The 216,066-nt window shown below is 41.1% G+C and overlaps 21 protein-coding genes and 2 long non-coding RNA genes across 60 annotated transcripts; 13 read left to right on the top strand and 10 right to left on the bottom strand.

The window, feature by feature from the left end:
- Nucleotides 1-34,414: 34,414 nt before the first annotated feature.
- Nucleotides 34,415-42,459, bottom strand: LOC124302384 (protein drumstick). 3 transcript variants are annotated; one of them, XM_046758537.1, is made up of 3 exons: nucleotides 41,714-42,459; nucleotides 38,909-39,497; nucleotides 34,415-36,150 (listed from the first exon to the last, which is right to left on the bottom strand). In XM_046758537.1, the coding sequence occupies exons 2-3, from the start codon at nucleotides 39,136-39,138 to the stop codon at nucleotides 36,075-36,077; spliced, it is 306 nt and encodes a 101-aa protein (XP_046614493.1). In that variant the 5' UTR covers nucleotides 39,139-39,497; nucleotides 41,714-42,459; the 3' UTR covers nucleotides 34,415-36,074. The 3 variants fall into 3 exon arrangements, with proteins under 3 accessions (XP_046614493.1, XP_046614483.1, XP_046614503.1); XM_046758527.1 differs by having other exon boundaries at nucleotides 38,909-39,515; XM_046758547.1 differs by having other exon boundaries at nucleotides 34,415-36,644; nucleotides 38,909-39,515; nucleotides 41,714-42,448.
- Nucleotides 42,460-60,960: 18,501 nt separating this feature from the next.
- LOC124297673 (tyrosine--tRNA ligase, cytoplasmic) lies at nucleotides 60,961-64,095 on the top strand. 3 transcript variants are annotated; one of them, XM_046748955.1, is made up of 8 exons: nucleotides 60,961-61,048; nucleotides 61,783-62,184; nucleotides 62,397-62,659; nucleotides 62,745-62,960; nucleotides 63,059-63,253; nucleotides 63,344-63,608; nucleotides 63,699-63,840; nucleotides 63,919-64,095. In XM_046748955.1, the coding sequence occupies exons 2-8, from the start codon at nucleotides 61,808-61,810 to the stop codon at nucleotides 64,030-64,032; spliced, it is 1,572 nt and encodes a 523-aa protein (XP_046604911.1). In that variant the 5' UTR covers nucleotides 60,961-61,048; nucleotides 61,783-61,807; the 3' UTR covers nucleotides 64,033-64,095. The 3 variants fall into 3 exon arrangements, with proteins under 3 accessions (XP_046604911.1, XP_046604903.1, XP_046604920.1); XM_046748947.1 differs by lacking the exon at nucleotides 60,961-61,048 and adding an exon at nucleotides 61,069-61,258; XM_046748964.1 differs by lacking the exon at nucleotides 60,961-61,048 and adding an exon at nucleotides 61,398-61,677.
- A 331-nt stretch (nucleotides 64,096-64,426) lies between these two features.
- Nucleotides 64,427-65,365, bottom strand: LOC124297728 (DNA-directed RNA polymerases I, II, and III subunit RPABC2). The gene is made up of 3 exons (XM_046749040.1): nucleotides 65,214-65,365; nucleotides 64,828-64,980; nucleotides 64,427-64,737 (listed from the first exon to the last, which is right to left on the bottom strand). Exons 1-3 carry the CDS (start codon nucleotides 65,240-65,242, stop codon nucleotides 64,527-64,529), a joined length of 393 nt encoding a protein of 130 aa, XP_046604996.1. The 5' UTR covers nucleotides 65,243-65,365; the 3' UTR covers nucleotides 64,427-64,526.
- A 56-nt stretch (nucleotides 65,366-65,421) lies between these two features.
- On the top strand, nucleotides 65,422-68,543 carry LOC124297734 (tax1-binding protein 3 homolog). The gene is made up of 3 exons (XM_046749048.1): nucleotides 65,422-65,625; nucleotides 66,146-66,274; nucleotides 66,588-68,543. Exons 1-3 carry the CDS (start codon nucleotides 65,569-65,571, stop codon nucleotides 66,774-66,776), a joined length of 375 nt encoding a protein of 124 aa, XP_046605004.1. The 5' UTR covers nucleotides 65,422-65,568; the 3' UTR covers nucleotides 66,777-68,543.
- LOC124297666 (KIF-binding protein-like) lies at nucleotides 68,032-71,072 on the bottom strand. The gene has a single exon (XM_046748935.1). The coding sequence runs from the start codon at nucleotides 70,940-70,942 to the stop codon at nucleotides 69,131-69,133; it is 1,812 nt and encodes a 603-aa protein (XP_046604891.1). The 5' UTR covers nucleotides 70,943-71,072; the 3' UTR covers nucleotides 68,032-69,130.
- On the top strand, nucleotides 71,062-72,511 carry LOC124297741 (NADH dehydrogenase [ubiquinone] 1 alpha subcomplex subunit 5). The gene is made up of 3 exons (XM_046749055.1): nucleotides 71,062-71,217; nucleotides 71,808-71,969; nucleotides 72,158-72,511. Exons 1-3 carry the CDS (start codon nucleotides 71,197-71,199, stop codon nucleotides 72,329-72,331), a joined length of 357 nt encoding a protein of 118 aa, XP_046605011.1. The 5' UTR covers nucleotides 71,062-71,196; the 3' UTR covers nucleotides 72,332-72,511.
- Nucleotides 72,512-72,606: 95 nt separating this feature from the next.
- On the bottom strand, nucleotides 72,607-76,927 carry LOC124297702 (uncharacterized). Of its 4 annotated transcripts, XM_046748997.1 has the most exons (5): nucleotides 74,714-74,990; nucleotides 74,367-74,514; nucleotides 73,696-74,019; nucleotides 73,431-73,605; nucleotides 72,607-73,261 (listed from the first exon to the last, which is right to left on the bottom strand). In XM_046748997.1, exons 2-5 carry the CDS (start codon nucleotides 74,382-74,384, stop codon nucleotides 73,167-73,169), a joined length of 612 nt encoding a protein of 203 aa, XP_046604953.1. In that variant the 5' UTR covers nucleotides 74,385-74,514; nucleotides 74,714-74,990; the 3' UTR covers nucleotides 72,607-73,166. The 4 variants fall into 4 exon arrangements, with proteins under 4 accessions (XP_046604953.1, XP_046604978.1, XP_046604961.1 ...); XM_046749022.1 differs by lacking the exons at nucleotides 74,367-74,514; nucleotides 74,714-74,990 and adding an exon at nucleotides 76,131-76,927; XM_046749005.1 differs by lacking the exons at nucleotides 74,367-74,514; nucleotides 74,714-74,990 and adding an exon at nucleotides 75,457-75,526.
- On the top strand, nucleotides 75,624-126,635 carry LOC124297642 (uncharacterized). Of its 3 annotated transcripts, XR_006906651.1 has the most exons (10): nucleotides 75,624-76,063; nucleotides 119,916-120,210; nucleotides 120,864-122,287; nucleotides 122,376-122,553; nucleotides 122,679-122,852; nucleotides 122,981-124,224; nucleotides 124,386-124,790; nucleotides 124,871-124,999; nucleotides 125,480-125,612; nucleotides 125,985-126,125. XR_006906651.1 is itself a non-coding variant. In XM_046748883.1 (9 exons), exons 2-9 carry the CDS (start codon nucleotides 119,959-119,961, stop codon nucleotides 126,169-126,171), a joined length of 3,993 nt encoding a protein of 1,330 aa, XP_046604839.1. In that variant the 5' UTR covers nucleotides 75,624-76,063; nucleotides 119,916-119,958; the 3' UTR covers nucleotides 126,172-126,635. The 3 variants fall into 3 exon arrangements, 2 of the variants coding, with proteins under 2 accessions (XP_046604839.1, XP_046604848.1); XM_046748883.1 differs by lacking the exon at nucleotides 125,480-125,612 and having other exon boundaries at nucleotides 125,985-126,635; XM_046748892.1 differs by lacking the exon at nucleotides 125,480-125,612 and having other exon boundaries at nucleotides 75,625-76,063; nucleotides 122,688-122,852; nucleotides 125,985-126,635.
- Nucleotides 126,636-126,865: 230 nt separating this feature from the next.
- LOC124297761 (uncharacterized) lies at nucleotides 126,866-128,380 on the bottom strand. The gene is made up of 3 exons (XR_006906664.1): nucleotides 128,264-128,380; nucleotides 127,946-128,077; nucleotides 126,866-127,338 (listed from the first exon to the last, which is right to left on the bottom strand). It is a non-coding gene; the product is annotated as an uncharacterized LOC124297761 (long non-coding RNA).
- LOC124297749 (uncharacterized) lies at nucleotides 127,358-128,466 on the top strand. Its single transcript, XM_046749062.1, has 3 exons — nucleotides 127,358-127,505; nucleotides 127,959-128,084; nucleotides 128,283-128,466. Exons 1-3 carry the CDS (start codon nucleotides 127,459-127,461, stop codon nucleotides 128,464-128,466), a joined length of 357 nt encoding a protein of 118 aa, XP_046605018.1. The 5' UTR covers nucleotides 127,358-127,458.
- Nucleotides 128,467-128,578: 112 nt separating this feature from the next.
- LOC124310275 (mutS protein homolog 5-like) lies at nucleotides 128,579-132,318 on the top strand (the record flags this gene model as incomplete). The annotated part of the gene is made up of 11 exons (XM_046774088.1): nucleotides 128,579-129,117; nucleotides 129,201-129,371; nucleotides 129,474-129,675; nucleotides 129,788-129,989; nucleotides 130,087-130,320; nucleotides 130,438-130,576; nucleotides 130,693-131,059; nucleotides 131,212-131,424; nucleotides 131,544-131,684; nucleotides 131,770-131,843; nucleotides 131,917-132,318. Coding segments are annotated over 11 exons (2,412 nt in total), but the record flags the coding sequence as incomplete, so codon positions are not given.
- Nucleotides 132,319-132,564: 246 nt separating this feature from the next.
- Nucleotides 132,565-182,713, top strand: LOC124297566 (kinesin-like protein KIF2A). Of its 17 annotated transcripts, XM_046748815.1 has the most exons (14): nucleotides 144,801-146,741; nucleotides 147,403-147,497; nucleotides 149,263-149,364; nucleotides 151,398-151,541; nucleotides 153,040-153,076; nucleotides 154,289-154,724; nucleotides 154,885-155,458; nucleotides 155,583-155,832; nucleotides 155,921-156,075; nucleotides 156,164-156,373; nucleotides 156,501-156,675; nucleotides 157,250-157,336; nucleotides 170,260-170,265; nucleotides 182,703-182,713. In XM_046748815.1, exons 1-14 carry the CDS (start codon nucleotides 145,472-145,474, stop codon nucleotides 182,705-182,707), a joined length of 3,546 nt encoding a protein of 1,181 aa, XP_046604771.1. In that variant the 5' UTR covers nucleotides 144,801-145,471; the 3' UTR covers nucleotides 182,708-182,713. The 17 variants fall into 17 exon arrangements, with proteins under 17 accessions (XP_046604779.1, XP_046604783.1, XP_046604828.1 ...); XM_046748787.1 differs by lacking the exons at nucleotides 157,250-157,336; nucleotides 170,260-170,265; nucleotides 182,703-182,713 and adding exons at nucleotides 159,136-159,240; nucleotides 160,556-164,416 and having other exon boundaries at nucleotides 144,802-146,741; XM_046748798.1 differs by lacking the exons at nucleotides 157,250-157,336; nucleotides 170,260-170,265; nucleotides 182,703-182,713 and adding exons at nucleotides 159,148-159,240; nucleotides 160,556-164,416 and having other exon boundaries at nucleotides 144,802-146,741.
- On the top strand, nucleotides 141,657-143,418 carry LOC124297755 (uncharacterized). Its single transcript, XR_006906663.1, has 3 exons — nucleotides 141,657-142,195; nucleotides 142,609-142,672; nucleotides 142,752-143,418. It is a non-coding gene; the product is annotated as an uncharacterized LOC124297755 (long non-coding RNA).
- Nucleotides 164,611-168,526, bottom strand: LOC124297694 (protein adenylyltransferase Fic). Of its 2 annotated transcripts, XM_046748976.1 has the most exons (5): nucleotides 168,184-168,526; nucleotides 167,318-167,990; nucleotides 166,681-166,752; nucleotides 165,777-165,983; nucleotides 164,611-165,690 (listed from the first exon to the last, which is right to left on the bottom strand). In XM_046748976.1, the coding sequence occupies exons 1-5, from the start codon at nucleotides 168,377-168,379 to the stop codon at nucleotides 165,330-165,332; spliced, it is 1,509 nt and encodes a 502-aa protein (XP_046604932.1). In that variant the 5' UTR covers nucleotides 168,380-168,526; the 3' UTR covers nucleotides 164,611-165,329. The 2 variants fall into 2 exon arrangements, with proteins under 2 accessions (XP_046604932.1, XP_046604939.1); XM_046748983.1 differs by lacking the exon at nucleotides 166,681-166,752 and having other exon boundaries at nucleotides 164,614-165,690; nucleotides 168,184-168,525.
- Nucleotides 172,703-178,174, top strand: LOC124297654 (nucleolar MIF4G domain-containing protein 1). 3 transcript variants are annotated; one of them, XR_006906652.1, is made up of 11 exons: nucleotides 172,703-172,890; nucleotides 172,983-173,452; nucleotides 173,854-174,303; nucleotides 174,565-174,794; nucleotides 175,000-175,284; nucleotides 175,412-175,599; nucleotides 176,411-176,586; nucleotides 176,652-177,004; nucleotides 177,124-177,255; nucleotides 177,364-177,779; nucleotides 177,850-178,174. XR_006906652.1 is itself a non-coding variant. In XM_046748909.1 (10 exons), exons 2-10 carry the CDS (start codon nucleotides 173,011-173,013, stop codon nucleotides 177,652-177,654), a joined length of 2,547 nt encoding a protein of 848 aa, XP_046604865.1. In that variant the 5' UTR covers nucleotides 172,703-172,890; nucleotides 172,983-173,010; the 3' UTR covers nucleotides 177,655-178,174. The 3 variants fall into 3 exon arrangements, 2 of the variants coding, with proteins under 2 accessions (XP_046604865.1, XP_046604878.1); XM_046748909.1 differs by having other exon boundaries at nucleotides 177,364-178,174; XM_046748922.1 differs by lacking the exon at nucleotides 172,703-172,890 and having other exon boundaries at nucleotides 173,333-173,452; nucleotides 173,863-174,303; nucleotides 177,364-178,174.
- Nucleotides 178,215-183,218, bottom strand: LOC124297719 (invertebrate-type lysozyme 3-like). The gene is made up of 4 exons (XM_046749029.1): nucleotides 183,058-183,218; nucleotides 178,775-178,957; nucleotides 178,562-178,635; nucleotides 178,215-178,454 (listed from the first exon to the last, which is right to left on the bottom strand). Exons 1-4 carry the CDS (start codon nucleotides 183,122-183,124, stop codon nucleotides 178,320-178,322), a joined length of 459 nt encoding a protein of 152 aa, XP_046604985.1. The 5' UTR covers nucleotides 183,125-183,218; the 3' UTR covers nucleotides 178,215-178,319.
- A 1,337-nt stretch (nucleotides 183,219-184,555) lies between these two features.
- Nucleotides 184,556-187,832, bottom strand: LOC124297807 (adenosine kinase 2-like). 3 transcript variants are annotated; one of them, XM_046749128.1, is made up of 5 exons: nucleotides 187,747-187,832; nucleotides 187,031-187,238; nucleotides 186,368-186,643; nucleotides 185,254-185,662; nucleotides 184,556-184,767 (listed from the first exon to the last, which is right to left on the bottom strand). In XM_046749128.1, exons 1-5 carry the CDS (start codon nucleotides 187,815-187,817, stop codon nucleotides 184,640-184,642), a joined length of 1,092 nt encoding a protein of 363 aa, XP_046605084.1. In that variant the 5' UTR covers nucleotides 187,818-187,832; the 3' UTR covers nucleotides 184,556-184,639. The 3 variants fall into 3 exon arrangements, with proteins under 3 accessions (XP_046605084.1, XP_046605090.1, XP_046605098.1); XM_046749134.1 differs by lacking the exon at nucleotides 187,747-187,832 and adding an exon at nucleotides 187,436-187,577; XM_046749142.1 differs by lacking the exon at nucleotides 187,747-187,832 and adding an exon at nucleotides 187,323-187,457.
- LOC124297843 (F-box/LRR-repeat protein 15) lies at nucleotides 187,689-190,627 on the top strand. Of its 2 annotated transcripts, none has more exons than XR_006906665.1 (4): nucleotides 187,689-187,807; nucleotides 187,920-188,236; nucleotides 188,318-188,913; nucleotides 189,970-190,627. XR_006906665.1 is itself a non-coding variant. In XM_046749173.1 (4 exons), the coding sequence occupies exons 2-4, from the start codon at nucleotides 188,045-188,047 to the stop codon at nucleotides 190,250-190,252; spliced, it is 807 nt and encodes a 268-aa protein (XP_046605129.1). In that variant the 5' UTR covers nucleotides 187,689-187,807; nucleotides 187,920-188,044; the 3' UTR covers nucleotides 190,253-190,627. The 2 variants fall into 2 exon arrangements, 1 of the variants encoding a protein (XP_046605129.1); XM_046749173.1 differs by having other exon boundaries at nucleotides 188,582-188,913.
- LOC124297787 (RNA-binding protein lark) lies at nucleotides 189,150-198,466 on the bottom strand. 3 transcript variants are annotated; one of them, XM_046749103.1, is made up of 7 exons: nucleotides 198,311-198,466; nucleotides 197,946-198,107; nucleotides 196,520-197,065; nucleotides 195,986-196,260; nucleotides 194,505-194,552; nucleotides 191,274-191,311; nucleotides 189,150-190,255 (listed from the first exon to the last, which is right to left on the bottom strand). In XM_046749103.1, the coding sequence occupies exons 2-7, from the start codon at nucleotides 198,087-198,089 to the stop codon at nucleotides 190,209-190,211; spliced, it is 1,098 nt and encodes a 365-aa protein (XP_046605059.1). In that variant the 5' UTR covers nucleotides 198,090-198,107; nucleotides 198,311-198,466; the 3' UTR covers nucleotides 189,150-190,208. The 3 variants fall into 3 exon arrangements, with proteins under 3 accessions (XP_046605059.1, XP_046605072.1, XP_046605064.1); XM_046749116.1 differs by lacking the exon at nucleotides 191,274-191,311; XM_046749108.1 differs by lacking the exons at nucleotides 189,150-190,255; nucleotides 191,274-191,311 and adding an exon at nucleotides 192,064-193,162.
- Nucleotides 198,467-198,700: 234 nt separating this feature from the next.
- On the top strand, nucleotides 198,701-200,481 carry LOC124297830 (vesicle transport protein USE1). 2 transcript variants are annotated; one of them, XM_046749162.1, is made up of 5 exons: nucleotides 198,703-199,262; nucleotides 199,341-199,390; nucleotides 199,540-199,778; nucleotides 199,890-200,216; nucleotides 200,297-200,481. In XM_046749162.1, the coding sequence occupies exons 1-5, from the start codon at nucleotides 199,161-199,163 to the stop codon at nucleotides 200,332-200,334; spliced, it is 756 nt and encodes a 251-aa protein (XP_046605118.1). In that variant the 5' UTR covers nucleotides 198,703-199,160; the 3' UTR covers nucleotides 200,335-200,481. The 2 variants fall into 2 exon arrangements, with proteins under 2 accessions (XP_046605110.1, XP_046605118.1); XM_046749154.1 differs by having other exon boundaries at nucleotides 198,701-199,262; nucleotides 199,890-200,481.
- Nucleotides 200,482-200,508: 27 nt separating this feature from the next.
- Nucleotides 200,509-202,036, top strand: LOC124297848 (osteoclast-stimulating factor 1-like). The gene is made up of 5 exons (XM_046749192.1): nucleotides 200,509-200,694; nucleotides 201,009-201,055; nucleotides 201,131-201,248; nucleotides 201,333-201,544; nucleotides 201,617-202,036. The coding sequence occupies exons 1-5, from the start codon at nucleotides 200,631-200,633 to the stop codon at nucleotides 201,845-201,847; spliced, it is 672 nt and encodes a 223-aa protein (XP_046605148.1). The 5' UTR covers nucleotides 200,509-200,630; the 3' UTR covers nucleotides 201,848-202,036.
- Nucleotides 202,037-202,174: 138 nt separating this feature from the next.
- Nucleotides 202,175-206,617, bottom strand: LOC124297776 (gamma-tubulin complex component 4). 2 transcript variants are annotated; one of them, XM_046749090.1, is made up of 9 exons: nucleotides 205,812-206,586; nucleotides 205,595-205,736; nucleotides 205,188-205,381; nucleotides 204,932-205,026; nucleotides 204,534-204,850; nucleotides 203,880-204,353; nucleotides 203,616-203,793; nucleotides 203,229-203,451; nucleotides 202,175-203,018 (listed from the first exon to the last, which is right to left on the bottom strand). In XM_046749090.1, exons 1-9 carry the CDS (start codon nucleotides 205,878-205,880, stop codon nucleotides 202,770-202,772), a joined length of 1,941 nt encoding a protein of 646 aa, XP_046605046.1. In that variant the 5' UTR covers nucleotides 205,881-206,586; the 3' UTR covers nucleotides 202,175-202,769. The 2 variants fall into 2 exon arrangements, with proteins under 2 accessions (XP_046605046.1, XP_046605051.1); XM_046749095.1 differs by having other exon boundaries at nucleotides 202,938-203,157; nucleotides 203,212-203,451; nucleotides 205,812-206,617.
- A 366-nt stretch (nucleotides 206,618-206,983) lies between these two features.
- On the top strand, nucleotides 206,984-211,995 carry LOC124297766 (E3 SUMO-protein ligase PIAS1-like). 3 transcript variants are annotated; one of them, XM_046749082.1, is made up of 9 exons: nucleotides 206,984-207,456; nucleotides 208,186-208,352; nucleotides 208,589-208,687; nucleotides 208,797-208,962; nucleotides 209,036-209,329; nucleotides 209,516-209,617; nucleotides 209,725-209,965; nucleotides 210,176-210,589; nucleotides 210,953-211,995. In XM_046749082.1, the coding sequence occupies exons 1-9, from the start codon at nucleotides 207,433-207,435 to the stop codon at nucleotides 211,171-211,173; spliced, it is 1,728 nt and encodes a 575-aa protein (XP_046605038.1). In that variant the 5' UTR covers nucleotides 206,984-207,432; the 3' UTR covers nucleotides 211,174-211,995. The 3 variants fall into 3 exon arrangements, with proteins under 3 accessions (XP_046605038.1, XP_046605034.1, XP_046605042.1); XM_046749078.1 differs by lacking the exon at nucleotides 206,984-207,456 and adding an exon at nucleotides 207,491-207,784; XM_046749086.1 differs by lacking the exon at nucleotides 206,984-207,456 and adding an exon at nucleotides 207,685-207,814.
- Nucleotides 211,996-216,066: the final 4,071 nt, after the last annotated feature.

Below are 216,066 nucleotides of genomic sequence, written 5' to 3' on the forward strand. Positions count from 1 at the left end.
AAAAAACAGATGAAAAGCGCGATGGAATAAGGCTAAAAAATGTGTGAAAAAAATAGGAAAAGGTAAGTTTAAGGCGAAGAAGCGGGATTCCAAGCGGCGCCCCGCGTCGCGAATCACGGACCAAGCGTTCCCATTACCAGGAATAGTTTTCGAGTTTCGGGTCTCCTTCGAGGCGCTGCGACGCACCGACATAAAAATACGCACGGTGTGTATGCCTAGCCGTATGTTAGTGGAATGCACGTGTGTAGCGTGGGGCGCACTAGGAGAGAGCGAAGCGTCGAAGGTGGCGGGTGGAACGATGGGACAGGAGGGCGGACAAAGAGGACACGGAGGACCACACGTACGTACCGCCCACAGATACGCTATCACTGCGGAGCCGGGTATGAGGACGACGTGATCTGCATGCGCACGTCCTGTTTCACTCCGACCGAATAAAACAATGACCGAACGAAAATAAGAGGGGAATAAAAATCCCTACGGATACGGATGTACGTCGGTGTGCGTCGCGGACGCCTGCAGCGGACTCCTTTACCTATACCTACGGTGTGTATACCGGAGGACAACCGGCGCTGATTTAGGGGGTTGATGGGTGGCTGTTGGCGCGTACGCGATACCGCCGCCGCTTTTATCCGCCTCTCTCTGATCCTCCAACCACCCGTGTTATACCGGCTCTACAGCGATATTCAGGACCCCGTTACTTCCGTGGTGGTTAACTGTTTCACGGGGAAATTGAACGGGTCGTTGTAGAGGATGCGTCTCGGAGTCGAAGCGTCCAGCGTGGTACAATCACGCGGATAGCGAACGTGTCGGACGGACGAAAGAGGAGAGGAACGGAAGGACATTCGTACAAAATCGGACCGATTCGTGGCACTCGATTAACTACCGAGGATGATTCGAGTTCGATACTAATTGCGTCGTGATCCTCCCGTTGCTTCTCACTCTGACGGACAGTCCTTTTCCTCCCGTCTGTCGAAAGCTCGAGTAGAATGAGCGAGCCAGCTTCGACGATTCCAGCATTTCGCCCCGGGTGCACCAATACCGCAACGGTCAGTCTCCGAGCCGATGGATGCCCCGGTAGGACTGTCAGTCGGACAGTTGGTGTATGATTGATACGTTCCCCGGCGGTAGACGTCGTAAAAACTCCAGGTACCTCCACGAAGTTGAGAAATACTCGGTCTGATCGGTACGCCTACTACTCGAATATAGGGAAGCACCCGAGTTGTAGGTATATATATGTACCTTCCGTTCGCGAAACAGTCCTTCTCCTTCGCCGTCGTCGTTCACTTTGGATTGATTGGGTGATGCTAGATTTCTGAAATTCATTTTCAGCGCGTGAGATGAAATTCGAGAAAGTCAACTTCCACCGGTTGGGTATAATGAGAATGAAATGTTTTAATCTAAAAACGAATAAAACTCGTGTTTGATCACGATAATTAAAGACGCGGTATATATTATAATTGAGGTGAGAAAGTATGAGGATTGACGGTATAATTTTACAGCCCCGCTTCCGAGCGTTGACGCAATATGCCGCAGCGGCAACGTCTTCATGCGCGGATTTAATCGGAGTCGTACGTTTATTGAGGCGTTTGGAATGTATCCTCGTCCTACGCCTAAAAGAAGAGAGATGAAGAAAAAAAGAAGACCAAAAAGTAGAATAAGAAGAGAAAGAACCGCCTAGCGTATATGGAGAAATGATTCTACGAATTTATGATTATCAGGGCATCGGCGGGTTAACAGTCATATTTTTCCAGCCACTCATTTACATATCGATGTTATTAAATTCGATCGGACAGATTTTCGTGGGTCGACGGAAGCGCTGCCGGGCCATGTTATGGAGGGGTCGCCTAATCGCGGCGTTTGACGACTCCGCGGGCCGAGAAATGTATTTTGGAAAAGAAGTCAACGGCCTCGCATACGTCCGTTCCCTCCTTCCCGACGAGACAACGACTTTCCATTTCGCCCGGGACGGGTCTTAAATCGTTCAACTGTACCTGATGGAATAAACGCCCGGGACTTAATTCGCTCTCGACCGCCCGTTACGTTCTCCGTAAAAAATGAACCCAATCCAGAGATGTCCGTGATCCGTTTGACCGCGCGTATTTATACATGCACGCCCTCCTTCGTTTTTCCTCGAGAAAGTGAATAATCCCAGGCTAACGTACAACGCGTACGGTGTTCTAGCCACCTTCTCGACTCCGGATATTTAGTCCATTCGAAATTTAACAACCAAATAATTTCAAGAGGAGACACCACGCGAGCGCCATATAATTGTACATTTCTCGATATGTTAATCACGCGAGTCCTTTTACGGCTTGTGGATTGCCGATGACATGTATAATACATTCGGTTCGTGCCATGTGCAGGTGCCATAAAAAATCTTGTAAAAACGTAACAACGCTTTTAATTTTACAGTTGCACAGAACATATCGCATCCGACGAACGATTTATCTTCGGAAGAACTTTCCATACGTTAACCACAAAACACACATACACGCGCAGGTTTTTGCGTAATTTAGTTTCAAATATGTTATAAAAATATGATGCTAAATGCGTACAAATCTTGCGTCATTGTACGCGGAAGTTGAATATCTTGTACGACTAATGTTTTTTTTATTTTCTTTCAGTTTTGTGCCAACGTCCCGATTGCGTTTGTATTTCGTTTCGAAGGTGAACGAAGAATGACTGAGAAACACGCGAAGATGAGCAGTTGAATACCGAAAAAAGAAGGAGAGGGCAAAGTGGCTCTACCCCCTTTAGAGAGGGTCGAACGGAGCTCTCGAGCCAGAGGGCGGCTCGACTCTCGTCCCGAGTCGCTGACTCCGTCGTCTTTGGTCCGGCGGGTCTCTCGCCTGGCGAGGCGCGTACGGTATGACTACGAAATAGGAACAGGCGGACAGGATGACGAACGGCAGGATGCCGCGGGCACCGAAGTGGTGACTCGTGCGACACGTACCTACACTCGCCCACGCAGGACTGGAGCGGACCCTCGGAGCGGGCGGCCGGGCCTCGGGGGCCCCAAGGCCCCCAACACGCTAAAATATCGGTGGGCCCTACCGCGAAAGAGGCAAATTTTATTTATAGGGTTGTCTCTTCACTTCTTGCGGCGGCCTGCCACAGACGATCCGTGGAAGGAAGGCGCGCTCTGTAAGGCAGAGCCGCTCATATATGCCTACCTATATCTCCGTATCGCCCCGAGGCGCATCGGGAAGAGGCTGCAACGAAAGCCGCAAGAGATACCCGCGCACATACGTTAAGAGCTGCGGTTTTCCCGAGCACCTCCCTGTTCGTTATATTACGTTTTCTTCGAGGCGTTCGAAAGTGGTCGAATAACGCTTTTGTACATCGTACTTTACTCTGAACTCTCTAGGAATTTTGCCGAGTCAAGATCGAGTTTCGACGAGTACGGTACTGTCACTCAGTGTCGAACATCTCACTGCGGTACGAAAACCGCTGTCCTTACCGATCCTCGCCATGACCGAATCAAACCATTCGGGTATACTCGATACACTTGGAACGTGAATCCGCGACGCTCATACACTGCTTCATAAGCTTCTGCTCTAACTCGTTTGCAAAATAAGTTGGCCTCGTTTCACGGGGTGTAAACATTTTCTAACAATTTCACCAGCGCGTCAAACTTTCCGTTTCAGTACGTTGACATTTTGCTGGTTTTAGTGCACTTGTCTCTAGTCTTCGGTGACCGTTCGACCAGTCGATATTTAGAGAATGCGTATAATGCCTGGGCATCGGCTCACATACCTGTATATAGATAATTATAGGTACGTGCGCGCATACCAATATTGGCCGCCATACCAAACGGGGCCTTTTACTTCCCCTTGGGGCTCGATTAATGGGGATTAGGAGGTCAAGGGTCGAATGCTGATCGCAACCCGGCCCTTGTGTAGCGGCTTGTTCGCGCATCCAGCGGACGTGCGGGGGAAATTATTCGGTCATAAATCCAGTGTGCATTGGGGAAAATTCTCTTCACACACCGCAGTGAGTTTCAAATATACAGCCTGACTCTGCTGAAGGAGGAATTGCCTAACGCTGCAGAGACCAGGCGCCTTATTTTCACATGATAATGATTTCTCGACGTCGACAAGTTAATTAATAATTATTTCCTTAGTGCGAAGTACTCTCGATAATCTTCGACTTTCGTTACAACTTTTTTGAGATGGATTTAACGAGCGCAGGTGAATAGCCTGTTCTAGAATATTATCTAGAATATATTTCCGAGACACTTTCTACTTGGCTGATCATCATCCAAATGGCCAATGGACCATTCGGTTTGATACTGAAGAATCAATGAAACCTCACCTCCGAGTGAGCAATCTTTTCTCCGCCGTCTACTTACTCTGCCCGGAATATATCTCGTCGTAACTCTCCTCTTTCCCCATTTACACAGCTTTCTGCCCCTTGTAGTTATGTAAGAAATCTCCATACGGCTGCAGTGGAGAGATCTAAACGTTGCGGTGCGCGCATAGTTGGCCACAGGATGAAACGCGCTATAGTTGTTTTGTAAATAGTTGAAATCCTCGTTGACAGGTGGACTCTTTGAGGCACGCGAGGCATCCGGCGGGTTCTCCAAGTCGCGTCGACGGAAAACTCCCGAGGGACGAAAAATGGAGGGACCCGTGAACCGCGGAAGAGCGAACAACTATATTAATGCGGGAATGTGGGCATTCCTGAGCCAGGACGAGGGCCTCATCCATTTTATTGCGCTCGTGCCCTCTGCCCTTATAACGGGTGACTTTTTCGGTGGCTCCGAGCGGCTCGTGTCCGATTTCACGCGTCGTTGCGGACCGATTATACTGTACAGTTGAATCCGGAGCGATTGTCTTCTTCCATGGGCAAAATTCTAAAATCAAGCCGATTCCTCAAACGCTGCGTCTCGGAGGTGTAAAATTCATTCGTGGGATCCAATTGTCACGTATTTCAGGTTGATCACCCCGTACCGGTACCGGCGACGTCGCACGGGGCCCGAGGGTCCCAATCTGGGCCTGACTACCTCCTGCTTTACGAAGTGACCAGATAACGCAATCTAATGTATGAATGCTCAGAGAGCGTAGAAACGGAGACGTTACCTGCGCTCAATAAGGATGAGATAGTGGCCCCCCGATAATCTACGATGGTCAGGGTCCTCCGACCTACGGACAGGGTGATTCATGCCGTATCGTTCTGGAATTCCAAAATTAATTAAATGCGAGTAATATATGCTTCGTTTTAATTGCGTCATTGTCCGATTTCATGCCAGCCGCAACTGTCCTGCTGCACGTGCGCGACCGTGCGGCCGCTATATTTATTGCTCGGAAAAAAAAAATTCCGGAACGACCCCGAAACGGTGCTCAAGAAGGCCCGGCCTGCGGGCAATACCCGACGTCTAAGTGACAGCTGACCATCCGGGAAGACGGTGTGCGAGCGGATGAAGCGCCGATGGAACAATCAGGGATAGTATGTATTTGAAGAGTAAGTCGTGGGAGAAAAAAATGTCGAAGCGCAAATCCGGATTGGGTGTATAGAGACGTCGTCAATTATTGACGATCCCAACGGTGCGGCGAAACTCAGCGGGTGGAATACGACCCGTTGCACCCGCGAGGAGGACGGAGGACGGAGGGCTTAATATTCCATAAAGAAAACCGTGAACGAAAGAAGTTGTCCCCACATGCCGCCCACTCGAGTTGGTAACAGCAAAATTTTATATTCACTTTGTGGTGGATTAGTGAAATTAATAAACGTAAACCTTTTAACCTAACGCTCGTAAGATGCAGATAAATTTCTATTTATACTGTAATCACCGTTGATCCTCCACTCGAGACGGACTCCGAGTGCAGGCGAGGGACCAACCGAGGGAATCTTACACAGGGCCACGAGCCACCTCGGTTAGGATAGGTGTTTCTCTCCGTCGTCACTTCGTAAACCTGTTGAATAAATTTTCCCACACATACATACGAGCCTTGCTCACTCCCCTGTAGCTAAGGCTACACTATCGTAGGTACGGTCCTCTCGTTATACCCGCAACACCGCGCGCGCCCGGTTTCGAAACTTGCTCGCAACGGGCGAAAGCGGGGTTAGTTTACCATCTCGAGCTTTCGATTCTTACCATTTTTCTGTATTCTTGTTTCATTTTTAGCGTGAACATTTTTCACTCTACCTGAGGAAATTAAGTCCTCAATATTTATCTCGGTATGATGGATGTTTAATAAATGGCGTATCACGTCTCAAGACATGGTAGTAGCTTTCGGTCGGTTCAATTGACAAATATTCCATTGCCCGAGAAAATGCATGATTCTAATACAGGCTGAGCACACATCGATCGTCATTTTGGAAGACCCCTGCAGAATTGACCAGATTACATCGGTTAGCCAAGGTGCCCCGTGTAACCGTTTCATAAAACAATTGTTATCACTTTCCGAACATCGTTAATAACATCATGGATCCACTCAACGACTTGTGTAATCTGCTTGCTCACTTTTATCCTTCGGCAAATCTAACAATAAACCAATGTAGGCCGGGACTAATGAAACTACCACTTATAAGATTACCATTGTTCATTCCGGAAAGCTGACAACTATTCGCGCGATGTACGATGTAAGTTTTCTTCCGAACGACGGATGGATTTCTCTAGATCACGAAGTTTGGCATTGCGCCAATAACGGTGCCTCGATCAATTTCCAAAAAGGGTTCGAGAGTCCAGGGCGCGGTAGGAGAATCAAACTAACGGACCTTGGTTTGGGGAATCGAGTCCAGTTCCCTGGGCCGAGAGTAGGTCCCCGGGATTCGTGTTGTGACGACGGAGCCCGCACCAATATGGTAATAATGTGACATGGTTGTCGGTGGCGCGTCGTCGGCTCTCACCAGGAGGCCTTATCTTATGGTGCAGCTTGCTCCGAGGCCCCCTGTGACGAGGCGAAGGGCCTCGGGTCTGGCACGCGGCACACCCCCAGTTCCATGCCTCGGACATACCCGCAAGATTCCTCCGGAGCCGAGAGATGACAAGTCACCAGTCATACCTCGAGTTCAAATAGATACGATCCTCGGTCGCAGAGTCCCCGCGTTCTCCCGGGACGTTTTCGGCCTCTATTCGGACCCGGGGCCCGTGCAGGCTGCGGGAGAACGAGCCGACGGCCAACCGCCATTAACAGCCGTTCGGGACATTTTTCATCCGCGCAGTCATCGCGATTTCGGTTTTCTTTCTGGTTCGTCGTAAAAACGAGTACTCGACATCCCCTGTCGCGGGTTAATTATGTTATTTAGAGTCGTCGAGCTCTGCGACTTCCGCGTTGGGAAGTGAAAAGTTTTTCAAATTCTCGAACTTGCAGGTGTGCAGTCCGGGAAGTATCGTATGAGAACGCAGGGTGCAGAGGGAGATAAGGAGAGAAAAAGTGGCCGCGGACCAAAGTTGTATAAAAACATGCGCAAGGCGGACATAACACAAGTGGGACTCGAAGCGACAGGTATAATACCTATAAGAGAAAAGTCGGGGGTGGAAAGAGGCGAGATAAGGAAATGGGAGAGAGCTGGAAGAGGAGATGCGGTGCGGTGGAAGCGACGCGGGCGGCCGGCGTGGCAATCACATCGATGATCTGTGACATTTAAACAAACCCCATAAGAGGGGACCTGTTCCAGATAAGGCCCGACACCTTCCTTAGGTATACAAGGTTATTTTAACCGTCAGCGTGCGAGGGTCCGATGCGCATGCACGGAGAGACGGAGACCCGGCAAGGTGGCCGATACCGTGCGGTATAGCATGCGGCAACCGCTGCCCTCGGCCGGGTAAGGACCGGCACGTAGATAGAGACACGGGGCCCCGAATGGCCCAATGCTGTACGCCGGAGACGAATCCATTAGCCGAGAGCGCGGATTGAGCAATAAACCAACTGGGAGGTAAGTTTCTCTCCCGATGCCCGCCGTTCCCGAAGAGAAGATTCTCCGCTGCAGGGTTATTCCTTTGGGTCTTATTCCTGTCGGGCCCGCATTCCCGTACAAGATGTCGCGCCGATAAAAACTCCACCTCGGCCTCCCCCCTCCGTTTCGGAACCCCCTCCCGAGCAATTCATTTAAACATTCCCAGAGGTGGTCGCGCGACAAATTACTCCCCAAACCCCCGGTGCCGGCCAAAAACTCTCGGCTTCGCCGGCTCCTAGAGGGCCCTGCATACTCTCACCCGCGCACACATACCTGCGTCCAGGCCCCGTCCGTATCTCCATTGAGAGATCTCCCGTCCCTGTGTCGGGGGCCTCCTCATAAGACCCGGTGACACTTCTCACCCTTCTTAAGAGGCCACTCGCTTCGATCTTTGCCAGGCTGCAGCCGAGGGCTAGGCGCGGACGATGTCGCTCCGCACAGCGAGAGCCGAAGGCCAGGAATCCCGGGCTCGAGGCGCACAGATCCGCCGATGCACCGTCCGCGTGTGTGTGGGAGACAGACAGCTTCCGGAAGCATACCTAACTACCCCTCACAGATACCTAGGAGGAGATTATTGCACGAGGCGTCAACTGTTTTCGGTCGGGACTCGCCTTTATACCTAAGCCAGCCAGCTAAGAACCTGACACGCTTGACTGTATAGGGCCGGGCTTAAAATATTGCCCCAGTTCCGAACAAGGGACTGCGACACATTTCCCAACCCAATTAATTACTCTCAATACGATTTCAGGGTGAGCGTCTTCGGGTGGTCCGCGCAGCCTGCCGCCGAGGCTTTCTTCGCAAGCGGTGAAACGGAAATCATTCGAGATTCACTTTTACTCTCGCAGCGGAGTAGATAAGCAAGTATGCCGCATCTGGGTACAAAAAGTCGAAGATTGGAGTAAAGGAGGGGATTGAGGCTTGTTCAGAAGTAGGCTGCAGGTAAGAAGAATCGTTTCGCGTTCTCCATAAATCCTGCAGCTGTAGCCTTTCCTCCACCCTTATTCGTCCTCCGAGGTGCGGAGCGCAGGACGGATATATTCGTTTCTGAAAATATCCAACGTCGTCGGACATCTTATCGCGGCCGGGTCTAAGGGTTTCAAATTTCACGGTCAATTGACGCGGCTGCGGAGCGTTCAATTATTTGTCATTCGTTTCCCTTGAGAGAACCCCGCGCCACATCGGCCGTACGAACCGCGGTGTACGAAGTATAAGAAGAAAGGCTGGCCGGAGGCTGCGAACAACTTCCACAAGCCCTGATCCGGTAAAACTTTTTACACCCCACGCAACGCAATTGCAGAGATGCACCGATCGAGTCGATGGCGATTAAACGCGGTTCGCGAGCCATTAACTTGTAAAGCGGATTTGCAACGCGGAGAGAAAAAGAGAGAAAAAAAGGTTCGACCAATTCATCCTCGCCGATCGTCGTCTGCCCGTCTGTCTGTATCTGCAGCCGTTTAGAAAAGTGTCACCGACACGATCTCGCTTCGCATGCAATATTCCGCACATTTGGTTCGCCGACGTAGCGAATACAACGCAAGCTGCAAGGTACGGGCACGCGGACTTTCCGACGGACGGACGGAGGTACGCGCCGCAATTAATTACAGGGGGACCGAGAGGGCGTCCCCCTCAGAAAGAGGAACTGCGGAGATCCGCCTCCCGCGGCACGAGTTTGTCGTCGTGTCGCGATACCGGACCCCTCCACCTCGGCTTTATACGTATGACGTGCCCGTCCGACGCTCCCAGCCTCGGCTGTGTTACGTGCAGGGCGTCCACTTCTCAAGCGAGAAAGAAAAAAAAAAGAAAAGTTGACGAGAGGGGTTACACCGCGTAAGTATTTGGACAATCACGCTGATTGTTGCCACTTTGATGAATTTTTCTTTTTTATTGTAGGTATTACCTGAACGGGACGGTGAAATGTGTTAGCTATGATCCGACTACTGAGTAAGGTAACGGTCGATTTTACGACAGTAGTTCAGTCGACAGTCAACAGTGAACTGCCGATCGGAGGGTCTCGCTGTATCCTGCAGATTTCGGTACTGATCGTTTAGCAACAAAGAAAGCTAACGGCGACAGCCGATCAGAAATCCAAGAAAACGAGAACTGCAGGAGGCTCGATTCGCTCGAACCTGTGCATGCAGATCAGAGGGGCGATCGACGAGACGTGATAGCCGGAGAGATTATTCCCTCGAGGAAGAAGAAGCAGAAGAAGAAGAACAGGAAAAGAAATAAGAATACGAAGAAGAGTGGAAGGAGGAGGAGGAAGAGAAGAGCAGCTCGCCCACGCACGCGTAGGATAATTGCACGCGCGATTCTTGCTCGTCCGCGTATGTTCGCAGTCTGGTATCTGCAACGGGCGTACAAGATAGGGGGGAGAGAGAGAGAGAGGGAGGTAGGGAGGTAGGGAGGTAGGGAGGGATAGGGAGAGCGAACGGAAGAGTGGGGCGGCGGCGGCGGAGAGACGACGAGGTCAGAGGTCAGACGGGACGCCCACCGAGCGACACCCACGCAGCAGCGGCTCCGCGCGTCCGGAGGTTCGTTCTCCGTGCGGCCGCGGGTTTTTGCCTCGGCATCGAACGCCTCCTCCGCGGTTCGCGTGGGTCCAGGGGACGAGAGACACCGGCCGCACCCTCGAGGGGCTCGAGAGGACGATCTTCGTCGTCTTCGTCTTCGTCTTCGTCCTCGATAATGATTCCCTTGGATGCGCAGCGTGGGCGCTACGCCACGCGATCTATTACTATGATATTATCAGCGCGGACGGTGCTTTCTCGGGTTTTCGGCCCAGCTGCACGCCGTTCGTTGGCTGCTGCACGCATCTGGCTGCGGGCTTCTCGGATATAAGTAATCATTCTCGAATCATCGGATACTCCTTTACCGAGCCGCGCCGCTCGATCGCCTTTCGATCCGTTTATCTTTAACGGAACACGCGCAAAGTTCTCCTCTCGATTATGTAAGAGGGTAGCAGCGGCAGCTCGGATTCGTTGCGGGGCGTCCTTTGCCGTAAAACAGTCGAGCGGTCGGGGGCCTCGGGCCCAACCGAGGTTCAACCTCCGCCACGACGCGTGCTACGCACCAAACGCAATTATAACCATTAGGGGCAACAAAAAACGGGCCCTTACTTTTTTTCTACCCGTAGGTAACCAACCAGATACCCACACGCTGATTCAATATTTTTGACCAAAATACTCTTGAGCAATTTACCCCAAACTCAGGTTACGGTACAGGAACTGCCGACATCGTTATGCCTGTCATCGCGAAAATCGTTGAGAGCTTGGGACAGTTTTCGGACAACTTAATGACTTTGCATTTCTGTTTCTTATCGACGTTTTCGTGACCTACTAATTCACGCTTCTTCAACCTTGACGTCTTTCGGAAAATTCATACAGATAAAATGACATGTTGAATTTGATGTTCGGTAACTTTTGTAACAACTAATTTGGTAAAAATAGCTGTATATAACGACATAATGAGAGATTCGAACGCGTTTCCATTGCTTATCCGAAGCCTGAACTCCGAACAATTTACAGCTGGACATTCACGCGCTATTAAATTATACTACACGAAAAATATATCTCATTATAGGTATAATTTCAGATAAACAGATAAAAAAATATGAGATCTGAGAGATGGGAAGCCAAAAAAGCGACCGGTCGGCTGCCGCGTTTGGTATCCGACGGTACACCGCGTCAAGGAGCGGTTCGAACGGTCGCAACTTTGTCGCGAGGTATGACTATAACACAGCAGTTTGTAATTATACAACCTGTGCATGCGCGCATTATATTATACCTACCATTACTGCGTATATTGGGCAGAAGTGTGCGAGTATATACGACACGTGGATGGTCGGCGGCGAGCATTACTACACGTTTACAACGCGAGAGAAGTCGTAGGTACTGCTGCACCTACCCATACCTACCAGACGTAGAACGTAGAAGTGAGCGAAGGTGCTGCTGCGGGTTTATGAGCAGCATGACCCCGAGATCGCGTCACCGGGCGGCCATGCAACCGTCCGAGGATCAAGTTACCAAAATTCTAAAGACTTCGCCGCCGACGCGAGGCGAGGCGAGACGAGACGAGTCTCTCTCTCTCTCTCTGTCCGAGAGCGGAGAAAAGAAGAGAAGAGAAGTGAAGGAGAGTGAACCTAGGTACCGAACAACCAACCACTGGCATCTAGGCCTCCGGAGATCGGCGGGTCACCGATAGCAAAAGCTTGTCACCGCCGGGTCATCTTTCATTTAGTATCTTACATACGGTCTAATGGCACATTTACACATGAACTTTGTACTCGGGCGCCATCTTGGACCCTTCGTTTCACCGTGGTATGACTCAATTTCACTGTTGGAATTGAGATTAAGAGAAATCTTCATTTCAACAATCGTTTTGACGTTTAAAAAATTCGTTTGCGCTTGTAATTCAACCGTAATTGTAGCTCATCAAGCTTCGACGAACAATCAGATGTCGGGAACAAACGGGTATCACATTGAAACCTCACCTTTAAACGTGCAGTTGTACAACATGTAAGGTCAAGTTTGCAAATGGGTTATTTTTTTCGTTCCTACCCTTCTGCAAGTTGTACATCTAGGCCAGCGGCATGGAAAGTATGTTTCGACACGTGATCCAATACGAGACCGTTGATAACGCGTGAAAATTTCCATATGGTGAGCAATTTGTTTGCCTCCTATATCGGCGAACGTAATACACAAGGTAGTACACGGGGGTAACGGGAGATAATAAAGAGGCTCGGTCTCGTCATTGTGCGAACATTAGGTTAAGTGGCGCGCGTTAAGGGCGCGACAATGCATGACCGACGTGTGACAGGTCGGCGTTGCCCGCGACACGGCGCAACGTAATTACACGTTCGGAGGTGTGTAATATAATTCGTGTAAAGACTTCGTGCGTGTAACAAGGTGACTATAATCGTATATTTATAGAATGAGAACGAATTGAGAATCGGGAATTGAGAGAGAAAAAATGTAATATACATAATGCGAACAAGGTGGTTACACGGACACGTAGATGTGTACATATATATTATACACGAGGGCCACATTACGAGGGGATTACACCGGTAAGCCGGGGCTAACTGGCAGCGTGTGACGTCGTAATCTGGGGAAATATTCGGGTGTCCGTCTCCCCAGCGATTATAGATCGTAGCCAAAGTTAACGGAGCCGGACTTGTAGAGATCTGGGGGCGATTCTGGATGCTTGAGCAGATCCTCCGTGGCGATCACCAAGATTTTCGAATCGATCAATTAGCGCCGTGTGGGAACCCTCGCCCGTCCCCGTTGGGTATAAGGTCTGGTATAACACAACACAGCGATGGACGTCCGTCCGATCGTCGCGGAGCCGTTCGAGCGATGGGCCGCACCGACATCCGATCGGCCGCGCCGCGCCGCGGAGCCAAAAGAATCCCATACCGATCTTCTCTCCGCAAACCTGTAATCCTCACCGCACCGTCACTGTCTCCGTCTCCCTCGCACTCCTCGCATCGGTCCCCGTCGACTCCCGAAAGAGCGGGATATAGTCGGCTAACACGCGCGAGAAGAACGCCGCGATCAGAGCGAGGAATTCCCACCGAGTGTCAACCGCTCCCCGTTCCCTGTTCTCCGCTCCAGCAGCTGGACCAGTTCGTCAAATTTTCGAACCGATCAACCGAATTTTAATGAAACGTTAATGACGCATCGACAGAGGCATCGCGGTGGTCGCTACATGTTCGCCTCCTACCCTCCCCCCCTTCCACCTTGTAAAAAGGTACTAACATCTCGTGGGGCCCCCACGACTGAATACGCGCGCATAAGGCCCGAGACCGGCGGGGCATCACACGCTTGGCTGCGAGATATCGAGCCCCGACTCTTTCCGAGCGACGCTGTGTGGTCCGGCGTGCTGCAGGCCGACGTGAATCTAGCGCTTGTCACGGAGATACTCGAGTCGCCGCCGCCGCCGCCGTCGTCTCGTTCGCGGTTCCTTATCACCGATGTGTGAAGGTGACTGAAGAATTAAGTGGCTGTTCGCTCGCATACCGATGCAATTCGAATAACACGGGAAAACCTGCTCTTGTCGAGACGAAAAAACTTCGCTACGGCGATTCTGTTATACAGGAAATTAGAATAATCTTATTACGATCGTAAAAGTGATGGAAAATTTACTGCGTTATCATTGATCGAATGATTTTATTCTACAAGATCGTTGTTAAATTGTGTGCTTTCGTTCCAAGGGTCCAAAACATTATTATACGTATACATCGGAGTGATGTTAAATGTTTGGAAAACTGTCCACAAGTCGAGAGAATATTTCTTCCAACAAACGTTAAGACTTCACTGTGTGAGGATAGATGACATTCAATGATGATTAACAATAATAAATTGTCTAGAGAAAAGTAATTTAAAAAGATGAGTAAAACTGATCCAGGTAAAAACGTATAATATTCATTCCCGAGGTGATAATTCCTGATTACCGAGAGTACCTACCTAGAGCCACATACGTTTTTTCCCTTACGTACGATGAGCATGGTTGTAGATCTCCGTTATACCCGTGCATTAGTAGAATAGACCGTAAAAGCATATATATTCAGCCACGATTAGTCAGAGTGAAAACGAACCTTAGATAATTGATTCAATTAACTTCCCAATTTCGTAGATCAACCCTTCGTGGGTCGCGTGTCAAATTGAGTGACGTACGCGGTTAAGGTGAGATGGGTTGGCGCATCCAAAGGCGTAGTGCAACGCGCACCACGCGGCAGGTATACATATATATGAATAAAGCCGAAGAACCGTAAAGCTCCGTCAATCGATGACGTAGCGAAGCGCAAGCAGAGAAGACCGTCCGGTACTACAATTGACCGATGAGAACTGGAATCGCGAGAGTTTTTGCCGCGGTTTAAGGGAACCGCGATGGTCCGGGTGGTCGCCCGTCAATCTCGTGCTCACGCCGCTTTCGGCGCAAATATCGCCGAGGAGGCGCGGTTGCCCGCTACGCTTCTTTGTGTTTCGTTTTCTCTTCTCTTTCCCCGGCGACGTACGGAGAGGCTTGTTACTCTCTTTTGGCACTCGGCGCACGTAGCAGCCCGGGACTGCGAGAACGGGACGCGTTCCCGGCGCAGCTGAGAGATTGCACGGAACCCTGAATCCCGAGAGGGGTTGTCGCGGTGGCGCGAGGACGGCCGGGGGGAGGCATGGAAGCATGGAGGAAGGAAGGAGAGAAGACCTCGTAAACCAGGAGATTAGGATCTGAGTCGGCGGCCACCCACTCGGAAACCTCGGCAACCAGGTTCGGGGAGCCCGAGTCCCGGTGTCCCCGGCTTCGAGGCTCCCTGAGCCCTCGAGAGGCGACAATTAACCGCCACTCGTCGCTCCTCTGCTTTCAATCATTGCGGAATCTCCCGTGTGATTCGCTGCATCAATTCTTGCGTTAAATCGCCAACCTCCGTCTCGGAACAATCTCTCAGCTCTTACAACACAGCCAAGGATTCACCGTGGAAATAACGTACCCGTAACATCTGACCAGCCCTCATTTTGCTTCGTTCGAATAGTGAAACTAGGGATCAATAATCCTTTGCGGAAAATACGAAAATAATTTTTCAGTGTTTCCGAGAGTCGCGTTTATGAACTCGAACGACGAGCAAAGCGGTCGAATTTCTTATTGTCCTTTCAGTCGTTTCATGACTTGCAATCGCCGCTAGGACACGGATATCTGTAACTTTCACTGGTGGAAGACGAACATGCATTGAACACGCTCGGCAACACCTCCAACCCGAAAAATTCTATTCACCGCAGGCATGATTTAACAAGATGACAATGAAACGATAATTGTAAAAAGATAGGGGGCGTTAAAAATCGAAGCAGGACTTCCATCGATGCTGTGATTCGGAATAGGGGAAAATGCTGCGGTGTACTCGGCGCATTTCAGAGTGTGGAAAATAACGGAGGTTGTTGCATTTGGCCGCTGGGAATATTATCGAACCATCGGTTCGCATCGCGAAGATGTCAGAGATGCGACCGAAAGATAAGCAAAATATTTTTGGATCCAATCGATCATGTAGTTTCGGCCTCGTCTCAATTAGCGGTGAGCCTCCTCGGTCCGCAGGCAAGGCTCTTTTGTAAAACGGCGACCGCGCCGAAGTCGGCTGCAGGAGGGACGTGCCAATCACACTCGAAGCAACGAAACGACCCCGGCGATCCAAGATGGCAGGACGGCGTGCGAAATCGAGCGGAGCGCCTCGAGCGGAAATATTGCAGCAGGGTCAGAAAGCGACGAGTCAGAGCCATGCGCGAAGTGCGGCCGCGAGCCGGCGACACAGCCGCAACATCCCTCCGAGACATGGTTAGTGGTTAGTGGTTAGTGGTCGGTGGTTAGTGCTTAATAAAGCATTATAAATATAGGCACGCAGGCACAACAAACGCTGGCAACACAAGGGACGCGTGCTTCGCATAGCTTCGTGCATTGTGGTCTCAGCACGAGTCCCCCCCCATGGCTTACAGTATCCGAAGAGCGGCCCTCCCCCGTGCGCACAACCTACGGGACAACAATCACATTCATCGAGATACTCACAATGCTAATCATAAAGACGCCGCCCGTTTCACGGGGACGGGAACGACGACGTGCAAGTTCTATCCAAGTTTCTCTTTCTGTCAACAGCCCCGTCACCCGAACGAACGTGAACGTCCCAGCGATCCTTCCATACGAGCGAGGAGACTTGCCGGTGCACACTTCGATTCACATCTCATCTAATCAATGGAGGGCGTGTTTCTTCTCGCATGCCTTTTCACCGCAGCAACAATAAGAATAGAGAAAAAAAGAAGTACCCACCCAATACCAGAGGGGCAGATGAGGGGCGAAACCAGCAGGATTACACGACGAACGATATTCCCGTGTGCAAAAACTGATCCTTGCGATATTTTTTTACGGCCACGTAGTTGACTCGGCTTCCGAAATTTGACACGGGTCTTGGCTCTCGCCTGATGGCCTTGGTGCGTCTTTGTTTATCCCATTGGTCGAGCCTTTGTGGCGAGCCTTGTCCTGTCGTGAGTGTCCTTTGGAACCGAAAGACCCCCTGGGGCCTCGACCGCACGGTAGCCTCAGCGACTGTCTCCGCCCTGAGACCACCGTGACATTTCTCGGCAAGATTTATCCTTTTTAAAGGAGAAAAGATGAGGGAAAGAAAAGAAGGAAAAAATATATATTCCCGCAGCACACAAGAGTAAAGTAGTTGGCACTCGCGCATTGTCGGTTACATTGTCCCACGTGCTCAGGTAGGCGTTCGATTGTTGCGCGGAAGGCCGCAGACACCAATACCGTCCAAAGACACGGTGGCGCATTGTCGCCGCGCGAGCAGCGCTTCAAAAGGGGCAGCCCTGCCACGTGCAACAGGTTTCCCAAAGCTACACCCTGTGAAAAACAGACTTGTACCTGGGCTCATCGTTTTCAAGTGGTCCCATTGTCATTTCGACGTATCGAGTGCTCGCGTGGTCAACCGTTATTAACCGGTGCTTGAGCTCGCTGTGTCGAGGATACCCATAATGTAAGGTTATACCGAAGCATGATTCGGTCGGAAGATCAAGAATTTACTTGACTTTCTCAGCCGCGGCTATCCGATGTGATCGGTGAGAGCGGAAGCGAGGAATCTCGTCTCAGAATACTCCGTTAAACTGGCATCGCGTATAGTTTTAAATGTTCCCGGGGTGAGTTTGAGATGGATTTGTGGGAGAGATCAGAGCTGTCACTCACCTCAACGATGTCTAGCTACCCTCATATTAAGCCTCTTCTCTTTTTAATTGCTAAATTGAAGGCAATTTTGAACCTGGAATTCGACTATATCCCATGAACCATCAAGCAGGGATTATGTAGGATTTATAGACGTGTTATGTCCGATGCGTCCGAGTGGTTCGGGATAAAGAAAGAAAGAAAGAAAGAAAGAACGAAAATTCGACGAAAGAATTTAGAGAGAAATAATAATAATCCGTTGTAGGTAAGGGAATTCCTCGATCTTCGATCCATAGTACGGTCGATATCTCGTGAACGCTTCATTTCGTTCGGGCGCATATTTCTTACTCGTCTTATCTTTCGGCGGGTTCGAATTATTTTTTCCCCTTCCCCGCTGGTCCCTGGGCTCGAAAATTAGCCGCATCTCCCGCAAGCAGACCCAGCAGAGCTGATCCGGGAATAATATTTCATGAATGCCGTAAACACTGCTCACCGCCGAGGTTATCATTAAGGCCGAACTCTCGACAATGGGAGGATACCGTGGTCCATGAAGCGGTCAACTGTCGAGGTACGCCTTGGGACCAAAGAATATCGCTGAGATTCAGGGGGCCGGGTGGGATCCGGAGAACTCTTCGAGAGACTCGCAGCTTCTGCGGCAACCGAGGACCGATTCCGAAAATGACCCGGTCATAACTGGCGCCCTGGTCTTTACGATCCGACGGAAGCACACGCTTCAGAGGCAGGTATATGCCGCAACAATGACCATAACTATCGACCCAGCCAGCGTAAATACATTCAACTTTTCGGTATCCTCCCCTTCCCCTCCCCGCGATTCTCCCACGATGCACACGATTTTCGAGTGCGGTATCGGGCCCCGAGTTACGGGCATCACTTCGCCGATTGTGATCCTATTCAGAGAAGAGAATGTTCCGCGAGTGAAAGAAAATCGTTATTCTCCAACGAGGTGTAAACAGTGAGACGGTTCGGCTTGTAAAGCTTGGCCATATATCACTTTGCAACGGGGGGGAGGGGGGGTGAACAAGGGGTGCTAAGAGATACGTTTCGGAGATTCTTGTTATACACTGCAGGTATCGATGCGGGGTGGATGAGGATTCGAATTTCGTACAAAGGGAGTTTGGGGTAGTTGCGTTGTTTCGGTGCTGTAAAATGTGACGTATAAAGAAGATAAAGGATGAAAAAAAATTCGTGGTCCGTCCAGCCTCTATCGATAAAGGTACTAGGCGGAATAGCGTCGGGGAGCAGACGAAACGCCTAAAAGATATATCCGTGAGAGTCGTAATTTGTGGACAAGCCTCCAGAGCACACGTAACGTAGAAACGGGCCTCGCGGAGCGGGTAATTGGACCTTCCCACTTTTAATTGGCTTGCGCCAACCCAAACTTTGCCTCGGTTGTTAGAAGTTATATTGCAACGTGTTGTAAACGCTTCAACTGGAAGTTCGAGTGAATCTAGCGAGTCTCGCTGCCGGTGGAACGTTTATGGCGAGAGGATTGGCCCGGCGTCAATTATACGCGTCAAAGGCCTGTGATTCCGAAAATTGGGCCCCGCGGCCCAGTTTTTGTGGGAGTTTTCCCGATTACGGGTCCCACCGGAGTTGGCCGGTCCCCCTCGCCGCGCCGGGTCGTAGGAGCGAAAGCCTACCATATAATTGTTATGTTATTAAATACCGCTTAAGCTTGGTTACAACCGACCCGCCGCCACCGCCGCCGCATCGAGAAGACGCGGGTCCGGGTTATATAGTCTCCTCGGGCCCGTTGGAAATTCTTGGTGGCACCGCCGCCAGCATGGCCCACTGTTTTCTGGGCCTTAATTACCGAATGGGATTACAAAGTCCTCGCTGGCAGGGAGCATTAACGAAATATTACTTGAAATTAACTCTTAAGGGGGTCTCGTCCCCATAACTTAGAAGGGCCGGGATTTTTCAACAACCGTTGTATCCGTAAACCATCATTTTTAGCACCGCAGTTTTACTACATCAGTCCGCTCGTGTTACAGTTTTTTTCCGGATATTATAAACAAGTCAACGTCAAGCATCTTATTTATTAAATTTTCGTTGAATCTCTGTCTTTCGTGATTTGTCAGTTGTAAAAATTGTTTGATACAAATACAATTATTCCACCATCGCCTTTTCACTCCTCCGAAATTTCCAAACTTTTTAAACAAGAATTCATTTGAAGCTTAAAAGAACTATGATACGTTATTACAAAATCGTGACCTATTCGTGACGGCGAATCACAGGACAGCTGTCGGTTAATGCGTTGAAGATTGATTAATTGCGGATGATTATAATCATCGAGGCGCAACATTTTTCAAGAAAACGCCAATTTTAGCGACAGTCGCAGTGCAGTACATACGCGGCGAAAAATGATATGCAAAATGATATGCAGCGACGATTTTTGTGCAACGTTCATTTCTCACTCGACGATGTGTGTGGGCAAAAAACAGATATTTCTCGTATCTTCTTCGCCTGCAGCGAGAGGAAATTGAGAATCGATCGACGCGACGTCATCGTTCAACGGGTCCGTTTCGTAAATTATTTATAAATAATGAGTGATAGTTTCTCCTTTAACACAACGAAGGTCAGCCGTCCATTACGTTTCTCTGACACGTTTCTTCTACTCGGGTGTCCGTAACGGCGCGATTTTTATCCTGAAACAATGATTTTTCGACATGGCGAACAACACCGCATAATATAATATGCGGGGGCCACGGCACTCGGCCATCGTCTGCGGCGGGAGCGCGCGTCTGTATAATCAGCATCTCAATCTCCGCAACAAAATGAAAATAAAATCCATGTGCGAGATTAAAAAAACAAAAAAAAAAAATGTATCCGCTTTCGAGTTACACCACGGCGAATTAATTCCGTCGGGTTGAGCCCGTATTTTCAATTACATTTTTTGTCCAACATTCCGTACGTTGCGCTCACGGTGACACTGTATGGCTTTCTCGATTTTGCTTATTTCCGTGATACACATTTCCCGAATATTCTCGATACATTGTCAGCGTATTGTTTATCGGATGCGAGTGTCAGCGGCTTCTTGGCGCAACTTGCGGCCCGTATCGTCCGAAAATTGAATACCGTAGAAGCCATGCGCGAAACGCATCTTTAAAAACACATAAATTAGCCGCAAACGGGCAAGCCGGCGAGCTCTGACTGGTAAATTATGGGCCGCTGACGCTGCTGCGCTCGTCTGTCCCTCTGCCTTCTCCCCTTTTTATCTCGGACTTGAAATGATTTTTTCGACCACCGTCACACCTCCCTCTTGTACCCTCTTAGACTCTGCTCGTCAGCACTCGCTGCAGCCTAATGCAGCTTTCGCTTTCTCCTCTCGCGATCCTTTTATTCGACTATTTAGGAGGACGACGGAAGAAAAAATCGCGATTCGGGAAGCTTTCAATTTTTTTTTCCACAAATAAAATAGACCTTCTTGACTATTATCATTAATCAAAATTAGATGGTAAAGGGTTTATTTCTTAACGAACCAGAAATTCTGACAACTGAAACGGTCAGTTTAAAACATAATTATGACAACCTGTAGCCGCTTTGGCAGAGAACGATAATTTGTTAATTTTGCATAAACATGTTGTCGGTTGCAGATGACGAATGATCTGAAAGGTGTTTCGGCAAGTATGAAACATGATTCGTATGCAGAATTATTTTACGATAGTTTGAAAAATAGTTCTTCTCGTGAATAATTACTGCAACATGACTGACGATGAGTGTGTATTTTTCCCATTTGTCAGAGTTGATCGATAACGGTCAGGTACTTTAGAATCATACAAGCAAAATTTTCGTTACGTGACACGCGATAATCGTCCTTACGCTATTAAACGTATACTATAATATAATTGCATACGATGAATATTATTGACCAAAAATTTACAAAGGTATTACGGTGCGTGATCGGACATACATCTACATGGACACTATCAATTTAATCGGAGTCCGGAGAAAAGCTTATACTTCGGAAGATATATCTCTAATAGATGATAATTTCCGGTTTCAAACTGGGGGATAATCCATTCGTGGTAATTTATGCGCTGTTAAAAGTTTATTAGTATGTCCTTCTGCGTACAAGCACGAGAGGCTTGAATTAACCAGAAAACGATTGATCTTTCTCGACTGGGAGTCTAGTCGCCGGGAATAACGCGTATAACGCGCGTGTGTTATAGGCAGGTATCGGGGCTCCCCGGGTGCATGGGAGGCAATGAAACCCGTACTCGCAGACAGCTGGACGAACGCTTTTGATAAAACGTTGCCGAGGTCCGGCCCAGCTATCCTGAATGAATAAAGCATGAACAAAGTTGTGAATATTCAAGTGATTAGTCACACGATTCCCGCCCGGTGTCTCTCGGGATCGATATTATAGGCTACAGAAGTATATAGATATTAATAGATTCTGATGTAACCTCGAATAAAGGATCGTCCGGCGTTATACGCGACTTGTCTCAGCCAGTCCGGTCAAATCCTTTCGACTTTAAGTCACAGATTCAAGATTAACCGGCGATATATCCTACGCCGACTATTACTTTCGACTCGATCGCGCGTATTATAAGTTTCCAGAGATTTATCTCTTTGCGACAGATAAACTGGCACATTAGCTTGAATATATAAAGCAAAACACGCATCGTTGGACAGTGATCAAACGATAATCAGCTCCCAACCGTAACCCTCTTTCGATGTTTATTGGTCACAAATTATTTATTACAGCAATACCCGCACTCGCGAACAGTGCGATAAAATTCGTTTCACCTTTATATTTATTTACAACTCTGCGCGTGTTGCGAGAGAAAAAACAGTCGTCATCGGTCTGCGGCCTTTGAACCCGCGCTAAGAAGATGAAGATCTTGGAAGACGAGTTCTGGGCCGTAAATTGATTGAACGATTTACAGTTAGAGGTTCGATTCGAGTCTCCGGAGCCCGAGGCACCCACGTACCTACAAAATTTTAATATATTCATAGCTCATTGTCAGCGCCAATTGACTTACCATGTCCGTCGATGCAGATAGCGTATAATCTGAGATACCGGATTTTTCCAACGCACGGACCGACGGGAAAGTAATCAGCTGATCGTTCTAACAGTAAGCCGTCCCAAAACTTTTCCACCAGTCGACACGGTGTGAAAGCAGCTAATCTGAGAATTGAACGCAACGACTCTCTTCGACAAGTGTACACGCTTCAATCCCAACGTCATATCTCAATCAAACGTGTTCTCGTGAATTTAGAATTGCGCTGCCAGATGAGAATGATGCGAATAATGCGATTGCACTCGTAGGTTTAGCGGGAAGAGCCGGAGTCCCTCGCAAGCAGTTTTACAACTCCGCAGCCTGCCACGGCTACCAAGTGGCACAGGAATGAGACAAGACGCGAGCGACCACACGCGTCGACGAGCAGATAAACTGATTGAAATACGACCTGCATTTTCTACGTTGTCGCGCGAACCGGGCCCCGGTGACATACCGACCACGCTCCAGCTTTTGGCCTTACAATGAAACCCGGGCAGGCTGCACCGATTAACTTTCGGTTCCGCGCACGAGGTTTCACTTTTTAAAACCTTATAGCTGCAATTCGGGAGGTCGGTGACGCTGGTTCCGAAATCCAGTTCATCGCGGCAAGCCGAAAACTGTTTGGTACGGGTAATATCCGATGCGAGAAGGACAGCGGCGCGAGGACAAGTCGAAGACCTTGCGGTGAGAATTTCCCTCAGTTAGGTATAAGCTCGGTCGGAGAGCGTGGTAATAGGACGTGTCGTAGAGTCACGAAAGAAGCGTGGCTCGCGTACGGGATTTGAACGCAGTCCACCCTTGGCTGCCGCGATGGTTGCACATAAATTTGGTTCGGTATACGCTCGCTCGATGGACACGCGACCCGCATGCTTAAACTACGCAGCGTTCGCTGCATGCCACTTTGGTTAACAAAATAGAGCCGATTCGATCCGATTCGATCTGCGGTGCGGTGTACAAGTAAGTACGCCTTATAACCAGCGGTATCTTCATCGCGGCGCGGCAGCTCGATCCTTCGGTAGCCTTTAAATTACCCGTATTTTTCTCAAACCTCAGTAAACGCCGCTCATTCGAAGCTGTAGGTACCTACACACGTCGAGAATAACGCTAGAGGCTTATTATCAGCTGCATCATCGGATGGAGGGGGATTTCGTGAATTCAAACGAGCGAACGAAACGAACATCCCGAGCAATTCGTCATCGTGTGTGGAATTCCATGACTCCGTGTGCAACGTTCCGAGCATCGAGACTTCCTGCTTTACCGTGCTCCGAACCGTTTCCAGGATTACGTCGATAGGGCCGATTCCTCGCCCTTGACAAGTCGATTTGCCTCGCTGTCGAAATTGTCGAAACTAACTCTGCAGATATTCCGGGGAGTTGAGACGATTTATAACCGAGGTTTCTTTCCAGTTTGCATTTCAATTCCCACGATCTTCAGAATTCACCGCGATTGTTCCGACAATGAGAACACTGAGTATGATCGAAGGAGCAGTTCGACGTACACACGCAAGCGATCCGCAGGATTAATTTGTAAGTCGTAACGCGAAGCGATTACAAGTTTATAATCGAAATTGAAAACGACAAGGCGTTAGACCGATTCGTCGGTGACGAGGAGGGTCGTTTTGCTTGTTGGAAGCGAGTCCTCGGAGCGACGTCGAAGAACAATGAAAAGGTCCGCGGCTACAACGTTACAAGTGTCAGTCGATCCGTGAATGGAATGAATATAATTCCCGGGCCGCGATCACCGCGTTGTTCGCGACTTGGAAAGTCCATTGGAAGAAGGAACGACGCCGGCCGTTCTCATAACAGGATGTCCGGGGTCATGCCACCGCTAGCGCGAATCTGTAGATTCGGTGATTCAGACTCGCGGTGCTCGATCGCCCGAGTCGAAACGGACGTACAGGTCCTCAGACACCACGGGTCTTGTACTCGAGCCTGGCCGATCCGCCCCCGTGGATGTTGCCCGATGTACATGGTAGGTACGCCAATTCGTCGTTGGCTGTCCGCCGAGCTTCTCAATCATCCCACACGCTCGCACCTTGTAATTCAGAGAGAAAACCACTCGGGGAACAAATTACGGCTGCCGCGGGGCAGGGCGGATCGCTCTTATTCCGTTCCCTTCAGCACCGCGACTCGGAGGTGTAGGTGTACCGGCGCGGTGATACCTAAAAATCCGCGTGTTATATACACCCCGCAAATGAGGCTCACGCCTCGCGTAAACAAGGGTGTATGACAGTTCGCCGTCTCCGCTTTTCTCGAGCCGTTCGCGAAAGGCTGGCAGGCGGGCAACGAAGCAGGTAAGCAGGCGTGGAACCGCAGAAGAGGCAGCGAGATAAAAGAAACGAAAAGGATGGGAATGAAAAGAAAATAAGGGAGTTATTTACGAGGCAGCGCCGCGCTATAACGAGCGTCCCGACTACTCCACCGGCCGACCGAACTTCTTTCGGAGGTTACCGAGCTTACCGGGCCTTATGCGGCCTTACCGTGGCCCGGAACGAAGGCACCGCGATCAGCTCTTTTCGAGGAGTCGTCAAATCCCCGAGCGAGCCTCGATACCGCGTGCGTTCGGTATCTCGAAGGTCCCGGATCAGTATCGAACAGAGTCGTGGAACGATCTTGCGGGCAGAGTTGATAATTTTTACAGAAGTGAGAACAAATACAAAAGGGGTTAAAGGCTGCGATACCCGTTTTTATTCAACGCTGAAAGCATCTTCACGCAGCCTTGATCGGCCGTCTCCAGCTGCGTTATGCGTAATGTATTCCTAATGGAAGGTTTCCTGTCCACCAGATATGCATATTATGTGATCCCGGGTCCTGCAGGTATAACTTAACAAGCTTACGTCAAAGGGAATGGTTTTCCTTAATCGGTTGACTCACTCGGGAGCCGATCTCGTAGTCCCGGGTTGTCGGTTCTGTGCGGGAGGCGGGTTAAAATTGTAGAACTTGGTTTTAACCCCGTGGCGAAGAGAGGAATATAATCGGGTAAATATTATCACCGGGAAACATGATATCCCCGTCTCACCGCTGCGCTGCGGAGCCCTCCAGATATATACTTTCGGTCGTAACTCGGTCTGGTAGCTCGTAAATTTAATCATTCCCGCGAAACGAACACAACACGCCGGCATCATCACACCTGAACATCTGCATAAAGAGAGTCTGTTACACGCGCAGTCCAACCTGCGCGACTTGCCTCCGGAGGAAATTGAAAATCCTTCCCACAAGCGATCGCGCGGTGATCCGAAATCGCACGACTTTAATAGCCGCAATCGATATACCTACGAGTCGGCGAATTCCCAGACGCCGTGACACAGTGGTAATAATAGATTACACGGTGAGAAAGAACCGGCGCGAAAGAGGAGGTCGGACCCGATCAGGCCCGTAACGGATCGTAGGATGCATATCTAGGCTAGGAAGGAAACCTCTGGAAGGCATAATATCGGAGCCCCCGTCGACTTGCGGTTGTCTCTCGAGTGGTAGGTATTCGTCGGCGATGAATCATGAATTGGCGATCGGTACGCCATGCGATGCCATTTGAATAGGCCGGTTCCCGGACACCCCGCGATGCCCATACGACCGACGACGCGACATAACAAATGGCTGTTTTACGTCGGGAGAAAATGAAGGGAGCATGACGCGTTCATTTCGGCCCTCGGGCCGTCGACTGCAGGGACACTCCTACGGGTGCTTCGGCCGACGGAGACGAAGACGAAAACCAAGACTCGGGGACGCGCGGAAGATCACCGGCAGGATAGGTGTTAGTTGTCAGTACCCGCGCCGCGAGACCGGTATTACTGCAGCTCGCTACGGGACCCGGAGCAGTGACAGCCATGGGCAGGAATTAGCATGGGATAATGGGACCTGGTGCCGAGTACCCCCGTCGGGCTCCTTAGCCCGAATCGGACCCGTGGCACAAATTATGCCCAGCTGAGTCATATATTTTCCTGAGCTATAGATCCCGGGTGCAGAACCATAACCGTCACGTTGTATTTCAGACATGGGATCAAAATTTCCCCATCGATATAGAGACCGGGCTGTCAAGAAGTTCCCGATTCCATAACCCGTACGGCAGGGATGGCCAACCGGTTGATCGTCGCTGTTGGGCCAGTCCATCGCGACAAGGCAAAAAAAAAAAATCCACGACTGTGTCAAAAAATATTTCATTTAATTCTGTGGTAAAGACTTGAGATTGGCAGATCGCACAGAGTGTGGGCATTAAACGGTAGATCTTGGGACCACTCAAGTTTGCCATCCCTGCTACATATACAATGCTTGGACTCGGTACTTTAATTTCGAACTCCTTTGAACGTCGAAACGCATCTGGGCCCGATATATCAACGAGTCATTGGCTCGCGAAGGTTCTCTTATTCGTTTTGAATATTTTGTCGGTTTTCACATTCTCCGCCTCTGCACCTTCTTCGAAGCCTAATAATCATAAACATGTTTTTCATGACACAGCGATTACCGGAGTGACTAGCAGCCTGCTGCAACATTTCACAGCGCCTCGATGCCCGATCACCCTCTCCCGCAAGGGTCACACCGCCTTGGAGACGGGACGTGAACGGATTCGCATCGAGAATTATTCGCAATTTGATATTTCATCGGGACTCTGTTTTACGCCAGGTCTCCATTCTTCCCGTCGGGACATAAGACACACGGTATAACCGTGCGTGGACCATGACCGGACACTGCACAATACCTTGAGAGCTAGGGGACGGAGACGATCTGTGGTAATCATCACCAATCATAACCAATCACGACCAATCATCCCAGCCCTCGAGCTGCAGGAGGCGGAGGGCTGCGGGCTCGGGTTATGGCCGCGGCGATGATATCGCCTCGTGTCTTGGCCGACTGTGACGCGTGCTGTGACACTCAGTGACACCCAGTGACACCTGGCCGGCGACGCCCCTTGACACCTTAGCGAAGACCACTCGCGGGACGAACACTCCCATAACATTCCCGGATGACGGGGCCCAGATCGTTCCTTTCGATAAATGGCCTCAGCCTGCAGAGCTCCGCGTGCTGCGGGCTGTACGGGGTCTCTGTAGGTAGGTACCTCGCACCAACGATAACACCCAGCAATCCTACGGCTGTGACATTTCGTCGAACGCTATCCGAACGATCACCTTTCTACGGATCTATACCCTCGCTCTTCAATGCCGATCAAAACTGACCCGGCCGCTTCAATCAGCCTCAGTCAACGAGCACCTTACGCTCTTCGATGCGCTGCGGTGTACGACCATCCGATGGAGAATGACAACGGAGAACGTGGCTGTATCATTGGATTGAAAGACGTGGCCAACGTCTGTGTGAAATAACGCCTCGAATGAGTGACGTCGTAAGGTAACGGCACGGATAAGTAAACGTCGGGAGTATTTGAATCACGACTTGGCAAAAGCCTTCGTTATCGTACGATATGCAGAGTCTTTGACTACTTTGGTGAATAAGGATCAATTTGGCTGTTCGGATCGAGATATCTCGGACGTAAACGATTTCCCTAAACGAGTGAAACGTTCAAGAGAAACCGGAGGCGATCGCAAGTCCGGTGATGAGTCTCGTGGCGAGAAGAGAGGGCAGTGCCCCGTTGAACCGAGGGGCCTGCGAGAGCTTCCGCGTACAATTTCTAGCAAGCGATGACGAGCCCGAAGCGCGTTCCTAAATAGACCGAGTAGTGTATACATAAGGAAGCATCTTCGGCCAAGCTCCCGAAATATAATAATATTTCACGGTAAGACGCGATTAAGCCTGCAGAGAATTACGGGCACGCGAACACGCGATCTCGAATACGTGTGTATCAGACCTATAACCCAAGTGTAGTATACCTAGGTATAATCGAAAAGAGAATACCCACGCGATATACGACCCAGTGTTGAATACACTGGGCATTCGGCTAATTTGTGCCGCACAGGGAGAGAGAGGTATCCGCATTCACGCTCGGCGATACATATCAAGCAGCTTCCGGGAGATTAAGAGATCTCCGTAGCTCGACGTGCAATTTGATTATATATGTGTGTGTAAGCGCGTTGACACGGTAATCGCGATTGAAATCTTGTCCGCTAATTACAAGATTAATTAACACGGCCCCCGTCCGTCGTCCTCGTCGTCCTCGTCGTTATTCGCCACGTACCGCGCGCGTAGCCATCTAGTGTATGTTAAAAGCGATGGCGCGGATAGGTAGTGTGCACATTAACGCTCGAAACAATCGTACCTATCCATCATCCGGTCCGGGGCTGTCCTGCCGCCATGCCGGCGTGTCAAACGGCCTATCGTACAATTTATACAGCCGCTCAGTCCGTGAAACTCCAGGGGCAATTATTACACGCATGCTTTAATCCCATCATGCGGCGGGATCGTTATAATTGATCGCGGTAAGGCGAAGGCGCGGAGACATTCGCACGCGCGATCGTCGACGTTGGCTTCCAACCGGGGACCGTTCCGCCGTCCTCGGATGAGCCATCCGCGGTTAAATGTCAGCGGCGATGATCTCCGCGGGCGCGTAAATAATTATACTCGCTGTTGGAGAGGAGTAGAGGTGAAGCCACCGGCATCGCGGCAGCGAGCCGAGAACCTCGCGGGTTCAGGTGAGTCAGAGAGTTTCGCGGAGGCGGAGACACCTCCGTTGATAATTTATAGATCGGTTCGCGAATCGCCGGCGAATATACCCTCGCGTCGTATAACGCGTTAAGGCTTATCTGCCCGCACCCAAGAACCTACACGAGGACTTGAGATAGGCGGCGATCACGCAGCCGGCCTCGTAGGCAACTCGCGCTTCATCATCGCGCGGTCGTATTACCGTTCGAAAGTTTCGGTCCGTACCGTACCTGCAGCTTCTTCATCATTATATATGGAATTATGAAACGGCGATGATATTGTACCAACGACGACGGGAAACTCGACACCGCGGGACAGCTCACGCGCCTATAACCCGTCGACACCGGCGAGGTGCAGTTAACTGTGATAAGCATCGGCGTCGTCGCCGGACGAGGAGGCGTATCGATGATTAGAAATTGAGGAATATCCGTTAAAGTGGGCATGCGTTGGGTATATTGAGAAACTAACGATAAGGAATATTAGCCGACTTTGATGACGCAACTTGCAAGAGCACGATGACGAACTTGCAGAAAGTCACGCAACGACGATCCTCCCGCTTAATCAAGTAACCCACTTTATACTCGTCGAGTCGATGGGGGGGGGAGCGATGGGATACGTATCAAAAGGTCTTCAATTTGTTAAGCCTGCACAGTAGGTCGATACGTACGCGAGATAGAGCGAGACGATCGTAGAGGTAACCGAAGCCCGGGGTCCTGTAACAGAAGTTGATGGGAACCAAGAGGACTCGATCTTCACATATTGTGCCAACAATTAGGTGAAAGGCACCGAGTCCTACCTTCCTCCTCGAGCGTGGCATATACGCGGCCCGAGTCTGGATCATTTAGCTAACCGTGCCGCAGAGGCCGATCTGGGCATGATCACCGCGGCGTGGATGATGGCATGGTAGGCGTGCGTATTATGCGGCATGTATATACGTTTTTAGTTATACAGTTGCCTCATACGCCGCGTTGAATTGTGGGTGAGGACGCAGTCCAGTTGTTGGGCAAAAAACAGCCCGGTGGCCGTAGGGGATTCCCCCGCAATCCCGGGTACGCGGAGAACGACGCGAGTTGACGCGGATGATGATGGTACGGTAGTAACCTTTAACGAACCGCTTGGTAGTTCTTTGAATAAAATTATACGGCTGTCTATACTCGAGCGGCGCGGCTTGTGCCTACGCCGCGAGTAGCGATTTCGTCAATAAATAAAAGAAGTAAAAATAAAGAGAGGAAGAAACGAAAGAAACACACCGCGCGTTATACGACTTTACCTATAATTGCGTAACTTTATTGCCTCGAGATCTGTCAGATTCGATTTTTGTTTTGTTTTTTTTGTTTTTTTTCTTTATTATTATTATCTTCTTTCCTCTTTTCATTATACAGCACACGGCGCGGTGTGGTCATAATATGCATGTTATCCATATGTATGGCAAATTGAATTTACATCTTCTCCTCTGCCGTGATCATCAGCCCACAGGGTACGAACGGAGGCCGCGCATTATTAAAGCATGATAAGCGCTGCTGCACAGCTACTTTACAGGCACGACACGCTCCCAGATTTTTTCCCGCTCATTCACCTACTTAGAGTTTTTACTTCCCTCCTCCTTGTATACCCCCCCCCCTCCCTCCCTCCTGCTCCTTCTCCCTCCTCCTCACCCCCACCCCACCAAGCGACGCAGTGAAAGCCTTCGAGTAATTTACCGGGGCTATTAGTATCATTACCAGCAATTTGCGCTACTTTTCCGCGACCTTTGACCCCCGCGCGATCGCACCCACGTTAGAGTGCAGCCTGCAGGTTTTTAACCTATGCCTGCGTCGAGCCAAGCAAGCCTCCGGAGGAGAGAGTCTAGCTCGCGGTTTTATGACGTCCGTATTATACACGCAGCGCGGCGGTGATACCTGAGTATGCTCTGATCGAGAGATCATGGGAAGCCGGGACGCATCAGTCAACGTTTGCCTCGGGATTCCGCGCCGCTACCGCATGCAGCATGCAGCACAGCCGCATCTAACGAGTCGTTGTAGAGGATTTTATAGAAAGCTATGAAGCTCGATACTTGTACGCGTCTCTCGACGTTTGCCTTAGGTTTGACTTAGGTACGCGCGTGTGTGTTGATGGAAGCTATCAGCTCTGCCAGGCCGCTTACGAAACCGTTCGATATATATTTGCCACGGTATGTACCCAAGCCTAAGTCGCGCAATGCAACACGATACCTCGGAAAAGGTCAGCCGCGTTTTTCACTCGAGTGGGCATATTTTAGTGGGTTTAGTGTATACTTGCAGGTATCGTACGCAGCGTAATGCCACCTTGGTTTAAATCACAAGATTAAATTTAACGCTCTCGTTGGTATAGTTATACAGGATGTATATAACTCGAAGCGAAGTGTTTCAGACGTATTTCCCAATTCGTGTCAAAGTTTGCCAAGATCAGCAACCAGAAAACGACGCCGCGTCAGCCAAGACGCAGATATTTTTAGTGAGACTTGTAGAATCGATTCAGCTAAAGCGGGTCAGTAAATACAGTAATAAAAGTTTTTGATAAAATTCACGTACAAAAAATGTCATCAAGTTTTACGGTGCATCGTCGGTATCGTAAACTACCAGATTATTATTGTGAGATTTGCAAAAAATGTAGGAAATTAGCTTCTTTCGAAGTGATGAAACGTCTGAGATTAAATTCCACATACATCTTCATATTTAAGGTATTTAAACCAGCTTGAATTCAGAACAATCGCAATGTCGTTGAAAGTTTCTAAATTCCTCCTGCGAAATCGAACCGCATCGCTGAGGCGAAACAATATGAAAAAGTGACAAAAAAAAAATAACAAAAAAAAATATGGCAATGACAAGGCAACTTCCGACCACAGATCTCACGGCTATTCGACTTGTAACTTACGAGGCTTGTACAGTTTGTGGCTCAACTTTGCCCGAGCGATATAGGCAGGCCGCGTTATAACGTTCACGGGCAGTGGCAGCCCACTCACGACATTTGCCCCGGGAGGTGAGAGCAGCTTCTTCTTCTTCTTCTTCTTCTTCTTCATCTTCTTCTCCTTCTTGTTTTTCGCTCTTCTTCGGAGAATGGTCGACGTTTCACGATACAGCGATACAGACTCGTTCGTCCATCCTCACGTACGCTGGCGCGGATGACTTTTACTTTCAGCGCGCGAAGTTCGCCCCATGCCGTGCATGCTTCAGGCTTCTCGTGACATGTTCCTTTTTCGCGTAGACGTAGTCACGGACACGCACGCGATACTGTAACGGGTTGTCGAGTGCACTGTGTCGCAGACTTTTCTACGTTGCTGCGGCACTACAGCTGTATGTAAGGTATAAGGCGCTTCGATTTTCGCGTCTGAATGGACGTAATTAATGGAAGTCTTAGACATACCGCGCCTGTACGTAAGCCACTCGATTAATTCGGCTGCGGATGGCTCATTCGATTGCCTTTGTCTAAGATTTCCATCTCTTTATTTCTTTTCGGTTTAAAATTAATTGCCATAGTAAGACGCAATAACGTTCGGAAAACGGAGACGTCGGTCAGTCTTGTTACTCACAGTGTCCCATAAGCAAGACGTATAATATGCGTATACATAGGACAATCCTGTCGTCGAATAAATAATTGTATTTATATACCTATCTATAAATATTTCGATTCATTTGTTATGTTCGCCACGGGCTGACTATAATATGTATATATGTCTGAACAAGTTGTTTTCTTCGAGAAAAAAGATAGAGAGAAGAGGAACGTACCTATACGAGAAAAAACACAAGCATGAAAAAAGAAAAACAACCAATTCACGGCAAAGACAACTCCCTATCGCGCAGTATATCTTTCGACATACAGATACATTGATGTGTATACATACACATATTAACGAGTATTATTTCTCAGGCGTGTTTTTCATCTCAACCTTGACCCTGCGTAATGAAACAATCACTGTAGTATGTGGAACGTTTGTACGTTGCGTATAGATGAAATTGAAGTGTTTGTATACATATTGCAGGCAACGAAATGCGATTCGAGCGTGGCCATAGAACGAGAGAATTGAAATTATTCATAAATTCATAACCCTCTTCCCCCCGACAGGTTGGACACTGTGCAGAGATGTTATAATATCTGTATTACAGATCAACGCCTTCCTACTCCCGACTCCAATTCACACTCTATCCGAGCTGCCGGAGGCTTTCTTTATGCCTCTAACGTAAGTCGGGCTTGTCCCGAGTTGTAAGACAGCGTGTACCACTTAGTATTTGCATTTGCATTCCCACTTGGCTGCGCGCATGCGTACGTAACATACGCGCGAGAAACACGCAATCACACAGTCGCACAAAGACGGGCGCTTCGTGAAACGAGTAGGTGTGGGTATGCGTAGAGGGTACGTACGTACCTTGGCTGTGGGACGAGGAGCATCCGCAGGCTGCGGAGAGGTTCGTCGTGTTCCGGCGTTGAGGCGGTCGCGCGGATTCTTCAACGTCGAACGTCTGTTGTAACGGCGACATCGATATTGCATAACACCTACAGCCACAACTTGTTTGAAACCGGTGCCGATCACCCCGCTCGTTGATAAACGCTCGGCGCGGCTGCCACGAGGAGACTGACCTTTTAAATACAATTATCGTTCGATTCGTCTCTTGAATAACGCGACGTACACAAACCGGCGCGCTGCCCTCCCTGTCCTACGGCTTCCAGGCTCGTCGGCCATGCCGTGCGTACATTATACCTATGCCTGTCGGTGAAATGACCGATGGATGAATGCAGGCGTTTGCCCGTGACCGCTATCTTCGTCAACATACCTATGCGTATTTATTGTATATAATATAGCTGCGGCATGTGAAATTTATTCATTCCGAATTACAAGAGCCGAGCGTTTCTCCGCGAGTTGATTATCTGCGGTTCAACGGGTATGCGGGTAAACTATTTTTAACATTTTCGGAAAGGAATAAGACTATACCATGTGCGTATAGCGTGTGTATATATATATATATCGATATTTCGTGTCTGCAGAGTGTGAGAAAAAAAGTTGTTGAGTAAATAAAAGGACCAAAGATGAGAGGGAAGTAAAAAAGATTAGGGAAAAAAAAAGAAAACAAAACAAACACTTAACACGAACGCTGAAGCAGAGATGCTCGCTGCAGGTAACAGGTGGAGATGGTATGGGGAGATTGTGCGAGAACCGAAAATGCAGGGTATTCGAAATAAAGAAGCAAGATGTTTGACAAGTTGGCGAATTTATTGGTATAGGCCGATAGTGGATTTCCCGACGGTACATTGCGATATCCCCCATTATTGCCAAGACACGCTATACACAAGGACATTATTTTCTTTTCTTATACTTTCTGTCCTTTCGTTATCCTTTTGCTGTTGTTTCGTTGCTGCCCGGCCCGTGAAAATTAAACACGCATCGGGTCGGTAATGCCGTGCCGTAGCATTCATAGTCGTATCGTTATTGTCGTAACGAGGTGACAAAATAATCATCGGTGTCATCGTATCACTCGAATATAATATATAGTACTAGGTACAACTGGGTATGCCGCCGTAGGTATAATATATCGGGGCCTATAATCCGAGCTCTATATAGTGACTAAAATCTATATAATTCAATAATATTTATAAGATAATATAATCAGGATATCATCATATTATTTATATAATAATAATATTAAAAACACAGTATAATATTATATTAAGCTATTTACAAAGTGCACCTGCAGTCTCATATTGTTTTAGTTTTTTCTATTTACCTCAACTTTCGTTCGTTTAATTTCATTACTTTTCTTTTTATTTTTCTTTCTACTTCTTCCTTGTTTGTTTCTAGAAATTTTTGGAGGTTAGAGAAATTTCTGTACAATATTTATTATAATTCGCAAACCGTGACAGTGGATAATAAAGATTTTTGTAAATCATCAAATGAAAACAAGAATAATAAAAACCAAAAATGTCATATACATTTACACGTTTGAAAAATTCACCTGGGTTTGTCGTTGCGTATTACAGGTAAGAGTGTTATATTATTACACGCTATTGTATCGTCGGGTCAGTGTAAAACGTTTTTAAAAGCTGGCGTAAAAGCTAGTCTCGAGTCGGTCGAGACGCTGTAGCTGCTTCGTTTAATAGGTTTTATACATAAACTCGACACCGAAATCCACGACTGCACGCCGTCCCGCGCATCCTGCCGATCCCCTGTTCGTCTCGTGCATGATGTTGTTGCAAAATCACCACCGTGCAGGGTCCATCGTCGTTAGTCGCAGCACGGCGAAATCCAGAGGCCTCGACGCGCCGACTCTTCCCCAAGGAACGGAAGTAATCGAGAGCGCCGTCTGCCCGATTTGACGGACGGCTACCGCAGGTGTTTCCGCACAAGCCGCGTGCTCAGCCTCGAGGCGTTCCAGACTGATTTCGGGCTTGAGCCGAACGGTTGGTGGATATATGGTAGCCGTTCTGCTCCACAGACGGTTTGGTTCCCGATGTCGCCCGAGGGCTGGGCGTGGCCGACGGAAGCCGCGCTTTGAAATACCCCGTCGTCTCTCGGAGCCGCGGCTGCGGAAGACGAACGAACCGCCGGCTCTCGGCGTGCCGCGTCCAGGAAGGCCCGATTCGAGGTGGCCCCCGGTCTTCCGCGCATCCGCGACTGGGCCCTCCTCGAGTCTGGACCTCGTCCCTCTCGTCCCTCCTCTCTCGATCCGCGATCCCGTTTCGCGGAGGAATAATCCGTCGGGAAGACGTAGTGCCGGAATTGACGAGGAGGAATTTAGCGGGGAGGTATGACGAGTATGCAGAGGACGGAGGATCGAGGGTGGAGATGGTGCGACGCGGAAGGGGTGACTGAGGTGTGGTGTTTGCGTCAGCAACGCGCTAGGGAGGGCGGTGGCTTCTAATACCTAGAGTAGCCATTCGAATAGCCATTTGAGTAGCCGTTGGAGCCCTTGTGAGGGACGGAGTGAATGCTCCTGGAACAGAGACGGCAGAAATCGGACCATAAGGAGGGTTGGTTCTTCGATGTCGAATGGGATGACCGTGCGAGGGTTAGTAAACCGAATCGGGGGCACATGCCGCGGGTTTAATTCGTTTTCGGGATGATGCAGGTGCGGGCGAAGGTGAAGAAGAAGGTGTCTGGTAGTGAGGCGCGGACGATGGAGGCAAAGAGGCCGCAGGCGGGCGAAAGGGCTGCGGAGAGCAGCCGGTGCACGCTGCGCGGGATGCGGGATAGAACGAATTACCATTGTCGGGATATTGCTGGGGACGGGTAGCGGTTAAGGGGGTGTTAAGAAGAGTAACGAGTACGAGAGAATACAAGTAACAAGATTCGATCGGACGTATAGAAGGAGCCGGTCGAGTGGAGGTCAGAGCGAGGCCGGAAGGGAAAGTGGAAAGTGGAAGTGGAAATAGTGCGTTTTTTTGTCAAGGCAGGAGACTCAGAGCTCCCGCTCACCGCCACCCACATCTACAACAGAAGAGAACAAGACCACCTCCGTTACACTGCAAAGGCATACCGGCTATCATACAACCTATATACAAGATATTATTATATGATACAGCCGGGGCGCTATTTAGGTTTGTAGGTATCAGTTATCCATTAGCATCACCACCGTCGAAGATTTATTTTATTGCCAATGCCCTGACGCTATGCGTATACCTGTATACTTGTATTATAGGTATTACATCTATACCTGTACACCTATATACCTGTATTGTACATTCTATGCCCGATGCAACACACACTGGTTATTCTCCTGATTTACGGGTTATACGTCGCTTCCAACCGCTGTACATCAGGCTGCATGCTCGCTATACGTGCTACCCATCTTCTATATCCTACACAAATCTACGTACGGGTATACGTGTACGTACGATATACGCATGGGGAAAAATATCGAGAAATCAGAACCAGTTTTACTATGTAGGAACACACGCGGCTATTACAGCGATCCAAACGCCAACTCTACACTTATATAGCCGATGCTGCTGCTGCTTTTGCAGTTCGCTTATCATTTGCATTTGTTAAACGATTAACGTTTCACTGCCCCCCCTCCCGTGTTATAACCTCTTCATACGATGCCTACGCATTAAGTCCGACCTATTTGACAATACAGTGTAATGACGTCACACCGACGTATACTCGTCATGTACTGCAATATTATTTTGGTAATGTGCAATCGTATAATAATTGATATTTTAGCTTTACTTGCAGGAGAATCGCGACTCTGATTTGAATTTTATACTAAACGAGCAGCCGCTGGATTTGAATCTGACGTATCGAGTCATTTGAAGAGAAAAAATATCCACGAAGTTATGTTTTTCCGGTACGATGAACTCTCTTACTTACGTTCATTCAATTTTTCAGTTTCTTCGCGACAAAATTAGACACACGACGGCGAATAAATTGTTTCACTGATAATGGGCAATCTCTGTACAAGTAATCGCATGCGGTAGGGTTTGGGTTCGATAAATGAACGATTAATTTTATGTATATGATACAAAATGCGTGTATATATTGCAGCGGAAAGAGAGAGGTGTGAAATTGAATTTTATTCGATAGGCTGACAGCTGAAAATTTTCATCCTCGCAACTGTATTCATTGATGCCGCGGTAAAGACCTGCCTATATAATGAAAAGTCTAATAAAATGTTAATGATATGCGGAATCAAATTATACAGAAACACCGTTTAAAAATATCTATCCCGAACAAATTGCTGCGCGCCTCACGTGTACGTGTATGACACATCATCCACAATATATACGATATTCACGTTGAGACATCTACACATACAGTAGATGATTCAACGAATATACGTTCGATACAATTTAGTATACGTAACCTATGGTAATAACTGATTATATCGAAAGATATATTAAAGATACTGGGTTAAATTTCCATGCCAAAACATTCCAGAAGAATCGTTATTATTGCACTAAAAGGATGCATAATCATTGTGCATTATAATATATGTATATCGTGCAGATGCAATTACGCGTTTTCGAGTGCGGGAGATGTATAATATTGTTAAAGGTTTATCGGTATATATACTATACAACCAGCACACAATCCGAATATCAATAAGTATAACAGTCTCTTCCTTACTTTCGATGTGATGAAAATCGATAAATATTATCAGAAACTTCAAAGAAACAATCAAACAAAACTCGAAATTCAAAAAACGTCAGTTTCGTTCAACTATCCAAAAACCATCGAAGCGATTCAACCACTATAATATCTGTCACTTTTCCACTTGCCCGGCTGTCATTTCGCGGATCCCGAAACCCGCTTCTTACACAAATCAGATATTAGCTATACGCGTGCAAACCGGTGAATATAAATGTAAATTACTTTGGATATCGTGATTTCGAATATCGATGATTTGATACTTTTTCGGACACGAAAAGAATTTTCGTCAACGTATTGATAAAGTCTTTGACGTACGAATTATGCAAGAGCTATCTTGAAATTGATTGAACATACCGAAAACACGTATAACCGTACAATGCTACGTAACTCGAGAAAGGTGACGGAGAGAAACGCAAGAACAAAAAAAAAAAAAACAAAAAAAAAAAACAAAAAACAATGAAATATAAAACGATAGCAAGGGCTGGTAAAAGACAACAAAAAAAAATATGAAAAAAAAAATCAAGAATACTCGCGAACGGCTCAACAGGTAGACGCTGTACGGAACGGATCGATACGCGGTATACGTATAATTAATAATTTACCTGTGCTGCTTAAGGTTGTCCTGCCGTTTGAAGGACTTGCCGCATACCTCGCAGGTGAAGGTAACGTCGTCCTTGTGACTGCGTTCGTGAATCATTAGGTTGTAGGGTTTGGTGAAGCGACGCTGGCAGTACTTGCACACGAACTCGACGCTGCACTTGGCGCGCATCTTCTGTCGCCGCGCGAATTCCCTGCCGTGCCCCTCCGTTTCCATGGGCATTATCGCGAACATCCTTATAAATTCCCACCGCCGGGCTGGTTCGTGGCTACCACTCTATCTATCTCTATCGCCAAACGAGTATCGCCTCCCCACCTCGAGAGGACCTCAAAGTGTGCGCGCGTAGGTGCGTGCCGGTTTAGGCCTGTGTGCGAAGGAGGACTGCCCCGCTCTCGGTCTTCCCTCTTTGGACCCGGCGTCGTCCTTGTCTCCTTGTCTCCTTGTCTCCTTGTCTCCTTGTCTCCTCTTGTCGCCCCTGCACCGAGTGAGATCACTGCGCCTCGCCCTGGTGACGACGTCGTGGCCGGACGAAGCTTCTTCCTCGGCTTCTCTCTCCTTCGCTTCTTATATACTTCTCCTTCGTCCTCTTTTACCTGCGAACAAGCGAATAGCTACGTCTGGTCACGTGACGCCCCTGATGGTACACATTCGACGACATCACCCCCCCCCTCCCCCACCCCCCTGACATGACAGATCTATCAAATCGCGACTCTACCGGTATCGTTGTCCAACGACTCCCTACCTCCCGCCCTCCCTCTTGCCGCGAGAACGCATGCCATGGTTTGTTATCCCTGAGAAACGCGGAACACAGTCTACTCATGTCGAAAAAGGTGCGAGCGGTCGGGGCGTAGCCCTCGAGCTGGTTAAAGACGGCTTCAAAGGTGGCTGAAGGCGGTGAGCTCTAATTGGGCTACCGTGTTACGCGCCGCGCCGCGCCGTGCGCCTTTTTTCTTCCTCCTCCTCCTCCTCCTCCTCCTCTTACTCCTACTCCTACTCCTACTCCTTCTCCTTCTCCTCGCCCTCTCCGCCACCTCTCTCACCCCCTCCTCGATCGCTCATTCCTTCTCTCTCGCTCTCTCTCTCTCTCTCTCCTCTCGCAGCCCCCTCCACTCGCCCCCGTCTAAAGAGGACCTCGTCCACCCTCTTTCCGCGCCTCGCCGTCCCTTCCCCCACTTTGCCCACCTATCGTCTCCCACCCGCACTCTAGGCGAGCCGTTCTTATTATACACGAAGATCGTGAGACGTGTGTGTACACAATGACACCGTCAGCCGAGAAGATTATATTGCGGGGGGCAATGATAAATCTGCACTGGGCTGAAGAATCCAAATTCGAAGTCTCACCCGCAATCTCTTACAATTTCGTGAATTTCAGAAAATCAAGATATCAAAGCCCTTTTCGCAGCTCATCGGCGCTGCGACTTGTGCGACAATTCTTTCGTCGATGGATCGCGCGGGGACAAAGCGGAGACCGTCGTTTGACTCGAGACCGATACTCTCCATCGGCTGCGGAACCGTCAACGCCGATTCGGGACTGATTCCTCTCGTGAGGAGGTGAAGTTTAAACGCGGCGTCGAGTGTACACGAGCGGCGGCGGCGGTGCCGTTGAAACGCGGAGAGCGAGGAGCACGGAAGAGGAGAGCCAACCAAAGCTCTCCGTTTGGCTACCGTGCGCCGCCCTTCGCCCAGGACTTTGGCGGCTGGCTACCGGTTTTTAACCAGTAGCTCTTTAGACCCCGGGACCACACCCTCCGCAGGGAACCACGTGCGATCATCGCAACGCCACGAGACCAGTAGCCGGTGTCTGGATGGAGAGCCCTTCCATTTGATATCGAAAGAAAAATGGTGGCGGCGCGGGGCAATTTTCTTGCCGATTATGCGATCCCGGTGAAAAATTTATATCGAACGCGCGGTTCGATTTTTCGTCGCTTTTCTACGGGGTCACCGATCGCGAAAGACAAGCTTTTATATCGTTTAGAACATCGATATCAATATACGGAGTCATATTTTGAACGAACGCTACGACGCGGTCTTCACACGATTTCACAATATGTATATAGGTATGTATATACCTTCGAGACAACGTGTACGAGCTGTGTAAACATCGTGTTCCCACACTGACAAAGGCCAGCAGCACGTGATTCACTACTCGACGACTTACGTGTAGGATTATAGGTATACTCGTTTACGGACATCGAGACACCGGTCATTTCATACGATCCCTGCAGATGGTATATAAACATTGCCGATGTCGATGGGTATTCGATTACATACGGCGGTGTTTATCCACCGTAATAATTGTCATGACCCTAGCGGTCGTCGTGAATCGAGAGTTGAAAACGGCAAGATGCGCAAACGTATATATATATATATATGTGCGATATACTCGTATACGCACATTCGGATAAAGCTGTCGATTTTGAAATACGTTCGATATTTTAAAACGCGGATGAATGAAAAATTATACCCACAATTATACCGGTTCCTCTGCTTCTTGAAGGTTTCGAACTATTTACAAGACAATTTGTATGATTACGAGAATGGGCTCGAGTTATAGGTGGTGAAGAAACAAACCGAATGTATACAAAGCAGATTGTTGCGATAACCATGGCAGTGGTAAAGGCGGCGTTCGGTTTCTATGAATGAAATCGCGTACTGTTTACATTCCTGTTCTCGTAGAACGATAACTATAACTCATTACGGCAGGATAGAATGTATTACGTTAAGTCGAGTTGAAGTGCGGGGAATAACAATTTGATAAATGAAATATGCACAAATAATTGAATATAAAAACGAATTATGCGTAACTTACCGATAACGGAAAGGAGAACGTTGATCTTGAGCTCTGCAGCGATATTCTGGGTACGAAAAAAGTTCCTTCGTGTCTGGTTTACAGCGACGCGGCGAAAGAACCGCGGTCCAACGTTGGATCGACCGGCTTAAAAATCAGGATGATACAGGTACGACCTCTGAGTGTAACCTCTGAGTCGTCTCGGATCACTGTTCTTCGGATGCAGGCAATCACGTGGATCACATACGAGAAGACGGTCGTCGGTACATGTATCGAGAGACTCGAAGAGCGGGCCTCGCGCGCGATCCTTGCAGAAACTGGTAGGTGTGTACAGGTGCAGACGAAACGAATACGGTGGTAGAGTACTCCCGGTACAAGCGGCGTCGTATCGTACGACGAGGGTGATGCGTATAACGCTCGATACGTTCTGGATACACGAAGTAGGGGCTAAGCCGTGCAGAAAGACAGGTCTGAACCGTTTGGGTGCGCGGCGCGGACTGAACTGAACCGATGGTGCGTGGTCTGCCAACCGATAGTCCACCCGAGGTGGTACCTACTCCTGGTAGCTGGTAGCCCCAATAGTAGACCCGTAAGACGGTAGGTCTCGGTGGTGTAGTAAGGCAAGGGTCTCTCTCGGTGCTGGCTCTTCTTCTGGTTGGAGGACCCGTACCTCCCTACTGAACTAACCCGGTCCCCGCTCGTATAAGAGGATCGCGTATAAGCCGGGCTGCGGAAGCGGCGTGGTATGGTATAAGTGCGATGCTGCGGGAGGAACCGACGGCTGCAGTGGCGCGCGGTGAGGCAGTAGTGGAAGTGGGTAGTAAAGACGTGGTAGCACTTTTTATCCCTGCAGGTCCGTTCGGAAGGACGGGACTATAGCCCCGTCTCCCTTTCGCCGGTCGCCGAATAGCGGCTCGGTTGCTCACAAATCCTTCGGGTTCCCGGCTCCTTGCTGCTGCCGCTAGGGCCACGTCGCTTCCCCTAGGACCCCGTCAACCCTCTCGTCCATCCCTTCCCGGAGGCCGGAGCTAGGCCCGCCCCTGACTCCTCTCTCCCTCTCGCTCCCTCTTTCTCTCTCTCTCTCTCTCTCTCGCTCTCTCTCTCTCTCTCTCTCTCCCGCGTCGCAGCATCCCCCGCGTGCCGCGAGGAGGTCAGGTTAGGACGCCGGCCGTCTGCCCCCCGCGGACCCACCGCCCCCGCGGGGAGTCAAAGCGATTGCATCCTGCGCGGCTACGGAGGTAGCACTCGACGGACCCGCGCCCCCGGGTCCCTGGGAGCCGCGACCGTCGCCGGCGTCTCTTTCTCGGGCATCGCGGCGAACGAGCGAGAGGATACGGCTCGAGAGCGAGAGCGAGAGCGAGAAGGGGCGAGATTGCGGGGGCCGCCGGACCGCCGCAAGGGTTCCCAGGGCACGTGGGAAATGCACAGTAGTCGCTGTCAACCCCCCACCCGGTGAGCGCCGCCGGTCCATTCCGCCCCCACTACAGCATCCGCGAGCCATCGCCAGGAGTCGGGCCCCGCCTCCCCGGGATCCGGCCGTATCACCGCATTGGGCCGCTCGCCGCCTCCCCCGCCGCCTCCGACGCGCGGACCCTACGAATCGAGCGGGAGTCTCCGAACGACAACCGCGACATCCTCCTTCGCCACCGACGCTGCCGGACGATCGAACGCGCGATGCTCTTGATCCTAGTCGCGTTATAAGTAAAATACTGTAATAACAAGGGCCCGGACATCCAGCTCCTTCTTTACCGAAGAGCCGGTCCGCCGACCAAAATTACAAGAGGGCGAGCACCGAGGCCAAGAGGGTTCTCCTTGCGCAATGCGACCGCCATTGCTCCGCCGGGCGACTTGCCGCCCCCGCGGCCCCCGACCCGACCGCGATATATCGCGTAATGAACCTTTCCTGGATACGATGAACGTTCTATGCACGTTGCGCTTTGCACGGCTGCATGGTGGGAATCACTCCGCAGGCCTCGCGAGATGCAACGGACAGGTATCTACTCGAATATGCTCCACCGAGTAAAAGATTGCGAGTGAGACGTGGGAGTCCGACGTGTCCGTCAGCAACCCGACAGACATCGGCACGAGGGTCAAAGTGCTCATCCGCTTCTCCTGCCGTATCGCGTTCGCCTGACACGTACATATTGCACTGATTTTGACAAGAGCTGGGAATATTGACGACCATTATTTTATCTACAGGTAAAAGAGCGCCACGATTCCTACTCTGCTTTAAAAATCTATACCATATATATGTATTGTCGTTGCGGGCATTGAAATCTCCGGCAAGCGAATCTACTCGCCTTCGGTGCACCCGACAGCTCATGCAGTCTTCGGAGCTGCAGCATTGACGATAAAATAAACTGCAACCTCTTTCGCCATTCGTGTCAATACGCGTATTTAGTATATTTAAACCAGCAATTTACATCGTATACATACTTGACTTAAGACTAATAATCCCAAGGACAATAATATATACCCTGCAGAGACATTTAGCATGTCTGTGCAAAGGACTGGCGAAAGTAGATAAAGAAAAAAATAACAAAATAGTTATTTAAGATATAACTAAGAAGGTTTATCAATAATAATAATAATAATATAATAAAATATAATGTGAATATAAAATAAAATGATCATTTTTGTTGTAGTTTTTCGGTGCTTGAGTAGTTTCTTTGTGATATTTGGTAGCTTTTTATTTGCCTCTTTATATTTTTTCTACTACATTCTAATATTTTCAGCTCATGCGTGAGTCTGTTATAGCTCTTTATTCCCTGAATCACATGATTTTTAAAGCCTATGGTTTTGGAGGTCTTTGGTATAGCAATGGTTTTGTTTCTAGTATTGCTCCCCGATTGGGTGTATTTGGTTTTCAAGTCGTCATAATGATATAGCAGTGACTCCAATGTGTAAGTCTCGCGGATGTTTAGAGGTTCCGTCAAATCAGCATTATTTCGTGCAATTATCTTCCATAGTCTGTGCTGGACCCTCTCAAGAGAGTCCATTACATTTCCGTATGCTCCACCCCATGCTATTATACCGTAGTGAGCTACACTTCCAAAAAGTGCATGGTACATCATTACCAGAATTTTTTTATGAGCGAAATGCGATAGTCTCCAGAAAACGTAGAGCAAATATCTGGTTTTTTTAATAATGTGCTCTATTTGAAAATTCCACCTGAGATGACTATCAAAGATAACCCCTAAGTACTTTGTACTCTGTACTCTCTTTATTTCCATACCGTTAATGGTAATTGTGAACTCTGTCGGAATGCTGACTTGATAAGCCCCAAAAGGGATGAACACAGTTTTTTCTACATTTAAAGTTAATTTGTTATGTTTGAGCCAGTCTCCAATTTTATCTAAATAATTCACCATTTTGAGTCTTGCTTGCTCCCAAGTTGAGTCGGTGCTAATTATCGAAGTATCATCAGCAAAAGAAACAATACATCCTTGTGGCAATTCATCGAAAATATCATTTATGTATATAACAAAAAGCAGTGGCCCTAAAATTGAACCTTGCGGCACTCCCATTTCAACCTTTGTTTCTTTGCTTTTGGTGCTATTTAAATTTACAACCTGCGTTCTATCTGTCAGATAGCTTTTGATAATGTCTAATGCCTTTCCCCTAATACCGTATCTGTATAATTTCCTGAACAAAATTTCAAAGTTTACGGTGTCGAAAGCCTTTGCCAAATCCAGGAAAGTGACAATGGTGGCATTCGTTTTGTCTATATTTTGATAGAGTGTATTAGTGACGAAAGCCGAAGTATATATAAGTAAATTTTTCCATATTCTCAGTACCGACATTACGGGTTGTGAAAAGCTTCGATGCGTCTCGAAAATCCTGTCATCCTTGAAATATTTCAATACCAGCATGCATTTTTATTTGGATTATTCCGAACGGAATTGGGCGGAAATGGTTATTCGGCTTTATGGTTTTAGTCATTCGGTTGTCACATGTAGGTATACTTAAGCCGGCGCAGTTCGAGAAGCCCATCGGCTAAAAATCGGTATTGTCGTAATCTAGGGAAATAAACTCATTACAACCTCTTCGTAATTATAACGAACCCCAATTCGGCCTTAGGTTTTACTGTCCTTTTAATCTTAAAAATTTCATCTATCTCTTCATGCCAGCGCTGATTAAGCAACGTATACCTAAATATACGTAAGACTCGTTCACCAATAATTCAGATGGTATGCGTTAATTTTATCAGTAGGTGCTTTCGTCAGAGCAAAATCGAGCGTGCACGAGTATCCCATAGCGTGTATCGTTTTTTTTTTTTTTATTCATTTTTTTTATTGCTGTAGATCATCCGAATGAAAAATTCTCCGAATTATTTAGTTTTCTGTGAGATATAAACTCGGAGGGTAAAGCGCAGATAGACTCATACACAAATATATATATATATATACATATATATATGTATGTATACTTCATTCCTATGTGCATAAAAATTACCTCCTCCAAAGATCTAGGCGGGCTTTTGTTGCTCCGGACCGCGAACGTCCTGCATACACCACAGGTTATATACACTTGTCGGCGAAATACAGAGAAGATAAAAGGTGCTCAGTTTATGTGGTATCTCCGAGGTGTGATGTTAAAAATAAAAGAATTAGAAGTATGTATATACGAGAAATAAAACACTGACAAGTTAATATATGACGTGCCGGAGCTGGAGTAGAATGAACATTTCTTTTTTCTTTCATTCCTCTTTATTTTCTCTTTCGGTTTGTTTTCCTTCTTTTTTTCCCCCCAAAGCTTTAAGGGGTGTCAAGGCGATTCCTATTCAGCGTTACATAATGGATAAAGTCACGCATGTATAGTTGAGCTGTCGTTGAATGCAAGTTATTCAAACATCTATACCTACATATATATACATACTCGTGAAGTTATGCTTGTAATATTCCGAGCCCATTTAACCGTGCCCATAAGCGTTACTAACTCAGGACATTTCTTCTTAAGCTGCGATGACATCTGATACAGTTGATCCACTTTATACACCTTCGCATAATGCCTCACACATGTCGTCACCTTCATAGGCATCGAGACGCATCCATGCACTCATAACCCAGCTATTGATATTCAACGAACGGCGGGAGCTGCAGTTGAAAACAAACTCGATGTAAGTATTACGTGTCTACGTCTGTAGTAGTAGCGCGATCAGAACTCAACCAATACACCAGCTGCCGCGGACCAATAACAAACGGGTTAATTGTTGTAATTGATCGTTTTGCAACTAAGCTTTTATCGGGTACCGAAGGATTCGATTCATCGTTGCGCTGCGATGTTAATTATCGATGAAAACGCCTGATTCGGTTATTATGCATACAACGTGTACGATAGTGAATAAAATCGTAACAAAGGTCAAAGATCACACATTTCTCTGGGCACTGACGGGGAATAATCGAAATATACCGATGCGGCTGGTACCTACAACGACAACTATCATATTTTGTTATAGATTCTGGATTTTGATTGCGATGAAGAAAATATTTCTGCTCAAACAGACAGGAGGTACCTCGAGCTCTTGGAAGAGAACCACATCGCAGGCAAACTATCATAGCTGTATGCACGAATACTGTGATGAAAGAATACCGCAAAGGTGGCGTATCGTTGGAATAGAAAATTACCGCTGTAATTCGAAGGATCGAGAGACACATTCCGAGATCGTCGGCTGTATGGAGATCTCCCTGCAGCCGTACGCGCGGATTCGGAGATCTGATCAGAGGTGCCGCCATGTTTGCCGGGCGGCGATAACACAGGAAACGGAAACTAGCGGAAACAAAGCCTCGACAAACAGGCTGTGGTACCTCCAAGGAATATTACAAGGGTAAACAGACTGTAGCTATCGCTGCGAGGCGTTCGCCTCGCGTCAAATATTGTCACATCCACCCGGGCAATAGTCTCGTGGAGTACGAACGGGCGAACGCTGCAGGCTAAGAGCCCTGACACAGGGACCGCACCCAGATAACGAACCCGATCGAGGGGGTGGCGAATTACCAGGTAGGACCGTCGGACGACAGCGCAGATTTCGAGATAACGCGACATGCCCGAGGAGGGAAAACAATACAAATAGGCTCCGGGGAGCACGGCACTGTATATCCGGCGAGCCCCATCAGGCCCCTTCATCTATAAGTCCCCGTTGCCCGCAGGCGTCACCTCGAAACCACCAAAATAGCTTTCCCTCGTTAAAGTCATTTCATCTTCTTTTCGCTCCAATGCCACGCCCAAAAACCTTGCACTGACAAAGTGGTCACGATCCTCGACTTCTAAGCCTATATCATACCTTGTACCTTTATCTTATGGAAAGGTATATGCCGGTTAATTTACCGGTAATAAATACATTGTACAGCAATCGGTGAAATTACACGATTTACCCCCTAAGAATGAGGTGTCCTATTTACTGGTAGAACATAATGACTGCTATTGGACACTTTCTTAGTCATAAAAACCTGTCCCGTCGATATTATTTCAATAGTAAGGCGCCGTGCAGCTTAGGCACTGTTAATTGCTTTCCTGAAAACAATATTGCAACGTACGACTTTACCCTACTAAGAAGTTTCAGGTAAAGTAAGACGTGCCGCGTTTATAGATTTCATCCGTCGGAACGAGGTGACACTTTATAACCTACCCTTACTTTACAACCTGAAGACAAAAGTTTGGAACTTCATCGCAGATATTGAATGTGTGTATAATACACTCGACTCGATCAGCTTCGGTGTGAACCCTCGCCCTGAAATGCATATAGACATCAGGAACGCCGTACCGAGTGGCATTTCGAACGAAAGCTTCTGTTAAGTCCGATGATGGACGTGACTAATTATCGAGTTCGACTCCCGGACTAAATACTGGGTAGGTATACCTGAGGATGAATGAATGGCGCACGGAAGGAAATTGAGACACGATATAACACAGGCGTAGCTTGAAGGTTATTAACGGCGATAGTATTTTTTTCATTAATTATTGTTAGTTATTAGTTCCTAAATTAACGAGCTTGAGTATTAGTTCCTAATTGAACGTGCCTGAGTATACACATTAGCCAACAATTTAAGACAGTAACTAATAACTTGAAGCCGTTGAACCTCACGCGGCATGGACAAACATACCACGGATTATTGGGTGCTTTCGTAAAAATCGAGGTAGGATTTTGAGGGCGATACTCACGATCTCCTGATACGAGTCATTGCGCATAATGGGAAGTGAGGACAAGAAGACATCAAAAGCTTATCGAGTGAGTTTTGTAAACCCTAAACAATTCGAATAAGATCGAGGCCACTCTTAGCCTATTTCGAACAGTTGAGAATCCCCATTTGTTTCAAACTTTCTATCAATACATGTAACCCATAATAATAAGTATAACAGCGTTTCAATTTTATGTTACCAACGTTTACGTACATATTTTCTATGTCTGACGATTGGTGAAAAAATAGTAGACCAAAACAACAGATTTCGCGTATTCCAGGGATATAAATCTCACTATTATGCCTACAGAGCTCGCTCCAATCTTGTAACATGTCAAGGATTGGAGAGGCTTCGATCAGTGGTAAACACACATACGAGGGCGCCAAACTCGTGCGGCTCCGACACTCGAAGAGGAGGATTCGGGTATCTTTCGGGCGCGGCCGCCATCGGGGATAGATTTGTCACCGGGTTCGCTTCTCGGTCCGCGGGTATCACGCGTGCAAACGAACGCGGGGACCGGCCTCGACGGGAGGGCCTCCGGGGCCGGAGGAGGGCCAAAGTAGGAGGACTGGAGGAAGGAGCTTGGTCTCTACGTATACGCTATACGATGATAATATCTGTCCCCCGCGACGGCGGCGACATCAAAGCGCGGTCCTATCCCCCCACCCCTTTAGCCAAGTCCTCCTCCCCCTCCCCTTCGAACCCCTCCTTACTGCTTCTCGCCCTCTCCGTCAGCATGTGATGCTCACTGGAATAGCAGTCACGAGCCACGGGCATTGTGTTCACACATTTCTGTAATGGGTACACGTATGTAACATGGGCTCATTATGCGGCATAAACCGACACTTGGATGATGGTGTATACTGCGGTACAGTGCCTGGATGGATTCAAGAATCAAGGGACGCACCCAGTGGAAGGCCATGCGGCTCACGCAACGAAATCCAAATGTACAAAGACAACCAGCAATTAGGTAGTGCGAAAAGGTATAAAAGTATTCGGAACCGATGCATGGATTTGACGATCAAGTTGAGAATATCTCCTTCAGTCGCGCTAAGGTTAAACGTAGTATTATTATACCTACTAGAATTATACTAGTATTAAGATTTGTCTACTAGCTGTGTTCACCCATTCGGTAGTCTCTTACGCCTATCTGCAGAGTGCGCATGAATATAGAAAGATACTTGCTGTGATTTTTAATCGCGGTCACAGTAAACACTCTAGAGTTTGGTTAGGAAAATACGGAATTTCGAGTAAGGAAAGTGAGGACGCTTTACTGCGGAGAATCCGAAGCGCGTGCCAACACATGCCTAATACTTTCACTTTAATTCTGCACTACAGAGTATAAAAAAATATTATTTGTAAATTGCGGCCGAATTGCCGACGTTATTTGTGTAATAACTTAATATGTACAGCTACTTTTAAGTTACACCTACACCTGAAAAATTGAATAACTTTGTTGGCCGGTTGGTACAATGAATATACATATACGTAGTTTCACTTTTATAACCCTCTGATTGATTTTACGGATCATCCCAAATTTTTGCAATTTCACTCGAGATGTATCCTCAGTATTTCACCACCGTCTGCTGGCCTACAGGCGGTTCTACTAACAGCTATACCTTGTATGGTATGGCATAATATTGCACTGGACCGTATTATGGCACACCATAGTAGCCTGGTTTACCGCAGTCTACTCAAGATGATCACTTCGGAGAACTCGTTCCTCCTTTAGCTAGTACCTACGTAATAACTTCATCACGACGGGACTCCAGAGCGTACAAATTTGCAGCTGCAGAAGAAGAACTCTTTAGTCTGCAAAAGCAGTTGCCACATTGCCAGATTTGGAGTAACCAAACGATGAATTCAATCGATTTCGACTAAAACTACGGTTTATAATTTACGTAACGTAATTTATTTTTACAATTTTTAATTAGCGCACGATATAAAATCCCATCTGCGGCACCTCTAATCATCAGATCGCCAAGTAATTACGCCAAGTGCAAACAGTATATGGAAATACGATGGCTTAAAATGCGTCGCCTTTAATTGGCAGTGACGCAACTCATCATTCCGAGGCAGAGCAATAAAACGCGAAAATAAAACCCGTGATGATCCGCATCGGATTCCGCCAAATGAAAACTCACCAGAACAATATTACCCGCGCGTAATTTGTGTTAATCCTATTTTTATTGCGGTTCAGCAAGTACGTAATCAACATTTTATACACGTATACACCTACCCTCGATATTTTTTTATTACCCATTGCTAGGACGTCGTCGGCGCTCGCACTCTTTCGTCCTATCGCATCCTTGAACATTGCATTACCGAAATATTAAAATCCATAAATAATTTTAACCCACAGTCGTGAACAAAGCCTTAATAACGCAAGGCACGCCCGACTGACGATGAGTTTGTTCGCATTTATAAGTATAGGATATAAGGCGCGTTGAAGCCGCACCTTTGCCTTAATGTACCGTCCGATCCGCCCGCTCGGTACCCACACTGCAACTCTCAAATAAACGCACTCCTCGAGACTTTATAAAAGTGCAGCGCGTCTGGCATGCCTGCAAAGAAAATTGGTAAAGGATCTCGAAAAGAGGACTCGATCCTCGAGCGTACTTGACTAGTAGACAATCAAGCCTTCCCCACCGAAAATAGTATATTGTGCAACAAGGAGGCAAACTCGGTCATTTCGCGATGAGCCTAAGTTTGCAATACGAATCGAACGTGATCCGAAGACGAATGTTGCAAATAGCGGAGGCGAAAAGACCGCTTTATATGAGTTAAGAGGAGTTAAAAGTTGTCTTTTCAATATTCCGCGCACGCGCATTCGCAGACTCACTTTACCGTCGTAGAAACGAGTACTTTGCGTACGGAAACCACGCGTGTAAAAACGCGTAAAACATGCTCGCGTTACATAAACGTTGTCTTCTTTTCGCCTGCGGAGTAACGCGTGGGGTCGCCTTTCGACCCTGGTTTCAAGGTGCGTGCACAGAGAGCGGATGTGGCGCTGGGCTGGACAAAGTAAATATTTGACCCGGTTGACACCTCGGGTGTTTTTCTGGCCGCACTTCCCGAGGTGGAGCGCTTCCTTTGTCTTAGGACGACAGCATCTCGTCCGTATTGGCAAATAAAGAAACATCGCGCGTCCCTTATCTCGCTTCCAAATCCCGCGCCCGTTAGAGGGGGTAAATTTGCATACCGGTATTTCGGACGCGGTGCAGATATGTTGACTCGTGCGCAAATAACCTCGCAACCACCCGAAATCCGGTGCAGCCGTGGAGCTCGGTCAACCGGGTTTTGCCTTCACCTTTGGGGGAAAATAATTGCAGGTACGAAACTCGCCGGCTTCTCCGGCAGGTACTGTTTCAGCCTCCGTAAAACCGAGGATCCGGGCTCTAGGCCGTAAGGGTACCCCTGCCTCCCTGCGGGCCTCCTCTAGACATTTTTCACTCTCTCTCTCTCTCTCTCTCTCTCTCTCTCTCTCGTCTGCGTTGCAGCGTCACTTAACGGATTCGCAGCCAACCTGCAGCCGAGGCGCGACGCAACGCTTCCCATTCATACAACCGACCACTTTTAACCTCCATTCAAAATTTGCTCAGCTGTCTAATTCCGGCCATTGAACACTGCGCGCCGCGAGGAGGGCTTTGGTCCGTGTTTCAGCTCGCGAAGTTATACAAATTGATTTTCCTCGCTCGGTCGGACGCCCCCAGAAACTTGGACTTTACGAGACGGAGAGTCTATGGCAGCCTTCTCTTCTTTTCCTAAATTGCCCATTTAACCTTACACAAAGCCTCATTCACTATCCGTATACCGAACGCTCAAATTTTCATCATTTCTTTCAGTCCAAACATATAACAGACTTGCGGGAGACTCGGGAAAAGCGGGTTACAGGTACCGACTCAGGGTACAGCCCCTTACTCGTGTTACAATTTTAACGGAAAATACCAATCAACCACAAAATATCCACTTGAGGATTTGAAGAAGCGAAAATATTTTCATGTTATTTATACCTAATACAGCTATACATGTACGCAACTTAAATATGATTGCTGCCGAGAGGAGAGAGAATACTTTTACGAAATAAAACCTAACATTTCCGAGTATCCATCTAAACATACGCTGTATGAAGTTCCGGTACATTTTACGACTGCCTCATTGATCCCGGAATATTTTTGCAGCTGATTCGGCAGTCAAATGCCGCTGGGCGTGATGACGTACAAAAAAAGTACACAACCATTCGTACCGCAATATAGATCTGCATGGATGTCTCGTTGCACGATAACGTGGAACGAGACATCGACGCAAGTGACGCAATTTTGGGATAAAAATTGAAATAATGAATCACGCGGGCAGAGAGTCAAATTTCCACTTCTATTTCCCACATCTTCAAATAGACGCAACGCAATGCGAGTCGCACTCCGAGACCCGGAGGGTAGGAAATTCGTCGTTACAAGAAAAGTTCGAGGAGCAGGTGTACCCACTCACCATTCTCAGTGTTTACACAACCTGTCCCTTCGCGCAATGTAAGAGGAAGGACGCGTACGCGCGGTGCGACCGCGGCAATAAAGAGGCGTTAAAGCTGTTAAGTTATTAGTTGTAGGTACCGCGAGACGTCGGAGCGTGGCTGCGATATGAGAGACGCACGACGATGCGTGCAGCAGAGGTAAAGACAGGTATACCGGGTCGTCTAAGCACCTTCGGTTCGGCGAATAGGTAGGTGAGCGAAGGACAAGGGGTAAGGGAATGAGGAACGTGTCATGCGGCTGGAACGCGGCCATGTTTAACTTGGCCTTTGAGTTACTTCGAATTTTTTTCGACGATGCCGAGCCGGCTCTTCGCAGCTCCGCAGTTATCGCCGTCCCGGCCGACGCTCCGCGCAACGCATCGCGTGTCATCCATCCGACGGAGGAGAGGAATAAGGAGCCACAGAGCCGCACCGCCTCGGAACTTGGGATGTGTTTGACGATTTTCACTCGCTATTACCTTAACGGAGCAATAAAAATCGCCTGGTTGGCGCGGCTTATATTTGCGGAACCGCGGTGTAAGCTCCGCTTGTAAAACCCGAGGCCGACGCTAACAACCGACTATATTATTCGCCGTACCGAACGACTAATCCCCGATACCGTTTTACTTTCGACGATTCACGTTATTTATACACGCCGCAAGCCGTTCGACTTAAGTTGCACCGTGTAACACGGTGTGCCGCGTCGTTACCCATGTATTGTACGGGTAATATACGACTCGGTGTCTGTAATATTGCCTTACAGGCCGTTTGTGCAGCAGTGGCGAGGGGATTTTTTTACTTCTCAAATCTTGACAGTACGTAATTCGGGTTGGAATAGAATTTTAAGCGAAAGGCCTAGATATGGATTATATCTGCATCTTATTACATCAGGAACATCTTAACAGCTGAATAATGATCTTTGGTTAAAAATGTAATTCGTCAAATTCGTGATGGTAGAGGAGGAATTAGTCCACCTTTTGCTTGATTATAATCGGAAAATAAGCTTCTTATCGATTAGTCTTCGTTCTCGCAGGTATGAGGTCTGAATCGCGTTGAAATCCGTTACTGCAGGGTAAGAATATCACGTCTTATGCGTGCTGAATTTAAAAATTATAAACCCGACGTGCAGTGCCATTTACTTTTGTAATATGTGTCACTATACGGAACACGCGGATAGTAAAATAACAGTCACGTATTTCATATGCTGCGTACGTTTCAGAGTCGAAAAGGTGAAGCAGGTACCGTCAACCCACTTTCTTATATCCTTGCAGACCATACTTCAAACAATTATGCGTCTTGTACACGGAACTTACTTTCGTCTGTATACAGTAATAATGCTAAACCTGCACCAAAAACATGGAATCTTGAACAATTTTTTGCCTCACTCTCTCGGGTGTTCTAACTAGATCTGTTTCAGCATGAAAAAACAATATTTTCTTACGAATATTTAAACTGAGAAATTTGTTCCAGTCAATCGCGTGTCGATAGTATGCGAAGAATATTTGGTCTCAAAATTTTTATGCGTCAAATTTCTCGTAATTATGTAGGACGAAACATATTTCCATTTAAATTTCACGACACGAGACAAAGTAGGCGAATCTGCCGACCTGTATAACGCGTTGATTGAATCCGGCCGTACGTATATAACGTTACAGGTATACTACGGCTTCGGGAGAATTTATCATTTAGTAGAAAGAAATGTTTTCCTCGATTAAACAGCCTCGCCTCCGTCGTCGTAAAACTTGTCTAGTTATAAGAGTTTGATTGGTGATCAAGCGAAACGAACAGTTCTTGTAATTTGGTTGTAATTAGCAGCATGTCGCGCGTGTCCGTGTTTCCTTTTTCGCGCTGAACCACGTGTCGATGGTTTTTATATTTATTCATTGATATATTGATCGCCCATCAATGAAGGAAATATAAGCAGAGGTGATGATCACGCGGCCTGCACTATGTGAGATAAATCTCGCTGGTATACGTATACACTATAGTAGGTACATCAAACCACCTGCACGAGAATGATAGATGAGGCGGACGAAATCGAGTCCTATCATTTAGTACCTATGATTCGACGTCATATCGTGGTCGTGATCGGCGTTTTTCCTCTACATCATTTCCTCGGACTTATCTCGTCGTACGCATTACTATACCTACAAGATTAGTTTGCGTAATCAATTTGTAACAGAAAAGAAGAGACTGGTTGTTTCACATATTTGCATAATTAAAGTCAAAGGCAATGCGAGCTGCTTCCTGCAGATACAAGTCGACGTCCCGTAAGTGAAACACGTGTATAGAAGCCGATAAAAAAAGGCTAACCAGGCAGCCAGCTCGGTTATACTAATCGTTTGTAATAGAATTTTGACAATCTCAGAGGAACGCCGAGTGATGGCTTGTACTATGCTACAGGTACGTATGGAGGTCGATCGTATGCAAAGTGAGAGATAAATTCCTGTCGCCTACGTGTGTAAATTTTTATATATATGTATATATATAAAAATTTACACACGTATATATATATATATATATATATATATGTACCCGCGTACAGGTATTGTGAGAGAGACGGATTTACCTGTAACAGGAAAAACAAAATGTCTCAATAAAATGGTGGGTTTTTGGAAAACGGGTCTTGTACCTCCGGTGCGACGGTTGCGGCCGAGTTGTACGGATATCGGGCGGCTAAATAACGACTCGAGACTCGATCGGACATCGCGAGGGCAACGCGAGGATATGTTGGAGCCGTGGAAGAGGACCTCCGGGGACGAGCTACGTGGAGGATTAGCATACGAACACCGTCTTCGAGGAGGTGGTGCACTCGGCGTGAGTGATCGCCCACGCACCAAGGGAGATACCCGCGTTTATGCGTAAATCGAAGGGACGTCGTCGTGTCTATAAACTGCATACGTGCCTCGCGGTTAACCCTGGCCCAGCGCACATATAGGTGTATCGTATTATACCTGTACGAACACGCGGCGATACATGCGTTTCGGGCAGACCTCCGCGCGCGATAATATTCTACAATCTGCGGTACAGAACACGCGTGTAGACCATGCACATCGCACCAATCACCGCTGATCCGGCATCCTTGGGTACTCTACGGCCGTTCGGATGGGTCCGTGCAAAACGTTGGGCAACATCTGTGCATGCGGAGCTACAGGCATGCTGTTTTTCTCACTCTCGGCGTAGTCCATTTACACTGCTCGTAGGTAGGTGTATCTTATACGGGGTGTTCGGTCGGTGTGAGTAAATTGTACGAAATGCCTTAACGCGGGTCGATCTAGGAATATTGCAAAACCTAATCATATGGGAAAAGTCGGACGATTTCGCTCGTCCTTCTCCTTCTCATTCGCACGAGAACGCAATTCAAATATAAGATAATACGATTATCTTCTCATTTTTTCAGCTCGTTATTGTAACGGCGAATTTTACAAGTATGTGGGACGGCCCGAAAAATGAAAAACTTGAAATTTTGGCGGATTATAACGTATTACTTGATATCGCAGAGAGGAACGCAATGAAATAATGAACAGGTTTTTATGTTTTATGTGTTAGCTATATGAAACGCGTGTAATATTATTGTACAAATATTTACCTTGAGCAGTGGTCACCCAGTATTTGGAGTAAGAAAAACGGTGCGACTTAAAAGCATAATACCGCCGCCGCGCCGCCGCGGTTGGACTTCGATAAAACCTTTATATCTTTGCTCGGCTCGTAAAAATCTCTTTACCGCGCGGGTGTAAAACTCGGTATAGGCAACGTCGAGGACATCTTGACTCAAAAGCCAGTATTTATGTATCAGAGCTGTAAAGTTTTACCTATATTGTTCATGCATTGCGTGATAATCCCTAATCTTTAGTGCCGATGATCTACTTTTGCAGTATTTTCAGTGCAGCGCTGGAACTCTGTTAAACGACGTGATCGAAATTTGATACTCAATTTTGATCACAAAAATTAAACTCTACAAAAAATGATTTGTGGTGTCGTATAAAGAGCCTAGTGCTGCTACACCATTGCTTATGTAGATATAAATTTATGGAGAAAATTGTATGCATTCGTGCTTCATTTGCGAGATGCTTCAAGGTGGTCGCGTTATATAAATGGCAAAAAAAACTGGTACAGAAAGCATTGAGTACAAATTGGTAAAAGATCGCCGTGTAGAAAAACATTTATACAACTGTAAGCGTCCCTGAGCACGAATATGACTCAGATTGTCAATCTTAGCTACGAATAAATTCATGGAAGTCTTCTATGCAAAATGTAAATGCTACAACACCTAGGCAGGCACTGGTTGTCAAATTTTCCTGAAGATGGTCGGCGAGGCCCGGCCGAAACGTCGTAAATCATTAAACAGTATCCCACTTTGACCAGCATCGACGAATTATCTCTCTATCTATTTCCCTGGTCACGAATTCATCACAAAAACCTTCAGCTATCAAAATTTCATTTCAAAAACCGATTTAAACATCGTGACCTTGTTCATAAACCCATAAACTCCATAAACCTTGTTGAGGCAAATCATCGTACCGATAAATCCTATATATTTTGTGAAACGTATTAGCTCGATCCTACTTCACAAGTAACTCAGGTCGTGGTCAGATGGTAATTGAGTGACGACCGTCACGCGCAAGCACCTTTACTATCGACAGCGGTCGGTAAAAAAGTATTCGCGATCAAGCAATCACTACCACTGGTATTTGTATGTTTGAAAAATGAATTACCTGGTGAGCAAATACTGCAATACGGAATTACTGCTGCACTTTCTATTTTCCTTGTTTTCTGTTCATAAAATACAACGTGTTTCTTACGTGAGCGGAAATATAGAACTAATAACCGGACCCTCTCGTCTAATCGCAAAAATTTGAGGTTTCTCTCTGCACGAAATAGATTTTCCATACGAAATTTCGACATATCCAGGACGGTAAATACAGGTCTGTTACCGACTCGTAGTCTACCGTACTGAGCATCACAAAAGCACTAGATAATACGAGTAGACAATAAACAACATGAATAGATAATTTGCAAACTATATGTATATGCTCCAAATTCCCAGTCCCAGGGAAATAAGCGTAACCCAAACTCATGCGAACTCACCGACATTGTCGAATAATGGAGGAATTACTTGGATATCTCTGCTCAATTCTGGGGAAAAACAATGAAACTCAAATTAATTTTAAAAATTCAGTTTTAAATGTACTGTATTGAATTATTGAATAATTATTAAAATATGGATTCTTACCTCCTCCAGGCTACTTCATACTTGGATTGCAGCAGTCCTCGTTGCACTGTCCAGATCAAATGAAATCACGCACTTCTAAACTATAATCAGAAAATGACAACATATTACTCATGCTGTATATACGGGTTGGACGTCATATCACTAAAGACTGTCTGTTTAAGAAAAAAAAAATTAATACCCCGCAATATACCAATTCATTTGCAATTGCATTTATGTCGCTGAAACTAACGGCCGGACGTGACGGCTGCGCGCGGCCACCCGTCAAGCAGTAAACGCTAGCACAGAAATTCAAAACACACCAACCTATGCATTTTTTCTTCATGTACGCCTCTATATTGATAATCGTTGTCTGAGATATTATGATAATAGTTGACACATTTTTTTTCGATTGCAAAACGGGTACGGTTAAGGTCGACGCTTATTTTCGTATAGTCCTATGAAACTCGTGACGGCATGCGACTTGGAAGTTGAAAATTTTACAGAATATTCTTCAGACTTACAGAAACTCAAATCAAGTCGAGTTTGCCTGGGGACGGCGTTTTTTGAGTTTAAAAAAGTTGTAATCTATCATCCGCGTAGTCAAAATTTAACGATTTAAAAATAGACTCATATGCTAATTTAAGAAATAAAAGATTGAGGATACGCGACGTCCGGCTGCCAGTTTCAGCGACATATCTCATTTTGCGAACGTGTATCCCTACGAAAGACGCGATTCGAAATCTTCAATTTAAACACGGTCTAAATCATCTAAATTCCAGACCGTCGGCGAGCGTGGTTTAGCCTCAAGTTTCGTTCCAATTGCTTGAAGCAATCGACGCCGCGCGGTGTGCGGAAGGAAGTCTTGATTGGTTGGAAGAGCCAGGCGAGCTGGGCGCAGCGTAATCAAATAACCTTTAAATTGCCGAAACACGCAGCGTCAGGCGTAAATTTGAATTTTCTGACGATTTTCAGCCGAACATAGTATACGTAATACGTAATATGAAAATCTTGTATTAATTTAGGTTTAAGTTGGAAAATATATTAATAATTGACAAAAAGTTGTCGCAACCAAAGTTGTAGAGAATCAAATTTCCTGCAAGTTTGGTTATCACTATTTGTACTAAAAAGATGAAAATATATGAGTCGCTTGACAAAAACATATTCTATCTTACATTCAAGATGGCGGCCGAAGCTCCTGTACAATCTGGTTGAAATTGTGGAGTTAGACTCCCAATATCCCCCGCCGCCAACTATTAGAGAAATAAAATTGACTGTTTAATGAACGCAGTTTCAATATTACGGGTGATCTAACGCGAAACCAAGGCGTCCACAAGGGATGTTCGAACCGTTCGGCGAGAGGGTTAATACCGACATTTTGTTCTGCCAATAAAAAAATACACTCGAAACTGTTGCCATGGTAACGTTCACACAGCACGTTTGAGTTAATCTGCGACCCTTTTAAGTTCCGAACAAATAATAATTGTGATCACTAGCTTTATGCAATTTCTAGGTGATCTGCCTCCCTCCCATACCGCTATGCGCTATCAGAGATAATCCTTATTAATGAAACTTACACATGCCTCCCTTCGCATTCTCACAAAAAATTGGCCTCAAAAAAATAGTCACTGAATAATGTCTCCCAGCTCTCTTGCTATGGCTACGTGAAAACATAATTGAACATGGAGTGGGAAATCGTGCACTCATCCTCGAAACAATCGCGACAAAACAAAAATGGAACATTCTACAGCGAACGGCGTACACAACACATGATTTTTCTACAAATATACAGAAAATATTTAAGAATTTAGTTTCTCGTGAAAAGTACGTAACGGTCGAAGTGCGGTCGTCTTTTGTTAAACTTTGAAAAAATCATTCGCAGCCATACCACGTAAAACGAAGCTCTGGGTAGCTTTAAACTGTTTATTTGAGGATTACTGAGTAAGGGCAGCTACCAGAGACCGGGTTAGCAATAAAACACCGTTAAACTAAACAAAAGTACGTGCAAATTCGGGACGCAGACTCGAGTTATGTTCATACTCGTCGGCATCCCAGAATTCCGTGAGTACCCTGAAGGTAGCGCAGGAGCAGCAACACTACGCGGCAAAATTTGAAAATGTGGTGAGCTACGTACAAGCGTTGACTGAAGATATACATAAGTACATGATAGATCATTTTTTGTCAAACGTTTTCCAGTAAATTTTGAACTTACAAAATTTTTTCACAACGTAATTTCTACTTTGACTTATATATGACTATAATGAAAAACGTTGTGAAAAGCTTCCTACTTGATTATTATTTTTCATTTTAAATTTACCATTTTGCTCACTGAACACTCTCAAAGGTACGATTCAGGTCCGGCAGGGGGCGCAGCGGTCACTTTATGTGACTTAATACCGGTTTGAAGTTTCTGCTAATTACACGTGTAGATACCGTGAATACTGAGCTGGACAGTAAAGAGGTTAGTTGAGCTTGGTTTCCTTATTTCACATTTAAAAAATATCCCACCGGTATTTCGTCAGAAAATTATTCAAATGCCTTTCACATACGTTTGCTTATCATATTCGTGAGCGTAATTTAACGTTCATGCCGTCGCAACTGTAATATAATATGGTTAACGTTTCACATATTGTACGTTAGATTGTACGGCTTATTACAGTTTTCTAGTCAGGTGGGTAACACACACCTTTATTATGCTACACATACATTTGTGTGTATATTGCATCAGATCCGCACTATTTGACAGCTGTGCACGTGCAGTTCGCGCACGCGCGAGTAATTGATAAATTTCTAGGAAGAAACGATGAATTTGGATTTTCCCATAGAATTCCCCCTCGTTAAGCTTTGCTCATTATATTAATCACTGCACGACAGTAGTCAGAAGGTATCTAACCCTGATACAGACTCCATATGGGTTTTAGAGGCTGGCTATTTTATTCTTACTGTCAAAAAAAAAAGAAAGTTGCATAATAGATTTTTCTGTCCTACCTTAGGAATAAACTTGTAACACTGTTGCAATCATTAATTTTATATTCAATAATAGTCGCGATACCTCAATTTTATCCCTACGTATCCCATTTGGAAGTACTTGTAAGTATTTAAGATATAATTGTATCCTACCAGGCATTCCATATACTGAAAATTAAATACTTGTGCTTTCGTCTAGTTAACCAGTAACAAATACCTCTGTTTCAGAACTAGTTATTACCACTTCTTTGAAATGAGTCGATTGACGTGGGAAAAAAAGCATCACCTGATCACCAGGAATTTATCCGAATGGTTGGGTGATGAGAAGCTAAAAAGAATCTTAAAGCAAAGAGACCTTAAGGTATACTGGGGCACTGCAACTACCGGCAGACCACATGTTGGATATTTTACACCCATGTCAAAGATTGCTGACTTTCTACGTGCTGGAGTTGAAGTTACAATATTATTTGCCGATCTGCATGCTTATCTCGACAACATGAAAGCTCCTTGGGATCTCCTAGCTTTGAGAGTTCAGTATTACGAAGCTGTGATCAAAGCCATGCTGAAATCCATCGGGGTTCCACTCGACAAGCTAAAGTTCGTCAAGGGATCTGATTATCAATTATCTAAGTAAGATATTTTTTATTTTATGACATAGACACGACACTGAAAATGGAAATTGATGTGTAATCTTATTTTTGAAAGTGAATTCTATTGCAATTCTTTTCAACTGATGATATGTTGTTCTTAGTTACGTTTTCTCGTTATCACTCAAATACTCCAGTATCGGAAAAATAGTCATATGACATGATAATGAATGATGCATGCATGCATATTTGCAGAGGGTACACCTTGGATGTATATCGATTAAGCTCTCTGGTAACTGAGCATGATGCAAAGAAAGCTGGAGCTGAAGTTGTAAAGCAAGTTGCAAATGCATTGCTTTCTGGTTTGCTCTATCCTGGTTTGCAGGCATTAGATGAAGAGTACCTTAATGTTGATGCACAATTTGGAGGTGTAGATCAACGCAAGATTTTTACTTTCTCTGAGAAATATCTTCCCATGCTCGGCTATGAAAAACGCGTACATCTGATGAATCCTATGAGTAAGGCCTTGTGTAGTGTTTGTGTTTCTGAACTTCTTTTGTTTGGTAATTGAATATCCATATAGTTCGGATTCTGTGTTTGCAGTTCCAGGATTGACTGGAGCTAAAATGTCATCATCCGAGGAAGATACAAAGATTGACCTCCTAGATAGTGCTGCAGCTGTAAAAAAGAAGCTCAAGAAAGCATTTTGTGAGCCTGGTAATATTACTGAGAATGGAATCCTTGCATTTTCAAAGCATGTTGTATTTCCACTGATGAAAGGTGGTGAAAAATATGTTGTTAAACGTAGTGAAGAATTTGGTAAGTAATTATTAGCTTCAAATTTATACTCCGTTTCAATTGCATGTCTGTAGAATATTTTATACTAAGGATTATTGAAATGACTGTCAAATTTCCAGGAGGTGATATTGAATTTGACAAATATGAAGATCTCGAAACAGCATTTGCTGAACAAGTGATTCATCCTGGTGATTTAAAGGGCGCAGTTGAAATTTATGTCAATAGGCTTTTGGACCCAATTCGTAAAGAATTTGAGCAAGACCCTAAGCTAAAAGGGCTCAACAGTAAAGCATATCCTCCCCCACAGAAAGAGAGTAAGTAATTTGTGCTCGCTCATCTTACCAATCGCTTACTGTTAGAGTATTGGTTTTCATAACTATAAAGAGCAAAGAATTATTTTACAGAGCAAATCGAGGAAATTATACCATCTCGGCTTGATATCAGAGTGGGCAAGGTTGTTGAAGTGCAAAAGCACCCTGATGCTGATGCTTTGTATGTTGAGAAAATTGATTTGGGAGATTCGAGTGGTCCTCGTACCATTGTAAGCGGATTGGCAAATTATGTGCCCCTCAAAGAAATGCAGGACAGATTGGTCGTAGTCTTGGCTAATCTGAAGCCTGCAAATCTTAGAGGAATTCAGTCTCATGGAATGGTCTTATGCGCTTCTGTGTAAGTTCAAAAAATTCGAATACAATCAAGTAAGCAATTGGGATCAATGATTTGTCAAAAATTCAATCTTTATCACGTTGTTGAAAACAGGGAGGAGCCTACGAAAAAAGTAGAGCCCCTACAACCACCATCTGACAGTGCTGCTGGAGATAAAGTTCTGGTGGAGGGTTATGAAAATGGGTCACCTGATGAAGTTTTAAACCCAAAGAAGAAAGTCTGGGACAAACTTCAGGTAATTATTTGTATCATTTTCATTTTACTGTACATCAAATTCCCATTCGATCTTTGCAATAATGGAATTATCTTTTAGGCTGATCTTGCTGTAAACGGTAGTGGAGAAGCTGCATGGAGTGGCAATCTGCTGTTGACAAAGAACGGGGGCAAGATTACGTCTAGTACCTTGAAAAATGTCCCCATCGAATAACGTATTCAGATGTAGCTTAGATTTTATGACCAGCATTCATCAATGAATTACCTCATGCGATAATCGGGCTCCGTTTTATTTTATACATATACTGCAACTGTACTCCATGGATTTCAGTATTACTCCATTTTGGCTGTATACTGTTCTAAAATGTAGATTTTTTTCTTGTCTGAATTGTTTTGTCACCAGCCGTGCTTTATTGTAAACAGTTTTTTTTTTTTATATACATCCATTTACATTTTAAAGAAATAATATATTTTTATTTCAAAATACAGTTCCTGAAACGCTATAATGACAGTCACCAATTATTAATGTGTGTTGGGAATACTCTTGATTGTAGATTTTAAGACAGGGAGGATAGAATAACTGAAGTGGTTGTAAATGAATTATTACGTTATTTTTCAACATTTTTATAAGAAAAGCGGTATAATATAAATGATTAACTTAAGAAATGTGAATTTCATTTAGAGTTGAACAGAAATTAAAAATGTGTTTTAATGATCTATTATAATAAGTTCATCGATGCCCCAGTCTTCATAACTATTGTCAGGTAAGTAGCGGCGGATAACTATTGGAATTTTTCGCTGTTTCAATTCTTTCATGGCTATTTGGAGTGGGTCAGTTTCTCCCTCAAGTTCGACCATTACAGGGGCGCACATCGCTATTTGCAACGCTCGTGTTCCTAATACTCTTGCTCTTTCGTACCTGTTGAAAGAAAGTCCAGTTTTAAAAATAAACTTCCGACAAAGTTTAAACAGTACTAAATATTGCAAGTATGAGTAATATATTAATTACTTTGTCATATATCTGGTTGTGATTCTTTTTGACTTTTGAACACTGCCTTGAGTATCGCCTGCCGCTAAGAGTTCTATATTTTCACCATCTTCCTCTTGCTGCTCCAATTCGATGTTGTCGTCATCGTCTACATCATCAAAGTCGTCTACCACTCTGTAACAAGTCAATAAATTGAGAAATAACTATAAAAATTTTCAGAAACAAAGGGCTCTGGGATTCCAAGTAACTCTGAGCAATTATATTCTTGACGAGTTAACGACGGGCGCGATGTTTGTGATACACGTGAAAACGTTCTGCAGCGAACATAACCTTTTGACATGTGCTTATTGATCTTGGGGAAAATCCATAAACACAAAGAGGCATAGTAATTCAAAAAGCATATTTACTCGTCTCCGTCGAACTCGTCGTCGGCCATCCTGACTACGAAAAAAGCTGTGTAAGAAAGAAACAAACGACACTCGATATTTAATTCCAAGCACGCACGACAGCGGATGTGATGGGATATTGGGGGCGTGACGTTTCGATGTTGGTAGCAATCAAAGGCGACACCACACGACCAAATTGGTTGGTATATCTGATTTCAGCGTTCGCGTCACTAGTTTGTACTTGGTTTGCGCTGTTGTCAGCAGACAGATCGAGAAGGAGACGGACTTACGGACGCACTTCTAAGCATATTACGGACGTATTCGCTTTGTTTATAATATTTTAGGTGACCGGTAAGATCAAAAAAAACCGCTCAAAATGTGTGCGAAAATGGCTTTTCAACACCAGGCGGGGACGGCGATGGAGTGCCTGAGCGTGAGTATCGAGTCTTCCAACTTGCCTGTCGTATAATCAGGATGTTTTTTGCACATTCAAAACTCTTCCTGTTTCAAAAAAATATTCATACGACCGCGAGTCCGTTTTACTTATTCTGCTAAATTTCGAACGCGCCCAATGCTGTCTCTATTCGAAATTAAAGTAAAGTAAATATCGGATTGTTCATGATTTTGGGCTCTAAGGCACTTTGAGGTGTGTCTAGAACTGACCGGTCGAGTTCTGTTGACAGCTCATCGCCCACAGTTAATTACTTCTAAGGACAAGCATGTAGCCTATCGGTTATCACCAAACGGAATTTTTTTAATGCTATGCACTTAGCTTCTCAGTACTTGATAACTGCTGATATCAGTAGCTGAAATTACCGGCATTATAAACACTTGTACATTTCTGCTGTTCACTTTACACCAGAGAATAACATTCTATACCTTTTTTCGTAACAAGAATAAACTCCTCCAACCAACTTGTACGTATCGAATAAATATTCCATTCTCCATTCCAGATCCCTATCACGCTTCACAAAGAAGCAGAAATTGATGCCAACGGAGAAGAGGTGATGAAATGTGGATTGAAAATAGGTGGAGGTATCGATCAGGATTTTAGAAAAAGTCCACAAGGCTACACGGACAATGTATGATAATTTACCCACCTTATCTACCTTAGTCTATTGTATTATAAATTACAACTCGGCATATTTTAAACATGACAATCTTTTATCGTGATGTATGTGCAGTCATCGATTGAATTTTAATCTCTGGTGTCAGAACAAAATGCAAATGCAGTTCATTGTTATCCTTCAGCTAATTATCAGTCTGACTACTTGGACCTGATTATCTGAGTTTTCATACGCCCTTAGTTTTCTGAGTTTCTGAATTATCTGGAATTTGAACGTATTTGTTATACTTATTCTTCATTTATTTCACTATCGAATAAATTTTTACCAGGGGATCTATGTAACGGAAGTCCACGAAGGTTCGCCAGCAGCAAAGTCAGGATTAAGAATGCATGATAAAATCCTCCAGTGTAACGGTTACGATTTTACAATGGTAACCCATAAAAAGGCTGTTGGATACATTAGAAAGCATCCTGTACTAAATTTACTTGTGGCACGAAAAGGGGTCACCAGCACCTAAAGTGTGCTAGCGTAATGATTATTGATTAAAATTAACTACCTGTTCAAGAGATTGATATTTTATTTTGTTCAATAAGGTGTTAGCAATGCCAATTTGCATCGAGGATGTAGCGTTGAGAGGAAGAATTATCTCGAACAGAATTAAAGACTTTACAGCTCAGTATTCACACTCTACAGACAATCTAAACATTCGGCAATCAATGATCGTAATCTGAGTAGCTATTAGATTTTAAACATGGTCATAATGGTTTATTATTTCTATTAAGCGAGGACTCAAGTGCGTAAGATGACTCGTCCCAGTTAAAGTATTCTCGAGCGTCTTTTTATTCAGAGCAATTTTTTAAAATTCATCGAAAGATTATTGTCCATCGAATCGCGGTTGATACAAAGCTGTACCTGCTGGCAAGGTCAATTTGAATAACTTTGTGAATTAGACGAGATTTTGTTTCTACTTAAGTTTTAAGATTTTATCATTAAATGAATATCGGATAGAATTAAAGCAAATACTTGGTATTGCTAACTTAAAACGTAAAGGATATACATATACACTAATTTTGAAGCAGGTGGCAAATGATACATAAACATCCTACCTCCCTTCGTGTCATACACATAACACCCAATTAGATACTAAGTAGGATAAGCAGGTTCGACGGGACCTTTGATTTAAATACATGTAGTTATCATACGTACCTGCTTGTAAAAATATTAGGATATATTATATGATTACTAGATTTTCGTTATTTATTATTGACATAACGACAATGCTATTGAAGTTAAAATACAGAGACAAAATTCATTGATATTGATTGATAAAATACCATTTGAGTCGCCCTGAAAGAAAATTTGAATGCATTACTACTGCAGTTGTTAGGAAAAAATTTATATCTATTGTTTTGTAGTAGGATTTGCGGAAATTCCAGTTGCATGTGTTATGTTCACAACAACTTGGTTCGAAATCAATGTTAGGTTGAAATTGGGTACATACCACATTTAAATTTGTATATTGTATAATAAGAATTATGATTCTGGTTACTCAGTTCAGATATGATGTTTGTTTTACATCATATTACCAAAGAAACTTACCTGCTATAATTTTTATAAAAAACAATTTTCGTTCGACATCAAGTTGAAGGAAACAAAGTATTTTGAAACAGATACAAAACATTGAATATTGTGTATAATAATTCCAGTGTGGTACTTTAAATGAAGTTTTATGATTTTAACACAACATTATTAACAACGTTTTCGGTATTTCGTTTTTGTAATTATAATTTTTTGAAACAGGTTGGAAAAGATACGAATTCCTAGTTCGACTTGATTTAACGATACGAAATAAATTTTGTATTAAGTTTCACTAAACAGCTCATGTCGAGAGTGAAGGGTATGAAATTTAATTTTTCTGAAATCCCAAGCAAGTCATCTATTTTCAGATATAATCGAAGAACACATCTTAATTTTGCATATAAACAGGGCCTCTGCTGTTTACAAGGTCCAATAAAATTCAATCTACCGACCATTTTTCAATGATTGTTGAACCGATAATATTGTCAGCAATGATTTACCAAACGCTATAATTGAAAATATATATGCGTCTAGTATATACAATTTCATAAATTATGTAAGAGACAACAAAATATCATCTCTTCTATAATTTTTATGTAAATTTCAATTTAAAACATTAGCATTTGTGATAAGCATTTATTGATTTCGCACAATCTTTGGTATTTACAAGGTTTATATATAAAATAAATATATGTGATAAATATAATTAACTGATAAATTACTTTATACTCATAAATAATTTTGTTTCAGTTTGTCAATCCACGTCAAAGAGAAAAAAGTATGTGCAGGTACATTAATAATATCCGAATAATTTAAAGATCGTAATACAAACATGTTTTTTTTTTTTGCAATACGCTTTGTTGGAGAAAGTTCCTTGATCAATGTAGAAGAAAAAATTCACTTTCGGAATGATAGGATTTTATTGCATTTTTTCATGTTGTATAGAGAGTACTGTACTGAAATAGCACAAAAGTAACGAAACCATTAATTAATTCGATACTAGCACCATACGCTCAAACTGTAAGATGTAAGCGCACAAAGCATGGTATTTTTATTTCAGTTTCAGAAATATAAGTACCGACTTTACTGCCTGTACCTATGTTCAGATTTACACAGTCAGATGAAGCCGTGAGATTAATGAGTTGTTAGGTACAGAGAGTAATATCAGTATTACGTAAAAAATATATAGTTTCAATAACTTATAATACAAACTTATTAAAATAATGTTTTGCAAAAAAAGCTGTATTAAGCAAGAAATGAATATGAATCTTTATTGCCTTAAAGACATCATATTTATACCAATTCTCTAGTTAATTTTTCTATTTTCAATGGTAAAAGATTAACAAAGTCTTTGCAGACACTCAATTCCACGCTCATCAATTCTGCAGCTTTTTCATCCTTCTCACAGTAGCCAATCAGCGCTTTGTAGGCATTCAAACTATTTCGAAGATTTTCTAGCTGTGCATGTTTGTCAGGTGTTATGATTTTATAATACAATCTTCCCAAAAAAAAGTAAGCAAATAAGGCGGGTCTAACTAAATCTTCGGAAAATTTGTCTGGGAAATTGTGAGTGGCTGGATCCACCAGAGAATCTAAAAAATTCTGAAAGTTTCCAATCGCACTCCTGGCAAGGTTATTGATTTTAGTTAGTGCCTGGGCGGTCGGTCTTTCGTTTGACGCTTGCAGACGTTCAAGCTTAATATCTAAAATATCGCAGTAAACTTCGCCCAGTTCAATCCATAGTTGCCTGCACACAGTTTGGTAATACTGTGGATTTAACTCTGTAACAATCTTTTCTAAGGCGTCGACCCGCCGCTTGTGCATTTTAGATTGGCGATCCTCATCCTCTTCAAAGAATGACAAGAATTTAAAGAGCTGCGAAACGTCTTGTATCACTTGCACGTGATCCGACGCATGACTCTCCAATGTGTAATACTTTTTTGCCTCATCAAGCCATTGTTGGGAGTTCAGAAATATCGTCCTGGCATCGTTGAAGTCCAAAGCATATTTGTCTGTCAGTTGATTTGCAATAGTTTCAATTTCTTTCTCTATCTTTGTGAATCTTAAATTCTCGATACATTCTTCAGTGACCCCCGAGTTCTCATCCAACTGCATCCTACTTATCTCCGAGCACATTTCGCTCGTTTCATCATCGGCATGATGCATCAGCCTTTCTTTGGATGTACTCAACAGCAGGATCCCATATTTTGCCCAGCACCTGGCGACGTCTGCGCTTCTATGTCTGAACGTTTCCCATTTTGCTGCCACCACTTCCTCCGTATCGTCCAAACTTCTCAACTCATCCTCGTACTTTTGCAGAATATATGAAGCTGCAGCCAAATGATGTTTGGCCTGCCTAAACCCTCCCTTTTCCATAAAATATTGGGACAAAGTCGCAGCATTCAAGGCCCAGTCTACACAATCCAGATCTTCGTGGTTCAACTGACGTTTCAGAGTCATGTGGCAGTAGACTGCGGATTTGAGGTGATCCTTTAAGGTTCCATAGATTTGCGCCAAGTAGTAGAGAGTCAGAGTGTGGAGTCGTTCGACTATTTCCTCAGCGTCTGTGTCATCGTCATCATCCTTCAGATTGAACAATGCGGCCATAAGTACGGGTTTGGTACTATCGCTTTTTTCAATCGCAGTAAAATCCTTGTATATTTTTTCAGCTTTTTCTAAATATTTCTGGGATGTTTTTGGATTGTCTCGCTGGGCCCAGAGTATTCCCAGCTGATTCAGAGCACTAAGTATAACTAATATTGCCTCTGGTCTCAGTTCTCGGTCAATCAAAAGGTCCACGCAGTTGGTCAGTTGCTCTTCACCGGCTGCCAATTCCTCCGTGTCGACCGAAATTATCCCCATATTGAGCCAGATAACAGCAAGCATTGCTGTCACAATATTTCTGTCGTGTTCTGTTATATTGTCGTCTAATATTTTCACAAGTTTAATCTGCATTTCCTTGAGTATATCGGCTGCCGCATATTTACTTTTGTACGGCTCACTCTCCGGGTCCAATTTACTGTGCTCGTCCAGCAGCTTTCGAACCTTGACGTATTTCTCCTCGAGGTCCACTAGAATCTCCTTATTCACACTATCGAGCTCCATTTCAACGACACTTTCGGACAATATACTGAAGTGATTGAAATTCAAGCTGCAACGACGACTGATTTATTTGATCCGCGTTTGAGGTTAAGTACCGGTTTTCCTGTTTTCTTTTCGTCGTCTACGCGGTGCGCAGACCATTTTGCGTTTTTCGTCTCAAGCAGACGCTGTGAGCAGACGACATAGTGCGATCCGTAGTCTCAATTAATCCTGAAAACTTGTGCAAAGTACCGAGGAATTCAGAATTTGCGTAAAATATGGCTGGGCTTTTGAAAAAGGTAAATGTCTAACATAGTTGAATTATTGGTATTTCTTAGAAATGGGATTGCAAATTTTTCTTTATGGCAAATAACGTCAGGTGTTACACAACATAACCTGTATATCATATTAATCACTTCTCGAATACGCGTTGAGAAACGGTATTTTTCAAGAATTGGAGCGTTTTAAACGTATTTTTTTATTGCTGCGCCAGTAACTATAAAGGTCATCGATCCTTTCGAGACTCACTTATGCAAAATTCACTACCAGTTAGACATTGTCTCTGGTGGATGGATGTAGTCAAAGAAAGGTAACTGCTCGTGGCTGCTTATATTTGATTGTGAGATATAATAAAATCGCTAACTGCTCAAGTTGTATTACCATGCTTCTGTTTTTTTAAATTGATAACTAAAGTACTTTGCAGAATATCACAGAAGTCCTACCATTGTTTGATGGAAGGATTCTTTACGACTAATTAACAACTATAAGATTCATGACTGAGACATTTGATTCGTATGTTTATATTCCAAAAGAGCTGTGACTTTTTAAAGCCTTTTTAAGTATATTCAATGCTTTTTAAATGTTCAATATCAAGTATTCTCTTTTTTAGTCAACAAATTTAGCCAGGGTGCCCGTTGCCCCGAATCCACATCATACTTTGGGAGTGTTGTACAGTAAAATTCTTAGAGCCGTCGATAAAATGCCCAAGGATTATCCCTACAGAATCAATACGGAGAAAATTGTTAAGGAACGAGCTGCTCATGTGAAAAATGTAACTATTATTACACAGTTTATTTATTAATAGTTATTCTTGGAAGATTATTAAATTATAAACTGATCAAGAATGATGTCGCGTAAAGTCGCAAATCGTGATTTTCATTAAGGTTTATTGAAAAGATATGCTTGTTACCTTGGTAAGAAAAAAGATATTGACAAATTATAGGATTTAAATCGTTTCAGAATCTAAAAGTGCCAGACCTTGAAAAAGCCATAAACTGTGGCCAAGCTGAAGAATTAATCCTACAAGCTGAAAACGAATTACACTTGGCGAGAAAGTTCTTAGGTTGGAAGCCTTGGGAACCGTTGATCCAAGAAGCACCTGCTAACCAATGGACTTGGCCACCGCACAAATAATATGTGAATCGATTACGCATATTTAAAATGTTTATAATCATTGCATACGCAAAGTAGACAATATTAATTGTATATACGTCTGTCTCCGATTATAAAATAGCAGTTTTGGAAGAAATTACTTGTTCCTGAAAATAGATATCATTAAAGAAATGAAAATATGCATGGACTAATCAAATGAAACTATGTCATCTTAATTAACGTGCTTCTGCATTGAAAAACAGGTCAAGATTTTTATTTAAAATATTCAAGAGCAATATTTCTTCGTTTTTCTGACCAAATCACGTAATGACCTTCATATGTGCCAGAAAGGAAGATGTAATTAGTAACGGTCTAAATACGTCTCGAGTTAAGTTAGCATTAATGAAAAATTAAAAATCTGCAGATCTACCAAGACTTTGCAGCCAAAATCCCTGTGACGAATTTATTCACAAGCTTACATTTACACTTTAAATATTGAAATTTTATTATAGATAAAAAATAGTCTAAATAAACCGACGAGTTGGAGTTGGAACAGATTTGTAGTATTTCCGGATTTCCGGACCACAAAAAATTATAATAGCGACACCAGAAAGATATGTATAACATACTCTCTTTGTACTAATTTGAAACTCAAGCCATAGTTAAAGATCTGCTCTACGCTATACAGTATCATCCATTAGTGCAACTAATATTTCTTGCGAAGTATTTGATATCCCATCTGGATGTTGTTTATCAAAATTTCCTGACTGTCCCTATTTGGATTCTGATTGCGTAACCACATTTCTATGTTTGCATACTTCCCTAAATGTGAGACAAAAAATTGCCATAACAAACTAAGTTTCGATGCAACATTTATTTATTTACATACTTTAGAATTGCTTGCTCTGTTATTGTTATTCCAAGTCATTCTATTCTCTTCACTGATTTTTGAGCTGGAGGGCTCAGAAGTCTCTGTAAAAGATATTGATGATTAGAAATTACTTGAATATGTTGGTCATGGATTTTTTTACCCGTACAAAGCATTATTCGAGCTTAAACATCTGCATTACAAAGACTGCTTCTGGTAGAAGGAGTAAGGAACAGATAAACCAGTCCCAACAAATTACGGTATATAATTTACCTGGAATTGATTTCTCCTCGATGCTCCCAATAGTGACACAAAATTCTGCCCGACTTTTGTGTAATGTTGTCGGTGACGCTAAATCGTCATCATTGAATTGAATTGTTTGCGGCTTGGATGTAAGCAAATAGTTCTGATCAGAACTTGCATGCCGGTCTGAAGTTGCATGAATCACCTATAAATCATTGAAGTTCAGTTTCAGACAATATTTAACTAAACTATGCATATTCATGTCCTCGCGTGTAAAGGCATGTTGAAAACTAACTGTCAATTGGTTAAAATCTGCTGGTGGGATATTGCAGTTCAACAAATCATTACGAACATCTCGATTTTCAGCATGATTTTTCAAGTAAGTTTCAATGTTCTTGGGTGTGTGATTGACGGCCCAACTTAGCTTAGACAATTCTGGACGGTGGACATTCCAGAATGAATTTCTGTGCCTAATATTGGCCTCTTCTTGCGTATCTTCTGCGTTTTGTTCCTTCACGGAAATGGCAGCCAGTCCAGCATTCATCAGTTCCAAATCCACATGCAACTCTTCCCCGTCAAAGCAGGGCATTACGAAAGGGATTTTGTTGGATTCATTTAGCTAGTAAGAGGAGAGTTTAATGTTGTGGCTAAGTTTACAAAAACTATGTAAAATTCATTGCAATATTTGAATGCATTCGCAAATGAACCGGATACGATGTAAACTGAATTTTGAAATGAGAAAAGTACCGAAAATATACCAATAGTAGTTTGATAAGCCTTTTTTACGGAAGTGCGCAAAAGAAAAAAAAAATTAATAATAATAACGATGAAAATAATTTCTGCTTTGAGAAACTGGGAAGAGCCGCAGAAATTTATTTTGGTAATTAAAACGAAATTATTTGAGGCTAGCGATATATTTTGACCTGAAAACATGTAAAATCGTGATCTTCACGAAATTATACTTACTGTCATGGAGAGCGGCATAATGTGAAAGCATAATTTATAACATTATCGTAAATATTTTCTGTTGCACGAAGCGGTAGCAGCCATATTTCCAAAATTCGTTTTTTTTTTCAATCCGGATTCAAAAACCGTACCCAACGAATTGAAATGCCTGTAATTCACCGCACGCTTGTTAGATCCACTCGATTCTTGAACCCTCGAATACTATGTCCTTTTTTTTTGATAGTCAATAACCAGATCGGCTTGAAGTGTGTTATACGATTTCCCGATTAGATCTATTGTTTCCAACACAAAATGCTTGGAAAGTGAGATTTTCGAAGCCTGTGGAGCGTGCATAAAATACCTCATACCTGAACAGTGCGGTAAAACAACGCTGGCGCAGGTGCTCAACTGAAATTCTCAATTTTACACACTAGGGCATTCTCGGGGCATGCCCACTTTTCAATAGCTTAACTTTACACACGGACACTAACTGAAGTTTGCATTGCCTTTGATCCACTTATTTCAAATTATTATATTACATTCGTTCGCTTCTCGAATTAATCTTTCCTTCACAGGTGTTTGAAACAGTAGCGCGTGTCACACGTGGGGATCGGCGATATCTGACTCTTGTGACTACAACACTGATCGGAAATCGCCCACTTTCCGCACTCGTAACACAACGAGCTATTTTTCTTACTCATATACATCCGTATTTCAATGAGATATCTGCTCGAATCCAATATGGCAAATATCGTAATTGTTATATAAATTGCTTTTTTCGTTTTCTCAATTTCGCACGTCTAATTTAATTCGCCTTTCTCATTACTTTTTTCGCGTTACCGTTACAGCATATGTACAATGTAGATACATACATACATACAATCGTTTGATCGAAGTGTTTTGTATACATATAATAAGCACGGCGTGTTATTAAAGAACCGAAGCCGCGGCACAAACGGCCGAGGAATCGGCGAAAGCTAGAGCAATTAATCGCGCTAGGTTTACTGCCTCCGTTCCTCGTCGTGATTCTTCTTCTTTCGCCCGTCCATTAAAATGCCTCCTGATAAGGCGTCCAGAGTGGGTAGAATAAAAAAAATCTCTCGGAATTTACCGTAGAAGCCATAAGGATCGACGCTCGCGCGGACCTTTCCCCGGCATATTTTGATCCTCGTCGGTTGCCGCCTCGCTGCTGCTGCTGCTGCTTACCGGGGGAAAAGGAGTTGTTGACTGCCGTCTTACGTCTAGGGCCGCACTTGCCGCTCAGGCTTTGAGCGTCACACACGTGTCGTCGCGCGTGCTTTATTTTCCTTCGTCGTCGAATGTAAACACAGATTCACGCGGCATTACACGCCCCTCGAGATAAACCCACGCTACGCGTTACCTCTGCGTAATATTACGCGAGGTGGTTTTTTTTTTTAACCACGATCCGGTTGTACTAGTCCGGGAGGTAATTACCGGGCGGTAAATTGGAACGACTGTTAATTGTGACCGGCGTGTCTGTGCGTCGAAACGCCCGTAGATCGACCTTTGAGTAAACGCGTCTGTTCCCAGACGGATGATTGCGTTGATATTGCATATTTAGTACGCGGAAAAGTGTCGAAATTATTGAGGTGCGTCGAGTGGATCCTACAGGTGTGTTAAATCGTGGTGATTTGTATTGGATTGAACAAACGTCGCGTCGTCGCGGGATATATACATAAGTGTCTGCAATATAGCTGGTGAGCATTATGAGGTTAAATGAAAACTGTTCCATCCTTCTTTTCATTTCGTATGCTTGATATTTACCTTTTTTCATCATCATCGTCGTCGTCGTCGTCGTCAACTATGCTACATGTTTAATGTTGTACGAGGTAAACCTCGTAACTCCCTATTCCAATGCCAGTAAATTGTGGAAATTTATAGGCGATTAAGTATATGGTATATTATTATTTTTATTTACTTATTTCTTCTCTTCTACTTCTTTTTATTCTCTCCACCTTGAACTCCGGCGCGTTTTGAGGTGAAGTAGCGGTTAATTAATTTACTGAACGACGAGAAAACGATTTACGGCACATCTACATATGCGATACCTTAAATATCCGTAATAAACTAGCACACGCCGGTTTTTCGAGGCAAATGATTATGACGAAACCGGCGGCCGCAGGTGTCCGACTATTAATTACTCGCATATCCATCCATCCGTATTATACCTGCACGCCTCTGAATAGGCTTTGTGACTACGGCATCGTTAACAAGGTCTCACTCTCGTAGTTTTCGTTATTTCTTCAGATTTGGCATTGAGACGTTCGTTCAGCCCTCGTTGATCAGGTCGACCTGGTAGTACCTACAATACCAGATCACGTTTCCTCCAATATAATAGCTCTTCCACAAACCGACCCTGAGAATTTTGCAACAATTGAAAAGTTTCCCCCGCTGGTTAGGATTTTATCGTAAAAACCTCCGCCTATAATCCGCATCATCGATTCGCTACGTTTATAAATCGCACACAGGCGGGTACACGGAACGCGGTTCAATCGAGGATTTCGTCTAACCTTTCGACCTGCGTTGAACAAAATTTAACACACGATCTCGAACAAGAGGAATCTTGATTACCTCTCTCCCTCTCTCTCTCTCTCTCTGTTTCCGGTTCCTTCTTCGCCACGCGTCTCCGTTATCTTTGATTAATCGTTCCGTCTCGCCGAATTGCGATTTCTCGACATTTCCGACACGATGTCAACTCCTTCAAGAATTTCTCTCGACTTTGAAATCGGTGCGCGTAAGGCCTGCAGCTACTCAACCGCGTTGCTCTCGCGTCTTATCCACGTATGGGATCGACTCGATTTCTCGACATCTTTTTGCGCCTTTTAGAGAAACCTCCGACGGTCGGTCTCCGTTCATTCGTGATCCATTCCGTTTGCTCGCCCGCGATCTCCGAGTATCTCCGAGCATCGGCCAAGTCGCTCCGTCTACGTTATTAGAAGTTTCTTCCCTAGGCCCGAGGACCAGTTTTTGACCGGTAAACCGTGCGATTCTAAACACTGATTTTAAAAACGCCGCGCGTGTCAAGTTGGGTGTAGAATTTCGCTTTTAGGACGAGAGTGAACAGGTGCGTTCGCGGTGCGGTTGACGATTCGTTTATTTTACAAAAATGAACACCGTCTGGAATTATCAACGGTCCTATACGAACTTTGTGTACATACCCACAAATCTCGAGAGAAAAAGCTTGCACAGATGTATTCGAGTTTTATCTGTACACACGGCTATAGTTTTCTTCTTATTCTACCCGCAAAACTAAATAACGCCGAGTAAAGTTTGAATAGTAAATCTATGGGGCAACGTTAATTTCGTCCTTTCCGTCTCTGCTGCAGCTCTCAGTTATTATACACGCATGCTCGTACGGTGTACCTATACGCACGCGTATCGGCCTGTATAATGCATATAGACGAAAGTCTGAACGTTTTTTCTACACAACTTCTCAAACAAGCCAAGAGACCCCGCGAGTTGTGTACACTCGGTTACGTCATACAATCGCTATAAGAAGAAGGAGTGTTTCGTGTTCCGGAATTTCTATTGTACCGCTTGTGTATTACAATACGTGTAACAGACTGCGACGAGAAGAAATTAGAATACAGCCTATTCGATCATGCATCATCGATCGGAATTTCAAACGACGCGTCGGAAAATTTGTGTAATAATTAGGACGGTTCGTTAACGATGTAACAACAGCGGAGAATCCTTTATTCACCGTTTTCATGGCTGCCACACGTATCAACCTAAGACCTGTAATACGCAGGTATCTCCTTATTTTACTTGGAAAAATTTGTAGAAAAATATTCAGATTTGGAACTCAAAAATTTTTTTTATTACGTTCCAATTCATACAACAGATTTAGCGAACGAACATTTTGTGTAATAAGTATAATGTAATTTTTAACGATTGACGTATGAATAAAAGACCAAAAAACAGGTATCCGCATGACAGAAAAATAACGTAACGTGGAGAAATGTGGAAATTATCGGTAACCCTGATCAGTTTTAACTTTGTCACTCGACTGTAAATTTCCTCATTCCTAACAATAAGCGAGCGGTTCCCGCGCGTTTCTGTTCGCGGCGGAATGTCCGATATTCCGTGAGCTACGCGCATCGACCATATAATACGGGTCCGTAATAATCAACACCTGTACTCGGCAGCTGTAAATAAAAGATCGAGTCTCCCGGCGTGTAAGAGAGGGTCTTCTTAGAGGTATGGTAACGCGCCATGACGCAGCCCCGTTAGGCACTTGTGGCATCTCGAATCGTGGATAGAGTTTTGTTTACTCGGCGCCTCGACGCCGAAAGAAGTACAAGGGCCCCCGATTATAACGTTGGTGGGCGAAAATTTCTCACCGTCCCGCCGCTCTTGACGATCCTCGTGCCTCTAACGGCTTTGTTTCACGGTCCTTCCTTCCCCATTCATGGCTAAAAGATCCGTTGGCTGAGAGAGCGAATGCCGCACGTCCAGAGTTTACAACCGATCTGTATCAGCGCGCGTAGGTACGATACGTGATATAAGTATATTAACGCAGCTTTACCTCCACCGGGTGAAAAATCTTACACGCTTCTCACGACCGATCGATTTTCTTTAATTTTTTAGGCGGTACTGTTGAATCGTTTGTTAGAAACGCATCGGGCAAAACTGCGTTACAGAGAAGCTGGAAATCCGCTCGTGAAGCAACGTAACAGCTGCTTACCTCATCAAAATTTCTGGGCATAATTGTTGACGCGTCATGTTTTTCATTCTCTTCCTTTTTATTCATGTAAAACCTGTACGCCTAGACGTAATAATTGTCAGTCGCTTTGGCATTGGAGTTGAATTAACGCGCTTTAAAAGATCCGGCGATGATCTATCGTGATGTGGAATTCCGCAGAAAATATTCAATATTTATGAGTTCGAGAAGCGTGAGTAGGCGTATTTTAAGTAAGAGGATCGACGTCGTCGCGAAGATTAAGTAAATCAACAGATGGTTCTTCGTCGTCTTCGGGATCAAGAGATTCTCCGGTTTTTTTCGCGTGCTCGTTGTTGTTGCTGCTACGACCCGAACCTTGAAAATTTACCGTGCTGCTCATTGTCAGTAGCTATAGCTGGTATTAATATAGTCCTCCCTCGAAGCCTGACAAATTACTGCAGCAGGAGGGCCCGAGACGATCTTGAATTACATATTATATCCAAGGTGTCCTGCGTGCAATACTCTTCAGGCTTCTTCTTCTTCTGATTATCATTATCATTATTATTATTATTATTATTATTATTATTGTTAAAGGCTCGAACGTCTCACGTTCTCTCCTAAAAATATTAAAACACCCGGCGGCCGTTGTCTCCTATTATTAATTATACCGAATAAATCATTTTCAGTGTCTAATTGTAAATTCATTCTTCGGCTTGAAATAAAAATTTTTTTGTCACAGATATTTCGGATCGTGCGTTCAGTGCTAGAAACGAGGCTGTAAGTTCGGTAGGAAATTGTTATACGTACGATAGCTCCAGTTTATGGTCAAAGAAATCCCAGCTGTTATAAGAGGCTGTTGACGCGCATTGCATGCGAGCGAGAGAAAAAAAATGAGAAATAATAAACGACACGCACATACAGATTGCGTCTGCCTGTGTAGCTGGTACATACAGGCAATGTAACACATACACCTATGCCTCCGAGTACATGATGGATCTTTGCATACTCGGAGTATCGGAGGCATAACTCGCGGTATGTTAAACCATACCTACGCATAATCCTATAACTATTTAATATACGCGCGCGTTGGCACAAACAGTTTTCCAGCTGCAAATTCCTCATAAATTACGCATATACGAGTATACGTTATTACACACGCGAGATGCACGAACACGTTTGCACTACCGGTCAACTGGACGTCCGCAGCGGACTCTCCTTGGAGTGCAAATTGCAGAGAAAATTTACATGCATAAAGGTGCGGCACGGTATGCGTAACTACTATCGGAGGCACGATATACATGTGCATACACACGCACGGTACTCCATCGATAATGATCGGTAGTTGAAATAGTTTCGATCACATAATAATAAATTTCAGACATTTTAAAACCGTGTGTATGCAGAATACGCGGCTAATGTAGAGTACACTGTACATACCTGTAATACGATATTCGTCATGCCTTTGCCTGTGCGTAGGTGCGATATGAAAATTCAATCGGTACGATAATTTTCGATTTGAATACTTGTACAATTCTCGTCTCCGTAATACAAATATCTTCCCATGTTTATCGTAAGGAGTAGCAAAAAAAAAGGGTAATAAAAATGCAACAGACAAATTCTCCGCCAAGTATTATTATTTATACATATACAGACATACATCGTCTAAACTACATTCCGCGGGTGATGATGATGCGGCATTGAAAGGAAATCGCGGCACGCGTCCCGGGGGTCGCTTACCAGATATCTACGAATTTGCATGTTCACACAGGGTGACATCAATTCGCCTTCATTTTCATTATATCCTCGACGTTTTCCACCAATACGACCTTGTCCTCCTCAATTACTGTACCATTTGAGTCTCGTAATGAAAATTCTCTCCCAGTTCAGAAAAATCCTGTTTTTGGCTGTATTCTTTTTTCGATTTTATACATGGGTTTTAAAATCATATAAAATATTACGCGAGGGGCCATGTTTGTTACTAATATAAAGACGATTGCGATGATTGTCAAATATTTTCAGAGGTTCATGTTTACAGGCACTCCTTCTCCTTGGAATGGAGGGCTCCGGTTTGGCTCATAATTTTTTTCTATTTGTTTGGAAGCAAATTAGGGGGCGAATGAAGAAAAAAGTTGTGTCACGAGGCAAAATGGGAAGTACTGCAGGCACAGGCTCCGTTGCTGTGACAGAACTCGTCTCCATATACATAGGTGCATATTGAACCTGCATACTTTTGTATAATAGGTATGTGCGATGTTCGGGCGTGTGTGGAGGCGCGAATATGTGTCAGGGAAAGTATAAACTAACCGCTGAGATTTGTATTAAGTATGTACCTGCCTCTATATTCAAGTCACATGCGGCGTGCAATATGCGTGGACTTTAAGTTTGTCTTAGCTTTGACGAGTCCGTGGGATAAGCATAAGGCAGACGTATAAGTTACTGCCTTTATGTATTATACATACAGGCATATAGGCTGTATGTGCATTCGTCGTATGGATGTAGAGAATGGTGTAATATGTCTCCACGCCTACCGCGCATCTTCAATTTTTAACGGAAGTGTATAATGCGCCTTTCCCTACATATTTTAAACGTATTTTGCTGTTAATTTTCTGTTTTATTCTTTTCTCATTCAGCCTATGTAAATATAAAATTGGCCGGTAAAACGTAGAGTATTTCCTTCCTTCCTTCCTTCCTTCCTTCCTTCCTTCCTTATAACCTACTTTTCCTCTTTTTAAACGTACTTGAGTGCGTGAATATGTAAATAAATTATCTCGATGACTACGGTGTATAACAAGTTTATGGTGATACGTGATATTTTCATAAATTATACAAGCATAACTGAACGAAATATATAGAAAAAGAATTCGGTATATATAAATCTCGCGTATGATATTACTGAAATTTCATATCATCTGATACAAAAATGGGAATATATCTGCTTATACATGTATAAAGTATACGTAGTAATTCTATATCCACAATGGATGGGCATATAATTACGATGCAGTACAAGTTTCTTTTTTGTTTATACATATACATACGTGCATGTACCTGCCACGGTTTTGTTCGATTACTGTGGACCGAGTTATGAGATTCGTTTCTCTGCGCGCGATTTCAAATACATAGTAATAATAGTTGGGTATAACATTAGTTCGAGCGTAACCGCCTAGTTCCATTAATTTTCAATTCATTCCAGACACTGCGGATTGCAGTCGGACCTTTTCGAGAATCTAGATTGAGGCTATATTCGATCATGCGTGTTGCCTTCGTCCAGAAGGAGAATTTCCAATTTCTATACATGCATTATATACGTATGTATAACGCGTATACAGGTGTACACGTTTTATACAGCGATTCGTCGACGCAGCCGACGGAGAGAGATCTGTGTGGTCTTTTCAACTGTTGCAAATCGTTGAAACGTGCCGAGTCGTCGTTTTTTCGACGCGTCGTTGACATCGGAGTTGACTTTATAAATTTAATAGTGAAAAAATGAGTTAACGAACTCTGTCGTACTCTTATAACGTACAATAATTCGTCCCGACGATCCCCGGCTCTCTGTATAGCATCGTTTCCTCCATTACGCTCACACAAATATACGCATACCACGTATCTGTATACGTATGTAAAATTAATGTATAAACTCGTCTTCGAAAGATCATCCGCGATGGGTAATTTGCGCTCTCGGTTCTGTTAGCGCAGGATGGGATGTATAAGAAGTGGTTTTTTCACACTCCGGGCTTGAATCTGATAGATGATTGCACGCGATTAACGTCAAGATCAGCGTCAAATCCGTGCACGGGTGTAAGATACTTTACACACGCACGCGCACAAACATACCTAAAAATAAAAATATAATCAGTGACGCAGTGCGTATAACAGGATATACGTGTGATTTATATTATCTTCGACGATTGATGTTACACTGCGAATACTTCCGACAAATCGTATCCAGGATCGTCTGTACGTACCTAACACGTGTCTGCACCGTGACCGGTATAATATACCTAGGTACATATTAATGCGGTGCTTCAGATTTCAGGATACGGCAAGCGGAATGGGATCTAGTCATTGTCCGTTTCGTTGCTCCAGCTTCTACGCTGCGATTATCCAAAGCAGGACTGGTCAAGGTACAGGGTCGTTTCTATAGAGTTCCGACGGTCTAAGCGATCCTAATGATCGCTGCACCGGTGGGTCATAAAATCTCTACGATTCCTCCTCAGCTAGGATTCCGTCGTTGCTCCGCACTGCGGTTTAATGACGCGTAATAACTTGACCGCCCCTCGGATGATATCCATGACGCGGATTTTGTGCTACAGGTATGCATACGTATATAATACGAGAATTTCGCCGATCCTGTATACCCCCGTGGAACGCGGTATATATCTGATATATTTTGCGCGCTGCGCTGCAGTTGCAATCCGTGCGTGGATCGGGTCCTAATTTTTAACACGCCTTTTTTTGTCTTCTGTATTTCACATACGCGTGTAGCATAATCAACCGGATGTTAAAAACTCTTCGACCCGATTTTGCAACGTTAAATAAACGAGACTGCGAGGACTCCTCGTATAAACGGTGTGACATCGCCTTCGTAATTGCATTGCGTTATTGTACACATGCGTTGTACGTATATTATATACGTATGCATATGTACATGGAATTTATGCGCTCTTCGGTTCAACACGCGCAAACCTTTCGTCGGCCCTCTCGGCAGGTTGTGTTATGTATTTATACATCGTACATACGCCCGTATGTACACACCTAGGCACAGAGGTTCGACTTTCATTCATTCGTTTCATTCAGCCAATGCGCTGTTCTCCAGGCTTTCTTATTGCGTATTTGTAACGCTGCACGTGCTGTTATTATTTTATGACCGATGCATCGCTATTGTATTATTACATATGTCATACATATGTAACTTGAGAAGTTGACGTTGACGAACGATGATTTATATTTCAGTTTCGCTGAAACTCAAACTCGAAATAGATATTGTTTTTAATGTTAAACAACGTAACTTTCGCTTTCACATCAGTTATTAATACACCTTATGTTTGATGCAACGACTCGCTTACTTCATGATTTTTATCCAGCTTTATTCGCGATAAAATCGCTATTGATTATTTTAACGACGTAAAAGTTATTTTCGAACATCGTGCCAGAAAATTTACAATTTTACACTACGGACGGAAGGAAGTGAACTGATTTTAATCAAAAGTACAAGGAAAAAGAGAGACACATCAAGGTTCGTGGTAAGAAAATTCCCATGTCACAATGTTTTTTACCAAATGATTTGCACTGTTTCTAGAATAAATTCTGCATTTTACCAAGTATACTTTACCGGAAAAAAAAACTACGTGTCTCTCATTTCCTGCAGTTTTGATTAAAATCTGCTCTTTTATTCCCTCCGTGTATCGCCTGAATTACAGACATATTAAAATCTGGTAATTATTCAATTATCGCACACCCACATATGCACATGAACTATGCAGAGAGGTCAGGAAAAACATGTGAATTTTGTCGAAATTTTTTTTTTTTTTTTTACACTTCACTAACTCATAAAACTCGTGGCCTTTGAAATCTCTGCGGGGTTTCTTTGAGTGTCTGACAGTCTTCCGCTGGTTATATTATAAGAAGGAGGCAGGACGGACGGATCTTTTTACGAGAGCGATTCTCTCCGCATATACAGCTCTTTGAGATCTTTAATCGGCATTGTGTACAGGCGGATACAATAGGCGAAAACAAACGTAGGATATTATGCCTTTAAACAGCGGGCGAATTCAGATATCCGTGTACATACACACGTATATGTATAATATAAAGAGTAAATCGAAAGTGAATTGAATTAAATCGTGGGACCTACGTCCTTGGCCCAATCGCTCATTTACATTCTAATACAATACAATATAATATACATCCTGCAGGCACTGCCGTTGATCTGCTGCTGTGGTACTCTCTCAGCATCTCGCAGAAACTGTATAATCTACCTTGCGAACGTCTAAAGAAATCATGGGAACCGAACTGCCTCGCGTATAATAGTTTAGAAAAAGGAACCGCGATGTGTATTATACAGAGATATACACTCATTGTCGAAGAGTCTTGTTACTCCATAATTATTATGTGTGTCTGTTACGAAGGTGCAGTAAGTGGAAGAGCATGCGTTTAGCTGGAATAAAAATAAATTATACATGGCTCTTCGATGACTTCTCTGCGATGATACAATGTTATTCGTTGTGTGTACAAATTTTTATAATTAACGTCGCGCATTGATCCCGTTGTGATTTTACTTCTTTTTCTTTCTCATTCCAAGTCTACTGCGAGGAAACAGAATAAAACGTGACCAGCAGATAATACTCGGTTAAATCTTCCGTGAATATTACGTACGTAGAATATAAAACCAACTCGCTTTTCATGATTTATATTATACCCGCTATTGCCGTTTTGTACATGTTTATGTGAAAAAAGCGCTCGAATTAACGGTTGAAATTTTATTATCGTACAGAATCGTGTTTAATCAACTGGCTTCAGTGCCTGTATTTTCACAGTCAGGCGCGTGTACGTATGTGTACGTTATGCCGAGATGGGATATTATTGGGTAAAATTGCAAACAGCAAGACTCGGCGGTGTGAACGTACGCGGACACATTTCTTTGTAATAACTGCTTTTATACGTATACGCCTGATCGACACCTGCGCAAGTACAGCTAAAAGAGAATTTCATTCCTTGCAAATTTCGAGCTGTTATATTCGTCTTTCTAACTGTACCGCAAGGATTAATCAAAGCTGAAGCAAATTACGAGCATGCCTTACGCTGCTGAGGCTTCGCGATTTGATGTCGAAAGCGAGATGAGCTTTTGCGCATAATAGGAGACAGAGAGAGAGAGAGAGAGAGGGGGGGGGGGGGGGGAATACGAATAGATAGAAAGAAATTAAAAAAAAAAAAAAACAAGTTGAAAAGAAGACGAAGTTGAAAAAGAAAAAGAAATAAAGGGTGAAAAAAAATTGGAATAGTGCAACGGAATAGAGATGATTTAAGATAGAACGATCGCCAAGTGGCCTGAGTTTTTGCCATTAGATCGCGTCCCTTTGTCGGCGCCGAGGCGTAGTCGTAAAAAGTACGGAACGTCGTGGGAACGAAGCAATAAACGGTTTTCAAAGCCTGTATTATACAATCGGATGATATGGGTGGATGGTATTGCGGCTGATGTATTCGCAGGGACGGAAACCCTTATGCATTCTTTGCTTCCGGACAAACAAACATTATCCACCGCGTGCATCTTTCTTCGTTCGATTATCGACTCGATACTGTATGCTTTTTACAAAGGTTCGTCCAGAGAAAGTCTCCTCTCACGGTAAATTGTATATTTATATATGTGTCACAATTGGCGTTGATTATAATTTCAAGTGTTGCGAAGGTTTTGGAAATTTTTTAACCGAACCAAGTATCAAGTAATTGGTAAATCGTTGCGAGAATCGAGATAATTTGTATTGAAAAATTCCAACTTGACAATAATTCGATAGAGTCAGAGTCTGCGATTGGTTTTATTTTCCTGTACAGCTCGCAGCTTTAAAATGGTATAATAATCACACTGGAGTCGCTCTTCGAACAATAGGCATTACAGCTACGGTGTATATTATAAGTCTGAGTTATGATCACGCCGGGATATATTTCAACTGCTTGATGAACAAGAAATAAAGCCATTGAATGCACGTATAACTGTTTTAAATTTATTTTAAAAGGAAATATTCAGCAAAACATGCTTTATAGACTTGTTTTTTTTTTTTCCCCTTCAGTATTGTACCCAATGATTATCTGCATGAAGAATGAGCAAAATTATGATTTCAAGCGAGTTGCGGGGAAACTTGTAGCAGGCCGCGGTCCATTTTTCAAAGCTTCAAAGTGGGAGAAATGATTGTGTGTCTAAAATTCTCATACGGCCTGTTCGAATTCCAAGGCAGGTAAACCGGCTCCTCGTCGTCGTCCGCGTGTCATCTGGCCGATCTAGCTGGAGGGGTTGATTAGCCCAGGTCAGGTCGGGTTCGGTTAGGCTCTTATACTATGACACACGAACGAACGCAGGGAAGTTTATTCGCGCGCCTTCTCTCGACGCACCGGAGACTAATTTCCTTGTCGACGTTCTCAGGGAAGTTAGCGGGCTGCTTCTCGTGGGACTTTGGCTCGTTAATTAGAACTTGAAACCGAGTGATAACGCCGATTCCGCATCTCATTTTTACCCGAAGTGACTCGGCGCGTTGATCCATGAAACGGCGCTTCGTGCAGATCGTTTCGTCCTCGACATTTGTACACAAGAAGACGCGGAAGATTTGATAATTTTCGAAACTGGATCATCCGTAGTGGTTTTAAATTATAGTCCAAGATCGTGGTGCCCGGTTTTTTTTTGCCAGTGACGGCCGTTTCGAACGGTGTATTGTGTGAGCTGGTTTTCGCAAAATCTACTCGTTCCTTCATCGTATATTCGGAAATTGTAACTTGAGAGAGAAAATGTGAATGTGACGGATTCTCCTGTACGGAGTACCTCGTTTTACACCGATTCCCATGCATTCAAGTATACCTATAAAGATCCACGAACTGTGACTATCGGACAAAAACCGCTTAATCGACCTCGTCAACTTGCATATTGCAGCAGCATCTGCTTCTTCGATCGTGATTTTAAGCTCCTGGAGATAAGACTGGGACACGAGTTAAAGTAGGTATGTAGGTACGTAATCCGCAACCGTGAACAAGCGTTTCTCCTTAATATATCACGTTGTAGGTACGAATAGTAATAATAATATATAAAAACTAATAAATAAATTAGAAGCGCATGCTTGTATCGTTTCTTTGCAGAGTGGTAATTGCAGTTGCGGCAGTAGTTTGTTTAACCCCTGCACCGCACGCCGGGGTCAAAATAACCCCACTATTAGAAACTAATTCCGCATGAAAAAAAAAATAAAAAATAAAAAATAAAAATAATCCGATTCTATCCACGCTAAATAACGAAATATCGTAAAAATCGTTAATTCATTCTTTATCTACAAACTCAATTTCACTCACTCAAATAAATACCTTTCTTTCATCGCGCTGTATCTCTATAGTTTTTCTTTGAAATATCTGTGTCTTGAGAGTTAATCAGTCAATTTTCAGTTAGAAACATTAAAATTCAATGAGTTATGATTTTTTGAGTAGAATGATCTATTTTTGTTGCCCTTTGTTGTTTTGTGATATTTTCCTTTTTCGTCACATTCGAAATTTCGTTTTTCTAAAGATGTCTAATTTGCCTCGAAGTATCATATACAGTTAAAGAGTATTCCGGTATTTTTTCAACTCGTTCGAATCGATATCTCCGTTTCTGCGCGATAATTCTTGACGCGTGGGGTCTCCATGAAAGATGAAACACGGAATTCCCATACGGCTAGACGACTACTTTTACAAACACAAGCGGGAACCGCGTGCAGTGCAGGCAAGGACGCCCAGGAACAGCCTTGACTTTTACACTCTCTCGTTCCTCGTCAAGTTTGCTTCCTCTGTTTTACGGTGATATCAAGTTTTCCATCGCAATACGTATCGGCCGTTGTGACCGAGCCTTGTAAATTTTTGCCCCCGTTACACATTTTCACGCTGATGAACGTTTGTCGCGCCATTAGCTTTGACGATTATTATTAATTTGCTGCAAAAACTTGTTTCGAAAACTGTACAGCGTTACGAGCAGTCGTAGATTATACACCTACTATTTAAACAGCGAAATTAATTATACAGTTGATTTTTCTACAGCGTTTTCACGAGTTATTTTTTTTTCTACGCTTTCTAACCTTGCTCTTGGTATTTTTTTCTTTCAATTCAATTGTTTTATCCTTATTTTTTTTCCGCTGCTACTTTCCCAATGTTCCCAATTTACATTTCCGCATGCCGAAGTGTCGAGATGCGTTACGGGAATAATGTTTTTTCGAAATCGGTCGTTCGTCGATCCCTTCGCGATAATACGTACAAGTTCGCAATGCGGTTCCGATCGGTATCTCAGCCGTATAACTAGGAGGGAAATGCCGCGATAGAAACGGGATGGGTGGAGGAGGCACTCGAGGACGAACGTAAAAACGGATCGCAGATGCTGGAAGGCTGTCGCCAAGGTTACTTCCGGTAATGCGGGGCATGCACGTGTAAGAGTTATACGAGGACTCTCATGAATATCAATTCGCGCGTAAAATATGGATTCTAATTTCTGCTGGAATAGCAATCGTCGGAGGCTGCACGGCTCCGTAAGAACTAGTTTGAACACCCGTCGCACAACAGGTGCATCCCAACGAAGTCGTTAAAATTGTTTTTATGTATGCCTACCTGCTCCTCGCCGCCTCCGGGTAGAAACCATATATAACAAGAACCTATAGTGGGTATTATCGAGTGCTTCGCGTCTAACTATCCTCGAATTTCTTTTCTTGAGAACATGCGGAATGCGTTTAAACTTTGACTTTCGTGCAGCCTCGTAAATAAATAATAATGATAGTGATGATCTTTTGAAAATTGGTACTTTTCTTCTTTTTCCTCTTTTTCTTTTTTTTTCTTTCACATATTCCCTCACCACGAACTTTTTGCGTTTACACATTTGTAAATGGTTTTCTGACGGACTAATAGTTAGTTATATCGGTACGGGTGTCTAATTGGCATGCTGAGATTTTGCTAGCTTAGAATGTGAATACACGCCGTTAGAGTGCGGGAAATGAACTATAATTCATTGTATTCTGTCGAGGCCTTTAGAATAGATGAATTATTCATACTTTTTTAAAAATTTTTTTCTCATTCAAATTTTGTATTTCCTCATTTGTCCTTGTATTATGTGTATTACATTATTATATACTATAAGTGCAAGAGATAGAAAAATAACCTAAGGATTTCGGTATAATTAAGGAGTTAGTAAAAATGTTAAACCAACCATGACGATGCGGTGGTGCTAATTTATTTGAGTTTAATTCAAGTACCGTATTTCGAGACGCGAGCAAGCCGAATCCCATTTAACTTCACCCGAGGAATAAACGTGCGACTCTGGTTCCGTTCTTTACCCACTCCACTCGTATACATATCTTTCCTTGGTTGCAATTAACGCAGCAACGACTCTCCATTCGCTGGGATATAAAGCGAAAGTTTCTATCATCTTTTATTATCAAATTGTCTTTTTACTATTTCGCGTTACACGATTTTATATTATTGCAGAGAAGAGAAAGAGACGTTCGATTAATGCCTGGCGACGTTGAGAAAAAACGGTCTCTCCGCCTCTGCGTGTGTGTGTTTTATCCCACTTTCGAATGTCTTATCTCCTAATTGCAACCGCGGCGAGTTTGACGAGTGACTCGAGACCTCGGGTGTATTTTGACTCGTACGTCACGTACACTTGTGGGTATATGTATATGTATAAATCGTACATAGGTGTACAGACGTAGAAGGATCGCCGATAGAGATGATCAGATCCGATGAGACAGGCGCGTGAATTTACACGATGACGCATTTGTACGCAGCTACGTGCATAGATATTTCTTTCTCTTCTTCCATCGCCGTACTATTATTTTTTACATCTCTCTCACTCCCTTCATATACATACACGTGTATCTTTTCATTCTCTACTCTTTCATCCTCCTCTCCGATCCCTCAACATCGAAGCATCCGAGACTTGCCGCGGATCTTTCTTCTCTCTGGCAAACGATCGCCCGAAGGCAGCATCGCAAGGATCTGGGTCACAATTAAAGAAGAAAGCTGTTTGTTCAGGCAAACTGTTCGAGGAATGTTCTTGCAATATCCTCACGTACCTATTGGAATAATTTGATTTTTCTATCCGAAACAAGATAATAATTGCCTGTGCTCTGTAAAGAATCGAGCTGTAACAACGTTCACAACGCTTCGAATTCCTTGACGAATTATTAGAGCGAAGTCCGCCAGTCGTGCAGCGATCGTCGTCGCTTCTCACTCTCGAAGCCTGCCGTATTAATCCTTGGGATCAATTCGAACCATTCCGGTATACCGTAGCTACTTATTGCAATTCCTCGGAGAACGATCTCTCTCTTTTTATCCCCCCCACTATTTGCACGCTATTTAAGTACCGAGGGGAAATCAAACACACCGAGTACGTTTCTTTGATCGACGTTTAATTCTCTCACCCGACACTATGCCATCATTCATTATACGCGGCGACTTTCCTGCCGCAGTTACGAGAACCGACTCGAGTCTTATACCCCGCATATCCGCTTGTCCGCACGTTTGTCGTCTTTAATTATTGTACCACACGTACCCGATACGAGTGAAACCTTTTTCATTTTATTTTTTTTTTTGATATACCGTATACGCGCACAGCCATAATTCTCCCGTACACCGCAACGTCTGTTCAAATGCCTGCAAACAGTTGCGAAAATAAGAGTCTGCGCATGTAAAGATCCGTACAACGTAGGCACGTTGTGAGGTTCTGTTCATGTATTACAGGTACGTACCTACGTACGTGTAACGCTGACTGCTATTTAACTCGTTTGAAAATACCCGAACGATTCGATCTCTTCCGTGCTCGGGAAAAGGCGCATTCCCGATAAATCGGATTCCAGAGTATATCGCCGAGGCAAGAAGATGCGGCGTTATCCTACGGGTTTCTACTATAGAGAAGATTAACATTAGATGCGCTTAGAGAGGAGTCGGCACTCTTCTCCGGCGCGGATCGGAATTCCGTCCGAACACGCGACTTGGCGTGTCACGAACGTCCATAAGGCGGATTTTAAGATTCCCTTACACATCGCCAACCCTGCACACTGCGCAGATCAAATCATTATCCCATTATGCATTTCAATATTTAAATATATGTGTACAACGGCTACGCGCGTACGTGGCCGAGCGACAAAGTAGGCGACGAATTTCGAGGCAACGGGAATTGTAATGCGACGATTGACTTTGACGGGGTTCTCGATACGGGTATACGAGATTCGTTTAACTTGGATCGAACTTCGTTACAGCGAAGGGGCGAAGGTTGTCTTTACGTTTGTTTTATGCCCCTCCGTGGGATCGTAGCGAGAAATTAATCGAGAATGAACGTCGTCCCGACGTTGTTACAACTTTTTCCCAGATGCTTGAACATTCGAGTAAAACAAACAGAGCGGCGGCACGGTATAAAAGGTACATCGGCCTGCATGGATAATATAATTAGCGGCGTGTTTGCAGGAGGTGAAGTTAAAAAACGGTTGAAATAATCAGTCCGACTTTCGACTGTGTGAAACTCCTCAGCTGTTCAACCTGATTAGTTACCGTTGATACCTTATACCGCATACTTACCTCGAACGACAAAGAAAACTAATTTACTTCATCTCTTTCAACTCTACAGCATCGTCTTCCACAATCCCACTACAGTCTTATTCCGAGATCTTTATACTTCGGTGCCATCGTTTTCTTCCTTTTATTTTTCTCCTTACTTCCTCTTCAACTATCCGCAAGTTCGGAACCAACAGCGAAACTCGTTTCCCACTTGGAGTTACACTTTTTTTTCCGAGTTTTATCGTCAAAGCAGGTATGTCTAGTCTAACCTTTGTCACGAACAGCTATACACCTATACCTGTACCTATATAATAGCTCAAATGTCCTGCGAAATAACAACTTGCAGTTCCGCTAGGTTGAACTTCAACATTTCTGACTGCGTTATAAGTTCGAATTAGACTCGAGTTTAAGGTATATAATATGCAGGTACTCGTACCTACGCGCGCGATCCGATACCTCGGATCTGTTTGTTGTTTTTTTTTCTTCCCGTTTTGTTTTTATGGAATACTCGATAAACCCGTAACACGTATAACGCCTAACGCACGCTTCTCGCGGTGTGTATAATCGAAACCCACGGGAATTGCACAGCTACACAGCCATAACCGCGCCTTTAACGCGGCTTGTATAAAACGCGTTCTCACACCAAACGGCACCTCTTATCGCTGTGCGCCATGGCTAATAACGAATTATTCACACACACACACACATAGGTACGTGTGTTATGCATTACGCGTATCGGCACCTCGGATCGAGGTATAGAAGGTACGTTGGTAGACGTGCGATCCTCTTACACGCACGCTGGGCGATGCGGACACCCGAGTTACTCTCCTCGATCTCTTGAGGTGGTCGTGACGGTTCGATACCGATTTACTGCCCACCCGGATCATTTCACGGCTCCGAATGCCCCTCGATCCTTTGGTCCCAGACGGCATTCCTACGGGCATCCCGTTGATTGCTATCCCCCGATTTTTGACGCCTTCCGGGAAGCCTGGAAATCACTTTTTACTTTCTTTCCATCTTTCTTTCTTCTTTTGCCTTTCGCGCGTGCGTCCGTGCGTACGTGCGTGTGTGAAGGTGTTGGTCCTCCGGAGGAATGTAGGACTGCTGCAGGACTCACCTTCTTCGAATCAATTTATCGAGGCCGGTATCGTGTATACTATATGGTATGTATAACCAGGTATAACACGTATAGCGAAAAAGAAGGGAGAAAATTTCCCTTAATTTTTTCCAATCCATAACGATGCCTCTAGTTTTGCATCAATTATCGTGCAGCTATAATATCAGACTCGATGCGTGTATGTATATAACACGTGTCTAGCACAGCGGTGTGCGTGCAAGTAAAACGCGTGCGCGTCGAGATCCTGTCTCCGGTTTCACCTACATTCACTTTCGCAAATCTTTTCTCTCTCACATCTCATTTGCCATCTTTATATCTACGTACCTACACATCTATAGATAGGACGCACAGATTTGTATTAAAGGTATGCATGTAGCCATGTTTGCCACAGCGGTGTGCTTTATACCGTAACGCCGGTGCCTTGTCGTGAATAAATTGAGAATGAGGAGGTGGAGGAGGAGGAGGAGGAGGAGGAGGAGGAGCAGGAGGAGGGTGACCAAACACTTTCGATATACGTACGTGTGTATGTACGTATAATAACGACCTGTGAAACGCCTACCTCGCGATTCACGATCAGCGTCTCACTTTTCGACGTTTTACCATACCCCCCATATGTAATACGAACGTTTCATCCATATGTATAACACCATCCTATAGATATACGATACACGATGTCAGATTTGCTTCGTCACGTCACAGGCGTACTTCGTGGGCATGTTATACATATTTCAGATATTTATACGCTTCACCCTGATGTCTCTTATTCGGTTTTTGAAACATCCGACCGTCGTTTCGCCAAGGAACCTTAACGATTTTTAGATCGAAAATATAAGATCGATATTGTTGTACCTGTATTGAGATGATTAGTCTTGGTTTTGATGATATTTAATTTTCTGTTCATCAGCTATTTCTAATTAATCAGCCGTTATAATTAATTATTGGCAAAGCTCGAGAGAACCGATGTGATAAATATGTCTCCGCAAGCTTGTCAACTAGAGATACATACCTATGTAGCATTGGAGTACGGTGTAATTAGTGCTGCAGACGACCAATTAAGGCGTGAAATTTTCCGGATTAACCTGAAGCAGAAGCTTGTGCTGATCCCACGATGCTTTGGCTAGGATTATCTAGGCTATTCTAGGCTCACCCAATGTCAAGAGTAAGATTCAATACCGTAAGGTGGAACTCCAACTCGATGGTTAAATTTTGGTCCAAAATGAAGGCTGAGCCAGGCCAGGCTAGGCTAAGCTAGGTTAACTAGGCTAGGCTATATAGATGTATATATATACCCTAAAAAAGTGAAAGAGAGAGACAGAGAGAGAGAGAGAGAGAGAGAGAGAGAGAGAGAGAGAAAGGGGAAGAATTTTCACTGCGGTCAACTGCCGTTCAATTTCGACGTTTTGTATATATCGTTATACGGACACATACATGAGATATGGGATATATTTTATCGACTCTTTCTTTAAGAAAGTCAATAATATAATACTCTATATAATATACTCTCACGTACGAGCGCAGATTGCGATAGGTGTACAGGTATAATACCTCCTTCATCGCATTGGTACTGTCATTAAAATCGGTATAACGCGAATACCGTTTCGACGAAGAGTAATTCACGTATAATGTACCTACGTAAGATAACGACCTGGGTCTCGCTTACTTATACGTGTACACACACACACACACACACACACACACACACTTTATAACCTGTAGGCCTATACCAAAGATAATTGTCACTGCCGCCTTGTATGGACAATCTGTTACGCTCTGCAACGTGCGCGTATGTGTCACGTTTACGCGTTTATAATGTCAGTACATAGGTATGAGTATGTGTGCAAGTGCACGTCTATGCCTCCGCATCGATGGGTGTAGGAGACACGTGGGGATATCCACACGCGCTCAAAGCTAGCGGCATAATATATCTCGTAAGAGGTAAGAGGTACGTACAAAGCGGAGAACCAGGAAAAGTGACTACGTATACGTAGATAGATCCGGCGGTATGCGCTGCACGATATGTGCTGAAAATTGTGCACGACGTACGCGGTGGTTTGAGTAATAAATAACGCCTCGGCCAGCCGCAATTATGCCTTAGATTAATATCTCCTGTGCGAGGCGCATGCGCATTTGCGGGGAACCTCCGGATTGGCAATAAACGCGAAAACCAATAGCTGCCCGGTAGGTCGACAGGCGAAGCGAAGGGAGAGAATTGTGCACGAGCTGCAGCTCGAACAACGTTTTAGCCGAACCGCATGACGTGGATTCGATATTCCCGCATCGGGCCTGCGAGAAAGGTTCCCCCGATCTGTGGAATTTACGTTTTATACGCTCGCTGCGCAATCGCAACGCGACGCCTGCGAAACGTGCGAAACGTGCCGCAATTTTCACCGTTCGTTTGACAAGGGTTTTAACTTATTTACCGTCGTGGAGGATACGGGTATGGGTATGGGAAAAAAGTGACGCGACAAGTTATTGCATATGTAGTGCGAGTCTTGAACAATTACACTATCATTATACGGTGTGGAATTGTAACGATGAGAACAATTCGACAATGAGATAATTACGGTTTTTCCGAAAATATTCAACGACTTTTCAAAGATTCGTTCCGTTGTGACAAATGATCGATATAAATCGTTATAACATGGTGGATTCGAAGCGAACTATATTCATAACCCTGATAACAACGAGGCTTGATTTTTTAATTCTTTTTCATCCCGCGCGATCGTCGTTCGCTTCACGTGCAAACACGTGGGTCACGAGATAGAAAGAGGCGAGGAGAGACCGCGGCATACGACGTCCGAGCACGAGGAATATGTAATTTGGTGTACGAGATTGATTTTAGCGTACCGGCGTCGTCGTGCAATCGGTATAATAACACTCGATGCCAAGGCTAATCGCGTCGACTCGCAAAGCGCATACACGTCCAAGTTATGCGTGTTTAATATCCCGGTCACGACCGCGGAGAGCAAGGAAATCATGGGAAATCATAGGAAATCCACAGAGTTGCCGAGGTTAACATCGGAGCGATACCTGCGTCGAATTTGTCGCGATAATTGTTCAAACTTTGACGAAACTCGTGCGCTAACTTGACTCGTAGACTGAACTATAAACCGAACTGAGTCCCTACCGGTTAATTTGGAACACTGTAGAGCTGAAGCGAGTTGTTACCGTGGAACAGGGCTTGGGTACACGAACCGTGTGTTAAATTGCAAATAATGAAAGCTGGAAGCAAGACCCGTGAATCCTAGAGAAAAAGAGAAATACCTTACGTACCTATAATAGTTACTCGCTCCTCGCAACGTGCACTGAACTCGAATGCCCCATTATACACACAAACTTACCTCGTGGAAAAAGAAACTTGCGAGAGAAGCTTGCGCACCGTCGAGGGATATAAATCTGAGAGATGAGGAGAGAATCCTGGAAACGTTCCGCATTTTATATTCAATATATGTATGCATGCATGCATTATAATAGTAATTCCATCCTGTTACGTGATCGTAAATTCTGCACGTGTATCCTCCATTTGTGCACCCTCTCAGGTACAACAACGCGTATTCATCATCCATATTGATTGTGCGAGTCGGTGATTTTGCTTTGCAATTAGGTATATACATATTCCATCGATTAGCCTAAGTTTTTTCGCTGCATGTACGATATTACGATGACGCAACGCTCCTCGATTATAATTCAATTGAATATTACTGTCGTAGAACCGCAAATTATCGCTAAAATTTTTATTTGGATGTTGTCAACGATGAAAACCAAAGGAAAAAACCCACAATCTGGGATTCTTGCAAATTATTTGCACAGACTCTTCAAACAACGAGATATACCTAACGCGCAGAAAATTTTCTTCCGATCGAACGGATTCTATTTGCAGAAATACAAAAAAAAAAAATAAAAACGTCAACTGGCCGTTGTTCACTTCACTACACTGTGCAGTTACGTAAGACACTGCTGGCCACGAACGTGAAGTTTCTATACGCATTGTCAATAAACCATAGGATTCGCAATGTATGATTTAGCAAGAAAATAAAAATTCTCAGACTACCGTTAATAGCAGCTGTACAAGTTTTGCTCAGAGTTGACTCGTTGCACAAAACTGGCTTTCTGCATTGGTCTCGTTGAACGCATACCGCACTCGCCTGCATATCCGCACCTATGATACCTGAACGATATCCGAGCCAAGTCCGCGTACAAGGAATGTATCCCATTTTTGTTTAATTGAGAAAATTACATTTTTCACCGGTCGTTGCGAGAAAACTTTTCCAGTTTGATTGGTTTAAATCGCTCCTTGACATGCCTTACTTTGAAGGGTGGTTTCACTCCCTTAAACTGTTTAATGGCGGATAAAAAAATACAAGTCACTTAGTTTCTAGTCTACTACAACGTATTAGGAAATAAATGAAATCAGAGAGATCGATTTGGGATACCTTCCTTGTTAGCCTCGCGTCTTTTAAATCCACCCACGGATCATCAAAGACCACGTCTTTTCAGGTTTTCATTCACGCGCCCGCGTCTCTTGTACTATACAAGTACCATAAGACGACACACTCCCTTGACTTACCTGTCATGATTATAAGGTCGAAAGATTCTTCGGTCGCAGCTTTCTTCGCGCGCAGCCAATTTACGTTTTAACAAAGTGCGCGGGGGAAATAACTGCTGTAACATAAGTAGCAGCCCGTGATGATGAGAAGTGTCTCGTTAGAAGGAGCACCGAGTGTGCAGTTTGCTTACGTTAGGTTTCACTCGATTTCAATGGGGGTTTGGAGAAACCTTTTCTTACGTCGGAAAACACCTTCCTCCTGCAACAATGCTCACAGCTGTATATATCTGCCTTCGTTTCTCACGCGTTTCAAAAGTTGGGAGAAGATTCCGAGTCGCATGGACCGTGTGTATCGTATATACGTATAATACGTACCTGTATAACAGAAAATACATACAGCCGTACGCAAGTGCGTTTGTACATGTGTTTTACTGTTTTACTGCTGTTCCTGCGTACACATATTATCGGCCGAACATACGCGTTTATGTGCGTACTTAGGCTGAAATGGGCGGGACGCTCTCACAGCGGTTAAACGAGCTTTCAAAACCTAGTCAGGTTCAACTCTCGATTACGCCCAAAGACGTGTGGGATACCTTCTTATACCCGATGTTTGTCTGTACCTACTTCGAAAAGAAAAAGCGAATCTCCTCTACCGTCCAGAGAAGCGAGAGAGAGAGAGAGAGATAGAGATGATTTTTATCTCCTCTGCACGGAAAGCGCGTACCTACCATACCTACCCACAGTACATACTTGACATTATTATATATTCATTATTATCATTAGCGACTCAAGTCTCGAGGCTTCTGCGACTGCCCGGGTGGTTTCAAAATAGGTAGGTACATACGGAGATGAACTCGCTGTATAATATACACGCTAAAACAACATTTTCTTTTTACTCGGTAAACATCGCTGCGAAGAGTACGAGCACGATGCAGGTACATACGTGTAAGTTAACATTGAGACATAGTCTCGCTTCTCCTTAACATATAACATCCCGGAGAGTGTAGATATACGTTTACTCAACTTATGACAACTACGTAATATCTTGCATACACGAATATTATGATTCTAAACACCGCACCGTTCAATGTCAGTCCGTTTCATTCTGGGTGGTAAAAGAGTCCCGGTTGCGGTGTGTTTGCAAGTTTTTGTCAAAATATACGACGGTAATAAAGCGACGCATCTTTTTATCGCGTTGTTGAATATTAATTTTAATTTTTTTGATATTTTTGATAACAGCTCTATTGCGAAAAATATATTAACAGTAAATCTTTAACTTCACTCCGGGCCTAAGGTCGAATATATCTTGTATGTGCACATGTTTTATGCGTCGGGTGCATACAGGTATAATATATTTTATAATAATTCTGTATAGTATGCATTTATAGAGATAATTAAACGTTGAGAATTTCACTGCGACCCGCTATTCCCGGTATCTGTTACACTTTCTTACAATTAATTCTGCTTTCTTATTATACCGAGTTTATCACGGTACAACACAGTATGGAAATCGCGAAACCCGTCATTGGAACCTTGAGAAATAACGGACCGTCCGTTATCTGTTTGGTGTATATAATTACCCTCGTCTTATCAATAGATTTACGAGATAAAAATTTTATCCTCCAGAGAGGCGGGGAGAAAAACTGATGCACCTTACAACGAGAGCGAAGAGAGATACGGTCTTTGTAAAGAAACGTAAACTTAAAGTCGTAACTGCGAGCTGTGAGTTTCTTTTTTTCTCCCAAAAAAATCGAAAAATTTTCCTCACAAGGTTCGAAGCGGTTCGTAAGAATGAACGAACGAACGGAGGAGAGCTCGTCGCATTCCTCGGCGGGGAATAAGACACTTGAAAACCGAGCCACGAACGGTTGGCTGGGTCATTATCATTTCGTAAGACAACGTAACCGGTGTATATAGGCATGTATGTGTAATATCTATCCGGCATAGATGAAATCACAAAAGACTTTTGTCAGCATAAGCGGCACGGCATGTTTGCGACATATCAATTTTTCACCCGTCCCCCTCACTCCGGTATTTATAACTCTTTTTACGATGTTTTCTTTTTTACATACGACGCACGGTCAAATGCAGCCAGTCTGACCGCTGTGAGTCGGGGATCGAATATTAAACCGATTCTTTCGATTGATTAATTCGTGTCCCTCGTGCGCGGGCTTTTATATCGTCGAATCGACACACGCTCGGCTCAGGCACAATCATCTCTGACCTTTTCGAATTTCGTTCGTGCGTCGCTGCGGCGTAACAGGCGTGAATTTCATCTCGGCGAAAGGAAACGAGAGGAAAGGAACGGAAAAATTTTTACAAGTCTCGAATATTCGCGTTTGCGTGTAAAATGCGCGGACTTTGAATACTTTCGTAATAAATAATCATTGAAATACGACCCGATATCTGCAGACGCGTTGTAAAATCGTGACGAAAGAGTCGAGGAAACGGGGTTCGGAGGCAAACCTGCGGCAAAAGCCTCCGCAAAGACTGCACGCCGCGATTTCCACGGTTGATGAGTACCTTCCAATCCTCCGTCTCCAGTGTGTTATACAATTACAACAAAAGGCTTTCACATAGGCGGGAATAGGATGCACGTTCCTATTCTCGTTATTTTCTCGTCAAGTGTCGCAAGCTCTCCTCCTCCTCCTCCTCCTCCTCCTACTTCTTCGCACAAACGATTATCAGACCATTGTACTTTTATACTGCGAAATCTTGCGAATCGAATGACCACCGCAGTCTCTTCGACCCTGCCAGCCAGCCAGCCAGCCAGCCAGATCATATAAGGATCTTGCCGACACCGCGACGATGACGAGGCTTTGTCGAGACGGCTCGCGTGTAGGCGTCTCGTATAAACGGGCATCTATAACGCAGCAGCCGGTGTATCGACGACCGTCTTTTCACCTATCCGTACGACGTTACGTCCCAATGCACATATGTAACACACGTCGTACCTACGCCAACGCTTCACCTACTCGTATTTACACCGGGTCGTCTAATTATAGTTGCAGAGAGTATCGAATTATGACACAGGTATGTAATATTCGTTATTGTACCGGTGGACGGTGTCTAGTTCCTTCGAAACGAACTTGAGACCTTGACACGCCGAGCGTAGGTGCATATTCATAGTCTGGTGTACGTTGTACGCGTCAACCACGTGAACGTACATACGTGTAATTATTACGCCTACCTATGCGTTTGTTATAATATTTGATATTTGTTCTATATACATTGTACGTGTATCACGTAACGCAATAGAGTGACGCGTGGCGCGGGTTTAATCAATTTATGAGGAAAGTATCGTGCGCGTTTACGTTGTACCTGCCTTATGCGTTACAGCGAAGAAAAATAGAAATCGCGAACGAGAAAATTACCGAAGCTCGTTGAGAGTTTTGTTGTTTCGGACGAGTTTTGATACCTATTCTCTTTAGTGCACGCCAGATTGGCATAGGTGTGTCGCAGTACACGTGTACCACCCGGTATACCCAGAAGCGAAAGCTGACAAGTTCTCACGGTAGAAAATAATGCTGCGAACGTATAATGTAACGCCTGATGCCATGTCGTATTCTTTTATGTTGTATTATCGTACAGCCGCTACCTTGGGCAAAACTAATTGAACTTTTCACGGAAGAAAAGTAAAAGATAGAACAGTTGCCCGAATTAACGCGCGAGCAATTCGCTGGAATACCTCGGACTATTCTCGACGTGCCAAATCGCTTTCTTCGTTTCTTCGATACACCGACGAATGTTGATGAATAAAAAGGTGAAAAATTTACGTAGAATCTTACGGAAGAGGTACAATGTCGGTACGAGATAAACGTTCGAGTATTGCGCGACAGCGGGACAGCCGGATCCAAGGTGTGTTAATTACCGTGGAATCGACGTGATTTGTGTGAAATTCTACATTTACCGTACGCATTTTTTTTGTGTCGAAGAAGAAAATTAAAACAAGCTGTAACTGCATTGTACAGATATTTCTCAACAGTGCAGCTGAAATTTATAATGCCGTTCGTAAATTATAGCTCTACTAATTAACGACTGTTTACGATTATTACATTATATTTAAAATAGTATTCATTAGCATACGCAATAATATTAGTTATCTCGAAACAGAGAATCATAGGTACGATTGAATAATAATTGATCGCGCGGAACTTACTTTTCTGTAAAGATCTACTTCTATAATCGTTATTTTAATGAGAAAGAAGCTTATACCGTCTTAGGTAATATAACCCAACGCAAGCAATGGATGTAATTCAATGATCGAATCGCATGATGATTTCTGTGCAGCAATTACGTACCTGTACATACCGATCCTCGGTCGTATAGTTCCGTAATTATTGCGTTAAAAGAGCGTGTTTCCTTTTCGCTTTACGAGCTAGATGTACAGTTGGAGGTATAATTCCGTAAGAAAATTTACGTAGTCGGCAAAAGTGAGATGTGTTTATGCTGCACTTGTACCCGTATATTTTACCGGCGCTCCTTGCAGAAATTGGCATATCTGCCTGTGTGTATGCAGGTGTATACAGGTATGCGTGTAACTTAGAGGTATAGGTGTAATACACTTTCGTAGTCATAAAGAACGCGCATCCGCGCGATCGTCCGCGCGTTTCACGGACACGAGAGCAAAGTGGTTTACAGATTCCATAAATGAGTAGGTATATACCGTCCCGGATTACCTGCAACTATAACGCCCCGTTCCGAGCCTTTCCTTCCGCATTCTGAAATTCCTCAGACGCAGAGGGAGTCAATGATTTCTAACAGCGGTCCGCAAGACGGCCCGCAATGCTTGCTATACCTGTCCCTTTCCAGATCCCAAGGATCCTCGGCTCTCCGGGAGGACGTTGCATCGGTGATCTTATGAAATAATCGCTCCGTCTCATCTCCGGCCCGCGGTGTACAAGGAAGACGGTTCCAGGTGACGAGATTGCTTTGAAAACCGCGCTCGTGTGACACAGATATTTCACGATTCAAACTTATTGGATGTTCCTTTGGTCTTGAGTACACTCGTCGTTGGCGGTGCTCGAAGGAAGGAGAAAATGGGGGAAAGGCATCCGTCCTCGATATCCTTGGACTCGATGCATCGCTCGAGACTTGTATTATACGCGTGATTATCCTCGTTGCCGAGGTATCAATACCGATCGTCATCGTTGTACGTTGAATCGTAATATATCAACGTCGGATAATTAACTATCGTTTGCATAGAATGTTCGTTAGCTCAGGATGTTGAATTTCGATTCTCATCGTTCGTCTTCCGATTACTATAATCTTATACAAGAAATTAGCTCGATGCCGAACGTGCAGCCTGCAAGCAAACGTGTGCAACGTGATACGCACAATCTCTTACGATTTTCAATCCATGATTCGTTCCGTTGATAGTCTTGATAAATTCAAATTCGGATAGTCAGAACTGAAGACGACTCCTGTCCATGCCATGGTTAGGTATAGTCGTAGAATACAAGACACCCGCTTTACTCCGATATACCTCCTCGATAGCTCGATGTTTTTCAAATTGTACGATCGAGGAGTGCGGAGTTCGACGTACCTATCTAGGTCTTGGCAAAACGACCCGATGACTTTGATAAATTTTCTACGGACATGCCCGGATGTACGCATCTCTTCGCGCGTGTATGCGGCATGCAAGGCGAAAGAACACGGTTAAGCGAAATGCACGGGTCAAGCACGGACAGCTACAAGCAGTCGACTGCGAATGTCGCATATCCGCGAATCTTCGTGTCCTCGGTGCTGCACACGCGGATACCTGCAATAGTAGATACGGTATGTGTACCCGATTAACAAGGTATACCCTCCACATGCCAGCTATCCACGTTGGAACGGTCCAAGCTATACCCTGCCACGCGTTGTTTATGTCACGTAGAAAGTCCGCTGCACCTAGGACACAGGAGTGCGTGTGTGTGTGGCTGCGTGCGTGGGTTACGCGGACGCATAGTTTGTCCGTGGAAAAATTATGGCATACTTCAATACGGTTTTTATCATATCGTCGCGGCGATGCGGAGAGTCTGCGAGTTACATACTTACATACTTCGAATGTTAGAAGCCGCCGCGAAACGGCTCTGAATCTATGCCGTGCCGCATGCGGGAGCGTGAGTGGTGACGGTTGAGGAACACGGTCTGAGACAAATTGGTAGTAACGAGTGGTTCAAGTTCCGAAAGTGCCTGATTCCGAATTATTTGGTGGCGAAACTTTAAGCGAAGATATCAAATTTTTGCGAAACAGCAAAATTTCGAATGAAACTTGCTAAATGTAAGATTTCGAAAATTTAAGTTATGATAGAGTAAAAGTTCCGAAAAGTAAAGTATCGATAGAGTAAAATCCCGATAATTAAAATTTACTCACACGACGTAGTTCACTCGACGAGTGAGTGTAAAAAATCAGAAAAATATCGGAAATCCGAGACAAAGGAAGAGCAGAGTCGTGAAATTTCACCAAGCCACTGAAAATTTTCTATCATTCGGAATTTCGATGCTTCAGATTTTTTAATTTTCTCATTTTCGCACTTTCGGCACTTTGACCTGTCGGAACTTTGAGCGTCGGCTATCGGACTATTCGAAACTTTGATGTTTCGTCAAAGTTTGATTTCTTCACTTTAAGTTTCGCCACGAAAAAATTCGGAACTTGGCGCTTTCGGAACTTCAATCCCACCTCAACCCCTCGACTGGGATCGACTCGGTAATCGTAATTAGGAATCCCGGATGTTCGTCCGTTACGATACACCTACCCATCCCCAAGCACTGGAGGAGGAAATGCTGCTCGAGTAGGATTCTTCGTCTCCCGCTTCTTTTTACACCCACAGCTTAAGAGCTTCACCTTGTGAATGTCTTACTCGCTACCGCGCCCGGTTGTAAGTGTGAACAGGAAGTTATTAAAATATAGATCACATGCTGCGGAATAGCGTGTTAAATAGTCGGTTATACCAGAGCCGAAGTGGTTGGTTTTCTCCGCGGAGTAAGAATGACGGGGGGGGGATGATTTCTTTTTTGACATTTATTATTTACTCTGCCTAGGGGATTAGGATACGCATACCTGTAATCTACTTACGCGATATATATGTATGGCTTTCGCTTCTGCGGCGAGGGCAACGACTCGGCTGAAACCGCACGTGATGAAGAAGACGCCCGGCGAATGAAACTGGCGCGGCGTTTGCCGCAAGACGGCTTCGTTGGCACCGTATACGCGTACTTACTTTTTTCCTTGTAATTAGGCTCTTATCTTACGAGCTCATCTCGCGAGGATCCTCCGAGTGTGTCGTTCTTTACTATTGTTCCCCACCTGGTTGGTTCCATATCGCTTCTACGTACTCTTTGTGGATGTAGGATCATTTATACGTATACCGATTTCCGTTGCTCCGATTGTTGTTGGCAATTTTAAAACTAGGCCAAACGCCTCGACGCTTCGGTATTTGAGAATATTCATGATCCAAGGAAAATAAAATTGTAATATCAATCCGCGGCTCATCAGCATGTAATGTACGTAAGGATATTCCTAATGTCTGTAGAAAAAAGAAAAAAAAAAAAAAAAACAATTTTCCCGTTTACGATAATTAGGTGTTTCAATTTACGTCGAAGCGTCGGAAATTATATTCATCCGCATTTGCAAATCGCCGGCTCATTTCGTTCGTATATATGTATTAACGTGTTTATTAATCGCGCGCTGTACGACGTGCTTGAATAATAATTACTCACTGTCGAGACGCATAATGAGCATGATTTCGGGATTTGGTATACTTTTTATATAAGGAAATCGTTTTTGCTTGTGCCGATTATCGTTGCAGAACGGATAAGGAACTGTGTCCTGTGAATTTTAATCACTAGCGAACGTCAAGCCGTGATCGTGCAGCTGCGCGTGTCTTAGACCTGAATTAATTAATGGATATCGAATCGTAAAAATTTCCGCTCCAAATGTCCGTCTCAAAGTTTGGTGAGGTCATCGTCGCTCAACACTGACGACAAGTGTGTACTACAAATACCACTGTCCGGACGCTCGAACCGATCTTCGTTCACGTTTCGCGATCAAATCTCTAACGTGTCCAAATGTGATAGTCCAACAAATTCCAATAAAACCTGTCAAAGTTAGCTAAGGAATTGGACCTGGTTCACTTCCATGTTCACACCATGGTGTTTTATAGAACCGGTGATGAACGGTGCAGCGGACCGAGGCATTTGGGACCCAAGAACCATCGCAGATGAAGGCCCAGGTCCTACACCACATAGAGAGAGTCATGGCTTTTACTACGTGCGATAAGTGTGAAACGGAAACGGTGCGGCCGTCGAGATGGACTGGGTGTTGGAATTAGGTTGCGGGACACGACGATGAGATAAGATTAGGTGCGAAGCTATGGCGTCGTTATTCGGAGGAACGATTTTCACGAGACAATTGCCTTTTCTTGGCGTATGGATTTACCGGCAATGCATCGATTGCGGACTTCTCCTTGTTCCCTTACAATTGGTCAAAACGTATCAGTGGATTGGCATTATCCGCGAACCAATTCAAGGCGCATGTGATACATTTGCGTGCACTTTATCGATGCCACGGTACCTGTGCAAGAAATGTGCGACATTTACTGTAAATAGAAATGAATTTCTGAAGATCGTCCGGTTACTTGAAATACCGTAATAGTCGGGCATTTTATGACCGGAGAACGGCTCTCTCGAAGGAAGGAAGGCAGGAAGGAAGGCAGCGCGCCAGCCCGAGGAAATAAGGAAGTTGGCCAAACAGCGCCGTAGAGTAGGCATTAATTTCTTGCGTTATACGTGCATTATATACGGGGATGTGTACAGCATACCCAGGAATATAAGGTACATACGCTTGGTAGTACAAAGCTTGCGCATATCCAACCGTATGGTAGGTACATAATTATGCTCGGTTAAATGCGAGCCCCGCAAATAACCTGCGCATATATAAGGTTATACGTATCGGGGAATGTATTGACGAAGGTTTGCACATACGTAGGCGTGCAGTGAGTGTTACCTATACCTATACGTATAACTACGTCGGTCTTATCTAGGTATCCGTACGCGCAAATCCAGGCATATCGCTGGCGTAGGTAACTATCGGCAGATCCACGTGCACGCACGCATATCCATGCAGGTTATAAGTCGGCACGGCTTAATGCCGAAGAGGGACGTCGTCGACCCTCCTTGCTTCGTGGGCACGCGAAACTATCCTAGGTATACCTGCGATACGCCAGGCGACTCGAACTCGCGGAAGGAGTCCGTTAGGATGATTACCATGCGTTAGACTCGGCGAGGTACACACGGCTCTTACCCTGCCTCGGACATGATCGCAAAACCGTAATTTCTACAGCTGATTTTCCACGTGCACCTACAACGTGGTTTAACGGTGTCGGTTAATGCTGTCCTCGCACGCGTTAATTAACTCTGACACGAGTAACCGATTACGCGTACAAGTCAATCCTCGTTATATCTATACCTGGTTATTTAATTTCTATTCGATAACTCGAGGCTCGATGCGCGCGTCAAAATATTGTAATTAACTTTCGCAAGTTTTGGCCTGTCGAGAGAAGAGTGAAATATTGCATTTTACAGCTTTAATATGATCTTTCGTCATTATTCATCGTGCGTTCGAGCCGTTAGAAACGGCGATATTTCGTCTTACGAATTCATACGATGTGACTGATTGTTGTAAAAAAAATTTCGTATGCAACTACGAGTTCTTCTCTCTCACGGTGCTTTACGCTTATTCTATGATCTTATCCTCCGATATAATAACGGGTCTGATCATCATCCTTGTAAAAATGACTTTCACGAAATTCTGAAGCTCCGGCACAAAGGTGTTGGTACGAAATGGACGAACAGCTAGGCTTGAACAAAACTCACGCATTTTTCAATGCCTTATCGTTTTTCTTGGATCTTTTCCCGCGACGCGTTTATATCGCGATGCTTCTTGTTCACGCCTGTCGCTAGGTTTGTGGATCGTGTTAGCGTCAATTAGACCTTTATTTTTTCCCCGATGGTTATAAAGAAGGTGATAATTTTAAAGCCAAACGGTAAAGTCGGATGTCACGCAGCCGTACGACGCCTAGCCTCACGAAAAGGTGAAATTCTCTGTATTTTTATCCTATTCTTTCTATTCTATTCCGTACTCGGTGTGTTGTTAAAAAATATCGCTCGAGAGCTACCGCACGCTGCAATTCAACATGTTCCCGATTTCTTACGTAGCAGCGAATTTGATAGCGTTGCCAATCCTCCGTGCAGTTAACCATGCGGCTGATCGTGATGCAACGGAGTCTGTACGTCTGTTATACGTCTGTCAGTTCTCTTTAACGGTCGTAATTCTGAACCGGTTTTCGCTGCAAGATTTACGGTATCAGAATTAAAGAAGAATAGGTGAAATAAGAAAACAAAACCGCTTCTTCTTGCAGCAGCAGCGAGTAACGAATCTACTTACGTAGCTGCAACGAGCGCGTTTTGTCGAGTTTGAATACCATTTCATTCGTCGAAATTCCGGCAACGCGTAGCTATACCTGCACTAACGCTGGAGAAAACCGTGTTCGTTGCTGTTGCTGTTGCTGTTGTAGGTATACAGATTTGCATCAACTCTCCTTGCAGCATTGTCTTTTTGCACGATCGTATAATATGTACAACACCTAGCTCGCGTATTTGTATAACCTGTGTACCTACTACACTCTGGTATACGCGAGTATATCGCACACTCGGCCGTGCGGTTTCTTCGACATGATACAAAACTCTCTCACGACCTTGGAGACGGTGCGAATAACGTACGTACCCTCCACCAGGACTCTTGTTGGTTCACGATCGGTTATGTACCCACATTCCTGTGCCGAATCCCCCGAACACTGCAAGCCGACATTGAAGAGACCATTTTTTCTTCCCATGCATTCAACTTTCACATCAAAATCATACCCGCAACAATTGCACTTTGTGCAAAAATTGAGAGAATGTTTTTTTTTTTTTTCTTTATATACCGACGCGAGTTTCTAAGATGATTCAAGCTTCGAACCTGCCGTTATACCTACTTTGAAAGAACCGCTTTTACTTCTACCGCCCCCGGCAATGAAAGGCGAGTCAACTTTTACACTGATTACCCTAGAAAAAAGTATCATGTGACAAACGGTCGGGATGAGACAAAACTCCCCTTCGAACAGATTATTCGCGACATTGCGATAGGTGTCCATTAAGAAATCTAAATTCAGCTTCGTAGATTATTTCTTCCTGCGATGTGTCACCGTCGGTGCGAATGACAGCCCGTGAGACGTACGTCTGTTGCAAAATTAACCGCAGGGGTTGAAGATACACCGAATGGTCAACCACGCCCTGCGATATACGGTGAGGAGTGCGTGGATTGAATTCGCGATGAAAAGATCCGTCAAAGGCTTGGACAGGTTTTATCCTTGTCTGCAGATGCGAGACGCATAAATGCGTGCAATGAAATGTTGCGAATCTGCATCCTTACAGAGAAACTTTTGATGCCGCGATACGTCGGTTATAATTCTACGCGTGAATGTAGTAAGAGAAGGGGAAAAAACATCATCTTCCCTTTTCGTCGTCGTTGTCCGTTAATTAATTATTATTTATTATTTTTTATTCTTATCATCGCAGAGTATGATATGAAAGTAATATCGCACATTCGGCGTGTGTAATCGAGCGGGAGAAAGGGGAGGAGATGGAACGCACGCGTTTTATACTCGTCGTATACGCTTGTTTGCAGTTCAGTGTCGGTATGTATTAAATTCGTGCGACGACGTTGTAACGTCGAGAAATAAAGACGCACGCGCGTCTCCGAAGATGTGGAACAACTCTCTCCCGTCGCACCCTGGGGCCATGAAGCAACGTCGAGCTCGACGAAGCCGGAATACCCTTCTTCGTACTGGAAATAGGCAACGATCGCCTACGCCGACGATCTTCGAATCGTCCCGCGTTGTCAGAGCGGGCTTCGATCAAACGAAACGATCGCGTGACTGTTATTTATTTGCGATTTTGTATTGAATAACCGATTGCACCTTTCAATGCAATAAACGGGTTATGAATTCCAATTAACCAGCTGTGATGTTTCGAAAGATTTTTTTTAACGCATCGTCCGCAGTCGAATGTTGATTAATTCGTCTCTGATGGAGGAGGTTCACGGACATTCACGATGTTTCTTTCGCTTCTAGTTCTATTCGACGTTTTGTTGCTCTTTGAGAACTCCGATGTCGAAAAGATTCTTGTTTCTTTTTTTTTATTTCTTTTTCTCATCATCATTCTAGTAAAGAGGAATTGGCTATTGAAACTGTTTACCTAATTATCGATTTACTTATAGTCGCCACGGCAGTTTTATGTGTTTATTCCATGTGCATACGTCGTTGCCAAAGAAGCTGCTACGATGTAGACGAAGTGAACTCTCCTCGGTTTATTTTTGTGTAATAACTAGTCATATTTTATCATTCAATACGCTACGACGACACGAATCTTTGAAAAACCGGCTGCAGGTTAAGAAAGATGATAATAATATCCTCTATAATAATTTAATTTAATGAAATTCCTACGCGCCTGTATCGTATAATTGGAATTACAATGAGGTTCGTTTGCTTACGCATATTACGTCTGTGTAACGTACATCATGTACGTACATATGTACCTGCGTACGTAGAAAACACAAAAAAGTGGTTTAACTTTGTACTACCGACGACTTTCTCATCCCTCGGGCAAACATACGGATGTTTGTTAACCAATACGACACGCCTCTGACCTACAACCTAGAACCTTACGTACCTACGTACGGATAGACGAGAGAGGATGGTTAAGCGAGGCTTGACGTGGACCGAGGATGTCGATATGCCTGCATAATAGACCCGACGCATCGACGATAGGTACATAAATATACATTATGTACGACCCGAGTCGACTCGTCGAGTTCTTCACCGCTGCAGCAGGTTCTTGATTAAAATTATGTAATAGGAACATAATTAGTCGGGTGCCAGGAAGGAAAACTAGTATATCGTACGGAAAGGTCGATACAGGAATGAATATAAATTACCCATCCTGATAGTAATTGAGCTTTCGTATTACGGTTCTATCCTCGGGGCTGACACGTGCAGCTTTCGATGCAGGGGCTGAGGAGAAAACGATCCTGGATCTTGCAGCTTACGCATACTTACGGATAACTATTACAGCTGAGAAGAAGGTGATCTGTTGGAGAGAGAGAGAGAGAGAGAGAGGGGGGAGGAATTAATAAGAAATATATAAGCAATCTCCGGACAAATGGCGGGATTTTTGTTCTTTTTCTTTATCTTTATCTTTTTCATGCCTCTTTCCTTATACGGTTTCATCTGTTATTGTGTCTGGAAGCGTTTGCAGGTGCGAAATAACAGCCTTGCCGCGTATTATACGAATGCAAATCCCCGGGAGGAGGGGAGGAGGACGCTTTGTCGACACTTTTTTAAAATGTGTTGTTGCAGGCTCATGCATATATGTATCGGTTACAGTCGGCTATTAGAAAACGCCGCTTCGTGTCGCGAGTGCGTAACGATAAGGTGTAGAAAGGAATACGCGACGATTTCTAATCTCTCGATCTGCGGGATGTATGTATATATTGTATATACATATACATGCATACATTTACAAGTATCGTACGTAGCTTATAGCCATACATTTTTCTCAGTCATTAATGTCATTATACACCCCCGTCGGAGAGTTACACCCATTCGGTTCCTCGTCAATGATTCAAAAATGCATAATTTTACAGGCTATGCACGCGGCATATGCACACACGTATATCTATACACGTGAAATAATATGCGGCAGTTAATTACGCAACGGTTTATTAGCCTCTGTAGGTTCTCACAGAATGATTATAATACGCTGTGGGCAGGATTGCTCAAAATAACTTGATCGTTCCCGCTACTTTTAAAATCCACCCAAACTACCGGGTCAATCGACGTAACACTTTTCACGTATTCAATCGTGCAAGGAATGTGGTCGAGGAGCGATCGTTTCAACCTTAAACATCTATGCGTTCTTTGATTTTTTTTTTTCTTCTTTTTTTTTTATTTATCGCTTGGAATCCATCGCCACGTGTGCTGGAACGAATTCCGCGATCGTGAAATAGGCACGTCATAATCCTCGCGGCCTCTAACGACGCAGTTTAAATACGAACTTAACCCCGATTGCACGAAATCGCGTTGTCGTAATAAATAGGTAGGTGAGCAATTTGATGCTGGAATGGGAGTCTTCGTGGTAGCACCGACGGTGGGAATCGCGAGGTCAGTGCCATCGAAATCACGGAGTAGGTATGTATCGAAATATTTGAGAAGGTCGAGAAGTGAGGCGAGATATGGAGAGAGGCATTGACCCATATCGGAAACAGGGACGGGGCCGCGGCGCCTTTACGTTTATCGAAGAAACGTGTGTATAATACGTATGTGTAAAGATGCGATGGTATACGAAAATTCCGAGAAGACGAGACACGGTGCCTTGAATGTGGAGCGCTTGTTCTCTTCTCTCTTCGCCGCAGTGCGGACTGCTCTGCACCGATGAGCAAAAAAGATACTTAGTCATTCGCATTGAAGAAAGTAGATGTGTCACGCGGATGACTTTGACGCAGGTATACAAAGCACAGACATCGCTCAGCGTGTAACCTTGCGCTTCCGATGCATGCGCCGATTTCGCGACGTGTCTCGGATCCGAGGAATTTATACTGTCTGCAAATTGAAGCATACTTTTAGCGTTCTTCTGATTTAAACCCAGGGACCGGGGCTTGGATAAACTACGTACACGAATGTATACTCGCCCATAGTTTATACGGTCAATCGGTATCAACGCGTTTCGCCTGAATCGATTTATGGTAGCGCGGTCATCGCTTTGATGGACTTTCTTTTGCCCCGGGTTTCGTACCGAGATATGTATTATATACAGATCGTCGCGTCGATATAATTGCGGTATAAGGTAATTGACCTGAAAAATTGAAAAGCCTCGTAACTCACACAAGGCGATAACCGTGCCCGTATTGATTATACACCGTTTACGGGTGTAGACGTGTACCTTCGCGGCTTTCTATTTCGTCAAAAAGTTGCCAAACCAGCCCCCGGAAGACCTTCCGAGTCCGTACTAAGCGCACGCCGTGTGTTGTACGCGGATCGCAACCTACACTGGGAAAGTATCTAGTCGATAGGATGGGAAGAAACAGATTCTAGGCTGCCCGAGGGTCATGATTAAATACCGATCTACCGATCAAGCATGAGCCGCGAGATGAATTTCGGTTATCCCTCGGGCCACTTCGTTCCACTCTCTCCGATCTTAGGGATCTCTGGTGGATGACTTTCTTCCGAGAGTAACGCCGCGACCTCATTCTCAAATCCGGAACTTGCAACGACGTTCGGAACCACTTGACCACTCGACAGGTACTCTTCTCTTACCCGCCTCCCTAAAGCCACGCCTTAAATTCCTTCGCAATTATCCTTCTTCTTCGTCTTCTTCTTTTTTCCCCTCCCTTTCTCTTGAAATTCTTCATCTTTTCATCAAAACTCCGCAGGTATTATATGTACGTATGACGCGTTTATTACAGGTATTATATTCGTACGACTTACAGGAATCACTCGCAAGGTCTCGCGCATGCCAATTAGACGGGCTTCTGGAACCGAATGCATACCGCCGTAATATGCATTATGGATGAATGCGGCATGTGAACGCGAATCGGGCCGCGATGATTTTTATTTACGTTATTTAAAAATTTTTAATCTTCTCTCCTTCTCTTTTTCTCTTAATAATTTATATCACTTTTTCTTCACCTCGCTTCTCCGCGTGACAGATCGTACGTGAAGATTTCTTCTGCGGTACAACGGTATTATACATATAGGTAGGTATAAATAAGCTGCAGATTTTCTCAGGCGATTTGGCACGCTTCAAGATTCTGAAGAACTTGAGAGGAACCCAAATGCTGTCCAGAGATTCTCAAGGATTTATATTTATCCGGCGTAGGTATTATACGCAGCCAGAAGTTCCGTTCGGTATAAATGCGAATGGTTCCGTGTGTATAATTTACACGCCGGCTTTGAATCACCCGAAAGATTTACAGGGTTTCCAACCTTCCGGGTGCTCCGAAATATTCTTTTTTTTTCTTCGCGCCAAGCATTTCACGTAACGTGCAAATTGGCTTTGGAACCGTACACCTGTTACCTGTGTCGACAATGATTTCGCAAAGAGTCTTTGCAAGCTTTACGGTAACCTGGGTGGGAAAACCTTTTAAGAACAAAAACAATAATTACCGCTATTAACCAGAAGTCTACGGGAGACTTTTACGGGGCAAGAGAAGGGATGGATCAGTGACCATTATCGTGCGGATGAATCGATTTATGTAGTTCAACGAAGGAATTTTGCTAAAGATCCGAACCGATTGCAACTAATTTCGAGCTAAGACTCACCCGCAGCTTCACCTTAACGGGAATTTGATTCGCTCTCTGAATTCCGTAGTGGTGCACGGGTAGGTGGGTATAAGTTACAAGTATGTACGCATGTACACGGTGAAACGATACGGATCGGAGCAGCGGCAAAGCGTTATTCGCTCCGTCGTAAAGTATGAATTTCTCAGAAAGACATCAGTTTGCTCCGGGCCAGGTGAACCTGACCGAATGGCATCCAACCTTGAAAAAGCCAACGGACTCTGCTCTCGCTTCTTCTTCTTCTGCCTCTTCCGCGTCGACTGTTATAACTTACCTCGGGATGAACAAGAGTAGCAATCAGCGGTGTGCAGGTACAGCGGAGGAGAGGCCGCTTTTAAAGGACGTGCAAAGGGAAAATATGCATGCACGCGGGCAAAAGTTGCCGATGTCTTTCCTCCTTCTGCGTGTCTTCTTTATGCTTCGGGGAACGCAGCCTCAACTTCCAGGATATCGATGCGGGAGCTCGTGTAACTTGAGCACATCGGTTCGATGCCCGGCTCTACCGATTTATAAGCCAGAGCGTGAACAACGTTCGGTGGTAGTCCTCGATTCTCATGGCGTCAATTAAACGAGAGTTGCTACCCGGCCGCAGATCTATGAGCGAGCGATCTGCATTCGTTGGATTCCTAGCCGCTCGGTCCCGAGTTTTGTCTTCAGCTGCGGCATGAGACCGGGAAAAGTTTGTACCTGAGCCTCGGCTCGTCTCCCTGCCTGAACGATCAGCTTCCGGCTTCCATATTTCGTCCTTTACCTGCCCGCAGCTGCTTGTACCGTCCTGAGGGTGATAAAGTTAAAGCTGTATTATAGCTTCTTATTCCGGATCAGAAAATACGTTGGCATGATCGTGGATTCTTGCAATCTTTATTTTACTTGTACCGATTCACTTGTCCGTGTCCGAGTCGTGACCGTCGATATAAAATACGGTGAAACTTTTACTACCACTTCCGGTGTTCGATGCTTTACAATAACGATCTGCTGGCCGGGTCTATTCAATTATACGCACGTATTACTACCTCAAGAGTCTTTTTACGTCAACTTTTAACTTGACCGCTTTACGTACTATTTATCTATTCATTCTGTATTGCTGTAACGAAAGTTCGTGAGGATCCGAAAGTTTTACGCTTCGGCAAATTTGAACGAGACTCCAGAGCCATCCGCCACGGTGTTACGACCTTCCGAAAGAAAGGATTACGATGATTACGGCGCTGGCAGCCGAGGCGACCTCTCGATACACACTTTCGCCGCAGATCAATTTTTCGCTGATCATAATTTTATTGTCGTACTCGGTGCGCTCCGGCGAAAAAGGCAAGGAAGAAAAGACCGACTCGCGACATCACAGCTGAGTGCGTCCTTCCTTAAGCCGGGTCAAGTTACCTTCCTGGTTTCATTCACTCCGCTCTCTTATTCGCCTCACTCCTCGTTCCTCGTCTTCGTCTTCGTCTTCGTCTGGCGTCAACTCGGGTCAAGACGTGTCTGACGAGATGTGACCCGGCGAACGGTGCTTCGCCTAAACCCATTACCGAATAGAGAATCTAAGGTTCTTAACTGGTACGATGCGAAAACGATCGCACACCTCGTTGACGGCTCAAGACTCGAGTTGGACATTTTTACCGTAAAGGCGGGTCAGACGATTCTCGTTCTGGCGACTAAATTTTCCACTGCCAAGTTTACCCACTGTGCAGTTATCTCGCATACAACGGCTCTATAAACCGTGAGACGTTGAATTTTTGCTACGCGAAAGGCTCTGACCTGCAGACGCGGTTGGCGAGGTGGGCGAATCCGATGATGCAGATAAGATAGCGTTGCCTGGCTTACACCACGTCTTGTGGTACACACACACACACACGCCATTGTTTGTACAATTCTCTGCTTGTACGAAGCGGTGCAACAATGCCGGGAGAAGGACCTTGTCCGTTGCATGTAGCTGTTTCGACAGATGCATTCATGCCTCGGCACAGCCTCCAATTATCCGTCGAATCGACGCCCACGGACGAGATTTCACCGCTGGAGCGTCTTCGCTCTACGGACGCGAGAGAGGGATTTAAACGTAGTAATTCTTGCTAAACGGTATTTATTTCAACAGCTCGCCCAGCTCCCCCGAGTATTGACCCACGTTCTATACACCATTGTCGGATTAACCCGTATGAATACGGTAGTGGTACGTCTTTCTTCGTTCCTGCCAACTTACGAGGCCGTAGAACGCCGTTTCAGGCAAATTCGTTCTGCACATGGATTGTATTCATACAGACGCGTGAACTGGCGCCTCGTGGATGCGTCGTTTTTAGTGCTGAGCCTCACCAAAGGAGAACTTACACGCGAGTCCAAGCTGGTATAATAATGGATCTTCAGCTGCACGTTATCCTTAGACGGGACACAGCCTTATCCTTACACTTCCACTTGCGGTAAATACCTTACTGCGGTGCATTGTAGAATGCACTGATTAGCTGACGGGAAAATCCGAAATTTCGATGCCTTTTTGCCTCAAATTTCTTTCACGCCACGGGCAAGTAGACGAGTCGGAATTTCTCATGTTCATTTGATATAGTATGGGGTTTTTTTCGGAACAATTAGAAACGAACGGATCGATCTAAAACCTACGCCATGGTTGATCTGATTCTCTTATATCTGACAACTGCTTTTACCTCAACTGTGTCTAATTGTGAACGGTGGCGTCTCAGTGACACCGAGTTTTACGTGACTGTACTTCGGAAGATTAGTAAATTGCCTTTTACGCATTACCATATTACAAACGTAGCCCATCGAGGTGGTAACAATTCTGGAATTAGTATTGTGCTTCGGTGTTATAACGTGAAATAAACTCTCTAAAGCAACCACGATTGTAAATTTAATACTTCGGAGCGCGTATGCAGGCACTTCTGTTTATGGTCTATTACGCCCGTTGTGTATATCCAACGCAAATATTCATTGGAAAAGTGGACTCGGTTGTGGCGCCACGAGATCTTTATTTTCTTCTGGTTTTGTTGAACTCGCTGGCAGCTCCGATCGTCCAGGTTCGATGACTCAAGATCGTCACAGGCTGGGATATCATAACCACCCGCGTCACGCATGAGTTGCCGCTTTGTAACGTGGTACCTACCGGTCACTCCGGCTATCTTAGGATAGGTACAAAACCGGGAAAGCCGAGAATTCCGGAGGTCCGAGTTCCTGCATCATTAATTTCTACGTCTTATCGTTAGATGTTATATAGAGAATCGTGCGGTATGTGGCAATTCTACTGTCCGATCACAAATCATCGTTTCGGCAGGCGTGGCTATATCCTTCACGCTCCGTGATAAAATCTCTGTAATTCGGTGATCGGCCGGAGGATGCTTAGATCCTTTGGCACATGAGATCAATTGCGATATCGCTAATATCTATCATAGCCGCGTTCAATTACGTATATATATATATATATATATATATATATATATATATTATATATGTATGCATACATCTGTATATATATATACCACGGCGTCGAGAAATGCCCCTGGCTATGATGCCTTTTCCTCGATGATCGCACGGTGACCGTGGGTAACTGTGTTAACTGTATTTTACGCTTAAGTGATAAAAAACCGCGCAAAACAGGTGCTCGTTATTCGATTTAGCATTTATTTCTTTGTGTTCTTCGGTCACTGCTACAGTAACTTCGACACTACCAAATATTGAGACATTTTACTAACGGGATGACCGCGGCATTCTGTCTCGGAACAGAATTTCGGCGATTGAGTGGGAAAGAGAAGAAGAAGTAGAAGAACAACAACGACAAAAAAAAAAGAAAAAACGAAAAAGAAAAACAACCAGTCATCAATACCCGGCACAAAAACTCTTCTGCACATAATCATCAAATAATCGGCAAAAACGTTGGATCAATTTTTAACCCAATGCAACTTTATGGTTACACCTGCCGATTTCGTTGGCCCCAAAGAATACTCGATGATCGCAGTTGGTGGTCGTTAGCTGTTATGTCACTTATGCTTACGGTTAACGATACTCAAAGTCTAAGTCGATCCAAACTGCGGCAAGTTGTAAGGCAGAGCACCTGCTCTTCAGGCCAGCACAGGTGAATGGGTTGGGACTCGAGAAAAGACACACATCTCGATGACGGTCTGGATGCGAGGACAGCGTGAGGTTAAACGGTGTCTAACTGTAAGCGAACTGGTCTAGCTTGTTCGAGCATCGCCGACCATAGCTTGTCGTTTCTTGAGGTATCGACGTTTGCTCGTACAACGCCAAGTCGAAGCATCTGCAACATTTATGGCGGTTGGTTCGTTGGTTCGTTGGGTACTCCTGCTCTTTCTCGTGTGTACGGTATACCTGTAACGTATGAAACTACGCTGACCCTAACTGGGATGCAGACCGTTGCATGGTTCGAAAATACCTGAAGAATGTTACCTTATTGTCTGCGAATCGCGAAACCGATCGGAGATATCGTGAGGCGAGCTTCTGCCGACGTACACCCGCACTGCGACTGGTGTCGGGGTCACGGTCTCGAGTAATTTATGCAAATAGTTGTATTTTTTTAGGTAACCAACATCCGTTAGGTATGAGAAAAATTAATAGAATAATAAACGATGAGGAGGAGAAAAAACAAAATAAAAACTAGTGAAATAACCAGGAGATATAAAGATCGAGATACGTGGATAGCATTAATTTGCATTAATAATCGGTGACCTTTAACAATTTGTGCCACACCAACATATATATATATATGTTACTTACAATACATGTGTATATATATATACATGTATTGTAAGTATCGGGCCAAACATTCACGTAACGGAGATATCCAAGCTATTCGTAATGGCGGAGTAGAGAGTTGCTTCTAGACTATTACGTCGCGTCGTGGCATTACGCTGGTTCTTCATCGATTCAAAGTTCTGTTTGATGCGTTTGATGACTCTTTAATGATTGGTAACATTTGATACGAAGTCAGGTACGACAAGCGCGAGACGTCGATCGTGTTGTACCGGTCTTCGAGTTTCATGTCTATATTTTATCTTTCATTTCGTGACACGATCTTATTCGTCCGCGAAATAAGCGTGCGATAAATCATTTAATTATGAAATTTATGATGCCCGCTGTGAAGCAACGAGTACACGAAGGTGATTCATGGGTACGTCGGTGAAAAAAATGGAAAGCTAGTTCGATCGTCCCATCTGTCCGCTGCGTACTCACCTACCATAGAGTCGAGCACGCATTGCGTGTCCCATAGCTCCTAATTGAACCACTTTTCGAGATATCGTGCCTTGAGAAAATATTTATCTGCCGTATGCGCCCAGGTTACACGGTTGTGTTACTTCCAATTAAAGCGTAGCTCTCCAATTTACATAAACTCTGGAGTTCATCCTTGAGTAATTACCTATACGCAGTTTCCGTTATCCATCATTCGTTAGAGTATGCAAGTCCATTACCCATACCCGTGCATATCGTTATATCGTTCCCCTGATCGCACACTAAACCGTATAACGAGGTAATTACTTGCCGAATGTCTTCATCCAGAAATTACACTAACCGTTCATTTCTCTCCTGGCCATTGCAGGGTCGGCATGTTCCTTGACCCCTAGAAGCTCGCCCGATCGAAGATGGGGAATAACAGCAGCTCCCATCACCACCATGCGCAGGGTGGAGTGGCTCGTGAAATGGGACCGGGATGGACCCACTCCTTCCCGCGGGAGATGCATCGACAACATCTGCAACCCTCGGGTCACAAGGTTCTCCCTGAACCCCCGAATCAAAGGCTACGAGCTACGAACAATGGAAGTATCATCCACAACGGTGGGACCATCAGCGGACGAAGGCCATCCGCGCTGACGTTGCCACACGATCTTAACAAGGTAGCTAACAAAATTAATGCGCAGTTCTCTTAAGACTGGAGAATAATTTGCCTCGTAAGTATTTTCAAAGAAAGAGATTATCGCGTTCTCGAGATCTATTCGGGTTATCCGATTCACCGAGTTGATTTTCTTGCCTCACCTCACGTATGAAAATCTCTACTGTTATCTGGTCTGATCAACTTTCCCAGAGATCGTTCTGGCCGATTCTTGCATTTATTATTTTGCTTTCGGAATTTCTAATATTCGGACTGTTAAAATCGTCAGTTCTTATACTTCATTGTCATGGTTGGGCGGAAAAATGCACCCACATAGCATCCGATTGCCGCGGCCGTGACTTTATTCATGTATTCGAAAAGGCGCCAAATGTCAAGTACTTCCTATGCAACCAAGTCTCGTACCGTTCAGCGCGTTTCTCTCAGCTTTGTGCCATTTTTCGAATACTTGCATACTCACTACCGGTCTTAGGCACTTCTCAAGGCTCTTTCAACTGTACCACATAAATGCATGCAGTTTCGTTTTCTTTTCTCACAGGCAATCCGGATCATCTTGCATACGATTATTTCTGTAATTTATTCCAATATAACGAGTCCTCTTTCTGTGATCTCGAAGCAAAGACTAACGAAATTCTGCGAACACCGTAATTTTTGTTTCAGCAAGCCGCCTATCGTACCAGAAGTGCGTCAGCATCAAATTTTGGGCAACCGCGAGCACAGAACGGTGATCTTCAATACCAGCACGGGGATCCGAGAGACAGGGAATTCCAGGAATTCAAAAGGTTTGGAAGCGAACCCGACCTGAGATACTCGCCCACTGAACAGGGGAGATACGAACGTCATCAGGGGTATCCGGAAAGAGACGCTAAGGAACGGGACAGCAGGTACAACAAGGGTAAGAAGAAGTACAAGGCACCGCCTCCGCCGAATGGAGACGGCTCATCGCCGGACTCCTACAACTGGTCACCTGGTAATGACAGAGAATCGATGAGGCCTGGAGAGGAAATACGACCACCGCCTAGGAAATCGAGACTCTTCAAGACTCGCGCCGAGACGAAGAGGGCACAGGCGAATTGGACGTCGCTTCAGGAACGGGAAGTTGAGAGCAAGAGGTGGAACGACGAGCAATCCGGCAAGGAGAATCTTGGCTGGAAGCAGCAGCAAGAACGTTGGGACAAAGAGGAAAGAAGGCCCAAAGTTTTCGATGGAAAAAATACGCTCCAGCGGAGTTTGAGCAGCCCAGAGTTTCAGGCTGAGCTGATGTTAGCAGCGAGAAAAGTTAGGAGTAAAATGAATTATCAGCGAGAGGGTCCGGTGGGAGAAGCCAGGCCTACGAGTCACAGAGAATATTTGACGAAAAATCAGAAAGAATTCATTGATGAGAGACGCATCGAAGGGAAGAGCGCAAGACAACAGGAGGAACGGTTCATCGACGAACGGAGAGCCGAGAAAAAGAATTCGAGAAACCAGGATGTTTCCTACGATCATAGAAGAACTGAACAGCAACACGACGGAGGGTTTCAGAGGGGGGGTTTAAACGATCGTCAAAACGAACGAAATTCATGGCGAAATAAAATGTTGAAAAAGTCTGCGACTTACGATGATGAGATTGCTGCGTCACAACGTATAATTGCCGAGAAGAAGTTGTTTATGGACAGAATTGAGAAGCGTGGGCAATCTTTGGATGATCGACTTTCCGATAAGCAGAAAATGGAGAATTTCGAAGAAAGGAGAGGTGATCAACATCGGCACAAAGCATTCGACGATTTCGTGGAGATGGAGAAACGAGGCGAAACACAGACGAGAGCTGAGAGTCCTATGCGACAGTATAGGGACAAAAGTAACGATCACAGAAGTCAGGGTTCAGGCAGGGAAAGTACGCCTGAGCCTTCAAAAAGTAAGGATCTTGCTAATTTTGATCTGCGTAACAACGTTAAAACGGATTTCCGAAGCAGTGGTTATAAAAATGAGGAGAACAGACGTTCGGAGCCTATTTTGAAAACGGACAATCAGGAATCGAATTCAAAAGAAAAGCTGTCGAGGAAACCGGATGTCAGGAGTCCGCCGGTGAAAAATTGGGAGATGTAAGATTTTGCGAATTCATATCAATTCTAATGGGAAGTAAACTTCTTTTCTTTTACACAAACAGTGATTCTTATTTTTAATTCTCAGACTACCACCAGCTGGGAAATCGCCTCCAAAGACATTCTACTTTGGCATGGATATCACTGCAACTTCGAAGGAATCGCGAGATCTAATGGAACGTCAGATGGAACAGATTCAAGCCAGGCTTAATCACAACAGAGAACTTAGTAGCTCACCTGAGACCTCACCTGGTGAAATGGATGATGTAAGTACTTTATGTTCACAAACGCAAAATTTTAGCAGAGCCTTGGTAACTCCGGTATATCCCATATACTTATTAATTTTGTATAGATGGAAATACTCACACAATTTCATGAGGGCTAAATGTAGAATTTTCAGGATAAGATCCTACATACTGGCGAGGACATTGCTTTAAAGTTACGGCCTACACTACCGAAGAAGCAATTGGAAATTCCTCGGTTTTCACCATCAGCTGCTTGGAGATTGCTATCTGCATTAGATGCTCCATATCCAACTATGAGCACAGCAAGTGAAGAAGGACCGGTAGGTTCCTTAGAATGAAAATAATTCGAATTTAAGTCTCACCAAAATTATTGCCTAAACAACTAATCTTTATTGTGATGCACTGCTTTGTAGTAGAGAATTTTCTAATGCTTTTGTTCGCATTTCAGGTACTGTTCGAAGAACGCATAGAACGTTTATCGAGACCACCGCCACCTCTGGTAGCTCTTGGTCCACGAAGTTCGCATGACAAATCTGGAGACTCTGGAATTTCGGGTGATGCTGGAGCTCTCAACGACGACCCGTTGGATATAATCACAAACCGAGCAAAGGCTTCGAGTAGACCGGCTTGGACGCCTCAACAAGATCTGGGCGAGGAATCTAGTAGCGATGCAGGTGTTGATTCTCCTCCACCTATGGCTACGCCGGTCAAGTTTCCCCCAAGACCTCATGTTTTTTCTCTATCCTTACCCAGAGATGACAATAGAATGTCGTTGTACAATCCCGAATTCAAGAACAAAGAGTCGTCCTCTTTTAATTCCTTGCAGAAATTGAAAAGATCTGTCTCTGGAGCTCTCGGATTAGGAGCCATAGATGTTGACAGGAAACAAGATAACGATGTTTTAGATGGGAATTGGCTTTTATCTACGAGTGCTCCAAATTCTTTGCAACATACTCCACCAAACGTTGAAGGAACTAATACACCATCTCCTGGATGGGAAACCAATTTTCCGGAAAATGAAGATGACGAAAAGCCTGAATTTCCGATTATTATGAAACCACCATCATTTTCTTATCTAGCCTCCGGTGGACACGTTATGTATCTACCCGAATCCAATGCTACCGAATATCAAACGCAAAGTCTCAATTACCGTAACAGTAGTGCCGAGGAAAAGAATTCAAATAACTCTAATATAAAGTATAAAAAGAGTACAAACGAATCGAAAAAAGTATTCAGATATCCCAGTGCAGACATTCAAAAGTATTCCAAAGAATCCAAAGAGTTTGGGCTCTTCAGAGAAAGACGATTTACCGATGGTGGATTAACGTCGAGAAAGTATTCAAACTTTTCAAAATCATGCGAGAACATTTCGGAAATGAAACAAAGAGAACGTTCACCGTCACCTGGACCGGAAAACTTACAAGATGTCAAGGATAGTTTATCTGATCTAAAGGCTTCTGCAAAACGTAACTCTAAAAGCAAACGGTTTACATTCCAGTCAACTGTACGACAAATCGAGAGACGCAGACTAGCAGAAAAGTTGTCTCGAGAAGCAGAAGCTAAGGAACAGCAAAGAAAAGGAGAGCTAGAAGCAATGAGGAAAGTCGAAGAAGAGTTTCAGAAAAAACGTGCAAGAGAAAAGGCCAATATTAGGCAACAGCTTAGACTGTTCAACATGGATGAAACTACCGGGTACTCATATTTCAAATATTCATGATTTTCTTTCCATTTAATACGTACCGTTTAGAGCTGTTGTTATTAGAACACACATCAAGATTTTGTCAAATACATCCGAATCGATGAAATGCAGTTTCAATGATTTATGACTTTTAACGAATACATTTTGTATACAGAAGCCTACCAGTTGTCTGGGACAATACGCAGTTATCTCGTGCGGACCCTGACGGTGCACCTTCGTCGTCAGCTTCATCCCCTATCTCGGCGCCGCCTAGTAAACTATCAGCGGCGAGAAAAAACAGTGCTAGTAGTGACGAATACAATCGAAAAGCTAATCTTAGTTTACACCATATGCATTCTGAATATCGACAACATCAACAACAAAGAGAGTATAAAGACTACAGGTCAAGGTATTACGACTGTGGTCCTGAAAGTGCACCACACATTGAATTCAAGCAAACTACAATTCATCCGAAAGTCGTGTACGATATTCCCAAGAGCGCTCCTGTCTTTGTTGACGCAAAAATTCATCCAAACAAATCAGTAAATCTTAATTCTACTCCTAGGTCAGACAACTATAGGTGAGTTTCAGTTATTATTGATTTGACTAATGCATCTACTTTTTGACTTCATCATACCTTTTCCTTGTAACTGTGTATAGGAAAGATTTTGCACACGGTGCCGTAGCAGCAAGATCGTCGCTGGCAAGCAGCGATAGCGAGTTATCTCAGCCAAATACCAGACCACATTCACGGCAAACGCCAACTAAAGTCAGAATTCATCGATCTAGGTAAGTATCATCCAATATTAGTTTAAAAATCCTATAATATGCTTCGGTTGATCCCTTATATTAAGTTTGAATTGGATAACAAATCAATAACGCTACAGCATGTTGCATGACCGGACGATTTATACCGACTTACTTTATACTGTGACGGTAGATGCATATTCAGAATATTTTGCTTTTCCCTAAATGATGCGATCAAATTAAATGTAAGTCTCTAGCATATCAATGTTGACCAAGTGGAATATGTCAAATTTTCCCAATATTTATAACACATATTATAATCTGCTGCGTCTCTCCTTTTAATATGTATTCCACTATCAAATAACTTGATTCTCTTACTGTTTCACACAGGGAGCTTAAAACTGGAATTATATCCGTGAACACAACGAAACTAGCCATTTCAGCCCTGTATCTTTGTACTTATACTATAAGTATTTACAAGAAAATTGTTAATGTTTGGCGTTCAATTTTTATTCCATGCAGGTTTTAAGGTGGGCATAAAGTAAGTAGTCTTAACACCTCTAGTCACCTAACAACGCTTCATTAAAACAAACGCAATCAACCGCTTCTAACTACGCCTTGGGTTGGGTGTAGTTCACAACAGTATAACGCATAGGTGGGTGCTCAAGATATATAACTGTTTGAGTCAAATATTTGAAAAAGTATTAATTTATTATATAAAAATGATAGCGAGCGAAGTTATGCTCAGCGTGATAACATTCATAGTTCAATGAATAGAATGGTAATTGTAGTTGATATTGCAATGCAAAATGTAATTTCAGGTCTGTAGTACAATAGATTAATTATATGGGATCTTGCATTAAAATTTTCTATTAGTTTAATATAATCGTCATTCAGAAAATGATAGATTATAATTCGGTAAGCTGAGGAACCATTTACCAAAACTGCGCAATGCATCATACTAATTTATACTAATACGAATCGGTTGCATACCAAGATGTTAAAAAACGAAGTATATTTCGATTAGGTCGGCAAGCCCTGCCAGGAGCCATGAGGATGCCAGTTCGGAAGAGGAATCCCCCGTCGAACCAATCACACGTGAAAGAGTGCCGTCAAATAATTTGATGCTAAACGCAATCCAACCATTTGTCAGGGAAAAAAGTTATCGACCGATATCTTATAACCCTCAGTCTCCTCCACCCATTGCTAGTTAATTCCTTCTGAAAAATTGCGACTTTAATCTGTTAATAATAAATAGTAAATGATAATAATATATTAAATATAGTTTTATTAATATTTTATATACAAGATCATGTAATATATCATTGTTTTCTGTTCTATGAATTATATATGTACATATAAAAATCCTTCCAAAGAGAATTTTTCTGCAAACGCAATGCCCTAAAGTATAAAGAACTAAGTAAGTTAATTTAGAAATTAGCAATATCCCATACCGTAAACTGAAAGTTCTGCAATTAATTTTTATTATTACGTACGTACATCGATAGAATACACTTGTTGATACTGTTCAATCGAAACTAATTTATTATTTTAATAGCATGCCTGTAATTCACAACATCATCTCAAAACATATGTTAGACAAAAAAAAAAAAGTGTGTCATAATGAAATTCACACGGAAATCAAGAGAAGTATTTAAGCAGAATATTATTAAGTTTCGGAGGAATGAATCAATTTTTAATGCATTACATTGCATTCATGCATGTACAAAATTTGTACCGTTATATTAATCTAATAAAAAATATGATTTCAAATCCTTTGAAATTTTAAGCACGCATTCAACTTATACAAATTATGAATGTGTATTACTTACAGTAATTTTACCAAATGTGTTCTCTGCTTCTTCTTTAATGAAAAAAATTTATCATATATGTATTTTTTAATGTGCGCAAGTATTAACAAAAAAATCTAATCAAAGATATAGGTACTTATATGTGTGTATAGTTAATGGGCAACATTATTTGTATCGATAGTATTAGTTTTTTGAAAAATATATTTTAATATACACGGGCTTAGGGAATATATATACATCATTGTAATTATGTACAGGGAATTTACAAACAACGAAATTTGCTCATGTAATGTAATCAAATAAAAATCGTATTTTTATTGAATTAATTAGTCTCCTGATCGATTGTACGAGAACAAGGTGCATACGTTTTAAACGTCTCTTCCATCATTTCTCGTTGTGTTCTTTTCACTGCTGCAACTCGAAATGATGAGAACTTTTTTACTAGTTCTGAAATCAGTTTTCACTTTCGAAAACTTCGAAGATGGCATTCAAATGTTTTTTTAGGTTTGATGGATAAGTGGTTCAGATTCCAGCAACTTCAATTGTTTTGTAAGTCATCTGCACTCATCTCTGTAAGTTAGTTTCAAGTTTATTCAATATTAGCATATGTATTGAGTAAAATTAAATCTTTGCACATGTAATTCTAGGTGCCAACCAACAATAATTAACAGTACCTATTATTAGCGCAAAATGGCAAGTGGAAAAGAAGAAAAACCAGAATCATCAGAATCTGAGAAGTAAGAATTATATTTAAATTAATGAAATCAATACCTAATCGTATACATATGAATTCGAAATAAATGTGTCCATTTGGTTATGCGATACGGTTTGAAAGTGTACTGAGGCAGTGCCCTAGTCGATTTAAACATCTACGTACAGATCTCCAAATATCAAAGTCTACGTATCTCAAACGCGAAAAAGGGCTTGACAGCCCCATTCTATACGCAATTGTGAACAAAAACAGTCGAATCCATTTTCCTTAGACGCAGAAATAAAGAAACGGCATTGATTCCACGAAATATAATAGTAAATTTGTAGAATTCATTCAAAATGTGTTGGAGTGTTTTTGTTCGGAATTGCGTATAGAATGGGGTGGTTTTGAATTTGAGATACGCGGATATTTGGAGATATATACGACACGTTGAAATCAACTAGGGAATCCCCTTAATCCACTTACTATACATTTATAGGCGATATCCATTTGAGTCACTTTGTGACGAAAGTTCAGATGAGGAGCCAGGTCCAAGTTCAATTACAAATAATCAAGGATCAGCAAAAACGAGCGATGAAAAAAGTCGGTCAACGGAAACTGAAATGTAAAAATTATGATCAGCTTGAAAACGTATTGTAGATTGATAAAATACTATTATATTTATTCCACTTTACATTTAACACCGCTCAATATCAACCAATGATATACTGTTGCATAATTTATTGGCATATCTTTGAGCTCATATCTTTTATAATATTAAATTTCTCTTATGTAAATATCAACCATCGATATGCTTATCCAGTCGTTATCAAGTCGGGTCTGCAATGTCCAGCAGTAGCTTGGACCAAGGGGTGTGCATTGGCATAGGTTTGACGGAGAGTAGCTCCTCTGCCACAGTTACTAAAAAGAAGAATCTTACTCCTGTAAACCAGTCATTGGATGGACTCAGTTCTGACGTTGATACGGAAGAGGCTAGTAAACCATAGAATTTTAACTTTTCAACCAGAGACGGCTTCAGTATTTATATATATATATATATGGGCTATAAAATTTTCTATATTTATGATATACGTATCACCAACTTAATCGATAATTTTGTTTCAGATTGTCTTGTCAATTATTTATCAAAATGGCCAGCTGGGCGCTGCGTATTACAACACTATAATGTCTGAGCTATACATACTGGAAGATATAGCTGAAAGCAATTTGAATTTTGACATGACAAATGTAATATACAGGCAATCACGGCCGAGTTTTATTATTACAACTTCAGGCATGGCTGAACCATTTTTGACGCTCTTGAAGAAATTCATTCTTAAAGAAAATGAAAATTTTCCAGTCGAAACACCGAGTTCCAATAACCGTTTCACACGACTAAAATTTAAAATAATGTCCAAAAAGGAATATGGTTTTTCTTCGTGCAATACACGAGTTCAACATTTGAAGCTAGAATTCGAACCTGATGATTTAACTGACGAAGATAGAATTTTGTTTCTCAGTTCAATAATTAACTTCAATTGTTCTATCATGATTCATGCCCTGGGATTACTTTTGAAATACCTCGACAAACATTGGAACGCAATGGCTTTGGATGCGATTGGTCAAGCAAAATTTGTGCAACTCCACAAGCTTAACTTGTAAGTAGAAGAAATAGTTGCTGAGGAATTGTATGAGCTTGATTTGTTCAGTGATTCATATTGCAACGTCTGTTTTGCTTCAGGAAAGATATCGTCATGGTAGATAACGAAACGTATAAGGGTTTGCAAATTGTCAATCCACGCCATCATCCCAGTTTATTCAAATTTGGCACCTCAAGCTCACGTAAAGAAGGACTCAGTCTTTACAGTATTCTGAATCGTTGTCAGTCTCGCCCGGGTCTTCAATACCTGTGGAAAGTATTGCTCTAATATGTAATTATGAATTTTGAGGTAATATCGTTTTGCAATAAGTGTACTTCAGTCCCCCTTTTATAATACTAATTCCTCTCCTATAGGTCAATGTTTCAACATCCTACATGTGATGAAAAAGAAATAAATGAGAGATTAGATGTTATCGAATTTTGCTTGGATCCGACAAATCAAAATATTGTCCAGAATATGCTGCCATGCTTATCCAAAATCCACCAAATAACCAAAGTAATGAACCGGCTTTCAGCTCCCCAAGCAAAATCTTCAGAATGGCAAAGATTACATAAGGTGAACTGTTAAATTAATTTTCCTTACATCGCACTGCTAAAAGCTATGTGACGTTTAATAATTTGATATTGCATATTGAAAAAATTACAATTTAATTATTTTTGCAAAATAGACACTTTGCAACATAATCCATATAGTGGATATTTGTGAGACCTGCAAAAATGTCTTGCCATTATTTACGAAAATTGTCGATAGTGCTACGGATGAAATGCATCGACTAAGATATTTTATAGAATACATTGTTGACTTTGAATCATCCAAGCGGCAAAATAAATTTGTCGCTCATGCAGGGGTCGATCCACAATTGGATCAGTGTGAGTATCATATTACACGGTACATAGTAGGAGAAAAACCAATCATTCACATGCCAATCATTACATCAATTTATTAAACAATCCACACTACTCACAGTGAATCATGAAAATCAGACGTTGCCTGAAGTCCTGAGTCTGATGGCTGAACGAGATCTGCAAGAGTTACCGGAGTTTGTAAAAGCCTGTAGTATGGTGTACCTTCCAGACATCGGCTACCTGCTAGCTGTAACACATTGGGAAAGTTCGCCTCCTGAAGACTATGAACTACCGGGCTTGGAATTTAAATTCGTGGCCAATAACATTTGTCATTATAAGAGTCCAGGTGCAGTAGGTATGCAGTATTATACTCTGACCATCTAGGTCTATGCCCTAACTGTTCACTTCCATATTTGAGTAAAAGTCAATGTATAAACAACTTTTGTTTAGCCGTTGTGTAATATCGTTCCAGAATTACAGAATACAGTTGGTGACATTCTCGAGAAGATTACCAAAAGACAGAGCCAGATAATGATGCAACTGGTCCAGTACATCACTAAACACATCAAACCAGTTATTGAGATAATAAAATACATTGCTAAATTAGATGCGTACGTATATCCACTGCACTCAGTCATGTTCGCTTAAAAGCATGAGAAATATGTAAGCACTACGATTCAAACTTGATACGCCTACGATACCCATTTATTCTTTATGAAAATTACAGGTTGATTTCTTTGTCGATAGTCGCACGTGATTTGAACTATGTGAGACCAAAAATATCAAAGTCTAAAATAATAGATATCAAGCAAGGCCGTCATCCATTACTGGAAATAATTAACTCCAGTTTCATAACAAACGACACACTTTCCTCGCAGGACAACAGTTTGATTAAAATCATAACTGGCCCCAATGCTTGTGGCAAGAGCATTTACCTCAAGCAAGTTGCACTTATCGTTTTTATGGCACATATTGGTAGTTACGTACCCGCTGAATCTGCAACTATTGGTGTTATCAAGCATATTCTGACACGCATACACTTTGCCGATACCATGGCTTTTAACGCAAGTTCGTTTATGGCTGATCTCAGACAGGTATATAATAACTTTACATTTATTTAAATTATGTAAATATTATTTTCGATGAAATTTGTTGAACCTAAGCAATAGAGGAAAATCGAGTTGGATCATTTTCATTGCAGAAATAAGCATATATTACTTTTAATGCTGTACTTAAATTTCAATAGATGAATAGAGCTGTATCTGATGCAACTTCCAATTCTTTAGTGATAATTGATGAGTTTGGAAAAGGTACTTCGTACATAGATGCACTTTCATTGCTCGCAGCTTACCTGACGGATTTCATCAATAGAGGAGCGGAATGTCCACACATGTTTGTATCAACACACCTCCATAGTGTTGTTGACTTAATACCACAGACATCGTTGGTTGAAAAACAAGTAAATAATAAGTATTCACACATACCTGCAATATTGGGTTATCATAATTTTTTTAAATTACATTTGAAGCATCGGGTAATTATGTATCGAAAGCAGCTCAATTTCAAGTGTTTTTTTAGACTTTAAATTTCCTGATCAATCAAGATGGCACAGTGGTTTTTCTCCACAAGATTACCAATGGCAATTCTGGGATGAGTTTTGCACACTCAGTTGCCGCTGCTGCTGGTCTTGAATCAAAAATTGTCGAACGTGCTCTATCAGTAACTATTATCATATTTTTTAAACTTAATTCACGTTTCTTGTCACATAATAATCATTGAGTAAACATAAACTCAACTCTTCTAGATATATGAAAACAGGAAAAAGAAGAAACCGATTCATAAACTTCAGACGCTCAGAGTTTACCAACAAGAAAAACTGTAAGATTTTGTTTTATGGATAAAATGTGAAAGTCGTTTCAATTTTTACAAATAATCTTTCATTATCTATAAGGGCTGAGAAAATCTGTAAACATCTGGTGACAGAGAAGGAGAGTGTCGATATGGATGGACTGAAATCTTGCATAACGCAAATGTGGTCCAAAAATTTTGGAAATCAATCATCAAAGGACGATACGATATAATAAAATAAATTGTATAATATCATAACACAGATTGTGTTCTGCTGATTATTTTCAACATGCGAGTGTGTACACTTGACAGTGATTCTCGTCACAAGGATATATTGATATGACGATGGAACAATGACATGTTTTCATATTTATATCATTAAAATAAAACAATAACTGTGATATTCTGTGATTGAAAAACATTCTCATAACAAAATTCAACAATCGCAAATTTATTTTATTTTCTTTCTAATTGCAGTTACAAAACATGTACTACGTGTATGGAATAAAAATATGCAAAAGTTTTCAATAATTTCATGTAATGTCTCGATGAAGAATTCGCATGGATACACTCTTTCACGCCAGCGCGCATAAGTTTAACGATGAAATTGCATAATTTCACTCCCGATTTAACTCTTACTCCGATTTCAAATGACGACGTTCTTCTCGAACAACAGTGACAGGTGCTGCCATCGTTCGGTAGATGACGAAATTCGAGAAATACAGACAGATGGTGCCAGTGGCGAGTCTCGCCGAAACCTGGCGCTCGGTGCCTTTTCGTTGTCAATAACGGACACTGGCACTTGGCAGTATCCCGGCTCAAAACCAAACATTTTCCCGTGAAATCCGCCTGTTTTCGATGTAATTCTCAAGCCAGGTAGTGACCTTGAGAGCGTTAAATTGTATCCGAAGTGTGTGTGATTATTTTCGACCGATTACATTGCCGGGTCGAATCGTGTTGTCGTCGCTATAGCACGGGCGGCCCTCTAGAATTTTGAATGCAAACGCTTTTGTAACTGTCAACCGAATAAAAGCCTCCTATGCCGGAGTCAGCTGCCGAGCCGTGATCATTTCTGACCACTGTCTCACGTTTCGCGGTGTTTTCCCTCGTTATTAAACATTTCATGGTGTATCGTGCGCGTTATTAAATGACAATGGATCACGACATGTGCAACATCGAGGCTGGTACCAGCATAAATATTAAGAGGACAGATGGTGAGTATCCTTTGACCATTTTTTCTCCTCGTGTCTTTATTTCAACCGTGCGTGGGTTTTCGGTACCTTGGCTGGCTTTAACCGGTTAATTTTGCGACCTCGTATTTCCATATTTAGAAAATCTGTTTGTTCGATCCAAATTACGATCGATCCACCCTATTTTCTACCAATTTTCCCTCAACCAGAAGCATCAAAATCCTGTTATATCTCACGTGCCGCGTGCACCTCTGGCTTTCCTTGTTTCTAGGTGTGCTTATTTTGCAAATACATGCCTAACCGCCGTCGATGCCAAAATCCTGGCTATCATCTATTCAGATTAATCTTTATTCGGTCGGAATATTATTTATCAGAGTATAACGAGAGCTGAGTTTCGAAAGTCTTTTATTCTGGAGTAAAGTAATTAATAAGTAGGCAACAGACACAGTGACGAACAATTACCTTATTATATTCATCGCAGTGATTATTCACTAGTACGCGGTTAATACACAGGTTACATATTGAAAGATTATTCAGTAACGTATCCCAATCAAATCCGGCCCCTTAAAACATGAACTAATCGTTTATGAACATTGTTTATAATTACAATTGATATACGACGGTTGCATTCCCGCCACCGATGATCATTTCTCCGTTCTTTTTTCTTTTCATCTCACGCATAGTGTTGTAATTGATTCTCTACCAACCTAATTTCACGGTGTTCAATATTACAGAGGATTACGCGTCAAAATTTACGACCAACGTCAGAAATATAATTACAAGTATTTGAAATATTTGGCTCTCGGCCATGAGTAAGAGTTTATTAACCACCACGCGATTTTGATGAAAGGCTGGGCAAAATTGTTTGTTACGCTTTTTTTTCGCCAGGTAAACTTAATCTCGCAATTACATCTTTTATTCACTAGAATGTCATTTTAATCTACTCGGTAATTATCGTCATTCCTTATCTACGGTGTAGTTTTTCAATCGAATCAAGTTTTCGCTTCCGTCACGCCTAAACCGCCGATTACCGACGGATAATTAGTTTCTCCGTCGGAGGAGGTTAACAACTTTGCAATTGAATATCTGTCTTATCAACACTGATGATGTAATCCTAAAACGCGATGAAGATAAATTTGACATGGAAAGTTGAACGAGTTCAATGCTCATATTGTTTCCCAACCATTTCTTTGTAAAAAAATGTTGCGACCACAGTCGTTGACTAATCATTCATGCGTCATATACGCGAATGTTCCGAATCCTCTTCAATTCTCGTTATATTGTCGATTGTAAATTGTGATGAATCTGTGTATTCTTGCCGAATTACTCACGTCCTTTATAAGGCACAAAGCAGTAGGATTATGCGATGATAGATTGCGCGTTGTCTAGTGCGGCGCCTCTTGAATGCACCTTCGTCACGTGCTGTAACATCACATAGGTACACACTCACTCCGGCAATGATTCTTTGCAACTAATTATACATTGCTCGCAGTTCTCGTATAGCTAGCGATGGGATAATAATTGTTCCAGGGGTAACAAAATGCTTCTGCGGTGAAGTAGCATTTTCCTTATTCGACTCCCGGAGGTGTAAATATTACAAGCAAGAGCCAATCAACATTCATATTACACTGTGAGCTGTCTTATTGGACTCTAATTTTCTATCAGATCTTCATGTTCTTCATAGTAGGTATCATTACCCGGAACCCGAAACTCTCCGTACCTAGTCAAGCTACCGCAGTCGGGATTGTAATGGAAAAGATACACAGTCTGGAAATAGCAAATTGAACGAATCACGTAGCTTACGTTTGTGAGGGGGGAAAAAAACGAATCAATGGAAACAATTACATGTAAATTTCTTTTAATCCTCCAATACAACTAACTATACACCCGGCCCCGACTCTAGTGCAATACCTAATTCAGTCTAGGATTATCCGAGGTTTCAATGCGGCGCGGAACATCAATACTACATCGTAAATGGACGTAAATCAATGATCGTAATGCAACCGTGCGTCATTTAAGCAGCATGTCATAGGTCTCCATCACCGACGAGGGTTGGGCAGGAGTTGTTTGATGCATTTGTGGAAAATTACTCTTCGGCAAGGTGTGAACGTGCCGGCCATCAACAAAACAATGCGCGTACGGGCATTCCGTAAGATCGTCATAATTTTGGTTGGCCGCGTTGTGCGGAACACGCTCTCGCAAAATCGTTTAAATAGCGCTCATAGCGCGAGAGTTTATCCGTTTACTTTACTTGTGCTGCTCCGTCCGCCGCACGTTGTCGAATGACTCACTCGAAGAGTAGTCGCCAAGAAAGGAGAGGGTTTGCTAATAACCTTTGCGTATGGGTGTTACGAGTTACATGTGTGCTCACACGTAGCTCTCTGTACCTGAACGAATACATCGCTGGGCCAGAGTCTGGTCCCCGATACGTGTGCATGGGCGAAGTTGCGTGTGGCCCTCGATGTATATACGTCCACGTGCACAACTATCCAAAGGCTACCGGGTGATGCGAACGAGAGAGACCGCTGGCAAAGATCTAGAGATTGTTCGTGCAAAATGTGTCGCTTTGTTTGCAGAATTCGATAAAGAAAAACGGGACGGTTTGATCAATGCTTGCGACACGGCGTTGATTCGTCTTTCGTATTATTATTATTTTTTTCTCTTTGCTCGCGTTCCATTTGTGTCACGCATTTCCGACTGTTACCATTCAAAAATTTTACTATATATATCCGTATTCTAGGCATATCACGCATTCGCAATTCCGGTTAACTATTATACGAGTTCGAAGAACCGATTCATATCTGCAGGGAAAATAAGGAGCTGTGAAAACAGCCGGGTTAGACAATTCATGCTTATCTCCCCGTAATCTTTCTTCGTGCTAATTAATAAGTGGATTATTTTTGGCGTAGAGGATAGTACTTGAAATTAATTGGTAAATCGACGACATGCCTACAACCTTTCCTTCACTCTGTTATTATTAAATTCCTACCACATTGTATTATTCCTTCGACAAACGATAACTCCAGTCGTTAGCTAGTGGATATTTTGGTATATACATCGATTATCCTTGAGATAAATATGATTTAGGCGGCTGTTCATTATTGGATGAATGTCAAGAGCGCGCCGTGCTTAATCGCTTGATAGTCGTACACACGTAGTACAAGAGATTTGAAATAATGTTTCCAAGGTATTCCCTTTATTTCTACCACTTTTCAAGTTCGTGCATAACTTCGATTGACAAGTTGACAATACGCACGTTCCAACTTCACTTCTTAAGTTGCTACACCGTAAAGGTAAATGGGTGTTTTGGTGAGCCTTACAAAAGTCGGTGATGGTTATTTGAAAACTCGGACATTTCTTGCTTAATTCAATTTTATTTACTTTTTACGGAATACAGGTAAAGTTCAACGTGACACCGAAGAACTGTATACGGGAGTTCTTGAATTTCGCCTTTGATAAATCCTGGCAGTCTTCACTTTTTGACAATGCCCGCATTAGGCCTGGACATAAGTATCGACTTTCACTCAAAACACCCACGAGCCACGCGTTGACTGGCGGGCTTCTCAGCTGACCACCAATTGAGTCGAAATTACAAACTTATTTTCTTGAGCATGCGGTCGGCGGTATGACGGCTACGTATTGTCAAACATATATCTTATATGTATGCGTGGGTATATTTTTATTGATTCGTTCATTCCTAAATATTGCGCGCGCCTTGTTTATACGCAATAAAATATATGACGATGAAGTTGGTAACGTTATTGTAACGATTCACGTTTCGGAAGAAATCGTTATTTCGCAATTTTAGGAACGTCTGACGGTGCGGTAAATTATAACAAGGAAAAATGTATTCATATTTTGAAAACTCAATTACCTCGGTTACTATAAAATTACGAAACAGTGGTTTCTACCCCCACAATTCGTTACGTTAGCGTTACTGACTTCTTTTAAATACATATCTCGTTATACGGAAAAATTTATCTTATCACACTCTACGCCAGTTGACTAATATGCACGTAGTTACATCCTTGAATATTAATCATTATGTGAAACTCTGATTTTTTATCGTTAATATAATCTGCACTGCTTCACGACGATATCAAACACCGAAATGTATATTACTCTAGTTGAATAAATTCGATGAGTTGCTCATCAGATTTAGGTTTTTTTTTCTTGGTATTTCTATAAAGAGAAAGAATTAACTTATCTATTAACGAATAAGTCGTTTGCAATGACACGCTTATGCTTTAGGAATACCAGGTAGTTTTTTTTTTTCTTTATTTCTTCCTCGAGAACGTTTTGCCAATACCCACGATGAAACAGTTTCGATAAATCGTTACCGTGGAACCTGGTGAATCGTGCGGCGTGCTTTTAAATTTATATAGGCGAGGCCGTAAACGTTGAGCTTACTTCCGGCGTTGGCGTTACGGATGCGGTTAAACTTCGATTGATCCCGTTTGTGAAAAAAAAATGTAGATATCTATATTCGGTTCGAAACATCGCGCACTCCGCAACATGCCAAGATCGATAGAACGCGAGAAGCTTGAATTATAAATCCAGCTTGAATTATAACTTCACTATTGTTAACGTTCACACTGGTGGGAAAAAAACATTTCCATTCAAAATGTCAGTGGGACAATGTTGCGCGATTCGTTGTGAACTACACTGTAGGCCCAAGCACTGATTAATCGTTATTAATATCAACTCGTCGTCTTGTTATCTGGCTCTCGAGTCTAATCGATCGAAGTAATCTCATTCCAACCTTTTATTATCCACGCAGTAACATTTCATCTCGGTTTTTCTTAACAGCCCTTATTTTGGTATCCCCGCAGTAATTTCTCAAGCGGGGAAGTGGTGAAATTTCTTTTAATTCTCAAGAGCAGGGAATTATTTGAAACTGTTTTAACCGGCGTTCTATTTTAAATGTAGCATATAGAGCATGAAAGACATAGGCCGGATAGTTGAGTACCAGGAAAGTACTAAAAATAGATGGAACACTGTGCACATGCGTTCGCGGTGGACAACAAGTGGAATACGTGCGATCGTATTAAGGTCTCTCCTTAATTACTCGTTTAAACATGTTCTTGGGGCTTGCCTTATATATCTGTAGCTACACCTGCAGCTGATAAATCGGCGTTGTTCTCAAATTACAATTAATTTTCATCGTGCATACTTACCGCTAGTTTTTTCTCTCTCCCCTATTCAATTTTCCAGGAGTGTAAACGTAACACGCAGCTCGTCAAACGTCGGCTAATTAGCTCCGGTATACGTATAGTACATACGCTATAAGCATAGCTGAAGTTACCCAGAGAGGAAGAGACACGTGTAGGTGTTGCCGGCCTGCCCTTTTTTTCTTATCTTACAAATATTTCTAATTCTATACGTATATGTTTGCGCTTCCTGGTCCAACGCGTCGAGAATGAATCGTATTTATTGCAAAGACTGTGCCTGTACAACGGTATTCAGTAATTTATTAGAACTGTTATAGCGAAAAGAGAAGAAAAAATAAATATCTCACTGTGACAATATCAACAAAATCCATTTATCATTCACGATTTCGCGAAGCGTATCGTAATATGTGAAAGCTGAAACTATAATGAAGATAAGCCTATAGAAATTTTGTGAGATCGATGTTATACTCGTCAAATAAGGATGCAACGGTATTTTGCAAATCGTCGTGGGTATTTCTGAAAAATGTATAATGCTTGTTAACGAAAAAATTATAATGGATGAAAGAAATGTTACGTATAGGAATGATCTCGGCATCATGGCTCTGTCCTTGCTATACTCGGAGTAAGCGATTGCCTCGTCAACACGTGGGCGATGTCACCTTATAAGGTCGGGTATCCTTACGGCGGCACCGAACGACCTAGACAACTTTGTCCGAGTTTATATATCAGGCCTCGATGATTGCATATCTGGTTTAAAACAATTGTCGAAAATCAGGCAAACCATCCTCATTCTCCGAACAGCGTCGTAGCCGTCACCGTACTTGAACGACTATCTTACACTACTATAATGTATTTTGACGATTATACCGTTGAGAAAAATTTTATCAAAAAGTAATAAATATTTATCACTACCCAATAAATATCGCGTCACTAATTGAGACAGGTGTATACTTATAGCAGCTTATAATTGCAAGCAATAAACCAATCTATAGGTATAATTCAATGTTGTAATTAAATCAGGATCAAACCGGACGAAAGATAATCTACGACACCGAAAAACGATGATTGAAAATTAAAAACTATTATTATATGCACTAATACCGTCGTTGTGTTCGTTTAGAAATCGTACAGCGATGTTGATGAATTTGGTCTGATTACAGTGATCAGTTCAGTTAGTGGGTACTGGTTCAAGTTTATCCTGCAAAATGTATTTTCATGTTTTATAAGCAAAGCGGCAAAGCGAAGCTTTGAAACAAGAAATTGAAATAAAAGAAAAACTGCCTGAGAATTTCGAGCGATCTACTTCATCCGTAAACTAGGTCTGTCGTACGAGAGGATTCTGTATAACGCGAACAGCTTGCTTTCAAAGTCGCTTATTGGCTCGGTGCCAACTTTTAATCCAATAACTTTATGTCACATCTTACACAAATGTCCACACATACACCGATGAGCTTATAACCATACGTGCGTACGCTTAGCGTGCGAAGTGACACATCGCACACCAACAATACCATTCCAGTTGAAAATCAACCCACCGCAAAAAAAAAAAAGCTCGCGAGGCTTTTGCCGTTGACCCGCGAATAACAGAAAAAGTGGGAAGAAGAAAATTCCGTAGATACGGAATGGAAACGAAACCCTCTGTACGAGATATTGAACACATTCGAGATGTAAGAATACGTCATTAATCATTGGTAAGTTGCGATACTGACCGCGGATTGTGTTTGCATAACACGTGGAAGAAAGTTGATTATCAAATCAATGAGACTCTCCGGGTTCATCGTAGGACGTCTACTTATTCTCTTTCCGCCAAGAAAGATCGTAAAATTGTTCAGATACGAAGAGATGATTTTTATGTATAGTCGAAGGGGAAAGATAAGCTTGCGAATTCAACGTTTGCACGATAATGTTGCAGATGACCGTCGATAGAAGGCTAAACTCTACAAAACAGTCTTCGAATATTAGCCAATTGAATTTGTAACCAAGGGCAGTGGATGTTTATAAACTGCGTGAATTAAAGCTTATACATTGCAACTTTACCGAGAGATCATCTCATATATAGTCAGAGAATTATCTCATAGAGAGTTGGAGCAAGGTCCTTCGCCTGGATTTTTCTCATCATCTCTCCTCTCTCTTAATTACGTCATTGGCAAACAGATCATACGGCGCAAGAACGCAAGCAGGAGTAAACTCATTAGCAAACCTAGAGACCAGCCCACATGAATTACATGTTGCTGACACGTGTTGTTCCTTCCTCCTCTTCTATCTACACCAACACTGCCATGCTGATGGATTTTCGTCGTTGAATATTAAGCAAGAAACGCGCTTCTTTATCGGTCAGATCGGTCGGTCTGTAAATCTTTGTGGATCCCCTCATTACCGACTGAGTAAAAGAAAATGATAAACGAAACTGAATGAGGTGGAGAAAGACAAAAATTAAGTCAAGAGGTAAGACGATACATCTAGCAACTAGCGACTCGCTCGGTACGACTGGCGAACTTATTCATTCCGTAGAACGGATCAAGATTCCCAATTTTTTTTTTTCCAGCCATTAACACCTTGTAGCCCCTTGTGAAATTTCTGTAACAAACTAAATAAGATCCTACAAAATCCATACAGAAGGTATTAATGACAAGTCCTTAAATGCTATTTATTTAAAAATTTACGATTTTGTGCTACAAGGGGTTAAATCATTTGAATTTTTGTTACTATGTAACATTGAGAGAACGCCACGTTTTTAGTTCAAGTTCAATTAGAGACCCCATTTAAAACGGTCTAATTACCGTGACTGATCTCAAATTGCGAGGGTAATTGCTTGCAATTATTGGCCAAATTAACGAATCTCCCTTACATACCTTATACCTTAACACGGCGTGATTAATTTTATCGGAACATTCATTTGCGCTGCAATCTCAGGCAAACTATAGCAATCAATTAGATATCTCCTCGTCTTCGTCGTCTCACCGCATCGATCACGCATGAGTTAAATTAGCAGAGCTTATATTTCGCCACTATTTTTCACTCTTTCCTATACATGTCCCTAAGCAATATCGGCCTAGGTAATCCTTATACATTCATTCTGATCCGTTCATCATGCCAAATAGCGCATCTGTTCATCTCTGCGTTCGCCATCGCTCCATACGTGTACTTGATCGTTACAAACGTATTGCTGAATTTTTTTTCGAGTTCCTCTAGAGTACCGTAGTAGTGCATATGTGTGACGATCGTTGCTGCAATGGTATAACTGCAATTCCTACACTTCGATGTGTTATTCATTACTCGAACATGAAATATTTAATAAATATAACCCAGCAGCGTGATATTCACGTTAACTAACGTACCGTCAGCCCAAACAGTGGTGACGAAGTAGAATTTCGTCGACTGGTAGCTCGGCTTAGCTCAGCTCAGCTCTCGTGCGGAGGAATCGAGCGAATGATGAAAATAAATGTCAAGGATCGAACGCAAGTCCTAAATATGGCCGTCGTTTCGTGCGTCCGTAAAAGGCAGTACCGGTGAATATTTCAAGGAGAATTCAGGCACGATTCTCCTCGACGCGTTTACGCAGACTTTAGTCCGCCGTTTATATTTTGATTCGTAAAACGGGCTTAGATCTCTTATACCACAGTTCGCAGAGCATCGCAGATTCCCATGGATTTACAGTTGTGGTTTTCGTAGAGTGAATTTTAATTACGTATACGTTATGTACCGTGAGCCTTCCACGTTCGAATTTTGAGGCGTGTGTGTGTTCGTGTGCGTGTATGTTCTACGCGTTGCGAACGGTTCGTCGCGCATCGTCGACTGGGAATTTTCTAGTCCTTTTTTATATGTTCTTTCTGGGTTTTATTTTATTTTTTTATTTTTTTTCTGTTCCTTTTTTCTCTTTCTTTTAGGTGCAGTCGACGAAAACGTTTGTGTGTTTGTTGTGCCTTTGCACCGCTTGATAGATCACGGACAGGATGCTACTGGTTAAATTTAATGCATCATAAAGCGACTGCGGTCCCTCCAAACAATCCAATTGTCAATTGTAAATAGGTTATGCACGGTAATTCACCATTGGAATTGAATTTTTTTCAAATATTTTATCCATCTATAACAGACCTCGGTGTCGAATCCATTTCTCACGTCAATTTCACATCACCTTAATTTATTGAAAATGACAATGAGTACAGTATTCTTCCGCGATTCTTCGTCTCACGGTTCAAAAATTGGATTCATCCAGCGAGAAAGACAGGATTTCGAATATCCATTGTTTATAGTTTTATATCTCAAGAAATGATCCATTTATTACGTAACGCACCTGAATGAGACTGTAATTTTACTGTAACAAACCTACGGAATCACAGTGTCCCGAAATATTGGTTCAATCGCGATGTACAAGTTATTCGTTAACACAGTTATTCGTTTTCATTTATTTTTTTACTCGTACTCTGCGTTCAGGTTTATCCATGTCATTGTACAGTGTCGATAGATTAGATTGTAGAACGTAAAATCAAAACGAAGGGTTCGGCTCTTTCTCTCTTCTCATTATTACACACTTGACATGGTTTTCCTCCTTTGGTTACTCATAATTTCGCTCTTAGATCCCATAATAAAAGAGATAGTTATGTAAGAACGTGTAACGAATATACCGAGATAGGGCGAGAGCTCTTAGAGATGATGCTCTTGAAGCTTAACCAAGTGTTTCTTACAAGTGTTCTTGCTTGTAGGTACTATCATTTTTTCCCCTTACAATACCTACCGTATTATATAGATGAGTAACTGTATTATTATTGAATAATATCTACCGTCCCAGCTGTGGAAATGTTTTCCAGGCGAAAGTTAACTACTCCGAATTTAGGCGTCGTCTGGATTTAGTTTCCCGTACGAAAATAACCCGTCGAATGAGAGAAAAATAATTCTTTCTCTCGTTCTCGAATGGAGCGGAATCGCACAGGCTCCCTGGCGGTCACGTGAACAACGTGAATTCTAAAATACAGGAATAGAAGTAATTGCAAAAGACGAGAGGGGAAGTGTAAGAAAAGTGGTAGAATGAAGAAAAAAATATCTTCACACCATTCTTAAGGTCTCAATTGTACTTTGAACTTCTCAGATCAGTGAGTTGATTCTTCGCGGTCAAGGCGGACAGATCGCTGCGTCTGTCAAGACTCTTCTAAACGTTTTCTGCCGTATATCTATACACACGCGAAGCTGCTTGTTGAGTGTAGCAGGGGTGACTTATAGCTTGGCTAGGGTGACCCGCCCGTTGCCAAGGGGGTGAAGGTCGAGGCTGACGTCAATTTTACGGCTTCCTCTGCTGGGATCATAATTTTTTTTGTACCTATACTACAATAATTGTGTCCGTCAATCCGAATCCGAAAGTTGTAATTTTTCAAAGATGAAGTCATTGGTCACCCGTTAGTCGTGGTTTGTCTGAGAAGCCGCAAGACCTTTTTTTCTGAAAACGCAAGATATTTTACTTCAGTAGTGGTATCGTGGCTTTGAATTCTGATCTTGACGATGTCCTTGTGGTCAAAGGTCTCTCCTCGAAGCTGAATTCCGTGATGTCGTGAAGAGCACTGATAAGTTACACCTTATACAGCAGACAACCTCGATGAAATCAATAAACCGTTGCGATCGACGCACCGTAGTTTGCAACATTTAGCCTTGAATCCTAAATTTTGCATTTTTGTTGTTTTTTTTTTTTATCATTGGCAATATTCGAAACTCTGCAGACGTCCGATAATTAAACGCGAATTAATTGCGAGGTAGACAAAAAGGAAAAAATATGGACACTCCGAAGTAGGAAGGGGGGAAAAAATACCATCATCGATTATTTATACGGTTGAACCTATTTTATGTTCTCGAATACCGAGTGAGCTCTTCTCTTCTTACCCGGTTCCAGCCGATAGAACAATGCCTGTCAATCTATCTCACTTCTCTTTTCGTGCGCCACCCACGCGCGTTTCAATACCGGCCAATTGATCGCTGCGTGTATTCTTTCGTACGCTATCCCAACACACGTACCATACACACTGCACCTATAAACGCCCTGTTATACACGTACGTTAAGTAGCAGGGGATAAACGTAATACGCGGACTGCAGCATCGTGTGCAACGCTCTTACACGTCTGGACATTTTTATGTATTTTATTCTTAGCTTTAACTAGAAATTAACGGTGAATTAGTTGCCGCTAATGTGTGTCATTATCGACGTCTCGCTAATCAATGGGAGGGCATGTTCGTTGGGTTGAAATCGAGGCTTGACTGAGTAACTCAGTCTCAAGATTAGTCACGGATTCAACGGACATCACGGACGCTGGGTCCAGTCAATCCTTCGTTTTCTTCATATTGAAATTCAATATCCGAGGTTTTATGTTTCTCCATACCCGCGATGTGGCTCTCGTACAGTGGAATTGAAAAGTTCTTCACAGCAGCTCGCGTCGAGATCCTTGAGTAATTCTCGCCTCTGCTATTATAATACCCATAGGATGTTTTCTCAGGCTTCTTCTCGAGCGTATTCTCCTGAGAGGCGAGAGCTTGAATAATAAACTTAATTGCAGATTCTATAAATTACAGTGATTCGTGCGTATAAGTAATTGAAAGAAGAAAAATTGTCATTGCAGAACTTTCGATATTATTCCGCAACTCGGCGAGAAATTACGAACCCGACTGTATTGTCCGAAATTTTTTAACCACGAAATCGAGAAGGATATATCTTTCAGTATCGTAAAACTCTTCGGCCATGCACGAAAGATGATTGCGTAATGCGGATAAACACTGTGCACACACGGACGACACAGGCTTGAAAATACAGGGACGGGTCTTGCGCGCCAAGCGTAAAGGAAGCTCTGAATAATAAATACGTTTATGAATCGGTTGGTATAGAGGATGCTGTCAGTTGATTGCTCGCTCCTGAGCTGATACGAAGCAATTGACGGAGCGCAAAGTGGTTCATCGGTTATTTTTTTACTCCTAATTTTTATCCCTTTTCTACGTCAATCGGTGACAAGTTGTGACGTTTTTTGCGTATCGGTACAAGGACTGCGAGTTGTGCCGTCAAAGGCCTGACGTTGGCAGCGTGCGAATGTCCAGAATTGTGTTCACCGGTTGTAACGAACTTCAGTCGTCTTTCAGGCGATACATGTGAAAATGTCACGGGAAGAACTTGACCAGCGATGTCAGCTACCGTAAGATTAATCGCACACAGTAGCTGACGCAGCGAACACAGACAATAATGCCGATCATCATGAAGACTGTGAAGTGAAAATCCTGTTGCCAAGAAAAAAATTATCAGCTTTAAGGACATCCCGGCACCCCCGGCATGGGTTGGTTGACACAATGCGTTTGTGGTGCTCGGAGCGCCGGCTCGGAACCGGATGTGAGGCAGAAAAGCGCGGGAAAACGTGGGAAAAAGAGAAAAAACAAGAAAGGGGAACAGAAAAATGCCGCTGGGTCGCCAAATGTCAATCGAAACGCCATCGCGATCGAACCGGTGGCCCAGAGCACAGAGCTAAATTCTTCAAACCGGGATGAAGCTGTCCTGAAGGATGCGGGTCATGTGTCGAATAATCGACACGTGGATGTCGAGGCCGGTATCAAAAATTCTGAAAAGTTGTCAACGCCGGATAAAAAGTGTGAAATAGTTCATGAAAACAGTGAATTTGCCGCGGAATCTTCGTGCAGTAATTTCTCATCGTCGATCGTTGACCATGAAAAATATATCACCGACGATCCTTCTTTCGAACGGATTTCATTAAACTTCGATCATGATCCTGGAGCGGTAAGACCGAAACGCTGGAGTATTCACGGCACAGACACGAACAACGGAAACGTAGGAAACCTTGGCTTGAGGTATTTTAAAAAGACGCCCCAATCCACCGAGAAAAATACCGTGTCTGCAGTTAAAAAATCATCCACCAATGCATCCAATAAGAACAAATTTAGCACGACAAGTACGAAGGGGGATCATCGCTTCGGTTTTCGCACCGTCAAAGATATCGACCTGCAGGACTCGCGCCAGGCGACGGAGGGCGTTTCTACTGCATTAGGAAGTGTTGACAGAAAATTAGGACTTTCTTACGTTGTACTGAATAAGACGGAGGAATCGTCGAGGAACGGTGATAGTACGGGAATGGTACCATTCTCGGGTGACTCTGACGTGGGAAATTTTGAACGAGCCTACGTCGTTCTGCCTGAAATTGAACGCGACAAGTCAGCGGAATCTAATGATCCGAATCAGAAGCAGCGACGTACTCTACAAAACCCGCATCGCGCAACTATGCCGATATCGAGGCTGCCCCGGTCGAAACCAAACGTCGTTAAGAAATCGTCGGACTTTCCGGAAATCCAAACGAACAAGTATGGATTTCGGCAACCTGCTGGAAGTCCAGTCACTACGCCGGTCACGGAGATCAACCGAAGTAGGAACTCGTGCAGCTTCGAAATTCCCTGGTTCGATGATAAAACCGTCACCAAGAAACCGCGTCAAAGTAAAATCTTGAAACCTCAAGAGGTACCAAAGATCGCAACGAAAATTAAGGAATCTAATGAAACGGCTCTCGCTAACGAACGATTGAAGGAACACGGAAATGGTAAATTAGAATTGCGACCGACATTGATAGCGGTTTAGAGGCGTAAGAAACCCGGTCATAAGTTGTAACATAATTAGGTGCTCTTTTACAGATGCTTGTAGCTACGTGCATTAAACCAAAGTTTATAATAGTAAATAATATTTGAAAACTTCGTTTTTACATTGATTTGCTAACGTTACATCATTGTACCAGAGCAACGTATACGGAAATTGAGTATTATTTGTTTTACCACCAAAAATTCAAACGTTTTTTAATCAAATTTTTATAATTTCAACCGAGTTGCCGTTCCATATTTGCCAAGCACGCAATAAATGCAAGAATATTCTATTTATATGATCACTTTCATACCGTGGAAATTTTCAATGACTGGCACAACTTAGGGGATTACCACTTAGGTTATACTGGCCAATTTTGGACTCGCATCGCAATGGCGAACTAGACAAAATTAGATCTTATAACCATTGTGAGTGACAGGGCAGAAAATAAAGAGTTCACACCCACGCGATGGCTGACTTATTGGCTCAATCGTACATTAAACTGAATTGAAATTGATTCAGGAAATTGTTGCTCGTTCATTTCTTATGCACTGTTAGAAACAATTTTTAGTTACATACGCGAGTTATACTACTAATGTCTTTATGCTTTTTTCTTAAATTTTCAGGACGCGTTCACTCTGCTATCGTGTCTGGGGTCAACTGGGAGCAACGGAGTGTCACTGTCGAATGGTTTGAGAGAGGAGAGACCAAAGGGAAGGAGGTTCGTCATTGAATAAATATTAATTATAATTTTTGTTTGCTTAAATGATCGTTGAGAATTTTTCATCTCCGTTCGGTAACCAAAGCAAAGAACGCAATTTTAAAATTGTACGATTGAATATTCTCCAACAATAAGTAAAAAAAAAAAAACCTTCGAGATGTGTCAAAGTAAGATCTACACTATACGATACTGTTAACAATTTGAGGTTGTGATGATAGAGCAAGTTAAAAAAGCACCTTTATACAATCTCGTGCGAGGATCCTAAATCGTTTTTAAAGCAAGAAGTCGCTAACAATTTCCCAATGGGCAAACTCCTCCGTCTACTTGTAAAGTTACAGCACACTTTGCAGAATGTACAAATCGATACCTCGAGTCGCACGGTGAGTATCAACGTGTTAAACCTTTGTCCGTAATCCGAAGAAAAATTCCATTCAGTCTGGTGAGCATTTCTGCAGCAGGTAGCTTCCACGGTTCATGAATTGCGATACGATGTAAAACGAACGATAACTCTCATTGAAATTTCCACTAAACGTATAACTATCCCAGCTCTGTAAAGCGACGTAGGCGAATCGTACAATTCGCTAGAAAGGTAAGCTCGGTCATTAGCATCTTCGCTTGAGAATAGCCCGAATGCTTAAAGTTTAACAGAAGTGACCCAGATTAGCGCGATTGTGAGACCTTTGACACACCGCAACGACGTAACACCTCGTCGAACATACTTATTGTTAGACCCTGCCGGTTGAATCGAGGTGTTCCCTGCATTTGCTACAGTTACTTAACTCCCCGACGCAATTACGTTGATTAACGATCAGTTTAACACCGAGTATACCTTATAGCTACCACGTTTGTGGATTCGGAAGCATTCCGTCGGTGATCATTCTCCAGGCGGCAACGCAGTGTTGTGAATTAGGTATTCGAACTAGTTTTTCAACTTTATAAAAACGGAAATACCTTCGTCAAAACGGTTACCGTTTCCTTTTTTGCATTTTCCTTTTAGCCTAACGCGTAAAATCGATTAACTAATTTCTCTGCTTCTCGACGAATTTCTTGGAAAATCTCCCTAGGTCAGGTCATGGTTCTGGAGCTATTTTCTACCCTAATCTCATTATGCAATGACGAAATGGCGAGACCGACCTGTATTGCGATTGGGAACACAGCGGTCTATTTTCGACAGGCGTCGAGCGTTTGAGTTGGTTCCGAGGCCGTAACCCGTCAACATCTCGGATTCCCATCAATTCGCAGTCATTATTCAAATCGGTTTGAATTACTTTTCCATCGGTTGCGAATAACTTTTAATCGTTTATTCGGTGTCGCGATACAGGAGAGGACGAGAATAAAGAAAAATAAAAATAAAAAATCCGGCTTAACAACCGATGTTATCGTTTATATATTGACATGTAATTTGAGAACGCAAACATTTCGGGAGTGCATACATTTCGGTCGAGAGTGCGTTACTTCGAGGTTTAAAACATGTTTAAAATGTCTCCCCAGAGCATGATACCGCGTAGAAAGGTGGGGATTGTGTTATTTAAACTATAAGCTTCGGTCGTGTTTAATTTTAAACAATCGGAGATACGTCTTTCGGTATTGGGTCGTTGCCCTTTCGAGTCCGTAAAACAGCACGTGCTTTTGTTTAATCTTGTTTTTTTTCACAGATCTCTCAGTATCGGCAAATCAGATTTGACGGTTCTTTGCAGCGAATTACATTTTTCTACAACGCGTTCCTTGCATGCCTTTTTATCTCGAAGCATTTTTATTATTCCAGGTGGAAATCGATGCGATTTTGGCTTTAAATCCAGAGTTGGTACCGAAAACGATGGGCCCACCTCCGCCAGTGAATAATCACATGATGCCTTCTCGTAATAAGGTGAGGTTTTATCTTTCGCCTTTTTACGCCTCTAAAGTATTATAGCATAAATGAAAAATGATCAACAATGAGAATCGCTGGTTCGTTACGACTAACGAAAAAAAGCACCAACTATCGTTTATTACGTCAAAATAAATGGTCCGAAAAGTTTGCAGCAACTTGACATTTCGATGAGGATTTCCGTACCGGAGACCGTAATACTATTATACTCGTAGCGTCGCTGGTTTATTATTGACTCGCCGATAAATTTTGTTGACGTGTTGCCATAGCGATAGGGCTAACCTCCTCGGCTCACATGAAAGAATTTACATTCGTGCTTCGATATTTCGCCTCATGTTCCAGTATTTATTCGTCTTTCAGGTAGAAACTTCCTTTTTAAACCTTGTATTAATTACCGTTATCTGTCGTTTAACACGTAAAATCTCGTGTATATTTTTGCAAAATGCCAATCGCACCGTCTATTGTTATTTTGTAATTTGATACGACAGTGACTGTGTTCGACGCGTCGTACAATATTTCGTATTAGCTCGATTCAGCAGTGCAGTTTCACAGTAAATTTTAATCGTTCGAATTCTGAAAATTCTTGTGTAATCTTCGACCCCAACATTCATTTACTTCTCATCTTAATCACGCGTTTTAAGTTTGTTCAAAGTGTTTCTTGCGCGTGCTTTTCGTCTGGACCAACGCGTCCAAAAGCAAAGGCCATTAAACTCCCAAGTCTCTGCAGTCTCAATTACGCGTACTTTGCTGCAGTTACACACTGTCAACCGTTTAAACTCGCATTCAGATCAATCATATAATACATGATGTGCCTCTTTCAAAGGTGACAATTTTTTCATTCATTTCGTTACCAGAGGGAGAGCAAATGCTTGACGACACGGCGAAATCGTTACGCAGAATGAACTATTTATTCTCTTGGGTACGTGATGAAACTCACAACTTTCAAATATCGTCTAAAATATTCCCATGATTATTCAACGCAGCCAATCGAATGCCGGTCTTAGATTTGCTCACGCTATTTCAGGCTTCGAGCTGCATGGTGTCAATAAGTAGAGTTCCGTTGACTACGTTCGATATAACATGCGAGAGTATGTAGAAATATGTATACAAATATGTGTGTAATGCGTTATGTAGAATATTGGCAGTGTCGCACATGTGAATTACGGCTAGACGACGAAACGCATTTGTCGAAGGAGGTTCTATTAAAATTTCTTCGACGTTGTTTTTTTGTTTTTTTTTTTTTTAAACATTCCGCAATATACTCCTTGAATTGCGGAATCTACTCGTATACTTGCGAAATTGACATATTTCCTTGGTTACTGTATGCGATATCATTTTCCAAGGTTACGCAGGTCGTAATGTACGCGCCTATACATGGCACAACGTGTTATTTATGTTATATTGATTCTACAGGTGTGTGACTACATAATAATTTAAGTTGATCGAGGAATATTTAATTCGGTGATATAGCATTGTCGCTTTCTGTTAATCAGATATTATTCGACCCCTGACTTCGAATCCAATTACTAACAAAATAATTTTTCTTTCTTGCCTATCATACGTGGACGCTGGACTCAACTTGGTCATCGGCAATGGATCATGTCCTGCTGGAAATCGGAAAAAAAACCCACCTCGACAACCCCGTTACATTGTTTTACCACGAAATATTAATTTACTATTCTTTGTACTCTCCATCCGTATCTCCTCCGATCCTCCGCCCTCGTGATCGTAATTTTATTTTCGTAATTTTTCATCCATCTTTTGATCGATTCGTATTTGATTTACTTTTTTTCATATATATATATATATATAACTCTCTGCTTGAAAAACTGTTTGCACATTCAATATTCATATATTTCATTTAATGTTATTTCGTGAAATCTTATCGTCCAATGTTCTTTCACTTTGTTTGCGTCAACTATTCGTTTAAATTTGGATTATTCTTCTTTGCGACCGACTTTAATATCACGATTTTTTCTTACCCTAATCGATGCGCCGGAAATTGAACGAAAAAAATAAATAAATAACACCAGGACTCTTCCGGTGAGGAGGACGACGGCGTTGACGAGTACGAAAACCAGGATGAAGGCTCGCTCGGACGTTCCGGTGCTCAACAAACCACGAGAAATGGTCTTAGCTCGGCAACCCTGCCTGTACGAGTTACATCTCGGCTTTCGGTAACGCGCACCCCAAAACACCATCAACTCCTTCTCTCGCCCTCACCTACGACCCTGACATTGTTCCCAACCTTGTTCTCCTCCATTCTACCTCCGCTTTATCTCTCTCTCTCTCACTCTCACATGTAACGCCGTATTTGCTCAATCTTCCGTTGTACTGCAGGCTTGTTAGGCAAGGACGCCGATTGGCCTATGTGCCAAAACTGAAGCTGTAAAATTCTGCGCCGGATTCGAACTTGACATTGAACAGACTCGATATTGAGAATTTTTTCTACAATGTCAGCGGTTTTTTTTTTCCTTCTGAGAAATTAATACTTAATTTGTCGCTAATTGAGGAATATCGTTTGATGCGTTGAATTGTACCGCTTCAATAAATGTAGGTTATGCCGCAGATCATTTCACCTGTGTGTCAGTTTTTTTTAGCTTTACGAGTCGAACTTCTTGCCTTTTTTGTTTGGTCTCGGGATTATCGAGTACACGATTTACGCTGACACCTCTCGATATACCCGAACTTTTGCCTCGGAATCCGAATTGGTTTATGGAATTCGCATTCTTCAAACGTTGTATTTGTACGTTTAAAATTTCGCGGCTAACTTCGAATGGTGAAGGTATGATTAATTCGTGTCAAGTTTGTCTTAGAATTAGTGCAACTGCACTATTCGCATTAAACGAATTGAGTATTGTGTCTTAGGACGGGTGAAAAAAAATCATGAAGAAAAATGTGAATTATTTTTACGACCAGCCCCAGCATTGCAATTGAAATTCATGTGATAAAAAAACGTACTTTCACATTCTCGACCATCAGAGTCGTTACTAAACCAGATTAGTCATCGATGATAGATTCGCACTATATAAATTTCTTAAAGTCATTCGTAATATCGTATTACCTTACTTTATGTTGCTTATTTTGATACGAACAGACATGTAATAAATATATATCTTGCACGGAATGTGATGTTGAAGTTTCATGTTACGTTATTAAGGTAGTGGGAAAAGAAAATTGTGACAGTTTGTATAAATATCTACGATGCAACGTAATTAATTGACAAAATAATCGTAGAAAAACATCAGCTATCCGAATTGCTTGAAGTGAAAATCACCTCTCGTAATTTTGTATCTTATATGTATAAATAAGTAAATCAAGTCCCACGCATTTTGCTTCTGAAGATTGCAAATGTCAATCCTATTCACAAGTAGAACAACTTGTTTATTTTGGTGAAATATATTGAAAGATGACGCAAGTTTGAATTACGAGAGGTGAAATTTCTACCATTGCAAAAGATACAGGCGAACCAAATTTTTTGCCAGTTTCACATGTATGTAGGTAATCAATTGTTGTCATGTATCATACACGTTGCTTTCAAAACGTTTACTCATGTATTTTCAGCACTGGTTTCACTTACTGTTTTCCCCATACCTTTGCTTGATCGCACTGTGGTAAATCAAAAACTTATGTACGCAGTTTATTAATCAAAATATTACTTTCACTCGGTTGCAGAATACTACGAGAGCGTCTATTCCAGTCAAAGGTAAGTGTATGTATTACCGTGTATAGTTAATTCTTTTTTAGGATTAGTTATCTCCGTTGTATCCGCATAGCCGTCACGGAAAAAAGCCTCCAACTCACAGATAATGCTGAATTCCCATAAGAACAAAAGATGTGGGGACGAATTCACTCCCCCGTTGAGGATTTTGAGATTTTTGTTTCCGCAAGGGAGAAAAAAAGCGGCTTGTTCTGCTCACCGCTAGATCTTCCATAATTCAACATTTTAAAAAAAAAAAAAACTTTTCCCATATGGTTGCGTTATTTAGCCGTTGACGTAATTTAATTCTTTTTTTTTCGCCTTTGACAAAATTGATTTGTAGCGATTGAGGCGGCGAGACTATCGTGATTCGTTGACTTTTACGAAGTTCCAATGTGTCTCACGTGTGTTCACATGGAAATATCGATATTCGGGCTCTATATCTAACGTACAAGGGCAAGGACCTCGAGCAGTATAACGCGAACAACCTCACGGAGCGTTTTGGCATTTTTACGCGTCCGTGAAACTCCTCAATTTTTGCATATCACGCGAATTTAATCTGATAGCTTACCCCGAAATGAGGTTCGATCCAATCACGTACTGCTTTAAGAAACAGAATAAAATCTTTGAAGATAAACGACAGAACGCTATTCAAGCTTTGACGCAAGACGATACTTGCAGTGATGGTAAACCCTTCATTCTTTTTATTCTGTATCGCATATTACTTGCGCATTTTTGTTCAGATATTTCGAATTTTAAACCACGCATATGTATATCATTTTTCAACGTAACAGAATGTACATAGAAAATTTACTGTAACGATTAATCACCTCGCTCTTATAACTACATATACATTTCATCGACACAAATTTATGTTGCTTGTACCACGTTCTTTAAATTGTAAATAAAATCATACGTTACTTAAAATTAACAACTGTTGAATTAAATGATATGCATATGCATTCATTACTCTTTGGATAAATTTATTGTTTACAAAAAATTTATTGTCCACTTGCGCCATTCATTGTATTAGCAGTTTTGCGTTTATCTTTGCATCTAGTAAAACTTGCAACATGTATTGGTACAATCGGTTATCGGTTATGAATGAATACACAGACTCTTTTTTTTTTGTCGAGTTTTCGATCCAAGTATACAGATGATAGAAAATTATACACACAAAACTAGACATGCTCAGTGTACTAAATATTTCTTAACGATTTTCAGCCGTTCCAAATAGACAAATCACTCGAGCGGGGCGGCCGACAAATATAATTCCACCCATTACATCTGTGAACGGACATGGTGATTCCATCTCAGGTCTTACTCGACGGGAATTGGAGAATATCCCACCAACTCCGGTAACACCAGCACCATCAAGTGCTTCCACTGTGGCAATGAGCAAGCAGAAACAATTGCAGATACAACAGGCTCAACAGCAGCAATTGCAAATTCAACAACAACAACAACAACTACAACAACAACAAGCTGCCCAAATCGAAAATGGAAGAGGTAGACGGTCGAACGTTGTCAAGGAGGTGGAAAGGCTAAAAAAGAACAGAGAAGAGAGGAGGCAGCGACAAGCAGAGCTGAAGGAGGAAAAAGAAGCATTAATGAACTTGGATCCTGGAAATCCAAATTGGGAATTCCTTGCTATGATTAGGTAACTATTTTTCATCGTTCTTTTGAAAGGCGTTATCAAAATAGTAATTACCGTATTTTTGATTCTGATAAAGTTTCACGCTGCGAAGCTGCGAGAAGAAAATAAATGAAATGTATACGAAAAGTAAATGATTGCTAACAGGTTCGTTATTTTTCTTCAGGGAGTATCAAAACACCATAGACTTTAGACCACTGCGAGACACAGACGCCGTAGAAGACCATCAAATAACCGTTTGTGTTCGAAAACGTCCGTTAAATCGTAAGGAGGTGAATCGTAAAGAAGTGGACGTTATAAGTGTTCCCAGTAAAGATCAGATGGTCGTTCACGAACCAAAAGCAAAGGTTGATTTAACCAAATATTTGGAAAATCAACTGTTCAGATTTGATTACGCTTTTGATGAAACTTGTACCAATGAAATAGTCTACAAATATACAGCCAAGCCATTAGTACAAACTATCTTTGAGGGTGGAATGGCTACTTGTTTTGCTTATGGTCAAACCGGAAGCGGTAAGACTCATACGATGGGTGGAGACTTCAATGGAAAAACTCAGGACTGCAAGAAAGGAATATATGCTATGGTCGCTAAAGACGTTTTCAAGTATTTAAAGTCCACTAAATATCGTCCACTGAATTTGATAATCTCTGCAAGTTTTTTTGAGATTTATTCAGGCAAAGTTTTTGACCTGCTCGCTGAAAAAGAAAAGCTCCGAGTACTGGAGGACGGGAAACAACAGGTTAGTAATACTTTTTTCAGAAATAATACTAAACTTCAGTCGTTATGACACACTATCTAGCATTTATTTCGTATTTGAAAAATATTTATGTTGGAATAAAATTGTAATAATTTTTTTATCACAGGTCCAGATAGTTGGACTGACTGAAAAAGTTGTGGAATCTTGTGATGAAGTACTGAAATTAATTCAACATGGAAACAGTGCCAGAACTAGCGGGCAAACTAGCGCCAATGCTAACTCTTCGAGGTCGCATGCTGTCTTTCAAATAATTGCGCGGACACCAGGAACCCACAAGGTTCATGGAAAGTTTTCTCTAATCGATCTTGCCGGTAATGAAAGGGGAGCTGATACATCGTCAGCTAACAGACAAACCAGTGAGTTTTGGTTATGAACAATCTTAATTATCTTGAGAATAAAGGCATTCATAAATGAAATATAATCATTCGATTTTTCACTAATCAGGAATGGAAGGTGCTGAAATCAACAAATCACTGCTAGCGCTCAAAGAATGTATCCGTGCACTGGGACGTAAGGGTACACATTTGCCATTCAGAGCTAGTAAGCTAACTCAGGTTCTGCGAGATAGTTTTATCGGAGAAAAATCAAAAACTTGTATGGTAAGCACTTTTTAGACGTATTACATTTATAAGTTTGTTTCCAATTGAAATTATTCATTATTTAATTGCAATTTATTGGATATCATAGATCGCTATGATCAGCCCAGGAATGAGCTCCTGCGAACATTCTCTTAATACATTACGGTACGCAGACAGAGTTAAGGAACTAGCTGCAACAGATCCAACAGAAGTAAAGGCACCATCGACAGATGACGATGAACGAGGTTTAAAGATAGAAGACCATTCGAACAACAGCGTTCTATCGGACAGTGATTTAGCACAGCTGAGATCACTCAATGTAAGTAAAAAATTTGTTTTAAGATACTCCATTAAAGTCTACATATCATATTACCATGAGTTTCTTTATAATTCAATTTGTTGATTCAATTACTTTGTATGAGAAAAATTGTTATTATTTTCGTTAGGAGGGAGAGTTATCGCAGGACTTATATACTTTCCATGAAGCAGTATCTGCGCTACAGTTATTAGAGGAAGAAGTTTTGGACACGCATAAGCTTGTGGTTGACAATACAACTCGGTTTTTAAACGATGCGCACAGCGTTTTCAGTGCGACACACGAGGTGGACTATGATCAGGAAGGTATGTCGATCCTTTATCACATTTGCTATATGCTGTGTATAAAATACACGCTCGTATTTGTACATGGATAATGAATTTCTAATGAATCTAGGTATCCACCAACAGCTTAATATTTTAGACACAGGGTAAATGTGTCCTAAAGTGACAGACTTACTGCTGATGCAATTTCGTAATTGTCTAAATTTTTATGCAACATGTTTGTATGGCATAATTTTATGCTTCCGTACTGAATATCAACAATTGCTCCTTTAATACGTGTCATAGTAACACGTGCACACAAACTTCCAGTTTTTGTATAACAAACATTTGTACAATTATTTCCATTCAACAAATTGGGGTTACTGATTTTCCTGTCACATTCTTGCGTAATAATTCAGTAGAACAGTCTCAATGATAAAGATACTAGACCTACCGTATTGAAAAACAGTTTTCCAAACTTTCAGTACAAACACGAAATTGACTACGTGCATTCTGATATGTAAATGGGTAGTTTTTTTTTTTCTCGATAGTTTAACTTAGTAAGTATTGTGCATAACTTGGTAACAATATCACTGCCCATCGGGTTTTGCAACAGATACTCACGCAATGACAAAGGCTAATTCAATCTTCACATTAAGCCACAACTGGAGAGGCAGCAATGCAACATTAAACACGACGCTCAGTATAAATGATAAATTGAATAACAATCCAGATTACGATAGTCATTCTAATTTGAATTCGTCGACACAAATTTCTGGTAAGAACTCCTATAATTCTCCTTGGAAAGATGAGTTAAATTTTGAAAATTCAAAAAATTCTGACAGTGATCAAGATAAGCTTGAAGCTGAATCTGAAAAGAAATACAGCGAAACTCTTAGCACTGTATCCATCAACACCATGCATAACAAGACGTTTTCCGATAGAACTACTCCGCCACACAAAAAATGCGAAACCAGAAGGTCAACCATTTCTGGCATAAAAAAATATTCCAAATATAATTGGGCTGGTACTTTTGATAATAAAGCTAAAAAAAAGATTTCGTTCATGGAAAGTTCACTATCAAAATCAATCACAGCTGAAGGTAATGTTGAAAGTCGTGAAATGTCAGATAAGAATGAATGTAGAACAACTGAAAAGAAAACTATGAATTTTACAATTAACCCAACATCAGAGTGTAACAGTTGTAATTCATATGAAGATGACTCTTTGAAAGTAAATGACAAATTTAGTGACGAGCTAAAGTATACTAAGTTTTCAAATATTGACAGAACGTCGGATTCAAAATTGAATAATATGATCGAAAGTGATTTGATCTTTCCACCTGTAACTGATAATTCTTATTTCATAAAAAATGATGCTTCCCCTGCTAGGATCAATATATTTACTGATTGCTCTGATAAAAATCTTGAAATGCCATCCATTTTAAAAAGTACGGCTAATACAGCGTCTTCGATTTTAAAAGTAAACCAACAGATGAAAAATCGATGTCATATTAAACTAGACACATTACAACCAAATTTTAACACATCTGTGCCAGAAAAGGGTCCAATAGATTCTGGGTTCGAACGCACTTCAACATTAGTAAAAAAGTGTGTCTTGAAAAAATCAATAGACTCCAATATAGCTGAAATCTCAGTTGTTGAATCACAAATTGAAGACCCGAAATTAACGAAAAAAAGTTTGTGCAGAAAATTATTTCAATTTGCGTCAAACTTAATAATTAATGTGATTCTGTTTACATTGTTACCTGCAGTTTATATCGCGTTTTTTGCGTATTTACATAGTGTAAATGAATAAATGGAGCTTAAAGAAGAAAGCTTTAATAATTTTAATAGCGACTCTCGAAATAGTTAAATTCATTTAAATTTTTAATTGCTAACTTATAAACTAGTAATTTTATTATCTTTGGTATTTACTTCGAACTTGTCAATCTGTCTATAGCTACATTGGAGTTTAGGTGTATCTTATCGTTTATGTAAATAAGTTTTAAGTATATTTTCTGTAACATTGCATTTATATAAGTTAGATATGCTGTGATTTTTATGCTAAAGTTTTATATTCTTGCTGTTGTAGCATGGCTAGCATGTGCGTGGCTATTTTAAAACTGCGTGTGCTCTCTATATAATATTCTCTAGAAATATAATATTTTTCACTCAACGTAAAGTTTCAACGCAACAATCAAGGAAATTCCTTGGCACAAATAATCAACAAGTCACTGAAAATTTCTATAAAACCAGTATTAATGAACCATAATAGAGAAATATAGCGCGTGATTTGAGTAACTTCTAATTGCCATTTCTAGCTAAGAAAACAAATATAGATATATTATTTTTTCACTTTGGAAGTGTATGCCAATACCATAATTTAACTTCGAGTATAAATTATTGAATTTTCTGTTAACACTGCAGATTCGTTTGTTGACGTTTGATTTACAATATTTAATTATATAGTTGTATGTTATAAAAACTTAATGTATAGCAGGAACCCTTACAGATTTGAGACGGAAAAGAACAAAGTTTGAGTCACCCTACCTGAGGCGGTTCACAATACATAGGCGTCTCATAGAGAGAAAACAATTTTCTGATGGTACGACAATGTTCGAAACAATAAAAAGCATATAAGCAATAAACGCTCATTTTAATATGTACTAAGTACTAATTGTCATTTGTGGCTTCAAAAAATCTTAAAAGACATTATTACTTGCATCCCCAAAAATAATATTCATTGACAATTCAAAACGAAATGAAAAAAAAAGTGGTTGAATATTCTGGATATAATAACTTCAACGTTTGTATTATGATTTTCAAATTTTTTACTTTTATCGATCTTTTAGGTTCATAGTTTCGTGTGGAGATACTTACTAATTATTGAAAATGTTCTGTTTCAAAATTATAAATTACTTTTGTAAGTGATAATATCAAATTTACATTCTATCATATGGAATCATGACTTGAAAATAGCTGTAAGATTTGACAATTTCTCGTCAATATTTGAGCAATCCATGCTTGAATCGGATACTTCAAGATTTCTAATCGGTCATTGAACTTTTGTGAATTTAAGAGGAGCTTCCATTATTCCATTTCATTAAACTCTGGAAGGCTATGCTCAACTTTATTCTTTTCAATGGGTATCCGTATACCATCATTTCGTCTGCACAGCATCTTCGATTTACTGTACATGAATTTAGAGATAAAAGTATAGTACTATCTTGACAACGTTACCTTGCACATCCTCATGTATGTACATCAACCAGTTTGTTAATAAATGTTATTTTTGTGGATTCCCATCATAATGGTTTTGTATTTTTAAACATTAATTATCAGTATAGCAGTGTGTTAAATGCACTTACTAATCATTGCGGTAAAAATGTATTGTATCTTCTCTGGGTTACGTCTTGAATTGAAAATAATCTAACTTATTATTACTAACTTATCTATTACCATATTATCGTATCAACATAGAACATTTGTAGATCACGTGTATTATCTTCAGGCGTAAGATCAGGGGCGGTTTGTGCTTTGTGCATTTTATGTTCTATCTTTTGAAACTGCTGTTGAATTTCAATTTATGAAATGGAGCGAAATGCTTATGATACTGTCCGAAATTTCATGCTACAACTTAGTGGATGAACATTTATTCAATTTAGTGCTCAGTCAGGATCACGGAAGCTGAATAAAAATTGTTTAATTCTCGCAGCTTGCTTTTTTTGTATTTTGGTATAATTCTGTATTAAGTATGATTAGTCTAAGGTCTCCGCTATTTACTGAATCTGAGAGAATTTCACCTTATTAGAAAGTCATCTGATCATCGTGACTAAGCATTGTAATACCATATAACCAGCTGACTGCTTGCTACATAATCACGCCTTGATGTTGACGGGATTAAATCTTGTTTGTTGCAGCGTACGCCCAAAAGTGGGAAGAACTGTTGACACAGCAGCGTGATACATTGAACGCAGCACTGGACCAAGTCAGCCAATTCAGAGGCCAACTTCTCCAAGAAGAGCAGATCAGTCAAAAGATGACGCGCACACGCAACACACGATACAATTAAACCTACATGTCACACTCCCGTATACATAATAATATAATATGTGGGATGTAAACGTCACACTCCCATATACTAATAATATATGGGTTGCATCACCTGAGGGTGAGTTTACACTATATTAATCACATTCTTAGTTAAATCTATGTATTCCTAACGAATTCTATTAGTCGTTATGTACTTTTGAATCTAATCAAATAATACTCTAATAGTGATGTACGATATATCTATATTTTTTACCGATGTTAGTGTAAAAAGTGTTACGAGTTCCTTAGTGTCACCTTTTTGCCTCATGATAAACAGTTATTGACTACTACAATATTCTTGGCTTGTTAATTAAGTGATAAAATTTTAGAGGATGCTCTTTGAAAAAATTGTGATTAGCAAAATCATATAGTGTAAACTCACCAGAAATCATTCAGCGGGTTCCAGATGAGGTGAAACACCCTGACTCTATCTTCAAATATGTGATGCATTTTCGATTTAATCTTCTGTTATAATATACTTGAGATAATGTCAACAGATTAATTTTTTTGGTTTTATTTAATAACGCTGAATAATTTTATATATATTTAAAAAATGATACATTTTGTCCAGCATGAAAGCCAACTAAGTTTTTTACAATCGCTAACTTATTGGAAGCGCATCTTTCTGAATATCTCTCTACATAATTTTAAAAATTGTTTAGCTTACTAAACAAATCAGCATCTATAGACCTTGCTTACTCTGCTTATTGTTTCATTTCAGAACTGTAAAATTGGATCAAAAGTTCAAGTTAAAATTATGACTATAATTAAAATTTCCGTCAGCTACAAATTCAGAGACTTAGTATTGAATAGTGGTTGATTAACTCAGAAATGCATTGCTGATAAAAGTTAACTTCATTACTGCAAATTTTAACATAAAGAAATTATCATGTATTTAACTACTGTACTAAGCAAATAAAAACCATAAATATATTTTGTTCTCTGATATAAGGCGCCGGTCGTTTACTGACAAAAGTTGCTTACATGATGAATTATGAAGCATTTCTCCACCAGTAGCTTCTAGATACATTAAAAAAAAAGTTATTCAAAAAAGTATATACAGCAAAAAAAAAAGTTTACTTGTAGCTGACATTCAAACAAGCAGTCCCTTAATCAAACCAAAACCCATTTACGACCCAACATTCAAAGAATCATAATTATTATACATGTATGGCACTTTCTCATTGTTACGGTGTGCCCGGTTCTGAGTTTTTCAGCGGTTTTTAAGCTTTTGAAGTACTAAATGTACAATAAACGTTTCTTGAGTGCGACAAGAGTGCTTTTGACTTATGCTTAAGCTGTGAATTTAATTTTTTGATGTATAAGATCATGTAATATTAAATTAAGATATTGATTAGACATTAGAAATATCGTGAAAAGGGACCCAGTGTACCGCCAGACAGTGAAAACAGCCTTAGAATACCGGTTTATGGAAACATATTAGAAGTAGATCACCAACCCTGTTGCTCGATTAATGTATTTGAATTTCTGGTTTCTTCATAACATGATATCATCATATACTCAAGGTCTCAACCATTCGTATTATTTGGCTATTATACGACATCTAGAACATAATACAACAATTCGTTCGTTGGAAACTTGTATAAATTCAAGGTACAAAAGCTTTGCCAGTCTACAATCTCGATTGTATCAAATTAATCTTTTTATATCCACGTATCTTAAGTCAAAAGTTGTACATAGTGCTCTTTTGATTTTGCATACACTGTATATATTTTTATTTGAACATTGTATTTTCACTCTTGCCTCTAGATCAAAAAAATTTTATAAACTGAATTGATATTATTAATGAGGTTAAATTTTCAAAATATCATTTTATTACATCATGTAGGCTTCATGGTCTTTGATTAATATCTGTTACAGTGCGCGTAAATTGTTGGAAAATTTGTAATACCTGGATATGATGAATTTTGTAATATTTTTTTACATTAAGAAACGGTGGTGTATTCTATAGGCTGCTTAAAAGTAAGGGTCTCGTTTCTTTGACTGCAGAGTTGGATAATCTATTTAGATCTTATTCTATAGCCGGTTACTTAAATTTAGTAAACGAAACTCGTATTAAACCAAATAACGACTGATTTCAGAAGTAACTCTTAGCTGTAAGACACTTATATATGTTTCAATGTGGCTCAACAACGGCCTAAGTATTGAGTTGTGTATTAATAATATTATAATTTGATCCAGATCACTTTCTTTTATGTAACTGCGGAATCATCTAATTAATAACTCATAGGACTTTAAGGAAATATGTGTTTTTCTAAGTCGCTTCATTGATAATGTCATGCATTTCAGAAGAACTGAGTTGTGCAGTTGTTGGAAGAACACTGGTGTGACATGAATGATTCCGGTAGATAACTAAATACTAATTCAAACAAATACAATTTCGTCAAAATATATCTGTATTGTTATTAGAATATTAAGTCCAATGAATAATCCGTTGCTCTTACAATTAAAAAATCGTAATATTAATACTCAATTCTTCAGCGTGAGCTAATTATCACGGGGGTATTTTTAATTTTCAATGTTTCGATTAATTAAATGAAGATTTTGAGTGTTGCAATTATAGATCTTGGCCAGCTGTCCTCAATTGAATAATAACTGTTGTATTTTCTCTACAATCCGCTTCGTTATAATAGTGCCAAATCAACGCATTATATTTATGTTTAAAAATTGTGCATTCGAAGTTTTTGTGACCCCGTTAAATTAAAATATTTGCACAGGTTTACTTTCAAACAGACGATAGAAAAATTTCGATCCCTTGGAAGTTTTAGGAAGTAAACATGCTGAGTGGATCTCAGCTATTTTAAATTCTAAAAACGTATTGTTAAGTAATATTATTGATTGTTAAAACTAAGAATATCTTGCATAGTTATCAGCTTGAAAATATTTCGATGCCTCAATATTCCATGTGGTTATTATAGTAGAAAAAATGTCACAAAGTTTTTTATGAGTAAATTTTGCCCCTGTGAAGCTGTATTGGAATATTTTATTGCTAACTACAATTTAAGATTTTAATTTTTCATACCTTTTTAGTCAAACCAATAGAACAAAGCATGATAATTCACACGCATTAGTCGATTAACACTTCCCTAACTGACTTTAATATAAATAAACATGAATGTTCTTTTCACATAGATCGCAATATTGATGAAGCTAATGTTTACTATTTAACAATAATTATAGAATTTATCCAGCATGTGATACATTTGTCTAAGTTGTGTTTAATAAATTCATATGATCACAGACTTGAAGGCAAGTAGAACAAGTTAATGTAATATATATCGAGCAAATTAAAATGTTGATATATATATATCCCCGTTCTATGGTCACAGAATATTACAAAATGGTAATAAACTGTGATGGAAGATTGCTCGTTGAATGAAGATTTTAAATATACTTATAATTTTTTATATGCTATGATAATAATTTATAAAGTTGGAAAAAAATAATTTAACACAGTCGAAGACACTATTACTGATAAGACCATAACTACTGTAATAGTGTATTACATTACTCATGATATCACAAATCTCGACTATCTGCCTCACCTTCACTAGATCTTTTTTTCTTCATTCTGATTGATATGCACAGAAAATTGTTCTGGGTACATACATGTATTATAATGACACCATGTTGTTGCTTGATGAATAAAAAACAGAACCAAAACCTAACTATATTGTCTTCTGATCATCTGATGGTTCATGTTTCGAATTCATTTTACTATTTACAATGAGCTTCTTGTTGTATGTATGTAAAAAGTTTCGACTTTTTTGTTCAGCTTACCATTTGAAAATGGTATTACATCGTATAGGTTTCTTCATTTTTCACAATTGGATAAATAAAAAAAAATTAATAAACAAGAAAGCACTATAATAATTGGGTTTATTCTTTTTTCTTAAAAATTTACTCTAAATAATGTCTGAATGATCACGTATTGTAACATTTTTGATAATTTCAAACATCTTGACCTGCAAGTGTTTGCCGCACTGATCTCATTACATTACAACTCGTTTACTCATGATTAAACAAACATTACATCTGTACAATAATTTGTGCCTCTCTTATACTTCATTGATTAACATTAGGTAAATAATTTTACATCACAGTCTTAATCAACTTAATATTAAAAAATACTTTATAAAATTACCTATTAGATCTATGTACAGAAGTATTTGAACTAGTACTTATTTTCAACAATATGACAAATTTAGATTGTCCCAATTCGTGACATGAGTCTCGATTCAATAATTTTTAAATTGTATTAATAGCAAAGATGACTTGACTTATGTACAATAAGATTAATGTGCACCTATGCAGGCTACTTTGGCTGGCATACGATTATGCTTTGATGGTATGCTTACAACAGAACATGGACTCAAAATTAAATAGAAAATAGCCATAACAATTATTTCGTAATGGAAGTGGCATATTTGATTCGTACAAACCACCGGTATGTATGTACGATTCACGGAATAATCACAATAATATTCATCACACTCTTGACACGCATGCGAATTTAAAATTGGGCATACATTTATCAATTTTGTATTGAAGTTATATATGATTATAAAAATTTGAATCTTTTTAATCGTTTTCATAGTCGCCACTTCCATCGTCGCTGAGCAAAATCGTGTTTTGGTTTTCGGATAGTAGAGAATCTTGCCCTAATGCCGGGACTTGCCTAGAAAATTCGCTAGTAGCCCACAAAAACAAATCTAACGTTTGTTCTGTACATTCTCCAATGAATCTGACAAAAGGTCGTACATCTCCTGTGTTTGCCAGTTGCAAATATTCATAATATTTATGTCGATGCTGTTTGTGAACTATAACTGGCGGATAGCCAGCCTGCATTAGAATCATATTCATTAAAAGTCTAGATGTTCTACCATTTCCATCAGAGAATGGATGAATATGAACCAGCTTGTAATGGGCCAAAGCAGCGTATCTGAAATAGTTTAGTTAGAAATATCTACTCTGTAAAAAAACGCACATAACGTTACAGTTAGTGCTCCTAATATGCTTGCACATTACCTCACAGGATGCATTCGAACAGCTTGTTCACTGTTCAACCACAAAGAAAATTGTTCCATCAACATATGTATGTCTCCTGGACCTGGTGGTACATGCCCTCCAACGTACACTTGTGTCCGCCTGAATTGCCCACTTTCTACAGGATCTACGTGCCCCAGCACACGCTTATGAATTTCTAGTATATCTTTGATGGAAATGGAGCCAACCCTGTAATACGCAATCAGTGTTGCAGGTGTCTACAGATTTAACAAGTAAGCACCACGTGGGTGCATCAGTGTATTGAACAATTATTCGTTATTTACCTAATTGCCCAATTTCCCACAATAGCATAATTACTAGTTTATGAATGATTCAAACTACTTCTGCTCAGCACGGGACTTCCACATAAAAACAAATAGGGTGATTAAGCCAATGATGAAACGTCTAAGCAGACAATAAAACTCCGATGAGAGAACAAAACTTACCATATAAATTATATTGAATAGTTTATTCATCGGCCATTTTCATTCATTGACGCAATTACCCTATCGGTAGTTTTCTGCCTTAGAATACACATAGCAATATCATGCAAAAATGAGTTGAAAAAATACTTGAAGTACTGGGTCCCATTCATGCAAATGCTGTTTTATAACAAAACAAACGAAATAGATGCCAATACTATGCCAAAACATCTCACGTACAAATGGAATAAAAATAAAAGTCACAGACGACAATTTATAGTGTGTAAAATGTGTGCAAAAGATAATACAACATCAAACATTTTATTCATGGCTGTTCCCCACAATATTCACATTTTTGAGATTGTTGACAATCAAGACAAGATACTGGTAATATATTTCCAAAAATTCTGAATCCGTTATTATAGGGAACAGTCGTAAGTAACTCATTTTTTTAAATTGCTCACGTTTTGAAGGGCCGTTCACTGTCAGACCCGCAGCAAGCTGTACTATAAGCATTCCAGTCAGGAGCATTTAATCTATGCAAAAGCATCATGGCGTCAAGTAGAAATTAAAATGTTTGTTAATACTATAAACACACATACATAGAATTTATTAGGAAATAGAAATTTAATATGAATAATGAATCCTACACCCATAACTATGCTAATATAGGCAATGTATTAAAGTCTCAATAATTTTGCAACGCATACCCTTGGCAACTAGTATTGTGAAAATATCTGTAGGAAAATTCAGAAAATCACTCAAATGACGTTAATTTAATATTTCTGTTGAATCTGTTCAGTTCATCTGTTCAGTTCATCTGTTCAGTTCTGTTCAGTTGATCTAAATGGTGGTATAAGGTAACAAACAACATGAAAAATCTCTTGCTCAGTCCTTGTTACCATTAGGTATTTTTGATTCAATTATCAGGTGACTGGTGCCATGATGCGATTTGCGCTTCACTATCAATTGTGAGAAATGAATCTCTGCTAAAGTGGTGATAAAAGTAGTCCTATATTGAAAATATTAGTCAATTTACATGCTGCAAACTGATCGGTCTTAAAAGTTTTATTAATTCACCTTTGGAATAGTTTGCCTTACCTATTTACAAGGGTCGCATTGATATACTTCATTGCAGCATCCAAGCCCAAGATTTCATTATGTTCATCAATACTTTTACCAGCCACTGCAGTTCTTGTTTCAACTATGGCTCTAGTTTGAGCCAAGTTCATTGTATTACCCTCAATACCAACAGTGTGATAAATGTGTTGGAAATATGCTTCTTTTTTAGCACGACGGAGTGCGGCATTGCTATCAGGTATTGCTGATAACGCATCTCTCTTCTCATCTATTCTCCTAAGCATCCGTTGGTCCAGTTCATCAACAACCCGAGCTGTTCTTTGCCTATTAGCCAAAGCTCCCTCGTGATTTGGTTGATATGTCAAAGCTCTGACATAAAACTCATCAGCCTTGACCACATCTTTCTGTGTATGTTCCAAAAATTCTCCATAGTGGTTCAAAACATCCGGGTGCTTAGGAGCTAAGGCAACAGCATGTTGAAACAACTTTACAGCTTTGCTTTGCTTACCGGATAGTTTCATTTCTATCGCCAAGTGTAAGGAGCTTATGGCCTCTGATACAGACGCTGCATCAGTGACTGGTTTTATTTTACTAATTTCTGAATTTCGAAGTGAGAGACTTAATGTTCCTTCATCATGTAAGTTCAAAAAATTTTCTGACGGGAGTGGCGCAAATATACGCCGGTTATCGTCACCTGTAATTTGAAAAGTTGCTGTTTCAGGTAAAAGGTAAGGTCGAGGACTTTAACGTAGAGATAGAAACAGCTTGCATTCAAATTCCTGTTTATCAACTGGTTCATGTAATCGTTGTTATTTTGGTATTTCAGAAGTCAACGTAACCGTGAAATTTTATTATATACGGGTAGAGAGATTTTCATGCATTCTTACCTACATAACTCAGTGAGAATTGTTGAAAGTAGTTTGAAAGTAGTGTACCGATGACAGCGAAGCTCATCCCAGAGATGAAAATTAAAAATAAGCTCACCCGATTAAGTTCCATATTTTTAACCGGGTACTTTTTAATTTCTTCATTTATTGATGCTGATGGTGTTTGACAGCACTGGCTAAGGCAAGGTGGAGACATTTTTATAAACAGAAATAAAATAAAATAAATATTTATCGAAAACGAACATTGCTCCGTCTACAAGCCATCACTCGTCTGCACTGGTCTGCACCCTCGAGTAACCATCAATACTACCATTGAGTAATGTGCAGATTAGAAGAGATGACTAACCCTGGGTACGGTTTAGTAGCGGGACATAGAGCAGTTTACCAAACAACATGTGGTCATCGCCGATTGGTTGGTAGCACGTGCGCATGCTAAATTGCCTTTGCTTACCGTCTCAGGCGTAAGTACGATACTTCCACGGCTTCATACCACACTTATTGTCATTATCAATCGCAAATTCAATAAATATAGGAATCGTGTGCTGACTATATCTCAGAGCTTCCTATCGGTTCTCAATGTTTGTTCGTCAACCGTTAATTGAAAATGAAAATATAAATTTACCTAGAACATTTCTGTTATATTAGTTCCTCAGAAACTTTTATTAACAATATTTTTGTCTCTCGAATGTTATGATCGTCTGGATTTTCACGGGCAGTAAAATGCTGCCGCAGTGAAAATCAAGCCTCTGTCAGGCTAGAGTTGTCTTTCCCAGAATCTTTGATAAATCTCGATACGCGAAAATTAAATTAACGGCTGATGCTACGATACAACGGCAGTTTGATAAGCAATACCCCGCTGTGCGCATCTCGGTCCGATCAGTCGGTTGGGAAACGCGGCGAGTGAGCATCGTGCGGCGTCATTCGGCATCAGTTGTTGCCGATCAGTGTTTACGTGCGGTCGTGTTCGGCGGGTCTAAGGAGAATCACATGTTTCAGTGATTTGGGACATGGATGGTTAAAAAAAAAAAATGCTTCACTGTTCTGTAATCCATATCACAGTATTGAAGCTGCATCACGTAGTTTGATCAGTGTACTATTATCAAACTTACATTCAGTAATTATTCCACAAAGTGCAAAACTGTGATCCAAAGAAAAAGTGAGTGATTGAAATTAAAAGAGTCAGCAAATACTGAAGGTAAGTTTTATTCGCCATCTTTACAATCGTAAGTGTGATTGATTTGGTGAATACCTCTCTCTCCGTGGGATATGGCGCTTTGTTTTATTTAATGGCGCGTTATTTATATTAAAAATTGTCGACCATAGTCACAGTTTTCTACAGCTCACCGTTAATTCTCATTGTCAAACTATACATACACCCTAAATTGCTGACGTTATTTTAAAATACAAACGAATTTAAATCGTCTAGTCTCGTTGAATTTAAAAAATGGTATTAACTCTTGCGTGCATTGATTTTTAAGTAATATTCCTAAATGAAAATTGTGATATCTTACCTGATCTTAGAAATAAATTGCAACAATGATATTAATTGGTTCTAATGATTGGAATACCAATAAAATGATATATCCTACCTTATTACAGGGGTAGATGAAATTGCAGCATTATTGACGCAATAATCTGAACAAAGTAACCCGATCAATTAATCACTAAGAACGTAAATCAATCAATACAGTGAATAAAAACGAAAGATACGCAATTAATATGATTTTGAATCACTATCCCGCTTTTAATCTTTAATGATTTTTGCATTCATATTTGACTGATATTAAATTCTGTCGCAATTATTTGATTCATTTATTCGGTATTTGTGCTTATTTGATCAACCTTATATTATTGATTCTAAGATTCATTCATTGGCGCATCACAAATCACTATAATGTTATAGAAAAAATTTTGATCAGATCCAGACAGTCTGTAGTGAAATGTAGTCTGATCCAAGTAATATAATGTAATATTCTGTTATATTCTTATTGCAGTGTAAAAGGTGCCTCGCTTTGCCGTTCAACGTGGACATAATGGGAGAACTACTATCTACATTTACACTCTGGAGCAACCCAGGAAGAGGTAAGAATAAGTACTTATTGTAAGTTTAATAATTGTTTGATAAGATGAGGTTGAAAATTTGATCAGAATTTTGTCCTTGCCTAATATGCGGTGAATGAAAATGGAAATAGAGAACAGTAACAAATAATTCAAGAACCAGAAATCTCTAAATCCGCAGCATACCATTGGCACCGTTTGCTCAATTAATTCAAGTTTCCTTTTTGTGTTTTTCACAGAGTTAACCTGAGACATCCGAGTAACTTCTCCATTACTGGGCAACGTTGGTGAGTTCGCATGAGTTTAAGTTACGGGTTATTTCCCTGGAACTCCTCTGTCACGTGGCGTGGCGGTAACAATTGTCACACAAATTTTAGATTTCTTAACTGCATGGATAAGCTCATTAGCGGTTGCAGCGATGCTTGACTTTCAATCGAATCATTCATTTGCAATTTATTTTACTTTAGCTTATCGTTAATTAAAGCTAGAAATTTCGCACGTTGCTGGAAACGGAATGAGCATCGTAACAGGTAACCATCACTTACTCGACATTCGCGAGAACGAATTTTGTTTAGCTGTACTGATGATGATAATCCACATTTCAATTTACCATGATGTCGTTTAAGTGGAGTATTCATCTGAGGTTTAAACATATTCCGACGAATGTTTAACTAGATTCACAGGATTATTTAATCAATGAAACTTCAATGTTTGCCATAATGTAATGCAATCAAATTGCATGTTATATTTTGGGTGATTGTCAATTTTTCAACAGTCAGCAAGTATCGATAAACTGCACCGTTGATTCGCTTAGAAAAATGTTGATAGGCATACAGTTTCTAATTCATTTTACAAAAGGTCTATGTATCGATAGTCCGCCAGCAATGACGAAGATAAGACATACAGTCACAGGGTTGACAGAATATCACTGCGATATTCTGCATCGTAAAGATCAAATACTGATCGTTTCTCTGCCTTTGAACCCCTTCACCCACTAGGCCGCAGAATCCGTGTCCTCTTACTGATCGGGCGTACGATGCAAATACAGTAAACTCGCTAAGCTAAGGTAGATATGGGGGCTAGTTTGAGTGCGTGTCGGGGGATAAACTTGACAACAGCTCTCGTAATGTTCATACACTTGATAATCATTTTACTGAAATCCAGATCTAACGTTACTTCTACTTAAATCGGTTTTTATCATTTTCTAATTTTCGTCTGTCTTTAGTATCACTGTATAAGGGCTGGCTCACTATGATACAAAGACATTTTACTCCCTCCAGGTATAAATCAATGAAAAAGTAAGTCAGTGACCACGGCGCAAATGAAGAAGAATGATGTGTGTTGGAACGAATGGAGATTAGTTTAGATCGAATATAGGTAACCGGGTAGGTAGGTGCTCGTTTCGGAATTCGTTGCGGGGTTGACGTACCGCGATGTTACTAACTTTCGCAATCCACAGCGTCAAACGATCACAGAGATGTTCCTCCTGAAACACAAACGACTCGATATAAAAGTGTTTGGACCATTTGCAAACTTATTTAATTTTAACGAGTTCAATCTCCCATTTTACATCACTCTGCAACTATTTGTAATATATCTCTGTCATCGTCTGAATGGGCAAAACGCATTTCTGGATCATCTATCGCGTCCGTGGTACGCTAGATGGGGAGAGATACTGCGCCCGAAGACTTCGCGTCGAAGAGGACCGCCGACCGTCACGCCACACAATAATGCATGCCTCCTAATCGCCATCCCAAATTTGATTTGCATCTAAGAACAACAATCTGCATAGCAATGTGTCGAATTCGTAAAGACGCAGATACGGATTGTATTTCATCAGAACTTTCTGACGAATCCTAGTGCTTTAAGGTTTTTAACAGATTAATTGGTTGCACTTTTTTGTGAATAATTAATCACACGAATTCGACGCGCCTTCTTGCACGATGAGTGATAATATGAATTGATAGCACCTCTGCCCGTAAGTTTCGCAAACTGTACATGTGTTGAGCTTTTATCTTTCCAGTCAATTTTATCACCAACAATGAAGTCTAAGTTTAATCGCGCCTTTTGCGCGTTGGTTTAATGCTTTTTGATTCTGAGAGAAAGCGCGACACATAAAAGCCGCCGGTTTACTACGCGCAGCGTTGACTGAGGAATATCTACTACTCCGTGAGAATATCCTCAGCCAACGCACGCAGTGACAAAAATCGTGGAGTGTCTAGTCAGTGAAGAATCTTATCGTAAGTATTTGTAAAATATTTATGAAATATACAAACATACTTGTTTTACGGATCGTGTTATTTTCTGTATCAATAAACCAATATTTTCACAGTTTTTATACGTGCGATTATGATGCCTTTGTTTCAAGTTGCAAATAAGGCACCGAGTAACAAGGATATCCAACAGAGGGCGGTACGGTTCACGGTTCGCTGTGGTGATGCGAAATAATCCATAGAGTTGTCAGCTCAGCAATCTTAAGTAATTTTTAGTCCACGGTCAGTCCATGTCTTCATTGGTCGACGTATTTTCTGACAACAAAAGTGAACACGTGCTTTAAATTGCAATAAACTGTTCTATCTTTTGGACTGATCTTGTTACGAACAAAGAGGATATTGGTTAAGATCAGGAATTCCTCAGTATCAATAAAGGGCATGTTTATGCACATTACCTAAATTATTGTCATCAATTTTCCTAGTGCTCCAAATGCAGTACGTAAATTTAAACATGTATTTTTTTTACAGATTTTGTTTACTGAACAAACTTGTAACGATGGGTATATTTGGTAACTCCAAGGGGAAAAAAAGTAGCAAAAAACAAAGAAAACCTAAGCTAGTTGTGAAAACACGCAAGGAATTACGTAAGGAAAAGAGGCAGCGGAAAAAGCATAACAGGGCTGAATATTACGCAAAGAAGAATCAGTTACCTGGAAAATCAATTTTGAATCCTAATCACGACAAACCATCAGTAAAGTCTACGTTACCTCAAAGCACGAATCAAAATGCTACTCTTGATGTTGCGAAGAAAAAACAGGAACAAGAAAAAAAACAACAGCTGCGACTAGAAAAAGAAATGAAACGAAACAGAAAAATTCATCTGAAAGAAGCTAACATTGCGGAAGATAGGATTATCAAGCAGTTAGAAAAAAATTTGAAACTAAACAAACGGAAGAGCAAATCAGTACCAAAGTCTTTTGCAGCTGATGGTCTTAGTTGTATCCTTTGAAACTGTATGATATCATATGAGCACCTTAAAATATGGTGTCTAAAATTACGATTCACGATACAGTAAACACTAAATCATACTTTCATGACACATATTGTGTAATCGAAATTGCAACACAAAAGCCTATGCACTTGAAGGTTTAATCGATAAAGCTTGATTGAAAAGACTTCCAATGGCAAACGAAATTGTTCATCGATGCAATAAGCCATAATTTCACCGTTTCTTACACACAAATAGCTAATTAGGTTTCACTCACTAACCGAGATGGAGAGAAATCTAACATTGAAGTTCAGAAATGAAAATTTGATTTTTCAATCAAGTTTATTCGATCAGAACAATAACATTTGTTGGCCAAAAATCACCACTGAAATTTCCTCAATAATAATATAGATCTTCTAGAAATGTGTGATGATGAGAACAGAAAACTTGCCGTCGAAACCGAAAAGCAATTGCTAGCTGCAGAGTCAGGTTCAGAATTAGAAGACGATTTCATCATGATCACAGATTCCGCGAACAAAAAACAACAGGAATTGTCTAGGAGTAATGAATCTGACAATGACAAGAGTAATAGCTCAGGTAATTCCGAAGTTGATGAGAATAGTAGTGGTGAAGGGGAATCATCTTGTGCAAAGAATATGACTGAACAGCAGACGACTGGCAACAATAAACGAAAAGCTGATTCTGAAAATGCAGTTACATTTATGCCACGCAAAAAAATGTTAGCCAAAATTAACTCTTCCAATAGTGACACAGAGCCCTCTACGGGTGACAGTGATCCTGACGAGGACGAAATACTGGCTGATGTGGAATATGAAACGGATTCTGAAAATCCCAATGAAGGTAAATTTGTTAGAGTTGTTTTCTTTAATATGTTAATAGCGACGACGGTCTCTGGGGGCTGAAAGTGAACTTTTCGTTTCGGTGGCGTCAGTCCATGAGACTGGCAGTATTAAGGGCTAGTATGCCGCCTGAATAGAAAGCACAGCAAAATCAGGTCAGCTCTTAACATATTAAAAATTGATAGGGTTTTGTTTAAAAATAGTATGCTTAGACCGAATAATATTAGTTTGTCTAAAAGACGTGTCATTTATTGGAATTCAGGTGCTAATGAAGAATCCAATCAGCTTTGGGAAGATATATATGGTAGAACGAGAGATAAGCTAGGTAATATCGTATCAAATACTACTGGTAAATATGTTCCACCTGCGATAAGGGATAGACTGAAAAATTCCGATTCCTTAAAGGACGAAAAATTGATAAGACTCAAAAAACAAATAAAAGGCTTATTGAATAGATTGGCTGAACACAACATGCATAGTATTGTCTCACAGGTATGCAAACATACTTATAAAACACAAAATCATAACTATTTCAAAGTAAAATATTTCTTCCTATACTACTGTTATTATAACAATCGTACAACTAATTTTGAATAAACATTTAATGCACATTTAAAGCTATTGGAAACACTAATTCATGTACTTCTTAGACATATATTGTCTGTTGTGAAATATCCTACAGCATTCTTATTTTCAGTTGGATGAACTATACATGTCCCACAGTCGTAACAACATGAACGAAATGTTGTTTACTCTGATGAAAGAATCTATCGTTGCTCCAGTGCTGACACCAGATCGCCTTATTACAGAACACATGATGCTCATAGCCATCCTTCATGCAAATATTGGAACGGAAGTTGGTGCGCATTTTCTGTTATCTTTAATCAAAGAGTTTGACGAAATGTTAAAAAGCTCACCTGAAGTTGAAAATAAAGAGCTGGATAATATCATACTCATGATTTCACACCTGTATAATTTTAAGGTATTACAGTTTACAATATGTATGTAATACATATGTAATAATCTAACTACTTTCGTAATGCGTAATATCAATGTTCATCCCAAATCATTTGTATTTGACAGCTAACATTTTATCTTTCAACAAACAGGTGTACGACTCTCAACTGTTGTTTCAAGTACTTACAAGACTATCGGAAAAGTTCATGGAAAAGGAAGTTGAATTAATTTTGCATGTTCTGAAAACTGTGGGTTTTGTTATGAGGAAAGATAACCCAACTATGCTGAAGGAGTTTATATTCAAGTTGCAACAAAAAGCTGCAGATACGACTGAGAATAGGTAGATAGCTGAAACTCGTGCAAGTATTATTACTGTCTGAAAGATAAAGATTAATAAAATTACATTCCAGATGTGGTCCCAGGAAATAATTACCAAATGCCACATACAATACCTTAAGGGGGTGCCAAAGTACGAGCAGTAGAAAATTATCATTACAGCACAAAGTTTTTCAAATAATCTCAAAAATTGACTCCTGTACATCCGTCTGAAATTCGAAAACCAAGAGTTCTAAACGTCAGTATATCCTCTAAGCTTCCACTGTATGGATCTGTTATAAACTGAAATTTGGCTTACTTGAGATTTTTTTGGTGTTTCTTTGACACTTTCGACTTTTTTATCACGTAATCTGATAAAAAAAATCGCAACTAAGCCAAATTTCAGTTTGTGAAAAATCCGTTCCCTGCGAGCTTAAAGGATATATTAACGATTATAAAAAGTCTTGATTTTTATATTTCAGACACTGCGTTCGTCTACGAACGTGGCCACCCTTTTGCAAATCTGTTTCTGCAGAGCTGTACTTGAACGGACCTGCTGGAGTCAATTTTTGAAACGATTTAGAAAATTTTTCTGTGTTTTGAAGCGAAAATCTACAGCTTTCAAATGCGTGTTGAATCACTCTATTCTGTCCATGAGTCTAGTCACAATAGAACATTAAATAAAATGATTATTCTACACTGCTCTTATATTGGCACGCCCCAAATTAAAACCAAATTTATATTAGTTTAATCCAAGATTTTTGTTTCCAACTTTTTCCACTTCTTATTTTAACCAAGAATTCCATTAATTATTTGTTGAATGATCACTATTGCAGCTCCAGGGTTCAGTTTATGTTGGACATTTTGCTAGCGATTAAAAACAATAATATGTCAAAAATCCCGCAGTACGATCCAACGCATGGTGAACACTTGAAAAAGCTTATGAAGAGTTTAGTAAGGAAAGGAAACTATGTGACCCAACTAAACATATCACTAGATGATTTATTGAAAGGTATTTTCTTTTGTTTACACTTTTATAGTACAAAATTGCAGCTACAATTATTTACACATTCACAGCTGACCAAAGGGGTAAATGGTGGATAGTCGGATCAGCATGGTCAGGAAACACAGATATTGGAAAACCTATTCAAAAGACTGACACTAACTTAACAACGTTTAGTCAAAAAATATTGGACTTGGCTCGCAAGCAGCGGATGAACACAGACATTAGAAGAAATATTTTCTGTGTTCTAATGACTGCAGAAGATTTCCTCGATGCTTTTGAAAAGCTGCATCATCTAGGATTAAAGAACCAACAAGACAGAGAAGTCATTTATGTAATTCTAGATTGTTGTCTCCAAGAGAAAAAATTCAATCCCTATTATGCTGTGCTGGCACAAAAATTTTGTGACTACGACCGGAAATACCAGGTAAGTTATTTGAAGAAACTATTTGTCACGTTAATCTTTACTTATGCAGTTGAAATATTATGATGATTCAGTTTTTCATTATCATCTGTGTGTCACTGAAATATAATTAATATTCTTAGATGACGATACAATACACTTTATGGGACAAATTGAAGACTTTGGATAATTATACAAACCATCAACTGACAAATCTTGCCAGATTTTTAACTCATTTATTCATTGAAAAAGGGCTTGCTCTCTCTGCCTTGAAGGTAACAATTGTTCTTGAACTATTGTTTGTTACTAGAAGGATATATTGACGAATTTATATTATATGATGTGAGATAATGCAGTATTGTCTAGCTAAATTATATTCACAGGTAATTCAATTTGGGGAGCTGGACAAACCTACCTTAAAACTCGTCAGACAAATCATGCTAGGAATTCTTCTCCACGAAAATACAGATGCCTGTACACAAGTTTTTGAAAGAATATCACTGTCACCGCAGCTACAGAATTTCCGAGAAGGTCTCAGATTATTTATACGCCATTTTCTTTTAAAAAATATAAAGGTTGGAATAATACCAGAGGCCGAAATGGTTAAATTAAAAGAAAGAGCTGAAATTGCTGAAAATACGCTCACAAAACATGGAGTGAAGACAGTATTTTAGAACCTCATTGAGAAGTATATCATTTAATGTACGAAGGAATTTGGTTTACTGCAGCATGCACGGAGGACAGTTACCTGAGTGTATTGGGTCTGGATCTATTCAATGCATGTTCTTTTCCAGCAAGAGTGAGTAAAAAAAAAAAAACACTAGTGCCTGCCCAGGAAATTCTTGAACGCAGTAATTTCTGTTAAGTAGGCACTAGGGGGAAATCATACTAAGTGCTGTTCAACGAATTCGCTGTAACGCTCAACCTCAGAAAAAACGAACGCGCGTTGAAATGTGTAAATAAAAAATAAGGTGGAAAATAATATAAAATATTTATATGTTCGTTATATCGTTGTTTTGAATTCTCACCCAACCTCACACGAATTCTTGGACATATAATAGGTTGCTAGATGGTTAACACAATAAGAAGCATCGTCGGGGTTAAACTTGGGTAAAAAAAAATTAATTATTCAACGGAAATGAAATCGAATTATCTTGAACTACGACCATCATAAGTATAGCATAAAAATTTACGTATTCATGGAAAAAATAAATCATTTCTTGAATTAACGAAATTATTTTTATGGTTCGTTTATTAAAAGTTCGTTAATGATGAATAAATTGTGGATTATGATATCTTCGCTGTTTACAAATGTGCGATAGTTATACTGTTATAATATCTATCCATAAGTACGGAGACATGAGTTGAAAGCATTTTCGTATTTAGTATCCAGACCTCCGTGACAACCGTATGCGCCTAAGCGATGAATGCGGGCGAAATCCTTGCAGTCAATCACTCCATCTCCATTGCAATCCTATGATTGAAAAAAAAATCAATAGTTACTTTGAGTCATAGTGGAAATACGAATCCCAGCGTCTATACTAAAAATAAAACAACCATTATTTACTTTGAATAACATACCTGTGCGAATTTTTGCATGTAGCCTTGAATAATAGCACCTGCGCAGAATGCGTCGTTGGCACATCGGGGATAAGCTAGAATGAATAAAAAAATATTTATACTTTAACCGCTACGAGCTCTCACACTTTTTCAATAAAATTGATTTGTAAGATCAGTTGCTTCTGTAAAAAGGAGGCATTGCTCATCGGGTAAATTATTGTACAATGAACCCACCTCCAGCATTAGTGCTGGGTTCTCCGTTGAGAGTCGGTTTGCCGGCGTCTGACCAAAATGCCCAGGTGATACGGAACGGTCCGCAGACGTCGCCGTCGCATGCCAAAGTTTGATTACATCCGGAGGAGGCCTCGCAGATGCAGCCTAAGCATATATTGTCGAGTTGGATCGGCGCCTGTTGACCTGAGTTACAAAAAAAGCCAAGGTCATCGAAGAGCCACGATTAATTACGGTTTAGCTCGTACAATGAGCTGTCGGTGGTTCTGAGTTTCATCCATTGTCAGTGTGCAAATTATAATATTGAATCCTGTAATTAAACTATTTTTATTGATCAGGCGTTGAAAGTAAAGCGACTCTTATTATTTATCGAATCAATTCGACACTAAATACAAGATAGACATCACGGGTGTTTCACTGATCTGCGAAACTTGATTTCATTGAACTTGAGTTCTTTCAACATCTGCTGACCTCGGAGCGACGCGCCGTTTCTTGGAAATAAATATGAATATATGTATGTATCTTCTCACAAACCGGATTCACCTCATATCAAGCACTCCGGTCAATGAATAACGAAAGTTCTGCACAGGTAACGTGTATAGTATCGTATCTGGGAAGTTGCAGGATATCTATAGCCTATTTGTATATAGGAATAGATTTTCACGTATCTTTCTGCAATACGTACGTATACCTATGTACTGCAATAGTAAGGGTCTACGAATGCTAGTGAACTAGGAATAAGTTGCAGTAAGGGAATTAGTCTGCGACCGTGTATATGTATAAATACCATAATGCAAATGGGTGTAATTATTTTCTTGAATTTATTGATATAACGTTAAACGGGACTGCATTCACGATGCGACGTATGAATAATTCCGCGATTGTGGAAGAACATAAATCTGTTGTGAAATCTGGTTGAAAAAAATAAGCCACTTAATCTGACACTGTCGAAGGTGGACAGGAAAATAAGATTACATCTTGGCTGCTCCGGAGAACGTTGCGGCTACATTGCATCGATCAAATACTTTTAGTGTACATGATGATAATACAGAAAATTATTCGACGCGATGAAAACAGTCACGAACACTATGATACAAGCTTCGAGTTTCAATGTCGAAATATTTTTACCTCCAATGACATTTGTAACTTATTTATTGTGAAGTGACCACGGACGATGCGACGGTACGAAAACAGCTTCGACGTGTCTCCTTATAAGAAATCGTCGCGTCGAAAAATCTTATGCGACAGACGTGAACGAATACGATGCCCAATTTCAAAAAACTCTTGATGATTACTACAGTTATCCTTATTTTCGATTCTTCTTCAACTACTTGATGACATTCCTGAATTCAAAAAATACACTAAAAAGGACACCTCAGAATACCAGCAATAGTTCAATTTTAGTTTTGAATGCGTGATTTTGAAAACGTAGGTACGTTTATACATGAGTGAGTTCTCGAACGCCGTGCTGTGAATACAAATCTTAGTCGCTTAGACTGCCCGGAATACAAAAGGACCTATCGTGATCTAATGCAACGTTTTTTTTTCTTTTTTTTATGTGCATCCGTTTGTCAGAGTCACATATATGCAAAACGGCAAGGATTGGAACAAGACGTGCAATTATAATTGTAATAATGATACTTGGTACGTACGTTAATCTTCACCATTATCTTGAATCAATTTGCATTCAAACAACCAAGAGGCTAGAGTAGTGCATCTGCATTAGTATAAAATACAGTTTACAAATTATCGTCCATAGGTATATTATTATAAATGAATTGATGGCCGATAATTATGAAACGCTAATGTTCTGAACACGTATATCTCGAGAACGTGAGCATCGAGTCCGAATCAGACAACGGTAGACTTGAATAATAAGGTTTTTTCGTGTATTTTTTTATTTCAGGAAACATGCTCCTAGCTTTGTTGTACACGGACCTCTCATATATCGCCCTGAATTGCTTTACCATATATGCGACGATTGAATGAGGTGTTGAAGGTTATAACGATCATTATTATGAATCAATTTTATAATACAATATATCCATGACATCATCCGTGCGACAAAGTGTTTTACGTATGCTACTCGTACTACAAATTCGATGATTAACAGTCTGTGTCTCGGTATCGCAATTGATTATTCATTAACTAAGGCTCTTGCAATTTTTCTCAATGGTGACCTACTTCATTTGTACACAAGCCTGTGGTTTTACACGCAAAGTTCATTCGTCCGCCTTTCTTGTCATGTGACTAATGGGGTCCAGCTTCGACTACTCTGCAACTATATCAATTTCCGGTACAACTTTGTGTGCGGATATTGTTAGAACGATTTACAAGCTCGTATCAACCTCTCAATCGGATTTCGTTATGTTACAGTTATTTCTTTAACGCGCAGAAAGCTTTTCAATATACATCAGGTACACAAGTAGAGTGTCGTCGAGTCTTTCGTAACAAAGAGGAATTAGATAGGTCTTGATGTTTGTCTTCGAACTTAATTCTCATCGGGCTGAATTTTGGGAACTGATAAATTTAATTGCTGGGAATTCCTGAACTGCTCTCTCACATTTGGAATTCAAAATGAGATGGATCAAAGTATAATCCATATCCGTCTAGCAGGTTGCACAGACGTAATCAACGTGCAATAATACTTGTAGGCATAAATTAATGATAAGATCATTGAAACGTGTTGGCAGGATCCGATTCATTTACATATAATAGCGGGGTTATTCCTGAAACATCCGTTGGGTTTTCATCTCTGAATCATTCGTAACGGATTCATGGATCCGGAAAGATCGCAACGTTGGATGGCGCGATACCCTTGGGGACCAGGATGTTTCGTGACGAGCCTCAATTCGCATGTGGGCGCACGCATAGAACCGCATTTGGCGGATCGTTCACATATACTCAATGACAAGTTAACGTGCCTTAACATACATACGTGTGTTGAAGTGTGGGCGGCCTTTTTAAAGATATTTGATGGTCGTGAGATCGAATAAAAACTTTATGGAGAACCGGTAAGATACTGGACGACTCGACTATGAATGGGACTCCGGAATCTTCTCGTAATTTCGACGTAATTATAAAATAGAGATAGAAAATGCCAAGATTTATAAGAAGGATTTACGAGTTTACTTCGCCACTATTAGACTGAAAATATTTGAGATACTTATAATTTTTCCGCGCGAACATTGCAAAACCAAATATCCCAAAATTAGATAAATTCACCCAATAATCGTCATGAAAAAGAATTTGTTCATAATCTGAGCGGAAAAACTGAATTCACATAAAGACATGCTAAGAAATTCGAAATGCTTTCGTCAACAATTGGGTATGGCTGATGTATTGAAAACAAATCTACGTCATTGAAAGGAGATACTTTATGTGCCTTTTGAAACCCAGCCCATATTTACTTCAGGGTAATTCCTACGATATTTGGAGAAACCGTCATTAGCTAAATTTCTTTAGTGTCAAGTAGTAACAACTTTTGAAGGTTCAGAGAAAATGTGAGCGAATAGTTCAGAGAAATTCTGAGCAAGATTTGCAGCAGAAAAATAATGATAATTTTATAATGATATATTTTGGAAATCAATGTTTCCCTACAGCGATTTAACGAGGTTTCCAATGAATACTTTTCATTGACCAATTCTTTCATCTCTGAATGGCAGATTTTTTCAGCTACACTTATTATAAAACCTAAGTTTTACCTACGGCAACACATGTGAATTATACTATAAAACAAAGTACATGGAGCTAAGTTTGGTTTATGTATAAAGATGATGATCGTAGGATGAAGAACTTACGGAAAATTTATTTCTTTATCAGATAAGTATAAGCAGTAAACAGATAAATTGTATACTGAATATTTTTCTGATAATTCGACCAGCCTGGTTGTATAATATTAAAATCACGCCTTTATCCTTTTTCTCGAAAGCGTAGTGTAGGCCACGACTTTACGGTTTCATGGAAATATTTTTGCCAGCATGTCGACTGCTCCACCCTTTCAACTCTTACTCAACCGCGTATAAATAGCTAAGCATCGTCAAACTCAATTTGGTAGTACAGATCCTTGGTAATTATTGCGCGGAAGCAGTTGAACTTTGTTATCACGCGTAACACCGGAGTTATAGAGAAGTTACATACTATCGTGTGAATATATAAAAGGTGTAATTTTGGATAAAGACGCATGAACATTGAACGAAATGAATAATACACGTGATCGGGATAATAACGCTAAACATTATGCATAATGCGTACAATGGACTTGATAAACAAAACGACAAACTCACCGTATACAAATGTAAGGAGCATGCAAGATGCTGCGGTAGCCAGAAACACGAAATTCACGGCCATCATCTTATTATATTATTACTAATAAATTATAGTAATAATAACGATCAATTATCACAGATTTACCCGCTCACGGACTCGTCGAACACTGTGCACAGGCTGAAGGTACTTCGGCTTTTATACCTATATGTGTCAATGTCACGGCGTCGTTGGAGGTGGGGAAACCAAAGAACACGCATACTCAATATGTTGCTCACACTGATTTCGGAATTTAGTTTATAAGTATTGAAATTTTACGCGTTTACGAACTTTTATACGAGGTTCGACGAATTTCACGAATTTCACGAATTTCACAGGTATGACAGGTAGATAAGCTTGCGTGATTGCAATCAGCAATTTAAAATTCGTAATAAACTGAATAATTATATTTTTCGATTCCGATGATCATAATGATTATTTATCCGAGTATTTGTTACCATTGCAATTTCCGCGTAAATGTACATAATGCACATCCGTGTCAGATTGATTTGTATTCTAATCTAATACAAATGCAAGTAAATTATCATACGATCCGTTTACTGCCCGTGATAATGCCAAACGAGACTACGGTAATTACAGGTAACTCGTGAAATCTCGGTACTTAATCTAAAACTATAAGAATTGGAAATCTTAGAAAAACCTAGAATGATCGGAAACGTGAGTTGTCAGGTAAATACTAATAATGTGATCAAATCTTTGCACTATTCATGTTGTACGCGCTTAGGATTATAATTAGAAGCAAATGAAATTTTACATTAACAAAGGAATCATTCATACAAGTTCACTGATTATATTTGACGACGGCGTCAAAATACCTGTATTACAAAAGAAAAATACTCTCTTATGTGTAGTCGAGGACAGGACGATAAACAGGCAACATTATATATCGGCAAATTTTTGGTTAATAATATATTATACAAAAGTTCCTAAGCACACAACAAATGAAAGGTGAATCAATATATATATATTATATACACCTATCCATCTATCTATATGATCTAAGCCGTATACGCATATAATATAAATATTAAGAAGCCAATTTAAAAATATGTCAATGTCTGAGATGTGTTAGGAAAAGGTACAATCTTCTGTCACACGAATCCTCGATTTCTTGTTGCGTGACTCAGTGAGTCAACGCAAAAACATGCTTACAGAATTAATACTGCATCGGAACTATAGATGGAAAAATATTCGATCGTGAACGGGACATCCAAGCAATGATAGATGTGTGTACTAAAAACTGCCTTTCGAAATATTCTACGAAATTAAGAGATCGTTCATTCGCAAATAAAATTAAGTACCCTATTACGCCGTGTTGCGGTCGCGCTTTAACTCGAAAAAATAAATAACTAATGCTACAGTGCTATAAATTTGATTTCACAAAATATAGACCGTAAAAATACCGTTCTGCGAAAACATGCTATTTCATTTTTTTTCGCTAACAATAACTATAATTGATTATACTGCCGTGATCAGTAGTTTTTATTTAAGTACATTATAATTTGTATTAAACGTAATATTTAACTACAAAATTATAATTTATTATATCGCAAAATCAGGCTTGCCTTCATAAGTACATCCAGATCTCTGTATAATTTGCGATGCTGCCCATATTCCACATTTGATAGAAGTTTCTAAACTGCGGCCCTGGATGAACTGTGCCAAAAATCCTAAACAACAAGTGTAAAATCATATTTCTGTAATTACAATAACAGGCGTTGGAGTGTTTTGCAAGTAATTCTAATTTCAGTCACATGTGCAATAATTTATAGATATTACAAAAATTGCAAACGATCTTCTGTAAAAAGATATTCATAAATTTCGTGAATATTTCCATTGCGAAGGGTAAATAATTTAAATCTCGTTGTAAAACTTGATTTTGACTCAACTTTTGCAGTATAATATAGTGACCATAAATTTATTCTTATATTATACGAGGAATTCCGCATGAGAACACGCCTTCTATGGAATGTAGGAATGTTTTTTAACAAATAATGTAAACTACAAGTAATAAAAAAAATTGAACACAAGTCGGAACGTCTCACAGAAAGCACATGCTAAACTGAGAGAACGAAGAAGTCAGAAACATGTAAAATATTGAGTCTGAGAAATGACATTACACAATTTATGGATGGCTTTTAAGAGGCGATTTTTACCTCCAACAAAGGCGTCTCCAGCTCCATTAGTATCCACAACCTTTTCTTCAGGTATTTGGTCAACAGAGAACTCCGTTATTGTATTGTCCTTGGCTAAAATAACAGGGCCATGGCCTTGTGTAAAGATAACGATGCGTTTTCTCTTGTTGTTAACTTTTTCCATCTTCGAAATTTCCAATGCGATTTCTTTTATATCCTTTGTTCCTAATTCGTTCACAGTAGCAAAAGTTTCTGCTTCAGTTTCATTGCCAAACAATATATCTACATACGGTAAAGCAGCTCTCATGGGTGTTTTAAAAAACTCGCACAAAAACGGTGCGCTCAAATTCATAAGGAAAGTTTTGCCCTTATCAAGAGCATGACGAGCAACCTCTTGTATAGTTTCTGGACTAACGGTCAAAAAGAACCCCTGGAATAAATAAACATACAGAAGTCACATGCTATTCTATAGAAACAACAATAACTATGTGTTACTACCAATAACACAGGTCTGCAACTAAAAAACCGCGCAAGTTTTTTATGCTGTTTCTTATAGATTTTCACTCACTGAAACCGGGGAAAAATACTCAAAAAGTTCCATCACCTCAGATATTTTCTTGCACTCGTGTTTGTAGGTTCATTTAAAGTAAAACTCCCGTTTACTTCGAGGTCTGGTGTCCTATTCTTGATTCTAAAAATCTTATGCAAAACTCATTTCTTGCTTCCATTTAATATGTATTAGAGTGAAACTCAAGAATAAATACAAACAGAAAATGGAAAGTGAAAACGTGTCTGAAGGTGTATCAAAGAAAAAGTTTCATTAGTAAAAAGAATGAATACGGGATATTAAATACATTTCATAAAGAAATTGTTTCTTTAATTTTATAAAAGATATTGTTTAGTTTATTGTAATGAAATGGAGGTCTTTTCATTATTGTGATGTTTTTTTTATGCAAACAACTAATAATTTGCAAGAATACACATGATAGAGGGAAATGAAACTCATTTTTAGATTCAGCAAACATGAAAACATAATATTTATGAAAGATATCCCACGTAGCTGAAAAGTTTTTTTGCAGACCTGTGTAATTGAGAATCAAATCGAATTTTATTGAAATTTCCAAAACTAACTCACCGAAATATAAATAAAAGCTGCCTTTTCTAATAATTCTCTATTTTCAGGTACTTGAATATGTGATACAGAGAAACAATTTGCTGCAGCTAAATTTGCACATAAAGATCGCTCCTTGCCGGTGATGAGTACTGCGCATGTACCTGTTGGCTCTTCGTCTGTATATTGATAATGTACATTAATCCCATCCGAGCGTGCTTTATCTTTTAAAATTTGTGCGTACTTGTCATTGCCAACGCATCCCATAAATGTCGCGATATTTGGTCTCTCAAGAAACCACTATTTCAAATATACATTACAAAAATTAGTAGATTTATCTGTAAGTAACATGTCTATACTAGATCAATTTTTAAATTATTCGTCGGTTTGGAAAGAGATAAAGTTGATCAAGTTTCACTTTCAAACCGTGCCTTGTAGTATTTGAAAAATTAACACTACCCAGGGAAATGGTGATTTGAATTTTGTTCAGTTCATTGGAAGTTAATAGATACTAATCTGTTTAAGCATTCATTTACAAATTTTTGGATACACATCTATCGAGAATCAATCGATTGAAAAAATTTGATAACTATGATGCGCGAATCTAATACATGTATAAATCTAACTTTTTAAATTGTACAAAATATCTACTACAATTCCTTATATAAATTTAATAAGAATAATTACTTGAGCTACTCGCATAGAGTTTTGTGTTGAGCCTCCAGCTATAAAGTCGGCTTTATACTGCTCTATTAACTCATCATACAAAGTTTTGTGTTTTTTTTCAGCCAGGATGGCATCATTTGCCTTTAGCTCGTACTTTTTTAAAAAGTCTTCATCTACGGTGGCAGATATGTCGAGGAGGGGGTTGCCCATGCCCAGTAGAAGACCCTCACTGAATCAAATACATATATATAAATTAATACATTGGTTTACACGATACTCGCGTTCATTTACTTTAAAACTCGTAAAACCTAACCTATAAAACCGAGAATGCAAATTTACACATTAGGTATTTTCGATGCAATTACATGTTTCGAAATACATTCAGAAATTTATACGTAATTACTAATAAGATGAAACCACCCGTACTTTAGTTCTTCCGCCATTTGAACCAAATTTTAACGATATTATTCTTCCAAAACGGCAGAGTACTTTCTGCAGGCAATGTGGACCGTGGTAACGTAATTACGTTGAATCTACGAGATTGCACGCGTACTGCGGAAGCGAGAATTCGACACAACGTTTCACTCATTAGTTGGCAACGCAAAGATAGTTCGTCAGAATTGATATTTCGCGACTTGTGCGACCTCGTAACTCCTGTTTTATCGCAAAGTTCATAGTTTTACATTTTCCCCTACAAATATAGCCTGCGGTAAACGTAACGAAATGTGAAGACATACTTTTGTTGACTCTGAACCCAACTAAAATACGTAAAGTATTCGCTAATCGTACACAATTCATGTATGTACATGTACGACTTTACGTAAGAGCTGATAAGCACTGTGAAAGTATCACTTTGACGTAAATGTGCAGCGTGAATATGTTCGCACTAATTTTTTTTTTCTCCTTACAGATTATGTAAAATTATATAGCAATACACTAATATTGGTTGCTGAGTGTGTTTACTCACAGTTGTAAAATATATCATTATTCGCTACTGTCTGCTGTGTCAGCATTCAACATCCAAAAAATACTATTATGGTACATTTGGTGGACTTACCTTGGATGGATGCGATCTATGCACATATTTTTTGCCACTTGAACTTACAGGATTTGTTTCGCTTGCGATGCGTTTCAAAAGAACTTTGCCTTCTTGTTGACAAATATTTCATTCCGTGGCAATCGTTGGACCTCTCTGACTATGTTTGTATTGGACCTGCTGCTTTTGGAGTACGCTTTTACACATAGTATTTCTTCTTTCGACAATTGATCATTCAAACACATAGAATATTAATGATTAATCATCTATAGAACACGTTGGTTCAACTATGGATGGACTAGGTTCTCTTTCTAATCATGTCATAAAAGAGAGGCGCTGGACTACTTAGTTTGATCATTGATCAACATACTAAAAAAATACATATGTGGACTCATCTGATCTATTTTTTGCATTGCTTCCAAATATACAATTCAACCATTGATCTGTTTCTTGAGACCTGTTATCCACTGAAAACAATTTTTGGCGAGTTATTCTGGCAGTTTCTCATGTATAATTTTTTTTCTTTTTCACACAAGGTATTGGTGCAATCTTGTAACAACTTGAAATACGTTAATCTAAAAAAGAACAACTGGCTTGACAGTATTCAACTCATGTTATTGTTACACAAGCATCATAACTTGGCAGTGTTAGATCTGAGCAGTTGTAACAATGACTACATGCATCACGGTTCCATTGATATTTCAAAGTGTGAGAATCTCACTTCAATAAAACTACAGAATTGCACATGGGTTACTGAACGGTTCTTATTGAACTTAGCACAATGCACTAAATTGCAAAAGCTGATATTGGCAGACTGTTATCAAGTATCAGATCAAGCAGTAATTTCTCTTTGCCAAAACTCTGGAAGGTGAGAAATCAACAAACATTGGTTTTTTTGTATTCGCAATAGTATTTGTAATCAAACTTTAAAAATAGTTTTCAATATGAATATATTCTCAGAGCTTCAATTACTATGAATAATTTAATCCCCTAAATGATTTTTCAATCTGAAACCGAAATTTCAGAAATCCAAAGTAACTATTGAGGCAGATTGGAGTCTCTTGTTTCACAAGTTGAAGTGTCGTAAAAAAAAAACACATTTCGTGTACGAAAATAGTAAAAATTTATTGCAATAATTTCCAGCATTCTTAAAAATAATGCTACTTACAAACGTAATTAGACCTACTTATGCATATGAAATCTGACCTTTCTTAATACCATACTGCGTTACATTTAAAGTTCAACATTTATGAAATATTTGAACTTTTAATACTGTTGACAGAACCATAACACATGTGTCTAATATCGTTGAAACTTTACTGATTCAATACATTGTAACAATTAAAACAAATATCAATGTCTCGACGACGTGTTACGATGCTATTAAAAAATATTACAATTTTATTCATTCAGCATATTAATAAATCACATAAGTATATATTTGAAACATACAGAAAATAATTGAAAGCTTTTAGTACCGACCTACTCACTTGAATTTTGTAAGTAGCACCCTTAGGTGCTGCTAATATGCACAAGAAGCAAGGACGTGTTTTTCGAAGAAAAGGACTTGCACGAATTTACAACTTTAACAAAAAAAAATTGATTTCAGCATTTGATTGAGTAAATATACATCATTGCAAGTAGATATAATGTTCAATAATAAAAAAATTCATTGGAAAGATTTGAAATAACATCATCGAGTCAGAATTTTTTTTATAACTTGGAAATTTCACAGGTAGTATGAGCCTGCGTGAATGTGTCACATATATGTACATACACAGGCACTCATACATAGAGGCATTACCAATTTTAGTCCATGTCGAGGTTTAAAAATGACTGATATAATTGTGTGAAAAACTGCCAGCCTAAAATAACATAGAAATTTTTGAAAGGCTACTGCTCATACTTTCACATTTCAATACAGATTGTCACATATTTCGTTGGAGAACTTGACCATCTCGGACCAAACACTTTATGCAGCAGCACTGTACTGCAAAACCATACAAGAATTTTGTCTGAGGAGATGCTTAAGGATCACCGATGCAGGGTTACTATCACTGAGATCGCTGCCATTTCTTACGAAACTTGAAGTGATCGGTTGTGTTCGTGTGACGGAACGTGGTTTGGCACCCATGCGAGGCAAAGTGGAGATAGATCTACCACCTAAACCCATTTGCCAGCCGCAACCTTTGAGCCTTCAAGTTTAGACTCTGGAATCCATATTAAGTAAAGTTAATTTTAATATTTTCAAGGAACCATTTCTAGATTTAGTCTGACCAAAGTATTTCGTATGGAAATTTTCGTAAATGGGTCAAACTTCCCAATTACTATGAATAATATTATTTGGTTGATTTATCCATGCAAATGCCTGAAATAACTAAGGCAATTCATGTCAATTATAAACCGTTTAAAGTTTCTATTAGAAATTCATTGCATGTGAATATAATTGAACACTATTATTTGAAAACAAGTCAAGCAGATTACTTGTTTGACTATGCTTGTAAAAAAAAAAAAAAAGAAATGTACTAATAAAATTATGAATCATTCCTGTGTCGAAGAATGTTTACGCGCATTGTAAATATCCACAAGTCAGAAAATACAAGAATTAAACAAGTGACCTGTGTGGACAGTTGAATAGAATATATTCAATAAATTTTTATAAAAAAGTTTTTTCACGAAACACTCTAATCAGATGGTAACCATTTGATTGCACCTCCACCATCTTAAATGTCAATTGTTATTCAAGAATTCATTTTGAAACTTCATATAACTATCTCTTATATTGTCACAGGCCATGATATGTAATTCATCTGTGAGTTTCCATTGATTAATAACCAGTCGATAAACAGTTCGTCTAATTTAGCTACGTTATAGATTTTTCATACAATGATTCTGGATGACTGCGAATTTCTCAAAACTAGTCAGTTTTTTAGTCCATGCTAAATAAACGAGCAGCAGAAATAATTTTTACCTATTAGGAAAGTGAAAGAATTGAGTAAAGCTGATAAGAAAAAAGTTGAGCCTTTGAGCGATATTACAAATAGCACGACTTGCGTTCGGGAATTAAAGAAATGCCATTCGTGATTCTCCGATCTCTGAACAAACTGAAGGTACCATGTGGATTTTTATAAGAATAATTTGCAATTGTGTCACGGTTGTAATTAAAAAATGAAATGAGCATCAAGCTCGTATGTCTTTAGATTAGGTAAAAACTAAAATGATGCTTGCCTTGGTCGTAACTTAGTTCTGGAAGTGCAACCATGTTTCTGAAATAATAATACGTAAATTTACATGTGAAAAGGTTTCAAACAAACCACTTTTGTTTTATAGGTAAAAGCTCCTTTATTTGATCATCTAAGACAAGATATATTCACACTGAAGAGAGGATTTGTACAGTATTACAATATTAGAACACGAACACATCTATTAGGGCGTAATTTACATGGAACTTCATTGGCTATATCAAATATCGTCCTGCAGAGAAGGATATGTATTTTACACATTCCTGATTAGTCAAACATGTGCTCTGTGCCGGTCAAATATTCAAACATGTGGACTGGTGTTGAGATTTAGAATGTGCTTAGAAACAAGAGTCAAGAGTGCAAAATCACAGTGATGATTGGCCCATTGAAAATATTTTAAGTAGTATAAACCCATTGGTGTATACCTAATATATGTGTTTCTGTCCTACGTTCATTTTCGGATAGGCTTTAATTTCACACACACAAAAAAAAAAAAAAAAAAAAAACCAAGCACGACAACAGAACGTAACGCTTGGATCTTATTGTGTGACTGTAGATAAGAAAATGGATATTGGATTAGGAATGTTGTGTGATTGGAGGCTGAAATAGAAAAGTAGACGGGAATCGCGCTGCGCGGATCGCGAACGAGCGCGGTACAACGCGAGCGACGCAGGAAGCCAGCGAAGCGCGGCCGGTTTACTATTAACATGCTTGTAGTTGAAACTCACAGGGTTCGAGATATGGAAGATAAAAAAAATTAAATAAGACACGCTGCGTTATTTTGAACTCCACAAATACAGTGTATTATATTATTTTCAGCAAATATTATTATTATTATTATTATTATTATAATTATTCAAAACACGAATATTACCAAGAGAAACTTACAACCAACGGGTATGCTTCAAGTGATAGAGATACAAACTAAACGAGTGGATCTGTTATTCTTAACTCGGGTAATTTTAAGTCAATATATCCTAGCTTAATAAAATGTTTTACGTTACTATGCTATAGTATTTAAACGGTCAGCTGATTCAGTGTTTAACTATACAGAAATATTGTATGTTGTACCTATAGAACTAGGTGATTGAATTTTATATTATTCTTCCTCATCCTTAAGATACAGGGTGATTAAAAAAATCCGGGACTACGGAGTGAGGAAGATTTACTAGTTGATTTCAAGTCAATGGAGGTTAATTCAATTTGTCCGGGTTCCGTTAAACCTTTACAAAATAGTCAAGAAATTATGATAAATAAATAGTGATTAATTGCCCTGAGTAGAACTTAATTTCATGGACCCGACGGATTGACATGATTGTGGAAAAGTTGCTTTAAACTTGCTCCTAAATTAAACATGCTTATCGCAATCGGATAGAACTATGCATTGCATTGCATTGATAATATCTTACCAATTTTGTACACTGAAAATGCTTAGATTACACCAAAACGAAACTCTGCGTAATTGCGGTAAGAGTATCTACACATTTTAGAGGACAAAACAAAACTAAAAATCAGCAGAAACATTTACTGGGGTCCGGACTTTGAATCACTCTTCAATACAGTGACTACAAATAATAGCTAGGAATCGGCAAAGTAGATATTCAGTATTTGTTCAGCAATTTACTGGTATGACGGGGAAAAGGAGAAAATTATCAAACTCAGGGATTCTTTTAAGCGTACTGCGAGCAGCACAAGCACAGACAGAGCGGGCGGTAGATCTTCGCGCGTGCAGACTGACGGCCAAGAGTTTCTCGGTCCCGGGGCTTCCTGCTAGCGACAGACCGACAGACAGACCGACCGTTCCGATCCGATCCCGACACGACGCTTTAGTATGGTGCGAACCGGCGCGACGGCGATGGTCCTCGTATTCCCGGTCTGGTAACCAAAATTTCATCGTCAGTTGGAACGTCCGGTTGTTGCGATACGATAATAGAATGTTCGAGTTTTGATAGGTTGTTTTCATTAAAGAGATCTCTATACGACGGCGAACGTGTCTTGCAAAAGGGAAAAGTGGTAATTCCGCATTACCTACTCATCTTAACATTGGAAATCCTGAATCGAAATTCATGTAGGTTCATCGATTAAGTATATTACGCTGGATACAACCCAAAATCACGAGAAAATCTCTATAATATTAGAAATATGCAAATAGATAGAAAATGATAGTGTTGACACAAGTCAACATGGTGCTGAATAAATTATGCTGATATTGTAAATATCGTTTAAAAGCAAATCGCCAAAATTAGCACATCAAGTCTCATAAATTTTGTGAATACTTGTGACAAAAACAGAAAAGTGATACAATAGCAATAGTTATATGTTCAGTTTCATATTTTGGTATCTTTCAATTATTTCTATTGGTGAGAAATCAGTAGTGTTGCTTATTACCAAATACAATTTACGTTTATGCTAATAGAAATTTCAACTGGCAAGTAAAATTGTTGTAATGATGATTCATTTAAGAAAATAATTTGACGCTTGTTCTGTAATCATGTCTCACATCCAAATTCGCGTAACACATCCGGAATTATGACATTTATATAATTAATATAATTGAAAATAGTGTATTAGAAAAACATAGTTGGAACTAAAGGAAAATATATTCCAATTTTTGAAACAGGTCAGACCGATGGTAATTCTAACTGTTTACAATCGCTGAACAAATTAAAGGGAATGATTGACTAGTTAGATTAATTTTTACAATACCGGAAGTTCCAAAAAACTACCCTGTGGACGTCATTTCTAAACCTAGGTAGATACATGTTCTGTGAATAAAAATGCTTCTAACCGAATCATTCATACGGTTGGGAAAAAAGCAAATAGAAATAACTATGTACTCGTGTGAAAAAAAAAAAAAAGAAAAAATTCAATTCTCAACTAAAGTACGGCACATGTTATCAATTCCCTCATCAAGAACCGATTTTATGCAACCTTCAAATTTTCTATTCGAAAAACTGATGTATGTTCAATAATCGTTTGTCTGAGAGTAAAAACGAAGGTGAAATTAATTAGTGACTCGTCTTCCAAATTTGATCGCACAGACTTTTCGATTTATAATACATGTCCTATTAAAAATACGTTATGTTCATTTGACCGGTGGAAAACGTATTCCTTGAAATCACGATTCAGAATAATCAATATACAGAAAAGGATAACAAGGAATTGATGTTTGTTACAAAGGATTAGGCTGGTGGGCCCCAGTGGTACGTTTACTTACCTACGATCGTCAAATGAATCTCGGCTGAAGTCCTCGTATATGCCTCTACTACAACAGCGATATAACAAATCATGGACTCTGCTGTCGCTCAGATATTACTAGTTTCTCCCCTGTCCAGATCTTAACTTTGTGAATAATTTCGTGTATTTTGATATATACACGACAGCTTTAATTTTAATTAACTTGTGTAACTTCACCAAAATATTAATTGTACCTAAATATTGGTTACAAGAACATATTACTATATTAGAAAAATTAATGAATATTTCACCACAGATTAGTGTATTATCATTTATTCTTGAAAGATCATAAAAAAAATCTATAGCTGAATACTGCAAGGTTTAAGCTAAAATGAAACTGTACTTTAAATCTTGATGCCTGGTAAACTTTTTGCATCCGTAACGCAGCCTACCGTGCCATATTTTGTGACTCGAGATTAATGTATATCTTTTTGATTTTGAAGATCACCTCATATTCCGTTACATTCAAGAAACATAAAGTTTACTTGTTTCCATGCTTCAATAAAACGTGTATTGGACTGAGCTATTTATTTGTAAGCACATATGATATTGATTTACTAGGGAAAAAAAAATAAATAAAATCATAAAATATTCTGCAACAATGTTTGATAGAAATACATACTTTATACAATGGCTATTATTTTGCAATGTACTGTATAAGCTACGAATCCCCTAAAATGTCAAAATATAATACTTCAAACTAAGTAAATCGCGATTGTCAGTTTTCAGTGAGTCAAGATTAAATTACAAGTATTATACAATAGCTACATTAATAGATGATACTATATCTAAGACTACAGAAACCAAATGCAACTTATGCAAAATTCCGTCAGTTTATTGAAATATAAAATACAGTCATTATTATGAGTGCAATTTAACAAAAGCATTGAATACTGTTGCAGAGGTAAAAAAAATGTATTTGTAATAAGATATACAGAATTGAGCCACTCACATATAGTAGGCAGCGTTATGCTGGATTTACAGCCCATAGGATTGCAAATTGCAGTTCACAGCTGAACCAGAGTATTATTGCCCACTGTTATATACAGCCCATGCGTTTTGCAAATCAACAGTACTATTAAACATTGTTAAATAGTCTCGTTTCAGAGTAGTTTCATCTATTAAGATTAACAGGATGAAATATTTCAAAATGTTAATAGTCTGAAGTTTAAATGGTTTGCAACTTAACACTACACAAGATAATCCTACTAACATAACACATTAAGTCCGAGTTAAAAATGAAGTCATTGCATTAGCAATAACAAAACTCATATTACACTGTACATCAAGTACAGATCAGTCTTAAACTGAAATCTGCCTTGTAATACTCATGATGTAAGATAAATCTAAGCAGATGAAAGATTGTTCCAATTGGCAATTCACATGAGTTGTAAATCCAGTCTTGAACGTTCACAATGTTAAGTTGGACGGGATGACATGTGGCGGGCAGGCTCTACTCACCTGAACCGGCCGTTGTTCCCACTTGGTGGAGGTGATCGTCGGCTGAACATGCCATAGTCATTGCCACGAGAGAATCCGCTGTCTCGCATAGACGCCATACCTATGGGAGGCATTGGTGGCATAGGGTCTCGTCTAGGAGGAAGTGGGGGCATCGGAAAATCGCGCCCACGCATCGAGCTACCCATTTCACGAGGGCCTCCCATGCCTGAAAATCTCCTCTCATAGAGATCTCTTGAGTCATCAAATCCACGCCTGTCGTAGTAACTTTCATAGTCCTATTAAGTAAAAGAATCAAAAAATAATATTAAGAAAAATTCATTTTTTGATTTTTGCGTAGATCATGAATCGGAATTGAGGTAGCCACAAGACATTTGAAATCAGCAGGTCCTCAGAAACAAAAATTGCCTTTTTGAGACAATTTTGAGTATGTTGAAAGTACAAGTAGTTAAAAAAGTACCTTCATTGAAAACCCTGTATAATAATTTGTTCAAATATTTGTCATTTCCACAAAAACTAAACAACCAATCTACTTACACCAAAGCGGCCGCCTCCCATAAGTCTGTCACGGAGGAAGGGTGGTGGAGGAGGTGGTGGGTAAGGATCACGGCCAAACATTCGGTCTCTAAAGCCATTTCTATCCGGTCCGCCTCCCATACCACCTTTAGGACATTCTTTGGACCAATGGCCTCCACGTCCACAGCGATAGCACTGCTCAGGGTCACCCATACCCGGCCTTTGCCGTACTCTGCTAGTAGAAATCTGAACCTTCATGGGCTGGCCATCTACCATTTGTCCATTAAGCTCCTTAATAGCGTCATTAATATCACCAGTTGCTTCCAAATGAACGAATCCATAGTTTCGCACAATGTCACATTCAACAACCGTTCCAAACTTGGCAAACAACTCGCGTACTTGAGGTGCTTTTGTATTATCCGTGAGGTTGCCAACAAAGATCTTTGTTGTTGGAGTGTTTGGCCCTTTTCGGCTCTTGGCAGCCTCACATTTTATCGGCTGGCCATGTACAATATGTCCGTTTAAATTCTGAATTGCATTTCTACCAGCTTCTTCATTTTCCATGTGCTAAAAAATTTCCATAACAAATGAGGCCCATTCACCAGTTTAAAACTATTACATTGTCTCTTTGCAACATGTTCACCCAAGGTATTTTTAATACACTGGGACTCAAATATCAACATACGATAATCTCATCTCCACTACTATACTTAATTAGTTATATGTTCAAATTAGTTATTAACAAGAAATAGTTTAATTAGGTTGAGGTGCAAAACTTGATTTAAAAAAAAAAAAAAATTTCCCTGAATACAAGTAATCGAGTGTCTCAGTACAAGCTTAATCTTGACTCAAGCAACCAAATCAACATGGTATATGAACTGGAACAGCATTTAGACAAAAAAAATGCGATATTTATACGACGCTGAATTTAGTAATGTTAACATGACGAAAAATCATTGAAAAAATCGTATTAATTAAAGAGTTCGCGTTGCAAAATGTAGGTATATTTTATTTATCATGGTTTACTAAATTTTAGACATTCTTACAGGTGCAAAGTAACGATTTTTCTGAACATGCATTATTACAGTAACGTTAGCACCTTCGTCCTCATGTATTTCGAAATATAGTGAGGAAATTTAAAAGAAAAAGCAGCAGTCACAAGATGATGACAGTTTCTATAAGGTCGACGAATTTGCGAAACGTTTTATACCGTACTATCTGACTAAACAATTCTAAAATTGGCAACTAGCTATGACGGAATTTAAAACTATATTTCCAACAGCTTATTAAGGGAAATAATTTCAGAGCCCATGTTACATGTAAAGCGGAAATTTCAATAGACAGAATGAACACTGAAAATGAGACGCCATAAGATTGCATCAGTTCAGATCATTCCTAGTACCCAGAAATTGAATTATTGATTGAAGACGCCAAGCGGCATACTCACGACGAATCCATAGTTCTTGACAACATCGCACTCCACGACCTTGCCGTACTTTTCGAAGAGAGGCTTGATGTCGCCGTTTGCTGTTTTGTCGGCTAAATTACCGATGAAGATTTTGAACGTGCCCACACTACTAAAACCCGGCATTTTGGCCCCTTTGAGAACCTACGAAATGTAGAAGATCTTGGTATCGAAAGATTGCGCGCTGCGGAGCGTACCTACACAATGGCGTGGTCAGAACGGAGAATACTACCAGTATCCCTGTTTCTTCAAGAAACCACTGTTTCCGTTATAAATTTACGTACAAGTTAAGCGGCAATCTGTAGCTTTGTGACTAAGGAATATTGCTGTGGAACTATTCTACTCACCAAGTCAGTATTTCCGTAAAATAACGCGATACTAAACGACACGAAATCCACGCGCTACCCGGAGTAAAAAATGGCGGCCCGAAACGAGCCGGGAAAGTTGGAATAGAGCGGCGTCCCTCCCCGGCACTTCCTGCGCCTACCCAGAATCCACTACAGCCGGCGCCTTGTCCCGCACATTTGTGCAAACAGAAACAAATCCGAGTCAGATTTACAAATCAGTTGAAAAATATTGGATTTATCTTTTTGTTGTTTCAGAATATAGCATACAGTGGATATTAACTGATATAAAGTAATATATTACTCAAAACAGGATGAGACTATTTATCGATCCGCTTTTCTAAAGCTCTTAGGTATTGGTCGACCGGTGCCACGTGACCACACGACGCGCCACGGTTTCTTTTGCCGAATGAATCACTTCCGAATCACCAATGAACGACATCAGAATACGCTTTTCAAATACGTTATTATATCAAAATCTATAGTACAAAATTCAAATTAGAAACTGGTACAGGGCGCACGCCTCACTACAAAGGCGTAATCAGAAACAGTACGAATTCCTTACGCAAAACGCTTATGCGACAAATTCGAACGGACTGACTTGTCACCCAATGCGGGTTATGTCAATACGATTGTTTATCACATTTTTAATGTAATGACAATAGTAATGAAACTCTATTCGATATTATTTTACATACGCTGGGACACGCGAACTGAAAACAACGTGCGAAATACCAATTTGAAACTATTTCTCGCACATACACATATTTAAGTACTATAACCCCAGAAATTTCCCGGACAACATTCTATCCGAATAAACGAAAAAGATCTCTAGTTGGTTAAAAGTAGTAAAATGATTCCCATGTCCAGGTTAGAAATAAATGTTAGAAGACTTTTAACACGTTGTGAATTTATGGCTAAAGATGATCAGCAAACCGACTGGAGACTTGAAAAGGTATCTGGAACAGGTGTCTACCTATTTTTCGCCATTTTTCAACGTTCTGTTTAATTAACACAGGTTTGTTTGTTTCAGTTCATACTGGCACTCGATGATTTAGTAAATGAACTGCAAACAATGCCAAAGTAATTATCCAACTTACTATCAACAAAATTAGAAACTGAATAACTCAGTAAATGAAAGTGCTTACATAAATGTTTCAAAAAGCAATTATTACATATAATGAAAATATGATGCAATGGTGTTTTAAAGCATACCATTATTACCTTTACAGCAAGCCATCTAAAGACACTATTACTGAATATAATAGGCGAGTTGAATTTTTAAAAGGTGTTGTTGGTACTGCAAAATTATCAAACCCCGTGGAAAGGGTAGCCGCAGTTCAAATGTTGTCCAAGACTCCGGTATCTAGTATAGATACAGTGCGGCCCAATATTGCAACACAAATACATCAAAAAACAACTGCTAAATATACCAAGCAACTACGAGATGAGTTGTTTAATAATGATAAAGGTACGAAACTACCTTTTTCCACTCATTCTGTCAAATGGAAACAATTTGACGAATGTGTATATCTGCTTCTAAGGACATAATCATTCTCATGTTGGTCCTTCATTTTTCTAGGATTGTCTGATGATGGTCTGAGGCAAAGGTTCTCCAACACCAATGCTCACGATGAGAACTTAGATGCAATTTTAAAGTACAACCGCAACATACAAGAGAAAATAGCTGAGAATATGCTTTCAATGATTGGTAACATGAAAGAGCATGCTCTCACTGCCAGGACTGTAATCAAAAACGATATCGCCTCTTTAGACAAATCGGAGAAATTGACAGACATCAACACAGATAAGTTGAAAAAGGAATCTGTTAAATTAGAAGAACATACAAAATCGAATTGGAGGTGCTGGGTATGGGTGATGGTTGCGTTTGTACTTGTCGTATTTTTCAGTAAGTACACGATAATGGTCCGTGCTTCTGATAAATATGTAGTACTTCTGTTTCTGATACCTACTTATTGTTGTTTCCAGATATGGTGCTTTTTATGAAAATTTCAAAGAAGAAATAATACACATTCTGAACGTTATTTATTCCCAATATTATCGGGTCGTTAATGGTCCGTGAGAACTCGCAGTGATACTCTGCTTGTATTCAGAGATGTTGAATTTCTTGCGTACCTATATTTATATTTGTAAATAAATAAAAAATATTAATGGATTTATTAAAATGGGTTTGTGCTTTGTCTTCTCTGGAGTCAACTATGTTTGGTGGATTGAGTTGGGTGTGGTAGTTGTCTGACCGCGAACCCCGCGAAACCTGATTAAAAATATTGTTATAATTATTACGATTGATGAGTGTAAAACAATGGCCACCAAAGTGAGTTCGCCTGTTAAACCACCTTTTCCACCTAAACCTGCTCCAAAACCGGGTAAATTACATTTCAATTACGTAACTACGTACGCAAATAGAAGTAAACTAGTCGCTTTTCCAAAATATAGCAAGAATAGTTTAAAAATCGCGTCTTTTCGCTGTTTCTAACCTTAAAATCGCATGGGACATTACTGTCATCCGGTTGATGTGTCATATACATAATCCTTTGAGTCTAAAAATTTTCAAAAATTTGAGTACACAACCCGAATAATAATTACTAACTAAATAATATAAGAGTTTTGATATTTTTATTTTCTTTGTAGATATTCATGGTCATTTATTTGTTACAATTAATCTCTTCCCTCTTTTAAGGCAAGGTGAAAGTCGTCAGAGCACTGTACAAATATACTGCGCTACGTGTAAGTAGTAATAACCTAAATTTGTTACTATTTTTTTTACTTTTACAACTTGGTAAGTTTTTCCTTACTTTGCAGCCAGATGAGCTGTCATTTGAAGAAGATGAGGTACTCTATGTCTACGACCAAGACACGGATCCAAATTGGTGGAAGGCCAAGTGTAATAATCGCGAAGGGCTAATACCAGCCAATTATGGTTTGTATAGTGTTTTGATTATGTTGAACAATATAAGACTTTGTCATTGTATGATATATTAAATTTGTATTTAATTACTCCCAGTTGAAGAACAAACACAAGAAGTCGAGTTACCACTCCATGAAGCTGCAAGACGTGGCAATATATCATTCTTAAGAGAATGCTTGAAAGGTGGAGTCTCAGGTACTGGCTTAGACTCTGCCGGAAATGTTCCATTATATTGGGCCTCTAGAGCAGGCCATATCGATTGTGTTAAAGAGCTCTTGAGTCTGCCTAATCCTGCAGTCGATGCACAGGTATAAGACTTAGAATAATGAAAATATGTATCAAAAGATTATAGAAATAAATAGTGAATTGGTCTATTCCAGAATAAAATGGGAGATACACCATTACATGCAGCAGCAAACCATGGACATTTAGAAGTTGTAGAGATGTTGCTGGAAGCTGGAGCTGATGCTAGTCTTAAGAACAGTGATAATTTAATACCAGAAGAACTGGCTAGCAACGCAGCAGTTATAAATACTATACAAATGAGTTACAGGGAATATTCTGCTAATCACTGTTACGATGATAATGACTACGAAGATGAGAGTGATTAATGAAGAAAGGAGCACTCATAAAGGAGTGCTAATAAGTAACCTTTCCTGATGTACGTTAATTCTCTTATAAGCTGTCTCTTCATTGAACATATTACAGGAAAAAAAAAAAAGGAATTCTGTGTTCATTGTAAGACAAAAGTGATACAATGTAAGTTTAACTGTGAAAAGTTCAGCCTGCATAATAACACACATACCATTCCGAATGTGAGCTCGAAAATACTATTATTATTGTAGCTTCAAGTACGTATTTTACATCGAGGATCTCAACAGAGTACTTCTACCAGGGTATTAATGAATTCTTTAGTATAGTGTATTTTGAAATTTTACAATGTTAAAATTAGAAATGAGTCATTACGTTGAAAATTTTATCAAGAAATAACGTTTTTATTAAATTATAGTTTAGATATAATACATCTGTTTTCGAGTTTCATCCGTAAGCTGTGAAAGTATTGCCGATATGTATTTAATTTTGGAGAGTTTAATAAATACTGATATAATAGGTAAATTCATTCTCATAACTAACAATGAAGTAAATAAGTGATTAGGAAAAGACTGGGTATTATTCAAGATATATTCAACAATATGTTAGAGAATCAAGCATTGCTTACCCACTAATAATACCGTAATCGTACTTACTCTAATTAATGTCATGCCATTTGCTTAAAAAACAAAATAAGATTCACTTCATGTTTCTGTACCATGCAAAATAATTTACAATACAACTTGCAGCTGAGTTCAGTAATTTCACACTTGAGTAACTCGACGTACTCGAAATTATTACTATGCATACTTTGCTATTAGTAAATACCTGTGCAGAGCAAATCGTGGTAACTCAAAACAATTAACCAACTTGCCTTGTGTATTATATAAAAAAATTTTGGTCATCATTTCTGTTCAATATGAACAAGTTTGCTGAAACTATTCAAGATTTTCCACTGAACCATCTATTGAAATCAAGTCGCAGTAATAGCTGTGCCAAATGTGTCCCTGCTGGTTGCGCCCGTACTTTGTTCAAAGTTTTTGTTAGCCAATCCATAAGACTATTTAAAGTGTCGGCTAATGCTTTGAGTTCTTCTTTTTCAGTCACTAGTAAATTACCCAATTCCCACATGGGTGCTTGCAGTATGAAATCGTCGCACAGCCGTAACAATATTTTTATCAACTTGTTGACCTAAAAAATTTAAATATTTGTACAAGAGTATAAATATATCTGATCCTAGTTTAACTAATGCTGATTAGTTGCAAACATATGTGCTACATTGAAATGTACTGTGATATTTAAACTATGTAACTCAAAAAGAAGTGAATAATTTCTGACTTTAAGTAGAAAAATGTAGAATTAAAAACATAAAGTCGTAAAGCATTTTGGAAAGAAACTTACTGGGTTGACTTTATCACTGGAACCTTGGAACAGAAAAGTTTGTGACATAATGTTGGCTAGAAATACAGAATGTCCTTTTTGAATCTCCTCAAAGTTGCGCGTATTTTTCATAGTATTTTCCATAATTGTGTACTGACTTTCTAGTACATCTACTTGTAAATAATACTGTAAGTTGTTGATAACAAACATCAAGTTGTTTCTCAACTGCATCACTCCAATATCACTGTTTGGAAATACATTAAAAGTTAGTTACGTATTTACAAGAGATTCGAAATTCCTACTTTTGAAGTAATGCTAATATGTGTTTAATTTTTTCGCGACATGAAGTAAATACTGGTGTGGTCGGTCAATTCATTCTCACTACTAACAATAAATAAATGAACTTACACATTTTTCGTTCGCATATGTTCGGACCATAGATTTTGTAAATTAATTTGTGTTTTTTTTACTCTCAACAAAAATCGAAATAATGTATTGTAATCGCACAACGCCATTGGACTGAACAACAAATGTAATGGCCAGACTACTTTGTACTGAAGCTGAATCAGTCCCCATCCTCTTGTGTCTGCAATTAAAAATTTCATGGTCAATTCATGCAAAATGTTGACATTAGTCATGATTCAGCAATATTAATGGGAATGGTTTATTTACCAATGGGGTCTTCGCGTTCTCTTCTTGAAAATTCACCATCTTCTGGATCTTCACCAACTTCATTTTCAATCTCTGGGACAGGAACAAGAAAGTCAAAACTTTCCGTTGTGCTCTCATCATGTAGGAGCATTTTCCGTGCAGCTATTTGGAATGATAAATTTATATCCCTGGTGGTATGACTAGTCGGTTTTTTATTTAATATGTGACCTGCTAATCTAATAAATTCGAGGAACAATTCACCACGACCGAGTAAAAAAAAGTCTTTTATCAGTTTAATTTGATGCATAAGCTGTGCTTCTTCAACCGCAACTCTCCATAAGTGTTCAGTGACACACTGTTTGAGTTCATCAACAGTTCTTTCAAATTCAATTATATCAAAAGTTCTTTTATTTTTCAAATTTTGTAACTCGTGAAAATGCTCGTACTCTTTTGCACCCCATATTGAGTTTTCAGCCTTTGTGAATATACTCAGATCTGGAAATTAAAGTGTTAATTCGTTTTAGAAAAAATTTCTCTATTTCATCTATTTCGAAAATTTAGAAAACTCCAAATATTTTTAATAGAATTGTATGTAAAAACAAATCAGTTTAATACACATCTGTTGCAGTAGGTGATAGGTTTAGTGATTCAAGCACAATAACACTAAAAGTATACCTTTCTTTTGTCTGGGATCATTTCCAAACATGATAATAGTTTGACCAATGGTCAATATTTTAAGCGCTAATGATGGCCTTATATAAGATGGCAGTACATGGATTTTTATTTCGTAATCCCACATGTCTGCACATAAATTTTTTGATGATTTTTCATCTGCTATACCAGAACTGTCTTTACTCTTAGCTAGAACCAAACTATCCTGTGGTTCAGATGCTCTTTGAATAAAAAATTCGTTATGAACATCTTCCAGAATTCCGTATAAGAGCCAACTGGATAGTTGTTTATAAAACACGACATGACAGCAATACATCATCCTGAAAGTATATCAAATTGATCGATAATATGAGTGTCATTTTTAATTCTATAAAAATAGAAGAATCTTTGAGCTCACATACTTTTCTAAAGCCTGCCGCACTTCAGGTACCCCAGTGTGCATGTGTTGATGCAAGTATTGTAACACTTTACAGCCATGAACTTTTTGGGTTCGAATCTAAAACAGTACATGTATCACACATAATGTTTCTTTACTTTGATCTTTCATCTATATTCCTGATTGATAACAAGTGATTTTAAAGTATATAATTCCGACCAATTTTTGTTTTAACTAAAACAAAACGCAAACATGAGTCAACAATTCAAAGATATGTGTACCTCACTTATTATGGAATTCAGAACTGAGAATAAACAGAGATATTTTTGTATTCGTGATAGTATGAAGGTCAATGGCGTGTACGCATCATTCAGCACGATTTTTTCCAATTCGATAACGTCTTCGCGAAACGGCTGTATTGCTTGTTCCATACCGTCACATAAGGCCTGCAGATAAAGGCCCCATTTCAAATTTCCTGTGTAAGCAAAATAGCATCATGTCAATCGCATTGCAATCAGACAGTTATAAAGCATTAACCTTGATATAGTCTGAGATGTTTTAAATTTGTCAATTGTGGGTTGGTGAAAATTCTTGAAGAAATGTTGATAGTGTGTAATTCAGATATTTTGCATGAACAAATCTTGTTAGTTTACTTTTAATGTGAATGTTATTTGGTAATATATTGTACCAGTTGCGTCATTCGGAGCACCAATAACAGACGTATGGGCATTTATAAAATTTCTCACTGCATTACATTCCTCCGCAATGCCTAGAATTTTTTTAATCAAAGCTTGCTCTCCAGGGTGTAGAAGCTTTTCGGTTTCTAAAAACTGTAAACATAGTTTGTCAGATTTTGGAGGTTATATCTTGACAACTGTCAACTCCATAAACGATGCAGTTCTTACATCAGTGTCTATAATTTGTACGACATTAGTCGTGCAACCCCAAAGAGACAATAAAACTTCGTGCAGCATTTCCTTCGCTTCAAAAACACATTTAACAATAAGATCCGTCTACCCAGTCCACGTTGTTTGGAGCTGTTCGAGCATTGAAGTCTGATTAAATTTGATTTGAGAACACGTCTGAATCATTGGTGTAAACGCATCCACTTCCGAGTTCAAGTGCATCGTCAATTGCACGACCGTGTTTGCATGCGTGTATCGCCATTTAAGGGAAGAAACTTCTCGAGAAATTAGTTAAAATCAGCGGGAGGTAGATATTTATTGAATTTTTTGATTTTCTCTCAAATTTCTCATTAACCTTTGGTGTATCTGTGGAAATCAAAGCACACTTGTTTGCTACAGTTTGCAATGCAAACCGCAATTCGAAAATTGCTATGCCATAGGCAATTCCAATTAATCTGCCAATGCAAAAACAATATTTGTAAACGTTATAACAACTTCTCGGTAACAATTTGTGAAACGATGGACACTGTTGGAGACCGCCAGCTAGCCCTGCGTTATTTTTGATAGTAATTTGCCAGCTCTACTGGGCAGGTTTGGGTGTAATTCTACTACCCTGCACTTAACAACTGACTCGTCTCATCCCAATCCGCGGGATCCTAATGCAAGATCAAGTCGGCGTAGCAGAATATTGTAACGTTCCCCCTCGCCCTTCAGCCGTCCATAAGGCTAACAGTTTTAAATATCTTTAGTCAAAAATTGAAGGAACGAAATTGAATGTTCCAAAATACCAGGAATCTTCAAGTTTGTAAAACTTCCGGTTTAGTCGTAGGCATGTCGTAGGTAAGATTTTAATGTTCTTGACTATTACATGATTGTTCCGTTCTAACTAGTTATAGCAACGTTCAGAATGCGCGTGAATTATTGCCCTACAATAAGAATAATCCTCTACCGTTGACAGATATTCTACAGTTATCAAATTGATTTTTTTGTGTGCATATATAATATAATATACATATTTATATCAGAGAGAAACCTTTTATATAATATTTTACAGCCGTTCTCATAGCCCTGTTGCATGAAAATTACACAGATGGCGCACGTGGACATTGGCTAGCGGTCTATGGCTACCCATATAGAAGGGTGTGTTCCGAAATGAGCTGCGACCGTTGATAATTCACTAACTAGAAACAGAACTGGTGGTCAAACTTGAAATACAACAAAGATAAAAGATTGCTGACATTACTGTCAACTAATTTTGGAGCATAGCCTTGGAAAAAGATAAATTTTCGGAGTAAACGCAGCCAGTACGCAGTCTATTCCGAACAATTTCAAATAATTGTTTAAATTTCACTTCTAAGTCTTAACTTGAAGGAAACTTGAATAATTCCATGAACCCAGACGTATTCTGATCGTCAAAGGCTAGTAAAGGCTTTTGAAAAATAAAATAACAATTAAGATAAGGAGTGATCAGTCTTCTGTGACGCTGGACATAAAAGTGCTCAGCATATTACAGCGAAAATAAAAATTTCGGCCTACAACGCGGGAAACGATCGGGAATTTTCTTCAAGTGGTGGGAAGCACAGCAGACAAGACGGCTTCGCAAAAAAAATCGTCGAGGAAGATGGCGGATACGGAAGAACTGAAGGTAGGACGAGAATAAAATAGATCTTATTATCTTGACTTAAACGAGCCACATGTTAAATGCCTTCCAGAAACTTGAGTCATTGATTTTTCCGTGTCTTATTTTTCACCAATTATCGAACATTCACATATCCAAACTATTCCAATGTCTTGCCAACGCCAGCAAGGCTGCGTTTGATCATACTAAGCGACATTTATTTTCACACGCGGCTTTTCGCTTTTCTTCACATTCGTCCAATTTCCAACTTCCATATTTTCGTAAACGTATCTTCATTCAATTCGGAAACTTCTCGTGTATCTCAAGCATAACACAGGAATGCGGATACGAGACGGCAAGTAGGAGCAACTGATAACTACAATGGGTAACCTCTATCTCTAGTTTATGCATCACGCTATTCAAATAATCAACATATTTTACTCTACAAAATTTTTTGGAATTGCCTCCCCATCTATCTACTTTGGGCACAAGAGTTTACTTTTGTGCACTTCGTATATGGCAGGTTGGGAAAAATTGTCATATTTGATTTTATATTTTTCCGACTAGTACTATAGAGTGTAATAACATTTGAGAATATAGCTAGACAGAAACGGTACGATTTTCTAGCAGGAAGAATTTGTCGTTATTGCCTAATGTTGTTATCATTAAAGACATTTTCTCATTCTGTGAAGTCTCAGTTTGTCTATAATTATCTTGGGCCATTACGGCTATAAAAATGTCAATTGTCTATTTCAGAGTATGGTATTAAGTTTTCGAGTATCTGAACTTCAGATGCTTTTGGGTTTTGCTGGGCGAAACAAATCAGGTCGAAAAAACGAACTTCAAACACGAGCTTTGGAACTATTACGCCTTCGATCCCATCCTGTGCAGCTAAAAATTCGCGACCTTTATAGAACCATACAGTAAGCCAATATTTATACCAATTTTCATTCCCTTTGGCTAGTTATCTGTCAGAAAAATAATACTTAAGGATTACATCAAACGTGTAACAGCTGTCACAGTTCATAATTAAACAGCCATGTTCTAATAAAATGAATGGAACCAGTTTGAAACGGTGATACTTTGCTGATTTATTAATAACTACACGTAATTCTTTCTGTCACTCATATTGTCAGTACAATAAAAATCTGTGTCACAGGCAAGATCAACTTGCCGCACATCAGCTGTATGGTCAAGGTGGCGACAACGGTGAGCCTCAAATCGATCAAAACATGCATTCCCGTAACTATTATACAAGGTAAGTCAGAGTTACATTAACTATGTCACTTCTAAGATATCCATTGACTCTGTAAGGAATAGGAACATGTTTATTTGTTTGTTCCTGAATCTTAATCCAATTGTTTTAGGCAAGGCCATGCTCAGGCAATGAGTCAACAACAGCAGGCCCAATCATCTATTTCAAGTGGGAAGGATTTGCCCCCGGCGCATCAGGCATCGATGCCTCAATCCCAAGTGGCACCGAGAACATCATCTGTTTACCAACCAACTGGATACACCAGTGTTACACCGCAGGTAAATTTGGTTTTCATTTGAAGATGATTGAAGTACTTATTTTGTAAAGTGCTAAACTATCTGTTAATTTCAGCAACGCTCGTCTAGTGCTGTTTATAATCCTTATCCCTATCCAACAAAAGTACTACCGCCTCCCCTGCAATTACAACAACCAAACCAGTATCCAGTTCACCCTGATGTCAGGCTTAAAAAGCTACCATTCTTTGACCTGCTTGGAGAGCTGTTGAAGCCTTCGAGTCTTATGCCACAAGGATCTATGAGAGTTCAAGAAGGCACTTTCACATTTCACTTAACGCCACAACAGTCTACAGACATTGCTAGCTCACGAGACTGCCGTGCTGGGAGTAAAATGGACTATACTGTACAGGTGATGTGCTCTAATATTTTACGGTCAATAGCTAGAAGGCAATAGCATTTTTTCGAACATCACGGTTATTGCTATTGTTTATCTTTTGTATATATTTAGAAACATGTTTGAAGTATAATTTTTTGTGTGTAACAAAAATCTTCCTGAGGTTTTACAATCTAAATGTTTGTTGTACTCATTTTACAGGTTCAGATGCGATTTTGCTTGCAAGAAACTTCTTGCGAACAGGAGGACTACTTTCCACCTAGTATCATAGTTAAAGTCAATGGAAAACTATGCCCATTACCGGTATTATATATATATTCAAGTTTTTTAAAGTCACCCGATTCTTATTTATCTTTATAGTTGATGTATCACAATTATACCATCCAAAACATTTTTTATTATAACTTCAGAATCCCATACCAACTAACAAGCCTGGTGTCGAACCTAAGCGACCACCTAGACCAGTGAATATAAGTCCATTAGTGAAATTATCACCAACAGTAGGAAATCAAATACATGTCTCATGGTCTGCAGATTATGGTAGACGATATGCTATTGCTGTTTATCTTGTTAGAAAGTTGACAAGCTCAGAATTGTTGGCTAGATTGAAAAGCAGAGGTGTCAGACATTCCGACTATACTCGCGGACTAAGTAAGTTGAATTTAATCAAGTACTTCTACTCTGATAGTTTCGATACCTTTAATCTATTTAACACTCATTACTGTGATTCAGCATTTTGTTTCAAAGTGTTGAAATTTAATCAATGATAACGCCTTCAAATTTTATCAGCTGAATTTCCTGAGACTCAGGCTGCTTTTTTGACTGAATCATGATTCTGTTCTTTTTTTTTTTTGCTCTCAGTAAAAGAAAAACTGAATGAAGATGCAGATAGTGAAATAGCGACAACTTCATTGAGAGTTTCACTGGCTTGCCCATTGGGAAAAATGAGGATGAGTACTCCTTGCAGAGCTTCGACTTGTTTGCATCTACAATGTTTTGACGCTTCTTTATTTCTGCAAATGAATGAACGAAAGCCCACATGGAATTGTCCTGTTTGTGACAAACCTGCACTTTATGACAACTTGGTTATTGATGGTTATTTCCAAGAAGTATTGAATTCAAATAAGTTACTGCCTGATGGAAATGAGATACAGTTATTACAAGATGGCTCCTGGGAAAATTTGGTTATGAAAAAAGATAAAGACAAAGACAAAGATAAAAATCAAGTTAATGCTGAGGTTAAATCATTACAGAAAGTGGAAACGCTAGATCTTGGTAAGTTGGTAAATCCCTCCATTATTTTCGTAGAAGTTTTAGGAATTTCACTTTGAAAATTGAAAAAAAAATTTTATTATTGAAAGTAATGCTGATTAATTTTGAGCAAAGTTACGCCCAGGTAGAGTCGATTCTGACCCCCCTTATTTTAACGGGACAAAAATCAGGTTGCCAGCACTAGCGTCTACTCTACGGCTATTAAAAAAATACACATATCTGCTCCATGCACTACTACGTTTGGCTACAAGCTACCGGAGTTAACCTTATTGCTGACCTGTTTAAATGAGAGGCGATTGGAATCGAATTTACTTGTAAAGGTGTACCTTAATCTTCTGATGTTCGTACAACACGTTTTATTTTCAGATGAGTCCACCAACCCATCACCACTGTCGCCAAATGAGAAGAAACGTGCTGTTGTCATCGATCTAATATCAGACAGTGATGATGATTCAAACCCATCACAAAGTTCGAATAAAAAACCTAATACTGGGACGTTGTCGCCACAAAAAACCCAGTCCGGTGCTCATAGTGCAATAAGTAGTACTAGAGAGTCTCCAGAATTAATGATAATTGATTTGGAGTAAGAAGTGTTCCTGTATATTGATGACTAACTGTTTGAGGCTGTGAAAACCCGGAATAGAATCCAGGTTTAGTATCGAACATAATGAATAAAAAACAGTACAAAGATAATGCACTCACTGTCAGTCTAAGCACTGTGTGAACGGCGCTGTATGGCGGTAGAAATTGGATGTCATGACATGTAACACGGATTCGTATCTCATGTATTTATTTACTGATTATTTAGGATTTGAATATCGTCAACAACTCCTAATCAGCTGGATAGTATTTAAAGGTACACACGGTAGACATATAACTGTATAAAAACTCATCAACCTTTTTTTTTCGTTGTAACGAAACAGCTTACCAGATTTAAGGACATCTATTCATGTTTTAAAATATTGTGGAGAGAACATCCATAACATGTAGCGAGAACATAATATGTGAAAAATAATTGTCGCTTTGTTGAGGACAATTCCAAATTCTGCAGATAATTGAATCATTTTCATGATATTTTATTCTTTTTACAATTTTAGTTTCCCCACCAAGTTTGGTGCTTTGCTTTGAATTGTATTCTTTTGATTGAAATTTTACGATTTGAATATCATAATCGAAGATGCGGTACACGTATACAACGTACAGTTATTGATATTCTTTTTCTTTCGTTTACTTTTACTCTAAACTAGCTATCAAAAATATGTTTAATGCTAAGAAATAGCTTGTACGTAACTTGCGATAAAATGAAATAGGCACTGAGTACAGTCGTGTAACGTTACCATATTATGTACTTGATTATTTCGTATTTTTGTATAAGAAATGACATAAAATAAAAAAAAACTTCCTACTCGGTTACGTGTCTTCTGCATATTTTTAAATGTGCATGCGAATATCTAACACCAAATTTGATACCTTGCCTCACTTCCATGTGACTGTACGTAATTTTCCTTGTTGCTAGCAAAACTGAATATTGCGAAAGAGTATTGCACTCTATACTTAACCCTAACATTTCGCGTGTTGCTGATTACGTGATAAGCTGCCGAATGCATGAAAAGACGCGATTGCGTCGTTGTCACTAACACAAAATCAAAGCTGTGCAATGATTTCATGCATGGAATTGAAAATGTTCGCTTTATTTGCTCGTCTTCCTTTACTTGGCATAATATATTGAGAAAATTAATCGATACTTTGATTTGTATCAGCAATACTATTTATGTTCAGCTTGTAACTGATGGAAGAAAACGTTTTGTTTCCCGTAATCTGCGTACGATAATCGAGTGATAAAAAAAAAGTTTCATTCAAAGCTTAAACCAATGTTCATTTAGAGCAATGATGCGTTCAAATTGGATGTTCAGGTACCGCGATGCGTGTCCGAGAAAAGGAAGTAAGTAGAATGTATAGTATAATGGGTTGTAGGCTGCTGATAAACGGGCAGTCAGCAGAATACAACTGTGTAATATCTTGGCTCTGTATTTGTCGGTAACTGTCGAGTAAAATTCGAAACAAAGCTGGTAGATGGGAAGATAAACTCTCTACTTTCAGGATAGTCGTAAAATCCGGGTATTCCTTAGCAAGACCGGCGTTAGGTGGATTTTACCGTTTTGCCGGAAATAGTTAATTCAATAGAGAGGCTTGCTGCTCGTCGAATATAGCGTTGAAAAAACGAATGGAGTCACACCAAACTCGCTTTGGGTAATTCAATTTGAATACCTGACGGGGTACAGAGGCGTATGGACGTCAAACAAGGAGCGTCCGTGACAGCGGGTATACGGGGCTAATGAATTTGGCTGAATAGGTTTCAACTAAAGTCCACCTCACAAAATATGAATACTCATCGTCAATAACGTGGCCTTTCGGCTCCACGAAACACGAGTAGCTTTTTTCACTCATTTTGTAGTGCGCTGCTGCATTATTGCCTGATGGCACGAAACATCAAGCAACTAACGAATTAATCGCTTTACCCTAGCAGATTGAGTTTCGTTGTTTACGTTCAATTCCATCCGAACGTGATTTTATTTTGATTTTTTGCTTTATAACTATAGAGCAACGAGTTATTTAATGAGAATTAATTAAGAAGCGAAACATTGCAGAGGTGGAAGGGCTTTTTGACTCTTGAGGACGACGTCGATCGATATCGGGAAAACAGCTTTACCGTCAGATCACTTCACGCATACCTAATACAAAATCGTCTGTCGTATGTTTTTCTTTTAGCCGCCATCTTGTAGCCAAGATGATACGTTCAATTTATTCTACGAACGTGTAGGTATAGGTATCAGTATTTACGTATACGGCGATCAAGTAACTCGGAAGATGTGCTGAAGGGAAAATCAACGATACACGAATCGACCAATATAGCAAGAAACACCGGTGCTTACGGTAACGCAAGATAATTATATGATTGCAATCTAACTGTAACAAAAGGTTGAGGCTGCAGTTAGTACGCACATACTAACTGCATATCAACGAATGTGAATCCGTACTGCGACATACATTACAGAAATGTCTGGCTCGCACAGCTGAAACATTGCGCTTGACAAACAGCTATAATTTCAATTGTCGCAACAAGGCCGCAGAAATCGGTGTTCAAATATCCGGGACAATACCTTCTGTAATCCTTATTATTCGAAGGGATTCTTGTCGTCAGTTTTGGAGTCCTAAGTCGTACGATCTACGGGTTATTCGGTTTTGCCAAGGGTAGCTAAGAAGGGTCTTGGAACGATGCGGGGGATTCTTGATGGGGCTACAAGGAGAGGGCCGGGTAAGGCAGGGGAATTTACGATTTATATACCGATGGAATTGCTCAACCAGCCCGGAGTTTGTCCACTTTATTAGGCGGCAGTGCTAATAACAATTGACGCGTAAGCCTAACCTGCGGTATAATGTTTCCTTTAGCGTATAACTGACGCGTATTGTTTACGACAAGTCTTGCTTTTTATTTATTTCTCTCTTTAACAGAAACACTTGTACATTGAAAACGGAATTTTCGAAATTAGTTTCATTTAACTTTCATTCAATTAACTGTAACGATTTTTTGTATCAGGCAAATCATTATCTTTTCAATCCCTTACAATTATTGGAGCACCCTATTCCTAATGAAGTAGAATGGTAAAATACAAATCCGTCGATTGACAATGTTTAGATTAGCTTGAAATACATGAAAAAACAAATGAGAGATCCGTGCTAAAAATGGGTGGAATTGGTAAAGATTGAGATCAGTAGAATTCACTTAGTTTTTCATCAACGGCTGCGATTGGCAAAAATATCGGTATGAAATATGAGATATGAGTGTCTTTTATTGATTTGTAGAATCTTCCAGTTGGCAGGGTATGCAAAAGTTCACAAGTCTTCACGGGCACATTATGTACTCTTTACATACGGAGGGAGAATGGATTACCGGAAGCGATGAATGTTTAAGAATTTGCAAACGAGAGAAGAGGCAAAGTCAATAACGCGGAATGAGATTCGAATTGGCTCAAGCCGGCGCTCGTTTATATCCCTCGCTAGTGGCTACAATCTACAACCCTGAGCCCACAATAATACCCGGACCGTATTACTTCCATCTCTCTTTCGCAGCTCCGGCATCTCGCTCTCTCTCACACCAAGGACTGGTTGCTCGGGCGGGTTATGCTATATTCTGTGGCTTGTAGCCTCATATCGTATTATTGTCATGTTTCACCAACACGAAGGGGAGGCCGTGTCCCATTTGTTTTATACCTTCCTCTACGGCTACGCGGCATTTCCTCACCCTCGAATATACGCGTACTATGTACGTACGTCGTACACCACACACCACCGGTGTGTGTACGAAACGAAGGTATAAAAAGGATCGAAATTCCATTGGATAAACGATCATGCCTTCGTTCGTCGTCACCGACGCGAAACCCTACAATATCAGCTCATCTCGATTTCTCTTTTCTTTCCTGATCTATCTATACTGCACTCAACCATCGCGTTATACCTACCTACCGTCTTCTTGAGTCTCGTCCGAAATTCGATAACTTCAACGAACCGGCTTCATTCGAATCTCGAGAACGCCTTGCATCAGGGATTGGTACCCGCCCTCTCTTCGTTCGTGTACGTATCTGCATTGTCTTCGTGTTACACGTGCGAACGTATTTACTAGAGGCCGCATTGAGTTGAACGGATTTCTCACAATTGTGTATAATGCAAGCTGCAACGGTGCCGTTCGTACTTCGTAAGACCATAATCGCGAGTCGTTGTTTCGTAGTCGAGGAGTCAGTAATTAAATTAGGATTATTAATATTTCTTCGTCGACGGTGAGTGCGGTAACATTGGTAAACTGAGATTAACGGAAGTTTTTCACCACCACCATTCCAAAGTTCTTTTTTTTTTTCTTTTGCGGTGAAGCGATCCCATGAACAAAATAACGCGCGGGCATATTCATCGCTCGTTTTTACCGGCGTGGAACGTCTCGATTTCACACTCTTAGAGGTTCGAATCATCCGAGAAGCTCTTTTACACTTCCAGAGACACGTTAAATACCATTTTACTACGATGTAAAAGAGATCCGTTTGGTGTTTGACGCCTCTCGCGAGAGGCATTAGGCTGAAGATGAGGCTTGATTTTGATCTAACGAAAAAAAGGGGATAACAAAGAAAAACTTGGCTCGTTTCTCAATTTGATATTACCATCGTGCGCTCAAACACGAAATCTTTCGATTATACGCGAGATATATCGAGGCCCGGATCCTGGACTGGGTTTGCGTGCAGTAAATCAGGAATATTTATCTTCTAATTCGGTGGAAAGCATGCCGGGGTGAATTTGTCTCCTGCGTCGGGGGAGACCGAGAAGCCCGCAGAGCTGCTCGAGGGGTGGCAAACTTATTTCCATTAGCCGGCAGGGCGCGAGTATTCCAAAGCGTTCGTACCCTCACCCTTGCCCATCTGCGATTATTCCTCGTT

This window comes from Neodiprion virginianus, chromosome 1 (assembly GCF_021901495.1).
Source record: "Neodiprion virginianus isolate iyNeoVirg1 chromosome 1, iyNeoVirg1.1, whole genome shotgun sequence".
Taxonomy (NCBI): Eukaryota; Metazoa; Arthropoda; class Insecta; order Hymenoptera; family Diprionidae; genus Neodiprion; species Neodiprion virginianus.

Excerpts from the sequence above, each read along its gene's own strand:
- LOC124302384 (XM_046758537.1), bottom strand. The coding sequence starts at position 39,138 with ATGTTCGCGATAATGCCCATGGAAACGGAGGGGCACGGCAGGGAATTC. Across the intron at positions 36,151-38,908 it reads GACAACCTTAAGCAGCACAG|GAGCATTCACTCCGTCCCTC; the intron begins GTAAATTATTAA and ends TCTCTGTTCCAG.
- LOC124297673 (XM_046748955.1), top strand. The coding sequence starts at position 61,808 with ATGAGTCGATTGACGTGGGAAAAAAAGCATCACCTGATCACCAGGAAT. Across the intron at positions 63,254-63,343 it reads TCCTCCCCCACAGAAAGAGA|AGCAAATCGAGGAAATTATA; the intron begins GTAAGTAATTTG and ends ATTATTTTACAG. Across the intron at positions 63,609-63,698 it reads ATGGTCTTATGCGCTTCTGT|GGAGGAGCCTACGAAAAAAG; the intron begins GTAAGTTCAAAA and ends TGTTGAAAACAG.
- LOC124297728 (XM_046749040.1), bottom strand. The coding sequence starts at position 65,242 with ATGGCCGACGACGAGTTCGACGGAGACGA. Across the intron at positions 64,981-65,213 it reads GACGAGTTCGACGGAGACGA|AGTGGTAGACGACTTTGATG; the intron begins GTAAATATGCTT and ends GACTTGTTACAG. Across the intron at positions 64,738-64,827 it reads ACAACCAGATATATGACAAA|GTACGAAAGAGCAAGAGTAT; the intron begins GTAATTAATATA and ends TTCTTTCAACAG.
- LOC124297734 (XM_046749048.1), top strand. The coding sequence starts at position 65,569 with ATGTGTGCGAAAATGGCTTTTCAACACCAGGCGGGGACGGCGATGGAG. Across the intron at positions 65,626-66,145 it reads CGGCGATGGAGTGCCTGAGC|ATCCCTATCACGCTTCACAA; the intron begins GTGAGTATCGAG and ends TCTCCATTCCAG. Across the intron at positions 66,275-66,587 it reads CACAAGGCTACACGGACAAT|GGGATCTATGTAACGGAAGT; the intron begins GTATGATAATTT and ends AATTTTTACCAG.
- LOC124297666 (XM_046748935.1), bottom strand. The coding sequence starts at position 70,942 with ATGGAGCTCGATAGTGTGAATAAGGAGATTCTAGTGGACCTCGAGGAG.
- LOC124297741 (XM_046749055.1), top strand. The coding sequence starts at position 71,197 with ATGGCTGGGCTTTTGAAAAAG. Across the intron at positions 71,218-71,807 it reads TGGCTGGGCTTTTGAAAAAG|TCAACAAATTTAGCCAGGGT; the intron begins GTAAATGTCTAA and ends TCTCTTTTTTAG. Across the intron at positions 71,970-72,157 it reads GAGCTGCTCATGTGAAAAAT|AATCTAAAAGTGCCAGACCT; the intron begins GTAACTATTATT and ends AAATCGTTTCAG.
- LOC124297702 (XM_046748997.1), bottom strand. Across the intron at positions 73,606-73,695 it reads CAGATTTTAACCAATTGACA|GTGATTCATGCAACTTCAGA; the intron begins GTTAGTTTTCAA and ends AATGATTTATAG. Across the intron at positions 73,262-73,430 it reads CGAGGAGAAATCAATTCCAG|AGACTTCTGAGCCCTCCAGC; the intron begins GTAAATTATATA and ends TATCTTTTACAG.
- LOC124297642 (XM_046748883.1), top strand. The coding sequence starts at position 119,959 with ATGGGGAATAACAGCAGCTCCCATCACCACCATGCGCAGGGTGGAGTG. Across the intron at positions 120,211-120,863 it reads TGCCACACGATCTTAACAAG|CAAGCCGCCTATCGTACCAG; the intron begins GTAGCTAACAAA and ends TTTTTGTTTCAG. Across the intron at positions 122,853-122,980 it reads CAGCAAGTGAAGAAGGACCG|GTACTGTTCGAAGAACGCAT; the intron begins GTAGGTTCCTTA and ends TTCGCATTTCAG.
- LOC124297749 (XM_046749062.1), top strand. The coding sequence starts at position 127,459 with ATGGCAAGTGGAAAAGAAGAAAAACCAGAATCATCAGAATCTGAGAA. Across the intron at positions 127,506-127,958 it reads GAATCATCAGAATCTGAGAA|GCGATATCCATTTGAGTCAC; the intron begins GTAAGAATTATA and ends ATACATTTATAG. Across the intron at positions 128,085-128,282 it reads CGGTCAACGGAAACTGAAAT|TCGTTATCAAGTCGGGTCTG; the intron begins GTAAAAATTATG and ends ATGCTTATCCAG.
- LOC124297566 (XM_046748733.1), top strand. The coding sequence starts at position 145,472 with ATGGGTTGGTTGACACAATGCGTTTGTGGTGCTCGGAGCGCCGGCTCG. Across the intron at positions 146,742-147,402 it reads ATTGAAGGAACACGGAAATG|GACGCGTTCACTCTGCTATC; the intron begins GTAAATTAGAAT and ends TTAAATTTTCAG. Across the intron at positions 149,365-151,397 it reads TGATGCCTTCTCGTAATAAG|GACTCTTCCGGTGAGGAGGA; the intron begins GTGAGGTTTTAT and ends AAATAACACCAG.
- LOC124297694 (XM_046748976.1), bottom strand. The coding sequence starts at position 168,379 with ATGTCTCCACCTTGCCTTAGCCAGTGCTGTCAAACACCATCAGCATCA. Across the intron at positions 167,991-168,183 it reads ATTCTCACTGAGTTATGTAG|GTGACGATAACCGGCGTATA; the intron begins GTAAGAATGCAT and ends TTCAAATTACAG. Across the intron at positions 165,691-165,776 it reads GTTCGAATGCATCCTGTGAG|ATACGCTGCTTTGGCCCATT; the intron begins GTAATGTGCAAG and ends AAACTATTTCAG.
- LOC124297654 (XM_046748909.1), top strand. The coding sequence starts at position 173,011 with ATGGGTATATTTGGTAACTCCAAGGGGAAAAAAAGTAGCAAAAAACAA. Across the intron at positions 173,453-173,853 it reads TGCAGCTGATGGTCTTAGTT|ATCTTCTAGAAATGTGTGAT; the intron begins GTATCCTTTGAA and ends ATAATAATATAG. Across the intron at positions 174,795-174,999 it reads TGCATAGTATTGTCTCACAG|TTGGATGAACTATACATGTC; the intron begins GTATGCAAACAT and ends TCTTATTTTCAG.
- LOC124297719 (XM_046749029.1), bottom strand. The coding sequence starts at position 183,124 with ATGATGGCCGTGAATTTCGTGTTTCTGGCTACCGCAGCATCTTGCATG. Across the intron at positions 178,636-178,774 it reads ACCCAGCACTAATGCTGGAG|CTTATCCCCGATGTGCCAAC; the intron begins GTGGGTTCATTG and ends TATTCATTCTAG. Across the intron at positions 178,455-178,561 it reads ACATGCAAAAATTCGCACAG|GATTGCAATGGAGATGGAGT; the intron begins GTATGTTATTCA and ends TTTCAATCATAG.
- LOC124297807 (XM_046749128.1), bottom strand. The coding sequence starts at position 187,817 with ATGTACATACATGAATTGTGTACGATTAGCGAATACTTTACGTATTTT. Across the intron at positions 187,239-187,746 it reads TGGGTTCAGAGTCAACAAAA|TGAGGGTCTTCTACTGGGCA; the intron begins GTATGTCTTCAC and ends TATTTGATTCAG. Across the intron at positions 186,644-187,030 it reads ACTCTATGCGAGTAGCTCAA|TGGTTTCTTGAGAGACCAAA; the intron begins GTAATTATTCTT and ends TATTTGAAATAG.
- LOC124297843 (XM_046749173.1), top strand. The coding sequence starts at position 188,045 with ATGGTACATTTGGTGGACTTACCTTGGATGGATGCGATCTATGCACAT. Across the intron at positions 188,237-188,581 it reads TTGGACCTGCTGCTTTTGGA|GTATTGGTGCAATCTTGTAA; the intron begins GTACGCTTTTAC and ends TTTTCACACAAG. Across the intron at positions 188,914-189,969 it reads CTTTGCCAAAACTCTGGAAG|ATTGTCACATATTTCGTTGG; the intron begins GTGAGAAATCAA and ends ATTTCAATACAG.
- LOC124297787 (XM_046749103.1), bottom strand. The coding sequence starts at position 198,089 with ATGCCGGGTTTTAGTAGTGTGGGCACGTTCAAAATCTTCATCGGTAAT. Across the intron at positions 194,553-195,985 it reads GGGAACAACGGCCGGTTCAG|TAGAGGCATATACGAGGACT; the intron begins GTGAGTAGAGCC and ends TCGCTGTTGTAG. Across the intron at positions 191,312-194,504 it reads GATTCATTTGACGATCGTAG|AAACATGGTTGCACTTCCAG; the intron begins GTAAGTAAACGT and ends TTATTATTTCAG.
- LOC124297830 (XM_046749154.1), top strand. The coding sequence starts at position 199,161 with ATGATTCCCATGTCCAGGTTAGAAATAAATGTTAGAAGACTTTTAACA. Across the intron at positions 199,263-199,340 it reads CCGACTGGAGACTTGAAAAG|TTCATACTGGCACTCGATGA; the intron begins GTATCTGGAACA and ends TGTTTGTTTCAG. Across the intron at positions 199,779-199,889 it reads GTTGTTTAATAATGATAAAG|GATTGTCTGATGATGGTCTG; the intron begins GTACGAAACTAC and ends TCATTTTTCTAG.
- LOC124297848 (XM_046749192.1), top strand. The coding sequence starts at position 200,631 with ATGGCCACCAAAGTGAGTTCGCCTGTTAAACCACCTTTTCCACCTAAA. Across the intron at positions 200,695-201,008 it reads TAAACCTGCTCCAAAACCGG|GCAAGGTGAAAGTCGTCAGA; the intron begins GTAAATTACATT and ends CCCTCTTTTAAG. Across the intron at positions 201,249-201,332 it reads GCTAATACCAGCCAATTATG|TTGAAGAACAAACACAAGAA; the intron begins GTTTGTATAGTG and ends AATTACTCCCAG.
- LOC124297776 (XM_046749090.1), bottom strand. The coding sequence starts at position 205,880 with ATGCTGCACGAAGTTTTATTGTCTCTTTGGGGTTGCACGACTAATGTC. Across the intron at positions 204,354-204,533 it reads TGATCCCAGACAAAAGAAAG|ATCTGAGTATATTCACAAAG; the intron begins GTATACTTTTAG and ends TTTAATTTCCAG. Across the intron at positions 203,794-203,879 it reads AGAACGCGAAGACCCCATTG|ACACAAGAGGATGGGGACTG; the intron begins GTAAATAAACCA and ends TTTTAATTGCAG.
- LOC124297766 (XM_046749078.1), top strand. The coding sequence starts at position 207,506 with ATGTTAAATGCCTTCCAGAAACTTGAGTCATTGATTTTTCCGTGTCTT. Across the intron at positions 208,688-208,796 it reads TCCCGTAACTATTATACAAG|GCAAGGCCATGCTCAGGCAA; the intron begins GTAAGTCAGAGT and ends CAATTGTTTTAG. Across the intron at positions 209,330-209,515 it reads AAATGGACTATACTGTACAG|GTTCAGATGCGATTTTGCTT; the intron begins GTGATGTGCTCT and ends CTCATTTTACAG.